The 239,542-nt window shown below is 40.4% G+C and overlaps 5 protein-coding genes, 1 non-coding gene and 1 pseudogene across 18 annotated transcripts; 4 read left to right on the top strand and 3 right to left on the bottom strand.

The window, feature by feature from the left end:
* Positions 1 to 4,383: 4,383 nt before the first annotated feature.
* XBP1 (X-box binding protein 1) lies at positions 4,384 to 9,571 on the top strand. The gene is given in 6 exon segments (XM_045791250.2): positions 4,384 to 4,664; positions 5,597 to 5,693; positions 6,534 to 6,668; positions 7,977 to 8,036; positions 8,039 to 8,122; positions 8,429 to 9,571. Coding segments are annotated over 6 exon segments (1,164 nt in total). The 5' UTR covers positions 4,384 to 4,431; the 3' UTR covers positions 8,984 to 9,571.
* A 2,920-nt stretch (positions 9,572 to 12,491) lies between these two features.
* Positions 12,492 to 25,200, bottom strand: CCDC117 (coiled-coil domain containing 117). 2 transcript variants are annotated; one of them, XM_045791248.2, is made up of 5 exons: positions 24,884 to 25,200; positions 24,165 to 24,218; positions 18,323 to 18,547; positions 17,734 to 17,871; positions 12,492 to 15,465 (listed from the first exon to the last, which is right to left on the bottom strand). In XM_045791248.2, the coding sequence occupies exons 1-5, from the start codon at positions 25,063 to 25,065 to the stop codon at positions 15,225 to 15,227; spliced, it is 840 nt and encodes a 279-aa protein (XP_045647204.2). In that variant the 5' UTR covers positions 25,066 to 25,200; the 3' UTR covers positions 12,492 to 15,224. The 2 variants fall into 2 exon arrangements, with proteins under 2 accessions (XP_045647204.2, XP_045647205.2); XM_045791249.2 differs by having other exon boundaries at positions 24,165 to 24,215.
* LOC123788264 (U6 spliceosomal RNA) lies at positions 20,777 to 20,882 on the bottom strand. The gene has a single exon (XR_006778464.1). It is a non-coding gene; the product is annotated as a U6 spliceosomal RNA (small nuclear RNA).
* A 2,486-nt stretch (positions 25,201 to 27,686) lies between the features above and the next one.
* Positions 27,687 to 65,748, bottom strand: HSCB (HscB mitochondrial iron-sulfur cluster cochaperone). 4 transcript variants are annotated; one of them, XM_087857192.1, is made up of 7 exons: positions 65,437 to 65,748; positions 64,058 to 64,154; positions 63,620 to 63,709; positions 62,843 to 62,987; positions 59,072 to 59,119; positions 56,389 to 56,463; positions 48,032 to 48,169 (listed from the first exon to the last, which is right to left on the bottom strand). In XM_087857192.1, exons 1-7 carry the CDS (start codon positions 65,670 to 65,672, stop codon positions 48,078 to 48,080), a joined length of 783 nt encoding a protein of 260 aa, XP_087713318.1. In that variant the 5' UTR covers positions 65,673 to 65,748; the 3' UTR covers positions 48,032 to 48,077. The 4 variants fall into 4 exon arrangements, with proteins under 4 accessions (XP_045647199.2, XP_087713318.1, XP_045647198.2 ...); XM_045791243.2 differs by lacking the exons at positions 48,032 to 48,169; positions 56,389 to 56,463 and adding an exon at positions 27,687 to 33,575 and having other exon boundaries at positions 65,437 to 65,745; XM_045791242.2 differs by lacking the exon at positions 56,389 to 56,463 and having other exon boundaries at positions 65,437 to 65,744.
* A 157-nt stretch (positions 65,749 to 65,905) lies between these two features.
* Positions 65,906 to 112,367, top strand: CHEK2 (checkpoint kinase 2). Of its 8 annotated transcripts, none has more exons than XM_045791237.2 (17): positions 65,906 to 65,991; positions 66,307 to 66,409; positions 67,673 to 67,722; positions 68,786 to 69,113; positions 86,045 to 86,169; positions 86,288 to 86,435; positions 89,201 to 89,291; positions 94,376 to 94,484; positions 96,593 to 96,646; positions 100,316 to 100,377; positions 101,943 to 102,075; positions 104,060 to 104,146; positions 104,907 to 105,070; positions 105,269 to 105,384; positions 106,649 to 106,734; positions 111,179 to 111,259; positions 112,080 to 112,367. In XM_045791237.2, the coding sequence occupies exons 4-17, from the start codon at positions 68,792 to 68,794 to the stop codon at positions 112,167 to 112,169; spliced, it is 1,668 nt and encodes a 555-aa protein (XP_045647193.1). In that variant the 5' UTR covers positions 65,906 to 65,991; positions 66,307 to 66,409; positions 67,673 to 67,722; positions 68,786 to 68,791; the 3' UTR covers positions 112,170 to 112,367. The 8 variants fall into 8 exon arrangements, with proteins under 8 accessions (XP_045647193.1, XP_045647192.1, XP_045647188.1 ...); XM_045791236.2 differs by having other exon boundaries at positions 67,673 to 67,751; XM_045791232.2 differs by having other exon boundaries at positions 66,307 to 66,413.
* Positions 112,368 to 116,365: 3,998 nt separating this feature from the next.
* Positions 116,366 to 233,689, top strand: LOC148107427 (tetratricopeptide repeat protein 28-like). 2 transcript variants are annotated; one of them, XM_087857190.1, is made up of 3 exons: positions 116,366 to 116,575; positions 152,813 to 153,091; positions 233,364 to 233,689. In XM_087857190.1, exons 1-3 carry the CDS (start codon positions 116,474 to 116,476, stop codon positions 233,373 to 233,375), a joined length of 393 nt encoding a protein of 130 aa, XP_087713316.1. In that variant the 5' UTR covers positions 116,366 to 116,473; the 3' UTR covers positions 233,376 to 233,689. The 2 variants fall into 2 exon arrangements, with proteins under 2 accessions (XP_087713316.1, XP_087713315.1); XM_087857189.1 differs by lacking the exon at positions 233,364 to 233,689 and adding an exon at positions 159,636 to 177,465.
* On the top strand, positions 124,812 to 127,089 carry LOC148107428 (small ribosomal subunit protein uS13 pseudogene; annotated as a pseudogene).
* Positions 233,690 to 239,542: the final 5,853 nt, after the last annotated feature.

The raw sequence follows: 239,542 nt of genomic DNA, 5'->3' as shown, positions 1-239,542 counted from the left end.
AGGCAGAGGGAGAGGGAGAAGCAGACTCCCCCTAAGCGGGAAGCCCAATGCAGGGCTGGATTCCAGGACCCCGAGATCATGACCTGAGCCGAAGGGAGACATTTAACAACTGAGCCACCCAGGCACCCCTACAAAATACTTATTATTAATAAGTACAATACTTAATAATTTCACAGTGGAGAAACTTAGCAGACACCATTTAAACCAATTGATAAAAGCTAATATCACTAGTTATGGGACAAACTGACATCATGTGCCTCCTGATATGATGCACTAGGAAGAACACAGCAACATGCATAAATCATGAGGTAACATCAGAAAACCCAAAGTGGGGGACATTCTACAACTGCGATTGACTTGTGCATTTCAAAAATGTCAAGGTCAGAAAAGACAAGAAGACCAAGAAACTATTCCCAATGAAAGGAGCTCTGATAACAATTAAAACTAGTACAAATTTTATAAAATTTTTCAAAACAATATACATTCCAAGTTTTGGTATATAATTGTTAAACAGAGAGAGTAAAGTGATTTTGGAAATGTATCTTTGGATTCATGTATCAATGGATTAATAGTACTTACTACGAGAATGGGACAGACAGGTTTTGGCATTAATTTTATTCCTTTTTTAATTTTGTCATTTCTAAAAAAGATATCAGTGCCCCAAAACAATGTTCACATAACTAAGTGGATGGGGAGGGAAAGCATTTTGTTATAATAATGTCCTTCAATTGCTTGTACATCTTTCAAGTTAGAAGCCAAGTCACACAGTGATCTATCATCAAAAATAATTCTATTGTGGGGCACCTGGGTGGTGCAGTCGTTAAGCGTCTGCCTTTGGCTCAGGGCATGATCCCGGCGTTACGGGATCGAGCCCCACATCAGGCTCCTCCTCTATGAGCCTGCTTCTTCCTCTCCCACTCCCCCTGCTTGTGTTCCCTCTCTCGCTGGCTGTCTCTGTCAAATAAATAAATAAAAATCTTAAAAAAAAATTCTATTGAACTCTCAGCTGATAATTCAATTGTGTCTTCCATCAGTTTTACTGAAAACAAAGAATTAGAACCAATTCAGTTGGAAAGGGATTGGATATTCGCTGATGAGGGTCACTTCCTTTCTCAATACCATCACTAATAGCTAGACTGGCCTATTTGTTTGCATGCCCAGAGATTTTTCTTTTCCTCTATCTTTTAAAAAAAAAGATTTTATTTTTAAGTAGTTTCTACACCCAACGTGAGGCTCAAACTCACAACCCTGAGATCAAGAGTCACATGCTCTTCTGACTGAGCCCGCCAGGTGCTCCTCCCCCCACCCCCACCATAGCGCACTTTTATTCCCTTCCTTCTCTTCACCTGCGCTGTCTCCCACACTGATATCGTATAGACCAGTGCTATCCAACAGAAACAGAATGCAAGCCACTTGTATGATTTCTTTTAAAGATTTTATTTATTTATTTGACAGAGACAGCCAGTGAGAGAGGGAACACAAGCCGGGGGAGTGGCAGAAGAAGAAGCAGGCTTCCAGCAGAGCTGGGAGCCCGATGTGGGGCTCGATCCCAGGACCCCGGGATCACGCCCTGAGCCGAAGGCAGACAAGCTTAACGACTGAGCCACCCAGACGCCCCCACTTGTATGATGTAAAGTTTTCTAGTAGCCAATTAAAAAAAACAGGCAAAACCAATTTCTAAAAAGCTGTTTAGTGGTGCCTAGGTGGCTCAGTCGGTTAAGCATCTGACTCTTGATCTCAGTTCAGGTCTTGATCTCTGGGTCATAGTTCAAGCCCCATGCTGGGCTCCATGCAGGGCATGGAACCTACTTAAAAATAAAATAAAACTTTAGGGCGCCTGTCGTTAAGCGTCTGCCTTTGGCTCAGGGCATGATCCTGGCGTTCCGGGATCGAGCCCCACATCAGGCTCCTCTGCTGGGAGCCTGCTTCTTCCTCTCCCACTCCCCCTGCTTGTGTTCTCTCTCGCTGGCTGTCTGTCTCTGTCAAAATAAATAAATAAAAATCTTTAAAAAATAAAATAAAATTTAAATAAAAAAAAAGTAGTTTAACTCAAAATAGCAAACGTACTATCACTTCAACATATAATCAATATAAAAAAGGATCAACAAGATATTTTACATTCCCTTGTTTTCATACGAAGTCTTCAAACCGAGTGTGTATTTCACGCTTGAAGCACATTCTAGTTCAGCCTAGCCACATTTCAGGTGCTCAATAGCCACATGTGGTTAGCAGCTACCACATTAGAGCAGGTTTTGAATTTTAGTTTCAGATTATATAACTGGGTTTTGTTTTGTTTTACATTGACATTTACTTTGATTTAATGACCTACGGCTTCTCATCACTGTTTCTTGCATTTCACAAAGTCTAAGAACTTTGTGTTTTATGTAACTCTTATCACAAGTGCCTAGTAAATGTTTTAAAATATTAATGGCACCTGATGCAAGAATTATCAGATTACTCTTAACAAAGAGGATATGAAACTGTTCAAAGGTTTGGAGTTGAGCGTTTGAGACTTCATGGATAGTAACCTGCATTAGATCAAATTACTGTTTTTGATCACGATTTTTAATGTTTATCAAAAAGATAAAAGCCATGAAAACAAAGCTGGGGGAGTCAATTTCAACATTCCATTTCTACCCCACTAACCAAGACCAAAACGCAATCCAACTACCTTTTCTCCTCCGCCCCAGCTCCTTGTGCCTTCTCCACATGCTTACTCACGTACCTGCTGCTGCACTAACGGGCCTCATGGCATTTTCTTTTTATGCCTACAGGATTTAAATTTTAGCTTCTCTAGGACTTCTTACAGAGCGCCAGACATTCTCTTGGTGTTCACAAATGGTAACTTAATAAAAGTTTGCGTGACAGTAATGTGACTTTTCTCAGAACCTCTTACAGCTTTCTATAAAGATGTAGGTCTCAACCAGAAGGCACTCCAAAGACTTCTTCCAAAGTTCTCAGAGGCCAGGAGTCTCCCATCCCGGGAGGCACATTAGGACCTGGAGAGCTCCAGGCTGATGAGACTTAGAAAGGAAGCAGTCTTCATGTCCTTTGGTGTCTCTGACCACCCCACCTCTTATCCAGTCCGCTGAAGCAGCGTGCGCTCAGGACGCCCTCAGTTTTCGATAGTCACTGGTTTAGCTCTGTCAGCTTGGAGGAAGAAAGTACCGGCGGCAGACTCATGGCCCAATTCTGGGAATAACAGAAATTGTGCCCCTTTAAAGGGCCTGTGTTTCAGGAGACGGAGTTGATTTAGTTCCCTCTTCCCATCCTGTTTCCTCCCCACCAAAATATAATTGAAGAGCAAATCTGACTTAATGACACTGAAAAATTACCTAGAACCATTCTGTCTTTTCACTTTTTGTCTATTTCCAACCACCAGATAGGAGTTGTACTAATCTTTGCGTCCCTGGAACCTAGTACAGTGCTAAGCCCAGAGGAAGCAGTAACTACTTGTTAAAGAAAGTATCACTTTGTAATTCTAGGGAATTTCACATTTTGTAATTTGCTTCAAAAAAAGTGAACAGGGCGGGGGGAGGGGGGTGGCGGGGCGAGGGCTCATCGGATTGCTCCATTCTGATATCCTTGGACCTAAATTGCTCCCTAGCTGCCAGGGCTGGAGCCTCGAACTTCCCCGCGTGCCAGGGGGCGGAGGGTGGACCCCGGGACCCTCGTTTTAACGTGAAATGAAAAAAGTATGCTCGTAGTGGACAATTTAGAAATGCAAATTAAAATTACATTACATGTGTTCCTACCACTCGGAGATCACAACACCTCGGTTTACGAAATCCTCACTAAGAGCCATGCCTAGTTTTTAAAACGCGCGATTTCACTTCGTAAAGACTCTTATTTCCCGGAATTTCTTTGCAAGCTTTTTTCTCATCCAAGGCCCGACTGGCGCTCTCGCGCTCGCGCTCTCTCTCTCTCTCTCTCTCTCTCTCTCTCTCGACTACCCGCTCCGCTCGAAGCCCGATGTGGCGCTCGAGATAAAATGTGGTCGGGCAGCGGTGACAACCATCTGTCAATCTCGGTATAAAGTCATCAGTCTGGAAATCTCTCCGTCTGGCATTAGACTCAGTCGTTCCGGGTGGAAAGGCGTCAGCCTAGAGGGTAAAATCCGTCCGAGGAGGAAACTCCGCCGGGCTCCGAACCCTTCCTGAGGAGCCGCGCAGTCCCCAGGCTCTCCAGGGTCCCCAACCCCGGATCCTGCCGGTCTCCCCTCACGGCCCCTCCTGCCCCGGCCCGCGGCCGCTACGCTGGACGCCCCGGCCCCACCCCCTCAGGGCCCGCCGGACCAATGGGCGCCGAGAGCCGCCACGCGTCACGCGGCACTGGCCAATCGCCGAGGGCCACGACCGTAGAAAGCCGGGGTGCGGCGGGGCCTGCCAGGTGGACGGCGGCGGCGCGCACTGGCTTAGACACACACGGGCCATGGTGGTGGTGGCACCCGCGCAGAGCCCGGCCGCCGGGGCCCCCAAAGTGCTGCTTCTGTCCGGCAAGGCCGCCGCCGCCGCCGCCACCGGAGCCCCGGCCGGCCGGGCTCTACCACTCATGGTGCCGGGCCAGCGAGGGGCCAGCCCGGAGGCGGCGAGCGGGGGGCCGCCCCAGGCGCGCAAGCGACAGCGCCTCACGCACCTGAGCCCCGAGGAGAAGGCGCTGCGGAGGTGGGCGAGGGTCGGGGCGCGGACCCTGAGGGCGACGGGCGAGGGGCTGGGACCCGGATCCGAAGCCGGGCGCTGACCGCCTGCCGCGCTCGGGCGCCCGCGGCCTGGCCGGTGGGGTGCCAGCGTGGCGCGGGGCGGGGCAGGAAGTCGGGAGTCCCGGGCTGCCCAGGCCTTTGTTATCCCCCCTTCTTTTCTGTCTCATTAGAGATGCGTAGAGCTGGGTGTTCGCGCACTTGGGTTCCAGGACCTCTTGTTAGGTGGCCACAAACCCGTCATTCAGCTTTTCTGCATTTGGGCAGTGGCATGGACTCGATTGACCTACTTTTTTGGAGGGGCACGGAGCCGAAATGACAGTTGTCGAAAGGGCTGTGAGCTCTGTGAGGCTCACTGGTCAAACTTAGTCCCCGCGCCCTTAAAAATGGTATCTATTCATGAGGTCGTTGGAAAGATTGAGTGAGAAATGCCGAGTAGCCAGTTCTCGGTAAATGTACTTTTGTGATCACAGTGCCTTTTGTGATTTAAGTGCCTCCTCGAGCAGACACCGGGCCCAGCCGCCCGAGACTGCCCAGGATGTCAGCCTTTATTGTCCTCTCCTTTATTTGAGTTATACGGGGGAGTAAAAGTGGGAGGAGGAAATCTCTTACGATGCAACATGAGTAGTATTTGTGTCCAGCGTCCTTGCTGTGGCCGGGATGCGACGGGGGTGTGGATGACGCAGTATGGGGGAGAATGAAGCAGTTCTTCAAGCCAGATCCACGAAAGGCTCTATTTTTTTGTTTTGTTTTGTTTTATTGAGGGGAGGAGCCTGGAGTGTATTTTACCTCAGTGTACCTGATATTGTAAATGAAAATGAAAGTACCAGCTGGCCAAGTTCTCAAAGATATACATAAGGTTTGAGATGACTTAGTGTGGTCTGTCCCTTTTGTTCTCAGGAAACTGAAAAACAGAGTAGCAGCCCAGACTGCCAGAGACCGAAAAAAAGCTCGAATGAGTGAGCTGGAACAGCAAGTGGTAGATTTGGAGGAAGAGGTAAAAATACTTAAGGTCAAACTCTTAGCTTTATTTCTTGTATATTCTTCCTTGGTGAATGTCCTGATGTTTGCTGCCCATGCCAAGTTGTTTCTGTCTCTTTAGAATACAATCGAACAGTTAATTAAAAATTAAACTAAAAAAAATTAAACGAATCTAAGTTAAGGTAAATAGGTAATTAAGTGATTAAGTGTTGAAACTTGATGAGAGCAGAAGTGGTTGACCCTCTGGCATTTGGTGCTAGATCTATCTCAGAGCTGGTGAATTACAACATTACAACGTTTATCAAGTTAGTACTAAGAAATTCGTAAAAGCAGATAGAAAACCGTTGCTTAAACCTGAGACCCTTCCTGGCTTGGCCAAAAGTCCACTAACGGTTCCCTTTCCCTTCTAGGGCCCACTTATTACCTAATCTTAAATTGTTGCCAGCTACACATCTTGAATACATAAGGATTCCATACACACACACACACTTTTTAAACATATTTTGATTTTATGGTCCATCATTACCCCTTCTGTTACAACCTGCTAATTCAAGATAGGAATTTTTTTTTTTTTTTTTTTTGCCATCATATCTAAATTAAAGCCACAAGTCACACTTTGCTGAGGTCTGTATTGGTAAGTTGGAAACATTGTTATTTGTGACCCCACGACATGGCACTTGTTTTTCATAACTATGACCTTTCCTTCGAATACCTACTGTGAACCAACCGTATAAGCAGAGTTTTCCAAAAGGACAAGGAGAAGGGAAGGAAAACAACCATAGTGAAACATCGTGAGGTGGATTCTTAAGTGAAAGAAGTGGATGTTTTAATAGCTTCTTCTTGAACTTACTTCCAGAACCAAAAACTTTTGCTAGAAAATCAGCTTTTACGAGAGAAAACTCATGGCCTTGTAATTGAGAACCAGGAGCTAAGACAGCGCTTGGGGATGGATGCCCTGGGTACTGAAGAGGAGGCGGAGACCCAGACCAAGGTAAGTCAGTTCATTTGTCTATGCCCCCTATGTGAGAATTGGTTCTAAGTGACATGACTCCTTAATGACACTGATTTTTCAACTGTGTAGTGAATAGTACTAAATCCTAATAATTAAAGTAAGTTACACAGCTAAGAGCAAGTACTAACAAATATCATAGCCAACAAGATGTACCATGTCAGTGTTAAAAAGAACCAGAAAAAGAGAGCCAGTCAAATCTAACTGAATGGTACTAAAACTGTAGTAGTTCTTTGATGAATATGAATGAGTAGGGAAAGGATTTACTGTGTTCGTGACACCCCTCTGACAGAAGGTGATTATGGGCTTTAATGCACAGACATGGCAAATTTATTGATAGCACTTAAGTGGTTGACAGTAGGGCAGTTCTACTCTGTGAAGGTAATGTTCAGAACAAACTTAAAAAATTACTGTCCAAAAAGACTTGGGGCCTACAATTCACTATGGAACTTTATTACTTAAGAAAACTATTATGGGGGCACTTGGGTGGCTCAGTCAATTAAGCGTCTTGTCTTTGGCTCAGGTCATGGTCTCAGGGTCCTGGGATGGAGCCCTGCATCAGGCTCCCTGTTCAGTGGGGAGTCTGCTTCTCCCTCTGCTGTTCCCCCTGCTTGTGTTCTCTCACTCTCTGTCAAATAAATAAATAAAATCTTTGAAAAAGGAAAGAAGAGGAAATTATTACGGAGGGGCGCCTACCTAGCTCGGTCGCTGGAGCATGAGACTCTCGATCTCAGGGTTGTGAGTTAGGCCCCACTTTGGGTGTAGAGATTACTTACAGTAAAATCTTATTTTTTTCTTTTTAAGATTTTACTAAAGAGAGAGCATGAGTGGGGGAAGGAGGGGCAGAGGGAGAGGGAGAAGCAGACTCCCCGCTGAGCAGGGAGCCCAATGTAGGGCTCGATCCCAGGACCAAGATCATGACCTGAGCTAAAGGCAGACACTTAACCGACTGAACCACCCAGGTGCCCCTAAAAGTAAAATCTTAAACAAAACAAAACATTATGAAGAATATCATTGAAGATATTATTTAAGAATATCAGTCCTTCCTGAATCTTTGCTTAGCGTAAAGATGTTTCATTGCTTAGAAAATGACAGAAGTTAGTCTTGCCTCTCTTTTCTCCTCTCTTCTTAAGAGGACTCAATAAAGTGGAAATAAGGGAAAGGAAAGATTTCAGCTCTAAAGAATAGTTTCCAGCTTTTTTGAAAGTTGAGAGTCACAGCTGCCTGGTGAGCATTTCCTTGAGGACTCTGCAGTTGGAGCTGTTTATTGACGTTGGTCTTTCTTCCCAGGGGAATGGAGCGAGGCCGGTGGCCGGGTCTGCTGAGTCCGCAGCACTCAGACTACGTGCACCTCTGCAGCAGGTGCAGGCCCAGTTGTCACCCCCCCAGAACCTCTCCCCATGGATTCTGACAGTGTTGACTCTTCAGACTCTGAGGTAGGTTTTTTGAATTTAGTAAAGAGCTGTATAACTAGTTAATTCCATCTGTTTGATGTCTGACATTCCCAATCAGAGGAGCGCAGAAGTTAGTTTTGGTTGGGTTACAGGTGAGCATCGACTGCCTTCCTATCTCCAGGTAATTTTAGGACATAGAGTGAGGTATATAGATAAATGGGTCTGTGGGTTTTGGAGGTCATCCTACCGTGATTAATTTACATTGTGGGCCCTAGGAGTAAAGTATTCCAGGAAAATTCTCAGTGCATTCTGATGGTTGGATTCCATTTAATTTTTTGCCTCTTGCAGTCTGATATCCTGTTGGGCATTCTGTTCAACTTGGATCCAGTCATGTTCTTCAGATGTCCTTCCCCAGAGTCTCCCAGCCTGGAGCAGCTCCCAGAAGTCCACCAAGAAGGACCCAATTCCTTACCGGCCTCCCCTTCTCCGTCACTGGGGACGTCATCAGCCAAGCTGGAAGCCATTAATGAACTGATTCGTTTTGACCACGTATATACCAAGCCTCTAGTCTTAGAGATACCCTCTGAGACAGAGAGCCAAGCTAATGTGGTAGTGAAAATTGAGGAAGCACCTTTCAGCCCCTCAGAGAAAGATCACCCTGAATTCACTGTCTCAGTGAAGGAAGAACTTGTAGATGACTTCATTCCAGAGCTGGGCACCTCAGATCTACTTGCATCCAGCCACTGCCTGAAGCCATCTTCCTGTCTACTGGATGCTTATAGTGACTGTGAATATGAGGGCTCCCCTTCTCCCTTCAGTGACATGTCCTCTCTGCTTGGTGTAGACCATTCTTGGGAGGACACTTTTGCCAATGAACTTTTTCCCCAGCTGATTAGTGTCTAAGGAATGATCCAGTGCTGTTACCCTTCTCCTTGACCATTATGCTGCCTGGAAGATAGCAGAGAAGCCTGTGCTTCATTTAAAAAAGCCAAAGTAGAGGGTGTACAGTCCTAGGGAATTCCTCTAAAGTATTTGTTCAAACAGTATAGGTCACCCCAATATTGTCTTTTGTCATCCAGCAGTCCAAGGTACTCAGATATATTACTATAATCCAGAATTACAGCTTTTGAGGTTGTACCCTTATCTTAAGGGCAGTAGTTTGCCCTAAAATTCTATGTAAGGGTCATTGGACAAGCGTCTTAGACATGGAATTTATGAGTGGCCCTTTAACATTTCTTTTCCCCCTTCTTGGCATCCCAGGCTTGCCTCCAATTTTAGGTCCTTTAGTTTGCTTCTGCAAGCAGAGAACACCTACCTGAGGGGGCTCCTTTCCCTCATGTACAGTTCAAGTAAAGATCAAGAATCTTTTGTAAAACTATGGAAATTTACTATGTAAATGCTTGATGGAATCTTTCCCTGCTAGTGTAACTTTTGGAAGGTGCTTTCTCCATTTATTTAAAACTACCTGTGCAATTAAAAAGTGCAATGCAGTGTCTTTGTTCTTTGGTAAGTCTGTTTTCTAGGTGTTTCACTGTTTGCCATGAGAGTGCTTTATCCAACTTCAGTGAGCATGCCACTTTTTAAAGGATTTTCCCCCTTAGTTACTGCCTGCTTCAGTTTCTGGCTGTTGTTAAGTGATACAATCTACTCTTTGAGCAGTTGTGTATTTCTGAGAGTTTCTTTAGCCTAATTGGCCAATATCACAGACTAGTAAGTGGCAGAGCTAGAACGCCTAACCATTATTTTGCTATACCATCTTATGTTAAGACAAGGACGTACCATTAAATATCAAGATTCTCTTGCCATTATTATAGGGATTAAGAACATTTTCTAGACTCAAAACTCCCTGGGTTTAACTCTGCCAACTGGTTAGTCAGGTAACCCTGGACATGTAATATCACTTCCTCACCTTTAAAGGGGGAGAATAGTCAACCTCTCTCTAAAGGTTGCTAGAGGATTCAGAGAGATGATGCATTATAAGCTCTTGGTAAATGTACACTTACCAGGCACCATCCCAAGCACTCAGAAGTTAGCTCTTCCCCTAATCCACTTTGGAGAGAGATTAATCTTACAGAATTATATATCCTCTAGAACTTGTTTCACAGAAGAGTGAACCTATTCAAGAAAAAATCTGACACATCAATATTATCCCAAAACTACAGAAATGATAACCTCATCATCCTCCATGTGCATTTTTTCCTTGGGACTCTTCTTACAAGATACTGGACTTCCCTCATTTATAGACATTGCACTTATACCAGGATCCTATGCCAGTATTAAGACGACCACCATAGAGGTCGGAGTGAATGAGTACAGACAAAAGGTAGGATTCAAAAAATCCCGAGTTGCAAGACAAAGCAGGCTGTACTTTCAGCCAAGTACAAGGGAGTATGTTTGGTATGACTGGAGGCATGTCCACAAGACAGCCTAAAATCCCTGGTCACTAAAGCCAGAGCTCAATCCTAGTTCTTGGCAATGCAAGTTTACTTAGGCTCAGGGTTTTTTTTTGTTTTTTTCTTAGTAATCTCTCCACCCAACGTGGGTCTCAAACTCACAACCTGAGATCAAGTCTCACGCTCTTCCAGCTCTTCCAACTGAGCCGGCCAGGTGCCCCTAGGCTGCTTCTAGATCGTAAATGTATAGACAGCCTCCAGCTGTCCCCATGATTAAAAATCTGATCACCTGATTTTCTATAACTGAAAACTGAAGTGCTGGGAATCTATTTAGGGATTGTCTAAGCAAATACAATTACAGAGGCATTTTAGCCACTCTCAACAGCAGAAGCATCTGGAGATTGAGGCTCAAGTAATTTACATTCAGTGACATCACATGAAAGAGGCAGCTGTACTAACAGGGATAACATAGGACGCATATAACCTGTGTCGGTCATTGGGGTTTTCATTTCCTGCACAGATGGGTGAAAATGACTAAACACTGCTCAGCCTTGAGAAAACACCTGGTATTTAAGGACATCTTATTGAAACAAACTGGTCAGAAATAAAAATCAAGATCTTTTCCTGGAAAACCAAAGCAAGAATTCTATTAAATGCAGAGGATTGTCCATAAGTGAAACATCAGGTGACAAATGTCTGCACACCATTTCCCTGGGCCTTGTAACACCAATCTGTGTGCTTCCTTGCTTTTCTACTAGGTATGCTACTGAGCAGACACAAAGTAAGGACAGCACTGTAGGCAAAAGGTAACACTGTCTACTCCAGGAGTACTTTATGGTATCAGTTAAATCCTAATATCCTAAGAATGAAATCTTTACCTCGTGACTTCTCAAATTAAAGGACAGGAAAACTGGCTTGTTTACCCACTCGTCAGTTGTTGAAAGACAACACCCTTGTCTTGCTGGAGCTGTAGTCTAAATGCATGCAATTCATCTCTAAAACGCCACTGACAATATTTAGACCAAATGGACATACACAAAACTGTATTTTCTCAAGGTAATGTTACACTGACTGAACCACACTTTGTTGTGGATTATATCTCAGTGAAATCTAAACAACATTCAAGGTATTCTATGAAAACACTGTAAAACCACTGGTCAAGCAGGAATAACACTGAAGCTGGTTAAGTTCGATTATAATACAAAATTGTCACTATCTACTTAGGCTTTAGTTTCCAAATCTGTAAAATACAGCTTTTAGCTGATTTCCAAATTTTGGTGAAAAACAATATCCTGAATTTTCTGTAACTGAAACCCAAACTTAACCCCGCCCACCCACAAATCAGGGACCCACATCATCAAGCCAAGGTTATAAATAGGCAGGCAATACTGCCACCCAGTGACCTGTCAACTCTTAAAGACCATATAACTGAACATTATGGATTTCCCTATTCCGTTTTTAAACGTCCTAATCCTGTTAAGAAAAAAAACTGAAGTTTACATACCATTTTCAACTCTATATTTAAACATTTTTGGAGACTGTCACTACTGTCACCTGAACATTGGCCATCGATGACCACTGCCAATCGATGCTGTTGGCTGACAGCGGGGAATTGGTAAGCAAGAGTGGTGAGCATTCTGTGGGTTCAGAACAGCAAACCGGTCTGCCTAGTTTGGCAACAGTGGATTCATTTACACAGCTTAACTTTAACCCAACATAATCATCTTCCCAAGATAAATTTAAGTCCCTCACTGATATGAATGCTTTAACATTTTTAATTTTTTTGAGAAAGAGGGAGGAGAGAGAGGGGCAGAGGGACAAGCAGACTCCCCGCTGAGCAGGGAACCTGATGTAGGGTTTGATCCCTGGACTCCCGGATCACGACCTGAGCCAAAGGCAGATGCTCAACCGACTGAGCCACCCAGGCGCCCACGAATGCTGCTTCAAACACAATTTACAGGGGAGCAGAGGTAGCCGATTTTGTTTACTTAGGTCAGGAATACAAATACCTCAAAAAGTCAAAACACTTAAGTTTTATTTTAAACAATAAAATACAGAAACACCAGATTCTCACCTTAAAGTAAAATTGACAGCATCTTCCAGAACTTTCCTAGTACTGCACCATTCTGGTCACTATTAATGAAAAACCAAGTTTCAAATCCAAAATAATTAACAAACCTGCTTATAATAAGCATTTTTCTCATGGTTCTAGCCCCTATCCTATTTTCCTAAATTTTACATTTGCACCTTTTCAAAATGAGTGGCAGGTTTTTTGTTTCTGCTTTTTTTATGACTGATTAATGTTTGTGAGAACTGGACTTTATATTAAAAAAAAAAAAACCCACACACACCCTACTCAAACTCAGAGAAAATATACATTTGTTCATTAAAGCTCACCTGCTTTAGATAATTTTTCTCTTCACACATTAGCATAGTAAGCCAATGTTTGATCCATGCTTCAAATGCTGTACAAAATGAAAAGACCTATTGATTCCCTAGGGAAACCTTAAGGCAAAAGCAAAAGCCTTACACTACAGAAGAAAAACAAAGCAGAGGCATGGAGACTGTGGAGACGGCTCAGATGAATAAGCACCACAAGGACGAAGAAAACTTTTGTACAAACATATGCAAAAGGATAAAGTTTAAAAAGGAGAATTAAACATCCGTTTTCCTGCAGAAATAGTTAATCGCGTCAGATAATCTGACTCCTGAAACAAGTTGTTTGGATTTTAATTAACACTCTTCGTTCTCTCCTATATTTTACCAGTGGTATCAGAGCCTGTTTTGGAGCTCTTCCTCCTTTTCATCATACAGACCTTTGATCAGAGGCCTGGCCCACAATTCCTACCGAAGACCATCTTAGTGTGTTTTGGGTCCTTCTTCGGAAAGTTGTCACCTCCCCTTCTGCCCTAACACTGGGACTAACTCCAAATTCTGGGCATTCACTTCATGTTTTTGAGTTATACCAGAACAAACTTTTTTAGCACGGCGATTTCTTTAAGGCTACAAACTTTTTAAGTTGGTCCCATTAAACAATGACCTAAAGGCAGGAGTTTTTCAAACGGCATGAATCAAACACTTGCACATTTCAACAGAATACAGTTTACATTCATCTCTAAATCTGAGATTAAGAAACTATTAGCTGGTTTCCAACTGGTTTTAATACTGGTTTGAAGTTCGAATAATTTTACTGTGTAGACATTAAATATTGTTTAAATATTAAACATTAAATCTTTTCCTGACTATCCAGACAGAAAGAGAAAGCAGGAACAACAGGCAGGGGAAGAAACAGTCCAATTAACAGACTTGTTACTTCTACGCCATCTGTAACAAGGGGAGGGATTTCAGCACGGGTTTCGAAAATGCCTGGGAGCTGGTTTCTAAAAAGTCACCTCTACTTGGCATGAGCCATTTTTTTTCTACACAAGGTATCTGATTCCTACAAAGGGGGAAGAAACGCAGAAAACAAAACAAAAAGAACTGGGGTGGTCTCCTGTTGTGTGATATAAGGGCCAGTATTACACTATTACACTCATTTAATAAGTTATAGTGGATATTCCGTAGCACTTTAGGAAGTGTTATTTTACTCGGCACTACTGAGTCCTTGCCACACAGAAGAGCCCTTCCTGAGAAATAAAAAAACTTCAATCCTGGTTATCCCCAAAGGGTACCTTGAGCCTGGTTTAGTTCCTTATGATGAAGATGTCCTGCTAACAGAAAGCTATTCTCTACCAACTCGGAGGTTTACTGCACAACAGCTGAAGCACCAGGCAAAGTGGCTAGTTCAGTAACTCTCAATGTCACTTACCCATATGTTTTCAGTTAATTATCGTCATTGTTTTCTACATTAACACTAAAAATACTCAACTTGCTAATATAGTTACAACCTTTTTAAAAGTACCTATCAATGCTGGGCTGCGCTGATACGGCAGTTCCCTGGGATGACCTTAAGGGAGGCTTCTCCCATAGCCAATTTGCACATGGGTTACCTCACCATCACTTTCTAACGATCGCTCAAAGTTAATTATGTTGTAAACATTCCTGAATAACTGGGCTTATAAAATATGCAAGGGAAACCAAGGAGTAATAGTAGCACAAGGCAAAAAAGCCTCGAAGGAAAAACCTTTTCCTTGTATTTTCATTGCATGTTCAGAGGCTAAGAAGTGAGCCACAATGCTACCAGCTACTTAATCACCGTAGCTACACAGAACTGACAATATACAAGTTTCAGAGCCTCTGTTAAATCTCTTAGCAATAGACTAAGCTACTGCTTTCCTCCCTCCTCTTCGCAATCGTGGAGAGTGACCACTGTAAAGGAGCTCCGATCCAGACGCAGCTGTGACTCGGCTGTCAGGGACACAGTAGGAGCATCCTTCTTTCTTAATGCATTGTTTCAAATTCAAGTGTCTGAATATTTGCCAACTATCTGAATGGTTTAGACAACGTGACAGATGACGTAAGTCACCCTTAAGACACAACAGCTTCTATACTTGCCTTTGCAGGCTGCAATTTCCATTCCCTTAATAAGCCCTGTGGAAAACTGTTTTCCCTTGAGACAAGCTTCCTTGGCAAAAAGTTGGATTCACAAAATGGCTACCAAAATGAGAGTCCCACCCCAAATCACAGGTGGAGATATTATTACACCCGTTTCATAAAACTTTCAAGTCCCTATACTATACAAATACAAGTAGGCTCACGACTAAATACATGAGCCTTCTAAAATTTGACAACTTTAGCATAGAAACTGGTTTCTAGAGTTCCATCTCTTCTTCTGTGCAAACAGCTGTCTCCAAACTATTGTAAACAGGCATCCCTGCTGCTTGCCGAGGTTCCAGGAACAGTTCAGTTCTCCCAGGGAAGGCAGTGCCAGCAGCTGCATGCTTAGTTTGGCTCTCTCCTGTGTAGTTCTTAGCATTAGATGACGGCTTTGGCTTATCAGAAAGGAGTTCAGGGAGAGGTTTCCAGAGCACAAGTTCCATGGAAGGACGGCTCCTAAGACATACAATACAGATTTTTATCAAAAGTTTTAGGATATGAAATAAAAGATACATGTTGAAAAGCTCACGTTTGCTACCAAATACCTAGAGTTAAGAACTGATGGCATCAAAATAGGAGATTTTTGATGATCTAAACAGATCTTTAGAAAGGCCACTCAAATACATACACAATTTTAGAGATTTATTTGGAGAGAGAGAATCTCAAGCAGACCCCGCTGAGCATGGAGCAGGCCACAGGGCTCGATCCCAGGACCCTGAGATCATGACCTAAGCTGAAATCAAGAATTGGATGCTTAATAGACTGAGCCACCCAGGTGCCCCTGTTCTGCACATATTTTTAGCCAAACCAACTAGCTGTACTGATGCCGTGATTAAAAGTAACATATGGGTGCCTGACTGGCTCAGTCAGTAGAGCATGAAACTCTTGATCTTGGGGTTGTAAGTTCGAGCCCCATGTTGGGTGTAGAGATTACTCAAGATCTTTAAAATAAAGGGGTGCCTGGGTGGCTCAGTAGTTAAGCGTCTGCCTTCGGCTCAGGTCATGATCCCAGGGTCCTGGGATCGAGCCCCACATCGGGCTCCCTGTTCAGCGGGAAGCCTGCTTCTCCCTCTCCCACTCCCCCTGCTTGTGTTCCCTCTCTCGCTGTATCTCTGTCAAATAAATAAAATCTTAAAAAAAAAAACTTTAAAATAAAAGCAATATAAACATCCAATGTAAAAAAAAAAAAAAGAGACTCTTGATTTAATTTTATAAATTCCTTAAATTGTGGTTAATGGCTTGTACTTAATCTTTATAAATGAAATACTGACCGAACAGCTACAAAGTAGAATGCTTTTTGCATTAAGTCCAAACGATTATGGCCCCAACGCCTGCCTGCCCCCTCAGTCCTCCTCCATCCAGTGATGGTTTGATAGTTTCTGGGACCCAAAGGCAAGTAAGACAAAATAAACCATGCTGAAGAGTACCGACAAACGCTAGCTTCTGGAAAATTACCAAGAGCAGAAAGCGCTACTTCTTAGGCTGTAGGACAACACGGCCCGCTTACTCCTGGCTAAACTATTTACCCACCCTCAGAGCTGGGGAGTTAATTATAAGCCCAAGCTAGGCGGCTAATGCAAAACTTCTGTGATCTACCATCAGCTGAATCCACTGTGGCCAAAGGCAGTAATTCTTCACCTACCTGGCATCACTGGGGCTGGTGTTCTCTGAAAATTTCTCAGATACCTGACACCTACCCTCACTGAGTATCAAATCTACCTACAGTCTTTTCCAGGCAACACCGAACTCGCACTTTATAACCTGACTACTATTTTACACGAGGATGATGACTGCTTCAGACCACGTAAGCTCAAGGACTGTTAGAGTTACAGCGCTATCATTAGTTCTTACGTTAATAGCCCCAGATAACTTCATTTTTTAGGCTCTAATGTTTGCTTTCTAGTTTCCTCTCTTGTCCTCACACTATACTGTCACTACTCACTACTATGAGTTTGTTCTCACTTGCTGTTCCTGTGTTTCTACTCTGATGATCTAGGAAACCAGACAACTGAGCTCATTAAACTACCGCTAACTTAAGAGCAAAATGGCTTAGAGCTAAAGCCCTGAAGGGCTATCCACTTTGAGATAAGAACAGGAGCTTTGGATTGTGGCCTTGTGGTAACTATTTTGACTACTAGGAGACTTCCTTTGGTTTGTTTTCTTAGTCTCAGCAGTGTTCCTGGATAACTGAGAGGCCGGTAAACAAGAGCTTTTGGAATGTGGTTCCTATATTCTAAGACAAGAATTTGGGAGAAGGGCTCTTTTGCCAATCCTCCCAACCCGAAGTATTAGACGATGGTGCCTTTCAGGACTTCAAAAGAATTGGGGGTTAAGAAGTTAAGGCAGCCACTCCTGCACACTCCGAACTTCCTGCACAGCATTTTGCTCAACCCCAGTGAACTAAGTAAAAGGTTTGTATCCAACCTAAACTAAACACAAAACCTACTGTGCTTTCATGTCACTGGTGATCAGGGGATGGAGAGATGACTAGCATAGGACAGGCTGTGTCTGGAGACACTGGCCTTCTCAGCCCGGTTAATCACCCAACTCTTGATTTCAACTCAGGTCATGATCTCAGGGTCCTCGGAAGGAGCCCCGAGTCAGGCTCTGGGCTCAGCACAGAGTCTGCTTGTCCATCTCCTTCTGCTCCTCCCCCCAACGCTGCTTCTAAAAAAAGAAATAATTTTAAAAATAAATAAATGGAAACCAGGAACCAACACTTACATGGACTCAATCATTTTCTTTGTAAAGACTTCATCAAATTCCCTCTTCAAACCTGTTTTCATGGTGTCAGAAAGAACAAGACTGGGGAGATGGTTAATATTTCTGTCAGCTTCCACTTCTTCATCTTCATCAATTATCCTAAATAAAGACAAAAGAAGGAGAGAAAGAAAAATCAGTCAAGCTATTATATACTCCAGTAATTGGACGAAATTTAAAAACAAAAGCAACAGGTGCTACAAGAAAAGATCAAGTAAAATATGAGGCTCTGAGTGAAGAAAGTACATGCAGAAGTGTTACTCAGCATTTCACTTAGAAGTTTTCCATCAGATGCAATCACATGTCAAGAATGTGCCCCTGAAAACTCCCATAAACCAAAAAATTTATGTTCACAGACAGTAGGTGAAAATATTTAGCACAGTTCTATGAGAAGAGTTTGACATTTAACGCATCAACTTCGAGTTCTCAGACTTTCCATAATCTGAGAAGCTGAAGATCACCATTATCACCAAATGATGAATTAGACCAGCTTAAGAGTAGAGACATCACATGGGGATCGCCAACAGGCCAACAACACACACTACCCGTTTACCTGTCCTCGATTTCTCGAAGCCTCCTTCGGGCAGCTTCACACTGCGGTTCTCCGGTTGTCTGGTCCATTTCTTCACAAATAACATCTAACATGCCGGGTGCAGAGAGGCCACTAGTGCACGGATTTACTCCTTGACTCTCTAGATCCTGACGTGCACAACGAATCCAGTCATTGGGACCAGCACAGAGCCCTGCTTCAGTTAGCCTTTTCTTTCTTACTGGACAGCTGAAAAAAAAAATGCAGTGAAAATTCAGAGTCATATAAATGAAATGTTTATCGTCCCTTTCTCTAACCAAACTTACGTAAAAAAAACCCCCAAAGAACCCCAACAAAAACCAAACCAAAACAAAAACCTCTGATTTTTTTTTTTTTTTAAAGATTTTATTATTTATGTGACAGAGAGACAGCCAGCGAGAGAGGGAACACAAGCAGGGGGAGTGGGAGAGGAAGAAGCAGGCTCCCAGCCGAGGAGCCCGATGTGGGACTCCATCCCGGCACGCCAGGATCACGCCCTGAGCCGAAGGCAGACGCCTTAACGACCGCGCTACCCAGGCGCCCCAAAACCTCTGATTTTTGACAGTGTGTGATTTTAAGATGGAAAATCATGCATTTTCTTTTTTCATTCTGACAGCTTCCTTGGAACGTTTTCTTCTACTGCTCTCTACCAAATTAGGCTGCACCTGCAAGACTGTGTTTTTTCAGAGTAGTGTTCACTGTGGGAACTTAAAGTCACTCCTATTTATTTGGCTCTGGACAGGTGAAGTGGGAAGTAAAGAAACCAAAACCACAAACAGCAATTCAGCACCAGCCGTATTTTGTCATAATTCTGCTTGCTCCATATGGGGGTGGTCGACAGGTACCCTATCTTCCCGTAGGGCAAAAGATAAACGCTTCCCCGGGTCTGTTCCAAGTACTACAGGTTGCAGAGGATACTGCTGATTTCTTGGTCCTCTCCGAAACGTCAGGAGACTGTCATCTGGCTCTGAGCCCCTTACTAATAATGGTGTATATTTTTCTCCCACCTTGTAACATAAAGCATTTTCACTTCCTAGAAAAATTTATATTACACAGAGCCCTCAGAATTCATCGATTTCTTTGTTTTGCAGATTTGGAAACTAAGACCTATAAAGCTGAAGGGCCCCCTCCTAAGTGTCACATAAGATAGAGCTGCATGTTGGGTACCAGAAGCCAGAGCTCCAAAGTCCGAGCTCCAGGCCATTTTCACTGAAACTTAGGGCCTCCCTGGGGAAGTTCAAATAGTCAAGCGCTTACCATGAACTAGTATTTGCATACACTGCAATGTGCCCAGTTTAACTGAAAACTGTCTGAAGAAGGTTAAACAGACAACCGGTCCTATTCTATTTAAGTACTTAGACCAGATGTACTTTATTACTTGGGCATCAGCAAGTGCAGCCTCAAAAACAGAACACAGCTCTGCAACTAAAAAAAAAAAGAAAAAGAAAAAGAAAAAGAAAATTCACGAATGGCTACCACAGCTTACGAGTCTCTAAACTGAAGGTCAAAGGAAGTAGTATGTATTTTACAAACAGATATTTCTATTCACATTAAGACTACAAAAATCAACATTAAAGTCTCTGGCAATATAAAATCTGACAAATAACGGTGGTCTCTTGAACCTAGACTTTTACTGGAATCAACAAATAATTTTTTTAAATGTTTAGTTTTTTGAGGTCTTTTTTTTTTTTTTTTTTAAAGATTTTATTTATTTATTTGACAGAGAGATAGAGACGGAGCACAAGTAGGCAGAGCCGCAGGCAGAGAGGGGGAGAGAGAACAGGCTACCCGCTGAGTAGGAATCCCGATGTGGGGCTCGATCCCAGGATGCTGAGATCATGACCTGCGCTGAAGGCAGCCGCTTACCGACTGAGCCACCCAGGCATCCCTTTTGAGGTCTTTCTTGAGTATAGTGGGTTATTTTTGTTGTTGTTTTTTAAAGATTTCATTTCTTTACTTGAGAGAGACAGAGAGAGAATGCACACAAAGGGAGAGGGAGAGGCAGACTCCCCACTGAGCAGGGAGCCTGATGCAGGACTTGATCCCAAGACCCTGGGATCATAATGTGAGCCGAAGAGAGATGCTTAACCAACTAAACCACCCAAGCACCCCCCCCCCCCTTTTTTTTTAAAGATTTTATTTGACAGAGAGAGAGAGAGAGAGAGAGAGAGAGCGCCAGTGAGAGAGGGAGCACAAGCAGGGGGAGTAGGAGAGGAAGAAGCAGGCTCCCAGTGGAGGAGCCTGATGTGGGGCTCGATCCCATAACGCCAGGATCACGCCCTGAGCCAAAGGCAAACACTTAACAACTGAGCCACCCAGGTGCCCCCAAGCACCCCTTTTTTGAGTATGGTTGACATGCAAAGTTACATTAGTTTCCAGTGTACAACATAGTGACTCTACAACACTGTATCTTATGCTATGCAACTGTAGCTACCATCTAAATATATGAAACCCCTCACAAATTTGCATATTGCCCTTGCACGGGCCCATGCTAATCTTCTCTGTACTGGTCCAATTTTAGTCTTTGTGCTGCCAGAGTAAGCACAAGAATATGTTTAGTTTATAATTGGTTTTAATTGGTAAGAAAATATTAAGAGGGGCGCCTGGGTGGCACAGCGGTTAGGCGTCTGCCTTCGGCTCAGGGCGTGATCCCGGCGTTATGGGATCGAGCCCCACATTGGGCTCCTCTGCTATGAGCCTGCTTCTTCCTCTCCCACTCCCCTGCTGTGTTCCCTCTCTTGCTGGCTGTCTCTATCTCTGTCGAATGAATAAATAAAATCTTAAAAAAAAATTATTAAGAATGTCTAGCTATACATGATATATTTCTGTAATATTTGGATAGCTTTATGGTGTGGTGTTTTGGAAAGCAGGAGAAAAACTATACACATAAAACCAACTAAGAAAAAGCAGAAAAAACCTAGAGGGGACAAGTAACTTCCTAGCACATCCAACAATTCAACTATGAAATGCAACTGAGTGTAAGAGCTGGTTCTGATCTCTGACCTCCAACATGACCTGGACTATATTATTTCATGCCTGTAACCGTTTTGCAAATAATTAGAGATCAACGATCATTAAGTTTCAAAGAAAATGTGATATAAAAGGCTTCAAAATATAGGTAAGAGCTATGGAAGTGGCAGGTGGGCAGCACACTTCTGGGCGTTAGATATTCAAATGTCAATTTCCTCATTCTCAGGGCCTCAATCTCTCCATCTGTAACTTAAAGACAGCTAACCATTTCTTTCTTTCTTTTTTTCTTTTTCCTTCCTTCCTTCAAGTAAGCTCTACATCCAATGTGGGGCTTGAATTCACAACCGCCCCCACCCCATAGCAAGGATCCCATGATCTACAGACAGAGCCTGCTAGGGTCCCCAAAGGTGGTTAAATTTTTAAGCCGACAGATTTTATGCTTTCAGACTTTTCACACTGGAACTCTTTATTCAATTATCTCTCTTTCGCTTTTTTTTGGGGGGGGGGATTTATTTATTTATTTTTGAAAGACAGCAAGCAAGCAGGGGGAGGGGCAGAGGGCGTGAAGCTGACTCCCCCCTGTATGTGGAGCCTGATGCTGAACTCGATCTCATGACCCTGAGATAAGGACCTGAGCCAGAACCAGGCATCCCTATTCAATTATCTCTTATAGTGTACTCCAGTAGACAAAGGCAGAGAGATCCTTGTGTATCTGCAGCAAGCCCAAGGCAATAAAAAATATAAATACTGTCTGGTCTGGTGTTTTGTTTGTTTTTAAAGATTTTATTTTATTTATTTGAGAGAGGGCAAGCAAGCGAGCACAAGCAGGAGGAGCGGAAGAGGGAGAAGCAGGCTCCCCGCTGAGCAGGGAGCCCAATGTGGGACTCGGTCCCAGGATCCTGGGATCATGACCTGAGTGGAAGGCAGATGCTTAACCAACTGAGCCACCCAGGCGCCCCAGGTCTGGTGGTTTTTAAACCAAGGCAACTTTCAAATCTGTTTAGCTTATGCATCAGCAAGGTTAGAAATCCAAAGTTTCTGCTTGCCAAAAAACAAACAAGCAAAACACATACAAAGTTAAAAGACAAATGACAAATTTGGGGAAACATAACACACATAATAAACTACTGATTTCTTTAGTACAGATTTCTTATAGATGAACATAAAAAAGATCAATAAGTCAAAAAATAAAAAATCAATAAGCCAATAGAAAATGTGCAGAAACAGGAACAAGTCACACAAACACAAATGGATTAAATGAAAATATGTTCAAATTAACCTTAATTTACAAAATATAAATTAAAATAGTGGTCTTAAAAAAACCCCAACAATGATCTAATTTTAACTATAAAATCCTGTGCTCATACAATTCAATGAATAATTAGAAAACAAACATCCATTAAAGTAACATTCAAGATGTCGACTGTTGTCAACACCCCCAAATGGTACTCTTATTTCCTCCTTCCTACAGGTAAACACTATGTTATGGTACTGTATATATTCTTAGGATGTTTCCTTTGCTCGTATTATGCCTGACACATATCCGTATTGACAGGTGTCATACATTCTTTTTCCCCCTTTTTCTCTGAACAGAACTCCACTGTATGAATTTGTAATTTATTTTATCCATTTTACTACTGAGGGACATACAGGTTGTTTCTAGTTTTGAGCTATTATGAACAAGGATGCTATGAACTTTCTCGTATGTGTCTGTTGCGAGCGTGTACACACGCTAGAGGGAACTGTTGGGTAACAGGGTATATATGTCTTTAACTTACTAGATAATGCCAAACTATTTCCCAAAGTGCTTGTACCGATTTACATTCTCATCCATAGTATTGCAGAGTTACTGGTGCTCCAGTACCTGGCGGTAAAGTAACATAACTTTGAGGTTTTACTAGGCACTTCCCTGAAGACTGACAAGGTCGAACGAACACCTTTCATTTGTGGGTCATTTGGACATCCTCTTTGAGGGATTCTTTCGTTCATTTTTCTGTTAGACTCCCTGTCTATGTGATTTTTAAATCTATGAGTGAAGTGAAAAAGTTTGAAAATACAGTTCCGGTGAGAAGATGGAGAAACAGGCATTTCTACTGTTAAAAGGAATATAAATTGGCAATAAGTATTTTTCAAAATTTAAAATGCATGCAATTCATTATCTAGGAATCCATTAACCTACTTGCAAATCTGTACAAGGAACTTTAAAAGAACAGGCATGGTAGATTTAATCTACAGTAAGAGCAAAAATTAGACATCTTAGACATCTATCAACAGGAGACTGGTTAATGATCTATACCCAGGCCTTACAGTAGTAATCCACTCAGTGTTGCAGAAGAAATTTGGTAGAACCCTATGTGCCCATACGCTACATAGGAGAGTAAACAAGTAAAAAAGCTACAGGAGGGTAAAATGAAAAAAATCAATGTGTTGCACAATGTGAAGAGTTACCTTCTTACAAATATAGAAAACCAGAGATATACACAGTTATAAAAAGAATTTTTAGATTGTCTTCCAAAGGAGAAATAGGAAACAGGTAATGGAGAAAAGGGGAGTATGTACTCTAAGACTTTACAATTGTATCCTCTTGCACACCTGAAATCCTTTTACATTGTGCATGTAATAATATTCACATGGATGAAAATCCACAGGTTACTAAGGATTACAGAGAGAAAAGTTTCCCTCTGACATGCCAGCTACCCAGTTACTTTCCCTAAAAGGCAACCCTGTTACCAGTTCCTTGTGCCTCCTTGCAGAGGTAACTTAATGTTTCACCTTTTCACTTAAAATTAGTAGTTGAGCATATAAAACAGGTTAAACTAAGTGACCATAAAGTGAATAAATGGCACCTGAAACTTACTCATCATCCTCCTCCTCTCGCTTGTGTTTCTTTTTACAGCGAACTGAAACACTGCTGAAACAAACAAAAATCAATTGAGAAATTCACTGAGCCTGTTTTCGGCATCCACGCATCCACTCTCCCTTTCCCCAAAAATCTCGCCCATCCCACGAGTACCAGCTGTCCCCTTCCTTGCCGCCTGGGATTGGATATACGGATCACAAGGTCGCTCAGGTTGGGTGGTCCCGACATAAACAGAAGTTGAAATCTCAACTTCTTACTTTGTCAAGGGAGTGGGAAATAAATTTGGGGGGGGGCGACGTAGGGAAAAACCTATCTGGGGCAGGCACTGTGCTAAGCACTTTACTTCCACGATCTCACCAGCAGGACCCATTTCTGTCCCACTTTGCGGATGAGAAACCGAGCGTCCGCGAGGCACTGAAAAGTTAGCACCGGCGGCCGCGCCGAGGGGACGGCCAGGCTCCGGTCGGCCCGGGTTCCAATCCCGCCCGATCTGGGCAAGCTCGGCAAAGTCTCCTCACTTCTCGGAGGCGCAGACCGGCCGAAGTCCGACCGGGACTCCGGGGCTGTGCGGCCCCGGGCGACTTACAGTTAACGTCTCCGGGATCAGTTTCTCGTCTGCTATCTGCGGGCTCAGAAGCCCCCCACGGAGGGTCGTGAGGAGGATTAACGAGCCCGAGCTGCGCGCCCGCCCGCCCCGCGCCCGCCGGGCTCCTCACCGTCCGCGCGCCGCGCTCCCGGCGGGGCTGCTCGGGGCGGCGCGGGGTCCCGGCCGTGGAGCCAGCTCGGCGCCGTCCGCTCCCGGCGGGAAGGCCCGGCCGGGGAAGGCCGGCGGCGGCTGCAGGAAGTCCGGGCCGCCGCTCAGGGGGAGACCACTGAAGGGCCGGCCGAGCGCGGCCATGGCCGGGGAAACGAGGAGGCTGCGCCCGCGGCCCCGGCCGCCCGCGTCCCCAGGCCCGGCAGCTGCGGCCACAGCGACTGCTGAGAGGCACCCGCCTCTGAGCCCGCTCTCGACCCCACGTCACGCCTTCTAGAACCCTCCACCCCGGGCCGCCCAGGGGCACGCCGGGATTTGTTGTGTGTGGAGAGCTGCTACCGCGAGGGATGCCGGGAGTTGCAGTCCGAGCGGACTACAACTAACATGGCTGCCTCGGTTTCGCGGGCTGGAGCTGGAGGATGGCTTTGGCGAGGTTTGAATGCAAAGTAAATTCCAATCCTCACACCTCTGTACCTCAGTTTTCTCAACAGTAAAACCTGATAATAATACCTATCTTCTTAGGGTTGATGGGAGAAGTAAATGAATTAAAACATGTGGATCCTGAGCTGCCTGGCTGGCTCGGTAGAGCTTGTGACTCTTGATCTGGGGGGCAGTTGAGGGGGGGATGAGTTCAAGCCCCACGTTGGGCATAGATCCTACTTTAGAAAACAAACAAAAACTAGATCTCTTAGAACAGTGCTTGGCACATAGCACATACTCATTAAACATCAGCCATTAGTTCTTTCCATGTTTTAATATAAATGAAGTTGGCGTGGCCTTAGAGGGAACGGCTTGGAGGCTCTGTAAAAACCTCAGAGTTCTGTGAGAGGTACTGGCAAGCCTTCCAGCCTGTTTAGCTCCAGAGACTGTCTTGCTAGAGGGACTAGCAGAGTTGGTGGAACCCAAATGATGTGAGAAACAGAGGCAAAAGAAAAAATTAAATTTCCTTGCTAATTACAGTCCAGTGACAAGTCCTTGAAACAGGAAGGGTGGGACGCCTGGGTGCCTCAGTCGGTTAAACATATGCATTCAGCTAGGGTCATGATCCCAGGGTCCTGAGACAGGCTTACATGGGGCTCCTTGCTCAGGGGGGAGCCTGCTTCTCCCTCTGCCTGCTGTTCCCCCTGCTGTGCTCTCTCTCTCTGACATAAAAAATAAATAAAATCTTAAAACAAAACAAAACAGGTAGAGTGACATTCCTCTAGGAACTCAGAGCTGCTTTAATGTTAATACTTTGCTAAGGGCAAAAGGCAATCTTAGCTTGACATTAGCCTGGCCTCCAGGATCCTGTTAGTCCACTTTAACACATAAAAATTCCTTTGGAAACTTCCTTTTATCTCTACCCCCCAAGATACATGTTAGCTATCATCCTCCAAGCATGAGGATCTCTGAGTAAGATTTTATTAGAGGGTGGTAAATGACATTTCCTAACAATAGCTTGCCCCGTCAAGGTCCTGGAAAACTTGCTTCCAAAATTCCTTAGAGACTTATGGATCCCTAACCCCCTCCCAACTTGAAAGTATATAATCAGCCACTCCTCATGACCGCAGTGCAGCTCTTTCTGCCCACGAGTCAGGTCCCCATGCTTTAATAAAACCACCTTTTAGAACCAAAGATGTCTGAAGAATTTTTTCTTGGCCTTTGGCTCCGAACCCCAATACTTTCCTACATCACCAACCACTGGTCGTACCATTTTTCCCATCCCAGAGAATGACACTATCATCCAGTCTGGGTGCTTATACCAAAGTCAGCGCCCTTCAGCCAAACCCACCAAGAACACACCTGTAATTGAACAAAGATTTACTGACTGCTTACACTGAGTTGGTGCCGCAGCAAAAGGTGTTAGAAAAAGCTTCTTATAGGACTTGGGATATCTTAGGTGATTTGGGGGAATGTTCAAGAAAAGCAGGGCTTTGTTTTGGAATTAATATTGTCAGGAAGCAGGGATCATTCTATGGGTAACTTAGTCAATCTTTTCTAGAAGGTAGGAAGAACGGAAGCTAAACCTGTAATTGGTAAGGAAGCAAAGTCCTTCATATTAGCCAGGGGGGTGTTTGGACAATTTTGTGGTTTGCACGATGTTCACATTTTTGTCTGTGTTCAAACATGATTATGAAGTAGTCTTGTTTTTATCTTGATCCTTCGAAGTCCCTGTCTCAGTCCTTGTTGGATGTTGATACTCTGTGAAAGTGTTTAACAAGAAGACACCAAAGCCTGTCTCATAGCTAGTAGCAGGCTAGCTGTCAGAAGATGATTTTCTCTTTCTAACCAAAAACCTAAGCATCATCATTGATGCCTCTTTTTTGTCCGCCCCCCCCCCCCACCCATACTTAACCAGTCAGCAAATCCTATGGGCTTTACTTGGGAAATACTTCCAGATTCTCTTTATCTTTCTCCCTATTTCATTGCCCTCGTTATGGTGTAAGAAAAAAATGAATGAACCTCTTTTGCCTAATGTAATGTAATGTAATGTAATGTAATGTAATGTAATGGATCAGATTTAGGTTTTCTTAGTGGCATTTACAATCCAGTTTTGCCTCCAGAGGGTAACACCCTACTTACTTCAACTGGGTATAAGAGATAGTCTCCTGGGTCATTTCTACAAATGACCACCTCATTCTTCCCCTGGAAAAAAAAAATCCTTCCAGATGACACATATAAATTTAAATAAATATTTATGAAAAGGGAGTGTCAGGGAGGAATAATTTTCCTCTGCTCTTCAAGTCCTCCTAGCTGGACTGAGAATCAAATTCACATGAGACAGATTAACAAGAGAAAATCAAATTTAATTTTCTGCATACAGGCAATCCACATAGACAAAAGAAATTCCAAACATAATCAGCAAGAGGTTTACATGAGCTAAGGAGAGGGGCAGGGGTCAAGAATACAAAAAGGAAGACCATTAGCAGGAAAGTGAGAGATGTTTTTGGAAAACAAAGGTTGCCTTATTATGAATGTTTCTTAAGTAAAAAGGAATCTCTGTTAATGGCTCTGTTCCTGGTAAAGCAGGCAGTTGAGGGGATGGACGGTAAAGAGCTTTTCTTGAATCTGCTGGGTTTTGTTTTTAACTCAAAATAACGTTCATGCAAAAGTGGCCTGTCTTGTGGCAGCCTGCCATTGGCCCTTACGGTTGTCATCCTTTACACCATTCTGAAACGCCTTTCGACCTAATGGTATTTCTTGAATGTCTATCCAAATTCATTCTTTAGTTCACAATCCTGTACTAGGTTGTATATCCCTTATCAGGCAATGTATTAGAATTATTTATTTATTAAAAGATCTTATTTTGGGGCGGGGGAAGAGCAAGCACGAACAGGGGGGAGGGGCAGATGGAGAGGGAGAAGCAGGCTCCCTACTGAGCAGGGTACCTGATGGGGCGCTCTATTCCAGGACCCTGGGATCAGGACCTGAGCCAAAGGCAGACACTTAACCAAGTCACCCAGGTGCCCTAGAATTAATGATCTATTAAGTACTGCCCATTTGCAGGTGCTCTTCACCCAAAGTAAGTGTTCCTCACAATAACGCCGTCAATTGGATGCTTTTCGTACCCGTTTTACACCTAAGAAAACTGAGGCAAGTTTTAGTCCCCGATTCCCTTATATAAGTGAAGGGATTCAATCCCAGGTCTGAGACCCTAGACCCTGTCCTAAACTGCTAGGCTTTGCTCCATCCTGTTGAATTTCCTGCCAGCAAGTGCTTTGGAGGAGTGGGGAAAGCCTCACTAGAGTGGGTCTGAGAGAGACCGACTCCTTTCGGCTTCTGACCTTGGAAGCAGAAGACTGAGGACTGTTGTGCATTGTCTCCTACAGAAACCTGAGAAGAGCAGGTACGGAATTTGATGGTAGCCACTGAGAGCATCTCCTCTTTTCAGTAACAGCCTAGACCTGACTCTAGGTGACTTCCAATTCACCTCTCAGACAATTGCTGGGTCAGACATACAAACTAATTTTTAAAGATTTTATTTATTTGACAGAGAGCACAAGTGGGGGGAACGACAAACAGAGGGAGAGGGAGAAGCAGGCTCCCCACTGCGCGCGCAGAGAGCCAGATGTGTCGCTCCATCCCAGGACCCTGGGATCGTGACCTGAGCTGAAGACAGACGCTTAACCGAGCCACCCAAGTGCCCCCAGACATACAGACCTTTAGACAACACTCTCCTGACTCTTTTCCTGGTGGCTAATCTTATCCGTTTAAAATAACAATAAACAACAATAATTTCTGGCTATAAAACTATCTAGTAGAAAATGATTGGATGGTGATATAAAAACACAGAAGCAAAAAAATAAAATAAAATAAAAGCCTTCCTACCATCCCACAGGAAGCTCCATTATATGAATATCCTTCTTAATGTAGTTCGGAATGTTGGTGAGGTTTGGAGCCAAGGGCCAAGAAAGAATGCTTGAGAGCGCTTCGGTACAAAAAAGGTGATCTTACTAAAGCACAAAAACGAGATGGGAAGTGAGAAAGAGCGACCGCAATGGGCTTGTGAGGAATGGCTGATTATATACACGGATGGGGGTGGGGGGTGGGGTGGTGGTGGTAAGGATTTAGGGAGGTGTCCAAAAGGACTTTCGTATGCTAAAGAAGACCCTTGGGATACTGAAGGCCTGGCTATTGTCAAGGTAGGGTTGTTTTTCTCTGGAGCAAAGCATTAACCTTAAGATAGTTGGGAGTTTCCAGGGAGAACATCACACAAATCCCACCCAGGAGGGGCAGGGGGATAGCTTCGAGGTGTCGGCTTATGCTTTGTTCTCAGATTGCCTTCTGCTCCCTCGTCACTTCTAGTCTTTTTTCTTATTTGTGTGGGCATGTGTGGGTGCACGCAAGCTGTCTTGTGCAATTATAGACCCCAACAGTTATTTCTCATTGCTCTTTCTTGAGGCATTAACGATTACAACATTCCAATTGCCAGTCCAGAAAAGCCCCGATAGCTCCTGAATGCCTAGAAGGCCATACCACATACATCCCCTTCTGTGCCCTTGGTGGTGGGCTGGACACCCCAAACCCCAGCCACGATCACTCCCTGTCTGCCTGAAGCTCTCCCTATAAAACTCTAGGTACCCATCTTGCAGGCGGAGAAGTCAGTTGTGAAGGCTGGAATTGGCCACCTCCCCCAAAATAAATTTCTCTCTCTGTTCCCAACCCTTGTCTTTGGAGCTTCACTTGCTGTGAGTTCATCCGAGTTTGTTTAGCAACAGTGTTGGCAAACCCAGCCAGGAGCTATGCTTTTGATTTGCCCAGCCCCCCTGGGGTTTCCCGGGATGGAGCAGTTGGCTGGGCAGCGCACCAAGGCCCACCTGTTCATTTTCTGAGTTAGGACATGACAGATCACTGGGGAACATGTGCGCACACAGATGTGTGCTAGTGTATAATGAGCGAGCAGAAGTCAACCTGAGGACAAAGCGCAGGTTAACAGCCTGTAACCCCTTCCACCTCCAGGTGGGCTCTGTGCGACCTTCCTCAGGCACTCCTGGCTGCCCTAAAGCTAAGGGAAAGGAAAAACAAATGGTTAACTTATAGGGGCACCTGGATGGCTCAGTCGTTAAGTGTCTGCCTTCGGCTCAGGTCAGGGTACCAGGGTCCTGGGTTCGAGCCCCGCATTAGGCTCCCTGCTTGGTGAGGAGCCTGCTTCTCCCTCTCCCACTCCCCCTGCTTGCGTTCTTTCTCTCACTGTCTCTCTCTCTGCCAAATAGATGAATAAAATCTTTAAAAAGAAAAATAAAGATTTTATTTTGGGGGGCTCCTGGGTGGCCCAGCTGGTTAAGCATCTGCCTTCTTCTCAGGTAATGGTCCCGGGGTCCTGGGAGCCCCATGTCAGGCTCCCTGCTCAGTGGGGAGTCTCTCTCTTCCTCTCCCTCTGCTCCTCCCCCTGCTCCGGCTTTCTCTTTCTTAAATAAATACATATATACATACATACATACAATCTTTTAAAAAATAATAAAGGTTTTATGGTTTTAGTAATCTCTCCACCCAACATGGGGCTTGAACTCACAACCCTGAGATCAAGAGCCAGCGGCTCCTCCAACTGAGCCAGCCAGGTGCCCCTGTTTTTGTTTTTTTCCTAAGATTTTTTTTTTTATTTTTAAGTAATCTCTCCACCCAGCGTGAGGTTTGAACTCACAACCCTGAGTTTAAGAGTTGTACACTTTACTGATGGAGCAGCCAAGTACCCGAGATAAGTGCTTTTGAAGTAAACATGTTCAATATGATGAGTGCAAAGGACTATTTGTGGTATTCCCCCTACCCCCACCCCGCACCGAATTCATATGTTGAAATCCTAATCCCTATTGTAATGGTATTAGAAGGTGGGGCCTCTGGGATAGGGATTAGGGTCTATGGGAGGGTGGAGCCGTCATGAATGGGATTAATGCCTTTATGAAAGACTCAAGACAACTGCCTTGCCCCTTACACCAAGTGAGGACCCTGCGAAAAGATGGCTATCTTTGAACTAGGAAATGGGTTTGTGAACACCAGTAATGGGAAATCATAAAAAATGGTGTTGGGAGGTTTGGGCAGGGAGAGCCCTCGTGCCCTACTATTCACAGTCAACTGTAGACCCAACAGGAAAAGAGGGACTTGGGGTGCACTTGGCACTTTTTATTTTGAAAGTTGTCACCAGACACAGAATCTCCTGGCACCTTAATCTCAGATTTCTCAGTCTCCAGAACCATGAGAAACAAGTTTTGGTTATTTATAAGTATTTGTTACATAAAGCCTGACCAGACTAAGACACAAGGTTAAAGAAGACAAAAGACCAAGAGAAACAATGAACACTAGCAGCAAGCGTTTAGTGAGCACTTACTGGATCAGACACTGTGCTAAGTGTGCTTTTCGTCAGCTTCACCACAACTCTGTACTATGGTGTCAATAGCACCACTTTGCAGAATAAGAGGCTAAGATTCAGAGAGGTGAGGAAAATGTCTCAAGGTCTCCCAGGTAGTACTGATGGCTTTAGATTTGGCTGATTCCAAAGCCGGGATCACAGTCACTGCTTTCCACAAGCAAATGGAAACATTCTTTGCAGCTGAGCACCCAACGGAGTGCATATTCGAGGGAAGATCCCTCTATTAGGGCTCTCCGGAAAAACAGAACCAGTAAGATATATACATAAGAGGAAATCTATTATGGGAACTGAGTCACACGGTTATGGAGGCTGAGAACTCCCAAACCACTTCTGTGGTGAGCGGGAGAACCCTGAAAGCTGGTGATGTAATTCAGCGGGGTCCGAAGGCTGTGAATTAGGGGGTTGATGGTCTAAGTCTCCGCTGAGTCTGAAAGCCTGAGAACCAGGCACACCTTTTTGTTCAAGGGCAGAAGAAGATGGATGTCACAGCTGGAGCAGAGAGAAAGCCAATTCACCCTTCCTCTGCCTTTTTGTTCACTTTGGGTCCTCCATGGATTGCTTGATGCCCACTCACTTTGGAGGGCCCTCTGCTTTACTCAGGTCACCTATTCAAATGCTAATCTCTCCTAGAAACACCTTCACAGACATATGCAGAAACAATGTTTTACCCGAGATTTGGGCATCATTTAGCCTAATCCGGTTGATACATAAAATTAACCAGCACCATCCCTAAGGAATTAATGCTCCTACTTAAAAATGGCGGTGCCCTCTCTTATCAAGGGTGGAGTAAAAACTGCACGTCAGATGTTGCCACTAACATCCCAACATGTGGCACCTTCTCAAAAGCAGCATTTGTTCATAAATGTTTATATCATATAAGTATCGGGATATTTCGGCGACAGGTATGAAAAAACTGTGCGTATGAAGATAATAAAGGGCTATAATAGGGGCGCCTGGGTGGCACAGCAGTTAAGCGTCTGCCTTCGGCTCAGGGCGTGATCCCGGCGTTGTGGGATCGAGCCCCACATCAGGCTCCTCCGCTATGAGCCTGCTTCTTCCTCTCCCACTCCCCCTGCTTGTGTTCCCTCTCTCGCTGGCTATCTCTATCTCTGTTGAATAAATAAATAAAATCTTTAAAAAAAAAATAAAGGGCTATAATATGTAAATAGGAAATATTGTGTTAGGTCATGGGAGTCTTTCACGATCATTTTAAAGCAAATCCCAGAATCATATTTTATCTGTGAATGTTTTAGTGTTTATCTCTAACAAATACTTAAAAAAACAACCTATACCATAATGCTATTATCACACCTAACAAAATTTAAAAGTTTTTAAAAGATTTTATTTATTTATTTGTCAGAGGGGGAGAAAGAGAGAGAGCACAAGCAGGGGGAGCAGCAAGCAGAGGGAGAAGCAGACTCCCCACTGAGCAGGGAGCCCGATGCGTGGCTCAATCCCAGGACCCTGGGATCATGACCTGAGCCGAAGGCAGATACTTAACCAACTAAGCTGCCCAGGTGTCCCCCAAATTAATAATTTTTTAAAATCACCTAATCAGTAATCACATTTTCCCAAGTGTCCCTAAATGTTTTTTTATAGTTGGTTTGATGGCATCATAATAATTCAATGGTGCATTAGGTTTTCTTGTCTCTTGAGTCTCCTTTAGTCTCGGTCCCCTGTCTGCTTTTTCTCTTGTTAATTTTTACTTGACTAACTGGTTCCTCTGGACATTGGCACGGTCACGGTGATCACAGAGAGTGGTGATGAGGCATCTACACGTGGCTTCTCAGGTCAACACCAACAAGGGATCCTACAGCAGAAGGCAAGGGACATGGGAGATACTACCTGTGTGATAAGCACAGTCCCAGTGTGTGGCAGCTTCCTCACATAAGCAAGTAGGACTTGGCCGAAAACTGGCGGTATCAGTATCACTATGACCCCGTAGGCTCCGTGATCTCTTGCTTGCTGGAATCTCCTAGCTAGTCTCCCTACTCAACTCTTGCTCCTCCAGCCTGTTAACTATGGTGTAGACAGAGATGTTTGTCCAACATGCCATCCTGTTGGGTTCCTCCCCTGCTTTAAGTCCTTCCATAACTCCCTATTACTCTTAGGTGGAGGTTTAGCCTCCTTACCAGACTCTAATTCCCTCGGGATCCCTCCCCTTCCTCCCTCCCTGCTTCATCTCTTCCAGCTCCCCACCTGATGTCTGCATCCAGCAGTTTGGATTTTCTTCTGTTTCCTATTGAATTTCTGTCAGCCTCTCTCACTCACCTCCAAATTCTTGTGTACATATGTCCTTCTCTCTGGTAACAATTGCCATCTTTTGCATCCAAACATATGTTTCTAGTATAGTAAATATTTGTGGTGCTTTTGGAGCCAGAAGAGGGGAGGTAATGACAAGTGCTCTTATGTCAAACTCTTGCAGTACCTTATGGAACGCATTCTGCCAAGAGTAGGCTTGAAGACATGAAATTAGGGATTTTCACACAGCTCTTCGGGGTTAATGTCAATGAGAACACCCACAAATTTCTTTGATTTCCTTGGTGCCCATGAGTGGGGCAGAAGAAATGGGCAATTGGCCCGAGCAGTGAAGCACCTCCCTTGTTTCCACATTGTCCTGAGGAACAGGGGAGGGGCTCCTGTACACATTCTTAGCTAGTCATTAAACTTAGTTTTCACAGTTCTCACATGTGTTTAAAAACAAACAGGGGTGCCTGGGTGGCTCAGTTGGTTAAGCATCTACCTTCAGCTTGGGTCATGACCCCAGGGTCCTGGAATCGAGCCCCGCATCAGGCTCCCTGCTCAGCAGGGAATCTGCTTCTCCCTCTCCCTCTGCCTGCTGCTCTGCCTACTTCTGCTCTCTCTCCCTTTGTCAAATAAATAAATAAATAAATCTTAAAAAAACAAAAAAACCCTTGGGTTTATTAATAAAGTTTTGCCCAGAGATGTTTTGCCTGCGTAACACTGTGATGTGGTCTACAATTTTCCTTATATTATTTCTGCATAGACAGTTTGAGAGAACGCGTGTGTTGGCATTGGTCCACCCCCGGGCGGTATGCTCCTCCCTAACCACAATACCCACTCCTGGGGTAGCAAGGAGATTTCATCAAAGGCAACTCCTTGGGGTGCCTGGCTGGCTCTGTGGGTAGACCATGTGATTTGTGATCTTGATCTCATGGTCATGAGTTCAAGCCCCATGTTGGGTGTTGAGCCTACTTAAAAAAAAAAAAAAAGGCAGCTCCTACAAGTACTTCAGCTATCTTTCACTCTTCTGAACCCTAGAGGTTTCTGCTCATTAACATAATTGACATTAGAATGAGCTTTTCAATGATGAGTCGTGTTTAAAATGTGTGGATTAGAAAATGTGTGGATTAAAAAAATAAATAAAATAAAATAAAATAAAATAAAATAAAATGTGTGGATTACCCAGAATTAGTTTAGAAGTGTCTTCATCCTGGCATTAATAAAGTATAAAAATCTAGTGAGCACTTCACCCTTCCATACTCAAGATAGCATCCTAGATTTTTTTTTTCCCTCAAAGATTTTATTTATTTATCTGACAGAGAGAGAGCAAGCACAAGTAGGGGGAGCAGCAGGCAGAGGGAGAGGGAGAAGGGCTCGATCCCAGGACCCCCGGATCATGGCCTGAGCAGAAGACAGATGCTTAATGATGGAGTCACCCAGGTGACCCAGCATCCCAGATTTGATTCTTAAAGGGTCCTGTGCCGCATAGTGGTGGGGAGGGTTCTTAGTTATATTCTGACACTGGAATACTTTTTTCTTTTGCCTCAGATGAAGCTTTTGTGCAAGGAGTTTTTAGAACAGCCAAGAGGAACAGATCAGGGCGTGGGTTGCACTTGCCATAAGTCATACGGCTGTTTCATGCCTGCTTGCTAAATGTCCTTACCAGAGGCAGAATTTTGTGTGAAACTTGCTTTCCTAAGAACCTAGTAGAACTAGAGGAAGAAAGAAGAAATCACTGGGGAAATTAGGAAATGCTTTGAGATGAATGAAAATGAAAATACAACAAACCAAAGCTTACGGGATTCAGCAAGAGCAATGCCTAGAGGGAAATTTATAGCTACACACAACTATTTTAGAAAAGAAGAAAAATCTCAAATCAATAGCTTACATTTCCACCTTATGCAATTAGAAAAAGAAGAGCAACCTAAATCCAAAGCAAGCAGAAGGAAGGAAATAACAAAGATTAGAGCAGAAATTAATGAAATAGTAGAAAAAAATAAAGAAAAATCGATGAAACCGAAAGTTGGTTCTATGAAGAGAGCAACACAATTGATAAACACTTAGACTGACAAAAAAATAAGAAGCAGACTCAAACTACTAAAATTAAGAATGAAAGAGGGGGCCTGGGTGGCTCAGGCAGTTGAGTATATGGCTCTTGATTTCAGCTCAGGTCTTGATCTCAGGGTTGTGAGTTCAAGCCCCATGTTGGGCTCAGTGCTGGGCATGAAGCCTACTTAAATGAAAAAGAAAAAAAAAAAAAAAGGAAAAGAGTGGTAATTACAAAGGAATACCATGAACAAACGTATGCCAACAAATTCGATAATTTAGATGAAATGGGTAAGTTCCCAGAAAGACACAAATTGACAAAGCTGATTTGAGAAGACATAGAAATTCTGAATAGACCTTTAATATGAGATTGAATTAATAATTAACAATCTTCCTACAGGGGTGCCTGGCTGGCTCAGTCTGTAGGGTACGCCACTCTTGATCTCAGGGTCGTGAGTTCAAGCCCCATGTTGGGTGTAGAGCTTGTTAAAAACGACAACAACAACAACAACAACAACAACAAAAGAAAGTTCCAGGAAATTGACTGTAAAACTATCATAACTAATAATTGAGTTCAGCAAGGTTATAGGACACATATTCAATATTTTAAGAATATTAAAATATTTAAGTTTAAAAATTAAAAAATCAGTTGTATTTCTGTACACTATCAATAAATAATCTGAAAATGAAATTAAGAAAATAATTCCACTGGGGTGCCTGGATGGCTCAGTCAGTTAAGTGTCAGACTCTTGATTTCAGCTCAGGTCATGCTCTCACGGTCCCAAGAGGGAGCCCCACAATCAGGCTCTGCCTCAGAGTCCAAGCCCAGTATGGAGGCTGCTTGAGATTCTCTCTCTCCCTCTGCCTCTGCCCCTCTCCCTGGCTTGTGCTCTTTCTCTCTCTCTCTCAAAATAAATAACTAAAATCTTAAAGAAAAGAGAGAGAGAATAATTCCATTTGTAAGAGCAATAGGGGCACCTGGGTGGCTCATTCTGTTGAGTGCCTGCCTTTGGCTCAAGTCTGGACGATCCCAGGGTCCTGGCATCAAGCCCGCGTTGGGTTCCCTGCTCAGCGATGAGCCTGCTTCTCCCTTTCCCTCTGCCCCTCCCCCGGCTTGTGCACGCTTTCTCTCTCAAATAAAAAAATAAAATCTTTAAAAAAGAAAAAGAAAAGAGCATCGAACAGAATAAGGGCCCCCTGACTGGCTCACTTGGTAGAGCATGCAACTCTTGATCTTGGGGCTGTGAGTTCAAGCCCCATGTTGGGTGTGGAGATTACTTAAAAACAAAATCTTTAAAAAAAAAATTAAAAAAAAAAAGAATAAAATACTTAGGAATAAATAATAAAATAAGCACATGACTTTTACACTGAAATTACAAAATCCTGTTGAAAGAAATTAAAGATGATCTAAATAAATAAAAAGCCTGTGTTCATGGGTCAGAAGATTTACACAGTTGTTTTTCTTTTTAAAAATTTTATTTTTTTATTTGAGAGTGAGAGAGAGCATGAGAGTGAAGTGAGGGGCAGAGGGAGAAGTAGACTCCCTGCTGAGTAGGGAGCCTGATGTGGGGCTTGATCCCACGACTCCAGGATCATGACCTGAGCCAAAGGCAGATGCTTAACCGACTGAGCCACCCAGGCGCCCCAACACTGTTGCTTAAATACTGAACACTCCCCACATTGATCTACAAACTCAATGCAATCCTTATGAAAATTCCAGTTGACTTCTTTTTGCATATGTTGACAAACTGATTGTAAAATTCATACAGAGATGCAAGTGTTGTATAATAATTTGGCCTTTGTTTCTGGTTCCTAGAGGGATAATCTATTTTATTTTTTAAAGATTTTATTTATTTATTTGAGAAAGAGAGAGAGAGAGCGCGTACAAGGTGGGGAGGGGCAGAGGGAGAGGGAGAAGCAGACTCCCTGCTGAGTGGGGATTCCCGATGCAGGGCTGGCTCCATCCCAGGACCGCGCAATCATGACCCAAGTCAAAATCAGAAGCTTAATGGACAGAGCCACCCAGGTGCCCCGGGAGGGATACTCTAAATCCTTGGAATCTCCTGAACAATAAGTGTGTCCTTGTTATTCCTGGGCATCTTTCGTCACTCCTGAGTTTATGTTAATGAATGAGATGACTCCAGATGGGGGCTGGTCACTAGAGAGACCAACTATGTGATTAGAAGATGGGGACTTGGAGCCAGCTCAGCGTCCAGCAATGGGAGGGAGGCTGAAGATGGAATTCAACTACATGGCCAATATTCAGTCAATGATATTTACATAATAAAACCCCAATAAAAACTCTGGACACCAAAGCTCAGTAGAGCTTCCTGGTTGGTGAACACACTGATGTGCCTGGGAGGGTGACATGCCCTGATTCCATGGGGAGAGGTCTCGGACGCTCTCTCTTCAGGACCTTGCCAGATCTTGCACTATGTGTCCCTTCATTTGTATCCTTCTTACAACTGTAGTCACAAATATAACTTTGTTTTGAGTTATATGAATCATTCTAGTGAATTGCTGATTCTAAGAGGGGTCATGGGAACCTCTTGAATTCATAGCCTGTCTGTCGTAAGTATGGATGGCCTGAGGACCCCCCCTTGAGGCTGACATCTGAAATAAGGGCAATCTTGTTGGAATTAAACCTGCACCTTTAAATCTACAAAGTCTCACACTAACTGTGGGTGATTAGTGTCAGAATTACGCTATAGTATTACACTGGTGTCAGAAAAGCAAGCAACCCAGAATAGCCACAGAGTCTTAAAAAAGAGGAATGAGGGGCACCTGGGTGCTCAGTTGGTTAAGTGTCTGACTCTTGACCTTGGCTCAGGTCCTGATCGCACTGTTGTGAGTTCAAGCCCCAGACTGGGCTCCATGACCAGCTTAACAAAAAAAGAAGAAGAAGAAGAAGAAGAAGAGGAGGAGGAGGAGGAGGAGGAGGAGGAGGAGGAGGAGGAGGAGGAGGAGGAGGAGGAGGAAGAATGAAGTTGATAGACTCAAACTTGCTGTGATGAGTTTCTGAGTTGCCACATAGGCATTTTACAGCATGATAATCCTGCTCATATCCAGAGTCTGGGCTTTTAAATAAGGATTCAAATTTAGGACTTTGCTTTTCCCAGGGCACCTTTTTAAAATAACCATGTAGAGTTAAGCCCATGAAAAGTCAGTGACCTCTACGTCACCCACCTTATAAGTAATAGATGCTTGCTACCCTGTTCTCTATCTCCTGCTCACTCATGGCCTGGGACAAAACCTGCCCTTCCTCCAGCTCATTGTGTTGGCCACCTCTTCCTACATCCCATCCCCTTCTCACCTGCCACCCCACTTCTGGGATCTGTAAGTAATAAATCCTGTGACTTTACTTCCTTTGTGTGTGTGTGTTGAAACTGTACCTTCAATCACAACAACCCTGTGGTTTTCACTTCCCCAAAGTGGGAGCTCAGATGTTGAGAAAGCTACCTGCTGATCCTCTGTGGTGGCTTGTGTCCCCTCATTCACCAGGTCACAATCTGCATATTCTTAATTCAATACGCTGGCTCCAGCTTCTCAACACACTTTCTGATTCCAAAACAGTGTCATACTGACGTGGGGATAGATGTATAGATCAATGGAATAGAATTAAGAATTCAGAAATATACCCTTACACTTATGATCAACTGATTCTCAACAAGGATGACTAAACAATTCAATGGGGGAAAGAACAGACTTTTCAATAATGATGTTGGAATAATTGGATAGCCACATGCAAAAGAATGAGGTTAGGTCCCTGCCTAACACCGTGTACAAAAATGAACTCAAAATGGATTATTGACATAAATGTAGGAGCTAAAAATATAAAACTCTTAGAAGAAATTGCAGGGGTAGGTATTTGTAAACTTGGGTTAGGTAACGGTTTCTTAGCTGCAACACCAAAAGCATGAGTAACAAAAGAGAAGACTGGTCAGTTGACCTCATCAACATTAAACACTTTTGTGGTTCAAAGGACATCATCAACAAGGTGAAAACATAACTCACAAAATAGGAGAAAATATTTGCAAATCATATATCCAAAAAGGGAATTGTATCACAATATGTGAAAAATTAACTCAATGGTAAAAAGACAACCCAGTTTTTAAAAGGGCAAAGGATGAGAACAGGCATTACTTCAGAAAGATTTGTAAATGGCTAGTAAATATGGGATTATATACTTAACATCATTAGTCAGAAATGCAAATCAAAACTACAGTGAGGGCGTTCCTGGGTGGCTCAGTAGATTAAGCACTGGACTCTTGATTTGGGCACAGGTCATTATCTCTGGGTTATGAGACTGGACTCTGCGCTGGGCATGGAGCCTGCTTAAGACCGTCTCCCTCCCTCTTCCTTTGTCCCTCCCCTTCTTGCCTGCTTGCACACTCTCTCTGCCCCCTCAAAAAAAAAAAAAAAAAAAAAAGCAAAACTACAGTGAGATAACACTTTGCCAACTACTAGAACAGCTAAAATTAAAAAGACAGTAGCAAGTGTTGACAAGGATATGGAGAAATTGGAAATTTTATACACTGTGGAAAGATTGTCAATGGTACAATCACTTTGGAAAATAGTTTGGCAGTTTATCAACAGATTAAACATATAATTACCATATGACCCAGCGATTCTACTCCTAGGCATAGATCCAAGAAAAATGAAAATATATGTCCAAGCAAAAATGTGTACATTGATTTATTTAAAGATTTTATTTTTAAGTAATCTCCATACCCAATGGGGGGCTCAAACCTACAATCTTGAGATCAAAAGTCACATGCTCTACTGACTGAGCCAGCCATGTGCACGTTTATGCTAAGGGAAAGAAGCAGGTACAAAAGACCACTTGTTGTATGGTTCTGTTTGTAAGAAAAATCCAGACTGGGCAAATCTACAGGTTAATATTTGCCTAGGGCAAGAGGTGGGGAGGAGAAGGGGAAGATAGAGAGTGATTCCTAATGGTACAAGATTCCTTTCTGAGATGACAAAAATGTCCTAAAATTAGATCCTGGTGACGGTTGCCTAGCTCTGTAAATAGGCTTAAAACCACTGAACCGTATACATTTTAGACAGGTGAACCCTGTGGTATATAAATTAAATCTCAATACAACTTTTAGAAAACAAATCTGGTGGCAAGGTTATGGTAGAGTAGCTAACTTTGACCTACCCAGTATTCTTGGTGGTTTCTGACGCCTACCAAAAGGAACCCAATAGCCATGCATGGGCAAGCTGGCGTAGGTCCATACCGCCTAGCCTGCTAGTGGTGTGCGCCATCCTTTTTTCTAACATATGCTGGGAGGGTCTAGTGGCGTGTGCCATTTTTTTTTTTCCCTAACATATGCTGGCAGGGTTGGGGGGGGGTTGGTAACTATTGTGAATAAGAGATATATAGGGGTTACAGTGAGCTTTCCTCTACTTCTCTGAGAATTTGAAACTAGGGAAGCCAGATGGAATATGAAATATCATAATGATGAAAGCACACACATATAAAACAGCAGAGAAAGAAATGATGGCAACTGAGCCAACGCTTGCAGTATAATTGGTAGTTAGAACCCATTTTTCTTTCTTTCTTTCTTTCTTTCTTTCTTTCTTTCTTTCTTTCTTTCTTTCTTTCTTTCTTTCTTTCTTTCTTTCTTTCTTTCTTTCTTTCTTTCTTTCTGAGATTTTATTTATTTATTTGACAGAGAGAGAGAGAGACAGCCAGCGAGAGAGGGAACACAAGCAGGAGGAGTGGGAGAGGAAGAAGCAGGCTCCCAGCAGAGGAGCCTGATGTGGGGGCTCGATCCCAGAACACCGGGATCACGACCTTAGCCGAAGGCAGACACTTAATGACTGAGCCACCCAGGTGACCCTCTTTCTTTTTTCTTATTGTGGTAAAATATGCATTACATGTGGCACCTGGCTGGCTCAGTCAGTAGAGCATGCAACTCTTGATCTCAAGGTTGTAAGTTTGAGCCCCACGTTGAGTACAGAGATTACTTAAAAATAAATATTAAAAAAAAATACACATTATGGGGCGCCTGGGTGGCACAGCGGTTAAGCGCCTGCCTTCGGCTCAGGGCGTGATCCCGGCATTGTGGGATCGAGCCCCACATCAGGCTCCTCCGCTATGAGCCTGTTTCTTCCTCTCCCACTCCCCCTGCTTGTGTTCCCTCTCTCGCTGGCTGTCTCTATCCTGTCGAATAAATAAATAAAATCTTAAAAAAAAAAAAAAGAAACCTTAATGCTCTTAAAAAAAAAATACACATTACACAGAAGGGTTGGTGCCTTTGAGTCTGGTCATAATCCCAGGGTCCTGGGATTGAGCCCTGCATCGGGCTCCCTGCTGGTGAGCCTTCTCCCTCTCCTCCCTGCGTGTGCTCGCTCTCTCTCTCTCTCTCTCTCTCTCTCGCAAATAAATAAATAAAATCTTTAAAAAAGAAAGAAAGAAGGAAAGGAAGAAGGAAGGAAGGAAGGACAGAGGGAGGGAGAGAGAAAGGAGGAAGGAAGGAAAGGAAGAAAGAAGGAAAGAAAAAAAGAAAGAAAAAAAAAAGAAAGAAAGGAAGGAAGAAAATCCATGTATAACTCCTGACTTTCCAAAAACTTAACTACTAATAGCCAACTGTTGACCAGAGGCCTTATAACAAACAGTTGATTGACACATATTTTGTATGCTCTATGTGTTATACACTGTATTCTTATGGTCAAGTAAGCTAGGGAGAAGAAAATGCTTTTTAGAAAATCATGAGGAAGAGAAAATACATTTATAGTACTGAACTGTATTGAAAATTATCTGTGCATGAATGGACCCACATAGCTGAAACCTGTGTTGTTCAAGGGTCAACTGCAGTGTTCCTCCTGACCTGGCTGCCTCTCTCTTAATCTCATCTCTGTCACCCTCCCGCTACTCCCCCTCCCCAACCCCAGTACAATACTATTCTTCTTTACTTGCACCCCGTGTCTCTTGCTTATCTACTTGAAAATGCCAAATGCCTTCAGGAAGCACCCATGATTCTGCCCCTAATCTCCGGTTGAGGCCAAGGGCCCATCCTCTCTGCTCCCATCTCCTTCTGTGCTTCTGTTAATCTTTGCTGAGTGCAGCGGCAGGCTCTGTGCTAAGTACTGCGTGTGCACTGCTTTATATGCTCTTCACTCCTGATGTCCCATTTGTATGTCATCATGGTTGACGGTGGTGCTATGGCCATCCATGTTTTACAGATAGGAAGACTGAAACTCAGACACTAAACTGCTCAAGGTCACACAGTGAGTAAGAGGGAACAGTAGATGGGAAACCCAGTTCTGTCTGATTGTAGGCAATCTGCAGTATCACAAATATAATTTGTAACCTGATTTCTTCTTTCCTTAGTCCACTGGGTGAGCGCTCATTTTTTTTTTTTTTTAACACTTTAGGGCTCTCACATCATCTCCTCTGCAAAGCCTATCCTGTTCCTCCCCTTCCCCCAGCTGAGTTAGGTGTTTCTTGCTTGGGGCTTCCATGGTCCTGGAAGCCCCAGGGAAATATCCTGTTAAAATCTCAATTCCAATCTCTCTCTTGAAAAAATCATGAGACTGTCAACACAGTCTCCGTGGCAACAATTACCAGAGTCTAGTAGTGTCTCCTCCCCAGCTTTGAGATGGGGCATCTACTCCATTTCCTTGAAGACCTCACCCCTCCCCAATACATCACCCCCACCACCATCATCCATGTATTTGTTTCCTGCCTGAAGCCCTTAACCCTTGGGACTCTGATGATATGTTTCTGACGATTCTTTTGCCTCTTGACAGCGACCCATGGAAACGAAAAAATGGTGTGTTGCATTTTTTCATCTGGCCCCCTCCAATATATTCAACATGTCACAAAAAGTGACAGAACCAAAGGAATTAGTAAAGCTTTACATCCAAGTCTGCTGCAAGCATGTGTCACCTGCTATTGAACACGCTAGGGGGCATGACCACTATCCTGACTCAGAGCAAAACAGCATCTTTCCCTTTGTCTGGTGGCAGCCACAGAGACAGGAACAAGCCTGTCAGCAGTGGAATTGCCTTCCTCTCTGGTTACAGATTATTTGTTATATAATTCCCTCTGCTATGATGGGAACTGCCCTTGGCTTCTGTGCAGGAAAAAGTTAACATAACATTCCTGAGATTGCATATCCTTAGAAAAGCCTGCTGAAAAAGTTGGCCCTTGGCTGGGAATTTGGATTTAGGGAGAGTTTACTTATTCCCAGAATTGATAAGACTGGCGCACAGTGCCTAAATTGTTTGTAGAAACAATGTAGTTTATGCTGAATACCTGTTTTCCTTCTGGGAGTCTGGAATTCTGGCACATGCTAGGCAGAGAGCTCATGTGACCAGTGCCTAAGAAAGTCTGGGTACTGAGTCTCTAATGAGCTTCCCTTACAGATGACATTGTTACACAGGTTGTCACAGCTCATTGCTGGGGGAATGCAGTGTACCCTGTGTGCCTCCCAGGGAGAGGACCTTGGGCCTAGTTGCCATTGGACTTCATCCCATGTGCCTTTTCCCTCTGTTGAGTTACCTTTGTGTCCTTTCATTGTAATACATCAGACCATGAGTAGGATGGGACACTAAGTCCTGTGAGATTTCCTAGAGAGTTATTGGATCTGGGGCGGGTCTTAGGGACACCTACACAGCTTCTCTCTGCTTGTCTGGATTCTACTCTCCCTCTTCCTTGAACCCTTACCTGGTTACTACACCTGGGAGCGATCCGTCCCTATGCCCAATGAAGCTGTATATGAAGGCCTTGGAAACAGGGACTTGGATCAAGTCCTGCCTCTGTTTGGCATGATGCATGCCCTGGTAAATGGCCCCTAGTTACAAATTGTTTAATCCTCAGGTGCCTGGGTGGCTCAGTCAGTTAAGTGTCTGCCTTCGGCTCAAGTCATGATCCTGGAGTCCTGGGATCGAGTCCCACATTGTGCTACTTGCTCAACGGGCAGTCTTCTTCTCCCTCTGCCCTTCAGCCCACGTGTGCTCTCTCTCTCTCAAATAAATAAAATCTTTTAAAAAATATTTAAAAAACCCCCAAAACAAATTGTTTAATCGTCTTGGCTGGTACTTAGTCTGGTCGGTTCAGCCTCCCTAAGAGCAAAAATAGGCTTAGGTAGACCTGAGTTTGAATCCTAACTCTTGACTCTTATCTTCTGGGAACTTATTTCTTCATCTGTAAAATGAGTTAAGTTCGGTTTAATTTGGTGGATTCATGCAAAGTACTACACATAGTAACTATGGAGCAAACAGGAACTTTTTTTTTCCCGATTTTTTTTTTTTTTTTAAGTAAACTCTACAAGCAATGTGGGGGGCAAACTCACAACCCTGACAGCAAGAGTCACAGTCTCTACAGACTAAGCCAGCCAGTCTCCCCAGCAAATGGGAACTTTTTTTTTTTTTAAAGATTTTATTTATTCAGAGAGAGACAGGCAGTGAGAGAGGGAACACAAGCAGGGGGAGTGGGAGAGGAAGAAGCAGGCTCCCAGCGGAGGAGCCCGATGTGGGGCTCAATCCCAGGACTCTGGGATCACACCCTGAGCCGAAGGCAGACGCTTAACAATTGCGCCACCCAGGCGCCCCAAATGGGAACTTTTTATTATTTTTCTGATTATTGGTATAAAATCCCTCTCCACAAATAGACAGGAAACTTCTAACTGTTCTGTGCATGACTTTGTTGTAAAGTAAAAATAATAAAACTAGTCATTATAATTTTAAAAATTACATTTGAGTGTGTACTATGTGCTCTGTGTTGGGCTAAGCAATTTGCTTAGAGAATTTATTTCATTTGATCCTTACAACAACCTTGTGAAATAGGTTCTATTACCATGTTAAAGTTGAGGAAATGAAGCTTAGCATAACTGTGGCCTCACGCAAGTAGGTGGCAGAGCTGGGATTCAAATCCAGGTGTATGACTCAGGTCAGGCCCCCATAATAAAGTACCATGGACTAGGAGACTTAACTATAGCAGTCAATTTTCCCACAGTCCGGAGGCTGGAAATCCAAGATCAAGGTGCCAGCGCAGTCAGTTTCTTTTCTTTTCGTTCGTTCTTTCTTTTTTTTTTAAGATTTTATTTTTTTGTCAGAGAAAGAGAGCACAGGCAGGGGCAATGGCAGGTAGGGGAGAAGCAGGCTCCCTGCTGAGCAAGGAGCCCAATGTGGGTCTCGATCCCAGGACCCTGAGATGACCTGAGCCGAAGGCAGACAGTTAACCGACTGAGCCACCCAGGGGCCCCAAATACCTTATTTGTTCTGATAAATTTTTTCTATATTGGGAACGATGTGGGGAGGGAGGTGAATGCTCAATTTGCTTTACTTGGTCAGAAACTTTAATTCAGGGGCGCCTGGCTGGCTCGTTCAGAGAAGCATGTGACTCTTGATCTTGGGGTCATGAGTTCCAGCCCCACATTGGGTGATTACTTAAATGAACTTAGAAAAAAAAAAAACAAAAAAAACCCAACCCAAAAAACTTAAATGAACTTAGAAAACAACAACAACAACAACAAAACCCAACCCAAAAAATAGTCCAAATAGGGCTGCTAACCTTCCAGATGTCTAGAAACCTACCTCCCCATAAGGCTTTGACAGGGAACACTTGCAAGGGTTCCTGGATTTAGAAGTCCCGCAAAACTTGGACTTTACCCTAATAGGGAAAGAATTTGGAAGAGTGAGGGAAAAAAAAAAAAGAAAAACAAAAGTAATTACACTGACTCAGAAATAAAGTCTTTTTTATTTATTCCCTAAACCAGAAGTAGTTAGCTGGGAGGCCCAGTGGCCTTTCCAGCTGATGGCAACAGGTAAGGGAAAAGTTTCTTTGAAGTTCCTCCAAAAATGTTTATCTGATTTCTTTTTGAGGTCAGATTGTTTTGGTCCCTGATCATTGTTCTGAAGAAGGAATGAAGATTGTCTGCAGAAGTATTGCAAACACTACTTTCATCTCCTACTTATTTGCAGAGGCACCCAATTTAATCATGACATTTGCTTGCACTGTAATTGTTCGCTTAAAGACTCCCTGTATGTTTTCAGACAAATAACTCATTCTCCTTGTAAAATGTAAGAGGGCTGGTGATTGGACTGATATTCCTAAATACAATTAAGCTAGACAGCTGCTGTGGTTAATTTGCCTTCAGAAATCCTAAAATGTTAACAAACTGAGTAGAACAGGATCAGGGTTCACAAGATATAAATTCTTAGACAAGGATGAGGGAGGATGAAAAGGGGCTGCAGTTTAAGCTCTAGGAGTTGAACCTTGGTTCAGAACTCTGATTTTTCAATTGTAAACAAGCAATGCTCTCCAAGAGTTGTTATTTCTTGGAATTTCTCTTTCTTTCTTTCTTTCTTTCTTTCTTTCTTTCTTTCTTTCTTTCTTTCTTTCTTCTTCCTGCGTGTCGGTTTTTTGGTTTGTTTTCTTTTTTTGTTTTTGGTAATCTCTACACCCATCATGGCCACACTGGACTAACTCTTGATAATATCATCTACATTTTGAAATGTAGGCTTAAGAGATCCTTAGGCAGCTTTGCATGGTTACTAAACTGAATGCCCTGAAGACTAGACTAACAAGGGCACTAGTGAAGGGCCCGCCATTAGAAAGAAGATACGGTTCTAGGGCAGAGGTTGGGAATCCCTGGGTCAAATCTAGCCCACTGCCTCTTTTGTAAACAAAATGTTACCATGACAGAGTTGAGCAGTTATAACAGAGGCAGGATGGACCACAAAGCCTAAAGCATTTACTGTCTGGCCCTTTGCAGTAAAAGTTTGCCAACCCGTTCTCCAGAGCCTCAAGTTGGCCCCATCCCCACTTCTTTTACTGGCCTAGTGGGGAGCACGCTGTATCAAGTATCACACAAAGAACTGACCACCCAAGCTCTGGCTACACTGGGTTTCCTCCCACATGATAAACTTCGCCATCCATTAATGCTTGAGCCACGGGTTTAACTAAGCTGGTAAAAGCAGTGAATGCATCTCTAGTCTCAATTAACTGAAGCCAGAAAAGAAATATGCAAGAACTTTATTTCAGAAACTTTTAAACTAGTAATCATTAGAGGGGAATCTTCTTTAACTTGATCTTTTCTTCTACATTTGAAAAGTATCTCATCTTTGTTAACATTTCCTTGGCTTTTTCCAAATCATCTGAAATAAACAGAGACGTTAAGGTGAGGCTTCATTTCAAGCAAGAATAAAACTAACTCTACTGACCAAGGTAGCCAGTCCGAATCACAGATAAAGTTTTAAAATGAAAACTGTGAGATCTGTATTTGCATCTGTCTGTATGTTTATGTATGTCTGCTAAGTATATATATTTTCTTGTCTCCCAATAGTATTACCAAATTAATTTACAAAATTCCTTAAAAGAGTTGTATTGTCTCTACGACCCAGCAATTTTATTACTGGGTGTTTACCCCAAAGATACAAATGTGGCAATCTGAATGGGCACCTGAACCCCAATGTTTATAGCAGCAATGTCCACTATAGCCAAACTATGGAAAGAACCCAGATGTCCATTGGCAGATGAATGGATAAGGAAGATGTGGTAAATATATACAATGGAATATTACTCAGCCGTAGAAAAGGAAATCTTGCCATTTGCAGCGATGTGGATGGAACTAGAGGGTATTATGCTAAGTGAAATAAGTCAATCAAAAAAAGATAATTATTAGATGATCTCTGGTGGAGATCCACTGATACGTGGAATTTAAGAAACAAGGCAGAGGATCATAGGGGAAGAGGGGAAAAAATGAAACAAGACGAAACCAGAGAGGGAGACAAACCATAAGAGACTCATAATCTTTTTTTTTTTTTTAAAGATTTTATTTTTTTATTTGACAGAGATAGACAGCCAGCGAGAGAGGGAACACAAGCAAGGGGAGTGGGAGAGGAAGAAGCAGGCTCCCAGCAGAGGAGCCTGATGTGGGGCTCGATCCCAGAACGCCGGGATCACGCCCTGAGCTGAAGGCAGACGCTTAACGACTGAGCCACCCAGGTGCCCCAAGAGACTCATCATCTTAAGAAACAAAGCCGAGGGTGGCTGGAGGGGAGGGGTTGGGGGGATAGGGTGACTGGGTGATGGACATTGGGGAGGATATATGTTGTAATGAGTGCTGGGTATATAAGACTGATGAATCACAGACCTGTACCCCTGAAACAAATAATACATTATATGTTAATTAATTGAATTTAAATAAAAAAAATTCGGGGCGCCTGGGTGGCTCAGTTAGTTAAGTGACTGCCTCCGGCTCAGGTCAGGATCCCAGAGTCCTGGGATTGAGCCTCACATCAGGCTACCTGCTCACTGGGGAGCCTGCTTCTCCCTCTCCTGTTCCCTCTCCTTGTGCTCTCTCTCTCTCTGTCAAATACATAAATAAAATCTTAAAAAAAAAGTTAAAAAAATAAAAATTAACAAAAAAAGGAGTTGTATCCTGTCTTAGAGAGAAATAAGTTCTTACATAAATTAAGTCTTCCTAAAACTTCCAGAAATATAGGAACCAGGGGCGCCTGGGTAGCACAGTCGTTAAGCGTCTGCCTTCGGCTCAGGGCGTGATCCCAGCGTTCGGGGATCGAGTCCCACATCAGGCTCCTCCGCTGGGAGCCTGCTTCTTCCTCTCCCACTCCCCTGCTGTGTTCCCTCTCTCGCTGGCTGTCTCTCTGTCACATAAATAAATAAAATCTTAAAAAAAAAAAAAGAAATATAGGAACCAACTCAAATATTTTTATTGTCACGTAACTTGTATAAATCTTTGGTAAGTAAGACTAGTTTGGTATTATTGGTTTAATAAAATAGGTATGTTTTCAGAGTTGTTAACATTAAATTATAATGCAAACATACATTGTAATTCTGCTTGGATTTACTAGTCAAATAACCGAATATTATATTTATTAGATGTTTAAAATTATAGAGATGGTAAATTTGATATTACTCAAATTAACTCATTCTGATAAACTTTATGTTTTTTTTTTTTTTTTTTTTTTAAGATTTTATTTATTTATTTGACAGAGATAGAGACAGCCAGTGAGAGAGGGAACACAAGCAGGGGGAGTGGGAGAGGAAGAAGCAGGCTCACAGCGGAGGAGCCCGATGTGGGGCTCGATCCCACAACGCCGGGATCACGCCCTGAGCCGAAGGCAGACGCTTAACCGCTGTGCCACCCAGGCGCCCCTGATAAACTTTATGTTTTAAAGATTTTATTAATTTACTTGAGAGAGAGAGATGAGAGCACAAGCAGGAGGAGCAGCAGAGGAAGAGGGAGAAGCCTCCTCCCCACTGAGCAGGGAGCCTGAAGTGGGGCTCGATCCCAGGACCCTGGGATCATGACCTGAGTCGAAGGCAGACACTTAACTGACTTAGCCACCCAGGTGCCCCTGATAAACTTTATTTATAATAATAATTACACTTCATAATATGCTGCCTAAAAATCATTTCCAAGATCTTTTTTTGGCAACTTGGAGCCTTAGAGTCTAGTAAGCTAAGTTAAATAATAGATATTACATAAATAAATAATTTCTAAATAAGATAAAGTGTTAAAACTTTCACCATTAAGCAAAAGTTTAAGTTTATATACTTTTGGCTATTTATTTTTATATGGCCCAGAGAGGCCAAGGATCTTGGGTCTCTCTTTTTTTTTTTTTTAAAGATTTTATTTAGTTATTCGACAGAGATAGAGACAGCCAGTGAGAGAGGGAACACAAGCAGGGGGAGTGGGAGAGGAAGAAGCAGGCTCCCAGTGGAAGAGCCTGATGTGGGGCTCGATCCCATAACGCCAGGATCACGCCCTGAGCCGAAGGCAGACGCTTAACGACTGTGCCACCCAGGCGCCCTGGATCTTGGGTCTCTTAATAAACATGTCCTTGCCACATTAAAAACAGTTATTTCAGGAAACATATACCTCTACAGCTTATGAGATGGTATATTCATAAAATTTGTTAATCTATTACAGAATACTGGAATATTATAGTTCTCAATTGTCTACTTCCTAGTTTTCTCTGTAAAATAAAGGTCAGTAATGTTTAAAATGTATAATCAATATGTAAAAAAATAAGACTACGAGTAACGAGATTGAAGGGAAACAACTTTGTATACAAAGAATGGAAGAAAAGTAGGACGTGTTTTTATATGAAAAGTATGTAAAGAATGAAGAGTATGTTTCCTTTAAGATAAAAAAAAAAAGTAATTTTGTCCTAAATGTAGAATGTGAAAGAGGGAAAGAATAAAACAAAACATGAATGGATATTGAGAGTTGTAAAAGGTTTGTGGAAAAGGAATTTTGTGTTGTGAGGTTAAAGCTGGCTAAGATTGGGGCGCCTGGGTGGCTCATTCCATTAAGCGTCTGCCTTCGGCTCAGGTCATGATTTCAGGGTCCTAGGATTGAGCCCCACATCGGGCTCCTTGCTCAGTTGGGAGCCTGTTTCTCCCTCTCCATCTGCCCCTCTGCCCTGCCTGTTTGTGCTCTCTCTGTCAAATAAATAAATAAAATCTTAAAAAAAAAAAAAAAGGGGGCACCTGGGTGGCTCAGCTGTTAAGCGTCTGCCTTTGGCTCGGGTAATGATCTCAGGGTCCTGGGACTGAGCCCCACATCGGGATCCCTGCTTGGTGGGAAGACTGCTTCTTCCTCTCACACTCCCCTTGCTTGTGTTCCCTCTCTCGCTGTCTCTCTCTGTCAAATAAATAAAATCTTGAAAAAAAAAAAAAAAGCTGGCTAAGAATAAGTGGATTTATAATTATATAGTTTTTTTTGTTTTTGTTTTTTTTTAATATTTAATTAATTAATTTATTTGACCAAGAAATAGAGGGTCAGAGACCACAAGCAGGGAGAAGCAGGCTCCCTGCTGAGCAGGGAGTCCAATGTGGGGCTCAATGTTAGGCTCCATCCCAGCACACTGGGATCATGACCTGAGCTGAAGGCAGGTGCTTAACTGACTGAGCGACCCAGGTGCACCTATGGTGTTTTTTTTTTTTTTTTATATGAACTTTATTTTTTAATTTTTTAAAAAGCTTTTATTATTATTATTTTTTTAAGTAATCTCTACAACCAACGTGTGGCTTGAACTCACAACCCTGTGATCAAGACTCGTACACTCCACTGACTGAGCCCAGTCAGGTGCCTCTTGAAATGAATTTTAATCTCAGTAGTGTAGTGACAAAACCAGAGTTTGGTTTTCTCTGTTAAAATGACAAAGTTTTGGGATGCCTGGGTGGCTCAGTTGGTTAAGCATCTGTGTTTGGCTCAGGTCATGATCCCAGAGTCCTGGGACTGAGTCCTGCATCAGGCTCCTTGTTCAGCAGGGAGTCTGCTTCTCCCTCTGCCTACCGCTCCCCCTGCTTGTGCTCTCTCTCTCTGACAAATAAATAAAATATTTTTTAAAAATGGCAAAGTTTTTTTGATTATTGGTCTGGTCTTAATAAAAGACTGTAAAAGATTTTTCTTTACCTTTTGAGTTACCTGCCTAGGTAACATATATTCTGTGTCTTATCAGAATAATTTTGTATGCTTCAAGTTGTCTTTATCACGTCCTTCATTACTTAAGAGAACAAAGTCTTCTCACTATTCAGGGATAAGGTTCTTTATTTTTTATGTTACCTCCTGCATTTGTCTTTGAAATTTTTTATCACCACATTGGTTAAATGGATAACTAAGTATTGTTTTACAACGACCTATGATCCTATTTAATTATATATTTAAAGCATTTGACATTTTGGACAACTTCCCAAAATCGAATTCTAAATAAAGTCTTCCTGACCTCAAACTAACTTTGAATTTTCTGAGAGGATCCCTGGAAACCCTCGAAGGGTTTGTTCTCTCACTTTCCAAAGAGAGATGTTAATCTAATTTGGTTTATTTGATTAAATTATATTGCATTGGAACCACGTCAAAGAAGAGATATCTAATCTTCTCTAGGTTACATTTGTATGAGCAGAATGTTATTATTTTAGAAATTCTATAAAGTTCCTAGAAATTTGCCAATGCCCTCACTATAATATATCCTGGTATAATGTTACTAGTCTAGTTATTATGTTAAAATGTTCTATGTCACAGAAACAACCAAATTTCCTTGTCAACTGAGTTATTTTTATAACAAACTCTCATCAGATCTTTAACTGTGGTCATTTTATGTCTTTCGCTATCCACAGATAGCTGTGGTTTTACTCTGATGCTTTCCTAAAAGCTCCTGCAACCAGCTATGTGCCAGAAGATATGTGTTTAACAAAAAGGGACGGTCTCAGAGTCTCATGAAGAAGGACTGTACCAGGCACAGGCTTCTGATGGCATTGCTTAAATAACCTTGAGATCAAAACAATAAACTAAGTTAGGATTTCCAAAACTAGAATGAAAAAGCCAATGGCTTCATGACATAACAATGTAAGTTTTACTTCTTTTGATTTTATTTATTCATTTGAGACAGAGAGATAAAGAGAGAGTGCATGAGCAGGGGAAGGGGCAGAAGGAGAGGGAGAACCAGACTCCCCGCTGAGCAGGGAGGCGGACTGGGGGGGGGGGTAAGGGGGGCTCGATCCCAGAACCTGGAGATCATGACTTGAGCTGAAGGCAGACACTTAACCATCTGAGCCACCCGGGTTCCCCACATTTTACTTAAAAAAAAAAAAAAAATTTTTTTTTTGTATTTATGTAAGTTTTTATTTAAATTCCAGTTAACGTACAGTGTAATATTAGTTTCAGGTATACAATTTAGTGATTCAACAATTCTATACAACACCCAGTGCTCATCACAACTGCACTCCTTAATCCCCATCACCTGTTTAACCCATCCCCCCACTCACCTCCCAGCTGGTAACCATCAAGTTTCTCTATTGTGAAGTCTATTTCTTGGTTTGCCTTTCTCTCTTTTTTTTTTTTTTTTTAAGATTTTATTTATTTATTCGACAGAGATAGAGACAGCCAGCGAGAGAGGGAACACAAGCAGGGGGAGTGGGAGAGGAAGAAGCAGGCTCATAGCGGAGGAGCCTGATGTGGGGCTCGATCCCAGAACGCCGGGATCACGCCCTGAGCCGAAGGCAGACGCCCAACCGCTGTGCCACCCAGGCGCCCCTCTCTTTTTCTCCCCCTATGACTGTTTGCTTTGTTTGTTTGTTTTTAAAGATTTATGTATTTATTTTAGAGAGAGACTGAGAGAGAGCACAAGTGGGAGGGGCAGAGAGAGAGAGAGAGAGAAAATTCCCACCAGACTCCACGCTGACTTCGGGGCTCTACCTCAGGACCCTGCTATCATGACCTGAGCTGAAACCAAGAATTGGAAGCTTAACCGACTGAGCCATTCAGGTACCCCCAATTTGTTTTGTTTCTTTTAAAGACCTTATTTTGAGAGGGAGAGAGAGAGAGAGACGGAGAGCATGAGCAGGGGGAAGGGCAGAGAGAGAGGGACAAGCAGACTCCGCGCTGAGCAGGGAGCTTGACTCTCGGGCCTCAATCCCAGGACCCTGAGATCATGACCTGAGCTGAAGGCAGACGCTTAACTGACTGAGCCACCCAGGCGCCCCATGTTTGTTTTGTTTCTTAAGCGCAAACTGGTGCAGCCACTCTGGAAAACATCTAGAGGTTCCTTAAAAAGTTAAAAATAGAACTACCTTACAATCCAGCAATTACACTACTAGGTATTTGCCCAAAGAATACAAAAAGGTACTAATTTGAAGGGATACACGCACCCCAATGTTTATAGCAGCATTATCAACATTAGCAAATTATGGAAACAGCCCAAGTGTCCATCCACTGATGAATGGATAGAGAAGATGTGGTATATATATGTAGATATACAATGGAATATTACTCAGCCATAAAAAAGAATGAAATCTTGCCATTTGCAATGATGTGGATGGAGCCAGAGAGTATAAAGCTAAGTGAAATAAGTCAGGCAGAGAAAGACAAATGCCATATGATTTCACTCATATATGGAATTTAAGAAATAAATTTTACTTTTGTAAACAAAATGAAAACATTTATCTTTTTTCCCTGCCCGATTCCTCAAAAAACTCTGAAACTATTATTGAGTAGTCTTATTTTCATGGCAATGTAACTATTTGCATAGGCTCAGCAAGAATCTGTCCTTTTTGTGATAGGACGTAATTTAAAACATTGGTTATATGACCATGGCTTTGACTGGAACGTCACATTTGAAAATGATGCACAAAATCAGACCAAACAGACAATTTTAAGGAAGTAAGGCTGACTTTATGGAGCCAAAGCTTACAAAGCCCTTTTGGAAAAAAATGGGTTGGCACCTGGCTTTAGGGTTCTTAGCCTTACAGGTGAATAAAGAAGGTCACTTCCCTGCAGGTCCAGGAAATTTAGGATGTTTTGGGGAACCTCAAGAAGAGAAGAATTCACCCAAATCTATAGGTAGTACAGGTGACATCCGATGGCAAATTCTTGGTTTGACTTCCTAACATTGAGAGACTTTTTTTTCTTTTTTAAGTGGGCTCCATGCCCAATGCAGGGCTTGAACTCACAACCCTGAGATCAAGACCTGAGCTGAAAGCAAGAGTGAGATGCTTAACGGACTGAGACACACAGTTGCCCTCATCGAGGGCCCTTTAAAGTCCAATCTGAGATTCCTTATAAAAACTTCCATAAAGAAAATTTCAAAAGGTCTGTATTGTTGATTACTATTCTCATTGCACTCATGTAAATAATTAGGCCAACTTTAATGCAACTAAAGTTATTTTGTAAACAAAACTATTCTTACCTTGATAACCTTTGATTAAAAAGGGGGTTGACCGTAGATAGAAATTTTATGACAGTGGAAAAGTATATCACACCCAGAATCTAGTCTTGAGGTTTTATTATCTTCCTGTAAATCAAACTGGATCCTGCCATCTTACACATTTTGTCAGCCCTTAGCAAATTCCTTTTTTTTCTTTTCTTTTTTCGTTTTTAGCCCTTAGCAAATTCTTTTTTTTTTTTTTTAAGATTTTTTATTTATTTATTCCACAGAGAGAGAGACAGCCAGTGAGAGAGGGAACACAAGCAGGGGGAGTGGGAGAGGAAGAAGCAAGCTCCCAGCAGAGAAGCCTGATGCGGGGCTCGATCCCAGGGCTCTGGAATCACACCTGAGCTGAAGGCAGACTCTGCTTAACGACTGAGCTACCCTGGAGCCCCAAGCCCTTAGAAAATTCTTAATTCTCCGAGTTTCCTTCAGTATCTGGTTACAACTCTCCAAAGCGCTGTTTCCCATTTTTCTCCTTCCCTCCTGACTTGGCATCACTGAGAACTAAAACCTAATCCTTTCTGGAACTTAGGTGGTCTTGTGGTCGCCCTTTCCTCTGGGATCTGAAACGCCCTGTAAGCTAAGGCCAGACAACTTGATATAAGCATCAAAGAACTCATCACACAACAGTGGGCAACCTTTGTGCCTGGACTTGCTGACACTTGGGCTACCCCAAAAGTCCACCAGAAGTCCTGTGTCTTCCATGCTCTGCTCTGGGAAATAGCCATGGCTGTGACATTGACGTCTATGGCATCACTACCAACATTCAAACTATAAAACAAGAAATCTATCAGATTGCCACAGCTGTCCTCACACCACCATGTAAAGATGCTTAAGAGTTCAGTGTCTTCTCATGTGACTGCCCGCCCTCTGGACTCAGAAATTGGGTTTATAGTCTGTTCCCACCATTAGCCTTTGTTTTCTTTTTGTTTCCATAGAGATGCTCCTCATTAAATGCCTGGTTGCTCACATCATCCAGCAACTATCCTCTTCTACCAAGTCTCAACAGATGGTTCAGCTAGTCCTTTATAAACAAAGGGTGATCAAATGAGAAATGGACTTACACTGTTCAGAGGAAAGAAGAATGTCTCTTCTTCCCGTCTCTTTCTTACTGTTCGCCAGAAGATAGGACCCCTGTCTCCCAGTACCAGAGGGAGGATAGAAGCCTAGCTTTAATAAGCCCAGTTAGAAAACCCAGATCAGTTTCACTTGGACCCACCTCCACTACCTTCCCTTTTTTGTAATTTTTCATTTCCCAGAATCTACTGAGACCTTGCTCATCCCCCTCCCTATTCCCTCATTCTCCCTTTTTAAAAAGCTTTTGTTTATTTATTTATTTGAGAGAGAGAGAGACCATGAGCAGGGGGGCGGATAGAGGGAGAGGGAGAAGCAGGCTCCTTGATGAGCAGGGAGCCCGATGTGTCGCTCGCTCACAGGACCCTGGGATCATGACCTGAGCTGAAAGCAGATGCTTAACCAACTGAGCCACCCAGGCATCCTTCATTCTCTCTTTAAACACCCAGTAATCTCTGTATAAATCGGGAGTTCAGTTCGTACCAGACTCTTCCCTATTGCAATAGTTATTACTGATTAAAATCTATCCCTACTACTTTAAGTAGTATCTGGCTTTACCGTTGACAGCGTACAAGCATCTCTTCGGGTCCCTGTTGTCAATTCTTCAGGCATAGTCTCAGAAGTGGAAATGCTAGATCTTATGGGGATCCTATTTTTAATTCCTTGAGGAAACGCCATAATGTTTTCCATAGTGGTTGCACTGTTTTACATCCCCACCAACAATACACAAGGGTTTCAACTTCTCCAGACCCTTGCCAATACTTATTATTTTCTGGGTTTTCTAATACCAGCCATGGTAATCTGTATGAGGTGGTACCTCGTGTGGTTTTGGTTTTTCATTTGCCTAATGATTAGTGATGTTGCACATCTTTCCATGTGCTTACTGACTATTCGTGTATCTTCTTTGCATGTTCTATTCCTTAAGCTGGGTGGTGGGGACAAGGCTGTTTCTTCTGTTTTTATTCCTTAAATTATACTTAAATATTATTTATTCTTCTTAAAATCTACAAAAAAAAAATCTACAAAAGTGCAGTAGGAGATGGGGGTGAGGCCTGGTGAAACACCTGAATAGCCAGTGGGTTGGATTTCAGGCAGACATATCAGGCTGTTAATCTGTATTTCCCTGACATCCTTTTAGAAACCCTCCCTCTGCCTGTGTCTCAGAATGGACTTCTACAGTCCTTGCAAACTGGACTGCACACTGTGTAAGCCTGTCCCCTCAGCACTAGCTGATCGGATATCTGGCTCAAGTTGGGCCAAACAAATCCCCCCCCCTTGGGAGTCTAGAGTTGGGTCTAGGGGACTTTAGTCGAATGGTCAAAGTCCTTGTTCTTAGAAGGTAATGGATCTAGGCGAACTAAGGAGTCAGCCAGGGAGAGAGTCAGCCAGCGGGGGAGCCCATTTTGGAGCACTGTACACTAATGAGGAAGTGGATGGAACTGGTTTATAGTGACGAGAAGAGGACGGAATGAAACTGCCATAGGCTTCAAGTCCAGGACCACAGTTTTGATTCCAGACTGCTTTCTGGTTCCCAGGCTTTGCCCCAGAAGAGCTCTTATCACACCGTATACTATGATCATCACAGGGACTTTCTCTGTGGATTCGGGGAGATAGTCCTAATTCCTAATAACAACTTCCTTTTTATCTGGGCTAACTTGAGTGGCCTTCTGCTTCCTGCAATCAAATGATCCTTCAGCCAAAGGGCCATTATTCCTTTACTTAAGGGTGGCACAAGTCTGGGATGGAGAGAAAGACTGTTCTTACTTCAAAATAGCTGGAAATAGACTGAACCTCTTCGAGTTGAAAGCCAGGAGCAATGGGGACCAGGGTGAACATCCCATTTTTTGAAATTTGGGCATAGCTCTGCCGTGGGCCTCTCCTTCTGGGCTTTGCAGAGGAAAGGGGTGTGCAGGCTTTGCCAAATTTTGACTGTGCAGCCTTGCCTCAGGATCCGCCTGTGTTGGCTTCAGCCTACATCCTGTAACTTAACTTCTACTTGCTAAAGGGGAACAGAAGCACTTTCATCTACTCTTTCATGGCATATCACTGGGTTTTGGCACACAGCTTATTCCTCCAGCAAGGCTGTGAATCCTTGAAGGGAGAAATGTCCACTTGCCTATATTTCATAGCTCCCCATGTACCTATCATAGGATGGGTATATAATAGCTACTTATTGAACTGATGGTTACACCTCAGTGCTTACAGTTTCTTCCCATATTCAAGAAAGTCAAGAAATGAGGAAAGTACCTTGTTCAAAAGCTCTGCTCACATTGTCAGTCAATTCGTTCTGTTTAGCTGAAAGAGAAAATCATAATTTTAATTTTTTTAAAGATTTTATTTATTTATTTGACAGAGAGAGAGACAGCCAGCGAGAGAGGGAACACAAGCAGGGGGAGTGGGAGAGGGAGAAGCAGGCTCCTAGCAGAGCAGGGAGCCTGATGCGGGGCTCGATCCCAGGACCCTGGGATCACGCCCTGAGCCGAAGGCAGACAAGCTTAACGACTGAGCCACCCAGGTGCCCCTAACTCTTCTATTTATATAGAGCAATGATGTGAATATAACACTTTGTAGATGCTTTCAACACAACGCAGTAGGGAGCTTAGATTCCAGGGTAAGGCCTCATAAGCCCTGGGTCCACATGTACCATGACAGCAGCTCCTGTGTTTTGTTTTAAGATTTATTTATTTATTTTTTAAAAAAGGCCCCCCCCTTTTTAAAAATATTTTATTTATTTATGTGACAGAGAGACAGCCAGCGAGAGAGAGAACACAAGCAGGGGGAGTGGGAGAGGAAGAAGCAGGTTCCCAGCGGAGGAGCCCGATGTGGGACTCGATCCCGGAACGCCAGGATCACGCCCTGAGCCGAAGGCAGCCGCCTAACGACTGCGCTACCCAGGCGCCCCTAAGATTTATTTTATTTGAGAGAGAGACAGAGAGGACGCAATGTATGCATGGGGGATGGGCAGAGGGAGAGAGAGAGAATCTCAAGCAGACTCTCCATTGAATGCAGAGCCCGACTTGAGGCTCAATCCCACCTGAGATCATGACCTGAGCTGAAACCAAGAACTGGACCCGTGACTGACTGAGCCACCCAGGCGCCCCGGCAGCTTCTGTTTAGTGCAGCTGACCCTACCCACATTATGATTTTCTACCTCTGAAAGGTTTGAGTGCCAATCACTAAGGCTTATAAAATGGCTATACAATCATTAAAAAAGATAAAAATAAAAATAGGACAAGGAAATGTTTTGATTGTCTCCACGAAGCAGTCTGAATTTTCCAGATTTCAGGTAGGAGAAAATTCGCGAACTGGGATTGCCTATGGGTAGGGCATTACAGTGTTTCCAACAACCACTTGCAAATTATACAGCCTTCCAGGAAAATGAACCATTTAGATCATATTGTACCATAAGAGAGAAGATGCCAGAGAAGGTAAAGGAGGGGCTACCTCATGTTTCTGCTGTGTCCTCATTAGGAAATGAAGAATTTTACTATGTGTGTTTTCCCGATATAAAAAGTATCAATCACTTATACGGCGCCTGCTTTCAAAGCACTTTCAAATTCATTATACCTCCATTGTAGGCAGTACAGGTATTGGGAGACGGCCCTAGTCATATGGCTGGTTGAGTGGAGGAGCTGGGAGCACACCCCAAGTCTCTAGACTCCTAGACAGTGGTGGGAAACTAGCAACGTGGTGTTGACAAAAGAACACTGGATTAGAAGTCTAGAGGCTCAGAAGTTCTGCCCAGATCTAACCAGCTCTATGCCTTTGAATATTTGCTGACTTTGGGCCTTAGCAAATGCCTGTAGGGGAGGAAACTTAGGAATTAATCTAAATGAAACCAGACATTCACTATAGGGCTAAAATAGCTCCCACCAGCGACTGAGCACCTGCTATGGGACAGGCACTGTGTTATGTGTTTTACGTGTTTAATTTGATTTAATTTAATCCTTGCAACAACCAGTACAATGTTAGCTCCATTTTACAGATGAGGAAACTGAGGCTCAGAGGGGTGAAGTCGCTTGCTCAAGGTCACATATAAAGTCAATGGCAGTGTTGACACTGCACCCAAGACCCCCTCACAGCAGAGCATCATGTTTCTCTGCCTTCCAAAGCTGTGCAGACAGGGCTTCTGATTGTAAGCCCTGAGGTCCTCTTCCAATACCACCCAGCCCTAAGGCTGTTGGTACATCCCTAGCTGATAGACATCCCCTCTGCCCACTGCCATTTTACTGATTTTAGCTTCTTTATTCATTATTTATTCATTCAATTAATATTTACTGAGCCCCTGTTATACACCATGTACTACTGCTTTGGCTGAGGACATGATGGGACCAAAAAGCAGACACAGTTTCTGCTTCTGCAGAACTTCCAGTCTAAGGAGGAAGAGAGGCTGACATTGGCCAAATAATCTCATGTAGAACAGTAAGGTTATTACTGTGATTAGTCCTACAAGGGAGAGGTACCCACTGTCAAAAGATACAGATAAAGAGGTTCTCTGAGGATTCTCTGAGGAAGTGATGACTGCCCCCAGCCCTGGAAGAGGAAGAGTTCACTAGAGGAAGGAGGAGAAGAGGGTTTTAAGTAAAAGAACAGCATATGCAAAGGCCCTAGCGTAGAGAGCTGATTAGTACAGATGAGGAAGTAGAAATGGCTAGAGTAGAGGGGCAAATGGGAGGAAGCAGACGTCAGATCATGCAGGGCCTTGTAAGCCCTTCTAAAGACTTTGCTCTTTAATCTGAGACCAGTGGGAAGCCACTTAAAAGTTTTAAAGCAAGACCAAGGGTAATATGATTAGATTTGGGTTTCGAAAGCTCTCATAAGTGACGCCGTAGGAATATATTCGATTGAAGGTAAAGCTAGACCAGTCTGGAGCTATTGCAGTTGTCCAGGTGAGAAAGAATGGCAGCTTGGAACAGGGTGCTGGCAGTGCAGACAGACAGATTTGGGACATATTTAGAAGGTCAGCATTTCGAGATTTGGTGATGACTGCCTATGGGGGAAAGGGAGGTTGGTAGGAACGCCTCCTCAGTGTTTTGGACTTGTACAACTGGATGGTGTCATTCACTTAGGGAACATCAGCAAAGGAATAGGTTGTTTTTTTTAGGAGGGAGGGGAGAAGCTCATGAATTCCATTTTGGATACTGAGTTGGAATATATAAACTCCATGAAGACACGGGCCATGTCTTTCTTGTTCACTGTGTCTTGCACAATGTTTGATACACAGTGAGCACGCCACAAACATTTGTATGCACATGCGTGCATACAAGTGGAGTGAGAACTTGGAACTTTTTTACATGACATGGTTAATTTTATGTGTTAACTTAGTTGGGCTATGGTGCCCAACTCTTAGGTCAGACGCTAGTCTAGATATTGCTGTGAAGGTATTTTGTAGATGTGATTGACATTTACAACCAGTTGACTCTAAGTAAAGATTAGTTTGGATAATGTGGGCATAGAAGCCCTGCTTGAGTTTCCAGCCTGCTGGTCTGTCTGGCATATTTTGGACTTGTTAGCCCTCACAATTCTGTGAGCCAATTCCTTAAACAGGTTTCTCTCTCTCTCTCTCTCCATATATACATGTATACTATTGGTTCTGTTTCTCTGGAGAACCCTGACTGATACAGTGTGAAATAAAGTGGAAAACAAAGCAATATGCGATCAGAAGTCAGTTTTTCAATCTTTCCTCTACAATGTGACCTTGGGCTTTTCCATGAACTTCTAAGGACCAATTATTCTTGTCAGAGACAATAATAACATCTAAATGTCATGGGTAGGAAGGAGGATTGCAATCTGCAAAATATTATTACATTCTTGGTTTAAGCTGCCTTCTGGAAAGTTAAGAGATGTTGCAAGTCTAACCTTCAGACAAAATTGGTTTCAGAATAACCAAGAAAAAAAAAATACTCCCTGGATCATTATGATGACCTGTATGTAGTCTTTATATTCATTTTTTCACCTAACCTTGGACATGTACTCATAACAGCAATAAAATGCATTCAGTGGTATTTTATCTTTTACCTCTGACAATAGATTCAATCTCTTTCATGGCAGCTTCGCTTTGAGCTTCTGCAAGTTTTTCATTGATTTCCATTATTTCCATGAGGAACTGCCTGTCCATTTCATAATCTGTCCCTTCGGGAATCTCTACTCCATGGAGCTTTAGCTATTGGGACATAAAGCAGAGAAAAGTAACGTTGGTTGAAGAGACTGTGCCCAGAGTCATAAATCCTACTCACAGAATAGAATAGAACAGAATACCATTCACAAAAAACCAAAAAATAAAAAAACAAACCACCAAACAAAAAACAAAAAATTGAACGGTCTTAATAGTGAAAGTATGAAGGTAAGGTACGGGAAAGTTGGACTGAGAAAGTAGTGCTGGGACAGGATTCTTCTCCCCTACCTGTAGCTGTGTGACCCTGGGGGCGTTGTTCCTCCACTTGGGAGACTGAACTACGTATTTGTAAAGGCTCTATTAAATCCTAAAATTCTAAGATGCTAAACTCTTCTCTCCCCCACCAAAAAAACCCCAAATTACTCTTCCCTAAATGCTATCACCATGCAATCCTTGAAATTTATAGAAAATGGTGAAAAAAAAAATGCAGTCAGGCAAGTAAGATTTACAAATACTCAGAGAAAACTATTCTCATGCAGTATCATTGCGACTAATTATCTTTGGGTCCCTAGACTAGCTCAGGTCTCAAGCACTCTTCTGCTGAATACAGGGGAGCAGCTGTCCCACAGCCCAACGGATATCATGTAGTCACGAATACAAGGGTTGGGAAATCACCTTACAAGGTATAGTCCCCTGCTCAGGGGAGCCAGAAGGGTCTTATAGGCATCATTCACCAGGGTTGAATGCTTCTCTGAGAAGTCCTTTTCAGTCTGTTAGTGGAGATGAAGATAATCTTATTACATCCAAATCAGCCACATTACATTCACAAACTGTTTCATAAAATACTCATGGGCAGACAACTAAGTAAGTCTCCCAAGTACAGCTGGTGTGGGATGAGCTGTCTTTATCTTCAACTAATGGGTTCTAATTCTTCTGGGAAGTCAGGTAAAAGCTGTGAGTGCAGGGAAGGTTCAGAGCCTGGCTAGCTGGGGTCAGGCTGCCCCAGGGTGGAGCTGATTGTTTAGCTCTGTCTCTGATAATCACCTTGCCACAAGGCCACTGCCACCCATCCCCTGTAAACTAGTGTTTTGTACGATTAGGGGTGGCCAACAGGCTACCTGAGACCTCTGGCTGAAGAAGTCAGGGTGGACAAGACGCTGTAGGTCCTGGTACCTGGTCTGGAGTTTTGCTGTGTCAACTCTGAAGGCACGGTTGCTGTAAGGAAATTGGGAGATAAAAATCATGCGCCAAATATTTATAGATTTGTATACTATGGGCCTGGTTCCTGTTCTCATGGGGGGAAATGCAATAAACATGTAGAGAAAGATTAACTTCAAAAAGTGCTGTGAAGGAAAAGAGAATAGGGTCAGAGAAAGTGGTACATGTGGTGGACAAAGAGATGACATTTGAGCTGAGACCTGAATGATGATGAAAAATAATCAAAGATCAGAGAAAAAAGTCACCAAGAGGCAGAGGGAACATGCAAAGGCCCTGAGGTGCGAACAAGTTTGGCATGCTTGCAGAACATAAAGAATAGTGTCACTGCAGCACATCCTAAGTGCGAAGTGAGTGGTAGGGGCTGATCCCAGAGTTAAGGGAAAGGACCATTCCTGAATCCCACCCTATCTTTCGAAAGTCCAGGTCCTTTCATCTTTGTCTCTCACTTTATTTTAACGCAGTTCCTTTCACTTTCCATTCCCGGAGCCTGCCCTGTCTTAACAGTGTAGCTCTGCCCCAATCTCATCACCTCTCCAAGCTCCTCGACTTTGGAGGAAAACAGAAAAACAGCCACTTCTCTGACTCTCTCCCTCCACTTCTCATTTCTCCCTAAGACTCAGCCTGCAATATTAAGTTTTCCGGTGCTTTTACACCCTATTTTGTTTTTCTTACTAGATTTGTTTTATTATAAAAGGATATAACTTAGGAACGACCACATGGAAAACATGCATGGGCGAAAGGGCCGAGGAGCTTCCAAGGCCTCTCCAGGCGCACTGCTCTCCTATCTCCACGTGTTCACAAACTGGAGGCTCCTTTACTTCCTTATTTTGGATAAAACCTCAGTACTCCTTTCTTAAAAGTCTCAACTCAACTTTAACCATTCTCATCCTATCTGTCAAGTCTTTCTGCAGCCCCTCCAGTACGCTTCTCTCAGGCCCCGCCCCTCAACTTCTCTCAGGTCCCACCCCTCAGGTATCCCTCCACTGAAACCACCATCCTTCAATTTCCCCTAAGTTCCTTCCCCGCCCCTCCAGTCCTCCCTCCCTTCTAGTCTCCGTTCCTCAGAGGCCCTATTCTCAGGCTCACCCCTCAATTTCCTCTCTCCCTGGCCTCAATCGCACCCTCCGTGCTCCCAGGCCCCACGCCTACTTGTCTACCGCTCCGCCCACCGATCTAACCGGTCCCGTCTTCTTCCCAAGCACTATCGGCCCAACCCCCTGCTCGCCAGCCCCTGACGTCTCTCTCGCCCCAGCGTGCCTCCCGAAACGGCCTCCCGTACCAGTCCATGAGGCTGAAGTAATCTCGAGTGGGGTCAGGTGGCTGCAGCGCGCGGCACTGTGGGCAGAAGAACCCGTCCCCCCGCATGGGGCCCCCTGGGCCGCCGCAGTTCCAACACTGGGGGGAACTGCTTCCCGCCACAGACGCAGCATTGCAGCTTAGTGGTCTCCTTCCGAGGACCCCTGCCGGCCACAGCCCCCACACCCGGAGCAAGGCGCCAGTTCTCCCGCCCCACATCTGGCTGCGGCCTATCTTGCCGCAGTCACCTGTGGGGGGCAACCCCGAAAGAGAGGCCGACTAGACTAGTGCTGCTGATTGGCTGGGGAGCTGACGGGGCGGGATCCTGGTTTCTGAGTGTCCCGCTCCTCATTTTAAACTACAACTCCCAGCAAGCATTGAGTCTACGTGTGGCGGGCCACATCCGCCGCTCTTCATTGGTCCGGGGGCGACGGAGGGGTGTTTTGATTGGCTGAGGGTGGAGTTCGTATGTGCTGGGTTAGCGCCACTCCGCTGGCTGCGGCTGCGCTGAGTGTTTGGCTCCAGGTGGGCTCACGCGGTGAGTCATAGTGGGGAACTTCTCTTGGGTGTTTGGGGGTTCGATTCCCACCCCCAGGGTCTTAGTGCGCGCTGAATCTCCCGAATTTTCACTTTATATGATTTTGGACCTCGATCGGGGGGGAGGAGAGGAATGCGTGGGCGACTGTCTTCCTTCGTAGATGAATTTCGAGGTGAAGTTCACTTCCCCTGTTACTTACAAGCTCAAACTGGCCCAGACGTGCAGGGTAAGAAAGGACACAGTTGTGTTCAAAATCAGAGGGAAGTTGGTTTGTAAAGAGTTATATAAATGTTAGTGATTATTACCATATTTTAGATTGAATTTCGAAAAAACCTGTTGAGAACCCAATCTTAGCAGTTGGGCGCTGCAGGAACTGGAGACACACTGACCTGTGTAGGAGGATGCCCTGCAAGTGTCCGTAAGTAAGTGTGTGGGATGGGGTGGCAAGGAGAGGGTAGGAGGGCACCAGTCCACCTTGGGACTCAGTTTCTCTATTTGAAAAAAAAGTTGTGTCTCATTTTTAAACCCTTTTCCGGCTGTCAGATTCTTTGGGACTGGAATTCTGTTCTAATTATCAAGCATTACTGAGGGAGGAACGTTCATGTATCATCTCAGTTAATGCTCATGATCTGTGTATTGAGTGAGGTGATCTGCCTGAAGGTCATACAAAGATTTCACTCAGCATCTGATTCCAGACTTGTTTGCCTCCATCCAATATTTCCATATACTTTCTACTTCTCATGGCTGAGGCTAATGTGGTTTCTGTCTACTGGACCCTTACCATAAGCAAGGATAGCAACCACTTCTTGACAGTCTTTAGTCAGTTCTTAGGGTGGAGAAGGCTTGCTCAAAAAGCTATAAGAGGTTGCAGCCTTGACTGAGGTAATAGTGTTAGAGCTGCAGGTCCTGGACTGGCAACTCAGCTCTGGCATCACCTCCTGGTGTAGTTTAAGAAAAAGTCATCAGGATCCTTGTATCTGGAAAGCTATATAAATGCAGTTAGTGTGAGTAAGGTTAATATGTTCTCCTGTAGGAAGAGCCTGAGTCTGGGTATCTGGAGAGAAGAGAGAACGCGCCTCCTTTTTATAAAAAATCATATTAGCAATTTAAAGTTAGGGATTGACAGTTACTTTGACTTTATTATAGTTTCTGTTGTCAAAGTTGAACTGTCCATCAAATTAACTCTAAAGTATGGGTGGGAACCTGTTATGGTCTCCTGTGACTCAATTGTTTCTGTAGGGTCCTGTTGGGCTGGAAGGCCATTTAGGAAGAAAGGTGAGCCCCTACAGTTACTCAGCATCACAAAGGGCTAGGTGGAGTTGTTTAGAGCAGTCTTCTTTGTGTTCTGCTTCTTTAATAGCCTGGCCCTTAGTTAGGAGTCAGGGAATCTAGAGTGAACAAACAGGATGTGGTCTTCACCGTCCTGGGGCTGCCTTGGGGGAGGAGGGGTATCTGTGACATTTTATGTAAATGGTCACCCCTGGCATGGTGCAGTGAATTAGCTTATAGTTTCTCTTTGCCCATCTTCTCCCGCAAGCCACATGACCCTTCCCCTCCTTTCTTGTTCCAAAACATGAAATTTAAGTGTAGTGTTGATTGTATTAATGAATACCTTGTAAGTTTCATTTCTAATTTTTATTTTTTTTATAAGATTTTATTTATTAATGTATTTGTTTGACAGAGAGAGAGAGCAAGCAGGGGGAGCAGCAGAGGGAGAGTGCTGAGCCGAAGGTAGACGCTTAACTGACCGAGCCACCCAGGTGCCCCTCATTTCTAATTTTTATTTTATTTAATTTATGTATCTATTTGACAGAGAGAAAGAGAGAGCACAAGCAGGGGGAGCAGCAGCCAGAGGGAGAGGGACAAGCAGACTCCCCACTGAACAGGGAGCCCGACATGGGGCTCAGTCCCAGGACCCCGGGATCATGACCCAAGCTGAAGGCAGGCGGTTAACCGACTGAGCCACCCAGGCGCCCCATATTTCTAATTTTTAAAAATTAGATGAATGTAAGCTGTTATGAGTCTTCCCTCCCACCCCCTAATTAGTCCATTTCTTTTAACTTATTTATAACCTTCAAATAATTTTTTCTTTCTTTTCCCTGTGGTTTGTGGCTGTCATACAAAAAACTTATCCAATAAAAGCGATATGATGAAGACCTCAGCCCAGAGGAACTATAGATCAATCTAAACTTAGAATTTTAACTTTTGCCAAACATGTTTACTCTGGATTTTTTTCCCCCCTGATGTAAATAAATATGCCCATCCTTTACTTTTTTATTTTTATTTTTTAAAAGAGAGAGAGAGATTGCCCTCATGCTGGGGGGGTGGGGAGGTGGGGGGGGGGAGTGAAGGGGCAGAGGGAGAGGGAGATAGAATCCCAAGCAGGCTCCACACCCAGCGCAGATCCTGGATCCACGGGGCTCATCTCATGATCCTGAGATTATGACCCCCGCCGAAATCAAGGGTCAGTTGCTTAACCGACTGAGCCACCCAGGCGCCCTCTGCCCATTCTTCACTTTTTTTTTTTTTTTAAAGATTTTTTATTTATTTATTCGACAGAGATAGAGACAGCCAGCGAGAGAGGGACACAAGCATGGGGAGTGGGAGAGGAAGAAGCAGGCTCATAGTGGAGGAGCCTGATGTGGGGCTCGATCCCATAACGCTGGGATCACGCCCTGAGCCGAAGGCAGACGCTTAACCGCTGTGCCACCCAGGCGCCCCCCCATTCTTCACTTTTGAACTTCAAGTCTTGTTTCTTGAAACTTCACCTTATTATTGGATACTTATTTTTGAGGTCGTGATGTCTCGAGAGACGGATGGGGAGTGTCAGCAGTCCCATGGCAGTAGCGCCTGTTCACAGCCCCAGGGCGGCTTCTCACAGTCTCAAGGCATCTCCTCCCAGACGCACGGCTCCTCATCACAATCTCAAGGAACGTCCAGCTCCACCAGCACAGCACCCACATCCAGCCAGTCCTCTCACTCCAGCTCGGGGACACTGAGCTCCTTGGACACAGTGTCCACTCAGGAACTCTGTTCTATTCCTGAGGACCAGGAACCCGAGGAGCCTGTCCCTGCCCCTTGGGCTCGATTATGGGCCCTTCAGGATGGGTTCCCCAATCTTGGTAAGACCCTTTGTTATATCACGTAAAATTATAATTGTTCACAAAAAATAGAGAAGGTTGTTAGAGCAGAAAGCTCAAGACACTTCTGGAATGTTTCCGGAGTTGGAAGGTGATGAAAGATGGAACCAAGGAAGAAGCAGTTTTGGGGAGTTTACTGACTCTTACCTGCTGTGGATCCCCCTTCATTTATTCTTTCAACAAATATTAATTGGGCATCTGTAATGTTCTGTCCATGGGAGCATCTGAAGAGAGCAAAAGACCCTTTCCCTAGAAAAATGCTGATTCATGCAAACTTGCAAACAGTTACGGGCTAATCACAGAAACTTCACCCCTTAACCCCTGTTGTGGCAGCTTCAGAACATCCATTTTACAGTTTCGGAATAGAGAAGGCTATTTGTTGACTGTTACTTATTATCTCAAAATAGCCAGCCTTGCAATTTAAATACTTTCATCCTCTGTGACACTTCCTGATTCTAGTAGTAAGGCTTGCTATAGGTATGTGTGAAATAGCATTTTGATAAAAAAATGAATGACTGATGTGTTATTTGTACCTTATCACTCATTCACTATTTCATGTCCAACTTTGAAGACCTGAAAATGAAACTGTAAGAAGTGGAGAAATAATATAGGGATGTTCAGAGGCATGACTTTAAATTCAGAAGCATTTGGAGCTATTTTTTACTCCTTGAAGCCATAGTTTTAAGATACGCTTAGTTAGGGCTTATATATGGTGAATGGCAAACAGAGATATGGTGAGAATGGGTGAAGTGGGCTGCATCACTTTGAAAGGTGAGATCACATACATGTGAAAATCCTGATAGGGTGAACAGCGTAAAGTGGGTGATGCTCAATGAATAGGATCTATTATTATTAGTTATTGATTCACGCCTGTTTTCTTCTAATTGTTTTATAGGTTTAGCCCTTACATTGATCCGTTTTGAGTTGCTTTTTGTATATGGTATGAGGTAGAGGTCCCAATTCATTCTTTTGCATGCAAATATGCCAGTTGTCTGAGCACTTTCTTGAAGAGACTATTCTTTTTTTTTTTTTTTTTGAATATTTTATTTATGTGTGAGAGAGAGAGAGAGAGAGCATGAGGGAGGAGGCAGAGGGAGAGGCAGAAGCAGATTCCCTGCTGAGAGGGAACCTGAGGCAGGGCTCAAACTCAGGAGCCCCAGGACCATGACCTTAGCCAAAGGCAACTGCTTAGCCGACTGAGCCACCCAGGTGCCCCTTGAAGAGACTGTTCGTTCTCTGTTGGATGGTCTTGGCACCCTTGTCAAAAATCATTTGACCATAAATGTGAGGGTTTATTTTTGAACTTTTCAGTTCCATTCTCTTGGTCTGTGTGTCTGTCTTTTTACGCAAGTACCACAACGTCTTGATTGTTGTAGCTTGTAGTGAGTTTTGAAATCCAGCGTATGAGTCCTGATTTGTTCTTCTTTTTAAAGATTGTTTTGACTGTTCTGGGTCCCTTACATTTCCATACAAATTTTAGGTCAAGCTTGTCACTTCCTGGAAAGAAGGCAACTTGGATTTTATTAGGGATTACATTGAATCTATCGATCAATTTGGGGAGTATTGACATCTTTTTTTTTTTTTTAAGATTTTATTTATTTTTTATTTTAGAGAGAGAGAGAATGGAGGGGAGGAGCAGAGGGAGAGGGACAAGCAGACTGTACACTGAGCATGGAGCCCGATGTGGGGCTCAATCCCATGATTCTGAGATCATGACCTGAGCTGAAACCAAGAGTGGGAGCCACCCAGGTGCCCTTGAGTATTGACATCTTAATAATACGAAGTCTTCCGATCCATGAACATGGGATGTCTTGCTATGTATTTAGGTATTCTTTAATTTCGTTCCGTGATGTTTTGTAATTTTCAGTATATAGGTCTTGCATTTTAAAAAGTGTATTCCTGGGGCACCTGGGTGGCACAGCGGTTAAGCGTCTGCCTTCGGCTCAGGGCGTGATCCTGGCGTTCCGGGATCGAGCCCCACATCAGGCTCCTCTGCTATGAGCCTGCTTCTTCCTCTCCCACTCCCCCTGCTTGTGTTCCTTCTCTCGCTGGCTGTCTCTATCTCTGTTGAATAAATAAATAAAATCTTTAAAAAAATAAAAACAAAATGTATTCCTGGGGTGCCTGGCTGGCTCTGTTGTTAGAGCATGTGACTCTTGATCTTGGGGTTGTGGGTTTGAGCCCCACATTGGATGTAGAGATTACTTAAAATCTTAAAATGTATTCCCAAGTATTCTTTAAATGTTTACTTACTATTTAAAGTTTTATTTATTTAAGTAATCTCTGTACCCCACATGGGGCTTGAACTCACGACCTGAAGGTCAAGAGTTGCACTCTGTTCTGACTGAGCCAGCCAGGTGCCCCTCATTTTTTAAAGTAAGCTCCGTGCCCTTTGTGGGGTTTGAACTCAAGACCCTGAGATCAAAAGTTGCATGCTGTATTGACTGAGCCAGCCAGGTGCCCCATGTCTGCTTATTTTTATTGTGGGAAAATCTATATAACAAAAACTTTTGCCACTGTAACCATTAAGTAAACCATTGAGTTTAGTGGCATTAACTACAAAAATGTTGTGCAACTATCACCATTATCTGTTTACAAAATTTTTCCTCTGGTAATTTGTCCTCTCCCTGCCCCACCCCCCGGCTTTGCTTATATATAATAGACATATAACATTGTATAAATTTGAGGTGTACAGTGTGTTAATTTGATAGTTACATATTGCAAAATGATAACTACCATAGTGTTAACTAACACTCTCATCACATCGCATAATTACTATTTCTTTGTGGTGAGAACATTTAAGGGGTGCCTGGGTGGCTCAGTTGGTTAAGTGTCTGCCTTCGGCTCAGGTCATGATCCCAGGGTCCTGGGATTGACCCCCACATTGGGCTCGTTGCTCAGTGGGGAGTCTTTCTCCCTCTCCTTCTGCCGGCCGCTCTCCCTGCTTGTGCTCTTTCTCTGGCAAATAAATAAAAATAAAATCTTTAAAAGAAAATATTTAAAAAATATTTAAGATCTATGCTCTTAGCAACTTTCAAGTATATGATATAGTATTACTAACTGTAAACACCACACGGTGTGTTAGATCACCAGAACTTACTATCTTGTACTTGGAAGTTTGTACCCTATAACGAACATCTCCTCATTTTCCCACTCTCAAGCCCCTGATAACCACCACGCTCTATATGAGTTTAGGTTTTTTATTATTTTATTATTTATTCATTTATTTTAAAAGATTTATTTATTTGCCAGAGAGAGAGAGTGAGAGCGAGAGCAAGAGAGAGAGACAGAGAGAGAACAAACACAAGCGGGGAGCAGCAGGCAGAGGGAGAAGCAGACTCCCTGCTAAGCAGGGAGCCTGATGCGGGACTCGGTCCCAGGACCCTGGGATCATGATAAGGCAGATGCTTAACTGACTGAGCCACCCAGGCATCCCAAATTTAGGTTTTTTTAGATTCCACATATAAGACATGTAAGTGATATTATACAGTATTTGTCTTTCTTTGGCCTATTTCACTTACAATGCCTTCAAGGTACATGTATGTTGTCACAAATGGCAAGATTTCATACCTTTTTATGGGTGAGTAATATTCCAGTGTGTGTGTGTGAGAGAGAGAGACAGAGAGAGAGAGAGAATATACATACATATATACACATAGCATATTTTCTTTGTCCATCCATTGTTGGACATTTAGGTTGTTTCTGTGTGTTGGCTATTGTAAACAGTTATGCAGTGAACATGGGGTATATTTATCTTTTCAAGTTAGTTTTGTTATCTTTGGATAAATACCCAGAAGTGGAATTGCTGGATCATATGGCAATTCTGTTTTTAATTTTTGGAGGAATCGCTGTTCTGCTTTCCATAATGGCTGCACCAATATATATTCCTGCCAGCCGTACACCAGGGTACCTTTTACTCCACTTCCTGGCCAGCACTTAGCAAATCTCTTGTTTGTTTTCTTTCTTCCTTTTTTTTTTTTTTAAGATTTATTTTTGTGAGAGAGAGACAGAGACAGAGAGAGAGAGTGCGAGCATGTGGGAGAGCACGAGTGGAGGGGAGGGGCAGAAGGAGAAGCAGACTCCCCACTGAGCAGGGAGCCCAATGTGGGGCTCAATTCCGGGACATGACCTGAACTGAAGGAAGACACTTAACTGACTAAGCCACCCAGGTGCCCCTCTCTTTCACTAATAGATGGTGTTTGACACAGTAATTTTAGACTTTAATTATGTCCGATTTCTCTATTTTTTCTTTTGTCACTTGTGTATTTATTTATTTATTTATTTATTTATTTATTTATTTAAAAAGGTTTTACTTATTAGAGAGAGAGCATGAGCAGGGGTAGAAGTAAAGGGAGAAGCAGACTCCCTGCTGAGCAGGGAGCCCGATCCCAGGACACTGGGATCATGACCTGAGCTGAAGGCAGACACTTAACCGACTGAGCCACCCAGGTGCCCTATTTGGATGTCTTCTTTGGAAAAATCTATTCATTAGACATGTCAAGAAATGCCTATTTCTTAGATTGTTTACATTTTGCTCTTGAGTTGTAAGAATTTTCATATATTTTGGGTATTAACCCCTTCTCAGGTACATGATTTGCAAATATTTTCTTCCAGTTCATAGGTCGCCTTCTCATTTTGTTGATGGTTTCTTTTGCTGCACAGAAGCTTTTTAGCGTGACATAATCCCACTTACTAATTTTTGCTTTTGTTGGTTGTGTGTGTGTGTGTGTGTGTGTGTTTTAGGTAAGCTCCACACCCAGTGTGGGGCTTGAACTCATGACCCTGAGATCAAGAGTCGGATGCTCTACTGACTGAACCAGCCAGGCATCCCTGCTGCTTTTACTTCTGGTGTCATATCCAAAACACTGTCACCAAGATCTGTGTCAAGGAGCTTTTCCCCTGGTGTTTTCTTCTAGGAGTTTTATAGTTTCAGTTCTTTTTAAGTCTTTAATCCATTTCAAGTTAATTTTTGTGAACAGTGTTAGATAGTCCAATTTCATTCTTCCACATATGATTGTACAGTTTTCCCAACACCATTTATTGAAGAAAGTCTTCCCCATTGAGTTCCTCTGGTAATTTCTAACCTACTTTCTATGTCTATGAATTTACCTACTCTAGATATTTTATATAAATGGAATTGTAATATTTGTGCTTTTTGTTTCTGGCTTCTTTGACTTAGCATAATACTTTATCTTATTTTATTTTTTAAAAGCTTTTATTTATTTATGGGATTGATTCCTTAATTTCTCTTTCTGCTGCTTCATTTTTGGTGTATAGAAATGTAACAGATTTCTGTACATTGATCTCGTATCTTGTGACTATTGAATTTATCAGTTTTGGTAGTTTTTTGGTGGAGTCTTTTTGGATTTTCTATAAATAGTATCATGTCACCTGGAAATAGTAAATATTTTACTTTCTTCTCTGCCAGTTTAGATTCCTTGTATTTCTTTTTTGTTTTCTGATTGCTGTGGCTAGGACTTCCAGTACTATGTTGACTAGAAGTGGTGAGAGTGAACATCCCTGTCTTGTTCCTGACCGTAGAGGAAAACCTCTCAGCTGTTGCCCATTTAGGATGATATGAACTGTGGGTTTTTCATATCTGGCCTTTATTACGTTGAGGTATGTTCCCTCTAAACGTGCTTTGTTGAGGGTTTTTATCATGAATGGTGTTGTACTTCGTCACATGCTTTTTCTGCATCTATTGAAATGATCATATGACTCTTATTTTCTTTTATTAATGTGATGTATCACGTTGCTTGATTTTCGAATATTGAGCCACCCTTGCATCCCAGGAATAAATTCCACTTGATTGTGGTGAGTGATTATTTCAATATATTGTTAGATTCAGTTTGCTGGTATTTTGTTGAGGATTTTTACATCTGTGTTTAGCAGGGGTATTGGCCTGTAGTTCTCTTTTTGTGCTGTTTTTGTCTAGTTTGGTATCGGGATAATGTTGGCCTCATAGAACGAATTTGGAGGTTTTCCTTCCTTTTCAATTTTTTGGAATAGTTTGCAAAGAATAGATATTAATCCTTCTTTGAATGTTTGGTAGAAGTTGCCTGTGAAGCCATCTCCTCTTGGACTTTAGTTTGTTGGGAGTTGTTGTTTTTTTTTTTTTTTAAGATTTTATTTATTTATTTGACAGAGAGAGACAGCCAGCAAGAGAGGGAACACAAGCAGGGGGAGTGGGAGAGGAAGAAGCAGGCTCCCAGGAGAGGAGCCTGACATGGGGCCCGATCCCGGGATTCCGGGATCACGCCCTGAGCCGAAGGCAGACGCTTAACGACTGTGCCACCTAGGCGCCCCCTCTGTTGGGAGTTTTTTGATTACTGATTCAGTTTCTCCGCTGGTTATTGGTCTGTTCAAGCTTTTTATTTCTTCTTGCTGCAGTTGTGGTAATTTATATGTTTTTGTGAATTTATCCATTTCTTCTCTGTTGTCCATTTTTGACATATAGTTTTTTATAGTATTCTCTTAAAATTGTTTGTATTTCCATGGTGTTTGTTATTTCTCTTCTCTCATTTATGATTTTATTTATTCGTGTCCTTTTTTATTTGTCCTTCTTTTTGCTAAGTCTGGCTAGAGGTTTACCAGTTTTCTTTTGTTTTTCTTTTCCTTTTTTTTAGAGAGGAACAGGGTGGGGAGGGGTAGGGGGAGAGAATCTTAAGCAGGCTCCACACCCAGTGTGGGACCGATGCAGGGCTTGATTGTACAACCCTGAGATCATCACCTGAGCCAAAATCAAGAGTCGGACGCTGAACCGAATGAGCTGCCCAAGCGCTGCATTTTATATTTAGTTTTTCAGAGAACCAGCTACTGGTTTCCTTGATCGTTCTGTTGTTTTTAGTTTTTATGTCATTTATTTCTGTTCTAATCTTTATTATTTCCTTCCTTCTTCTGGCTTTAGGCCTCATTTGTTTTTCTTTTTCTAGCTCCTTTTGGTGTAAGGTTATATTGTTTATTTGAGATTTTTCTTGGTAGGTCTGTATTGTTATATACTTCCCTCTTTTTATTGTTTTATGATTTTTTATGGTTGTTTTTGTAGTTCTTTTCTGTTCCATTTTCTCTTGCTCTCCTTGTGGTTTGCTTGCTGTCTTCAGAAATAAAATGGATTCTTATGTCCTTGTTATTTGGGTATCTGTTACTGGTTTGTGATTTGTGGTTACCCTTAGGTTTGTATATAACATCTTATTAATCTGGCAGTCTATGTAAAATTGATGGTTGCTTAAATTTGGTCCCATTCTTTTAGTCTTCTTCCCACCACATTTCAGGTATATGGTGTCATACCTTACATCCTTTTATTTTTTTGAATCCCTTGACTGATTTTTATAGATACATTTAATTTTACTGCTTTTGTGCTTCCTACTTTTCTTACTGCTCTTCCGTGGAAGTCTCTATGTTTATTTTTTTAAGGAACCACTAAACTGTTTTCCACAGCAGCTGCACCATTCAGTATTCCCATCAGCAATGTATGAAGGTTCCGGTCTCTCCACCACTTGTATGTGGAGTCATCCTGGTAGGTGTGAAATGATATCTCATTGTGGTTTTTAGTTGCATTTTCCTGATGGCTAATGATAATTGAGCACCTTTTTATGTGTTATTGGCCATTTTTGTATCTTCTTGGAAGAACTGTCTATATAGAGCCTTCGGTATTTTTTAATTGAATTGTCTTTTTATTACTGATTTGCGTTCTTTATATATTCTAGATATAAATCTCTTATCAGCTATATATTTTGCAAATATTATTTCCATTCCTTGAGTTCTTTTTCACTTTTTCTTTTTTTAAAGATTTTATTTATTTATTTGCGAGAGAGAGAGAGCCTGAGCACGAAGAGGGGTAGGGGTAGATGGAGGAGAAGAAACAGACTCCCTGCTGAGCAGGGAGCCTGACGCAGGGCTGGATCCCAGGACCCTGAGGTCATGACCTGAGCTGAAGGCAGACGCTTAGCTAACTGAGCCACCCAGGCGCCTTCTTTTTCACTTTCTTGATGATGTTGTTTGACACAGTAATTTTAAACTTTTAATTATGTCCAGTTTCTCTATTTTTTCTTTTGTCACTTGTATTTTTATTTATTTTAAAGAATTTATTTATTGAGTTGCGAGAGAGAGCATGAGCAGAGGGGGAGGAGTAGAGGGAGAAGGAGAAGGGGAAGCAGACTCCCTGCCGAGCAGGGAGCTGGACTCCGGGCTCGATCCCAGGGCCCTGGAATCATGACCTGAGCTGAAGGCAGATGCTTCACTGACTGAGCCACCCAGGCGCCCTTGTCTCTTGTGCTTTTAGTGTTATATATAAGAGAGCATTGTTTAACCCAAGATTGCAAAGCTTCATTACTGTTATTTTTTCTTGAGTTTTAAAGTTCTGGTTCCTACTGCTATTAGCTTTTGATTCTGTTTGAGTTGATTTTTGTATATGGCATGAGGTAAGGATTTTAACTCTATTGTTTTTGTTTTTGCTTTTTTTTGTTTTTAAAGGTTTTATTTATTTGAGAGACAGAGCATGAGTGGGGAGGAAGGGGCAGAGGGAGAGGGAGAAGCAGGCTCCCTACTGAGCAGGGAGCCTGATGCGGGGCTCAGTCCCAGGACCCTGGGATTATGACCTGAGCCAAAGGCAGACACCCAACTGATTGAGACACCTAGGTGCCCCTCAACTCTATTGTTTTGAATGTGGATATCTACTTGTCCTAGGGCCTTTTGTTGGAAAGGCTGTTCTTTGGGTTGCCTGGGAGGCTCAGTCGGTTAAGCGTCTGCCTTTGGCTCAGCTCATGATCCCAGGGTCCTGGGATTAAGTCCCTCCTCAGGCTCCCTGCTCATTGGGGAATCTGCTTTTGCTTCTCCCTCTGTCTGCCGCTTGCCCTGCTTGTGCTCTCTTTCTCTCTCCGATAAATACATACATACATACATACATACATACATACATAAATAAATAAAACTTTAAAAAAACCAAAAGATTGTTTTTTCCCCCCAGTGAATACTTTTGGCACCCTTTTTGAAAATGAGTTGACTGTAAATGTGATCTATTTTTGGTCTCTTCATTCTTCTCTATTCATCTATATGTCTGTCCTTATGCGAGTACCACACTGTCTTGATGGTAACTTTGGAGTAAGTTTTGAAATTGCAAAATGTAAGTCCTCTAACTTTGTAACTCATTTTCAAGATGATTTTGGCTATTCTGGGTCTTTGTATTTCCATAAGAATTTTAGTTAGAGTTTGTTAATTTCTGCAAAGAAGGCAGCTGGGATTTTGAGAGGGATTGTTAAATCAGCAGTTTGTGCATTTTGCCGTGTTTACACTAGTATTCCAATCTGTGAACATTTATATAGGTCTTTCAAATTCTTTTTTTTTTTTTTAAGATTTTATTTATTTATTTGACAGAGAGAGAGCATGAGCAGGGGGAGAGCGGGAGAGAGAGAGAAGCAGGCTGTGGAGAGAGAGAGAAGCCCCTGATGAGGGGCTCGATCCCAGAACCGTGGGATCATGACCTGAGCTGAAGGCAAACACTTAACCGACTGAGCCACTGAGGTGTCTCAAAATCTTTTAAATAAATTTCATTTTAGGATTGTTCATTGCTCATGTATGGAAGTACAAGTGTTTTTTGTATATTGATCTTGTATTCTGTAATGTTGCTGAACTTACTAGGTCTAGCAGTTTTTAGTGGGTTCCTTAGGATTTTCTGCATAAGATTATGTTATCTGTGCATAGAGATAGATTTGCTCCTTTCTTCCTTCCTTCCTTTCATTGCCCTGGTTTGAACCTCTAGTACAATGAATAAAAGTTGTAAGAGCAGGGGCGCCATGGTGGCACAGCGGTTAAGCATCTGCCTTCCGCTCAGGGCGTGATCCCGGCGTTATGGGATCGAGCCCCACATCAGGCTCCTCCACTATGAGCCTGCTTCTTCCTCTCCCACTCCCCCTGCTTGTGTTCCCTCTCTCGCTGGCTGTCTCTATCTCTGTCGAATAAATAAATAAAATCTTTAAGAAAAAAAAAAGTTGTAAGAGCAGGCATCCTTGTATTTCTGGTGTAAGGGGGAAGCTTTTACCTTATCATTAAGTGTGACGTTGGTTAGCCATGGGCGGTCCATAAATGCTCTTTCTCAGGATGAGGAAGTTCCCTCCTATTCCTAGTTTACTATCTGTTGTCATTGTTGTCTTCAATCATGAAAGCTGTTGGATTTGGCCAAAAGCGGTTTCTGTCTACTGAGATGGTCTTGTGGTTTTGTTCTGTATTCGGTTGTGATTGTGTGTTACATTATTTTTCAGATGCTAAACCAACCATGTTTTCCTAGGTTAATTCTCACCTGATCATGTTCAAGCTTTTTTACATGTTGCTGGATTCGGTTTGCTGTGGCGTGTTGGTCTACAGTTGTCTTGCGATGCCTTTGCTTTTGGTATCAGGTTATTTGTAGCCTCATAGAATGAGTTGAGAAGATTCCCTCCTCCTTTATTTCTTGGAAGAGTTTGAGAATAATTGATCTTAGTTCTTTAAATGTTTGGTAGAATTTAAAATCTTTCACTTGTAGGAAGTTTTTTGATTACTAGTGCAATCTCCTGGGTGTATTTGTGTTTTCTATTTATTGTGTCTGATTTGGTAGTTTCTAAAAGTTTGTCCATTTCATCTGTGTCATTTAATATTGTCTTACTGTTATTCACAGTATTTTTTTTTTTTTAAGATTTTCTTTAGTTATTTGAGAGAGAGTGAATGAGAGAGAGAGAGAGAGCATGAGTGGATGGGGAGCAGGAGGGGCAGAGGGAGAGGGAGAAGCACACTCCCCACTGAGCAAGGAGCCTGATGTGGGGGTAGATCCCAGGACCCCAAAATCATGACCTCAGCCAAAATCAAGAGTTGGAGGATTAACCAACTGAGCCACCCAGGTGCCCCCACAATATTCTTTTTAAAATCCTTTTTCTTTCCGTAAGGTTAGTAGTAATTGCTCCTCTTTGACACCCCCTTGGTCATTCCGTGCAACTTTTTATCAATTTGTTGATCTTTTCAAAGAACCAGCTGTCCAGGGTGCCTGGCTGGCTCAGTCAATAGAGCATGTGACTTTTTTTTTTTTTTTTTTTAAAGATTTTATTTATTTGACAGAGATAGAGACAGCCAGTGAGAGAGGGAACACAAGCAGGGGGAGTGGGAGAGGAAGAAGCAGGCTCATAGCAGAAGAGCCCGATGTGGGGCTCGATCCCAGATCGCCGGGATCACGCCCTGAGCCGAAGGCAGACGCTTAACCGCTGTGCCACCCAGGCGCCCCTTTTTTTTTTTTTTTTTTTTTGAGCGTGTGACTCTTGATCTTGGGCTTGTGAGATCAAGCTCCATGTTGGGTGTACAGATTACTTACAAACAAAGTCTTAAAAAAAAAAAATAGAACCAGCTTTTGGTTTGATTGATTTTCTTATCTTTCTGTTCTCTATTTCATTTGTTTCGGGTCTGATTTTTATTATTTTTTCCCCTCTGCTTGCTTTAGATTTTATGTGCTTCTCTTTTCCAGTGTCTGAAGGAAAGTTGGGTAATTCACCTAAAATTTTGTGACTTAGACATTTACAGCTATAAATTTCCCTAAGTAATGCTCCATCTGAATCCCGTAAGTTTTAGTATGTTGTTTTTTCATTTCATTCATTTCAAAGTATTCTCTAATTTTCCTTATCAGTTTTTTTCTTTGTCCTTTTGGTTTTTTAGGAGTGTGGTGTTTAATTTCCACTTACATGGAAATTTACTAAATTTGTTTTTGAATTCCTATCTTCATTACGTTGTTGTTGGAGAACATACTTTGTATGATTTGTGCCCTTTTGCATTCACATTCTTGCTCCTAGCTTATGTTCTGTCTTGGAGAGTAGGTTTTATATGCATTTAGAAGAATGTGTATTTTCTTTTTGTTGGGTGGAGCATTGGGACTGCTTTATTTAAATTTCAAAATAATCCTAGGAGAGAGTATTTTTATTCTTACCTCCATTTTGCAGAAGAGCAAATTAGGCTCTAAGCCTCAATTGATTGATTAACTTGTCTGCAGTCATAAAGCCCAGAGTTGGTAGAGGCAGGATTTGAGCCTACGACTTTGCAGACTTTAAACCTATGTTAACTTGCGATTGAGAATGAAGTGAGTGTGGGATTGGAAAGGTGATGAAATTAGTTAGCAAATGAAGGAGACTGTGGAGTCCAAGGGAGGTTTGTTCCTGTTTGAGAGGAGTGTGAGAGGAACTGGTGGAGAAAGAGGTTTAAAATGCTTGATTGGGGTGCCTGTGTGGCTCAGTTGGTTAAGCATCTGTCTTGGCTCAGGTCATGATCCCGGGGTCCTGGGATCAAGCCCCGTGTCAGGCTCCACCTTCAGCAGGAGTCTGTCTGCTTCTCTGTCTCCCTCTGCCCCTCCCCCTGACTCAAGCTCGCGCGCTCTCTCTCTCTCTCAAATAATTAAATAAAATCTTAAAAAAAATGCTTGAGTAGGAAGAAAATACGGGTGAGAGTTTAGGTTGGTGGCTGGAGCTGGGGAAGGGTGAGGGTTCTGTAGTTAGGAAGACAGGGGTTCAAGTCCTAGGTCTGTGCCTGTTTAGCTGTATCAGGCAAGTGATGCTACTCTCTGAGCCTCACCATCCTTATCTGTAAAATGGGGGGAAGTGTTAAAGCAGAGGTGAGGAGGGTAGGCTAAAGGTCAGGACTGAATGGGGATCAAAGGGAGAGTTGGGGTAACTTTTCCCAGATGGGTTTAATTTTTTTGTCTGTGATATAGAAGGAGGGAGGGTTTGAACCTCAAAGAGGTCTGGAATCCCTAGCAAAAGAAAATTACTTTCCTAAATTTTCACTTCACTTGCCACAACCAATGTGTCTGTTGCTCTCCTCACAACTCTTTCACCTGCATCTCTTTCTTCTCTGCTGGGAAGATGGACCCGTCCTTCCCTGGGTTCCTATCCCCCTAATTGCCTTACTGAGAACTTCTGGTTCCCTTGCCTCCTACCTTGCTCCCCTTGCCCTCCTCCACACATCTGCCTGGGGGCTCTTCTGATGAGCAAAGGTTCGAGCAGGCTCTTTCATGGGTAGCTGTTTCTTACACTGTCTCTCCACCATCCCTGGACAGTTAGTGTCCTGATGAACTCTCTGTGCCCTTCCTTTTCTCAGCTGCTGCAGAAGTTCCTGGTCTCTACTAGAAATACCATGGTTCATTAATTTCTTCCCCTGTTAGTAGATACTTACATTGTTTCCAGTTTTGCTCCTGCAGGCAAGACTCAGTGAACATACTTGTAGTTGTCTCCTTGGTCAATTGGCAGATGTCTCTCTGGGGAGAGTCTGATTTGAATTGCTGGGCCAGAGAGTAGGCATGGCTTTACTTTGTAATCATGTTGTATTTCTAAGTGTCTATATATTCTTCTCACTTTGTAAAAAAAAAATTTTTTTAGGTTTACTAATTTATTTTGTAGTGAGAGAATTTATTTTAGAGTGAGAGAGCATGAGTGAGAGGTACAGAGGGAGAGGGAGAGAATCTCAAGTAGACTTTGCATTGAGCGTGGAGCCTGACGCAGGGCTGGATCTCACAACCCAGAGATCAGGACCTGAGCAGAAACCAAGGGTCATTCGCTTAACCAACTGCACCAGCCAGGCGCCCCTCCCTTTATTTTTATTTTTATTTTATTTTTTCCTTTATTCTTTATAGTTATTGTGATTCACAACACATTGCTTGCAGCTGGCTTTTTATACTTAGCAATGTGTTTTAGGCATCTTTCTGTCAGAATGTAAAGAACCTAATTCCTTTTTATAGGTGTATGAGTTTTGTTTGTTTTAAGATTTACTTATTTGAGAATGAGAGAGAGCTTACACTCGTGCATGGGTGGGTAGGGGCAGAGGCAGAGGGAGAGGGAGAGAAGCAGGCTCCCTGCTGAGTAGGGAGCCCTACATGGGGCTCAATCCCACCACCCGGAGACCATTTCCTAAGCCAAAATCAAGAGTTGGACCCTTTACCAGCTTAGCCATCTAAGTGCCCCAATATATAAGGTTTTTCGAACTAGCCCCTTACTGATGGACATTTAAGATGTTTGTTAGTTTTTGCTCTAAGAATAATGCTGTAGTGAATAATCTTATTACCTTTGTTCTTATGTGCTTTCATAATATGCTTCTATGCATAGGATAAATTCCTAGAAGTGGAATTTCTGGGCCAATATGTATATCTATGTAATTTTAAAAAATTGAGGTGAAATGCACATAACGTAAAATTAGCCATTTGAAAGTGAACAGTTCGGTGGCTTCGGTACCTTGTTCTAGATACGAAACATTTCCACTACTCCAGAATAAAACCCTATACTCATTAAGCAGTTACTTCCCATTCCTCGCTCCTGCCCCTGGCAACCAGCAATCTGTATTTCAGTTCTATGGATTTAACTGTTCTGGATATTTCATGTAAATCGTTTTTTTATGTCTGGCTTCTTCTAATGTTTTCAAGGTTTATCCGTGTTGTGGTATGTATGAGTTGTAGCGTTTATTTATTTGTTTATTGGCTAAATAGTATTCCAGTATAGGGGTGCCTGGCTGGCTCAGTCAGTAGGGCATGCCACTCTTGATCTTATATCCGTTATGTGTTCCATTATATGTAACTGCCGCAATTTGCTTATCCATCCAGCAAGAGACATTTGGGTTGTTTCTTTCATTTGGTTATTGTGAATAATGCCAGTATGAACACTTGTGTACAAGGTTTTGTTAGGTACCTGTTTTCAGTTCTCTTTGGTGTATACGGAGGAGTGGAAGTGCTGAGTCGTAAGGCAGTTCTATGTTTAACTTTTTGAGTTAACACACTGTTTTCCATAGTAGCCGTACCATTTTACCTTCCCACCAGCAGTATATGAGGGTACTGATTTCCTTGCATCCTTGCCAACACTTAGTATTTTCCTTTTGTAAAAAATTATAGCCATCTTCATCAGTGTGAAGTGGTTGCACGTGTAATTTTTTTTTTTTTTTAAAGATTTTATTTGTTTATTCGACAGAGATAGAGACAGCCAGCGAGAGAGGGAACACAAGCAGGAGGAGTGGGAGAGGAAGAAGCAGGCTCATAGTGGAAGAGCCTGATGTGGGGCTCGATCCCATAACGCCGGGATCACGCCCTGAGCCGAAGGCAGGCGCTTAACCGCTGTGCCACCCAGGCGCCCCTGCACGTGTAATTTTGATACATCTTGCCAAATTATCTTTTGTAGACTCCAAATTATATTTGGTGTATAAATTATATTCTTACTGGCAGTTAATAAGTAAGAGTAAGTTTCTTCATACCTCTTTCCAACACAGTATTATAATATGTAACTCTTTGCTTTTTTTTTAGAGATTTATTTATCCATTTGAGAGAGAGCGAGCATGAGCAGGAGGGACAAAGAGAGAGGGAGAGAGAGTCTGAAGCAGATTCCACGCTGAGCATGGAAGCCTGACATGAGGCTCGATCTCACAATCTCCAGACCACGAGCTGAGCTGAAACCAAAAGTCAGAGGCCCAACCGACTGTGCCACCCAGGCACTCCCTCTTTGATTTTTGTTAATCTGATAGTTGAAACATGAAATCTTAATGTATTATTGGTTTTTTTAAAGATTTTATTTATTTGAGAGAGAGAAAGCGAGAGAGAGCGCAAGCAGAGGGCGGGGCAGAGGGAGAAGGAGAAGCAGGCTCCCCGCTGAGCAGGGAGCCTGACACGGGACTCAATTCCAGGACCCTGGGATCATGACCTGAGCTGAAGGCAAATGCTTAACCGACTGAGCCACCCAGGTGCCCCTGTATTATTGTTTTTTAAAGTTCCTTTCTTCTTCTTCTTTTTAATGTGTACATGTTCATGCATTCATTTCATTTTTTTTTTTTAAGATTTTATTTTTAGGTAATACCAACACCCAGTGTGGGGCTCGAACTCACAACCCTGAGATCAAGAGTTGCATGCTCTACCAACTGAGCCAGCTGGGCGCCTCTTCTTTTTAGAATTTCTTGTATTGAGTTACCTTGTCCATTTTTTCTTATGTTTGAGCTATTTGTATTTCCTTCTCTTGTAAATTGTCTCTTCGTATCCTTTACCCAGTTTTTACTGGTTTGTTTGTCTTTTTTTTTGATTTGTAGTAACTTGACACATATTACAGGAATTACTACTTTGTGATACGAGTTGTTAGTATTTTGCGTGGTCTGTCTTTCTATCAACATTTACTTGCCCACTATATTCATGTCCTAGGTGCTGAACTATATAACCCAGGAGACCCAAGGCTGGCCTCCTGGAGTTTGTTCTAACAGGGGAGTGCAGGGAGACAATATATAAATAATCAAGATAATTTCCAGTTATGGTCCATTCTTAGTGGGCAACAAAACAGGATGTCATTATGATAATGGATGATTAGGTAGGAGTCTGTTTATACGGAAAGCTGCGGGGAAGATGGTAAGCTGAGTCCAGACACAAAGACAAGATAGCTGGTCAAGTTGCTGGCAACAGAGAATGCAAAGGCCACCAGGGGGTTGAACCTGGCATATCTGGAGCAGTGGAAGGTGCCAGTGGGACTGGGAAGAGTGATCAAGGGGAGCAGCAGGTGATGCTGGGAGGGAAGCAGGGGCCAGGAGCATCTACCCTTCCGTGGGAAAGAGTAGCACATTTTATGCTAAGTACGACGGGAAGCCTCGAGAGGGTACTAGGTAGGAAGTTATTAGATTGTAAGTGTTTTTTCAAATCATTAATAATTGCTTGAGAACTTTTAATGACTGCTTATTATTTCAGTTATGTATAAACCACAATTTATTAAACTCGTTGACAAATTGTTTTTTTTTTTCTCCCCCCTCGTTTTTACTCCTGTAAAATTCGGATAAAGATAGCTGTAAGCTTGACTGCGTTCTTAAGTTATTTTCCTACAATTAGATTTTTATGAGCAATGTTTAAAGGTGTTTGATGCATGAAATTCCACAGCCCTCCGGTGTGTACTTTTGTGTTACAGAGTGTGTTAATGACAGCTACTGGTTTGGGAGAGATAGAAGCTGTGACTACTGCTTTGATGAGCCACTGCTGAAAAGGACAGATAAATACCGGACTTACAGCAAGAAGCACTTTCGGATTTTCAGAGTAGGTGACAAATATCAATATGTTTGGGAGAACCGGTAATGTCGTCACCACCCCGAGATATCTTAGCACTGTAACTCCCCACTGTTAAAACTTTGAAATAAAATGTTCTCTATTTTAGGAAATGGGTCCTAAAAACTCTTACATCGCATACATAGAAGATCACAGTGGGAATGGAACCTTTGTAAATAGAGAGCTGGTAGGGAAAGGAAGACGCCTTCCTTTGAATAACAATTCTGAAATTGCACTGTCAGTGTGGAGTAATAAAGGTAACATTACTATCTTCTGGTTACTGGATCTTTTCTTCCTCTCCTATAAAGGGAAAATGGACATTATGCCCTTGGCAGAGTATGGTTTGGATAAATAAAGTATTCAGGATTGGATAAAGGTCAGTATTCAGGATCCAGCGCAGCCCTAGGTGCATTTTTAAATGAACGAAACATTGCTATCAAGGTAGATTTTCTCAGGTTTGATTGGTTGGGTTAGTTTTGTGTAAGGCCTTTGCTGTCAGTGGAATGATACTGCTTAAGGCGGCTCTTCGTTCATTGACTGTTGCAGTTCATACCACATCAGTCGGGGTCGATGAGTTGTTTTAGGCCATGAATCCTTCTCCTTCCTTCTTCCTTCCTTTCTCATTCTTCCCTTTCATCCCTTGCATTCCTTAATTGCTGCCAGTATGAACTTCGTCGACCTGCCAGGCATTGGGGTTTTTCAGGCAGAATCTCAGTTTAAAGCTTCTACCTTAAATACCACGTGGTTATTCTCAAAGTGTTGGTGTTTACTGTCATCATGGGGCAACATTTTGTAAGCAGCCACTCCTAAAACTTCACTAATGCCACATCTAAGACGAACACATGTCTCAGCACAGAAAGAATAAAACAACCAATAGAGTTAAACGTAATCTCATGTGATTTTTAACCCTTGGACAAGAAGAAGACTCTCATTTCTTTGAAAAGAAAAAAAAAACCACACAGAACTTTATACGAAACTACGTGAGAGTTGAATGGCTGGGAAGGATGTATGTGTGGGGGGGTAACACCTTAAAAATACAGGTGCCCCCAGGTGCTGTCACATAGCTCCTGGTCTAGGAGTCCCAGGGATATAAAAAATCATGCGTAGGTGATTCTCATAGAGTCAGTCTTCAGACTGGGCATCCTAAAGCACATTTTATGATAGTTTTCCCTGTTTCTCTTTTGTTTTCTATCTGATAATTACAGTCAGGGCAGCTGCATGGGGTTTTGCTGTTTGAGACCCCCTGATGCAGGTGACAATCAGGTGCTGAGATTTGGTCTGTCTTACTTGACAAGCTGTGTGCCGCCTTTTCCTAGTTGGTCTCTCTGAGGCGCACCTTTTCTGCTTTGGAACAGGTGTCCTATGGGCTACATGTGGCCAGAATCGAACTAGATCAGGCTGTTACTCTGCAGATTGCATTTGGTTTATTGGCATTTTATTAGGCATTTGCTGTTTGTACTTGAACGTGAAAATCCAGATTGCTTTGAAGAGGTGGATTGCCCACACGGATCCGGTAATCCCATACCTGGAGCATTAGCCAGTGCTCAGTAGAGCCTGCCTTTTTCTAGATGTGCGGTATGTTGCCCATTCAAGTCCTCGCTGCTCCACCTTGTCTAACACTCACCCCAGCCTTCCCTGTGTACATCACCTTGGCTTCTGTGGGCAACTGAGTTTGCAGCTCTTGAAGCACACCTTGACTTCTGTGAGAAATAGGTCTCCAGCGTCCCTCAAATTCCCAGATTCTCAGATGCCACTGGAACCTCTTGGTTCATAAATACCCACAAGCATAGAGAAACAGTTGTATGTTTGCCAGTAGATTTCATTCACTACGCAGGTGTCTGTCTGATGAGGACCAGCCTGGGATGAAGTAGACTCAGGTGGCTCAGATTTGTGCCAGAATTGGAACTCTACGTTACTCCAGGGAGGTCGAAACCTGTTGCCTGAATACGAGAAACTCAGGGGTCTCAACAAATTTCACTCTTTTTTTTTTTTTTAAAGATTTTATTTATTTATTTGACAGAGATAGACAGCCAGCGAGAGAGGGAACACAAGCAGGGGGAGTGGGAGAGGAAGAAGCAGGCTCATAGCGGAGGAGCCTGATGTGGGGCTCGGTCCCAGAACGCCGGGATCATGCCCTGAACCAAAGGCAGACGCTTAACGACTGTGCCACCCAGGCGCCCCAACAAATTTCACTCTTTCAAGATGATATAGGCAGTTGTGAATTTACCATTGATTTTATAGAATTGAAATGTTGGTAATTGGTTGCAGCCTTGGCCCACAGGGATGGTTAAATTTTTAAGTGAGTGGGGTTATTTTTCTTTCTTTCTTTTTTTTTTTTTTGCATACAGCCCAAATAATGGAGAAATAAGGGGATTTGGGGGAAAATGCTATTTATTTAACTTCCCAAGTAGGTTCAAGATGGTTTGCACTATAAAATGCCAGACATGTAGAGGTATATAAATGGGAAAGAGAGGGTAACACTTATCTTCTAGTATTAGAAGTAGTATTTCTAGTATTAGAAATTAGACCTGTGGTCTAATTTTATTGGGATGTTTATTTACCTAGAACATTTTTTTCTAGGCTCAAACGAATTGCTTTTTGGTTCTGGGCATATGCTGATCTGCATAGGTATTTTTTTTTTTTTTTTCCTGCTCAGGCAGGGACTAATCTTGCATGGGTATTTTATATTAGTTGCAATTGATAAATAATTTTTGGGGCAAAGGAATAAGGCTAGCATGTATGTATGGATTTCCTGCACTATGGTGAGATGATGCTGTGTATTTCTATGAAAGAGTGGATTCGACTGTCATTTTCCATGGATTTCATAATACAGGAATGAAATATAATTTCATAATATTATGAAATTATTATTAGCCTGGCTAAATAATTCTGTTAGAGTTAGGTGTTAAATATAATTAAAAATAATTATCTTACATCACATGTGTTTATTAAGTTTTAGGACCATTTATCTTCTCCTTATTGAATGAATTAATGAGACTTATTTCTGTCCTTTCTCCCTTAGTTTTTGTATTTTTTGATCTGACTGTAGATGATCAGTCAGTTTATCCTAAGGAATTAAGAGACCAATACATCATGTCAAAAACTCTTGGAAGGTAAAATTTTCTTTTGTTATTATGGAAATTGCCATTCGTTTTTTTCTGAACATTTGTCATTGATTAGTTTCTTGTTCCTGGTTTTATAACATTCATTAACTTCATATTTGTAGGGAACTTGTTTGTCATCGGTGTGTTACTGATTTATTTGATAAATTAATTTTTAAAAAGTTCTGATACCATACAATTCATCCATATAACGTATATAATTTAATGATTTTTAATATATTCACAGAATTGTGAAACCTTTACCACAATCAATTTTAGAACATTTTTATTACCTTCCAAAAAAGTAACACTTACTGCATTTATGCCCTCTTCAGAATTTGTGACATCTTGGGAAGTGAAATGAAACTGAGCATTGAATCGGGGCAAAGTTCTTAAAACGTTTGGTTTCAGGACCCCTTACACTTTTCCTTCCTTCCTTCCTTCCTTCCTTCCTTCCTTCCTTCCTTCCTTCCTTCCTTCCTTCCCTTCTTGAAAGATTTTATTTATTTGAGAGAGAGAGAGCAAGAGAGCGAGAAAGAGCATGAGCTGGGGGAGGGGCAGAGGGAGTGGGAGAAGCAGACATCCCGCTGAGTGGGGAGCCCTGTGCAGGGCTCAGTTCCAGGACCCTGAGATCATGACCCCAGACACTTAATGACTGAGCCACCCAGGCAGTCCGGGACTCCTTACGCCCTTAAAAATTACTGAGGACACCACAGGGCTTTTGTTCACATGGCTTAAATCTATTGATATTAATTGTATTATAATCAGTTATAATACAGACATTAATAGTATTTATTAATGCATTAAAGAACTCACTTATGTTAAGATAAATAATGTTTTTGGTGAGCCTGGGTGACTCAGTTGGTTAAAGTGATTTCGGCCCAGGTCATGATCTCAGGGTCATGGGATTGAGCCCCCATGTCAGGCTCCCCACTCAGTGGGGTTGGGGTTCTTTCCCTCTCCCTCTGCCCTTCCCACTCACTCTCTCTCTCTCAAATAAATAAGAAAATCTTTAAAAAAAAGGTAAGTAATGTTTTTAGTGCACAATTATTCTTTAAATAAAGATCAATGAGAAGAGAGACATTGTTTCACGTTTTTGCAAATGTCTTTGATATCTGTTTTACTAGAAAATGACCAGATCCTGATACTTGCTACTTTGTTTGGTCTATTATATCACATGCCATACAGCCTCTGGAAAATTGTACGCTCATGAGAGAATGAGAATGAAAAGGGCAAATAATATCTTAGTATTATTTTGCACATAGTTTAGGCTTTATGGACACACCCTGAAAGCATCTTGGGGTCTCTTAGGGGTTGCCTAATCCTACTTTGAAAACCACTTCCTTAGGTTTTTAAGTTTTATTTATTTAAGTAATCCGTATACCCAATATGGGGCTGGAACTCATGACCCCAAAATAAGAGTCACGTGCCCTCCCACCTGAGCCAGCCAGGCACCCCGAGAACCACTTCCTTAAGGACACCTTTACCATATTGCATCATGGTCCTTCAGTCTCCCACCCCTCCTCCACCCGAGAGACCTTTCTTTTAACATTTTTGGAAACAGGAAAGTAGAAATTGGTAGAAGGAAATAATCACCTGTATTCCTGCCACATAGAATCAGACACGGTATACTTTTTATGATCATCTATGGGAGATATTTTAGTTGATGGATATTAAATTCAGTAACTCACTATGTTTTCATATTTGCATTGATGCTTGGAAATTTACAGCCAAATTTGTGCCCACCCTTAAGAAATATATGGGACTCTTATTTTTTCTAAGGGAAAATCCTCTAACTTTTAGCAGATGACAGAATCTTATATGAGTCAGGAAAGAAAAGAAATTTACTAACTCTTGTAACAGGGGCATGGCTGATTTCAGGTATGACTGGACCAGGTGGCCTTTAGGGCTTTATTTCACTCTTCGAGTTCTGATTATCTGTGTGGCTTTACCTGTGGCTGGATTTAGGGCTCCTACAGTGTTGCCAGGGCTCCGGCTCCCATCTATTGATTCAGCTACTATAGGTTGCCTTTAGATTTGCTTTCTCTGTGTGGCAGGAAAGATGGTTTCCAGGAGCCCCACATACATATTTTTTTTCCTTCTAGAAACCACCACACGTAGAACTTTTTCTTTCCCAACATCAGCATTTGATTCCAGGGAGAACCTTGACTGGCTCAATTTTGGTTACATGTCCACCCCACGGTACTATTAGAGATACTCCACTAGGGCTGCATCGATGCAGGGAAAATTTCTCAGACAAAAGGTGACTTAATTAGAAGGGCAATTGGAAAGTGTTTTGAGCACGTTTTAAAATATAATAGTTATACAGACCGTTATCTCACAGTATATACAAAAATTAACTCAAAGGAAAAAACTAGGGGCACCGGGGTGGCTCAGTTGGTGAAGCATCTGCCTTCGGCTCAGGTCATGATCCCGGGGTCCCAGGATCGAGACCCACGTCAGGCTCCCTGCTCAGCAGGGAGTCTGCTTCTCCCTCGGACCCTTCCCCTTCTCATTCTCTCTCTCTCACTCACTCACTCTCAAATAAATAAAATCTTAAAAAAACCCAAAACCTAAATGTAAGATAAAGCTATTAAACTGTAAGAAGGAAACAGGGATAACCCTTCATGACCTTGGATTTGGCGTTGGTTTCTTAAATATGGTACCAGAAGTATAAGCAACAAAAGGAAAAAAAAATGGATAAATTAGACTTGATCAAATTTAAAAACTTTAGTGCATCAAGATACTATCAAGGGAGTGAAACGCAACCCACAGAGAGAAAATACTTGCAAATGGTATATCTGATAAAAAAGATCTAGTATTCAGAATAAAGAACAACAAAAGAAAAACTATCCAATTTATAAATGGGCAAAGGATTTAAATAGCCTTCTTGAAAGAAGATGTACAAATGACCAGCAACCACACTGCTCATCATTAGTCATTAGGGAAATGCAAATGAAAACCACCATGAGATACTACTTTGCAGCCACTAGGATGGCCATAGTAAAGAAACGGAAGGTAACAAGTGTTTGTAAGGATGCAGAGAAATTGGAAACTCTATATACTACATGGGAACGTGAAATGATGTAGCCACTGTGGGAAATAGTTGATTGGTTTATCAAAGAGTTAAGCATAGAGGGGTGCCTGGGTGGCTCAGTCGTTAAGTGTCTGCTTTCAGCTCATGGCGTGGTCACAGGGTCCTGGGATCGAGCCCTGCATCGGGCTCCCTGCTCTGCGGGGAGCCTGCTTCTTCCTCTCTCCCACTCCCCCTGCTGTGTTCCCTCTCTCGCTGGCTGTCTCTCTCTCTGTCAAATAAATAAATAAAATCTTAAAAAAAAAAAAGCGTTAAGCATCGAATTACCTTATGACCCAGTGATTCCCCCTTGTAGGTATATAACCCCCTCCCAGTTGAAAACAGGTGTTCAAATAAAACTTATGCATGAATGTTCATTTCAGCTCTATTCACAATAGCCAAAAGGTGGAAACAATCCAAGTCTCCATCAACAAATGAATAAACAAACTGCGATATATCTGTACAATGGGATATTATTTATATATTTATTTTTTTTAGTATTTTTAAAAAGATTTTATTTGTCAGAGCACAAGCAGGGGGAAGTGGTGGACAGAGGGAGAAGCAGGCTCCCCACTGAGTAAGGGCTTGATGTGGGACTCAATCCCAGGACCCTGGGATCATGAACTGAGCCAAAGGCAGACGCTTAACCAACTGAGCCACCCAGCGCCCCACAGTGGAATATTATTTAGCTATAAAGAGAAATGAAATACTGATCCATACTACAGCATGGCTGAACCTTGAGAACATGCTAAGTGAAAGAAGCCAGACACAAGGGGCCACATGTTGTGTGATTTCATTGATAGGAGATATTCAGAAGAGGCAAATCCACTGAGACAGAGCAGATGAGTGGCTGCCAGGGGCTGGCTGCAGCATAGAATGGGGGTGGGGTTTGCATTTGGGCTGATAAAAAAGTTCTGCAACTGGACAGGGGTGATGGTTGCACGACACCGAGGATGTACGTAATGCCACTGAATTGTCCATTTTAAAATGGTTACAACGGTAAATTTTGTTACGTATCTATACAATATGCAATTATTAATTTTTTAGTTTTAAGGATTTTATTTATTTATTTAACGGAGAGAGGGAACACAAGCAGGGGGAGTGGGAGAGGAAGAAGCAGGCTCCCAGTGGAGGAGCCTGATGTGGGACTTGATCCCAGGACTCTGGGATCACGCCCTGAGCCAAAGGCAGACGGTTAACGACTGAGCCACCCAGGTGCCCCATACAATATGCAATTAAGAAAAAGTCTTGGCAAACCCATCGTCCCATTCCAAAGTCATAATAGTTACAGTCTACTTCGGGTGTGTAATGAGTGATTGATACTTGAGTAACCATTTCCTTCCCTTGACCCAAGCTTTGGAGAACAGAGCTCATCGGATTACCCGTATTTTAGGTGGTACCCTGGGTATTAGTCCTCCTCCCATTACAGTATCTCAATTAATTGCAAATCTTTAAGAGTTAGCTGCAAGCAGGTTAGTTGCCTAATACTTTTGTTTTTTTGGTATCGTGGTTTTTTTGGTCTTGTGATTTTATTTAGGGTGAAATTCATGGCATCACCTGCTGGTGTAGTTCGCTTGAATAAGAAAGACCATATCAATGAAAATAATTCATTTGTAGTTGCGATTTACTATAACTTTTGTCAGTCATTCATTTTTGTCTAGGACTTTGTTCTACTTGATGCTTCTCTGACTCTAGGATAAGTAATTTCTCTCTTTATTTGTTCTTAGCGTCTTTCTTGAGAATTTCACACTTTGGGGTGCCAGTAAGACTTAAGTCTGTATCTCTCAGCTCAAAAAGTGGAATTTGGAGCTGACTCAGTGCTGTTGGATGGTCCACATTCACTTATGCCCTTGACATTTTAACACTGGTGAGGTTTCACTGTGTTGTCTGCAAACAGGGACAATGGAAGAAGGGTTGTGTGTGGACGGTGTTTAACTTGTAATAGTTGAGGCCAGCACAGTAGTGATGGGTCTCATGGTTGAGAGCATTCTGATAATTGATCATTTTATGTTTCTCTCTGTAGCGGTGCCTGTGGTGAAGTGAAGCTAGCTTTTGAGAGGAAAACATGTAAGAAAGTAGCCATAAAAATCATCAGCAAAAGGAAGTTCACTATTGGCTCTGAGAGTGGGGCAGTAAGTACCTGTTTGTGGATGCTCAGCTGTTTTTAACACTTCTTAACGTTGCCACATAATTTGAGAGTGGTGATTTTCAGTGTCAGCAAGAATTCACTGTTCACATATGTGAATGTATATTAAACAACATTGAAAAATTTTGAGTATTGGGGCTCCTGGGTGGCTCAGTCAGTTAAGTGTCTGACTCTTGATTTCCACTCAGGTCATGGTCTCAGGGTCATGAGATCAAGCCCTGTGTTGGGTCTGCACTGCGCGTGGAGCCTGCTTAAGATTTTCTCTCTCCCTCTGCCCCTTCCCCCCTAATTTTTTTTTTTTTTGGAGTATATTCAACTAACCTAGAAATGTACTTATTAATAGCTTGGCTCCAAAAATATTTCATTGTATGTAATAATGTACTGTAAGTGTTTTCTCCCCCCCCCCCCAAGTTGTTACAAGTTTTTACAGTACATGGAAGGGAATTTGGGGGGAAAAAACCCCAGCCATATCCCCACCACTGTAACTCCACAGCTGTTTCCAGTTTTCTTTTTCCTTGTAGTCCTTGTCATACAAATTTGCATTTTTAGATGGTTGAAATCATGTTGTATATACAATTTTGTATTCTGCTTTCCACATAAGCATTAATGCATAAACTTTTCCCTAATAGATGCTTTGTGATGATTGAGCCTCTTTCGTGAACTTTATTGTAATTTATTCACCCATCGCTCTGTTTGATCATTTGGATAATTTCTGGTTCTTTGCCCTTTCCGATAACGAAACAGTGAATATCTTAGCATCTATAGATTTTTAAAAATCTTAATTAAATTATTTAATTGTATATGTAGGCATTCATTTTATCACATTTTCTCTAATACACATTTACTGCATTGGTGAAATGCTGAAATGTATTGGTCTTTCAACACATGACCCTACAAAGTAATGTAAAGTGAAGTCTCTATTCCTTTGTGGCCACTTGTTTCTGGCCATTATACTTTCACATTCCTTAAAAATGGATCCCTCACCCCCGACCCGCGCCAAGGACAATGCCATTCTCACATGGCAAGAGCAATTTCCTTTCTGTGTTCACTTTGTAGTAGCTGCTTTTCCCCCGTGATTCTGGATTTGTTTCCTGTTTTGAGGGGGAAGAAAATACCTACCGGATTGTTAATGACTTGGAGCAAAATTGTACTTCTTAATTTCATCTTTCAAATCAGATTGGACTCTTTAAGACCTCTCTATCATCAGAGTACGCCCTGACTTGGTAATGAGTTTAACAGCTTACAGGAAGAGGCAGGCTTTTAAAATTAAACATCTGGGTTTCTTAGCCGAAGTCCATTTTACATAAATATGTAATTCTATATCCTCTTCGCTTTGGAGGGTGTAGCCCGTGAGGCTGAGTAAGTTGATTCATCCTTTTGGAATTGCAGTGGAGAGCAGCTCCAGTCCTCTGGTGCTTCCTCTCGTTGGCATCTCGGTAAATATGTCAGCCTGCAGCAAATTGGAACCTGTGTCTGCTCCATTATTAGAAATTTGGCTTGACATTTTCCTTTCACAATTTAATTGAATACCTCTTTTCTGTGGTTTGTTTATGGTATCATTTTTATGAGTATAAACAATTCCTCAGCCAGAGAGACAGAGCTAACAACCAATATTACATTGTATGTTAACTAACTGAATTCCAATACAAACTTAAAGAAAAAGAGAGAGAGAGAGAGCTTACCAGGTAAGCGTGAGAACAGTGGAAGCACGCTTGTTTCTGGCTGGGAGAACTGGAGCAAATGGCTTCCTTTCTCTGAGCCTCCGTTACTCCATCTGTGAAATGGGGATAATTATGGAACCCAGTTCACTTTGGGATTATGAGACTTCTGTAAGAGGACTCTTTTAAATAAAGAGGTTGGCATAGGGGTGGTCATTTACTGAATGCTTATTGTTTGCCAAGCACTCTGCAGAGTGATTTTTAGGTGAGTGATTTAATTCTTTGACCTCTAAGCCTTGAGTTGTCTGTATGGGTAGGGCTGGGTGTGTGGAACTCAGGCAGGCAGCTTTTACTCAACTAAGTTGTATCTAAGTATTTTCTAAATATCGATTACTACTGTTATTAACAAACTTTAATGTCTTTTAATTTATCAAAGGATCCACCTCCCAATGTTGAAACAGAAATAGAAATTTTGAAAAAACTAGATCATGTAAGTATTGCTGTAAAGTATGACCCATACTTACATCCATTGCTCTCAAAATACGGGATGAATACAAACTATTTCAGTTTAATAAAGCTAGTATTAACATGGGTTCCTTAATTGTGTGTGTGTGTGCATGTGTGTGTGTGTGTGTGTGTGTGTGCACATACATGTGTGGGTACACATACATTGGTGTATGTGTTCAGGTGTAGTTTAGCTGGGAAGAGCTTTACCCTGAAATTTTGAGAGGACAATACTGTATAAAGATTTCATGATTTTTTTTTTTAAAGATTTTATTTATTTGTTTGACAGAGAGCACGAGCAGGGGGAAGGGCAGAGGGAGAGGGAGAAGCAGGCTTCCCGCTGAGCAAGGAGCCCGATGCAGGGCTTGATCCCAGGACTCTGGGATCATGACCTGAGCCGAAGGCAGCTGCTTAGCTGACTGAGCCACCCAGGCGCCCCAGATTTGGTAATAAATAACTGTGATATTTCCATTGAGTGAGTTTTTGACCAAAACACGTAAATTTCCTGAGTATTTAATCTTATAGGGATTTGATCAACTGATTATGTTTGGGAAGACAATGCTAATTTGGTAAATTTGGTTTAATTATACCTGAAGTTTCAGTACCTCTGAATACCTTTTGATGGTACTGATTTCCATTTATCTCAGTGAGTACAAATAGTTCCTGTCATTTGTGCAATGATGACCTTGTCTCACTGGAAAGTGAGTCTGTTCTTTAAGAAGTGAGAAGAGAAGTTAGAGTTGTGGGCTGATCCCATCTTCCTTTTTATTGTTTTTTCTGTTTCTTCATTATTTCATGAGCCCCCGTGAAGTCATGAGCTAAGTTGGCATTGGAATTGAAACTTGGAATTAGACCTCCAGTCTCTACAGCTAAGGATGATCTTACTCTGGCTCTTTTTTTCTTTTTTTCTTTTCTTTTTTTTTTTTTTTTGAGGGGGGTAGGGGCAGAGGGGAGAGGATAAGAGAGAATCTTAAGCAGGCTCCATGCCCAGCGAGGAGCCTGATGCTGGCATTTGATCCACAACCCTGAGATCATGACCTGAGCCAAAATCAAGAGTGGGGCACTTAACCAGCTGTGCTACCCAGACGCCTGGATCTAATTCTGGTTCTTAACCTCCAAGCAACCAAATGATTTATTCTGCCTTCTCTCACCTCCTCAAATCCCCAAACAATAAATAGGAATTAAGAACAGAGTCACCGCTGTCCACACAATAGTTCAACAGTTTCTTTTAGACCCCAGTGGGTGGGTCTGAACCCAGGAAAATCTGAGTAGCCAGCATCCTGGCTTGGTCTTCTTCTAATTCCCTTGCAACTTCCTCCTCTTCCCTGAAGTAGCCTTTTCCCCCCAAGGGATCTGGAATCTCTTGTTAAAGAGAGGAGCCCTCTAATTTTCTGGGGTGGTGTTGCTTCAAACATGGATGTGAGGTAAACACTTCAAATCCTCAGGGAATTTTTTCTGATGTCAGAAGGCCCCCAAACATAACATTTACACAAATCCACTGTCCACTGTAGTCGAGAGGAATTTAGAATCCTCAGAAAAGATCTCCTGAGGTAATTTCTTGGCAGTTTACAAGGGCATGTGGAAAGCTCTTGGAAATTAAATATGGGCTTATGAGTGCATTTCGGGGGTAATGAGTAGAGCCTGATAGCCCAGCAGAGCCTGGCATTTGGGATTGATCCAATCAGTCGTCAGACACTTACTGTGCCAGCCTGTCTCCTAAGGCCTGGGTGGTGGTGAGCACAGATGGATTTGGCTGTCCCTCCCCTCCTATGGCTTCAGCCCAGAGGGGAGACAGACCTGGGTTCCCAATCCCATCTCTCTTACCTCCTGGCTCTGAGAAGGTCATTTCACTTTTCAGAGCCTCTGTTTGCTCATCTGTGCAGTGGAGACAATAAGGATGCATACCTTACAGGTCAGTGTAGGAATTCGATGAGATGTGCTTGCCAAGCTTTCTGCGTGGAGAACATGCTTGGGGAATGACAGCAACCTGTCATTCCCTAAACTGTTCCCTGTATGATCTAAGTGGAGGGTTTGGGGTAGTAGCTTCTGGTTCACGAGAGACACCTTCAGCCGTGATGCTGTAGCCAATGAATGACCTTAGAGGAGGCAGCGCCTACAGGCTCTGACTGCTGGGCACCTTCTCATGCTCCATCAGCTCTCAGACCCATCCGTTCCCAGGTGGGCCCTGGCCCTGCCGGATGAAGCCAGGCAGAACCAAGAAGCTCTCATTTGTTCCTCTGACCTCCTGTTCCTTTTCCATGTGTGTCTTTTCTTCTGCTTCTCCTTTAATCACATGCACAGAGTCTAGAGAGTCAAATCTTGCTTAAAGGTTTACATACATTGTAACTCTGCAGCCCCCCAGTCCTCCCCCACAAACATTTTAGAACTCTTTGATCTGTTTTTTTAAACAGGTGTATCCATATTTCTGCATAATACGCATGAACTACTCTTGGTTTATCAATTTGAGATAGCCTGTTGCCTTGCTGTTACAGTGTATGAGCATTTTAGTTTTCCTTTCCTCTCTATTCCTCTTAATATAATACTACATTTCCAGTGTCTTCATGATTGTGACAATAACAAATGGTCAGGGAGAGCAAGTATATACTATGATCATAGGTAAGGAGTGGGGGAGATGGCTGTGTATGCCATAACCAAAATGGGGCTGGCAGGGGCATCTGGGTGGCCCCGTCGGTTAAGCGTCTACCTTTCAGCTCAGGTCATGATCCCAGGGTTCTGGAATTGAGCCCCACATTGGTCTCTTTGCTCTGCTGGGGACCTGTTTCTCCCTCTCCCTCTGCCCCTCCCCCTGCTTGTGCTCTCTCTCTCTCTCTCTCTCTCTCTGTTAAATAAATAAAAATCTTTAAAAACAAAACAAAACAAGATGGGGCTGGCAGAGTCTACCCTCAGTGGGTGGTGTTTCTCTTATTGCTGATGTTTGTATTAACCCGGTCATCGTATGAATGTCCCCTGTGTGCTGGCTGTTCTGCTGAATGTTGGTCCTAGAAAGATAAATAAGACTTGACTCGACCCGTGGAGTGCCTGATGGAAGGAGACCCGCGGTGGGTGTTGGTTTCCTTTTTCTGCCCTCCTGGAGCTCACAGCCTGGTGGGGAGACAGACATTGAAGATGCGGCGTGAGGCAGCACAGATGAGAACCAGTGCAGGGGATTGCGGATGCATTCCGAGGGTGACGTTTGAACTGGGGGCCTGGTGCTGGAGGCCAGGTGTGCCCAGAGGGCTGGATCACCAGGCAGGAGGGTGGCGAGCCAAGCGTGACATTGGGAAAGAACACAGGGACTCTAGGGCGGGAGGGGTGTTTTGTGGTCTGGAGAGGAGGATGCACGCTAGTGTTAGGCTCTTCAGGTCCCTTAGGTGTCCTTCAGTTCCTGTGCTCTGGGGCAGTGAGGAGGAATGCTGGGGAGAGACTGGCCTTCCTTCCGTGGTGCAGTCCTTGTGTGTGAAACATGAACCGCCCCTCGCCAGCTTGGTGGGATGGAGGGTTTCTTGCACGTTCTCACTAAGGAGCCAGCTCAGTGTTCTGCCTTTTCTGCAGTATGAACCTCAGTGTCTTGAGGCAAGGGACCAAATGCCCGAGTTCTGCTCCCGTGGTTTTCCTCTTGGGAGCTTCTCACGACTTTTCCTCTTTTCCCTCTTAGCCTTGTATCATCAAGATTAAAGACTTTTTTGATGCCGAAGATTATTACATAGTTTTGGAATTGTAAGTAATAAACTTTTCTATTTGTTTCTATTTAATTGCCTATAAACCACCGGAGAATCTAAGGCTGGCGTGCATTTTTCTCATCCGGGGGGCCCTCATCATATGTATGTGGTGGTGGGGCTCACAAAGTGTGCATGTGGGGTTTGTGTTGATTCTAAAATTCTCCAGTGTTTCCAAAGGCACGTGGCTTAGAGGTTCCAGGCCTTGGGTCTGAGGCCTGAGTTTGAATCCCACTCTGCAGGTGACTGCTGGTGAGTTTACTTGATGTCTCTGAGTCTTACTTTGCTAGTGTTGAGGGGGTCGTAATAATGACCCATGTGCAGAGTCATAAAGATTAAATACAATGAGGGGTGGACAGTGCCCAGCAGAGCCCCCTGTACACATAGGTGCGCAAACACAGGTGGATATTAATTACTCTGAAGCACCTGCCTGGGTGGATCTCTCTGCTTGGGATCGCGGTACTGAGTGCCGTGGTGACACCTGATTATCTTTTTGTTGCGGGTTTACTTGCTGGTTCATGTCCGTAATCACGAAGTCCTGCCTTCTGTGTGGGACCAAAACAATTTCCGGTCTCGTCCCTGGAAGAAGCCTGTCTTGCTGCTCATTCCTGTATACATATGCAGTGTTTCTGGGAGCGGCTGTTGTGACAGACCGGCGAGGCTTTGCTCCTGAGGGGCACACAGTGGTACGCAGGTTGACCACTTAAGATTTTATAGTAAACAGCCTCGATCATCGCACTAGGAAAGACTGGACGACTCTTGCTGTGTTTAAGGGAATATCTGTTGCTGTCGGACTGGACCTACTTAAAACAGTTCAGTAATAATACAGTAACAGCCACTGAGACTAACGAAGTCCTTGCTGTGAGCCAGTTCCTGCTCTAACCTCTCCACATGGATTGACTCCTTCGTAATGGTCATCCAGGTTACTTACAAGTTACTGATGGGTTACTGTGTTTAGCCCCACTTTACAGAAGACTAAAGTTCAGAGGGCTTGAATAACCCTGCCGAGCACCCACATTGTGCCGGCTGCCTTACCTATATTATCTCTTTTTACAACAGCCATCAAGGTGTGTGTGGGGGGGGATGATCCCTGTTTTTTAAGAGGCAGACACAAGCTCAGAGAGGTGACATAACTTGCCCAAAGTCCCACAGTGGGAAGTGAGGGAACAGGGGTTCAGACCCCAGTTGTCTGATTGCGGACTCCTGCTTGCTGCTATAGGCCAGCCACAGGATCCCCTGGGGTGTGTGGTAAAAACGCAAACTCGTGGGCTCCGCCTCCAGTCCACTGAGTCAGATTCTTAAAAGCTCCCAAGTGTGTCCGGTGCCCACTGCCTGCTGCTTCCAACTTTCCCTGTTCCTTCGTTTCCAGCGAGGACCTCTTCGCCGTGGAGAGGAGACTTACTACCTCACTGCTTTTACAAGTGGGAGTCCTCGGGAGTGGGTACAAAAAGGCAGCTCTTTGCTTGTCTGAAAGAGCGTGTGTGTGTGTGTGTGTGTGTGTGTGTGTGTGTGTGTGTGTGTGTGATTGTCTTCCATCGTCTTCCATCCAAGTGTGTCTCCCGCCAGGAACGAGCCGCCTGCTTTGCCCGTGTGTTTCAGGATGGAAGGAGGAGAGCTTTTCGACAGGGTGGTGGGGAATAAGCGCCTCAAAGAAGCTACGTGTAAACTCTATTTTTACCAGATGCTCCTGGCTGTACAGGTAAGAGAAGCCCTCGGTTCTTTTGACGCCCTCCTTGTAGCTGAATTACTCCCTAAGTTAGGCGGGAAGCAAGGGATGGTGCATAAAACCCGGAGGGCAGAGAGTCTGTCTGTGCTTGTGCTGTTCTGTTCTTGGCAAGAACATCCCACCCCTTTGACTCAGACCAGAGAGCTCTTGCCGGGAAGCTTAGTGACAGTAAGAAGGGGAGTTACAGAAATAAACACAGGGCCTCACGTGTCTTCTCTTTAACGTGGAGGTATATCTGGAGGGGCACTGAGCTCTGCTTGGGCCTGAACCTTTTAGAAACCCCCCTTACCTGCTGGGAGCTTGGGGGCGGGCAGGTGGGAGAGTAAGGCTGGCAAGGTGGGGTGGTTGTGACAGACGGTCGCTCCCCCAGCGCACAGTACCAGGCGGCCCCGTACGTGCAGCGTCCTGTGAAGGGCAGCGGCAGGTGGGCGGGCATGCACGCCGCCCTCCCTGTTCGGTGAAAACGTTGGGTGGAGGAGCAGCCTGTGGCACGCTGCCCACCTAGAGGAACGTCACCTTTTCAAACCAAACTTAGCTGCGGCGATTCCCCACCATGATTTCTTCCCCTGAAGGCCCACTCCACGCGGGAAACTGAGTGATTGGAAGCGGCTTTCCTGTTGAGGGAGATTCTCCTGGGGCTGGTTCACCTGGGTTTGCCCTCCGGGGGGGGCTTTGTTGGGTCTTTCTCCTGTTGACAGTGTTTTGGAGGGATTTTTGCTCCAGACCCAGAGGGGCATCCAGATAAATTGAAGTCCGCTTTCCCTAACCATAACTCTCTTAATGATTTATTCTCTCCCTTCTGTCACACCGAGAATATTAAGATGAATTGAGTGCAGGTCGGTGGATGTGGGAATTTTTTTCGTAAGGAATGACTTTGTGTATAGAAATGATGAGTCCAGAGACATCAACATTCTATTTCAGACATAGAGATTGTGAAGATGAACTCAGTCTTCGACTTGAGGAATATGCGAACTCTGGGTACTTAAACAGATAATTTACAGTTATGTACTTTATAGAGAGGCCCTTAAAAAATATTCTCAGGAAAAGAATAACCAAATACATTATTTTGATGGAACTTCTGTGGTTTACTTTAATAAGATCTCAAAATACTTTTATCACCCATTTACATTTTTAAAAAATTTTTTGAGAGAGAGAGAAAGGGAGAGAGAGAGCGTGAGCATGAATAGTTGGTGGGGGGGTGTCAGAGGGAGAAGCAGATTCTCCGCTGAACAAGGAACCCGATGCGGGACTCAATCCTGGGACCCTGGGATCATGACTTCAGCAGAAGACAGACACTTAACTGACTGAGCCACCCAGGCACCCACCCATTTACATTTTTACTATTGAAATTGACACTTCATATTTCTGGCAATGTGAAGGGATGTTTATTATTCTGAAGAGTGAAATAAATGGTCTACTGTCATAAGTGGCATTTTAATCTTTTTCTTTCAAGATTTTTTGTTAAGTAATCACACCAACGTGGGGCTTGCACTCACAACCCTGAGATCAAGAGTCGAATGCTTTACTGACTGAGCCAGTCAGGCACCCCTAAAGATTTTCTCGAAAACAAATTTGTGGGGCACCTGGGTGGCTCAGTTGGTTAAGCATCTGCCTTTGGCTCAGGTCATGATCCCGGGGTCCTGGGATTGAGCCTGGCATGGGGCTCCCTGCCCAGGAGGGAGTCTGCTCCCTCTCCCTTTTCCCCTCCCCCTGCTTGTGCTCTCTCTCACTCGCTCATTCTCTCTCGAATAAATAAAATCTTAGAAAGAAAACAACTTTGTAAACGTTAAGCCCATTACCCAGTAGTTTCTTATAATTTGGGGGAATGTGGTTGTGAGTAACCTGGCTTATGTTTCACCCAGCTGTAAGGGGTGTGTGTGTCTGTGTATGTGTCTGTCTGTCTTTACTCACCTACCTACTCCATAAATCCAAGGGTCATGCCTCCCTTTCTGTGTAGTACCTTCATGAAAATGGTATTATACATCGGGACTTAAAGCCAGAGAATGTTCTACTCTCATCTCAAAAAGAGGACTGTCTTATAAAGGTAAGAAATTTATGTTCTGTATGTGGCCACACCAGTAGATTTCTGTTCATAAACTTAAAAAATTCATCAAGTAAAAAGTGGGGGCATAAAAAGGTGGAGAATTTGACCTTTCCACTATTAGCAGTTATTTTAGCAATCAGGCAGTATTGCTCCGATCGAGATTCTAATGAGCATTTATTGAGCTCCACTATATACAAGCCACTTTTGTGCAGAGAGGAAGGACGGGGTCTAGATGGATGAGAGAATCTCATCCCCTGTCTTCCCCTGCTTTCTAAGGCAGTGTGCTTCCCAAGCCTGGCTTCACTATAAAATCTCCTATTGATTTAAAAAAAAAAAAATCGTGACACCCAGACTTCATCTCAGAGTTTGCTGAAGGTGGCACCCAGGATTAGTACTTTTCCCAAGCTCCTCAAGTATTCCAGTGTTGAGATTGGTTGAGAAACTAGGGTCTAAGAAAAACCATAGATAACTAATCAGGACCCTAGAGTCTGGGTTAGATAAGGGTTATAAACCTTTTGTAAGGTTACCACAGATAAGTTGGAGAAGAAACCTTGAGCTTCCTTGGCTTGGAAATTTTAATTTAAGCAAAATGAAATTTAACTTGCAGTGTTAAAGTTATAGATTGCAGATTAACGGCAGGCATGAACCATTTAGGATAGGAACTGATGTAGCCTGCATGCCTTTTAGGACTGGCAGACTATGTCAATCTTTTTATTTTATGGCACCATTAAAAGTGATTCCCTTTTGTCCTTGATTTTAGATTACTGATTTTGGGCAGTCTAAGATTTTGGGGGAGACCTCTCTTATGAGAACCTTATGTGGTACTCCCACCTACCTGGCTCCTGAGGTTCTTAATTCCTTTGGGACTGCTGGATATAACCGAGCTGTGGATTGCTGGAGTTTAGGAGTTATTCTTTTTATTTGGTAAGAAAAGTTTCTTTGCTTCAGAATCTGGTTGGAGATAATTAGGTGAAATCAGGAACGTGTCCAGGTAGAGAGCTTGTGTTTAAATTGGGTGACTTTTTTTGACCATTGATTTAAAGAAAAATCTAATCTGTATGTCTGAATGCCACTGAGAATATAATTTGATTTCTTTTCCTGTCTCTGTCTTCAAATATTCAGCCTTAGTGGGTATCCACCTTTCTCTGAGCATAAGACTCAGGTGTCTTTGAAGGATCAGATCACCAGTGGAAAATTCAATTTCATTCCTGAAGTCTGGACAGAGGTCTCAGAAAAGGGTATGGATATGGAAGGGTTAAGAATTTGTGGTTTGCTCAAATGTGTGTGTGCTGTGGTGGAAATTTCTTCTCCCATTCTGTTACGTTTCTTCTTTTCTGTTTTGCACCTTTTGAGGGGCAAAGGAAGTTAAGAACATAGGCTCTGGAACCAGGCTGACCGAGGCTCATATTTTGGGTCTGCTACCCCTAGCTCTGTGACCTTAGGCAAGTTACTTAACCTCTCTGAGTTACTGTTTCCTTTATATGTATACATATATATGGGGATACAGTAGACCCTTACCTTAAAGGGTTTTTGTGAAGGTTAAGTGTAACCTAAGCAAGTGCCTGGTACCTAGTAAGTGTCCAAAATAGTAAGTAACTTTTCAGTTACAAAGTCTCTTTTGAGTGAGCTAAAGTAATTTCTTTGTGTTTCAGAATAAAAAGTATAACTTTGGGGACGCCTGGGTGGCACAGCGGTTAAGCATCCGCCTTTGGCTCAGGGCGTGATCCCGGCATTCTGGGATCGAGCCCCACATCAGGCTCCTCCGCTATGAGCCTGCTTCTTCCTCTCCTACTCCCCCTGCTTGTGTTCCCTCTTTCGCTGGCTGTCTCTATCTCTGTCGAATAAATAAATAAAATCTTTAAAAGAAAAAAAAAAGATTCGCTCTCTCCCTCTTCTTAAAAAAAAAAAGTATAACTTTGTACTTCTCGACAGGTAAAGTAGAAAAGGAAAACTAAATGTCAGGTTACGTAACATAGACGATTCTGTTAAATCGTAGAATGTCGCAGGAATAATACTGTTGCAATATAAAAGCCAGTGTCCGCTTGTTGCTTGCTGTCAAGCTTTGTTTCTGCCAAGCCTGCAGTTCCAAGGAGCCTGTTGCTGGCCGAGACACTCTCACTGTCAGTCCAGGGGTCTCGGGAGACTGGCTGAGCACCCTGAGCATCTTAGAGAACTAGGTAGAAGTTCAGATTTAATTAGTTTGAACTTGAGTCCAGCAATGAGGGGGGAACAGGGAGCGTCGAAGAGGTGGTGATGTGTGAACAAGGAGAGGTGGGGGGCGTTGTGGTCCTTCCTGGTGTTCCTTGAGAGCTCTGAATACAGAGAGTGAGAAGGACTGGGGAGAGGGGGGGCCCTGCCCTCCACACCTGCTGACTTGCAATGACCTCAGCCCCTCTCCCTTTCTGGATGTTGGCCTATGATTCTGGTGTACTTTAATTTTGCTGATTTAATGTATCTACCCTTTCCACTATGATTTGATATTTGATTATCTTATTGCTTTAGCTCTGGACCTTGTCAAGAAGTTGTTGATAGTGGATCCAAAGGTGCGTTTTACGACAGAAGAAGCTTTAAGACACCCGTGGCTTCAGGTGGGTATTGGGACAGTGCCTCCTGGCATAAATTACAGGCAGCTCTCAGCTGTGCCTGAGGGGGATGGAGGAAGAAGTTGGAAACATGTTCGCTTTGTTCGAGACTGTTTAATGCACCTGCTTTAGAGTGAGCTTTAGGTGTGTTGGGTCTGTTTCTGTGTGTATATGGGTCATGAGTGCAGGTGTGTCTTTAGGGACAACTTTTTCAACCTGAGACTCCTGGGATGCCAGGACAGCTCACTCTGTGGCCTGTCCTAGTCCCACTTGGGTTCCCCGAGTCTGCAGTTCTGCTGGGGTACTTTGAGAGGTGGTTCTAGCTCGGAACCTGCACCCCCACCTGTGCCAGGCTCTTCCCTCAAACAGGTGGGATGGGCTGCATCCCAGTGCCTTCAGCCTTAAGTCAGGGGAACAGGGGAAGGAGGAGGAGGAGGGCAGCTTCTCTGGGGGAGAATCTGGCTATTAAGCCTAAGTGATTGGGCATACAGGGTCCCACTTATTCTTGGTGAGTAAACATGCCATTAGTGCAGACTGTCACCTACACCTTTCAAGTCTGTATTACCTATACAGGGGTTGTGGCTGTTGTTGGATTACACCCTGACCTCATTTTAGCTGCCAGACTTGGAAGTCCTTTGTGGTTTTGCTGGACTGATCTTTGGTTTTGAATTAGCTACAGCATGGGGCAGGTTTTCTGATGGATGTCAGGCCTTCTGTTAAGTGCAGTTCCACTCAGCACAACCATCCCCTTTTTGTTAATTTCCATGTGGTCGGCTTCCTGTGGGGATGGGGAACTTGACCAGCCAGCTTGAGCTAGAGGCTCAAGTACTCTGGGGGTTACTGGTCCAGAAACTCCTTTGGGCCATCTAGTCTCAGTACTGTGCTTCTGGGACCCTGGGAAGACTGCCCCTATTGTTTCTCTCTCCCAACCCTCCATACCTAACAGTTTTGCTCAGGTCAGCTCAGGTTGAGAACGACAAATCCCTAAAAGAAAAAAAAGAAGTAGATACATTTGTTTGGGCTATTGCCCTGGAAACAGCAGTCTCCCCCCAGAAGAAATCTGTCAGATGATTTAGCACTTAATAGACCACACAGATTTGAAACAGCAGGACCCTGGAGAAAAGGAATTTGGAAACAAGGGTGCCTTTGCATGTGGGGATTTAATTTTGATGAAAAAAGAAAAACATGCCTCTTGGCTCTTTTTATGTGCCCTAATAGGGAAACTCTTGGGGCCACATGTGGAGGTGGAGGAGCCGAGCTAGTCTTGGAGCTTGCCAGTTAGGCCAGGGAACAGGGTTTGTAGCTGCCTGCAATTTATGAACGTGCGTAACCCATTTTTCTTGTTCTGTTTGTCTCAAAAGAAAACCGTTACTAACAACTGAGGAAAAGGTGAAGTTCAGCCCTGCCACGGGGGTCTCACTGGAATACTCTTTGTCCACATTTTGTTTTTGCTGCAAAAGGTGGAACGAGCCCACAGTGAGGACAAGAATGCAGACGCTGCCCGTGTTAATCATCTACTAGTGATAGCTTAGGTTGTATTTTGGGAAATTGCAGTGTTTTTGAAGAAGCCAAATGGTTTTGTGGGTCTGGCTCTGGACTGAGTGTTTGGAATGTGAGTTCCAGTCTCTCTTGCTCTTAACAGAGCTCAGTTTGGGGAATACTCTTTATATCATCCTATGACACCCTGTAACATCCACTCTTTGGCCTCATACTCACTTTCCGAAATAGAGAACTCCTTCCTGCTTGCCTTTGGGGCATTTTACAATTAAAAATTTTTTTTTTTTTTAAGATTTCATTTATTTATTTGACAGACAGCGAGAAAGGGAACACAAGCAGGGGGAGTATGAGAGGGAGAAGCAGGCTTCCCGCCGAGCAGGGAGCCCGATGTGGGGCTAGGTCCCAGGACCCTGGGATCATGACCTGAGCCGAAGGCAGACGCTTAACGACTGAGCCACCCAGGGGCCCCTACAATTTAAATTTTTGAATGGATTGTAGACATCTCCAAGGAAGGTGTTTGCAGATACACATTGCTACCTGTGGTGTATAATGAGCTCCTTTTCCATATTGTTGCTAATTGATGACTTGTTTAGTTTTTTAATTTATTATTTTTTTTAAAGGAATTTACTTACTTGAGAGAGACAGCGAACATGCACAGTGGGGGGAGGAGCAGCTGATGAGGGACAAGCAGACTCCATGCTGAGCATGGAACCTGATGCGGGGCTCGATCTCACAACCCTGAGATCATGACCTGAGCCGAAATCATGGGTCACACGCTTTCCCTGATGACTTGTTTTAAATATAGGCCAAATAGGCTTGTGGGCGGTTCTGTCCGGCTGTATCGAAGAGCTGCCCTACGGCGTTGCTGTGTGCTTTCGTTTCTTTGTGTGTTCATTCTTTCAGAGGACAGTTAATGAGCTCATGTGTCAACACTTAGGTACTGGGGATGCAAAGAAGAGTAAGATTAAGTCCTTGCCTCGGGGAACTGACAGTCTGGGTGGGGGGCCAACCCCTACCGTAGTAACAACGGGGCAGTGGGATACACGCGGCAGTAGGGGTAGGTATAGAGTGTAGGGGGATCCGCAGAATGAGATAGGGTGGTGGTTCTTGGGCCTCAGGTACTCTCGGGTTCACACAATATGAAGAGCTTCTAAAGGCTGAGTGGCCTGGGGATGGCATGGGTTGTATTAGTTTGCTAGGGCTGCTAAAACAAGACCATAAAAGCCACGGGGTGGCTTGAACAACAGAAATTTATTTCCTCACAGTCCTGGAGGCTAGCTGTCCCGATTTCAAGGTGTTGGCACATTTGGTTTCTCCTGAGGCCTCTGTCCTTGCCTTGCAGATGGCTGCCTTCTCTCTGTCCCCACATGGTCTCTTCTCTGTGCTCACATGCCTGGTGTCTCTTTCTCAAGAGGACAGTCAGTCATAATTGGATTGGAACCCCACCCTAATAGCCTCATTTTAACTTATTTGCCTCGTTAAAGGCCCTGTCTCCACATAGCCCTGGGGGTTACTATTTCAACAGTTGAATTTAGGGAGGGGAGGTGGACACAGTTTAGTCACAGTGGGGGACCGCATTTTCATTGTTGATTGAGCCCCTCTGTATGGAGGCCCCTGTGCCTTTTACAGTGCCTAGCACCTAAGGCCACTCAGGAAGTGTGTGTTTGTTCTCTGAGCGAATGAGAAAGGTGGGTGAGGGGAATGGGCAGGAAGGCCTGGCGGGGGCATTCCCCTTGGAGGCTGTGAGCAGGAATAGGAGGAAAGGGGAGGGAATTTTGAGAGTGGCATGGTGTAGGAAGTGAGATCCTAAGGGAGATTGTGGAGAAGAATCCAGATGAACATGGTGCTCTCAGAATGGGCAGTGGGGTGCTGCACTGAGTGGCGCAGTAAACAATGGGATGGAAGCAGGTGGTCAACTTCTAGGTAAAGAACAGGTGAGTTAATCTTCGAGCACTGCAATTTATCTATTCGCATCAAACTGCTGAATGTTGGAGGCCTTCACTCCTGTGTCCTCTGCCCCCACCTAACATGGTGCTTTTGGCTTAGCAGGAGGAATGGGAGGGGATTGGGTAGGAAGGTACATGGGGCTTTGGAATTAGGCAGCTGTGGGTCTGTCTTGTGAGTGGCTGAGTGGGGCTTCCGGCTGGTCCCATCCTAGTCCTGGATATTTTACCTTTCTGAAGATGGGAGAGTTGCAACAGGTTACTTTTCAGGATTCCCAGATGCAAATCCTTGAACCCTGCAGAAGTAACATTCATGGAGATGGGAGTTACCCTCATAGACATCTGGGCAGGAGTTCTCTGTGTACACATGCACCCTCCCCTCCCCCTTCTCTCTCTGGCAGCACAAAACACCTGTAATGCTGTGTCTGTTCATCTGTCTTCCTTTCTCATTAGCTCTGGGATATCGTGGGCTTCAAGTCCTTCTGATGACTTGTGTAGTACTTGCTGGGAGAATTTTCTGGGGTGCTGGGTTGCTTTGTTAGGGTGGCCCCAGTAAATGGTCTTATTGTTGGCAGGGGGAGGGGGCACCTTCTGGAAAGATTTGGGGAGCTTTACGAAGTCTGCCCTCAGGGGACTGAGCCAGTCCCAGCCTCTGGCTTCCTGATTGCCCTTTCTCAGGATCTGGGATGCTTGTTCTGAAAGTCTTTTGAGTGCTAATGTCTGTGGTTCTCTCTGACCCACTGAGAGCCCTGAGACATGTGGGTTTGATTTAGCCAGTGTCAGCTGAGCATTGACTGCTGATTAGACTCCTCTGGGAAGGCAGAGGTGAGGAGTGTGTGGCCCATTACCTCCTGGAGCTTCAGCAATAGCATGCCTTTTGGTGGACAGACTGGGTGTCCTTACCCACTTTCCTCTTTCCAGGCGCAACCTAGCCCTGTCTTTTGAGGAGCTTTCTTTTCTTCAGACACAGTCCACTTAGGATTTTTTTTTTTTTTTTCATTTCTTCACAGGATGAAGACATGAAGAGAAAATTTCAGAATTTACTTTTTGAAGAAACAAAGTCAACGGCTCTACCCCAACTCCCAGCCCAGGTATTCCAGATGATGGTTGTTAAATGTAGGCTCAGTTTTAAAGCGCTCATGAGCAGGGGTGGTGAGCTTGAAAGGTCTCCTTAGTAGCAATTGCTTAATATTTTTTTGGGATAATGTAGTAGATACTTTGTTTCAGCTCAAATCTGCTTTAGCGCCCTTGGAAGATTTAATAAGGAAGAGTATGTTTAATGCATTAAAGAAGCAGAGCCAGGGATTGTCATTCAAGAGTCCTCCTGCAAGGCAAATTGGAAGACTCCATTAGAAGTTCAACTTTAAACTTGTTGGAAATTTAAAATCTGGGCGAGTGGTTGATGATTTATTGATTATAATTTTATTCCTCCAAGGCTCTTTGTTAGCATTAGTTAATACCTGTTCATTCCTATCCTGCCTTTTTTTGGTGAATAATACTCCCCTTTCCACTGTCCCCTCGAAATTTTATGAATGGGAAAACACAGACACAAGGGATGGTCTTCCCATAAAAAAAAAGCAAGATTTGGGGCTCCCAGCAAGAGGTAGTACAGTCCCTTTAAACTTGATAATTTAGGAGGAGGGGACAGAGAGGGGCGAGGGTGGTTATGCTGCTTACTTTCAGTATACATCAAGTGGTCGGAAGCCACAAGGGAGAGAAATGTCTGTTCACTAACATGTCTGAGTCTGGGCAGGCGTGGTGGGGATTCAGATGTCAAGGGGGATGGCTCCTAATTCTTGGTACTGGAAGTTTCACACGAAATGCTCCAAATCTACTGGAAGCATAGTGGGGCACTTTGATCATCTTAAAGCCAATGGTTTTCTTTGAACATTTCTCCCTGTTTACTTCCAGCCTTCCACGAGTCGAAAGCGGCGTCTTGAAGGGGAAGCAGAGGATGCTGACACCACAAAGCGCCTGGCTGTGTGTGCTGCTGTGTCGTGAATGCTGGTTGAACATGAAAGAAACCAGCTTTCTTGAACCTTGCTGCCATTTTCTTTAAATCATTTTTTTTTTTTTTGTAGTTTATTTTAATTATGGGGATGGTTACTTTCTCATGATCATCAATATACAATTCCAGACTTAGGGGAGCCTGGGCTTTGTGCTTTTGCTTGATGATGAGCTCTTCAGTTGCACACCTTTTTTGTGTATTTGCAGTTTTGTGCTTTTTGTCTGGCGCTCTGCGTTGGCTGGAACCAGGGTGGGTAGCCCTGGTGTCAGCCTGGGCAAGCTGCATACAGATTCGAAAGGCACTTTAGAAAGTTGCAGGGAAAGGGGCACAGCAAGGTTGGGGTGAAGTTTGGAGAGACTGGCTGGTCGCCAAAGTCTTCACGAGACGGGAGGTACCTTGGTATCGTATACCACGGGCCAGCTTTAAATTCTCATCCTCACCCACATAAACCATGGAACCAAACAAGTTGTCAAATTCGAAATTTTCCTGATTTTAGGATACATGGCACATTGCCTCTTTTATTTGTAACACCCAATAGAGTCCTATCACTAAGCACTTAAATACTTTTGCAGCAAATATTCACGATAAAAGGGTTAGAGAGGACTGTGCCTCTTGTCAGTTCAGGTCACTTCTTTTCTGTCAAAGGAGTTGTGGATGACTCTCACGTTTCAAAGCTGTTTGGGTTTTGGAAATGCAGATGAGGCATGCGAGCCTTCCATGGTGAGCCAACAACAACCAAGGAGGCGCTGTCTTTTAAAGCCCTTCCCTTGGCTGGTCTTGTCTAGTCCTCACAGTGATGCTATGGGATAAGTCCTTTGACTGCCCTATGTTGTAGGTGAGGAACCCAAGATGAAGGAGTAAGGTGACTTGTCCAGTGTCACCCAGCAGGTGGCAGAGGTGGGACCCAGCCCAGGTCTTTCTGACTCTAATATTCCTCATCTTTTCAGGCTTATATACAGTCAGACTCAGGAATGCTGACTCATACTGACAAAACTCACAAGAGACTGATATCTAAATCCTGAATGCCAGTGTGTTCAATTATTATGAGAGGGTTCAGCCCCATGATCTGTGTAAGTTGGGACACCTTGGTGGCAAGGAACAGAAGCTCATTCAGGTTACTTCATGATAAAGGGGATTTGTTTCAAGGTTATAGATGTTGGCCTGGGATCCATCAGGAGCCCAGGCAGTTGTAATGCTTGGTTCCTCTTGTCTTTCTGACCCACTGATTCTGCTTCTCTTCTATCTTTGGCTGGTTGACAGTAGGCCACATTGTAGCTCACTGGTTGTGCCATGAGTTGAATGCCTTGGTTCTGATGCCACTGATGAGCCAGCCAGGGCCTCGGGTACACAGCTGTTGCCGTGGGCAGTTGGGTGGTTGGCAATTTCCATTAGAAGGGGTGTGCAAGCATTCTGAGGCTTGGCTGGCCTGGTGTATGTGGGTGGGTGGGGCCTTGGGGGGCTAGATGGGGATTTAAGTGGTTTGCATATTTAAAAGAATGAGGTGGAGATTGCCAAGTTAGTTGGGTTTTTAGCGTATTTGAATATTTAATGTGAAGGCTGTGGTTTCTTAGGGCATTTTTCCCCTGTTGGGGCAGAGCCAGCCAGCCCTTCTCTGTTTCCAGAGCACTTTATATTTGCTCACTCTGATTATAGTGACCATAGTAGACAGAATAATGGCTCCTAAAGATGACCTCATCCTCATCCCCAGGATATGAATATGTTCCTTTACGTGGCAAAAGACACTCTGCAGATATGATTGAGTTAAGGATCCTGAGATGGGAAGATTATCCTCCTTTTCTGGGTGGGTCCCAGAATGTTTCTGGGATGGGTGTGTCATCACAATGTTTCTTTGAGAAGGACACACACAGGAGTCAGAGTTAGAAGAGAATGGAGAGAGCTGCTTTGAAGAGGGAGGAAGGGGCCACAAGCCAAAGGATACAGGTGGCCATGAGAAGCAGAAAAAGGGCAAGGAAATGGATTCTCCCCTCAGAGTCTCTCCTGAAGGGACCAGTCCTTTACACCTTGACTTTCACTAGTGGAAATGATTTCGTACTTCTGAACTACAAAACTATAAGAACAAATTTGTGTTGTTTTAAGGCACCCACTTTGTGGTAATTTGTTATAGAGGCCATAGGAAACTACTATACTCATCGGTAAAATGTCAGTTGCTTATTTGGGGCCACCCAGCATCCACTTCTTCCTGACCTCACTCCAGTTTTCTTTTGAGGCAATTTTTTCCCCTGAGGATTGAATGGGGGGAAGGTCATTTAAAGTGTCTGGCATGTGATAAGAGATCTGTCAATGTTGGCTTCCGTCATTAAAGGTGGGAGAACCACATAAGTAGCCAGAGGGAGCCATGGAAAATTCTTGAGCAGGGATGCAATATAATCTGTTCAGTTTCTGGGGGGGCGGGGGCACATACAAGATGGGCAGATAATTGAGAGGCCTTTGACATGACATTTGGGAAATGTCAGGACTGGGTGGATAGTGGGAGCTGAGGTGGAGGGGCATTTCCCAGTGCCTGAAGTAACTGCCACTCCCCTCTGCAGAACAGGCATGTTGTTCCATGTTAGACCTGCTGTATGCCTAGATAATGGTGCAGTGGACACCTTTTATTTGTGCCTGTCCTCATCTGATACCTCTTGTGATAACTGCATTGCTGTTTTTCTGGGGGAGGTATCCCTCCTCCCACTCTCCCTGACCCCATCTCCTTCCTACAGGGGCTCAGTATAGCCAGATTTGGCCAGTCTTGCTGTGATTGGCTCAAGTAGGGATTTAGGACCTAAATAAATTCAATGAAAGTCAACCCTGAGACTGGCTGGAATTATCGGCAAACAGCTCCTGTTTTCCTGGTCAGATACGAGCTAGGTGCTGCCTGAGAAAAAAGTCACCAAAGAGGGAAGCGGAGCTGAAAGAGATTCAAGATTTAGGTCATTGTTTGAGCACCTGGATCCAGCTATGCCTGAAGTGAGCTACTACCCCGAGACTTTTCAGTTTGTTTCCTTTTTATACTCCAGGTTGAATTATTATTGTCACTAGTATCTGGAAAAGGTCAAATTAATAAATTCAACCGGTTACAAACTCCAAGAGACCCTTGGAGATTTTTTTTTCCTAGTAGGGAAAAACATTTGCTGCTGTTGTTTTTCTGCCAACTTCAGGGTTTTCAGAGAGGTTGGGGCAGAGAATGGAAAGCGAAGATGTGGGAAGTAACAGTCCCTCCAGGCCCAAGGTTGAGTGAACCTCTCCCAGCTAATTATACCACAGAGTTTGGGAGCAGAGCCCCTTTCATTAAACTTTTAGGAGTCTTGGAAGGAAAGGGCCAGAATTGTACCAGTGAAGCCTGGAAAGCGTGGTGCTGCCAGGCGTGGGCAAGGAGGGAAATGCATCATCTGAAAGCTCGCTTCAACGCTGTGAGGTATTATTGCCACTCTCCCGTTTGCTGATTAGAAATCAAGTCTCTCTGCTTCAGTCAGGTGACCTGTTAAATATTTGTTTCCCAGTTTGCAAGAGGTGGAGGCCACAAAACTACCTAAGTCTTGTCACCTGATTACCACTCAGTAACTAATAGGAGCCGTGCTGATACTATCCGGATTGTTTCATTGAGTCCTACCAGCACGTCTTAGTTACCGGCCTTCCTGATTAAGGAGAAACAGGCCCCCAGAGACTTGACCTTAATCACGCGAAGGTTAGTAGAGATGTGGGACTCGAACTCAGGTTCTCCATTGAGTCCGTCTGTCCCAGGGACATGGGCATTTACTGTGCCACTTACTCTCGCGTATGTGCTTGCACACTTCCATGACGGGGATCTCATCACCTTACCGTTCTTCCCCCGGCATTTCTTGGGGGTAATTCCTTCCTGGCTCAGACCCTCGCCGCAAGGCAGGCGTGACCTGGGAAGCCTATGGAGCAGCGCGGCGAAGGTGCCCAGGGGCCTGCCCGGGGGTCGTCCGCAGTGCGGCAGGCGGCGGCGCCAAGTCCAGAACGTCTAGCGCTCCAGCCAGGCCGGACGGGTACGGAGGGGGTGGGCTCGACGCCGGGAACAGCGGCCGGCTCCGGAGGGCGCGAGGCGGGGCGCGCGGGGAAGGGGCGCGGCGAGTGCGCGCTTGCGCGGTTGGGGGGACCCGCGGAGGCGCGCGGGGAGCTGGTGCGGCGAGTGCGCGCGTGCGCGGTTGGGGGGGGTGGTGTGGGTTGCCGCGGCGGCGCGCGGTACGGCGGGAACATGGCGCGCGGGGCCGGCGCGCGCGCCTAGCTGGCGGGACCGTTAGCTCGAGGCGGACGCGGCCCGGGCCCCGCGGGGATGGAGCAGTCGCCGCCGCCGGCGCCCGAGCCAACACCGGGGCCGACCCCGGCACGGAGCCGTAGGCGGCGAGAGCCCGAGTCGCCGCCGGCGCCGGCGCCGGTGAGTGCGTGAGGGGCGCGGGCCGGGAGACTTTCTTTGTGAAACTCCGTCGGTGCGAGCCGGGCCGGGCCTCGGCGGCTGACGAGCGCCCGCGAGGCGGAACCCTCCCCACCTCCCGGGTTCGAGCCGTCCTGCCTCGCGCAGCTCGGTGGCGGGATTCTGCCTGCCGCCTGCCCCGCTCGGTTTCGGATAGAGTGTGTGTGTGCGCGCGCGGGGGGTGGGGGCGGTATACAGTCGGCGCCTAATGCGCTTCGCGTCTCCTCTTTTGCCTTCGCCTCCGCGGGGTGGCGGCTGCCCCCGCCCAGGGCCCACGGGAGAGGTAGATGGCAGACGCTTGGAGACAGGTGTCGGTGCTGCCCTGAGAGACTCAGGTGCAGACAGCCCCAGGTGGAATCCTAGGGAGTAAGCTTTCCGTCCCTGGAAGGAACCAAGTCTGTCGGTGGTTCAGTACAGAGTGATTTTGGAATGCTTGACATCAACCCCAGCTTCGTAGTGTCTTTGGGGTATCGGTCAGGGTGAAGGATACTGAGCAAAATGGACTTTGGAGGTGTGGCTCTCAGAGGATGAGATGGGATGGCGCTGAGGATTTCGCTCCCCCAACTATCCAGGCGTAGGAATAATCTGTAGCTTGATAAAAACACTGGCGTCACAACTCTTCATAGGGCCACAGGCTCGACTCAACTCCAAGGCAGAGGAGCAGATTTTGAATTTTTAACAAACTCTCAAGTTGTTAAGATCAGGCAGATTACACCCGCACTATTTTAGAGTAAGCTTCCGGCGATCAGGGACCTGTTCTGTTTATAGCTCACCATGGCATCCTGGTACCAGGCGCAGTGCTTGGCACATGGTAGATGGTCATTCAATATTTGTAAGAAGAATGAATAACTTAGAGAGTTTCCAAAATAGGAGCTCTTGAGACATTTTCAGGAGTTTTTGAGATTAATATCTCTGTCAGATTTACTGTAAAATGTGATTTTTCTCTGGTCCCAACTTCTGTGGCTGTTTATATTGCCATGTTTTCAGTATGTTCTAGGAAAAATCAGAGTATACATTGCTTAGTATAAACCATCAACTATGTATATCCTAGCTAGGTTAAAATTAATTCTAAAACAAAACCTGAATAAAAAATGCATGCTTCTTTCTCTTCATCATTTGGGAACACTAGGCTTATAGGATTTTGTTCCTTTGAAGCAGGCAAATATTTACATTTTATCAAAGCAAATCTGAATTACTGTTTATTCAGAAAAGTTGGCAGTTTGCTTAGACCTGGGTATTTGTAGTTTTTATGTAATATTTTGAAATTGAGATTTATGTTTAGTTCAGAATCAGTGCTAAAGTAGAATTGTTTGAAAGTTATTTGATATTTCAGGGGCTGCTTTTTCATTTTCTTTGAGTTTCAGTAGTTGATTTCATTTTTTTTTTGACTGGAAAAAATAAAAATATATAGAAAGACAAGACTAGAAGTTGAGATTGCATCTGAAGAAAAATAGAAAAATTAGATTCTTTATTCTGTGTGTCATTTTTGCAGTTTATGTGGATTTTTTAGAAATTCTTTTATTGAGATACAATTGACATATAACATTAGTTTCAGGTCTAGGACATAATGAGTTAATATTTGCATATATTGCCAAATGATCACAGTAATAAGTCTAGTTAACATCTGTTATCACACAGTTACAATTTCTTATGATGAAAACTTTTAAGATCTACTCTCTTAACGACTTTCAAATATAGAATTCAGTATTACTAACTATAGTCACCATGCAGTATATTACATCCCCATCACTGTCTTTAAGTGTCTTAAAAAGAAAACAAAACAAACCCAGCTTTGTTGAGGTATAATTCACCTACTGTAAAATCAGCTGTTGCAATGTACAATTTCATGGTTTATAGTGAATATTCACTATATGTCTAACATCACCATTATCTGCTTTTAGACATTTTCATCATATTTCAAAGAAATCCCATACACACTAGCATTCCTTGTTCACCTTTCTCCCAGCTCCTGCCGTAACCTACTTTCTGTCTCTACAAATTTCGCTATTCTGGACATTTCACATGTTGTAATCTTAGAATATGTAGTCTGGCTTCTTTCACTTAGCCCAGTGATTTTTAAGGTTCATCCGTGTTGTAGCATGTGTAAGTACTTCATTCTTTTTTATTACTGGGTAACATTCCATTGAATGGATATACTTCATTTTGATTATCTATTTTTAAAAAAAGATTTTATTTATTTATTTGAGAGAGAGAGATGGAGATGGGGTAGGAGCAGGGGGAGGGGCAGAGGTACAAGTAGACTCCCCCCCCCCCCCTCAGAGTGAGGAGTCTAACACAGGGCTTGACCCTATAATCCTGAGATCATGACCTGAGCTGCAGTCAGATGCTTAACCAACTGAGCCACCCAGGTGCCACTTGTTTATCTATTTATCCCTTGATAGACATGTAGGTTTTTTCCACTTTTTGGTTATTATGAGTAATGCTGCTTTGAACATTTATGTGTAAGTTTTAGTGTGGACATATGTTTTAATTTCTTTTGAGCATATCCTAATTGCTAGGTCATATGGTAGCTCTTTTTTAACATTTTGCGGAGCTCACAGACTATTCCTAAGGTTCTACATTGTTTTACATTCCCACCAGCAAAGTATGAGGATTCCAGTTTCTCTACATCTTGCCAATACTTGTTATTGTCTCTCTCTCTTTTTTTTTTTAACTTTAGCCATCCTAGTTGTAATAAAATGGTATCTCATTGCAATTTTGATTTACATTTCCCTGATGACTAATGATGTTGGGGGATATTTTTTGGTGCTTTTTGGCCATTTGTGTATCTTCTTTGGAGAAGTATCATTAAAATCCTTTGTCCATTTTTTGGGTCCATTTTTTAATTGGGCTATTTGTCTTATATTGAATTGTAGGAGTTAAATATTCTGGGTACTAAACCCTAGTCAGATAGATGATTTACAAATACTTTCTCCTGTTTTTTATGTTGTCTTTCACTTTTTTGATAATGTCCTTTGTTGCAAAAAAAAAAAAAAAGGTTTAGTTGTGATGAAGTCCAGTTTATCTGTTTTATCTTTTATTGTTCATGCTTTTGGTGTCATAGCTAAGAATCCATTGCGAAATCCAAGGTCATGAAGATTTACCCTATTCTTTCTTCTAAGAATTTTCTGTTTTTAGCCCTTATATTTAGGTTGTTGATCCATTTTGAGTTAATTTTTGTGTGTGGTGTAAGGTAGTGACCCAATTCATTCTTTTGCATGGAGTGATCCAGTTGTCCCAGCACTATATATTGAAAGAATTGTTTTTATCCCATTGAATGGGCTTTGCACCCTATTGAAACCCAGCTGACTATATGTTAGGGTTTATTTTTGGACTCTCAATTCTATTCTATTGTCTGTCCTTATGCCCGTACTACACTATTTGATTATAGTAGCTCTGTAATAGGTTTTGAAATTAAATGTATTTGTAACTTTGTTTTTTTTCAAGGCTGTTTTGGCTTTTCTCGGTCCCTTACATATGGATTTTAGGATCAGTTTTTAAATTTTTGCCAAAAATTAGCTGGGATTTTTATAGAGATTGTGTTTACTCTGTCCTTTCAATGGTGTTTTGTAGTTTTCGGGTCCAAGTCTTGAACTTCTTTTAAAAACCTATTCCTCAGTATTTTATTTTATGTGATGCTATTCTACATGGAAATGTTTTTAAAATTCCATATTGTTATTGTTTATCACTAGTTCATTGCTAGTCTGTAGAAGAAATATAGTTGAGTTTTGGGTAAATCTTTTAATCTCATTTAGTGGTAGTCTGTTCAAGTTTCTAGGTTTTGGCTCTTCTACTTACTAGTTGTATGAGTTTTGACAATTCTTAACTGTTGTACATCTCAGTGTTCTTGTATATATAATGGGACAGTAATACTCATCCCAAAGAATTGTTAAAGAAAATGTTGATAGATATTAAGAACAATGCCTTACATGTGGTGGGGATTTGATAATTTGTTGTTCATCTTCTTCTGCTAAATAACTCCATTTAAAAGCAGGCCAAAAAACAAAAAGCAAACAAAACGCCAAACCCAAACAAACAAAACCAAAAAAACCCCGCAAAAAAACAAACCCCAAAGCATAGACAAACCCACCCTCCCCCAAACCCAAAACCCACAAAGAAAAGCCACAAGCAAAAACCTCAAACCTCTTCCTGTCTCGTTACTTTTCTGTGATCTAAGACATCCCTATGAGTGATAGAGGCATAGTAAAAGACAAAGTCTCTCACACCACACAATTGTATTGTAAAAGCCTGCCAAATCTAGGCTACTATACAGATTTTTGACAATGCTTTTGTAAGTATTATTAAAAATAATAAATGTGTGGGGTGCCTGGATGGCTCAGTCAGTTAAACGTCTGACTCTTGAGTTTGGCTCAGGTCATGATCTCAGTGCCCTGGGTTGGAGCCCCATGTCAGGATCCACACTCTATGTGGAGTCTGCTGGAGATTCTCTCTCTCCCTCTGCTGCCCCCCGCAGTCTCTCTCTCTCTCTCAGATAAATACGTAAGTAAGTAAGTAAATAAATAAATATTAAAAAAATATAATAATAAAGGTGTAACTCAAAGCTCTTTGTTTTTATCCCATAGTTCTTATTAATGTGCTGTTCTTTTATTACCTATTTCTCCTAAAAGCAGAAGCAATATTTTTTCCATTGAATTTGCTGGTTACAATTCTTGCTTATTTTGAATGATTGCTATTTTTAAAAAACTCTGTTAGAGCCAAAGCCTGATGTTTAAACTTAATATTACTCTTATTGTGGTGTTTCTTCAGTAGCCAGAGTAGATTGCTGTTTTGTATGGGAAGAAACCAGAGACACAGTATAATCTAAATATGATACTTGGAACATAATGTATTCATTGAATGTGTATTCACTATGATCCAGAGAAAATAATTGTTTACCTTGTAAATATTATTTTGACAATAAAAACTTACCTCAAAACTCACAAATATAATTCAATTTGTAACCCACAAACCCACAGATTGATAACTCACAGATATGTCTGTAAGAACATTTTAAATCAAAATTGATCTTTGTTTAAAAAACTCCTTTTAGGGGCTCCTGGGTGGCTCAGTTGGTTAAGCCTCTGCCTTCGGCTCAGGTCATGATCCCGGGGTTCTGGAATCTAGCATCACATTGGGCTCCCTGTTCAGTGGGGAGCCTGTTTCTCCCTCTCCTCCCCTGTTCCTGCTCTCTAGCTCGCTCTCTATCTCAAATAAATAAAAAATCTTTAAAAAACACTTTTATTATTATGAAAACTGCACATACGTATTTTATAAAATTTTAAAAATACAAGACAAGCAAACCCTCCCCCCCAACAACCCCATAACATTACCAATATGGGGATGACTACATATCTTTCTGGAACTTCTGTGCATCTTTCTAACAATATTTACACACATATACACAAATGTATATAGTTATTTTAACTAAGGATAAAAATGGCTTTATTTAGGTATCATTTTCATACAATAAAATTTACCAATTTTATTTTATTTATTTATTTTTTAAAGATTTTATTTATTTATTCGACAGAGATAGAGACAGCCAGCGAGAGAGGGAACACAAGCAGGGGGAGTGGGAGAGGAAGAAGCAGGCTCATAGCGGAGGAGCCTGATGTGGGGCTCGATCCCATAACACCGGGATCACGCCCTGAGCCGAAGGCAGACGCTTAACCGCTGTGCCACCCAGGCGCCCCAAAATTTACCAATTTTAAATGTATATTTATGTGAGTTCTTTTTTCCCCTAAGAATCATTCTTCATTTCTAGTTCAAAACAATAACAATGAGAACAACATAGGAATTACACCTTGATTGAGGGACATTCGTGATCAAGTTACAAATAACTTGAGTTTGTGTATCTCAGATATGTTGAACTTCACACCACTGAGCCAAAGTCAGCAAGCCTTTTCGTTTTGCTGAGATCTAGTCATCAGAGGTTCAAGGCAATACAGAAATTGTGATTGCATGCATATATCAACATTTGTCCTTAGACCTCGCCCATACTTTTCTGTTATAGTTAGTTACGTGAGTTCTGACAAATATATACAGTTGTGAAGTCACCACCACAGTCAGTAGAAGTAATAGAAGGCTGTTCCTTGTTATTACTGAGTACTACTCCAATTTATGTGTCCTGGAATTTGTTATCTATTCTCCAGTTGATGGACATTAGGGTTGTTTCTGGTTTTTGGTGATTTTGAGTAGAGTTACTATGAACATTCACATATAAGTCTGTGTATTTTATGTATATATAAAGAGTAAGTATTTAAGAGTAGGATTGCTGGTTTGTATGGTAAACATATATAGATACTGGTTTGAAACCTCCTTTTTTTTACTCCCCCTTTCCATTTAAGTAGTTCCCTCTTATTAAATGATTAGGCAATATTCAATTATTATTTTCCCAATCTGTCCCAAAATATTCTTTTTCTTTTCCTTTTTTTAAAGATTTTTTCATTTATTTGAGAATGAGCACACGAGTAGTGGGGAGGGGGAGAGGGAAAGGGTGAAGCAGACTCCCCACTGAGTGGGGAGCCCGATTTGGGGCTTGATCCCAGAACCCTGAGATCTAGACCTGAGCTGAAGGCAGATGCTTAACCAACTGAGCCACCCAGACACCTCTGTCCCAAAATATTCTTTTTTTTTTTTCCCCAAAATATTCTTTAAAGCTGTATGTCTAATCCAGGATCAGTTCTTAATTAATGTCACGTAAGTCTCTTATAATCTTGCATGGTTCCCTTTTTCATGATACTGACTCACTGAAGAGCCCAAAACAGTTGTCCTGAAGAATGTCCTATCTTCTGGGTTTGTCTGGTGGCTTTCATGTGGTATCGTATTTATCTTGTTCCTCTGTTTCCTATAAACTAGGAGCTATATAAAAAGACTTCATGGATACGAGTTAAGTATTTTGACTAGATTATACATTGGTAATGTCTACCTAATACTGTAATATAAGACTTGTTTTAACCATTAGTATTTTCTTACGGTTGAGTTATGTTCTATGTACTATATTCTTACTAGTCCCTTTTACTAAAGATCAGAAGTAGTTTTGGGAGATTAACAAGGCAGTAACAGTAACTAGGGAATAGAACAGGAAAAGGGGGAGGGAAATAGGTGTGATAGTGTGGTTCTAATTGCCCTCATTGTGACCACTACCAAAAATCCCTTTTTTATCTTGTGGCTATATTATCTCTAAGAGAGGAGTTTTCAGTCTGAAGAACATTTATTATTTTAGTTAGGATTTTTTTTTTTTAATTAAGTAAGCTCTGTGCCCAGTGTGGGGCTTGAACTCACAGCCCTGAGATCAAGAGTCACATGGTCTATTGACTGAGCCAGCCAGGTGCCCCTGGCATGCATTATTTTAAACAATTAATAGTGTAGAGGTAACTTACAGCAATCGGAAATGTGATTTGTTGAGATTCTAGTTGACAAATAATTGATGATTAATGAAGATGTGGTACTATTTTGTGGATAAAGAACAGGATTGCTAAGAAATGGTAGGTGGTCTAAGTAACACAGCAAACCTGACTTTGTGTTGTAATTTTGCAAGAGTAAAAAATAGGTTAGCTGTGACTTTTAAGTAAGGGAAGGCGTATTATTGTATGTGGCTTCCCATTCCATGATTATACATTTGGCATTTCCATGCTATTATTGGCTAAGTTTGCCATAGTGGAAGTTCAAAAATCGCTGTGGTAATGTTTCAACTTACTGTAGACTTGGGTCAGCAATTGGTAGGAAAAATTTGTTATTAATATTCATTGTACTTGTAGAATTGCATAAAGAATATCACTTGGATGAAGATGAACATTACTAAGATTATCGTTCTCTAGTGTTAGTCATCATAAAAGGAAAAATCAAATTAACCTTGATATTATATTTTGCCAAATCATGCATATAGAAAGTCATTAGTGTTCATTTTTAGATGAGACACAAGAAAAAATAGTTTTTGAAAGATGAGGAGAGGAAGGTAATGATAGAATGGACTAAAAGAAAAGTATGCATTGGAAAGTAATTGGCCAAATAAGTAGAAAGTGGAAATGGGAGGAGAGAAGAAGGTAATGGTTAGATTTAAACGGCAAACATTCTAAAAAATGTTGTTGGGATCTCTGTGTAACTGGATCACTTTTCTTTCTTTTGTGATTGAACTCTTCAGCATCAAGTAAAGCTGGAACGGATTCAGTTCTTTGGGGTTGAAGGTTTTTTTTTTTTTTTTTTTTTTGGATTATATTGTTTTAGCAGTTGGACTGACCAGTTTAAGGAATGTAATTTTAAAGTAAGAGTAAGTCTAAATTTGATATCCCATGTTCATGGACCAGAAGACTTAACAGTATTAAGATGGCAATATTTCCCCAAGTAATGTACAGATAAGTGCATTCCCTATAAAAATCCCATCTGCCTTTCTTGCAGGAATCTATAAGCTGATCCTGAAATCCATGTGGAAGTGTAGGGTACCGAGAATAGCCAAGACAATCTTGAAAAAAAAGAACAAACTTAGAGGACTCACACTTCCCAATTTTTAAAATAATTAATAAATTAATAAATTAATTAATTTATTTTGAGAGAGAGTGCATATGTGTGTGAGCAGGGGAGGGGGGAAAGGGAGAGGAAGAGAGAGTCTTATGTAGACTCTATGCTGAGCGCAGAGCCCGATGTGTGGCTCGATTCTGTGACCCTGAGATCACGACCTGAGCTGAAACCAAGAGTTGGCTGCCCAACCAACTGTGCCACCGAGGCACCCACACTTCCCAGTTTTAAAATCTATAAAACTATAGTGCTCAAGTCAGTGGTACTGGCATAGGAATAACATAGATCAATGGAATTGAAAGTCCAGAAATAAACCCTCACATTTATGGTCAATTGATTCTCAACAATGGTGTGAAGACCACTCAGTGGGGGAGAGAATGGTCTTTTCAACAAATGGTGCTGGACAGCGAGATTTCCACCTGCAAAAGAATAGCAGTGAACTCAAAAAATATCAAAGACCCAAACAATAAGAGCAAGAACAATAAAACACTTTTTAGAAAACACGGGAGTAAATCTTTGTGCCTTTGGGTTAGGCAGTGATTTTTATTTTATTTATTTCTGTATTTAAAGATTGTATTTACTTGAGAGAGAGTGAGTAAGAGAGAGAGAGAAGAAACAGGGAGAGGGGCAGAAACAGACTCCCTGCTAAGCAGGGAGCCCAATGTGGGGCTTGATTCCAGGACCCTGAGATCATGACCTGAGCTGAAGGCATACACTTAACCAACTGAGCCACCCAGGCACCCCTATTTTATTTTTTTAAAGTAATTCCTATGCCCAAAATGGGGCTTGAACTCACGACCCAGAAATCAAGAGTTGCATGTTCTACCTAATGAGCCAGCCCGGTGCCCCGTAGGTAATGATTTCTTAAATATAATACCAAAAACAAGTAACAAAAGAAAAAGTAGATAAATTGGACTTAATTAAAATTAAACACTTTTGTGTGTCAAAGGACAGCAGCAAGAAAGTGAAAAGAGGTCTTCCACAGTAGCCCTGCATGCTGCCACTAGAATCACTGCCATGTCTTTAGTGATCCCTGAGAATTCCAGCTCATTTTGTGAATACTGAACACCAATATCGATGGGCAGTGGAAATTAGCCTTTGCCATCACTGCAATTAAGGGTATAGGGCAAAGGTGTGGTGTTGAAGAAAGCAGACATCGACCTCACCAAGGGGGCAGAAGAGCTCCCTGAGGATGAGGTGGAATGTGTGATCACCATTATACAGAATCCACACCAGTATAAGATCCCAGACTGGTTCTGGAACATAAAAAATGATGTGAAGGATAGAAGATACAGCTAGGTCCTGGCCAATGGTCTGGACAACAAACTTCATGAAGACTCAGGATGAAGAAGATTTGAGCCCACAGAGGGCTGTGTCACTTCTGGGGACTTTGTGTCCCAGGCCAGCAGACCAAGACCACAGGCCACTGTGGCTGCACTGTGGGTATGTCCAAGAAGAAATAAATCTGTAGTTCTTTTCTGTTAATAAATACTTTATACACTTATGGCTTCTTTGTTTAAAAAAAAAAGTGAAGAAATCCCACATAATGAAAGAAAATATTTGCAAATCATGATCTGATAATGGAGTTGTGTCAAGAATATATAAAGAACTCTTACAACTCGTGATAAGAAAATAACCTAATTTAAAAAAATGGACAAAGTATTTGAATAGACATTTCTCAAAGAATATGTACAAATGACCAATAAACACACGAAAAGGTATTAGTCATCAGGAAAATGCAAATCAAAATGACAATGAGATACCACTTCACACCTACTAGAATGGCTTAAAAGTAAAGAAGATAATAACAAGTGTTGGTGAAGATGTGGAGAAATTGGAGTCCTCATACAATGCTGGTGAGAATGTAAAATGGTACAGCCATTTAGGAAAACACTTTGACATTTCTTCAGAATGCTGAACACGGAGCTGCCATATGGCACAGTAATTCTACTCCATTCATTCATTCACTCATTCATTTATGATTTTATTTATTTAAGATTTTATTTATTTATTTGACAGAGAGAGACAGCTAGTGAGAGAGGGAACACAAGTAGGGGGAGTAAGAGAGGAAGAAGCAGGCTCCCAGCAGAGCAGGGAGCCTGATGCAGGGCTTGATCCCAGGACCCTGGGATCATGCCCTGAGCCGAAGGCAGATGCTTAACGAGTGAGCCACCTAGGCGCCCCTACTCCTACATTTATATCCAAGAGAAATGAAAGCACTTGTCCACACAAGAACTTGTACATGAATGTTCATGGCAGCATTATTCATAATAGCCCCAACATGGAAACAACCCGTAAGTGTATCAACTAACTGTTGAGTGGATAAACAAAATGTGGTGTATTCATATAGTAGAATAGTATTCAGCCATTCGAAAGGAAGAAGTATTAACACGTGATACAAGATGAACCTTGAAAGCATTTTGAGTGAAAGAAGCCAGTCACAAAAGATCACATATTGTATAATTACATTTGTGTGAAATATTCAGGATAGGCAAACCCATAGAGATAGTAAGTGGATTAGTATTGCCAGGGACTTGGAGAGGAGGAGTGGGGAATGACTGTTCATGGGTATGGGGCCTCTTTTGGGAGTGACGGAAATATTAGAATTGTGGTAATGGTTACAAAACTGTGAATAAATAAAAAACCACTGAGCTGCACACTTTGAAAGAATGAATTTTATTGTATGTGAACTATATCTCACTATAGGTATAAAAAAATCAAGTAGAAAATAAAAAGAGGGGCGCCTGGGTGGCACAGCGGTTAAGCGTCTGCCTTTGGCTCAGGGCGTGATCCCGGCGTTATGGGATTGAGCCCCACATCAGGCTCCTCTGCTATGAGCCTGCTTCTTCCTCTCCCACTCCCCCTGCTTGTGTTCCCTCTCTCGCTGGCTGTCTCTATCTCTGTTGAATAAATAAATAAAATCTTTAAAAAAAAATAAAAATAAAAAGAAAAGGAGCGTCTTGCTGGCTCAGTTGGTGGAACATGCAACTCTTGATCTTGGGGTTGTGAGTTCAGGCCCCACGTTGGGCGTGGAGCCTTCTTGAAAAAAAAAAAAAAGAAAAAATGTTTAATCTTTTAAAATGCCATTAAAGATATTTTCCTAAAAGAAAAAAAAGAGATATTCTTCTATAGTCTTTATATGCCCCTCTCCCATTTTTGTTTTCACTGATACATGGTAAAATGAGCAGGATTATACCTGTCATCTAAGATGATCCTGTCATCTGAAGCTGTCTTATGGAGTGAAGTAAATTCAAAAGTAACAGTTAAAACAGAGTGAGTGCATATGTATAATTTCAGGCATAGGGAAAAATAGATTGAATCTAATAATAAATCCATATATTCTCTCATTATTTTGATTTACATTATTAACACTTTGCAATAATTAGATATATTTTGAGAAATAGTTGAGATTTGTAGAATCTGTCTTTACATTATCTAAAATAAAATGTTCACTAAGCATTTATGTAGGGAACACCTGAAATTAAGAGGGATGAGAAAATTTCTGTGAATTAAATGTCACATAAACATGTTGGAATGTATGTCTGAACCTTCTTTGAAATAATCAGGCCTGTGACATTTTTAAGTGTAAGTGTAAGCATTTTTAATGCAAGCAGATTGACCCTCATGTGCTTATAAGATTACTGTGCCAAGTTGTAGAGCAGAGGAAACTCAACTCCATGAGACTTTCCCGGTGACCTGTCCTCTGAGACTAGAAGCTTAGTTTCCTGATACTTTGTTAGTGTAATTTGATATTGAGGAATATATATATATATATATATATATATATATATATATATATATATATATATATATATTTGATAAGGCTAAACACTTGGGTTGAGATAGTACCTTTAATTTTGGAGTTAACTAGTTACACATCTGGGTATGTCCTCTCAGGAATTTGCATGTTACTAAAGTGATTTTGAAATTCAGACACCTTTATTGGACATTTGGTCTTGTATGTAGCTTCTTATCGGTAGGAAAAGTGTATTACAGCAGATTGCACAATTTCCTGAGACAGTACTAAAAACACTGCCACAATTCCTTTTGTGTTCTGCATATAATGTTTTTGTATTGAGTGCTGTCTTGGATCCTTATGGTTTTAACTTATGTATTAACAGGATTTTTGAAAGTTGTTCTGTCAAAATAATGCTCTTGTTAAATTCAAGAGCTTCCTAATCTCCACAAAGATTTATGAAAACCATTTATAAAAATTGTTCAGGAAATTGACCATAAATTCCAGTTATATTTAAAAAAAATTTCTGGGGCGCCTGGGTGGCTCAGTCAGTTAAGTGTCTGCCTTTGGCTCTGGTCACAATCCCACATCCTGGGATCAAGTTTCTGCCTCAGGCTCCCTGCTCAGCAGGGAGTCTGCTTGGCCCCTTCCCCCTGCTCGTGCTTTCTCTCTCAAATAAATATAAAAAATTAAAAAAAAAATTTCCATTAGGCATATTTGGAAGAACCATGTAAATTGTAGAGCAGTTGTATAGAGGCAGTATTCCTTTCATAGTGGAGGGTCTATTGGTTTCAGATTATTATAGCTAATGTATTGTGCTTACTAGGTGTCAGACACTGTTCTAAGTCCTTTTTGTATATTACCTAATTTAGTCCTCATAACTACCTCATAAGGTAGGTACTGTTGTTATTCCCATTTTACACATGAGGAAACTGAGGTACAGTGAGGTTATTAAGTAACTTGCTCAAGATCACACAGCTAGGAAGTTGAGTTACCCTGGACTGTGAGTTAGCAGTCTTGCTCTGGAGTCTATGTTCTTAAACATTGTATGAGTTGGGTCTTTGATTTGAATGATCATTAAGCAAAGAGTGATCAGTTATAATTATCTTTTGCTACTGAATGTTAGATTTATTGCAAGACAGTAATAGAGGCAATTCTCTTGAGTATCTTGTTAAAACCTAGTTTTTACTGTGAGGTTTAAGGTTATGTTGGCACAGTATTCTGGAATTTAAGTCTCTATAATGACAGAACAAAGGGATGAGTATTTACTTTTATTCTTGAATTTTATTACCTAGTAACTTTTATCAGTCAAGTTAAAATTAACTACAATGTCAATGGTTTAATTTTGTAAGTATTTGAGGTTACAAAACTGTTATTAAACTAATAATGTGGTACCTGACATATATTACTTGAATGAAGCGTGGGAATTAAACCAGAGAATGAAGAAAAGTATTAAGTGAAATGAGGCTATATAAAAACAACGATTTTTAGAATAGTAGAGGAATGATTCTAATTTCGTATGTATCTCTGAAATAAAAAGAATTGTAAAATAAAATCACAGCTTGTTTTTTTTTTTTTTTTTTTGTTTTTTTATTAGGTTGTCTCCATTTATTGTTGGTAAGGAAAATCCTCATGAGTTACTATAGTGCCTACTTTCCCCAGAAGTGTGCTGAGGAAGGGGGCCCTAGAGCGCCCCAGAAATAGTTTATAGCAACAATGCTTTGACCAAGGGGTGCTGGACACATTCCTTGGGGAAAAGGCAATTGCCCCCCATTTCCTGGGGGAAAACACTCCCCTTCTCTCATGGCCATCTCAGTGGGGTGAGTGGCCATCAGTCCTTGGGGGGGGGGGGAATAAGTCGGGAGAGAACAGACAGTAGTTGAGCATGAGAAGACAGACTGGCAATGACCACATGCAGGAATGGGCCCAGGATCCCCCAGTCTTGAGGTGGTGCGGGAAAATCTAAATAAGGGGTCAGAGTATACAACGTGTTAAGCAACCAGGAGAAAATCACTGCTTATATCTTCCTTTTTTACTATTAAGGAGGAATCAGTCTTTATCGTGCAAATTAAAAGTTGTTAAATAGAGACAAAGCATATTAATACTGTAAATCATTTGTTGATTCAGAATTTTAGACTGAGGCTAGGTTTGTGAAACAAACATAATTTCCTGAAATAAGTTTTTTTGTTGTTAAAAAATAGATTCTAGAAATTCGTCATGAAGTATTCTGCATTTGAATTTCCTGTGAGGCTAAAATGTAGGTATTTACTTAATAAATATTAATTTTTGAGCTTATTATTCTTGAAATAGAGTTGAAATAATTGAATGTCTGGAGACATTTTATACTGCTATGTTTTAAGTCATGTCTATTTGTGAACTCAAAGCTACTTAGAGAAGACTTAAATAAAAAGACTTCTTTCTATCCTTTATGAGGTGGGTAAACAGGGTAGCAGGTATATAGACATAAGATTACTCTTCTAGAGTACATATTTATTTCTGGTTTTAGTTTGAAGAACTGGAATTAATTCATGTGTTACAAGTTAAAATTTTTTTCAAGTGTGCTTGTTTTCCTACCATTGTCACATCGTTTTGATTGATTTTACAGAGGGAGTTGTGAAGTTTATATTGATTTGGCTAAAATTTAAGAAGAATTTTTTTTTAATTTATTTATTAGCTTGAGTATGTGAGCAGGGGGAGGGACAGAAGGAGAAGAAGACGAGCAGACTCCCTGCTGAGTGAGGAGCCCAACGTAGGGCTCAGTTCCAGGACCTGGAGATCACTACCAGAGCTGAAATCAAGAGTCAGACACCCAACCAACTAAGCCACCCAGGCACCCCAAATTTTGTTTCTTGTGTAGTATTTTATTACTTTTTGTACTTTAGATGCAGCAGTATTTTAACATTGGCTTTTTGTAATCCTGAATCCTCAGTCATGACACTAAAAACACATATAATGTTTAACAGTACTGCAAGAAACTAAAAAATATTTTATTCAATCTACATTTATACAAAGTTTGTATGTAGGACATCTATTTAGTATTTTTTTTAAATTTTATTTATTTGAGAGAGAGAGAACACAAACAGGGGAAGGGACAGAGGGATAAGCAGACTCCTCACTCAGCGGGGAGCTTGGTGCGGGGCTCCATCCCAGCACCCCTGAGATCATGTCCTGAGCTGAAGTCAGACGGTTCCCTGACTGAGCCACCCAGGTGCCTGACACGTATTTAGTTTCAAAGATCCAGAACTCTTCATTTTATATTCTCACACCAGGACGTTTGTGAGCTTCAGTCTATAGAAATAATAATTTATACATATCTGCCATGAATTAATGTACTTCTGATTTCTGAATGTGACAGTAGTGAAGGTAGTAGTTTTATTTTGCAGTGTGTAGGATTATTTCATTGCTTAATTTTCTGCCTATTTTATCCTTCATTGCTTGGGGCGCCAGGAGTTTGTTGCCAGGTTGGATGTTCTTAGCGGAGAGTCTTGAGAAATACTCCCCATGTGAGAAAATGATATTCTATCTAGCTGCAAATCGAGGTGCGAACTTTAAAAAAGTATATAAGCAAGTTGTGTTCAAGCAGTGCTGCACTTCAAAGGCTACCTTAAGTTTAGAGAAAGTTGTGTATCATGGCATTGTAGCATATGTCGTAGTCCAAGGCATGGGATCTGTACCTCTTTGTCCCATCTATAAAGTGGGAATATTACCATTGCCTACTTTACAGGGCTCTTGTAAGGATTAAGTGAATTAATACATATATGCTATTTAAAATAGTTCCAGATATATAGTAAATGTTAAGTAAATGTTAGGTGTGGTTTTTGTTGTTATTACTATCGTTATTAGTAATTCCTCAGTGTAGCAGGAGTTCATTAAGTGTTGGATGCAGATTGATATTGATTTTTTAAAAAGATTCTATTTATTTATTTTGGAGAGAGCGAAGGTGAGAGAGATCACAGAGGGAGAGGGAGAAACAGACTCGCTGCTGAGCTGGGAGGCCGATGGGGGTTCCATCCCAGGACCCTGAGATCACGACCTGAGACGAAGGCAGATGCTTAACTGACTGAGCCCCCCAGGTGCCCCAGACTGATACTGATTTTGATCACCTGCACAAAGTTGTAGGTTATTTTAAACAGTTTATGTGACCTTAGAACAAAGTATTTTGCCAGTAATCTTTTAGCTCCAACTCTGTCTTGTTTATTCTGCTTTGTGATCCTGGGGGCTGGGACGCTGCAGGCTGTATTTCTGCACTGCCTGCTGCTGCTTTTGGCTGGCAGATTAGGGGCAGTAAAAGGCTGGAGGGGCAGGGAGGGACTTGCTCTTTCTTCTTTGCTTCCTGGGGCCTTCCTCTAGGCTGTTCCTGTGAGTACCACCCTAACAGCCCTTCTTCATCGTGGCAGCAGTAGTACCTTCCTGCGGTAGTTGCTGGATCCTGTTTGCAGTTTTTCTAACACTTGAGGACCGGTTTCATCAAGCTTTCTTCAGAGACCACTAATACCCGCCAGCTAATGCCCCTTCTTAGAGGTTCTAGGTCCCTGGATTCTCTCCTTGGAAGTCACAGACACCAGCACTAGCTGAGCAGTGCCTTCTCCTCAGAAGTCTGACTTTAAGTGCCCTGGACCCCTTCTAAGCCTTTGTTAGCCAAGCCCTGGGCGTGATAGGTGCTTTCAGCAGTTGCTATCCCTGTGATTCCTTAGGGTTCTCTTTTTTGCCCCTTCAGCCACTTACCTAGAAACTTCATACTCCTTAACAACTCTTACATTAAGTTCTGTCTGTCCAAGTAACAGGTATGATTCCTGTCTTCTGACTGATCCTGACTGATACAGATAGAGGTGATAAGGACTAGTAGCCAACATGGGTGTGCTTAGGAATTTGTCATTACTTTTTTTTTTTTTTTGAAGATTTTATTTATTTGAGAGAGGAGCATGAGTGGGGGCCGGGGGGTGAGGGACAGCAGAGGGAGAGGGAGAAGGAGACTCCCTGACAAGCAGGGAGCCCAACGATACTGGCCAGATCCCAGGACCCTGAGATGATGACCTGAGCCAAAGGCAGATGCTTAACCAACTGAGCCACCCAGGCGCCCCTACCTTTCTTTTTTTAAGGGTTATTCTAGTATGTCTTGATTTTCTTAAACCGTTTTATAAAGTATCCCATGATAATCTTATGGACATGAATTTTGTAGATTTAAAGATAATAAAGTTATTGAATTAGAGAATGTTAGAGGTGATAAAAACCTGCAGGAGGTCTGTACCGACACACAGGGCTCTATTTTTTAAATCTCGTCTCTTGCAATAATACTATTCTTGGATGAAGGCATGAGAGTTTCACAAATACGAGATGGGTAGATACCACACTGAAAAAATTAGGATTCAAAGAGGTAGTGATATACCAGTGATATAGCGATATACCAATAAGATGAAACCATGAAGGTATATATTCTGTGATCTTGAGCGCAGGGACCATGTCTTGTTTTCTTTTTTTACGTCCAGTCCTTAGCACAGAGTATGTGTTCAATAAGTGAGTATGTTGATAAATCAAGGCAAAATTAATTATAGTTAAGGTTTTCCATTTAGGTTCAAAAACATGAAAAAATCTTATTAAGCATTTATGGGAAGGAGCTTTGGGTTGTCTGTAAGTTCAACATGAACTATCTTTAATTGCTGAGAAGCTAATGAATGCAGTCTTAGTATTCATTAGGAAAATAGAGTTATAGTCTTAGAGCGCTACTGTTCTCCTCCATTCTGAGTTTGAGAATATCATCATTTCCCACTCCTCACCTAAAGATTTACTTGTCCACAGGGGTTGGTTGAAGCGACAAATTTGTAGTAGCTTATTTTCTTAAAGGTTTGGCCCGTGCTGTAGAAGCATACAGAAGGTGTGGGAGTTGTGTATAATATCTGAAGGCAGAACATTTAATATGTTTTAGGGCAGAAAACTCAGACCAAATGAAGGCTATCAGGAGGCAGATTTAGGCTAATGAAAGTGTAACCAAACCAATATGAGTTCGCTCGTTGGTGAGTCACAGAAATCACACCAGGTGAGTTGTCACGCAAAGAAAAAGTTTATTTGCAGCAAGTAAGGGGGTCATGGGAAATAGCTTCCAAAGCCATGACTCTGAGAATGAGAGAGAGAGAGGGAGAATGGGTACCTATTGTTTAGGATTAGGATGAACATTTAGATAGGGAAGCCTTGTCATCCTGTATAGAGACAGGAATAAGGTCACACATGTGCCATAAGTAAACGTGCCTGTACATACATCGTATGTTACATAAATGAGGCTTGTGTTCCTCCTTGGACAGGGATTTTAGTATTATGATGAAGTAAGAGTAATTGCCATTCACTCCAGGCAATTACTGGGCAGGTGAGTGTATAGTGGGGGTGCAGGGATGCAGGAGCCCATCTGGGCACAGGTGAATGTCAGCGGTTTAGCTCAACCAGTCTGGGGGTCTGGGCTGGTGGGAGGTCTTGTGAGGGCAGTTGCTGTTACCTGAGAGGTGGTTTTGGGTTTCGTTTGCCTGAGTTAGGAGGTAAGCCAAAAAGAAGAGCTTAAGGAAAAATGTCAGACAGAGATTAGTGAGTACAAGAAGGTGGGCAGTAAAGGTCAGGTCTTGGGGTCTAGTTGGTGACAAAAGAAAAAAACCTCTCTGGATAGCAAACAATAAGTTGTATTTTCTGATGAATGCTTGGAATGTGGGGTCTTCTGTGGTGTACCCCGAGGGCATATTTATACCCTAGGGATCGAATGGGCAAATGGTAAAGATGCAGTCGGTATTTTAGCAATTTTGAGATGCTTAACATGGTGTCTCATCTAATTGAAGGACCATCCTGTTGGCGGACAGCATTTTCTGAAGAAATATTTGTCTGTTTTAGTCCTGGAACAAACGATAATCTCCGTGTTTTGCGATTAAATCACAGCTAAGAAGATTTTGTTCTGAAAAATTTCTTTCTTTTTTTTTTTTTTTTTAAAGATTTTATTTGTTAATTTTACATAGAGAGACAGCCAGCGAGAGAGGGAACACAAGCAGGGGGAGTAGGAGAGGAAGAAGCAGGCTCCTAGTGGAGGAGCCTGATATGGGGCTCCATCCCAGAACGCTGGGATCACGCCCTGAGCCGAAGGCAGATGCTTAACGACTGAGCCACCCAGGCGCCCCTGTTCTGAAAAATTTCTAAGCAGACATCCACATAAACTATAGAACAAAATCTCAAAATTTTTCTATAAACTTTTAGTTCTGTGTAACATAAATTCCCTTTGAATTTTTCAGGTCAGGTTACTATGAAATATTCCTTTAAATAAATAAATAAACCTAGATTATTGAGGTTTTTTACATTTTGAAAGGTCTGGCAAAAACAATAGAGGAGTTGATATCAAGACATTTCTGTAAACAGATAGTAGACTTGATTAACCAGCATAGCCCTTTAGTCTCTGTAGCCTGGAAACTTCTGCCAGATCACTGCTTCCTACTGTTCTGTGGACTCCCGAGTGGAAGAGGACTTCAACTACCTCCATTTTTTTTTTTTTTTAAAGATTTTATTTATTTGGCAGAGAGAGAGAGCCCGTGAGAGAGGGAACACAGGCAGGGGGAGTGGGAGAGGAAAAAAGCAGCCTCCTAGCGGAGAAGCCTGATGTGGGGCTCGATCCCAGAACGCCGGGATCACGCCCTGAGCTGAAGGCAGACGCTTAACGACTGTGCTACCCAGGCGCCCCTCAACTACCTCCATTTTGACCTCAAACTTTCTAATTGATAAGTTCTTCTTTCCGGCTTATCTCTAACTCAGGAGAAAGACCCTGAGGGCAAAGCATCCCCCGAGGGGTATGGAAACTACCCCTCAAGCAATAAGGACAGCCCTGAGGCAGCAAGACCCTGCCTGACTGACTCCTTGCCAGTGATTGACTTGACCTTCACTGCCTCCCTGCACAGACCCACCAACCTTTGTCCCACGTTTTCCTTATATAAACCTGGAAGTATTTTTGGCACTTTAGAGACAGTCTTTGAGACACCAGTCCCCTGTCTTGCTGGTGTTGTCCTCACTGAAATAAATTCATTTCTTGTTTCACCACCGCTCGTCCCTGTGTCTTTGGATTTTGTCAGCCGCAAGTGGCCAAACCTGGTCTGTTGGGGATCCCTGGAGCCAGATGCTTCTGCACCCCTGCCCCCCCCCCCGCTACACAAGGGAGGCCCATGGTCCGATCCCATGTACGCCAAGAATTACCTGTAGATGAAGTAAAAAAATAACTTGTTCACGCATTCTTCTTTTTTCCCTCAAATTTGTGTAGATACTGTTAGATTAATAAAATATACATGTATTTAAAGGCAATACTGAATTCAGAGTAGCCTTTGTATTTTCTCAATTGTAATTTCTCAATTAGCTGTCCTAAAATGTACAATTAAGCAATCAAAAAGAGGTTTTGATGCTTAAAAGGAGTCCAGAGACTAGAAAGTATTGGCAGTGATTGATCTAGATCAGAGATGGGCAAACTTTTTCTATAAAGGGCCTGATAGTAAATATTTTAGGCTTTATGGGTAGTGCGTTCTTTGTTCTAACTATTAAATTTTGCCGTTGTAACACAGAAACAGCCTTAGACAGTGTTCAAATAAATGGGTGTGGCTGTGTTCCAATAATACTTTATTTCCAAAGACAGGCAGCTGAAGTTTGCTGAGTGCTGATCCAGATCGTGTCAAAGTGATTTCAAATTCTGAAAATTAACTTTAAAAAGATGGAGGTGAGAAGAGGGGTTACACCTTAACCAGAACACTAGTCAGGTTGATAAGAAGAACAAAGGCAAAAGAAATGTAGATAAAATTAAATTTCCTTAACAATTTGTGCCCCTTGACAAATACCTGAGACGGGTGGAGTATGACATTCCTCAAGGAATTCACAGCTGTTTTAATGTTAATGCTTTGCTGAAGGCAAAAAACAGCCCTAGTTCGAAGATAGGCAGACCTGCAGGATCCTTTAAGTCTTCAACGTATGAGCATCCCTTTAGAAACTTCCTTTATCTCTACCCAACCCCACTTTAAAGTATATAATTGGGGCACCTGGGTGGCGCAGTGGGTTGAGAGTCCAGCTCTTGATCTCAGCTCAGGTTTTGATCTCAGGGTTATGAGTTTGAGCTCTGTTGGGCTCTGCCCTGGGCATGGAGCCGGCCTAAAAAATATATAAATATAATTGCTCCTCACAATCACAGTGCAACTCTTTCTGCCCATTGGTCCTCTCTCCGTGCTTTTTTTTGTTTTTTTAAAGATTTTATGTATTTATTTGACAGAATAAGCAAGGGGGAGTGGCAGGCAGAGAAAGAGGGAGAAGCAGGCTCCCTGCTGAGCAAGGAGCCCTATGTGGGGCTCGATTCCAGGACTCTGGGATCATGACCTGAGCCAAAGGCAGATGCTTAACCGACTGAGCCACCCAGGTGCGCCCCCCCCCCCAATGCTTTAATAAAAAAACCTTTTTGCATTAAAACGTCTCAAGAATTCTTTCTTGGCCATTCACTCCTGGCCCATATCACATCAAGGTGATCAAGTACCTTTCTTGCCAACCATGACTCTTAAGATGCACACTTTGTAAGAGTACTGGTGACTGTGAGTTTAGAGTCCTATCCTTCTATACTTTGAGCTAGGTTTCATTCTCCTCTGATTGATGCTGAATACACGGACAATTATATTTTCATTAATTACGCATTCTAGGTTGTGGATTAAGTGTTTAGTTGTAGCACCCCTTCCTTTTGAATTATTTCATGGCAGGCTTCTTTTGATCATATTTATTTCTATAAAAGATAGTTCTTTTTCCTTGATTCTAGTGTACTTCACTTTGGGACTGTCTGGAAAAATTGTGAAAGACTTGGATGTGGAAAAACATTGGTGGGTGCCTTCAATGGAAAAGTAGGTTGTCTGGAATGTGGTGTATCCTTTTGGGTTATCTGATTCTGTGAACTTTACTCCTTTCATTGTCTTTGAAGTATTTTATAGTTCTGTTCACTGCTGGCAATCCAAATTATTCTTGTTCATAGATATGCAAATGATTATTTCCAGGTGGAGGGACAATTGATTTCACTTTCCTCCTCCCCTGAAAAGGCCAGTTTGTATCTATTTAGAAATTCATTTCAGCATTTCTGATTGCCAGTACACGTGGGATATTTTGAATTCTCCTCTGAATTGATTGTAATATTTTACTGGGTCCCTCATTAATTAATGAGTTAAGTAGTCTTTGATGTGTGTTCATTTCATATTTGTATGAGAGTCATGATTTTACCTTTACAAAAATGGATATTGTAATAGGAACAAGGTCATTTAGCGATTTTTATGCATTAGTTCACCTCTCACAAAATGCCTATCAAAAAAGGAAAGCATGAAAGTACCAGTAAGTTTGGAGATGAGTTATACCCTCAGGAATTTTTATTGTCATAATTGTTGAAAAATGCTCTTAAAATTTAATGGCATGACATAAATTGTTTATGCTTATGTGTTAAATGTTTAAGTTGCATGTATTTGTGTCTTGGTTGAATTTGAAATTTTAATAATTAATTTTGAACTGTGTATTTTGATTATCTGTTATGAGTAAACAAGCCATACTATTTTCCACATTAGTCTTAAAAGAAGGGAGTTGGTTGTTAACCTAATAAAATGGTATCGACTTATTTATTAATCTTAAGTGAATACAACAGTGCAGAAACACAAAGTTATGCATATCAGATTTATGTTTGTTACAATTCAACTGAGTAGGTGTGAAGATGTAATTGGCTTTACTTAATGATTCTTGAATGGAGCAGCATTCCACCTAGCAAGTAGAAAGGAGCTCTGGGGAGCTGTACAGACTGGAGGGCTTTTATAGGCAGAAGGGGGCAGAAAAAGGAAGTTTCTAACAAAGAGTGGATTGTTTCAGGCAAGGTTACCTGCCTTTGGGGGAAGAGTGGGGGCCTGTCATGCAAATTACCTCGCTAGTGCTGATCAGGTAATTCCAGATTGAGTTGTTAAAGGTTACATCCCTGAGAGAGGCTGAAACTACAGTTAGGTTAGATATTAATTCTTGGTTTGCTGTCATGGGGCAAGTGAGCTCCACTTTGGGCCTGTTCTTCCTTTTTTTAAACAATTCATCCCTTTTGATCAGACTCTCACATTAACTGAGAAACATAAAAGTTTAAATATTTTTAAATGTTATTTATTTATTTATTTTTTTACTTATTTATTTGAGAGAGAGTGAGGGTGAGAGAGTGCACCTGAGCAGGTAGGGGGAGCAGAGGAAGAAGCAGACTCCGCGCTGAGCGGGGAGCCTCATATGGGACTTGATCCCAGGACCTGGGGATCATGACCTAAGCTGAAGGCAGATGCTTAACCAACTGAGCCACCCAGGTGCCCCATGATAATAATTTAAAGCGTTAATGTCACTCCTGCCTATTGTTCTGAAGTTCTTGAAGTTTTTGATCCTTTGTGTGGTATTCATAGGTGATGACATTTTTTGCTTAACCACTGTGATATTCACAGGACACAGCTTCAGGTTCATATTTTTTAAAGTTGGTCATTCTCTTTGTTCCTTTACTGATATTCCAGTCTTAGGGAGATCAATTCCTTGGTGGTGAGTGTCAGCAAACATGCATTTAAAGACTGAGAGAATACAGCATGCTAGGGAGACTACGATGACTATGATAAGCAGTAAACTCCCAATGTCTGGAGTTTACTTCTAAGCTATGGTCCCTAAGACCCAAATCAATGAAAATCAGGTAAGTCAAAGAAAGACCCCATTGAAGGAGTCACCTTTTTTTTTTTTAATTTATTTATTAGAGAGAGAGAGACAGTCAGCGAGAGAGGGAACACAAGCAGGGGGAGTGGGAGAGGAAGAAGCAGGCTCCTAGCGGAGGAGCCTGATGTGGGGCTCGATCCCATAACACCGGGATCACTCCCTGAGCCGAAGGCAGATGCTTAACCGCTGTGCCACCCAGGCGCCCCAGGAGTCACCTTTTTTAAGCCAAATGGCTTGCTCAGTGATTTTATGTAACTGAGTTTCAACTTCCCCATGGGTGTTAATCCAGGTGCAATAGGTGGTGTTGGCTAGGGAAGTAGGGCCCTGCCAAAGGAAGCAAATCTTGAATCATGAACGCCTCCTGGTAATTCCCATTTGAATCTGTGGGTCAGTACTGGAAAGGTGACAGCCATGGAGGCCAGTAAAATTTTAAGGGACTATAGACCACACAGGCTTTTTTATTCTGGTTTTCCTTGCCTGTGTCCCTTTCTTTGTATAGAGTCTGGACACAAAGTTCCCCAAGTTTGGATTTTTTTGTTTTGTTTGTTGTGTGTTTTGTTTTGTTTTAGAGAGTGGGAGGGGCAGAGGGAGAGAGAGAATCCCAACCAGGCTCCACCACCCAGTGCAAAGCCTGACTCGAGGCTGGATTTCATGACTCTGAGATCATGACCTGAGCTGAAATCAAGAGTCGGATGCTTAGCCAACTGAACCACCCAGGCAACCCAAGTTTGGGGTTGTTAACCAGAGACAGGGAATCATACCGGGGGTGGGGGGGTCTCTAGCATCAGGGACTGATCAGAGTATTTTGTTTTTGTCTTTTTTTAAAGATTTTATTCATCTATCTGATAGAGCACAAGCAGGGGGAGCAGCAGAGAGAAAGGGAGAAGCAGGCTTTCTGCTGAGCAGGGAGCCTGACGTGGGGCTCAGTCCCAGGACCCTGGGACCATAACCTGCCCTGAAGGCAGATGCTTAGCCGACTGAACCACCTAGGCACCCCCAGATCAGAGTTTTTAATGAAAAATCCAGCATTTAAAATCCCTTAGCAATGGTCTGGTGGCATTATCTTTCCAGGCCAATGCTAGAGTAAAGGAAAGAAAAGAGAGAGGTTCATGTTCAAAGTATGAGGTTTTGGGGGCTCCTGGGTGGCTCAGTTCTTAAGTGTCTGCCTTTGGCTCAGGGCGTGATCCAGGGTCCTGGGATCAAGCCCCGCATCGGGCTCCCTGCTCTGCTGGGAGCCTATTTCTTCCTCCCACTCTCCCCTTGCTTGTGTTCCCTTTCTCACTGGCTGTCTCTCTCTCTGTCAAATAAATAAAATCTTAAAAAAATAAAGTATGAGGTTTTGATGTGGCATTTTGGGACCAGTTTACCTTGATGTCAGCTTCTGCTCTTTTTCATTAGTTTGATTTTGAGGTCTCCAGGTGGTATATAGGACCAGATAGATGTCAGGTGGAGACTTATTCACCTGTGAGATATATACCCAGGATTCAAGTCTCTGAGGTTTGGCTGCCAACTGGATACTGAGGAAGACCTCGTATAGTCCCTTCCAAGGATATTCATGAGGAGTCTTTGTTCTTAGGGAGTCTAAATTAGAAGGGTGGAAGAAAATTGGAAATGTTTGTTTGGAGAATTGTAGCCAGCTATTTGAGGAAACTAGAATTTAGGATCTAGTCCAGTTATAGGTATATAACGAAACCTCAAAGGCAGTTGACAGGATTAGAGGCTATTATAGCCAAAGGTACACAAACATAATTTTTCTCTCTGCAATTACCCCCATTTTTTTTTTTTTCACAGAAGATAATCACAGTAAAACTAATTTGCATCACACATGGCTTGATTATTTACATAAGTGGAGCAAGAAAAGTAATGGACCATATCCGCTCTTTTTAAGGCTGTTTTGCTGAAACTTTTTATCTCAGGTTGGACTCTTAAAAGCTTCTGAGGCCAGAAAGCCAAGCCAAGGACTCACCATCAGATTTTACCTGCAGTACTATTCAAGTCAAAGCCTTTGCAATATTTCCAATTGTGTCCTATTATATGGAGAACAGACTTTTATTGAACTTATGTAAAAAACTACATTGCTATGAAAAGAATACTCAAGAGTTTCTGAATTCTGGAGGGATCAGATAGGGAGAAAAAGTAAATCTTTTATCTTTGTTTACAGAGGTGTACTTTACCAAATTGTGAGTCATAGGTGGCTCAAGAGAAAAGATTAATTTAAATCTGGGAAAAAAAAACCCCAAACAACGTTTCAGACAAAAAGTCATAAAACATTATAATATTCCTCCTTCGTTAATTCAGTCCCATGTAGTTAATACTTGTTTTGCTTGAATCCAGTTCAGTTTTGTGATCTTAAAACTATCAGAAAGCTGTACTTGGGAAAGTCCTTTCCATGAATCTTCTTGAAGATGAAACACTTTTGCAGAAACTCTTTTGCAAAAACATCTGAGTAAAACAATTGCTCTGTAAATGATGAAGATTTAAAATGCCCATTGTTAAAGATCTGGTGCGAGTTCATTACAAGGGAATTGACAAGGAAAGTTGGTTATTTCTGTAACACACAACATTTAAAAATAACTGGAATTATGACTGATAACATTATTTACCAGATTTCTAAGAATTTCATACAATTTCTAACACACTTACAAGGTATATATATATATATATACAAATACAACATAAAGACAATGTAGGATTACTTCTTATTTGATAATGCTTCCTATGTAATTAACATCAAATAGCCCTAATTATTTTAACATTTCCCTTTTTAAAGATTTAATTAATTTATTTGAGAGAGAGAGAGAGGAAGGAGGAGTAGAGGGAGAGGGACAAGCAGACTCTGCACTGAGTGCAGAGCTCCATGAGGGGCCTCATCTCACCACCCTGAGATCATGACCTAAGCTTAAATCAAGCCTCTGACACTTAACTGACTGAGCCACCCATGCGCCTCTAACATTTCCTTTTTTAGAAGGAGAGAGAATAAATCTTTTGAGATGTTCCAGAGACCCTCTGAAAAATCCCAAAGTTAAAATGACTTCATTTAGGATTTGAATTGGAGACGTTTGTAAAAAATATCAAAGGTCCTAAAATACTTGGTCAAATAGGTCATTGTGAAACAACACCCAGTTATCCGTTTAACCATAGTGACAAGAAAGGTTTTGCAGGCAAGAAAAAATTTTTTTTGCAGGCAAATACAGAAGGTTACATCATTGTAAAAAAACTAACCAACCGAACACCAAGAAAACCTTGGCTCTTTTAATAGAGAAAATTCACCTTTCTTAAGTAATCAGACACCTGATAAAGTCAACAGAGGAAATTATTTTGCCAAAATGCAGAATCTTTGTTTTCTAGGAAGATTATGTTAAAGAAAAACCTTTCATACTCTCTTATCAAGAGTACCAGTAGTCCAAGAAAGCTTTGTCCTTTTAACAGAGAGAAAACCAAATTCTAATTTTGCAGCTACTTACTTTTGATATTAAAGCTCATTTGCTTAATGAAATTTATTCTAAGCTCAGCCAGTCATGACGATGCATAAAATTCTTTTCTAGAGATTCCATTTTGGGGGGCACCTGGGTGGCTCAGTAGTTAAGTGTCTACCTTTGTCTCGGGGTGTGATCCCAGGGCCCTGGGATCAAGCCCCGCATCAGGCTCCCTGCTCCCCTGGGAGCCTGCTTCTTCCTCTCCCACTCCCCCTGCTTGTGTTCCCTCTATTGCTGGCTGTCTCTCTCTCTGTCAAATAAATAAATAAAATATTAAAAAAAAAAAAAGATTCCATTTTGGGACACCTGGGTGGCTCAGTCAGTTAAGCATCTATCTGCCGTTGGATCGGGTCATGATCTCCGGGTCCTGGGATTGAGCCCTGTGTTGGGCTCCCTGCCTGATGGGGTGTCTACTTCCCCCTCTCTTCTCTCCCCTCCCCCCTACTCGTGGTCACTCACTTTCTCTCTGAAATAAATAAAATCTTAAAAAAAAAAAGATTCTTTTTCTCCAGAGCCTAATGACTTTAATGCATATGTTGAAATTTAAAATCCTGAAAAGCCCCAGATTTTTAATGAAAATAGAGAAGTAAGCAATTATGAACTGTCTCTTATATTAGCATTCTGTGGATTGGCAAACTTACAAATATTTTTTTATAATTTCTACAAATAGCATGCTTTCTCATGTGACTTTCTCAGTATGACATAAAACATGTTTACTAATAGATCTCCATTTATTATCCCCTGTATTTTGTGTTTTATATACACATATCTTAAACTTCACAAGTCATTGTAGTTATAATAATAATTATTATTCCTTTCTTACATTGCCATGTTTCTAAGATCACTTTCCTTCAATATTTCTTCTAGTGCCAGCCTGTTGTTAATGAATTCCTTCAGTTTTGGTTTGTTTGTACAAGTATTTATTTTACCTTTTTAAAAATTGAGATATAATTAACATACCATAAAATTCACCATTTAAAGTGTATAATTCAGTGTTTTTTTGGTATATTCACAACCAGCACCACTAATTCCAGAACATTTCCATCACCTTCAAATAAAGCCCCATACTCACTGCGTCACTCATTTTCCCCTACCTCTAACCCTATGGCAACCACTAATTTGCTTTCTATCTCAGTGGGTGTGGACATTTAATATAAATGAAATCATACAAGGTGTGGTCTTTTGTGTGTGGCTTCTTTCCCTTAACATCGTGTTTTAAAGATTCATCCATGTTCTTATGTATATCAGTATATTATTCCTTTTTCTTGTTCCATTTTATGGCTATGCCATGTTTTGTGTATTCATTAGTTGATGGCCATTTGGGTTGTTTCCACTTTATGGCTTTTATATATAATGCTACTATAAACATTTGTGGCAAGATGTTGTGTGGACACACATTTTCAGTTCCTCTGGGTAGATGCTTAGGAGTGGAATTGCTGGGTCATATGGTAACTCTATGTTTAACTTTTGAGGATGTGCCAAACCTGTTTGCCACAACAGCTTTACCATTTAAGATTCTACCAGCAATGTATGAGGGTTCCTGTTTCAACTTCATTTTTGAATAATATTTTCTCTGGGCGTAGAATTTTGGTTAGCTGCTATTTTATCTTCCATCAGTTTTGTTAAGCTTGAAGCTTTGAAGATAACGTGTCTTTTCTCCCTCCACTGTCTGTTTTAACATTTTCTCTTCATTTTTGGTTTTTAGGAGTTTGACTATGATGTATGTCAGTCTAGTTTTCTTTGTGATATTGTGGGGTTGGATGAAGTTTTAGTTTCAGTTTTAGTTTTTGATAAAGTTCTTAAAGCGGTTAGTTCAATATTCTATGAGTTGATGTCTTTCATCAGTTTTAGAAAATTCTTGGTCCTGAGGTATTTAAATACTGCTTCTACTTCCTTCTCTTTCTTCTGGGATTTCAATTATATGTGTGTTAGACTTCTTGGGCATGTTTCTTATTGTGTCTCTTATGCACCTACTTTCTCTTCCCAACCCTTTCTTTTTGGGTATATTTCATTTTGGGTATTTTCTATGGACTTTTCCTCCAGTTTATTAATCCTGCCATTTGTTATGTCACATCTTATAAACCCATCTACAAAGGTGTTAACTTAAGGTATTATATAGTTTAGTTTTGGAACGTACATTGAATTCTTTATTACATGGTCAATTTTCCAGTGAAATTTTGTCTTATCTATTTTGTTTTTATTTTTTATTTTTATTAAGATTTTATTTATTTATTTGAGAGAGCGAGAGCCTGAGCAGGGCGAGGGGCAGAGGGAGACAATCTCAAACAGATGCTGAGTGGAGCACAGAACCCAGTGTAGGGCTCGATCTCATGACCCAGAGATCACAACTTGAGCTGAAATCAAGAGTCAGATATTCAACTGACTGAGCCACCCAGGCACCCCATTATCTGTTTTGTTTTTAAAATACACAACTAATGTGTACCCTTTGCTTATCCATATGGGACCTTTGTGTAAATTCAAAAATGGTCCTATTCTTTAGGCATAAGAATAGCTTGGTGCGTGGAGAGCGACTGTAAAATTTAGAAAGTGGTAGCCCCGGGGTACATGGGTGGCTCAGTTGGTTACGTGTTTGCCTTCAGCTCAGGTCATGATCCCGGAGTCCAGGAGTCCTGGGATGGAGCCTCATGTCAGGCTCCCTACTCAGCAGGGAGTCTGCTTCTCCCTCTGCCCCTCACCCTGCTCGTGCTCTCTTGTTGTCTCTCTTAAAATAAAATAAAATAAAATAAAATAAAATAAAATAAAATAAAATAAAATAAAGTAAAGTAAAGTAAAGTAAAAGTAAAGTAAGATAAAATAAAATAAAATAAAATAAAATAAAATAAAATAAAATAAATATTTAGAACGTGGTAGGCCCCATTCTTCTAGGCTATGCAGCTCTAGGCCAGGATACAAAGGCTGGCTTTTTATTTCCCTTTTGTCTTCTCAGCCGGACACACTTAGAAAGTGAACAGATTCAGGGCACCTAGGTGGCTCAGTCGGTTAAGTGTCTGCCTTCAGCTCAGGTCACAATCCCAGGGTCCGGGGATCGAGTCCCACATCAGGCTCCTTGCTCAGTGGGAAGCCTTTTTCTCCCTCTGCCTGCCACTCTCCCTGCTAGCGCTCACTCTCTCTGACAAATAAATAAAATCTTTAAAAAAAACAGTGAACAGATTCTACAACTACTTATGTGTGCTCTGATATATAAAAGTAAGCTATGCTCTGTTTTCAGAATTTTTTTCATAGTTCGAAAAAAAATAGGGAATATATACATATAGTAAAGTATCAGATAGTACAAAATGGAAATGTTGGTTACTGTTCTACTCCTACCTCCCAGTCTTCAAGCAACTCTCTTTGAGTCAGTTATTCTACTGGTTTATAAGTTGTTTCTGGCATAATTAACCCATATATATTTAAGCATGTAAGTGTGTGTCCATGTATGCATTATTTCCTTCCCCCCTTTTTTATGGAAGATGACATATTCTATATCTTTTCTACAACTTGATTTTTTCTATCTTTTCACATCAGTACCTAAAATCTGCTTCATTCTTTTGGCTGAATTGATAGTATCAATTATATTGATCTATGAAAATGAATTTATCTGTTTTCCTGTCATCTGACATTTAGGTTATTTCTAACTTCATGCTAATACAAATGATGATGTATGTTATGAATATCTTGTATATGAGACTTTGTTTACATAGGTAAATGTATCTGAAGGATAATTTACCTGAAGTGGAAAAATTTCTAAAATTCAAAGTATATGTACCTTGTACATTTTTGTAGCTATTCCTTAGTTCTTCTATAAAAAAATATCAGTTTCTAGTTCCATCAACAATGTATGAATGTAACTTTTCCCTTATCCCCTTACTATGAAAGTGTACCGATAATTTTTTTCCATTAGTATGAGAGAAGAAAAATAGTATCTCGAGGTTTCTTTCAAAATAACTGAAGTCATAGGGCACCTGGCTGGCTCAGTTTGTAGATCTTGCAACTCTTGCTCTCAGAGTTGTGAGTTTAAGCCCTGTGTCGGGTACAGAGCTTACTTTAAAAGAAAAATAACTGAAGTCACACATTAAATAATGTGCTTAAAAGCCATATGGATGTCCTTTCTTATGATCTGTCTATGCATATCCTTTGTTCATTTACTTTGTCCATTGGATTGTTTTTTTCTTATTTGTACATTTTTATATTGTAAGTAAATTAGTCTTTTATTATGTGTTGCGGAGTTTTTTTTTTTTTTAAGATTTTATTTATTTATTTGACAGAGATAGAGACAGCCAGTGAGAGAGGGAACACAAGCAGGGGGAGTGGGAGAGGGAGAAGCAGGCTCCTAGCGGAGGAGCCTGATGTGGGGCTCGATCCCAGAACGCCGGGATCACACCCTGAGCCGAAGGCAGACGCTTAAGGACTGCGCCACCCAGGCGCCCAGCAAAGAGTTTTTTAAAACTGATTTGCCACTCATCTTTTTCCTTTTTTTAAATCTATTTTTTTCCGTGTAGATATTTAAAATTTTTATGTTGTCAAATTTATTTTTGTTATGTCTTTAGGTTTTGTGTTGTACTTATTAGAAAGGCCTTCCTCAGCTTATCTGATGAAAAATTCTTTTGTGTTTCATTTTAGTAATTTCATTATTTAATTTAAACAGTTAATTCTTTGATTCACCTATAATTTTTTGATGTCAAGGATGATAAGTATTTTCCTCTATCATTTGAATAATCAAAATTTATAACTAGTCTGGAACAATTATGGTTTGGTAATTGTATGTGGCTGAATATTTTGAGCCGATTTCATCTGTATGTTATTGTCACTACCATTTCAAGATGAGTTTGTCAGAGGTCAGAGAAAAATATCAACAATGTTAATATATGTTGACATCCATAAACTGTAAATAAGTGAAATATATGAGGAAAGAATGTCATAAGCAGTTTATTTAATTAAATAGTGATTCAAAATTTCATTTTATTTTAAAAAATTTCTGCAAGTAGTACTATTCACTCCAATTATTTCTGAATTTAATATCGCCAGTTATTCCAAGTACTATATATATATACACACACACATACATATATGAATATTTATATTGAATAAATATATTAAAATAAATATATTAATTCAATATATATATATGTATGTGTGTATATGTATATATATATGTATATATATACATATATACATATATATACATATATACATATATATATATAAAATCTGAAAAATACATGCAAGAGTCTTTTGTTTTCTCTGTCATGCCAGGTTTATCAGTAGAGAAGATAAAGAGGGACTAGGTAAATTATATTCCTTTTTTTAACTATACAAAATGCTATTTATTAGCCTCCTAAGGACCACATTGTAACTCACTTAGTATGAACAGGCATATTTTGACAAATTAGAAGCTTCTGGACACTTACTAGAGTGCCTTTTTCTTTTAAATTTGTGGACACTTGGTGGTGATGATGATGTTAGAATTCTCTAGTATTTATAATCTTTCTGCACTAGCACTTTTCCATGGTGTTTTGCTTTGCTCTTAGAGGCCTTATTTAATAGTTTACACCAGAGGTTCTTTTTTTTTTTTTAAGATTTTATTTGTTTATTTGAGAGAGAAAGAGAATGAACAGGGAAGAGGGAGAAGCAGACTCCCCACTGAGTAGGTAGCCTGACATTGGGCTCAATCCCAGGACCCTGGAATCACGACCTGAGCAAAGGGCAGATGCTTACCTGATTGAGCCACCCAGGCACCCCCCCCCATCTTTTTTTTTTTTTTTTTTTAAGTAAGCTCTGTGCCCAGCATGGGGCTTAAACTCATGACCCTGAGATCAAGAGTTGCATGCTCTACCTACTAAGCCAGCTAGGTGCCCTGGTTCATATCAGAGTTTTAAGCAGTTTCTTGTCTGTTAGGATACTCTACCAAAAACATCCTTTGCTCTCCTATGTATGGTTTCTCCTCTCTCAGATTCACAGTGTACAAAATAAAAGCTCTGAGAGGTCTTCCACTAAAGCAGAAGTTTCTTTTTAATTTTGTTTGTCCAAGTATCCTCAGGACCTGAGAGTCCTTAGGGGAACATATTTTGGGAAATGTTACTGTATATGGAGGTAATAGAACGCAGAACCTTTTATTTGTTTGTTTGTTTGTTTATTTATTTGAGAGAGCATGAGTGGCTAGGGGAAGGGGAGAGGGTGAGGGAGAACCAGACTCCCTGCTGAGCAGGGAGCCTGACTGGGGCTCTGTCCCAGGACCCTGAGATCGTGACCTGAGCTGAAGTCAAATGCTTAACCGACTGAGCCACCCAGGCGCCCCAGAACACTTTTCTTAATTTGATTCTTAACTACGTTGGCATTGAACCAAAATTATTACTCTGACAACTACGAAATGCTGTAATAGTAGGAACATGTCTTTTTCGCTTTTAGGCTACATTTGAACCTAACCGTTTTGCTTTTATAAAGGCTGTTATTTGTATTTTTATGTCATACCCTTGAGTTTTCAAATATAGGATTGGCTTCCATAACTATGGCTAGTACTGCCCTTATTTGGAGTCATGATGAGTATATTTTCCAAAATGAAATCAGTTTTATGCATTGTCAATATCTCATACATTGATTTGATGATGTAGATAAAATAATTAAAAATCAAGACTCTTTAGGAAAATCCTTGTTGTTTGCTAAATGTTACATTAGTTTATTCATTTTCAAGCCGTATGTTTCATGATCATAGTTTAAAACTACAACAACAAACTAACCAGAATACATTCTTAGTTAGCCACTTCTAGTATCAGGAAGTTGAGAGATGTAACTGGACACTGATATTTGAAATTTCTAGGATATTTTAATGTTGCAAACTGTCCTGGAAATCTAGGACATGATATCCCTGTAAACAGACAAAAGTAGTGGTTGCCTATGTAGGAGATGAGCGCTGCCTTTCTTCCTCCTTTTTGTGGAGTTGTCCTTTTCAATGCCAATATCTCTGTGAGGAGTCTGATATTTTTGTAAGTACTGATGTGTTACATGTCAGATATTTTGAATGGAGGGACTGGACTTAGTCTTAAAGAGACATAGGAAGCAAATTACACTTTTGCACTTTTTGTTTTAATTTTACTCAGGACAAGCCTGATTAGAATTGTGAACTGTCTGGATACTGCTGTCTAAAGTTTCTTCTCTTGGGACTCTGATGCAGCTCATGATTTTCCTGTTTTAAAAATGAGTAACATTTGACTCATTCAATCCCTTTGATTTTAAGGTCACTGTTATTAAGTCATAGAAAACGTAATGATTTGGAAAAAAATCAACATAAAAAGCAGGTCTTAAATTGCCAAGATGCAGTTTACAGCAGGTTTTTCTTTTTCTTTGATTTCCAAAAATTGGCGTTTGTCTTTGAAATTCCATGGTAATAGCCAGATTACCAAATTTGCCAGTCTAAAAAGATGCATTGGTACATTAAAATTGATTTTATTTTATTATATTATATTTTATTTTTTTAAGTAGGCTCCGCACCCAACGCAGAACCCAGCGCAGGGCTTTAACTCACCACCCTGAGATCAAGACCTGAGCTGAGATCAAGTGTCAGATGCTTAACTGACTGAGCCACCCAGGTGCTCCTAAAATTTATGTTTTAAAAGTTGTTTGTTTGTTTATTTATTTATTTATTTTTTCAATTTTAAATTTGGGCGCCTGGGTGGTTCATTCCGTTAAGCATCTGCCTTCAGCTCGGGTCATGATCCCAGAGTCCTGGGATCGAATTCCGCATTGGGTTCCCTGCTCAGAGGGAAGTCTGCTTCTTCCTCTCTCTCTACCTCTCCCCCCTGCTATTGCTCTCTCTCTCTCTCTAGCTCTCACACTCTCTCTCTCAAATAAATAAAATTTTTAATTAAAAAAATTTAAAACTTATGCTCATCACATAACATTTGGATAAGAGAAAATTTTAAGAAAATAAAAATAACCCATAATTTTATATTCAGAGATAACTTAATATTTTGATCTTGTTTCTTTTACTTTTTTTTTTTTAAGATTTTATTTATTTATTTGACAGAGACAGAGATAGCCAGCGAGAGAGGGAACGCAGCAGGGGGAGTGGGAGAGGAAGAAACAGGCTCCTAGCGGAGGAGCCTGATGTGGGGAACGCAGCAGGGGGAGTGGGAGAGGAAGAAACAGGCTCCTAGCGGAGGAGCCTGATGTGGGGCTCGATCCCAGAATGCCGGGATCACTCCCTGAGCCGAAGGCAGACGCTTAACCGCTGTGCCACCCAGGCGCCCCCTTGTTTCTTTCACTTTTTAAGTGCAGCCATCTTAATATGTTGAGATCGTATTTTATATTTGGCTTTTATTTGTATTCTTTCCCTTAATATAACTTTTTGTATGTATGTATGTATGTAATCTCTATACCCAACATGGGGGCTCAAACTCAGGACCCTGAGATCAAGAGTCTTATGCTCTACCAACTGAGCCAGCCAGGTGCCCTCCCTTAGTATTAACTATAAATTGCCAAGGAAAAGCCTGAGTTTTGTTTTGTATTCATTCACTCTCTCAATCAAAAAAATGTAAATATATATGTTTATAACCGTATGTATATATAAAAACATACACATGTGTATACATATGCATTCAAGGTACTATGTTGGCTCCTTCTTCGAAAGTTTATTGTCTTCAGGATACAAAAGTTTTCGGTGTAAAGCAGACCATGAAGAATGTCCCTATTCTCTTGAAGTTCAGAGAAGGAAACCCTCTGGATTATCTGACAAAGTTTCTTTGTTTGTAGATTCCTCTCTTTGGTGCTAAGACTATTGGTCGGAGAAGTCCTGATGGACCAGTGTTGAGCAAAGCTGAATTTGTTGAGAAGGTTCGTCAGAGTAACCAGGCCTGTCATGATGGAGATTTCCACACAGCTATTGTTCTGTACAATGAAGCCTTGGCTGTTGACCCTCAGAACTGCATCTTATACAGCAATAGATCTGCAGCCTATATGAAAATCCAGCAGTATGACAAGGCACTGGATGATGCAATCAAAGCTCGACTTCTCAATCCCAAATGGCCAAAGGTAGAAATTTCGTTTACTTTCACAGAATCTTTTGTGCTGATTTCTTATTTTAATGTAACATTTTATTGAATTTGCAGTTATTAATATTTTAATAGTCTGGAGGTCAGCAAAGTGTAGAATGGCCTCATTGAGCTGGTACACTAGTGAATGGCTTCCCTTTTTAATGCTTGGAAACTGTGCTGTCATGTTCAAGTTTAATTCTTTTCCTGTATGTTTGAAATTTGAGGGTTTTTTTCCCCACTAAGCTCCTTCATAGGATGCATTTTAGTCGCTTGTATGGGTTTTGACATCTTTTTGCACAGATGTTTCAGGTGGGAATGGTTCCTTTTTTTCAACTTAAAATAATTTTATTATTCCCTCTCAATGACTGCTTGTTTTCAGATGGTATTTAATCAGAGAAATTTTTTTTCTAATATATCATTTTAATATTCTGTGTTTCTGTCAGTAGTTTAAGGCTTGAATTATCTTTGTTTTGTACATAGTTTGTTTTCAGTGTGCCTATTCACTGTCTAATAGACACCCCCAGTCTATTTTAGAAAAGATTTCTTAAGATGTACTGAAATGTTTGAGGGTTTTTTTTTGTTTTTTTTTGTTTTTTTTACTGAATCATAAAAGCACTTGATCCCATTCTTGGCTTTTTGTTATGTTAACAAAAGATAATGGACATTTGCTAGAGATTTAAAAAAATATCCTTATTGTTTTATTAATGTCATAGTCATATTAATTTATACTTTAACTCTGGTGGGTACTTTTGGCCTCATTCAGTGGAATTTCCAGTGTTGCTTCTGCCTCATGAATTGTTTAGTATTTTATAATTCCCTAAAGGAGTTCTTTTGTAACTATAATTATTGTAGATTAAATAAAATCTGTTTTAAAAAATTGTTATATGACATCATTTGGGAGTTAGAATGCTGTTATCAAAGGACAGACCCAGGTTCAAATTCCTTCTCTTCTGTTAATGACAGTATGGCTTTTGGTAAATTTCTTAACCTCTCTAGGGTTAATATAAATGGGATAATAATACTAATATCTTGTAATGCTATTTAAGAGTCAGAGATAATTTGTTACTTGTACATAATATGTGTTTGGTAGATAATAGTTATTATTGTGACATTTTTATTAAAGGTACGAATTAGCAAGGCTTGGCACGTGTCTTCTCTTTTCTTTTCCTTTTTCTTTTAAAGCCTGTGTTGATGCAGTGACCCTGATAAATAGCTTAATTTTCAAATTAAGTATCTCCATTCCTTCCTTTTTTAGATCTACTTATTTTATGTTCTTATATTTGTGAACACTTAAAGAAAAGATTGATTTATTTCAGAGAGAGAGAGAGAGAACACTGGGGAGGGACAGAGGGAGAGGGATAGAAGTCTTAAGCAGACTCCTGATGTGGGGCTTGATCCCATGACTCTGAGATCATTACCTAAGCTGAAACCAAGAGTCGGACGCTTAACTATCTGCCACCCAGGCACCCCCTATTTGTGAACACTTTTAAGCTTTTATCTTTTTCCTTTTTCTATGTCATTCCACTTTCTTTTGTCAACCTCTTGTGATTTAACACAAAAAAATGGCTTTAAAAGGTGCACTTTTATAATTATAGATGAGAAATCAGCCTTTTAAGGTTAACGTCTATCAAGTGTTAGTCTCTGAATTTTTTCCTTTTATGATAAGTGAAGTTGTTCTATGTTTACAGTTGCATTAATATTTTAGCTCCATATTTGAGTTCAAGCAAACTTAACTTAGGGATATCTAGAATTATATAAAATATGAATTAGTTTTTATTATTGAGATTATGAATGGGTTTTCATATACAATGTGATTCATAGTAAAATTAATTTATAAAGAAATTTCCACTGCTGCATAAATTTTTTTTCATTTCAAAAAAAACTTGATTTGGGGTGCCTGGGTGGCACAGTGGTTAAGTGTCTGCCTCTGGCTCAGGGCGTGATCCCGGCGCTATGGGATCGAGCCCCACATCAGGCTCCTCTGCTGGGAGCCTGCTTCTCCCTCTTCCACTCCCCCTGCTTGTGTTCCCTCTCTCGCTGGCTGTCTCTATCTCTGTCGAATAAATAAAATCTTAAAAAAACAAACAAACAAACTTGATTTTATACTTATTTTTCTAGGAATATACTCACTGTGTAAAAGAAGGTTCACTTGTACTCTTTTGTACTCTTTTGTTATAAAGATATGTCTTGGAATTCTATCATTTCATTTTTCTTTTCATTTTGACTTTTCTAACTTTTTCAGTATAGTCCTTTTGCCTTTCAGAAATGTTTCTCTGAAATGTCAATAGTATCTAGTTTGATGAGGGAAAACATCAATTTGAACTTTTATCTCTTCCAAATTCTGTCTCTCTGGTAGTTTTTTAATGTAAACATCCAAGGGCTCCAGAGGTTGGATAGAGAGTCTTTTATTTATGTCTATTTTGTCTGAATGAAAAATGATTTTGGTTTGATATGGGCTGCAAAAGAGGTATGAACAAAGCACTGTGAAAGCCTCCCAAAAAGAATACGCCCAGTCTTACTACTAAATTATGATACTTATCCCTGTCTCTTAGCTGTTGTCTGTTTATGTTCATTCTTTTTGTCCTGTTTAAGAAATATTTATCTTTCTGAGGGTTAGAAAGTGTTTCTTAGGTTTTCTTCTAGAATTTTTATAGTTTTTTACCTTTAGGTCTATGATTCATTCAGGGTATGGTATGAGATAGAGGTCAAGATTTATTTTTTTCAGTATAGGTAACCATGTTCTAGCAACATTTGTTGAAAAGACTGTCCCTTCCCCAGTGAATTAGCTTTGGTACCTTTGCCACAAAGCATTTGATCATAAAAGTGTGGGGCTATTATTGGTCTCTATTTTGTTCCATTGACCTATCTATCTCTCCTATGCCTTAACCACACTGTCTTGATTACTGTAGCTTTATTGTATGTCTTGACATCAGGTATTTGTTTTTCTTTTTCTACGTTGTTTTTGTTATTCTCTGTGCATTTTGATGTAGGTTATGAAATCAGCTAATCAATTTCTTCAAAAAGCCGACTGGGAAATTAATGGGATTGCATTGAACTTTTAGAGCAATTTGGAGAGAATTGCCATTTTAACACTGTTCAGTCTTCTTATTCATGAACATGGTTTATCTCTCCATTTATTTAGTCTTCCTTTCATTTTCCTTTGCAACTTTTTGTAGTTTTCAGCGTTTGCTTCTTACACAATTTAAAAAAATTATTCCTAAGTATTTTGCTTTTTAAAAAAAGATTTTACGTATTTACGTATTTTAGAGAGAGAGAGAGCATGTGCTTGTGCACGAATGTGCATGGAGTGGAGGAAGTAGAGGAGGAGGGACGGGGGGAGGGAGAGGGACAAGTGGACTCTGAGGTGAGCATGGAGCCCGATGCAGGGCTTGATCTCGTATTACTGAGATCATGATACTGAGATCATGACCTGAGCTGAAACCAAGAGTTAGACGCGTAACCTGCTGAGCCACCCGGGTGCCCCATAAGTATTTTGCTTTCTAATGCTATTCTAAATTGATTTAAAATTTTTTATTTTCTATTTCTTCATCTGCAGAAATATGTATTTTTGTACTTTGTGTCATGTGACAGTGTTGAATTCACTTTTAAGTTCTAGTGGGGTTTTTCGCAGGTGCTTTAGGATTTTTTGTACATGATCATATAATCTAAGTAATGATAGTTCTACTTCTTTCTTTCTTTTGCATATACTTTTTGTTTCTTTCTTTTGCTCCATTATACTGGTTAGGATATCCAGTATAATTTTGAATAGAAATGGTAAGAGCAAACTTACTTTAGTCATTCCTGATCTTAGTGGGAAAGCATTGAGCTTTTTATTGTTGAGGATGATGCCCTTAAGCCAGGGGAGGACATTCCCTTCAATTTCTGTTATGACTGAGTGTTGAATTTTGTCAATTTTTTCCTTTCATTTATTGCAGTCATAATTTTTTCTCAGTCTTTTAGTATGGTAAATTAAATTGATTTTGTTTTTGGATGTTAAGCCAAACTTGTATTCACAGGACAAATACCATTTAGTTATTATGTCTTATCCTTTTTATATATTGTTGGATATGATTTGCTATAATTTTGTTAAGAGTTTTTTTAAAAATTAATTAATTAATTAATTGATTTGATAGAACGAGAGTGCACAAGCAGGGGGAGCAGCTGGCAGAGGGACAGGGAGAAACAGGCTCCCTGCTGAGCAGAGAGCCCCAGGTGGGGCTTGATCCCAGGACCCTGGGATCATGACACAAGGTGAAGGCAGACATTTAACTGACTGAGCCACTAGGCGCCCCATTGTTTAGAGTTTTTGCATCTATCTTTATGAAGTATATTGATCTGCGTTTTCATTTTTGATGATGTTTTTGTCTGGCTTTGGTATCAGAGTGTTACTGGCCCTATACATTGAGTTGTGAAGTGTTCTCTCTTCTTGTATTTTCTGAAAGAGTTTATGTTGGCGGGGGCACCTGGGTGGCTCAGTTGGTTAAGCTTCTGCCTTTGGCTCAGGTCATGATCCCGTGGTCCTGGGATGCCCCATGTTGGGCTCCCTGTTCAGCAGGGGAGTCTGTTTTTCCTCTTCCTTCTGCCCACCCCTTGCTGTGCTCTCTCTCTCTCTCTCATTCACTCTCTCTGTCTCAAATAAATAAATTTTTTTTTTTTAAAAAGAGTTTGTGTTGAATTGGTATTGTTTCTTCCCTAAGTATTTGGTAGAATTCACCAATCAAACCATCTTTACATGTATTTTTCTTTGTGAAAGGTTTTAATTATGAATTCAATTTCTTTGATTGATATAAGACCATCCAAATTTTCTAATTCTAATTAGATTAGCTTGGCATTTTTTTTTCTTTCAGTTAATTTTTATATTTAATTTGGGTTACAAGTTTATTGGTGTCAAGTTTTTAATAACATTCTCTTATTATCCTTTCAATTTTTGTGGGATCTTTAGTGATGTCCTTTCTTTCATTGCTGGTATTGTTAATTTGTGTCTTCTCTCTTTTGTCTCATTATTCTGCTTAGAGATTTATCAATTTTGTTCATCTTTCTAGACAATCAGCTATTAGTTTCATTGATTTTCAATATTATTTTACATTTTCTTTTTCATCAATTTCTATTCTTCATTATTTCCTTCCTTTTAATAATTTTACACTTAATTTGCTCTCTCTTTTTTCTTAAGATGGGAACTTAGGCCATTGATTTTATATATTTCTTCTTTTTTTAAACATAAGCACTTAAAGCTAAAATATTCTCTCCTAGCACTGCTTTTGCTGTATCCCACAAATTTTGACATTATATTGTCATTCTGTTCAGAAATATTAGAATATTTTAGAAATATTAGAAATATTAGAATATCTTCGTAGTTTCCTTGGGAGTACTTCTTTGATCCATGGGTTATTTAGAAGTGTATTGCTTAATTTCCTAATATTTCTTATTTGTAAGGTTATCTTAAGTTGTTGATATCTAACTTAAACCCATTGTAGTTGATGAACACAGTTGGTATGATACTAATTTTTAAAAATTTACTGAGGTTTGTTTTATATCCTGTTGTATGTTTTATCCTGGTGAACATGCCATGAGTGCTTGAAAAGAATATGTATTCTGCAATTGTTAGCTGTGCCTCTGTAGATATCATTTAACTCAAGGTGATTGACACTGTTGTTCATGTCTTCTGTATCTTTGTGTTTTTGACGCCTTTGGGTTGTTGTTGTTGTTGGTGGTGGTGTTGTTTTTGGTCTAATTATTCCATCAGTTATTGGAATAAAGAAGTTAAAATCCACAACTAAGATTTCGGAATTGGCTCTTTCTTTAATATTGTCAATTTTTGCTTCATGTTTTTTGAAGTTCTGTTATTAACATATACCCATTTACTATTATTTTGTCTTCTTGACGGATTGATATTTTTATCATTATGCAAGGTCCCTTTTTATCTGTGGAGGTAATTATTGTCCTAAAATCTATTTTGTTTGATACTAATATAGCCATTCCAACTTTCTTTTACTTACTCTTTGCATTATATATCTTCTTACACCCATATATTTTCAAGTTCCCTGGGACTTTACATTTAGTATTTATCTCTTGAATAATTTGTAATTGCTTCTTGCCTTTTAAATACATTTTGACAGTCTCTGCCTTTTAATTGGAATCATTGTCCATTACCATTTAATGTAATTATTGATGCTGTGGATTTTTTTCTGTACCATTTTCTTTCTTTGTTTTCTCTGTTTTTGTTCCTCTGTTACTCATTTGCTATTTTTTTTTTTTTTTTTTACTACTTTTTGAGTTGATTTGTTGTTTTCTCTTGAGAGTTTTTCATTGTTTTTGATTGTTGTTTGGCAGGTTATTATCTTGGTTAGAATAGTATTGCATACTTTGTTTCTTGAATTGCAGCTCTAGTTTCTATGCAGATATTTTGTCTTTTTTTTGAACTGCTTTAAATTTGTTCCATATATGTATAACTTGAGGGTTAGCTAAAGATGTGGATAGACAGAATTTGAGTATCCCTTTTCTGGTTCTTTTCCTTCTGGGATTGCTTTCCTCCTTGCCCACAGGCGATAGTTTCCTGTGCTCCGGTATCCTGATTTCCTCAGCCAGAAAGACAGTGTTCCTGTCACCCTGCTCACCACTTTGATTGGGAATTCACCTCGCACCTCTCTTCCTCCAGAATCTGTCTGCTTTCTCTTCACTCTCCAGTGCTTTCAGGTAGGTTGGTTTGTATTATACCTGGATTTTACAGTTGATTTCTGTGTGGGAGTGGGTTCACTAGGATCTTGCTTAGTAGTTAGTGGAAGCAGAAGTGATGTCTTTCCACTGACATAAGGTTACTCATGTTCAGTGGATCCCTAACAAAGTCGTCTTTCCCCCTTGACCAAGTGGCTTTCTTGATGTTTTGAGTTCTCTTTTTGGGGTCATTGTTCCCAGTTACTTGTCTCATGAATTATTTATCTCCATTTCCTTTTTCATTCTTTGATTGAATTGGTCAGTAACTCTTCTGCATTCTTTCTGGAATGTATTCCATATATATCTTATGCAGTTTATTTCCACAGCCAGTATTACAGTCTAGGTTATTATAGTTTTATTCTTATTTTGTTATAAAATTTTTTATTGTAATAATGTTCTCATGAAAAACTTTCTGTTGTTCCATGTTTCCAAGTGATCTGGTATTCTAGACTCTGCACAAGTGGTCTCATTTGCCCCTTTATTTTTTGCTACTGTGTTGATAAACCTACAGTTCTTCTTGATGCAGTCTTTTCTTCTTTCTTCTTCCTTTTTATGCCAAGCTCTGTGCCCGGAATTTTCTCCCTTGCTCTGACTATTATTTGGCTAAGTAGGTCTAGTTCAATTCTCACCTTCCCTGAAAGCTACATTGAGCTTCTGCAAATATAACATTCATTGCCTATTGCTAATTGCAATGAATTATTTATATTATTATATAGACATGTTACTTGAATTTTATCTGAGTCTTAAACTAGCTTGAAAATTCCTTGAAAGTTTGTCTTCTACTTATTTTATAGCCCAGACCGTGCTGGACACCTTAAATTTTTAAGCTTTTTTAATTTTTTAAAAACTTAGTGTCTAAATCAATGAGAAAATTAAGAGACATAGTTGTGCATTTCTTACTGAAGACTTCTAAGGATGCCGACATCACAGACCATAAACTTATCGCTTTAACAGTTTAGAAATTTTTGTTTGAAATTAGCCAAATTCCTCAATAGGTTTAGTCCACTTTTTTTTTTTTAATTTTATTTATTTTGAGAGAGAAACAGAGAGAGAGAGAGAGCACAAGCAGGGTGAGGGGCAGAGAGAGAAGCAGACTTCGCTGAGCAGGGAGACTGATGTGGGGCTCGATCCTAGGACTCCGGGATCATGACCTGGGCCAAAGGCAGATGCTTAACTGACTGAGCCACTGAGGCGCCCCATGTTTAGTCCACTTTTTAATCAGTTGTGGAAGGAATCTAACATTTCTTTCAAATCTCCTATATTAAAACCTTTAATGTGTTTAGTGAGATAGCACAGTGTAATGTGAATAGGACATACAGGCAGTCTTTGCTTTGCATGGTAACATAGTACCATAGAAATGACTTTACCAGCTGAAAAATCTTGCAGTGTGAACTTTGCAACAATTTTGACTATTCTGTGACCTTTAAAAGTTTTTGTCAAAACACTAAAACTCTCTTACTGTGGATTATAAGAGTATAAGGAATGGAAAAATTATTAAAACTAATATTTATTTACTACAGTATGATTTAAAATGTTAGAAATATTGAAAATTTGTTTTATTTTTCTGTACTAAACTTATCTGTAGGTATCTGAACAGTGCTCACTGCTTTCCTCTCATCATATAACTTACAATACAGAGTATCTTTTCTATGCCTTGGCAGATCGTCATACTACTTTCTAATTTGAATCAGCTTCTAAAATGTTAATCTTTATTGTGAAATACCTCCGAGCATTCCTATAGTTATAGTAATTTTGCCAGCATCACGTTCTCTGGAACATTTTCAGCCTTCTCGTCACAACTACTTTCCTCATTTATGGTGACAAATTCATCCTCACAAAGTTCTTCCGACTGGACCTCTTGAACAGTGGCTGTGTCAACATTCCCATGGTCAGCTCTTTCTTGTATAACTCCCTTTCCGTTTGATTTGAATTTTACCTCCAGCATTATCACTCTTTATTTCTTTGCTGCACTCATTTTTATTCCTCAATTTTTAAAAAAGATATTTATTTATTTATTTATTTATTTATTTATTTGAGAGAAAGAGAGAGAGAGCATAAGCAGGAGGGGCTGAGAGGGAGGGAGAGAGAGAATCTCAAGCAGACTCCACGCTGAGCTGGTTGCAGGGCTCAGTCCCAGGACCCTAAGATCATGACCTGAGCTGAAACCAAGAGTTGAACACTTCACTGACTGGGCCACCCAGGTGCCCCTTTATTCCTCAATTCTTTTTCAAAAACCCATTTTTATAAAATGACCACATAGGTTTCTGACTGGGAGATAAAGGGGCAATACAGCTACTTTTTTGCTGTGTCTGTGTGAGCTGAATAACAGATGTGCAGTGACCAGTCACCACAGACTTTGAAACAAGTGATGTGATTGATCAGTAATCAGGATGCATATTTCTTAATTACATAGCAATTGTAGACTGAAGAACCAGCAGCAGTATTTGTACTTTATGCATTTACAGTTAATATACCATGGTAATTGAAATTTAAATTGTGTTATTAGGGATTTGGAGTCATTTAACTGTGGTAACTGAAATTCATGTATATTGAAACAATCTACATGTGAAGCGAGAACTGCTGGATCTTTTGAGTTGGAGCTAGGGTTTTTCCTCCTTACATCTTGCTTTATCTCTATATGCCTCACTTTTCCTATTTGTAAATTTTTTTTTTTTTAAGATTTTATTTATTTATTTGACAGAGAGAGACAGGCAGCGAGAGAGGGAACACAAGCAGGGGGAGTGGGAGAGGAAGAAGCAGGCTCCCAGCGGAGGAGCCCGATGTGGGGCTGGATCCCAGAACGCCGGGATCACGCCCTGAGCCGAAGGCAGACGCTTAACGACTGCGCCACCCAGGTGCCCCTCACTTTTCCTATTTGTAAGCTGGGTTAACATCAGAAACCTTGAAGGGTTGTATTGAGGATTAAATAAAATAATGTTAGGTGCGTAGGACAGCATTTTTCACATATAGGTTATTAACATATTATGGTTTAAATGATGATTAGCATCATGATGATATTTGTATTTAGACACACATAACTTTTTTTTTTTTTTAAAGATTTTATTTATTTGACAGAGAGAGAGGCAGCGAGAGAGGGAACACAAGTAGGGGGAATGGGAGAGGGAGAAGCAGGCTTCCCGCTGAGCAAGGGGCCCGATGCGGGGCTCCATCCCAGAACGCTGGGATCATGACCCGAGCCAAAGGCAGATGCTTAACGACTGAGCCACCCAGGCACCCTATAGACACACATAACTTTTAGTCAAACTACCCAAATACCTTTCGAGTATTTTTCTTCTCTTTAGAATAATCTCAGTTTGGGCACCTGGGTGGCTCAGTCATTAAGCGTCTGCCTTCGGCTCAGGGTGTGATCCCAGGGTCCTAGGATCAAGCCCGGCATCGGGCTCCCTGCTCCGCTGGGAACCTGCTTCTTTCTCTCCCACTCCCCCTGCTTGTGTTCTCTCTCTCGCTGGCTGTCTCTCTCTCTGTCAAATGAATAAATAAAATCTTAAAAAAAAAAAAACAAACAGCCAACCATTTATTTAGCTCAAGATTCTGTGTGCCAGCTGAGTGGCTTTTCTGATGTGGACTGACTCAGCTGATTTCTGCGGGGCTTGCTCACGTGCTCAAGTTCAACCAGAGGTTTGCCTGATGGTTGGATCATCTAAGACAGTCTCACTCACAGTTCTGACACTTGGTATGCTGTTGGCTCGGAGAATCGCAGCAACTGGGCTGTGTCTCTCTTATCATCTTGCAGGTTTTCCTAGCTTCTTCCCACGGCAATTGTAGGATTCCTACAACTGCAGGAGAGTGGAAGCAGTGATGCATGAGCATATTTTGAGTCTGATTGTACCATATATGCTACTATCCCATTGGCCAGAATAAGTCACACGGCCAAGCCCAGAACCATCGTAGGAGGGGATTACCCAAGGGCATCTATAGAAAGGGAAGAATCTGTTGCCATCCTTATAATTTACCCCGGTATTCTATGTCAGATCATACACACAGTGTGGTACATAGTCATGTACCCTCCTTCCTAGAACATACCCCTTTTCAGTTGTATCTATTTTATTTTAACTTTTTACCCTTGATCTTTCTGGTTTGGAATTTTCTTGAATCACATCTGTTCAGACATGTTATTTGTGAAGTAGTTTATATAATTTTGGTGTGAATTATGCGTTACAAAATAGTTATAGTCTATAAGGATACCATGGGAAAAGAAACCCAAAGAAACAGTGGATTTTCATATGGTGTAACTATATTAAAACTATGTAAGGGAAAGTTCCACAGGGGGAGTTTCCCATTAATTGTAAAGCATACCATAAATATCTTTTTCTGCATGAATTTAAAGCTCTTCTCATATTCTCATTCACTGATTATACTTGATGACAGAATTCTGTTATCAAGTATAATACTTGATGAGAGAGCATTATACTTTATTTGTCAGGTATTATACCTGATGACGGAGTTATATGTAAGAAAAAAATGTTAAAAAATATCTTGGCTTTATGTTTCTTTTTGGTTTACCTATATTTTATTTTATTTCTTTGTTAGGGGGGCGGGAGAGAGAGAGCAAGAGCCCGAGCACAAGCAGGGGGTGCAGGAGGCAGAGGGAGGAGCAGTCAGAGGGAGAAACAGACTCCCTGCTGAGCAGGAAGCCCAATGTGGGACTTGATCCTAGGACCCTGGAATCATGACCTGAGCTGAAGGCAGATGCTTAACGGACTGAGCCACCCAGGCGCCCTTGTACTTATAATAATCTTATGTAGATATTATTATCCCAGCTTTACAAAAATGAATATTTATATTTAGTGAGGGATTAAATAACATCCAGGTAGTTGAAGAGTAGAAGAGTTGGACTTTAATCTAGTCTTGTCTGATTCTGAAGAATTTTTCCTTAATCAGTAAACTATACCGCTTCCCTAAATGAAGGAGTTTATCAATTAAGAAATCTTAAGAGTTCAGAATTCTCTTTCAAGTTTTAGCACTGATAAGTTCATATGATGTTGAGGAGACTATTCAATTTCAGTTTCCTGTAATATAAACCAGAGTCTGACATTGCAACTTATTTGCCTTTTACTGATGATTACAAGTAAAGAAAGTGTTTTAAATGCCTTGGGGCTTTAAAAAAAAATGAGTGCATTGGAGCTTAATAACAGAACTGCAGAAAATAATGTTTTTAAGCTAGATAATCTTAATAGTGTGCCTTCATTACACACTTTTGGGAGTATATAGATTTTTTTGTAATTTCAATTCATTTTTTTAGTAAGAAATAAATTTATTTGGGCACCTGGGTGGCTCAGTTGGTTAAGCATCTGCCTTTGGCTCAGGTCATGATCTCAGGGTCTTGGAATGGAGCCCCACATCAGGCTACCTGCTTGGCAGGGAGCCTGCTTATCCCCCTCCCACTGTTGCTCCCCCTGCTTGTGCTCTCTCTCTCTGTCAAAAAAATAAAATCTTTAAAAGAATAGAAAGTTTATTGAATGTTTCTGTGTGCTAAGCAGTGTTCTTTTTTTAAAGATTTATTTATTTTTGAGAGACAGAGAGAGAGAGTGTGTGTGCAAGGAGCAGGGAGGGGCAGAAGAAGAGGGAGTGTTGAGTGTGGAGTCTGACACAGGGCTTGATCTCACAACCCTGAGCTCATGACCTGAGTTGAAATCAAGAGTCAGTTGCCTAACTGACTGAGCCACCCAGGTGCCCCATAGGCAGTGTTTTAAACCTTAGTGATTTAGCCAAGAACAATGCAGAACAAAGTTACAACTAACATTCCAGTCGGGAGAAACAGAAAATAAAGTTTGAAAGTAATAAATGCTCTGAAGATAATTTCAAACAGAGTAAAAGGATGGGAGAATACTGAGAAAAAGGGGATGACAGAGTTATGGAAAAGAGTTTGTGGGAGGAGATGATTCAGATGAGACCTGAAAGAACCAGATGTGGGCAAAGTGCATTGTAGGCAGAATAAACAGCTAGTTTGAGTGTGGCCAATTGAAGAAAATAGCACAAAGGCCAGTGGAGCACAGTGAGTGAGTGAATGACTGAGTGACTGAAAAGGAGGTGGTAGGAGATAATTGTTGAGGTAGGCAGTGGGCAGGTCATGCTGGGCCTTTTAAGCCATTGTAAGTAAGTAATATTTTATTCAGATACTCACGGGATGTCATTAGAAGATTTTAACTAGACGGATGACGTACTTAATTTATGGTCAGTCTAGTTAAAGGTTATGCATATGTTTAATTTCCACATATTTGTGACTTTCCAGATTTCCTTCTGTTATTGATTCAAATTTCATTCCATTCTGATTTGAGAACATAACTTTGTATCATATCATAAATTTAAATTTATTTGGGCTTGTTTATGGCCTAACATATTATCTGTGCCCAAGAATATTTCATGTGCACTTGAGAAGAATGTGTTGCTGTTGTTGGGTAGGGTGTTCTATAGATGCCCATTAGGTCTAGTTAGTTTGGAGTGTTTGTTGTTCAAGTCTCCTGTTTCTTTGTTGATAGGATAGATGGTCTGAACTCATTATTGAAAGTAGGGTATCAAGTCTCCAGTTATTATGGTAAATTTTCTTTCTTTCTCTCTTTCCCTCCCTTCCTTCCTTCCTTCCTTCCTTCCTTCCTTCCTTCCTTCCTTCCTTTTTTTTTTTTAAGGCTTACTTAATTTTTTTTTAGTAATCTCTACACCCAGTGTGGAGCTTAAACTCATGACCCTGAGATCAAGGGCCACGTGCTCTTCTGACTGAGCCAGCCAGGCATTCATCCCAAAAGTTGAATTTTCTGTTTCTCCCTTCAGTTCTGTCAGTTTTTGCTTCATGTATTTTGGGGGCTTTGTTTTTATTTATTTATATTTTTATGGTTATTATATCCTCCTGGAAGACTGATCTTTTTATCATTATAGAATATCCTTCTTTGTTTTTAGTAACAATTTCGGTTCTAAAATCTATTTTGTCTGAAATTAATATAGCCACTCCATCTCTCTTTTGGTTACTGCTTACATGATACCTCTTTTTCCATACTTTGCTATTCAACCTGTTTATGTCTTTGAAACTAAAGTGATTGTCTTATAGACAGCATGCAGTTGTGTCATTTTTTTTTAAATCCATTTTTTCAATCTTTGTTCTATGATTGTAGTTTCCTAGTATAAGTCCATTTATATTTAATGTAACTGCTGATAAGGTATGATTTTTTTTTAAAGATTTTATTTATTTATTTGACAGAGAGCGAGAGAGCACAAGCAGGGGGAGTGGCAGAGGGAGAGGTAGAAGCAGGGAGCCTGACTTGGGGCTTGATCCTTGGACCTGGGACCATGACTTGAGCTGAAGACAGACACCCAACCAACTGAGCCACCCAGGCGCCCCTTGTTGCCTATTTTTTGTATGTCTTTTTTCTATATGTCTTTGTTATTTGATTTCCTTTTTTTTTTTTTAAAGATTTTATTTATTTATTCGACAGGATAGAGACAGCTAGTTAGAGAGGGAACACAAGCAGGGGGAGTGGGAGAGGAAGAAGCAGGCTCCTAGCGGAGGAGTCTGATGTGGGGCTCGATCCCATAACGCCGGGATCACGCCCTGAGCCGAAGGCAGACGCTTAACTGCTGTGCCACCCAGGCGCCCCTGTTATTTGATTTCTATATACCTTTTTCTGTTCTTTTATGTTAAATAAATATTTTCTAGTGTACTGTTTACATTTGCTTGTTTCCTTTACTATATATTTTTTAGTTATTTTCTTGGTGGTTGCCCTAGAGATCATAATTAGAATCTAAATATATATCATCTTAATTTTATTTTTTTAAAGTTTTTATTAAATGATCTCTACACCCTCTGTGTGGCTTGAACTCATGACTCCCAAGATCAAGAGTTGTATGCTCTTCTGACTGAGCCAGCCAGGAATCCTCAACTTAATAGTATACAAAAATTTTGCTCTGGTATAGCTCCATTCCCTTATCTCTTGTGTTATTAGTGTCATACAAATTACATCATTGTAAGCCCATCAGCATAGTCTTGTAATTACTGCTTTATGCCACTGTCTTTTAAATCATGCAAGCTCTATCTATTGATACTCTCTATTTGGTGAGACATTGTCCTTTAATTGTTGAGGCATGATTTTCTTTACTACTTTCAACATGTTTGTAATAGCTGATTTGAAGTCTTTGCCTAGTAAGTTCAATGTTAGGATTTCTTCAGGGACAGTTTCTATTGCCTGCTTTGTTCGCAGTGTGTGGGCCATACTTTCCTGTTTCTTTTTCCATGTCATCGTTTTTCTTTGAACACTGGACATTTTAAGTAATGTGATGTGGCAACTTTGAAAATCAGATTCTTCACCTCCCATCCCTCCACTGGGTTTACGGTTGCTTTTGTTGTTGTTGCCTTTTTTGAGTTAGGTACTTCCCTGAAGGGAACTAGTTTTTAAAAAGTCTGTCTTCTTTGTCATTTGGAGCCACGAAATCTGTGCTTGGATCGCTTAGTGGTCAACTATTAATGGGACAGAGGTTCCATAAATGCCTTGAACCAATAAGTTTCCTATCCTTTGTTGAAGAGTTCCCCCGTGTGTTGGGCGTGTCTTCAGTACTCTGGCCGATTACAACTCTGTCTTAGCTTTGCTTCCTGCTTGTGTAGAACCTCAAGTTCAGCCAGGGGTGAGAGATGAGGGCATGCCTGGGTCTTTCTTGGGCAGGTGGATAGCCCTGGTACATTCCTAGATTCCCAAGAATATTTGGAGTTTTTCAAAGCCCTCTATGAACCTCTAATTCTCCAGTTTTTTTTTTTTTTTTAACATTTTTCTTTAGCCTCTTGTTTACTCAACTTATATTGCTACATCAGGCAGCTATGATGTTAAGCAGTTGCCACTGGTTTTGTTTGACATATGCCCCTTGGAGAGAGCTGTTTGCACTGAGTTACCTCTGAGCCAGGTCAAAGAAAGTCCTGTGAATGGAGCTTTCTTAGGGAGCTGCCAGACAGGTTGAATAGTGGTAACTTTCTGGGGTTGGAATGTTTTAGGGATCCCTAAACCATTATGATCCTCCCATTGGCTCCTGACCTGCTTTTTGGAGATATTGTTATCTAAGTTACATCTAAAGTTATTTCAAAAGTTATATCAAAGTTATGAGTCAAATATGTACTAAATTTGCAATAAATATTTACAATAAAGTTGACTATTTTCCTTACATAATTCTTTTGTGTAATTTTATTCTTATTTTTAAGGAGGTGAGAATGTAGTTATTAAGAAGCTTTTTGTAGACAGTTGGAATGATAACCATGAAAGGGGATTTTTCATATTCAGGCATATGACACCTTAAATTTAAGTGAAACTCTATTATGCTATTGTAAGTAAAATCCATCTCATCCAGCTGTTACTTCTATTAATGTGTCAGATGTCATTACCAAAACAAATGTTATTACCAATTTATCTTTGGGACCAAATGGTTTCTTCTTCTTATTTTTTCTTTTTCTTTTTTCTTTCTTTTCTTTTCTTTTCTCTTTCTTTTCTTTTCTTTCTTTCTTTCTTTCTTTCTTTCTTTCTTTCTTTCTTTCTTTCTTATAGGCTATTATTTTGTATGTTTTAAATGATTTTATGACAGCCTTATTATTTGTATGCATTTGAAGTTATGTTTCAGATGTTTGGGGTTAATCTGTAAATTGTGCATGTACACACATTTAATTTTTAAATTACAAAGGTAACTCAAAATTACTTTTGCAAAAATATCAAATTGTAAGCCTGTGTTTCTCTTATCTGCTGCTCACTCCATTCTCCATCCCCCATCTCAGTCCTGGAGTTGACTGTTTTTATCCGAGTATTTTTTTTTTTTTTAAGATTTTATTTATTTGACAGAGAGAGATACAGCGAGTGAGGGAACACAAGCAGGCAGAGTGGGAGAGGGAGAAGCAATCCTCCGCTGAGCAGGGAGCCCAATGCAGGGCTTGATCCCAGGACCCTGGGATCATGACCTGAGCCAAAGGCAGACACTTAACGACTGAGCTGCCCAGGTGCCCCTATTGAGTATTTTTGAGACCCTTTGCAATGTATCTGTAGCTATGCACAAAAGTACACATATTCCTACTTTTATTTATTTATTTTTAAGTAGGCTTCATGTCCAACGTGGAGCCCAATTCAGGGCTTGAACACTTGACCCTGAGATCAAGACCTGAGCTGAGATTAAGAGTTGGAAGCTTAACCTACTGAGCTGCCTAAGTGCCCCTCCTACATACTTTTTAAATGTTAGATTTGCAGTGTTTGTTTTCCTGTTAATTTAAACACCTAATTATTTTTAATAGCCATGTACTTTTCCACAGTATAAATATGCCAGTTTAGTTTTTTTCGATTTTTTTTTTTTAATTTAAGAAGAAGATAATTATCCATAATAAGAGGTGATGTAAAAGTGATTTGGAAGCTTTTTTCCTTGGGTTCCTATGTGAAGATGCAAAGTAGTCTGTTTCTTTGTTATTCAAGAAAGATTGCAGACTACAGACAAAAGTACATTTTCTAGTTGCCACTGTTTGGTAGCTTTTTCTGTTTGGTGTTGAAGTGAATCTTTCTTAAGCTCACTGATCATTGTTTACTTATTTATGCATTTGGTTTTTATTTTATTGTTGATTGGAGATGAAAAATCAGTTTTTTACTGAGATGAATTTTTCTCATAAATGTCAGCCTGAGGTAATGCTGAGTCCACAGCCTCTCCTTGGGAACCAGGCTTTTGTGGGATAGAACCAACTGCTTTAAGATGTGTACTTTGTCCTTGGGAAATAATTCAGGAAGTCTGGCAAGAAGGGAAGTCTTGCTGTAAAGAATATTCAGGAAATAGGAGCTCAATTATTTAAATTCTCAGATTTGTTTATCGTAATTCGTTTCAAGAATGTTCTGATGACAAAGTTATAAACATATGATAAGTAGCAAGTTTCCTTCTAGCTCCCAGATGGTACATATTTATCACTAAGGAATGTGAATGCATTGTTTTAGGTGAAGTGAAAATTTTCTTGTCTTTTATACTTGACAGTTGATTAAACTGTAGATATACACTTTGTGGGTGCTATTATTTAAAATGTATTAGCACACCCAGACTTTAAAGGTTTCTATTTGTCTTGGTTTCTGTAATGGAAGTTTGGTAGCATTTTTTATGTTAATGAAGAGAGTAGACTATCCTAGGGGTTTTCATAGTCATTTCATAAAAGTATTTTTCAGTAGTCTCAAAAAAAATTTCAGATTAGAAGTTATGGAAGCAATTACAGAAACAATGGCAAAGAAATAGTTTTTCCAAAAAATATTTTTAAATGATTAGATTGGTAGATGACCAATATATATAAATCAATCTTTTTTTTGGACATGAGGTATTACTGCTACCAAAATTAGAGCATGCTTTTTATATTTGTGTTACTGTAGCAACACTGGAAGTCATTTAATAAAGCTAGTTATTGATTAAATTTAGTAATTTTTCTTACAAGAGATTGGATAATATTTCAGAAGTGTTGATTACATGGTTTCAGTTTTGAAGACGGCTATGAAAAGCATTATTTTTACATTTATATTTTAAAAGATACCTGTGGGTAACTTTCTAGAATATTTATCTTGTTGCCTTCATTTGCATTCTCTGGAAGGACTACCTTCTAACTTAATTTAAGGGAAATATTTTTTTTTGCTAAGTGAAGTCCAGTGAGGCTTTTAAGAACTGAAGTTATGGGTGCCTGGGTGGCTCAGTCAGTTAAGCATCTGCCTTTGGCTCAGGTCATGATCCCAGGGTCGTGGGATCTAGCACCGTGCGGGGCTCCCTGCTCAGCGGGGAGCCTGCTTCTCCCTCTCCTCCCCGCTTCTCTCTCTCTCTCAAATAAATAAATAAAATCTTAAAAAAACCCACCAAAATTGAAGTTATTATTAGGGCGCCTGGTTGGCTCAGTTGGTTAAGCATCAGACTCTTGATTTCAGCTCAGGTCATGATGTCAGGGTTGTGAGAGTGAACCCCTTCTTGGGCACCATGCTCAACAGGGAGTCTGCTTGAGATTCTCTTTCCCTCTGCCCCTCCCCCTTCCCTTGCTTGCTAGCTTCCTTAAATAAATAGATCTTAAAACAAGAACCGAAGTTATTGCTTTATGTGTTTATTTAGATAATTTTTGAGATGTACCATATTGTCATAACCTTTCATTTATCTTAATTTTTAAGTTTTAATTTTGAAATAATATGTGTTCATTAGTTTTGATATTTTTTCTTTTTTTAAAGATTTATTTATTTTAGAGAGAGAGAGAGCACACACGGGGTGGGGGGTAGGGGGAGAGGGCAGAGGGAGAAGGAGTCTTCAGCAGACTCCACGCTAAGTGCAGAGTCAGAGGTAGGGCTTGATCTCATGACTCTACATCATGACCTGAACCGAAACCAAGTCGCTTAACTGACTCCACCACCTAGGCGCTGCTAGATATTTCTTTTTAAATATGCTACACTCTACTGTCAGGGCAACTCTAAATTCTGTATACTTATATGTTTTAATATTTTTAATTTTGAAATAATGTGAAACATAAGTTGTGAGATTAGTTCAAAGTATTCCTGTATATCCTTCATCTGGACCCTCCAATTGTTAACATTTTACCATATTTGGCTTGTAATTGTCCCTTACCTATTATTATTGTTATTTTCTGAACCATTTGAGAGTAAGTTGTAGACATGATGTCCCATCATCCCTAAATTCTTAGGTATATATCGTGAACACTCTAATATTTAACCATAATAAAACCATTAAAATCAAGCTTCTATCCAATCCATAGACCCTAATCAAATTTCAGTAATCGCTTAGCAATATCCTTTATAGACACCCTTTCCTTTCTGGTCCTGGATCACATACCTGGTAAGAAATATATTAGTTTAGTTCAGATAGACCGTAGTATGTACCACCTGCTCACAATATAAGTCATTTATTTGACTGGGATTTTGACCACTTGTGGTTCCTGATTGTTATTTCCTTGATTTGTGCCCTGACCTTTGATCACTAAAATAACATATTCCCGATCCTTCATGGCAGACTGTCAGTCAGCCTTTGCTCATACTACCTAACCTGCAGCTCACTGCTACTAGACTGGACTTTTTGCCTATCTTGATCCTAGCAGCCAATTCATCTCTCCTTTTTTATATCCTTGGCATAATATATAAAGGATAAGTAATATTTTTGTGCCTGTGAATACCATGCCAGGCCCTTATGTTTGGTGCCTGTTCTTTGTAGGAGTTAGGCGCAATATAAAACTGTTGGCATTTTGAATAATTTCATTTGTCACAGCCAGCATTATGACTACATAAAGCTGAATAGAGCTGCATAGCTAGAACTCTGTGTGTGTGTGTGTGTGTGTGTGTGTGTGTGTGTGTATGAATTATGTTCTGCTGTGAATCTTGGGGCAGGATGTGCTCTGGGATTCTTTTGGATTATGCTCCTGTCTGTAACCTCCATAATCTTAGTTTGGTTGCCTCACATATGGAAACTCCTCAGGTAGTTGGTTATTTCCCAAGAAAGTGAACCGGTGAAATCATAGCCTGGCGTTTGGGATCGGTTAGCAACTCCTGGCATAGATATCATAGACAGAGTATTCACTGCTTGAGAATTAAATAGCTGTTATTAGTGTAATATAGACTTGCATCAATTCCTAAAAGTCAGAGGTATATTTCCTATAATAAGATTATTATGGTTGTAATCATTCAATGGATAAACTTTAATGATATTTGAAAATAGACATTTTATGAGTTGGTCAGCTTCTAAATGATAGGTTTTCTGAGGAGAATTAAGATTAAAACATGGCATAAACTTTTGACTGAAAGTCTTAATTTTTCTAAATGATAAAAATATTAAATTTGGGTTAAAGTCAACTTAGGGAATTCGTGTTATCAGAGAAACAGTGAATTGATTTCTGGACAAAATATTGAGAAAAGTAAATATTTTCAGTGTAATTGGCCCCTGGTGCGTGCATTAGGAATCTTATAAATTCATATGACCATGTATTAAAAGTTGTGAATTTTCAAGTAAAATGCAACTTGGCCTTGATTTTATGAATCTTCCAGACTTGTGCGCCCTCTTGTGTTTAACTTACAGTTAACACTTAATTCTACATTCTGTGGCTTTCAGTACTTTGATGGTTTGGGTTGATATATACGCATTTTTTGAAGAGATTAAAAATTTACAAGTATAATGATAAATATTCAATGCATATTACTCATTATTGTTATTATAAGAGGAAAGAATGTTAAGTGTTTCCCAGGTTCTGTTTCCTAAATTAACTTTAACATACTCAATATCAGGTTTTATTTAATTAATGCATTTATTGAAGTATATGTCCTTGAACATAAACTATTTTGAAAAAGGCTTAGGAGGTTTAATTACAGTATTATTTTGGGGGCACCTGTGTGGCTCAGTTGGTTAAGTGTCTGCCCTTGGCTTAGGACTTGATCTCGGAGTCCTGGGATCAAGCCCCACATCAGACTGTCTGCTTAGTGGGGAGTCTGCTTCTCCCTCTCTCCCTCCCCTCGGTGTTCTCTTGCTCTTGCTGTTTCTCAAATAAATAAAAAATATAAAAAATTTATACTGTTATTTTTACATGAAGGTTTTGTGACTGTTGTGGGCTATGTTGGGCGGTCAGTCTAGTAATAGTGTTTGGCACATTGGAGACCTTCAATAAATATTTGTTGAAAGGACGAATGGAAGTCTCATAACTGATGACTTGTATTTTCTTATTGACTGAGAGAATTGAGTTTAGTTGGGTAATTGCCAACTTGTTATATTCTGAAGGATAATTTGTTACTCTGGTTACAAAGACACCTGGAAAATAAGTGACTTTTGATCTTTGGGACCATATTTAATTGACGTGTAGGACCTTTACACCTATGGTACTTATAATCATGTTAAAATCTCAATCTGTAGCCTTCTTCTAGTTGACATGGAACTGGGGCTCCCTTTATCTTGAGCCTTTATGGACTGTATTACTTTGATTTTGTGGATCCCTCTAGAATCAGATCAACTTTGGGGTGGGTTTATGAGCCATTGTGTCAAGTGATAATAGAAGTTAGCAGATAGTGTCATAAACAAAGCATTCCTTTTAAATGGGGGAGGAATTAAAAAGGTGATTATAAAGAGTTTGTTACCGAAGGCTCAGAATTTAAGAATGCCTTGCCTGCCTACTAGATAATAATAAAACCCTCTTACATTTGATTTGTGTAGCCAATTAGAGGCTAAATTGGTACAATTTAGAGATGGAGATAAAGTACTTTGCATGGCTTTTTTGATTATATTCTTAAATTTAATACCACATCTTAAATTTTAAAGAGTGAGATGTGGGAATCTTCATGTAAATCCCACATAGTTCTGTAACCATACAGTGTCACAGAGAAGTAGATTTGTTCTTGATTTTAGTGTTAATTTGTCCTATACAGAATCTTGCCTTTGCTTGTGTCCTTGTAATTTTCTTTCGACAAGGAATTCACTGATAGTTCTGCAGTTTACCAGATCACTAATTGCAAAAGAAATTACTTTTGGAAAATTTACTTACATATAGTGTATGTTTCTAAAGATTTGCTGCTCTGTATCACAAATATCCACACCCATGATCCTGCCCCTTCTTGTTCTTATTATGTGTAGTATGTAGATTGGTATTTTGATCTTTTAACTTTCATCTCACCATTAGCAGACTTAAGAGAACTCATTTTCTATGCACCAAATAGAGGAAACTTTGCTTTTTCTTTCTATTCGGTCTAGTCTATAAATTATTTGACAAATATTTAGTAAATTGTAGTTGCATACATAGCACCGTGTCAACCATTCTTTGGTTATAAGCAATACATTGTTTTGGTTTATCTTTAGACAACTTACATATATATATATATGTAGAAGTGTTTACACTTTTCAGATTAAATTTACATTTATTATTTCAGCTTTTTCCTTGTTTCAACCCTATGAGGTCAGCATGGCAGGCATCTTAATTCCGTTTTTACAGAGATTGCGACTTGACTAAATGAGTTAGTGTATGTGGAAGTTCCTTGTAACATATAAAAGGCTTAAAGTAGAAGAGAATTTTATTATTATCTATTAGGCTATTCTCAAATTTTAGTCTTTTTAATCCAGTATTCATTCTCCCGATGTATATACTGTGTGATTTTCCATATGGATAGATCATATCATATTGACTATTTGCCCTACTACTAGTAGCCAGTAATTCTGCTTCTCAAGAATAATTTTGTCAGTAATCATGATGGATTGGAAATAGTGTAAGTGTGTATTACAATATAATTCTCAGTCACTTCTTTTGTGTTTCTTCCTACATAGTGGAGGCAATTCTTAGCCCTTCTATCCACATTTTGGTTTAGGAAACAAAATTGTGAAAATGATGAAATTGTGTTTAAACACAAACAAACTAAAATACCAACTCAAAAGTTTGTACACAGGCTGGCTCATTTCGTAGAGTACACAACTCTTGATCTCAGGGTCGTAAGTTCAAGCCCCATATTCGGTGTAGAGATTTCTTAAAATCTTAAAAGCAAAAAAAAGCTTGTACACATAGTTTCTTTTAGAGGGGCTTGGGTACAGTAATATTATCAGTTAAAAAACTGGGAGCAACATAGAAACACAAAATAGAATGGTAGTTGCACGTGGCTAGAAGGAGGGGGAAACAGAGTTATTCAGTGGTTATGGAATTTTAGTTTTGCAAGATGGAAAAAGTTCTGGAGGTTCATTGCACAACAATATGAAAATACCCAGCACTGCTGAACTATACACTTAAAAAAAGCTTAGATGGTATTTTATGTGATGTGATTGTTTTGACCACAATAAAAAAACACGTTAAAAAGAGTGAAAATACACGAAGTTTAATGTCTCACATGTTCAGGAACCTACTACCTAGAATGAGATAGTGATAATGTTTTCTCTGCATTGACTAGTTGTGAAGTTTAACTGGATCTTGGTGTTATAGCTCGGTATTAGCCTTGAGGCTTCTGCAGCACCTCCATCATTTCAGGTGAAATAGAAGTCCTTAATTCTTAAGGCTTTGCTGTATTTTGTTCAGTTAATATGGTGAGAAGTGTTCTTGTTTCTAAGCATATGTTACCTTTTTCATTCTGGTTTCTCTGGTAAGAGGAAGAGATTTATTATGTTTAATGAGACTTCCTACTTTCACTCAGGAACCTCCTCTCCAGATGTCTGTCTGGCACTCGTCATGAGCTGTTTAGAGATATCTTAGGCTTTGCAAAATTCATAAGTAATTAGCATAAGATCCTAGCATAGTCATCTATAATGCACAGTGGTTGATGCTGGAGCTTTTCGATTTCTTCCAATAATGACTGTCAAAATCTCATTATTCTAACTTCTATTAAAATATTAGTAGACACTGCTGTTTTATCCCTTAGTCTGAAGATTTAATTATAAAATAACTTTTCACTAAAAAGTAATTTATTAAAACAGAAAGGCTCCCTAACCAATAGCATAGTAGTTTTCCTTTCTCAGTGTTAATTTTCCTTTTAGTGGTACCTAATACTCAAGTGCAGCAATTCAAATGGGCAAGTACATGTTACGGAGCCTTCAATAACTTCTCATCTCACTTAGAGTAATATTCTTATTATGGCCCCAAATGCCCTCATTTAGCTCCTGCCCATCTCTCTGATTTCATCTTTTATCCCTCACTCACTGGCCTGCATTAATCACAGTCTTTTTTTTTTTTTTCCCTGTTCCTTGAATATTTGCATTTCTTGCCCTTTTTGGACCTTTTGCATTTGCTGCCTGAAATTGTCTTTTCCTCATATAATTATGGCTGGTTGTCTCTTACATTCAGATATCAGCTTGAATATTACTGCCTAATCTAATGTAACTACTTATCCATCTGTAGTCACATTGCCCTCTTTAATTTTCTCTGTGGCTGTTCTTAGTACCTGATAGTTTTGTTTTTTGTTTTTGTTTTGATCATCTGCCTTTGCCTCCAGAATATATGCTCCATGAGAGTAGGGAGCTTGGCTCTCTTTTCTACCACTGTATCCCCCATGTCCAGAATAGTATCTGACTTGTAGTTAATGCTTAATAGTTGGACCAATGGCTGAGTGATTCATTGTTGTGCCTTGCTATACTCTAGACACTGCAAAGTCCTGTGCAGGTACAGAGTTTAGTCACGGAGACTGGCAATTCAATAACTATGACATAAAAGTATTAAGCCTTATAATAGAGGGATCTATAAAATGCTGTGGGGCCTCTGATAAAAGAGTAACTAATTTCTCCGAGAGGTAGGTCATGGGGTATTAGAGATGAGTTAATGTATTAGTGCTTCATATTTCACATTAGATTATTCTGTGGCACTTTGCTGATTACTTACTGACTAGTTCTTGAATTTCTAACACTTCACTTAACCTTGCTATTTATTTTTCTGTAAAAAGATGGTGGTGATATTGACCTCAAGAATGTTGTAAAGATTAATCGTTTAATGTTGGCTAAGTGCTTTGAAAATGCAAAATGCTGTATAAGCCCTGATGTTCTCAATCATATTAACAACCACTTTCTATAATTAACTTTTATTATGTACTTTATTTCCAATTATTCAGATAGAAATACATATGATACTGTGTTTTAAAAAAAGAGATTATTTAGGAAAGGCCTACTTATTATTTGACATGGACTTTTTGCATTGTGTTTTTAGTAGAAAATAGTATCTGTATTTTCTATTTACACCAATGGTTTCTCAGAAGAGTACTAATGTACTGTAGCCCCCAGGAGGCAGTACTATACCAAGAAGATTTTGTGCTTAGGCAAGCCGAAGAGCAGTGTGAGCTGTTAGTGGTTAGTGACCTGATTTAACATGCAGAGACTCCCTTTCTTATTGATCAGATAGTGAAGGTTTCAACAGATATTTTAATGTCCCTTTTCCCATAGTATTGTGTTATCTTGTGTTTAAGAGTTTTTCCTTACCCAAAGAGGATCCTATCTATTTAAGTATTTGGGAGTGTAAAGATATCCAGGGACTATTTATACTTTGGGTACCTCACTTTATACTACATTATACTATCCTATGCTGTATAATTGAAACAGTTGTTGACACATGTTTTGTATGTTATATGTATTGTATAATGTATTTTTTAAAAGATTTATTTACTTATTTTAGAGAGAGAGAGAGTACAAGAGGGAGGGGCAGAGGGAGAGGGAGACAGAAACTCAGGCACTGAGCGCAGAGCCCGACATGGGGCTTGATCTCACTACCCCAAGATCATGACCTGAACTGAAAGCAAGAGTCGGTGCTCAACTGACTACGCCACCCAGGTGCCCTTTGTATACTGTATTCTTACAATAAAGGGAGCTAGAAAAAAGAAAATATTATTAAGAAAATCATTGGAAAGAGAAAATACATTTATTTATAGTACTATACTTCAAAAAAAAATGTACATAGAGGTGGACCCGCACAGTTCAAAATCATGTTTTTCAAGGTTCGACTATGTTATAGAATTTTTTCTAAAAGTTATGAATAGATTGGAATTTTAATAAATTGAATCTTACCTTAAATTTATTTTGGCATTGAGTTTCAACTTTTGTTTCTGCCCTAAAGTGCAGAAGGGGTAAGATGCACTTAAAACTCTTAGTTAACAGTGGCTTGCAGCTTGAGTGATTCTCAACCTACAGCACTTCCCCCCCCCCCCCCCAGATCTTAGAGGGCTTCATGTTTCATTATCTACTTAAAGAGTCCTGCTTCAGAGAGTTAGGGTTAGCCATCTTCCAAGAATTAGGGTAGCAGCCATCAAAAAGAATGTTATTCTTAGGGGCTCCTGGCCGTTTCAGTTGGTAGAGCATGTTACTCTTGATTTCAGGGCTGTAGGTTCGAGCCCCACAGTGGGTGTAGGCATTACTTGAAAGAATTTTATTCTTAATATTTTATCCCTGCATCCTACTTATCCTTACGGGTTTTTTTTTTTTTTAAAGATTTTATTTATTTATTTGACAGAGAGACAGGCAGCGAGAGAGGGAACACAGGCAGAGGGAGTGGGAGAGAAAGAAGCAGGCTCCCAGCAGAGGAGCCTGATGTGGGGCTCTATCTCAGAATGCCAGGATCACGCCCTGAGCTGAAGGCAGATGCTTAACAACTAAGCCACCCAGGTGCCCCAGGGTTTTTTTATATTAACATACCAATAACTGTGTTCCAAAGTGCAGAAATTTTAAGGATTTTTTTTAACAGTGAAGCAGTTGGGCATTTATAGGTTCTTCCTGGGGGCCCCTCTGTGTACTCTTGTGATAGCCTACCCTTCCCTGCCCTAAGTACTGACTTATCACTGTCAGTCTTATCTGTGTGCCTGGACTGTGAGAGCTTCTTGAGGGCTGGACATTTTCTTGTTCACTTATGTTCTTGAAGGACAGTTTCGTGCCTGACACAAGTCCTCAACAAATATTGTAAATGAATATTGAATTTGTTAGACTTGAGATATTTTAAATAAAGATAATGCAGAAACAGGAAGAGACCATGTACAAGGGTTTTCTGTTATAGGAGGTATTTAGGAGTTGTTTTACACAGTATAGTGTATCTAAAGTTTTAGGAAATTCTCACTGGAAATACTGGAATACTTCAGAGCTTCTGGAAAGTACCAATGGACACTTAAAACTGGTTTTATTCGTCTATGACAAAGGTATGGATGCTGACAGGTTAGATAATATTTGTAGGTTGCCACATTGTTTCATTAATTACTAATTTTTGGAAATTACATGTTGATGAGAGCAAGCATTTTAACTAATTTCAAAATAGGTGTTGAGGCTTGATTTTAATTATTTTGTACTAACCTTTTTTAAATTTTTTAATTTTTTGTTTATTTTTTAAGATTTTATTTATTCATTTGACAGGGAGACAGACAGCCAGCGAGAGAGGGAACCCAAGCAGGGGGAGTGGGAGAAGAAGCAGCAGGCTCCCAGCCAAGCAGGGAGCCCGATGTGGGGCTTGATCCCAGAACCCTGGGATCACGCCCCGAGCCGAAGACAAACGCTTAATGACTGAGCCACCCAGGCGCCCCTAACCTTTTTTTTTTTTTTAAAAAACACTTCTGTATAAAAGGCATTATATATTCTATGGAGATACGAAGGTATTAATCTCCTCATCTTCCTTGTGTTGTACTCTACCCTTATACCTACACGTGTATTTTCCTGATACTGATTTTAGAATCAGCACATGTGTAGTTTAGGTCATTCTGTCAACCCAGGTAGCTTAAACAGATTGGCAGCATAAGGTACTGTTCTTCTCTTGTTCAGTTCTAGAGATGCAGTCTTTGGCTGAAGCTTGATTGACTGCATTTTTACCTTTGTATACACCCTCATTACTAATATCTGTACTAAAAGCTGCCCAGCTTTATGTTACATAGGTTGTATTTTGTACTTTTTGTTTTCAGTCATCCAGAACATGAGGAAATGCTTTTAAAATATTTTAACTCTAACATTAGATTTCCCACTATAATTATTAGTTTAGTTGTTTGGGGCTCACTAACAGGTAGGTGCAAGGAATTTATTTTCCTCCATTGTAATTTTTAAGAATTGAGGGGCGCCTGGGTAGCGCAGTCTTTAAGCGTCTGCCTTCGGCTCAGGGCGTGATCCCGGCGTTTCGGGATCGAGTCCCACATCGGGCTTCTCCGCTGGGAGCCTGCTTCTTCCTCTCCCACTCCCCCTGCTTGTGTTCCCTCTCTTGCTGGCTGTCTCTCTGTCACATAAATAAATAAATAAATAAAATCTTAAAAAAAAAAAAAAGAATTGAGAAAAAATGTTAAAAAAATTATTGGGGCACCTGGGTGGCTTAGTCAGTTAAGCATTAGATTCTTGATTTCAGCTCAGGTCATGATCTCAGGGTCTTGAGATCGAGCCCCTCATTGGGCTCCAGGCTCAGCAGGGTGTCTGCTTGGGATTCTCTCTCCCTTACCCCCTGCCCCTCCCCGCACTTGTGTGCACATGCTTGCTCTCTCTCTCCTTCTCTCTCAAATAAATAATTGAATCTTAAAAAAAAAAACAAAAACCCAACTATTCAGTTTTAAAAGGTACCTAGAAACCCTGAATTCTTTGGGAGAGAGGTGTTACCAAGTGGTAATGGCTTTGGTAACAGAAGGTAGGGAAAATATTCTAATGCTTCATTTTCCTAGGTTCCTAGAATGTTTATTTGAGGTTAAAAGGTCCAGTAAACTGGTAATTTATATAATCCTCAATTTTACTTTTTAAAGATTTTGTTTTTAAGTAATCTCTGTACCCAGTGTGGGGCTTGAACTTACAACCGTGAGATCAGGAGTTGTATGCTGTACCTACTAAGGCAGCCAGGCACCCCTATGATCCTCAAGTTATTGTAATTCCCAGATTGTGCTTTTGACTAGTTCACACTTTCAGAGAATAAATGTTGGAATTATCGTTTTCACAGTAAGATAATAAAAAAAAGCTATAATTCTCTTTGGGGATAAGAACTAAGATTAGCTTATTAGCAATTAAAAAATAATGCTGGAAACTAAATGGTCTCTAAAATTCATTTTGTCTTTAAAGTTTTAGGCATAGCATCAGTGCCTCTCATCACGAATTCCAGCACTTTGTGCCTTAATTATAGCACTGTGGACTTTTTTATTTTTGTCTTTGTATCATTTAAGGGTAGCTGTTAAATATAACAGTAAATGAGGTAAGTTCTTCCAAATTTGAGAAGCCTTGACCAATAGCTCTTTTCCCTGTGAGTAAAAAACTTCATTCCTGAGAAGTCATTCTTTCCCTCCTATGCCACTTCTCCTTATAGCTTAGAGGTTTGAGCAGGGACCATAGATAGAAAAGACTTCTGGTTCTGTGGGGCTCATAGGGGCATAGAACAATAATTATGTGGGCATATAACTTTTAAATAATTACTTCATTTTTGAATAAGTGCATATGCTTATAGTATGAAATTCAAGAAGCTTCAAAAGGGCACATAGTAAAAGATAAGATTTCTTTCCATTCCTGTCCTCTAGTCATTCAGTTTTCCTCTCTAAAGGCAATTGCTATTACTAGCTTGTTTCTGTCCTTCCCAGGGTATTTGACAAATGGATAAATCTCTCAATGTACATAATAATCTTTATGTATCTATCTCTACATATGATTAGATGCATCTCTCTCTTTTTCTCTCTGTCTCTCTCTCCCTAATTTGTATCTGTGTTGTTGTTAACAGTTTGGGATTGGTAAAGAAAATGGAATATCTTAGGAATGTTTTAGGAGTTAGGGCTTACATGAAGCTTAGAAGAAACTGGAGGAGTGAATGTCAGGGGAGTCACCTTGGAAAGTCAGGGAAGCAGACACTGAAGACCTTCCGGGTCTCAAAAACTGACTGGGAAAGTGCCGCAATTATCAAGCGTCTTTGAGAATGCTTCTGTCATGTGTCTTGGGCCGCAGCGATGAAGTAAGTGATTCTCTAGCAAAAGCTGCTGTGCCCCAAAGCGGCTGTGAATCTGACATCTGCCTCCAGCCACCCCCAAAGAGTAATGGCTTTTCCTCTTTCCAGATCTCACATGAGTTCTTTTCACTGGCAAAATCTGACGCAGGTCTATAGAGGGAAGGAGTTTCTGGGAAATGTAGAGGTGTCTTAAAAGAGTAGATGGTTGTCTTAAGTAACCCAGTCAATGGCCAATAGATTTCAGCCTGGAAGAACTGCTGTGTTCCAAATGGGACTGTGATTCTTCTTACCTGTACTCTAAGAAAGGGCTCGGAGGTTTTTGATAAAAAGTAATAGGTTATACACAACAAAAAGACCACAAAAAAGGAGAATCAAGGGAGTGCAGTATCCTGAAAGCAAATGAAGGAAAAAATTTCCCTAAGAATCCAGCAGCTAATTGTGAACAGTACTGTCATGAGGATAAAAGGGAGGAGGAAAAAGAAATATACTGAGTTTAAAACTGAAGTTTAAAACTCTCTCATTAGTGAGATTCAAGAGTAGTTTTTGTGGATTATCCAGAGCAGAGATGTCTATATAACTGGTCAGTAGCGTCATCATAATCAGCCACATAAGTGAAGAAATGTTTATGGAATCAACTTTCCCCACTTTACCATCTTCTATAATCATATCTTCAGCTCCTTTTCTGCTATATTGTGTATATTATTAAATATAAATACCCAAGTGGAATGTAATATTCCTGTAATTGTCAGAGTAGAATAGTGTGTACGTAAAAATTACCTCTTAGCTCATTTATGTAAATTATCTTCATTGGAGTTAAGAAAAAAACTTTTTAAAAAAGATTTATTTATTTATTTGAAGGGTGAGCAGAGGGAGAGAGAGTCTTTTAAAAGTTTAAAAATTTTTTTATTTTTAACATTTTTAAAATTTAAATTCAATTAATTAGCGTATAATGTATTATTGGTTTCAGAGGTACAGGTCTGTGATTCATCAGTCTTATATAATACCCAGTGCTCCCTATATCACATGCCCTCCTTAATGTCTGTTACCCAGTTAGCCCATCCCTCTATCCTCCTCCCCTCCAGCAACCCTCAGTTTGTTTCCTATGATTAAGAATCTGTTATGGTTTGTCTCCCTCTCTGGTTTGTTCTTGTTTTATTTTTTCCTCTCTTCCCCTATGATCTTCTGTTTTGTTTCTTAAATTCCACATATCAGTGAGATCATCTGATAATTGTCTTTCTCTGATTGACTTACTTCACTTAGCATAATACCCTCTAGTTCCATCCACATCATTGCAAATGGCAAGATTTCTTTTTTTGATGGCTGCATAGTATTCTGTGGAGTGTGTGTGTGTGTGTGTGTGTGTGTGTGTGTGTGTGTGTGTATACGTGTGTGTATACCATATCTTCTTTATCCATTTATCTGTCAATGGACATCTGGGTTCTTTCCATAGTTTCACTATTGTGGACATTGCTGTTATAAACATTGGGGTGCAGGTGACCCTTTGGATCACTACCTTTGTATCTTTGGGGTAAATACCCAGTGGTGCAATTACTGGGTAATAGAGTAGCTCTATTTTCAACTTTTTGAGGAACCTCCATACTGTTTTCCAGAGTGTCTGCACTAGCTTGCATTCTTACCAACAGTGTAGAAGGGCTCCCCTTTCTCCGTATCTTTGCCAACATCTGTCGTTTCCTGACTCGTTAATTTTAGCCATTCTCACTGGTGTGAGGTGGTATCTCATTGTGGTTTTGATTTGTATTTCCCTGATGCCGACTATGTTGAGCATTTTTTCATGTGTCTGTTGGCCATTTGGATGTTTTCTTTGGAGAAATGTCTGTTCATGTCTTCTGCCCATTTCTTGACTGGAGTATTTATTCTTTGGGTGTTGAGTTTGATAAGTTCTTTATAGATTTTTTTTTTTTAAAGATTTTATTTATTTATTCGACAGAGATAGAGACAGCCAGCGAGAGAGGGAACACAAGCAGGGGGAGTGGGAGAGGAAGAAGCAGGCTCATAGCGGAAGAGCCTGATGTGGGGCTCGATCCCATAACTCCAGGATCACGCCCTGAGCCGAAGGCAGGCGCTTAACCGCTGTGCCACCCAGGCGCCCCATCTTTATAGATTTTGAGTACTAGTCCTTTATCTGATATGTCATTTGCAAATATCTTGGGAGAGAGAGAGTCTTAAGCAGGCTCTGCGCTGAGCGTGGAGCCCCATGTGGGCTTGATCTCATGTCCCTGAGATTATAACTTGAGCTGAAACCAAGAGCTGGACACTTAACTGACTCTGTCACCCAGGCGCCCCAAGAAAAGGAAGTGAGGAAGTTAAATGTGAAGGTATCTGGAGGAAGAGTAAGCAGAGGGAACAGCTAAAGCAAAAGCCCTTAGTCAGGAGGCTACTTGGCCTATCTGAAGGAAGAATTTCATATGGCTGGAGTGGAATGAACAGAAGGGAAATTAATAGGACATTAGGGGGACCAGATCATGTAGGTCATTATAAGCCATTGTAAGAATCTGGGCTTTTACTGGGGATATGTGGAGGCATTAGAGGGTTTTAAACAGAGAAGTGATAATCTAACTTACCTTTTAAGAGGATTACTCTGGCCACTGTGTTAAGAATGGGTTGTGGAGACTCAGAATCAGAGCACAGAGACCTGTTACGAAGCCACTGCAGTCCATGTGAGAGATGATGGTAGTAGTGTGGACATAGTAAGAAGTGGTCAGATTCTGTATTTATTTTGAAATAGTACCAACAGTATTTTTTGACAATTTGGAGGAAATCAAAGATGATTCCAAGGTGTTTTGCCTGAGCAACTGAAAGGATTCGATTTGCCATCACCTGACACAGAAAAGGTTGTGGTTGGAGTCGGATTGGGAAAAAGATCAGGAGTTCAGTTTTGGACATAATGAGTTTGAGATACCTAAAAGATAGCCAAGTGAAGTGTTGAGTAGGCATTTAAATATGCAGATCTGGAGTTAGAAGTGTGAACTGGTTTTGTATTGAAAACCATGATACTGGATGGAATTACTAAGGAGAGTTAGATGGAAAAGAGAGGGGTCCAAGGACTTAGTCTGGAGGTGCTCTTCCATTCAGAGGTCAAGGAGAAGACAGACAACGAGCAGAAGAGTGATGAGTGATGCAGATGAACAAAAAAGAGAAGGTGGCATTTTGGAAGCATCATTGGGGCAGTTGTCATTGAGCGTGAACACGATCCAGGTATATGAAAATGTGTGTGACATCAAAAGATGCTTTATGACTATCATTCCTTTTTTTTTTTAAAGATTTTATTTTATTTTATTCGACAGAGATAGAGACAGCCAGCGAGAGAGGGAACACAAGCAGCGGGAGTGGGAGAGGAAGAAGCAAGCTCATAGCGGAGGAGCCTGATATGGGGCTTGATCCCATAACGCCGGGATCACGCCCTGAGCTGAAGGCAGACGCTTAACCACTGTGCCACCCAGGCGCCCCTATGACTATCATTCCTGAACGTGGTAGTTTAGTTTAAGTGGGTGTGGAAATTGATGATAGCATATAGAAAACATTCTAGAAATGTTTTTTTTTTAATTACAATTTCTGTAATTATTTTGCAAAGGTTCATTGGTCCTATTAATTCATTGCATAAACGAATATTTTGCATCATTGCTGGAAATTTGGGGAGTTCTTGCAGATTTATTCTAAATTTTTCATGGAGAAGATTACTGAGGCTCCATATAAGATTTAGAAATTGGAAGATGCCCCTGAGATCAAATAGGAAGTTATAGGAATCTTTTCAAGTTCTTTGTTATTTTTATAATTCAACTAGAGACAATTACAGGAAGTTGCCAAAACCCCCATAGGCTCCATAAAACCAAACTTGCATATAACAGTTCCTTTAGGGATAGTGTCACGAAGACTGTACAAGACTTTTTAGATAAACTAGAGGTTGGAAGATAGGGGCTGGTAGTTTTATCTTTTAGGAGTTAGGTAAGGATTAGAAGGTCTCATTTCAGAATATCTCAGTGCTACTTAATTTTCCCCAAATGGTAAAAGAGAAATGAGAGCCGAGAAGGCTTGAGCATAGCATGTCCCTACGTTAAGGATGACGCTCAATGAAAGAGGCGTAGGTTTTTCTCTAGGATCTGAAAATGTGAGATCAATTTTATAAATCTACCTCATAAATTATTTTTACATAACAGTCATTTACTTACGGGTTCTAGTCTTCGGAACAGAATAATCAAAAGGCTGTTTCATAATATGAATGAACAGGTTTCCATGAACCCCAGGAGAAGTGTGCAGACCCTGGATTTAGGTATTCCCAGTCAATTTGTAAAGTTAGGAGTAAAGGTGCAAAAGTCCATCCAAAATTAATGCTCTTTCTGTGGTTCTGGGATTGAAGTTTGGCCTCGTACTATGTCTGCTAATGGGGGTTGAGGGTCTTCAAGTTCAAAAAAGTATTTGATTTTTTGTATTGTTGTACTAATGTCAGATCTGCTGGTTGTGCTAGATGCTAGGGAAGCAAAAAGAAATGAACTTGGATCCTGCCTTGAAGGAACTAAGAATCAAGTTGGGGAGCTAGACCTAAAGCTATGCCTTTTCCATTTCAACTGTTGTCATTTTTAAAAAGGCTTTCCTGACTATTCTACCATGTTAAACTCCATGATTTTAAATTCCCTATATGTTAGTTCCAATATCTGGACTGATTCTGTTGATTGCATTGTCTCTTGACAATGTGTTATCTTTTCTTCTTTGTGTGTCTCATGTTTTGGTTGAAAGCAGACCCCTTGTGTAGAACAGTAGACACTTTAGTCACTATTATTTATGCCTGGAAATGGTGATGCTGCTTCTTTTGCTTGGCCTTTGTTGTAGGAGTTGTGTTAGGTTAGCCAGAAGCTGAGCTGAGATTGGGTTTTGTTGTTGTTTTCCTTATCCTCAATCTACCCCGTGCTTCAAATTCATCTAGTGTTTACTTTGTGCTCAGGGCTAGGGTTTACCAGAGATTTTTTTCTCAAAGTCTGATCCACTCTCCGTTTCCCTTTGTAGCAGAGACGGCCTTTTTCCACATTCTTGCCTTTAGCCCAGCAGTGGATCTGCTATCATTGGTTACTCAGTGCCTCCTAACTTCAGTAGGGGCCAGGGGAAGGGGTGTTTTCTGTTGGCCTGGTTCATCCACAGCCTTAGGCAGTTGCTGGGTTGGGGCCCTACTGGTGTTCCTGACTCAAGTTCCTTCAGAGGTGAGAGATGGTCTGGAGCTAGAACACTTCCCTGTCTTCTTCCCCTGCCTCAGGTTTTTTTCTGATCCCCTCTCCCAGTCACTTTATGGCTTTCCTTCTGTAGGGTAGAAGGATTCGGATGGGGCTGCAGGCGTTCCCTGGAGCAGCTGCTGCTTCCCTCTCCTGGGTCTATGCCACCAGGGAGGCCTACTCTGGTTTCTCACATTACTCCCATACTTTGTCCCCAGCACCAGGTGAGGTCTCTAGAGAAGAATCTGTGAATGGGTGCAGATTCCTCTTGTTCTGTGACTCCCAGGGGTTCTCCACTCTCATGCTAGCCCACATTTGACTTTCAGCAATTTGTTCAAAAATTTAGCTGATTTTTTTCTACAGGTGTATAGCACCTGGTATGTACTCCAAGTAAGCAAGTGTTTGCCTCCTGTATCTCTTTGGAGGCATCTGTCTTTCCTTAGATTTCAGAGTAGTTGGTTGTCCTACAACCTTAACTCTCTAATGGTTTCTAAAAAAGTTCTATTTGTTTAGATTGTCTACTTTTTTCTTATTGTAAGAGTGGGAGCAACTCTGTTTCCAGCATTCTGCATCCTAAATGGAAGCCAGGAATTATTTATGATGTTTAAAAAATTTTTACTTTGTTTCTATCATAACCAAGCTTAAGTGATAATTTATTTTTTTAAAGATTTTATTTATTTGTCAGAGAGAGAGGACACAAGCAGGGGCAGCAGTAGGCAGAGGGAGAAGCAGGCTCCCTGCTGAGCCAGAGGCCCATGCGGGACTCGATCCTAGGACCCTGGGATCATGACCTGAGCAGAAGGCAGACGCTTAACCTACTGAACCACCCAGGTGTCCCTTAAATGATAATTTAAAGATGAATTAAGTTCTAGTTATTAATGACAGAAAGTATAGTGCTTCATTACTGAAATTTATAGCTTTATATATATTTTTAGTATGTTAGGCTCTTAGTAACATTATATTTTTATATGTACATTTTTTTTTCTACTTTAGGGAAAATCATTGATACTTTAGAAATTTGAAAAACAATTTAATGTTTGGGGCACCTAGGCGGCTCAGTCAGTTAAGCGTCTGCCTTCAGCTCAGGTTGTGATCCCAGAGTCCTGGGATCGAGCCCTGTGTTGGGCTCCCTGCTTGGTGGGGAGTCTGTTTCTCCCTCTGCCCCTTGCCCTTGCTTCTGCTCTCTCTCTCTCAAATAAATAAATAAATAAATAAATAAATAAATAAAATCTTTAAAAAAAATTTAATGTTTATTTAAATTAGGAAGACACTTCCAGTTCAGAATTCAAGATAATAGATTTGAAAGGTCTTTATAAAAAATTCAGATTATGGTACAAATGCATGGTTTTAGCATTATTAATTGTAAAATTATCAGTTAAACACATTTAGTTTCTTAGAGAGGAAGGAGAAAGAGAGTGAGCAGGGGGAGGGGCAAAGGGAGAGAGAGAATCCTAAGCAGGCTCCATGCCCAGCCCAGAGCCCAATTTTATAAGTGTATTAATCACAATAAAAAAGTTGGAAAAAGTATAGCTGAAAGTTATACAAGTATCAAAAGAGTTTTGATCTCACATAGGAAAACATTGTTTAAGCCCTTACTATATATGTTTTTAATGTGTCAGGCATTCAGCATTATTAGCTAAACAAGAACTGATGATAGCAAAGAAGTACCTGTTCTGGTCTCAGGCCCGTTCCTCCCTTTTTCTTCATCATGGCTAGCTCAGACCATCATCTTTAATCTTTCACTCTCATCTCACATGAGTTCTTGCCTGTTGCTTTACAGGGAAAATAGAGATTATCAGGTTTTATTTATTAATTTAATTTAATTTTTTAAAGATTTATTTACTTATTTTAGAGAGAGACAATCTCAAGCAGACTCCCCACTGAGTGTGGAGCCCAACTGAGGGCTCCATCCGCAGGGCTCTATCCCGGGACCCTGAGATCACGCCTGAGCCAGAACCAAGAGTCAGACACTTAATTGACTTCACCATGCAGGCACCCCGAGATCATCAGGTTTTAATTTCATCTATTTCCTGTCATCCCTAAACCCCTTGTACAATAAACATTGTATCTATGTATATACATTCACACTTACTGGATTTCTATCTTTCCATCTCAGAGGAAGTGATTTTCCTGTTCTCATCCAAGGTCAGTATCTCTTGTCTAGCTAGACTCTGTTTCTCCTTATCGTCTCCAGAGCCTTGCCCCATCAGTTATTCTATCACTCTTTTACATCTTTAATCTTCCCACAGATTCTTTACTGCTTCAGTCCTGCATTTCTCTCCTCATTTCTATGTTGACCTTTAAGAGAATGAATTTTGGCCTGAAAAAGACCCTAGTTTTATAATTTCAGCCTACCAAGTGTTCCTGGGCAAGTCAGCCCCTCTGAGGCTTAATTTCTTAATTTCTCTAAGATGAGGTTTATTACAAGTTTGTTTTGAGGATTAAGTAAAAGAGTAATCAGTGTGAAGCTCCTTCTTTGAAATTCTAGCACATGATAGATTTCTCCATGATGTTTGTTCCCTATTTCTTTCTTCCTTCCAAGCCAGACTTATTCTTTTTTTTTTTTTTTTTAAGATTTACTTATTTCTTTTAGAGAGAGCATGAGAACACGAGCAGGGGAAGGGAGAGAGGGAGAGAGAGAGAGAGAATTTCAAGCAGACTTCCCACTGAGTGCAGAGCCCAATGTGGGACTCTATCTCACGACCCTGAGATCATGACCTGAACCAAAATCAAGAGTTGGATGCTTAACCGACTGAGCCACCCAGGTGCCCCAGGAGCCAAACTTCTTGAAAGAGTAGTCTGAATTTGCAGTTTCTATTTCCAGTGAAGTTCATAACTCTACTGTTGTACTCTAACTTCTCATTCTGAGATTATCAGTGATCTCCTAATTGCCAAATCCAATGAGTACTTTTCAGACCATCAACATTTTCTTTCCCTTCTCAGCCTCCAAAATCATCCTCCCACAAAGCAGCCAGAAAACACTTTGGAAAATGTAAATCCAACCTTTTAGTAACTCTCCATCATCTATGAGATAAAATAAATCATTTCTGGCAGGAAAAGAAGCACTCTTGCTCTAGATTTGTGCTGTCTATGGTAGGTTACTAGTCAGATGTGGCTATTTAAATTTAAATTCATTTGCATCTGAGTAAAATATAAAAAGTCAGTTCCTCAGTCACAGTAGCCGCATTTCAAGTGTTCAATACATGTGACTAACCAAAGGCAGTTCAGCTATAGAATATTCTCATTAGCACATAAAGTTCTTCTGGACAGTGATGATCTAAATTCAAGATATTTTTTAAAAAAGGGAGACAGATTGGCATTGTACAAGACCTCACTGGGTTGAGCAAGAGGTGGTGATGCTCAAGAGCTCGCATGATTAACCTGCCGAGCCGAGGTTCTTGCGCAGAAGCGGGAGCTGCCTTGGAATGTGGAGTACTTTGAAAGATCAGCCCAGGGGGGGTATCCGGAGGGGAGGAGCTGTTCTGTCATGTTGAACTGTGGTTGAGGAATAAAAGGAATCTCACTGATTAAATGATACTTTTTTGAGCATTTATCACAGAAAGAAAAAAAAGTATTTTTTTTTATTATGAGAAAATAATAAATTGATTGAGAAACAGAGTTTCTTGCGATTTTAACCTTTTGGTAAATGTTACCTCAGACCTGGTATTAACCAGTCTGCTTTTTTGGCTTATAGGAAAATTTTGCAAGTATAAATACTTTTGCCAAGCTGAAAGAGATATTTTCCCCCTTATATTCTGTAAATAGTCATCACTAGTCTTTAGATTTATTTTCTGTTCAGCTTATAGTTAAGAATGCTGTGATTGTTTTACTCCCATCTGTGTAAGTTATTAGTGTCGTGATTTTTTTAAGCTCCTGGATATTAATGTTTTCAGTTCCCAAACTTCCACAAGACAGGGTCCATACTAAAGGAGGCAGCTGTAAAATGCAGATGCTGACAAGCAGAAAAACAAAGAGATTTTCACAAGGAATTGTGGGTATTTAATGTAACTCTTTAGTTCACAGTTCAATAAAACCGTGTTGTTTCCATAGTACTACATTCTGTATTAACCTTCCGCCGTTTTGCACAGCTAATTTTAAGGAAAAAAGATGTGTTTCATTCGTCATCTGCTTCCTGTCCTGCATTTTAACTTTCAGTCCTCAGAAGGCAGGAATTCTACTGTCCCAGCACAATTTAATCTACCTAAAGTAGTTTTCTCCACATTTGTATCTTTTATTTAATTATTGATGAGTAAACTTCAATTTGTATTTTTTCATGCTTGTGAAAGTGAAAACGAATCACCAATTATAAGTGAAACTGACTGTTTATTTACACTTGCTGTATTTTCTCATTAAGCCCTTTTAAAAAATGAGTTTGTAAAATGAGAATGCCGCAATGCTGTAGAGGAAGAAAGGGCAAGGAGGTGGTTGCATTGTGAGGGTGGATAAACGGGCAGGCGTAGAGATCACTAGGCAACAGGCTGTGAGAAATGTAGCATTTCTCATTTGTGTTGTCATGTAACTATGGAAGAACCACCATAGCGCCTAACCTGGTATTTCTTTTTAATCAAGTCCAGCTGTTGGTCATGTGACCATTCTCTTTCCTTTGGGTATTTAGGGTGTGTTTTCTCCTTTCTTATAGTATCTTACATGGCTGCTTACATATCACCTGGAATGTACTCATGTGCTCTAGGAGCCTCTGTTAAACTTTTCTTTACTTACACTGATTCTTTATGAATCAGAAGTAAAATGTTCACCCCAAGTTGCATATAAAAACTTCAGAACAAAGAATGTGACTTGACCACATAAGTATTCTTTTTTTTATTTTTTTATTTTTTATGAATAGAGCTCTTGTTTTTAATTTGATGAGCAGGGAACTTTCCAACTCTAACCCTCTCTTTACAATCTGTCTTTAATTTGTAAAAAAGATGCATTCCAATTTTTCAGACATAAAACTTTAATGGACTTTTTTGGATTCACTAGGTCTCTAGTCATGATGGGTTTCCTGAAATTCAACGTATACCATTTCATGGATTTCAATCTCCTTTTTTCATTTGCACATTTACTACTTTGATATTAAAAAATAATTAGATGTCATCTCACCTTAGTCCTCCTTAAATAATGCAAGTTGCAGCTGTTAGACTGTTTTTATAGAATGTTGTTACCAACCAGGTATTCCCTGAAAGAAATGTGAAACATTTTCAACATCTTGGATCATTTAGTTCATTTTGCCTGTCCTCTGTGAGACATAATCTGTGTGTATTTTTAAGGCTGCTTGGTGCTAAGTATGGAACTTTTTTTATTCTATATCTTCTTGGTGGCACTAAGAAACATTTTTTCCTTTGTTTTCTGGGATCTTCTTTTCCCCATCACTCCTTACTGTTACAGCAAGTATTTAAGACATTGTAATTCTAAGTCTTAACACTGGATGAGCTCAGTCAATTCATCATCCATTCTTGGCTGAGAAAAATGGGTAGTAATTAAAGGTATGAATATTTGCTTTATGGGCCACAAAATTATTACAATAATATTGCTTTGTTTAAAAAAAATAAACCACATATTATTTTGAGATAATAACATAGTGTTTGCTAAAACACTTTTCAAACTCTTTTCAAAAATTTACAAAGCCATTAACTATCTTTAGGCCTTATATCAGATACTTGAGATAGCATATACATCAGTGTGTTGTTTATGGTGTATGATCTATTAATATGATTATGCCAAGTAACAGATACATAGGAAAATACCCATGTGATGAAAGAAAGAAATATTTTTGCAGTAATATCTGTAGATAAAAATCACTGAATTCTCTTAGTGGTGTCTTCCTCCTACCTCTTGAAATTCCAGATTATATTTACGTGTTTGATGCTTACTCATGATTATTAGTTTCCTTAAATACTTTTAATAGTTATTTAGACCTTTCTCCACTAAATCACAACATATTATATATTTACTGTTTGGAATTTTCTGATATTACTTAATTTACTACCAAATTGCTATATTGTGACACGCTAGGGCATGTCAGTTATCTCAAGGGATGATATGAAACTGTTAAAATTAATTTAATTTTTTTAAGGATTGTATTTATTTGAGAGAGAGAGAGAGAAAGAGTGAGCACAAGTTGGGGGCAGAGGTAGAGCGAGAGGGAGAAGCAGACACCCTGCTAAGCAGAGAGCCTAATGTAGGGCTTGATCACAGAACTCTGAGATCATGACCCAAGCCAAAGGCAGATGCTTATTGGACTGAGCAATCCAGGGGCCCCTAGTTTATTTTATATAAATATATTTTTATTTTTTATTTTTATTTTTTTTTTAAAGATTTTATTTATTTATTCGACAGAGGTAGACAGCCAGCGAGAGAGGGAACACAAGCAAGGGGAGTGGGAGAGGAAGAAGCAGGCTCACAGCAGAGGAGCCTGATGTGGGGCTCGATCCCACAATGCCGGGATCATGCCCTGAGCCGAAGGCAGACGCTTAACCACTATGCCACCCAGGCGCCCCAATATAAATATATTTTTAAAAATTATTTTTGAGGAAGAAAGCTATTGCAAAATCTAACAATGATAGTATGAGAATATTTGGTTTAAACAAATGCTAATTTTCATTAGTCCTAGAAGATACATAGTTAACCCTGAATAACACAGAGGTTAGGTGCACTGACCCCTGCCCTATGCAGTTGAAAATCCCCATATAACTTTTCACTTCCCCAAAATGCAACTACTAATAGCCTACTGTTGACTAGAAGCCATACTGATAACATAAACAGTTGATTAACATATATTTTGTTTCCTATATGTATTAAATGCTGTATTCTTCTTTTTTTTCTTTTTGTAAAATGGTGCATCTGCTTTTTTTTTTTTAAGATTTTATTTATTTATTTGAGAGGGAGCGAGAGAGAGGAGAGCATGAGAGGGGGAAGGGTCAGAGGGAGAAACAGACTCCCTGCTGTGCAAGGAGCCTTATGCGGGACTCTATCCCAGCACCCTGAGATCATAGCCTGAGCCAAAGGCAGACGCTTAATGGACTGAGCCACCCAGGTGCCCCTATTATATACTATATTCTTACAAGAAAGTAAGCTATGGAAAAGAAAATGTTACTAAGAAAACATAAATATTTACAATACTGTACTGTATTTACTGGACAAAATCCACATATAAGTGGACCCATGTAGTTCAAACCCATGTTGTTAAGGAATCAACTGTAGTTTGAAACTGCTGGCAGTTTAGCTTCCTAAGACAGCCTTTGCAGTGTTTTTCAGATGAGATAGATAACTGAAACCTGAAGACCCAGTTGTTTTCTCCCAAAATGTCATATTTTATAAATTACTTTAGAAATTAATACCAGATTTGTCAAAGAAAAGCAGGTAAAAATAATTACAATTCTGTATTCAGTAGGAAGACTTTCATTCTAGATCTTATATAGTGTTTAGTATTACTGGTGTTTGGTAAAAATTTTTATATTTTCTCTAATAAATGCTTAATTAAACATAGCTATGTTTGAAATTTGTGTAAAAATGACATGAGTTCTGGGCGCCTGGGTGGCTCAGTTGGTTAAGTGTCTGACTCTTGGCTTAGGCTCAGGTCATGATCTCAGGGTTGTGGGATCGGCGGTGTCAGGCTCTGGGCTCACTGGGAAGTCTGCTTGAGATTCCCTCTGTGTCCCTCTGCCTCTCCCCTGGCTCGTGTTCTCTCTTCTCGCTCTCCCTCTCTAAAAATAAAATAAATCTTTTTTTTTTTTTTAAAGATTTTATTTATTTATTTGACAGAGATAGAGACAGCCAGCGAGAGAGGGAACACAAGCAGAGGGAGTGGGAGAGGAAGAAGCAGGCTCCCAGTGGAGGAGCCTGATGTGGGGCTCGATCCCAGAACGCTGGGATCATGCCCTGAGCCGAAGGCAGACGCTTAACGACTGCACCACCCAGAAGCTCCTAAAAATAAAATAAATCTTAAAAAAATGATATTAGTTCTAAGGATATAGGTAAGCTCATGGGACTTCTGGAAAAATCAATGTGGCATAAAGGCAATTTTTATAGAGAAATAAAGAGATACAGTAGTACCCCCTTATCCACGGGGGTTATGTTCCAAGACCCCAAGTGGATGTCTAAAACTGTGGATAGTAATGAACTCTATATATACTGTGTTTGTTCCTGTAAATACATAACTATGGTAAAATTTAGTTTGTAAAATTGGCACAGTAAGAGATTAACAATAACTAATAATAAAATAGAACAATTATAATGATACACTGCAATAAAAGTTATGTGAATGTGGTCTCTCTCTCAAAATATCTTACTGTATTCTTTTTGTGATGATATGAGATGATAAATGCTGATGTGATGAGGGGAGGTGAGGCGAATGATGTAGGCCTTGTGACTTATTGCTTGGCTACTATTGACCTTCTGATGACGGGTGGGAAAGAGCATCATTTGCTTCCCGGCTTGGTTGACTGTGGATAACTGAAATAGTGGAAAGTGAGGCAGCGGAAAAGGGGTGGACAACAGTAGTGCAAGGTGGCCTAGTACCTGAAACAGAGAACAGATTGGTGGTTATTAGGTGAGGGGTGGGAGGTGAAGAAATGAGTGAAGGTAGTCAAAAGGTACAAACTTCCATTTGTAAGATAACTAAGTTCTGGAAATTTAATGCACGGCATGGTGACTGTAGTTAACAATACTGTATGATATATTTGAAGATTGCTAAGAAAGTACATCTTCAAAGTTCTGTTCACAAGGAAAAAAGGAGACTGTGAAGTGATGGATATTAACTAAACTTACTGTGGTAATCATTTTGCTTATATATATATATATATATATATATATATACCAAATCATTATATACCTTAAACTTACACAAAGTTATATATCAGTTATGACACAATAAAACTAGGAAAAAAAGCGAAAACATTCACTGAAAACTAGGGGAAAAAGTGAAAAATGTTTTCCTCAGTGAAGATGGCATGGTACTTGAATAAGATTTGGAGAACAATCACGTTAAAAGGTACAGCACTGTAATGAGAGAATTAGGAGGCTGCACTTATTCTTCCAGCCTATGTGATTACCTATTATTTGGTAGAGAAGGCATAACAAGTAAAAAACTATCTGCAGTTTGGACAAAAAAAAAAAAAACTTTTCTGTATTTCCTTATTACCCTGTATGTATACTTATCACTGTCTTTGTCATGTAAACATATAAAATTATGTTTGCCTAGATATATATTTTAAAGGATTAAAATAAAATACAAAGGTATTTCAAAAAAAATAATGATAAACTGAAAGCAGCTTGAAAGCTTTAGTTGGGTAGATGGTCTTATAAATTTCAGTTTATCAATTTGAAGGAATATGGCCATGTTGGCCTGTCATCAGGCTGGTGGCAAGTTGGCCACAATAGTTCCAGATACAACAATCTCCAGAGGGTGAAAAGGAGCTCTCTCTTCCTGTCTCTCCTTTATGAGTGTGAAAATCTTTTCTGGAAGTTCCCAGTTGACTTCCCCTTATTTCTCATAGCCTAGAATTGGGTTTCATGCTCAGGCATTGGCAGAGGTGATAGGATTTATGGTGATGAGGATTCGATGACAATTAGTGCTACAAAATGTTAAAAGTAGTTTTATTTTTGTAGTGGGAATAATAGATGCATTTTACTACCTCCTTGGTACTTTTTAAGAGTTTATAAGGTTTAGGGGTGCCTGGGTGGCTCAGTTGGTTAAGTGGCTGCCTTTGGCTCAGGTCACGATCCCGGAGTCCCAGGATCGAGCCCTGCATCGGGCTCCCCACTTAACGGGGAGTCTGCTACTCCTTCTGACCCTCCCCTATTTTGTGCTCTCTCTCTCACTCTCTCTCTCTCAAATAAATAAATAAAATCTTAAAAAAAAAAAGAGTTTATAAGGTTTAAAGATTTATTTATTTTCTAGAGAGAGCGAGCACGTGCGAGAGGGGTGAGGGGCAGAGGGAGAGAGAGAGAGAGAGAATTCCAAGCAGACTCCCTGCTGAGTATGGAGCCCGACACAGGGCTTGATCCCAGGACCCTACGATCATGACCTTAGCCAAAATCAAGAATGGGATGCTTAACTGACTGAGCCACCTGGGTGCCCCGAGTTTATAAAGTTTACATACTGAAAAAATATTACTTTAATCATCAGGATAGAATAGATATTAATTAAAATATTTATCTGTTGGTGTATCTTTGTCCCTAAACCATTTAAGGGCAGGACAGTGCACTGTAACTTCTTTATTATGGTATCCCCAGTGCTTAATCCATGCCTGGTGCATAGTAAGTTCTCAGTAGCTGCTGAACTGAATCAAGTATTTAATTAAAGTTAAAAAGAAACAAGCAATAAAGTAAAATTTTATTACTTTTAGGTACAGTTCACGTTGTGAACCACACTGTATTTAAATGCTAATAAGTGAAATAATTAATGAAAAAGTTATTCACAATAGACTTTCATTAATTGTAATACATTTTTCTCATCTTAATTTTTAATGTTCCTCTTTTTTATAGGGTTAATTTCTCTTTACTTTTTGTGAAATATTAAATAAGTATGTGTAAAATGGGTATGTATACCTTTAGAGATTAGTTATAAAGCGAACAGTTCTATAACCACCTCCAAAAAGGAATAGGACATTACCAGTACCTTTCATAGGATCTGTAGACTCTTCCCTGAACATCTCACTCTCTCAACAAGATAAACACTTAGGGTTTTTATAATAAATCATTCTATTACTTTTCTTTATAGTTTTGCCATCTACTTATCCTTAAACAATATATTATCTAGTGTTTGTTTTTGAAATTTTTTATAAATGAAATGATCTTTTAAGTATTCTGTTATCTATTTCTTTAGGTCATTGCCATGTTTTAATATTCATCCATTTTGATGAATGTAACTGTAGCTTGTTCGTTTTACGCCTTTATTCAATTCCATTGGCATAAACATACTGTAACTTATTAGTGTATTTCACTATTTGTATTGTTTCCAAGTTTTAGCTATTATGAACAGTACTGCCATGAACATTCTGAATATTGCTATGAACAATTCTTTTTTTTTTTTTAAAGATTTTATTTATTTATTTGACAGAGATAGAGACAGCCAGCGAGAGAGGGAACACAAGAAGGGGAGTGGGAGAGGAAGAAGCAGGCTCCTAATGGAGGAGCCTGATGTGGGGCTTGATCCCAGAACGCTGGGATCACGCCCTGAGCCGAAGGCAGACGCTTAACACTGCGCCACCCAGGCGCCCCTATGAACAATTCTTTATGAGAGTTTCTCCTAGAGTTAAATTAGTGGGTTGCAGAGCATACACATTTTTACCTTTAATGCATAATGCAAAGTTGTTTTTCAAAGTTTTGTTCCAGTGTATTCTGCCACCAGCAGGATATATTTGAGAATTCTTTTTTTTTTTTTTAAAGAGTTTATTTATTTATTTGACAGAGATAGAGACAGCCAGCGAGAGAGGCAACACAAGCAGGAGGAGTGGGAGAGGAAGAAGCAGGCCCGTAGTGGAGGAGCCTGATGTGGGGCTCGATCCCAGAACACTGGGATCACGCCCTGAGCCGAAGGCAGACGCTTTAACCGCTGTGCCACCCAGGCGCCCCTATTTGAGAATTCTTATTGCTGCACATTCTTGCCAATACTTTGCTATCACAATTTAAATTTGCCAATTGGGTAAGTTGCAGTGCATTTCTAACTACTTAAATAACTAAAACTTATGGCCGATTCTTGATTTGAAAGCATAGTAAATTAATCTTTAATTTCAAAATATGATTTTTTAAAAAAGATTTTATTTATTTATATGAGAGAGAGAGCAAGCATGAGCAAAGGGAGAGGCAGAGGGAAAGGGAGAAGCAGACTCCCCGCTGAGTGTGGAGCCAGACATGGGGCCCGATCCCAGGACCCTGAGACCATGACCTGAGCCGAAGTCAGATGCTTAACCAACTGAGCCACCCAGGCGCCCCTCAAAACGTGATCTTAAAAAGGATGTCTGTTCTGAATTATTATAAATTCTGAATTTGTGGTATCTAAATTGCTAAGGGGTGTACTAGAGAATTTGCATAATTTCATGTTAAATTCATTTATCCAAAATGTTTCCATCAATTAGAATAGGTATCTAAGGCTCTAGGTATGATATAGAAATTTGAGTCAGGTAGAAGAGGTGGTGCCAAAGATAGTTTTATTTTGCTTAATTTGGCTAATGTCCAAAGTTGCATGCAGCCTAATATACTTTGAGCAATAGGCATAAACATATTTTTGTGAGCCTAGATCTATTCAGGATGTATGCTTTCCTCAACTATTCATGCACATCATCATTTTGTATGTTGTATTTTATTTTATTTTTTTGAAAAAACTTTTCCCTTTTTTTTTTTTGAGATCTTTTATTTATTCATTTGAGAGAGAGAGAACAAGCAGGGGGAGAGGCAGAGGGAGAGGGAGAGGGGGAAGCAGACTCCCCGCTGAGTAGGGAGCCTGATGTGGGGCTCGATCCCAGGACCCTGGGATCATGACCTGGGCTGAAGGCAGACGTTTAACCATCTGAGCCACCCAGTTGCCCCTTGTATGTTGTACTTTAAAGATCAAATTAAGAGTAGTCTAAATCTTATCTATACAGACAGAAAAAAAAATGCCAGCTTTAAAATTTCCTGAATAGTTTTTTAAGTTTAGTGTTCAGGTTTATCAAAGTTATATATATAATTCTTTCAAAGGCCCAAGGAGGGATGCCTGGGTGGTGCAGTCGGTTAAGCATGGGATTCTTGGTTGTAATCTCAGGCTTGTGAGATCAAGCCCCTTGTGGGGCTCCAGGTAGAGTCTGCTTGGATTCCCTCTGCGCCTGCCCCCCCGCCCTGCCCCACCACTCTCTCTCTCTCTCAAATAAATAAATAAATCTTCAGGAAAAAGAAAAAAAAAGGATCAAGGAACTCTTGCACTCCCCTGTAGTGCCCTGCCTCTGCCTACTGTCCCTCAACCATCTAGTTTCCTTGCTCTTTAGAGGTAACAAAGTTTAACTCATAGCATTTTATACTTTCGCTTTTACTTTCTCTTTTCTTTTTGGTTGTAGTAAATATATATAACATAAAATTTACTATCTTAACCATTTCTAAGTGTACAGTTCGGTGGCATACATTCACACTGTCACACAGCCATCACCACTTTTACTGCTACTTCTTAGTTTTATTATCTATTGTTCCACATGAAGGATGAGGATTTAACTCCTCTCCCCCTTTCTCGCACATATGCACACTTCCTGTACTCCCATCCTCCCAATATGATTGTATACAAAATTTGTGTAGAATGGAGTTGATTGTTTATATTGGTATTACTCTGAAAAGGTAATTCACAGCTGAATCATTTGGTATGCTGTGATAACCTTTCTTGTAAAACTTTGTTTTCTCTTAAATTAATCATAATTGTCCCCCAATTCTCCTATGTATTTATCATTAATCCATTTCCAAATTATCTCCTAATTCTCTAAATCTCCTGTCATTGCATTTCAAACACACTGAGTATTCTATCAGTTTCATCTTTTGAGGGTGTCTCCTCTGACTGGTTTCAGTTAGGAGTGGTTGCTCTTTCCCTAAAAGTTGTTATTTTCGGATCTCCCTTCCTCATCCATCTGAAAATTCCCTTTGCTTATAACTTGTGTTGGCTACTGGTTCTTGAGTCCATATCTTCTTCCTTTTTCATTCATTCCCTCCTTTTGGTAGTGTACTTTCTTCAGTAGCTTCCTGAGAATGAGTGGATGGGAGGTAAATTGGCTGAGACACTGCAGGTTTGAAGACTACCTTTTTTCTTGGCCTTCCACTCGATATTTTGCCTGCTTATAGAATACTGGGTTAGAAGTAATTTTCCCTCAAGTTTTACTTGTCTTCTGCGTAGGTTGTCATTCTACCAGGCTTTCTAAATCTGAAGATTTTCTCTATTCTTTTCTTTTCTTTTTTTTAAAAGATTTTATTTATTTATTCGACAGAGATAGAGACAGCCAGCGAGAGAGGGAACACAAGCAGCGGGAGTGGGAGAGGAAGAAGCAGGCTCATAGTGGAGGAGTCTGATGTGGGGCTTGATCCCATAATGCCGGGATCATGCCCTGAGCCAAAGGCAGATGCTTAACCGCTCTGCCACCCAGGCGCCCCTTCTCTATTCTTTTCTTTGCCTGAAACCTGTTTATTCTGTATGGAAGTTTTAAAGCATTTTCTTTTTTTTCATAGTATTATGAAATTTCTTGGTGTTATATTTTATTTTAAGAATAGTATATTGGGTCTGTATAATTTGATGATCTCTTTTAACCTGGAAACTCATGCCATCAATTCTGTTTTTCTTGTTGTTGATTTCTACCTTAAAATTTTTTTTTTATATTTCCTTCTTGCACTTCTCTTTATTATGGATACTGTACTTCCTAGACTCTCTAGTTTTATTTATTTTCTCTTTCTGTGATTTTTGTCTTTTTGTAGGATATTTTCCGTTTTATCTTCCAATTCTTTCATGAGTTTTTGTTTCTGTTATCTTCTAGTTTTTTATTTTTTTTTTATTTTTTTTTTTATTTTTTTTTTTTTATTTTTTTTTTTTAAAGATTTTATTTATTTATTTGACAGAGATAGAGACAGCCAGCGAGAGAGGGAACACAAGCAGGGGGAGTGGGAGAGGAAGAAGCAGGCTCATAGCAGAGGAGCCTGATGTGGGGCTCGATCCCGGAACGCCAGGATCACGCCCTGAGCCGAAGGCAGACGCTTAACCGCTGTGCCACCCAGGCGCCCCTATCTTCTAGTTTTTTAAAAAATGATTTATGTATTTGTTTTAGAGAGAGAAAGACAGAGAGAGCACAAAAATGGGAGGGGAGGGGCAGAGGGAGAGAATCTCAAGCAGACTCCCCACTGAGCGCGGAGCCCCACATAGGGCTCAGTCTTGCAATCCTGAGATCATGACTTGAGCCAAAACCAAGCGCAGGTTGCCCAACTGACTGAGCCACCCAGGTGCCTGCTTATTTCTAATTTCTAAGAACTTTTCCTTTCCTTTTTTTTAAACCACCCTGTCTTGTTTCATGGAGTAGTATCTTTACCTGAAGATATTTATGATAGTAATTTTGAATCTTGATTTGTTTTTGTGAAATGGAAACAGGAAATGAAAAAAGGAAAATGAAGTAAAAATTACTAAACATTGTTAGCAAGATTGAAAATTTTGCATCTTAAATCCTCAAAGAAAATAGAACTTCTTTATTTTTGGTAATGACTCTAATCTTTCTTATAAGCATCTTACCCAGTTGGGAAGTGTTAGGCAGGGAGAGGGACAGGGTATTACACAGCTTGAGCTTGCCAATTAAGCTTTCATTAGGTAATTCAGCTCCTCTTGGGTATATGCTCAGTCTTTCAGATACTCCCCCTGCCTCTTTCCCCTACTGTACTTCAAGATGCTGTTTAAGTGCTATGGGGGTGCTTTAGGTGATTTTGTGAAGATGGTAGAGTATCCTGGAATTCTGTACTGGTCATTGGTCTTCCCTAGTATCTGCTGTGGGTAGCTACTCTTGTCTTGGACTTATTTGACTGCTTAGATGGTTCTTCTATCCTTTGGGAGTGATATTTCAAGAGCTTATGGAACTTCTGGATCCTCTCTGTATATGTAAGTCATGGGAGCCAGGAGTATTGCCTCAAGCTCATTTACTTGCTTTCTTCCTCTGCTAAGGTTTTGTTGTTCCTCCTTCCAGACCATTTTGCCCCAGGATCGTACTGCGTGATGATGGTCTTCTCTCAATGTTTCATGTGGGGAAGTAGGTGAAAGCCTCCTGCCACTTTTGATTTTTCCCTTGTTTACATGCTAGGAGTGGAAGGGGTGGGCTTTCTCTTTGCTTCTAATGTTTGGAAGGTCCTTTATTTCATTGTTCTTTCTTTTCTGTAGTAGTATTTGTCCCACCCTCTTGATTGGAGCTACAATGGCAGATGGGGTATAGGGAGAGAAATTTGCCAATAAGGGAGAATTCAAAAATACTATCCCAATTATATTAATTAGTTGTTCCATTATGTAGCGGGAAAAATTTTATCATCTCCTTTTAAAATGATTTTAGCACTTCTGAATTTTTTCATCTGTAATAGTAAATATACTTTTATAACTCTGAATCAGTCATTCTCAGCCATGATTTGTGAGATGTATTCTCAAAACAGAATTTGAAATTAGTAAGCAGTTAGTAAGAGCTATTTTTATATTCTTATGGCATTTCCAGAAGTTGGCTGGGATGTGCAGATTCCATTTTAGCTGCTTTTCGTTTGGGAACTCTTGGATCAGATCCAGTTCTTTGAAAGATGGATTATGTGAATATATGTGTTTTAAGAGTATATCAAAATGTGTAATCAAGGAATCCCTTTTTAATAGTGTTGTAGCACTTTAGGACTAGACACTCCAAGAACTGCATATTATTTAATTTTACCAGTTATCATAAAATGTCCTCTTTGGTACATTTGGAGCAATTTAATTTTTTAGGGAAATTTGGTAAATTAAAATTGTTCTTAATTTTCTTTTTCTAGAGACAGAGCATAGGCATGTATTACCCAGGTATATTGTTTCTCTTGTCTTCCCAGCTGAAGTGAGTAATAGTTGTTCTCTGCTGTGGATTGTTAAATTGTCACCCAAGAGAACTGTACTATATATGGATGAGCCCCATTGAGTGTAGCAGAGATTTTCACCTTTGGTGGGAGTGGGTCATATTTCTCTTTGAGAGTCTAATGAAGGCTATTGATCACTTGCCTCCTGTACCTTCATCCCAAAATAGTACATAAACACATTTGTTTCTACTTTAGTTTTTTTGCATTGGAATAAATACAATTTTGTAGACCAGTTGAGTGGTTCTCAAGATTGATAGCAGAGGTGGGGCAAAGTGAAATGAGTTTGGGGAGAGAGGGATCAGAATGATTTGAAATATTTTGAAATTTTTATATATTCTCTTAGTTTCTTTGAAGTATTCTCATATTCCTTGAAGTATGACTAGCTGTTTGAGAATTCATTGCTAGAGTGAGCCATTTTCTTCATGCATTGTGTAGTATTGTTCAGATGTTTTGAGTGTTGGGGTGAAAAAATTATGGAAACACTGTCTCAGACAAAAAGTAAACAGTTGTCTGTAAGGCATTATGTTAATATCATTTTAATATAAAAACTAAAATCTTAGTGGTTACTTCCTTTAAAAATTGAAGTAAAACCGAATTTGGCAAATAAAATAAGTCTGAATAGACCATTAAATCTATTTTGTGGAATACTCTTTGAAGTGGCATCTTGTAAGTTCTTTGACATTAATTTGATTTCAACCTTAGAGTTTTAAAAAAAATTATTTCAGGGGCGCCTGGGTGGCTCAGCCATTAGGCGTCTGCCTTCTGCCCAGGTTATGGTCCCAGAGTCCTGGGATTGAGTCCTGCCTCAGGCTCCCTGCTCTGCCGTGAGCCTGCTTTTCCCTCTGCCTCCGGCCCTGCTTGTGCTCTCTCACTCTCGCTCTGCACTCTCTCTCTCTCTCAAATAAGTAAATAAAATCTTTAAAAATAAATAAATTCAAAAATTTACGTTAAAAAAGGTGAAATTGACATTAAATAAAAGTAACCATTTTATTTTATTTTATTTTATTTTATTTTATTTTATTTTATTTTATTTTTTTAAAGATTTTATTTATTTATTTGACAGAGAGACAGCCAGCCAGATAGGGAACACAAGCAGGGGGAGTGGGAGAGGAAGAAGCAGGCTCCCAGCGGAGGAGCCTGATGTGGGCCTGGATCCCATAAACACCGGGATCACGCCCTGAGCGAAGGCAGACGCTTAACGACTGCGCTACCCAGGCGCCCCAAAAAGTAACCTTTTTAAATTCAATAATTCTGTGGGATTTAGTACATTTGAAATATTGTGCTTCTACCACCTCTATTTAGTTTTTCCAAAACATTTTCATCACCCCAAAGGGAAACTCCATACCTATTAAGCAGTTGTTCTCCATTTTCCCCTCCCCCAGCTCCCGTCAACCACCAATCTGCCTTCTCACTATGGATTTACCTGTTAGGGAAATTTCATATAGATAGAATCATACAATACATGATCTTTTTTGTGTGGTTTCTTTCACTTAGCATAATGTTTTTGAAATTCATCAACTTTGTAGCATTTATAGTACCACATTCCTGTTTATTTCAGAATACTATTTCATTGTATGTATACATTATAACTTTTTTCTTTTTATGCTCTTTTTAAAAAAATATGTAAAATCAATTTAGTTAACATATAGCATATTATTAGTTTCAGGGGTAGAATTTAGTGATTCATCTGTTGCATATAACATCCAGTGCTCATTATTTCAAGTGCCCTCCTTAATGCCCATCACCCAATTACCCACTCCCCCTCTCCCTCCAGCAACCCTCTGTTAGTTTCCTATAGGGAAGAGTCTCTTACGGTTTGCCTCCCTCTGTTTTTATCTTATTTTATTTTTCCTTCCCTTCCTTTATGTTCATCTGTTTTGTTTCTTAAATTCTACATATGAATGAAATCATATGGTATTTGTCTTTCTCTGACTTATTTCACTTAGTGTAGTACCCTCTAGTTCCATCCACATCATTGCAAATGGCAAGAAGATTTCATTCTTTTTGATGGCTGAGTAATATTCCATTGTATATATACCACATCTTCTTTATCCATTCATCTGTTGATGGACATCTGGGCTCTTTCCATTTTTTGGCTGTTGTGGACATTGCTGCTATAAACATTGGGTTGTATGTGTCCCTTCAAATCACTATTTTTGTATCCTTTGGATAAATACCTAGTAGTGCAATTGCTGGGTCATAGGGTAGTTCTATTTTTAACTTTTTGAGGAACCTCCATACTGTTTTCCAGAATGGCTGCACCAACTTGCATTTCCACCAACACCGTAAGAAGGTTCCCCTTTCTCTGCATCCCCTCCAACATCTGTTGTTTCCTGAGTTGTTAATTTTAACTATTCTGACCAGTGTGAGGTGGTATGTCATTGTGGTTTTGATTTGTATTTCCCTCATGCCGAGTGATGTTGAGCATTTTTTCATATACATTATAATTTGTTTATTTGTTCATCCATTGACAGACATTTGGGCTAGTTACACCTTTTGGTTATTGTGAATAGTACTATGAACTTGTGTGTACATGCATTTGTTTGAGTACTGTTCTCACTTTTTTTTTTTTTAAAGTAATCTTTATGCCCAACATGGGGCTTGAATTTACAACCCTGAGATTAAGAGTCGCATGCTCTACTGACTGAGCCAGCCAGGTGCCCCTGTTTTCATTTTTTTTAAAGTATATATCTAGGTGTAGAATTGCTGGATAAAAGAAGAAAACTGTTGTTTCCTTTTACACTCACACTTTTATAACACCTCTGACACCAGATGCATGGGTTTTTCACAGCAAGCAATTCTCTCATTCTCTGTGGACACCAACTGGATGTCCTGCAGTATAATTCAGTTCTGACCTTAGCCACCTGGAGTTGACATAGGCTCCACAAGTTAAGGGATCAGTCCCATAAGACTGCTCCCTCACTTCAGATACTAATTGCAAATCCTAGATTGTCACCTGAACTTCTGACCAAATGGCTATAAATTGGGGATTCTCACAAACCCTTCTGTGGGTTTGGTAATTTGCTGGAACAGCTCACAGAACTCAGGGAAGCATTTTATTTATGATTACCCATTTATTATAAAGGATACAACTCAGGAACAGCCAAATGGAAGAAGTTGCATAGGGCAAAGTATATGGGAAGAGGCATAGAGCTTCCAGGGTCTCTCTGGGCATGCAACTCTTCCAGCACCTCAATGTGTTCACCAGCCCGGAAGCTCTCTGAACCCCGTCAGTTAAGGTTCTGTTATGGAGACTCCGTTATGTAGACATGATTGATTAAAACATTGGCTATTGATGATTGAACTCAATCTTCAGCCTTTCTCCTATCCCCAGAAGTAGGGGGTGGGGGTGAAGGTTCCAGGCTTCAAATTACATGGTTGGTTCCTTTGGCAAGCAATCCCCATCCTCCAGAGCCACCTGTTAGCATGAATAACAAAAGACCCTCCTCTCACCCCTCCCCCATCACTCAGGAAATTCCAAGAGTTCTAAGAGCTCTGTGCCAGCAACTGGGGATGAAGACCAAATATATTTCATATATATATATATAGTCACAGCATCACATGGGTCGTGTAGTAATTCTACGTTTAACTTTTTGAGAAACTGCCAAACCGTTTTCCACAGCATTTGTACTATTTTACATTCCTATCAGCAGTTTATGAGGGCTCCAGTTTCCCTGCAACCTCACCAGCACTTGTTATTTCTGTTTTTGTTGTTGGTTTTTAAATTATAGCCATCTTAGTGAATATGAATCAGCACCTCACTGTGGTTTTGATTAGCATTTCCCTAATGACTAATGGTGTTGAGCATCCTTCCCTCCCCACTCCCTGTGCAAAAAGGTGTTTTTGTTAAAGCATGGGATCAGGACCCTGGGGCAGAAAGTGTTGCCTGTTGAGCATCTTTTCATGTGCTTATTGGTAATTCGCGTATCTTATTTTCATCAGTCCTTGGTTTTGATGCTAAGAATTGTTAAACACCTGATTTACAAAGGTGTGTAGTAGTAGCAAAGCAAACACTCAACTCATATTTGCTTTGACAGAAATTACGTGCCTCATATCAAGGAATCCCAGAAATTTCTAAGACTTGATTTACATATATGTTATATTGTACGCTCTGCCCTTTAGTAGGGTCACAATATCATTGAATCTCTTCTTTAGTAAGAAATGGATAACAAGCATTTTCCATTTAAGGTCTTTGAGCAAAGTTCTTTAAAAATATTTCTATAAGGGCATCTGGGTGGCTCAGTTGGTTAAACGACTGCCTTTGGCTCAGGTCATGATCTTGGGGTCCTGGGATCAAGTCCTGAGTTGGGCTCCCTGCCCAGTGGGGAGTCTGCTTCTCCCTCCGCCCCTCCCCCATTCATGCTCTCTCTGTCTCTCTGCCTCTTTCTCTCTCAAGTAAATAAATAAAATCTTTAAAAATATTTCTATAGATTTCCATCAGTTTTTCTTTTTTTGTGATTGACAATTTTTTTGTTGATTTATAGGTATTCATTTTATTTTTATCACCAAAGTATAGTTGACATATAATGTTATATTAATTTCTTTTCTTTAAACACTTGAACAGCCTTCCTCTGATGAAGTGATTGACTTTAATGTCAGAAGACAAGACTTCTCTTGGGCTTTTGGCAATCTTTGACTCTAAGCTTTGTGTGCTGGTTGGTCAGCTATTGTTTCTCCAGCTTTAAACCTACCATTTTATACTCTGATCCTGGGGATTGGATTCCGCCAACTACTTTTTTTTTTTTTTTTGGCCAGCTGTTCCCTTCTTCCAGTGCAAAGTGCTAGGAGGAGACTAGAAGTCTGGAAGTAGGAGAATTTATATGCTCATTCTTGTTTCCTTGCTTTTTTCTTCCTTTTTTTTTTTTTTAAAGATTCTATTTATTTAATGGAGAGAAAGAGAGAGAGCAGGAGCAGGGGGAGGGGCCGAGGGAGAGGGAGAAGCAGACTCCCCTCTGAGCAGGGAGCCTGCCGTGGGGCTCGATTCCAGGACCCTGAATCATGACCTGAGCTGAAGGCAGATGCTCAACTGCCTGAGCCACCTGAGCGCCCTTTGCTTGCCTTTTTAAATGTCACTCTAGCAATGGTACTTTACCCTGGCAGTGGCAATTCATTTGAGTCTCTGGTTTTTACACTATCCTTGAAACCAACTTTATCTTGCCCTTTCAGAGATACCAGCACCATTAAGTCTTCATGAGGGTGTCTCTCAAACTCATCTTTACATGTCATAAATGTAAAATAACTTATTTTGCTCAAACACGTACAATGCATCTATAATGAAGAAGTTGAAAGCATCATAAACATAAATAGAAAGTAGTTGTTCCTATGAATGTCTTCTATGAAGCTGTTTTTAATTAGCTTGAATAAAGGTGGCTATATTTCTTATTCTCTTCTCCACATATTATATGAGGCAATTTTCCATTATAATTTTTTGCATCATTATTTATTTTTACTAAAAGTACTTAATTACTATGCTTATTCAGCAATTAAAAGGTGGTCTAAGTATCTAATTCACCCTTTTGTGTAAGTATACATTTTAATGATTGATTCTGGCATTTCATAAATATTTGAGTATCTCACATATGCCAGATATTGTGGTAGATATTAGAGATATAATGATATACAATTCAGACATGCTTTCAAGGAATACTTATTTTGACAGGGCATATAGCTATTGAGTAATTATAAAACTAATATTTCTTGATAGGGAAAAAACGGGATAGTATAAGAGCACACGGCAAAAGAACTAAGCATGGTTCATCTAGTTGGGTGATTCAGGGAAATTATCTCTCATGGGATATTTAAAATAAGACTTAAACAATGAGTATAAGTTAGCCGGATGTGAGACGTGGAGGATATGGAAGAGCATTCTAGGCTCAGCATTGCGAGAGTATGTAAACACAGTGGTTCCAGATGAGGCAGGAACCATATCACAGTGGGTTTTATAATTTATGTTAAATAGATTGGAATTTATCTAAAAGCCACGGGAAACCATTGAGGGGTTTTTAGCAGAGGAATGGCATTATATTCATTAATTACAAACAACATGTCAGATGGTATTCCAAGCCTGGGGATACAGAGGTAACATGGCAGAGTTCATGCCTCCTGGAATTTGCATTCTGATGCATGCAACAGATAGACGAATAAATATACAGTATCACTTCAGTATCATTTCTTGATAAATGCTGTGGAAGAAACAAAGTAAGGCAAGGAGATAGAAAATGAAGAAGAGGAAGTAATTTTAGGTAGGGTGATCAGGGAAGTTCACCCTGAGGAGGTCATCCAAGAAGGTCTCTCTGAGTAGATATATGAGCAGAAACCTGAATGAAGTAAGGAAGTGAGTCATATGAATATCTGGAGAAAGAGTCCCAGGAAGAGAATACAGATGATGAAAAGTACCTGAGTGGGAATGAGCTTCCTTGTTGGAGGAACTACGAGAAGTTTATGAGTGAGAAGACAGGTGTGGGATGATGTCAGAGAGATAGGTGTGGCCCAAGTCCTTGCTCACAGGACTTTGTGAGCCATAATAAGAAGTTGGGTTATATTTTAAATATGACTGAAAGCCACTGGAAAGTTTTGAGGGGAGCAATGTGATTTATGTTTTGAAAAGGTTACTCTGGCTGCTGGTAGAGTATAGAGTGTAAAGGGTGAGGCTAGAAGCAGGAAGGCCAATTAGGAGTCTGTTGTCACAGTCTAGGAGAAAAATAATGATGACTTCGACTAGGGTGGTAGCTGTTGATGTGGTGAGAATAGTTTGATTTAGGATATATTTGGCAGATAGTGTCAATAGGATTTGCTGAGGAGTTTGAATGTGGCTTGTAAGGGAAAGGGAGGATGACTGCTAAGTCCTTGGCCTCTGCAACTGGGTGAGTGCTGATGGCACTTCTGAGATGGGAGAGATTGGAGGAAAAGTTGATGGTTTATTGGAGGGGAGTATTACAAAATCGAGAGTTCTATTTTAATTGGTTTAATTCTTAAAAATTCTGTTTAAATTTGAGATTCCTCTTAGATATCCAAGTGGCAATGACAAGGAGATATTTTGGCCCATGGGAGAGGTCAGTGCTCAAGCTATAAGTTTGGTATTCATTAGCACATAGATGGTAATTAAAGTTGTGATAACACTTGACGGGATCCTTAGAGAATGTACATACAGAAAGAAGTTCTGAGGACTGAGCCCTGTGGCATTTCAACATTTAAGATTTGGGAAGAGATGGGCAGATCAGCAAAGAAGCCTGAGGAAGAGCAGCCAATGTATTAAAAGAAAAACCTGGAGAAAGGGGCGCCTTGGTGGCTTAGTCGATTAAGCGTCTGCCTTTGGCTCAGGTCATGATCCCAGGATCCTGGGATTGAGCCCCATGTCCAGCTCCCTGCTCAGTGGGGAGTCTGCTTCTCCCTCTCCCTCTGCCTGCCACTCCCCCTGCTTGTGCTCTCTCTCTGTCAAATAAATAAATAAAATCTTAAAAAAAATACACTGATATGTTCTGAAGAAAGACCACTTTGATATAGTATGGATGATGGACTAAAGAGAGGCAAGATTAGAATTGGAGAAATAGAATGTTGTTGCACCTTCCCAGAAGAGAAATGATGAATAGTGCCTTATTCTGGGGGAGTGGCAATTGGGATGGAGAGTTGTAGGGAAATTCAGGAGGCAGAGTAGACAGACTTGATAATTGGGTGTGGGGTGAGTGTTATGGGTCTTAGGCATAATATTTGAAAAGATTGAACTTTAAAAACTAAAGTAGTTAGGGTCACCTGGCTGGCTCAGTTGGTAGAGCATGGGACTTCTTGATCTCTTCGGTTGTGAGTTCAAACCCCATGTTGGGTGTAGACTTAAAAAAAGAAATCTTAAAGAAAAAAAAAACTAAAGCATTTGAGGAAGAAAACAACTGAAGTTACTTCAGCTGGAGTACTTTTTGGTACATTGGAAGCTGAGGTTTTAGTATTATTTGAACTGGTCATGATTACACGTTTGGCTAAGTCAAACTATAGTTGGCTCTTGAACAGCATGGGTGTTGGGGCACTGACCCCTCACTGTGTGGTTGAAAATGCATGTGTAATTTTTGACTCCCCCCACAACTTAACTACTAATAGTCTACTGTTGATTGGAAGTCTTAACTGATAACACAAACTGTTGATTAACACATATTTTATGTATTATATGTATTATATACTGTATCCTTACAATAAGGTAAGTTAGAGAAAATGTTATTAAGAAAATTGTAAGGTAGAGAAAATACATTTATAGTCCTGTACTCTATTTATAAAAAAAATTTGTGTATAAGTGGACACATGTAGTTCAAACATGTGTTGTTCAAGGGTCAACTGCATTTAATGACAGGTTTACCAATATTTTGGATTAGGGCATATCAATCTTTGCAGAAAAAGTATTTCTAAATATGTGGATAAGGTAAGATTGCTAGGGGCATGATCAACTCATGTAAACAGTTTTTTAAGTAGTCAATTTTCAGTAGGCCCTCTACATAGCAACTCTTTTTAGGTGCACCGTGGACTTGGAAATTGAAATTCTTCAGGAAATTTGTTATTCAGACTTTGCAGTATTTCTGACATGCTTTGTCCTCATCACATGCTAATGTCTACATTAATGACATCCACATTAATGAGGTGCTATATAATATAATTAAAATACTGCAGGGTTTTTGGGTTTTGGTGATACTCTCCATGTTACTATGCACATGAGCTCTAAATGATGAATTACTTATGATCAGCATTAAAATGAGTCTATGATAGGGGCTCCTGTGTGGCTCAGTGGGTTGAATGTCTGACTCTTGATTTTGACTCAGGTCATGATCTCAGGGTCATGAGATTGAGCCCCACATTGGGCTCCATGCTCAGTAGGGTGTCTGCTTGACATTCTCTCCCTCTTCCTCTTCTCCTTCCTGCTCATGTGCTCTCTCTCTCTAATAAATAAATCTTTAAAAAAATGAGTCCATGATAGTTTCTCTAGAGTTATTTTTCTGGTAGAAGGTGAGTGGGTAAGAAAAGTACTTGAGAACTTTCACTTCTGGAAGAATACTAGGCAGATTAGGTTAAAAGGACCTTTCACTGCAAACCATTGGATAATGTGTTTCTGGATTTACAGAAATTAAGGGAAATCTTACATCTTTCAATTGCAAAGCAAAATAAAACAAAACAACAAAAACAACACCACAACTAAAAACTGTGAACTGAAACAGGAACCATAAAAGATAAGCACACTTGAATGGTTACCCTGCAAGTAGATGCCCATATCAGCATAGCAGTTAAGAGTCCAAGCTTTGCTGATGACAAGGTAAGAAAGCTGAATATGAGATTCCAGCTTTAAGCCAAGGACCACAAAGGGAGCTAAAGTGAGATTGGTAGAGCCCCATGGTTCCTGGCAGAAGCAAATACAAATTCTCTGTGAAGGAAAATATTCTTGAGTTGACCCCTAGGATTTTCTCAGATTAAGATCAAGTAGATACGAAGGTCACAATCAATGATCACCAACCATACAAGGAAACAAGTTGTTGTTAAGGAGTTGGATGAAAATACAACAGATTTAGACCCCTGAGGATTTCAGATATTGGAAGGATCACATATGGAATATTAAATAACTATGCATAAAATATTTGAAGAAATAAGATATGGGTTCACAAAAATGGGCAAGCAACATGAGATTATCAAATATGACCAGGAAAAGAACCAATTAGAATATCTAGAAGTGAAAAATGGTGTTGGAATGAAAACATCAATGGCTTGGTTAAACAGCAAATTAGACCCAGCCAAAGAGAGAATTAATGAACTGGAAGATGGATTTGAAGATATCACAGAATGCAGCACAGAGGTGGAAAAATGGAATATATAATAGGTTAAGAGAAATGGAATAAGGAAGTCTAATATATATCTAATCAGAATTCCAGTAAGTGAGACTAAAAAATGCAGAAGAGACAATATTTGAAGAGTTAATGGCTGAGAATTTTCCAGAATTGTTGACTTTAATGTATAGATATAGGAAACATGATATATACAAAGCAGAATGAATAAAAATATCTAAAACAAAATTAACATTCATACCTTGAAAGACATTCAAGCAGCCCATGGAAAGGGTCAAATGGGGAAGAGTTGAGGCCTCCTTCCAACAACTAGCATCAATTTGTGAGGCATATAAGTGAGCTACCTTGGCAGGGGGTCCTCTGGCCCTGGTCAGGTCTTGAGATGATTGTTTTTTAACTGGAATTTTCCAAGATTATTGTATATTTTCTATCAGGTTTACATTGGTGAAAGGCAGGTTGTGAGATGCGAGTTAGAGTGTGAACAGCTCTGTCATTTCCTTCTATTTGGGTAGCATAAATGTCCAGATCTCCCCACTTTTCACCAGTGGCTCAAGTGGCCATAACATTCTCTATTAGCAGATTATGGTTCTAACTGGCCAATAAAAATGTAGAACATCTGACCTTTAAGTGCGTGATTACTGAATGCATCTAGGATTGTTCTTTGAAATAACTTAAAATAACTCCATTGGGATTGTTTTGCTAGTTTTTTGTGTTTATTTTTTAGTGCTGGGAGTGGTAGGAAGAATTCTGTCAAGACTCATCAAATGCTTTTCTGAAGTGCAAGTCCATTAAATCATTTCATTGATGTCATTATACAGTAAAATAGAACTTATGGAACATGAGTACTTTTTAATGTTTTCATTCTTCTCATTTTGTAATTTTTCACAGAGCAAAAAAATTTTAGAGACCATTTTTTATGTTAGCTTTGCCACTATACAAATGGGAAAGGTGTACTCCTGATAGAAACGGGGCATGGGAGCTTGACTAATCACTAGCAGTGTTGGTTACAGGGAAAACAGAGTGCAGTTACAGTTAATTCCTGAACACTAAGTTATTTGAATAGGCATGTAGAATTCTTGTGATTGAAGAAATGAACTAAAACAGTCTTATCTTTAAAGAATTGTAGCTTGAATAAAGAATAATGAAACCATACTAATGTAGATAAACCTTCCTGACATTTTATACTTTTGAGGGGAAATAAGGTCTTAAGCTGCTTTGGCTAAAATTTCAAAATGAATTGTAGTCATAATTCTGGCATTATGGCTCTTTGGCCCTGAGAAATTCTTTAAAAGAATTTACTGTCTATTTCTGTAAAATGTCAGTAATATCATTTACCTCTTTTTTTTTTTTTTTTTTTTTTAGGAATATAGTGAGGAGTCACTCTTTGGAAATGGAAAAATGTTATCTGTTAAATTGTTATATCTCATCACTAGAAAATATCTTTTTCACTGAACAACCATAGAGAAGATGATTGTCATTAATCTTAAGAATTTGTCACACACCTCAATGCACTAAAAGTTTTGGGAAATTAAACCACAGATCTTATTTGTGAGCAAAAGTAACTTTAAAACTTTGGCTAATGAAATATAGAAGTGTGGAGATTTGGTGTATGATGTAATTGTTTATAGTTGTGTTCTGTAGAACTAGTGAGGTCTGATCTTTAGATTGAGGAACAGGGTTAAAGGCCATGATTTCTGTATTTTTCTCTTCCTGTTAGCAGATCAAGCACATTTTTTGTTTTGCAAATGTGTCAACTGTAATAAGCATATAATACAGCCCTTCATTTGAAGAGGTATCTGAACTATAAAATACAGTTGTATATTTTAGATTTAATGATGTTCCTGTTCATTTATAATTGGCATATATTTGATTACTTATAAACATTCTAGGCACTGTGACGAAGGCAAAAGAATTAAGATACACTTGAAAACAAAAAGGGTAGACTCTAAATCCTTGGAGAATAAGACTGCTTGTTTTTATTTTTGTATTCCTGGTACCTAGCAGAGGGCCCAGCAACCGTAGACTTTAACCAAAAGTTAGTTGAATGAATAGATGAATGAGAAGGACTTGATGGTTTCCCTCAGGAAATTCAGAGCCCATTTAAATATAATAAGATGAATATACAGAAAGCAGACTGAACAATAGACAATAATAAGTGTGTGCCAAATAATTAGAATTTAGAGGCATTACAATTTAGAGGAAACACTAAAATAATTTTCAAACGTAGTATTTGGAGTGCTCTTATCAGAATTTATAGTTGGAAGGTCAGGCAGTCTTCTTGAAGGAAGTGGGACTTGAACTACCCTAAAGGATTGGTAGGATTTGGGTGTGAATATGGGTGACATCATAGGTGAGGAGAACATCATGGCTGATACGGAAATGAGAAAACATGATTATGGGCCGAAGAAAAAAATAACGTTATTGGAAAACATTAAACTATAGTAAGGTTGTATTTTGTATTGGTGAGTGGTATTTTGACAAGAGTTTAGGTTCCAAATGGCAGTTTTGCCATTCACTACCAAAACTGATCTGCTTCTAGCCATATCCATCTGCCAGCAGCCTGCCTGGCACACAGCCTCTCAGCTGTTTGCTCAGATGGTTTGACAGAGGCATAGGTGGTAAGAAATGGTCCTGTTAGTATCAGTAAAGCTGCCCAGCATGAACTCTAGCAAACCAGCGTGACTTCAAGCTTTATGACTAATACTGCACGGTGATCTTGAATAAAAAATAGAACTTTAAGTGGTGTGGGATAATCAGGATAGCTTGCCTGATTATTCAGAGGTTACCATTATGGAATGATATCGGACTGGAAGGTCTCTTTGCTCACCGCATACCCCACTTCCTCAACACCTTGAGATGCCAGAATCAAGTGATTATTTCTTTGCCCACCAATAAGACACATATCTTTAGAGAAGGGACCATGCTCAGCTTACAATGAATGCATTTCTCAGTCTTTCCCTAAGATCAGGATTTAATAGAATGGTGGGTAGAAAGAGTATAAGCTGATTGAATCTGGTGAAGTATGAAAAATAGTAAGGGAACACCACAGGATAAGGGGCAAAGTGCAGAAAAGCGGCTTTAAGAACCAATGACAAATTTTATCCACATTACAGTTTTGCTCAGACCTTCACCTGGAGATAATCACAAATTGGTATAATGTTATTATGGGTGTTCATAGTGCATCAGTCAGGATTGAACGTAGTTACCGGCTAGAACTGTAGATTATGGACTGGCAGTGAGAAAAATTGACTTCTCATTCTATCCTTGCTTGTTAATTAGCTATATGCCTTTTGAACAAAATTGTTGATTTTTCCTTATTGAGGAAACCAGATGATGAGAACCAAGTGAAGTAATCTTTGTGTTTTCTTTCAGTCCTAAAATTTATGAATCTCTGTGGGCAATAGAACAACATAGCTGGGAGTGAAATTCATAGATACATAAAATAGAACACCTAACAATTGCAATATGGGTAAAAATACTTAATTGGGGGATGTGTTTATGTTTCTAACAGAGTGAAGCTAACAATTGTTCACAAGATACATACTTTCTCTTTTATGAGCCAGAAGTATCTTTTTACTGTACTGCTCAATTCTTGGTTAGCTTTATTTATATTTATATATGTGTTATATATTTTAAAAATAATACAATTTATATGAGCTGTCCAAGTGTAAGCATTGTTGATTGATTTTAGCTTCTCAATTTTTATTGCTCTAGTAGAAGTAGAATTAGTCTGCAAATGCCTGAACATTAAGATACAGTAACAATTTAATACTAAATACACCTTCCAACAGGTGCCTACTTATAAGATCTGTCTAGTTTATTAGAGCCTCTAGAATGTTGTTCCGTGGTAGAAAAGGTCTGGGATGCCCAGTCTATCTTTAAATACCTCTGGTCAAATCTCTAGGAAGATATTTTGGTTGGGGACTGATAACTGAAGGCACAAAGCCAAGTTTATTAATTCTTTATATTGGAGTGAGCTCTGCCCTGCCCCAGAACAGAGTTCAGTCCCCAGACTTGCTTTGGGGTCTACCTTATCCTTCCAAGATGATTGGGGACTAGGTAGATCCCTTATGGTGACCACAAATTGTACTCCTCTCCATTGGTATAAGTCAGTGTCAAGGACATGGTTGCTGAGGTGGGGAAAGAAAATCAAGTATCACTTGATAGAGCTTTTGTCCTTTGTTAGACAATATTTAAATAATAATAAAAAACTGGCACATTAGAATTATGTGACATAAAATAATTTCAAAAGAGAGCAGCAGTGTTGGGTGATTAGAAAGAGATTAGAGACCTGTAATTTTCGTACATAGTATTCTTGATGGAGTGATTGTAGTGGTAAAAAAAAAAACCAAACAACTATAATTAAAGATGTCCCCACTTAAACATTGGCTAAAGATTAAATACTTTTTACTGTTCATTGTTAAAACATGTATTTTTAGAGAATGGTCCATGTTAAGCTATGAATGATTTTCTCAATCTTCCCCTAAGACCAGGATTTAATAGAGAGATGGGTAGAAAGAACATGAGCTCTGGTTTTGCACAATTTAAATTTTTTTTTTTTTGCTAGTGAGAATTAAGTGATACATATCTCTAGAATTATCTTATGATACTTTAAAAAATTAGTTAATTAGAGAGAGAGAGTGTGTGCACAAGTGGGGGGAGGGGCAGAGGGAGAGGGAGAAACAGACTCCCCACTGAGCAGGGAGCCCAGTGATGTCAGAGCTAGAGGCAGATGGTTAACTGACTGAGCCACCCAGGCACCTTGTATCTTAAGATACTTTTTTTTTTTTTTAAGGTAATTTCTGCACCTAACATGGGGCTCAAACTCATGACCCCAAGGTCAAGAGGCACATGCTCTAATGACTGAGTCAGCCACGTGCCCCTTATGCTACTTTTCTTTAACATGTCTCAGCATTAAAATGTCCTTAGGAATATTGCATTATATCATAAGATCTGACTGTGGAAGGAAAGCAACCATATTACAGTGAGTAAATTTTTCATGACTACAGCCCATTGATGTTAAATAAAAAATGATAGCTTCTTGGATTTGATTGCAGTGTAAAGTTGTGACTTAGAATTCTAGATTCATAGACTAGAGGTGGAAAAACAACAGACAGGACACTTAGTATGAGATGCAGAAATGTTTTGCATACTTTATAAGAAAGACGAGAATCTTGTAGTTTTGCAACACTTATTAATGGTAGAACCACTTAGTTGAAATGAATTAAGTGTAGAGGCTTTTACTATTTCACCTTCACTTACTCAGCTGGTGTATAGGAGGATGATGGTGATTAGATGAATCTTTGGCTGCATTTGTGCAGAGAAAAACTTACTTGGCAGTCCCAGTCACTGGAAGATTGTAGCATAACTGAAACACACACACACACACACACACGGAAAGAAAGAGAGGGAAAAGTGCCCCCCCGCAAAAGTGCCCATGTGTTTGTACTATTTTACACTTCTACCAGCAATGTAGAGTTCCAGTTGCTTGACATCCTAGTCAACACATGGTGTTCTCAGTCTTGTTAATTTTAGGTATTTGCAGTGTGTATCATGATATTTCATTGTGGTTTCATTTGTTGGGCATTTTTTCATGTGCTTACTGACTTTTTGTATATCTTTTATAAAGTGTCTCTTCAGTTTGTGTGTTTTTAATGGGTTGTTTATATTTTTACTATTGGTTAGTAGGAATTTTCAATATCTTCTGAAATCTTTTCTTAGATATATCTTGTGAATATTTATTCCTGGTCTGAAGCTTATTTTTTCATTTCTTTAATTGAGATATACATTACGTATTACATTAAATTAGTTTTAGGTGTACAACATAATGATTTGACATTTGCATTTATTGTGAAATGATTACCATAGTAAGTTTAGTTAACATCCATATCACATATGGCTACATACATTTTTCTTACTTTTTTTTTAAAGATTTTATTTATTTATTAGAGAGAGAGAGAGCACAAGTGGGGGAGCGGCAGGCAGAGGGAGAGGGAGAAGCAGGCTCCCCGCTGAGCAGGGAACCTGATGACGTCAGGACCCTGAGATCATGACCTGAGCTGAAGGCAGATGCTTAACTAACTGAGCCACTCAGGCGCCCCAGACTTTTTTTCTTGTGATAAGAACTTTTAAGATCTACTCTCTTTGTAACTTTAAAATATACAATGCAGTATTATTAACTATAGTCACCACACTGAGCATTATATCTCCATAACTTATTTATTTTATAACTGGATGTTTGTAGCTTTTGACCATCTTCACCCATTTTGCCCCTCCCCCACCCATTCTCTGGCTCTGGTAACCACCAGTCTGTTCTCTGTATCTATGAGTTCACTTTTTTACTTATTTATTTTTTAGATTCCACATATAAGTGAGATCATACAGTATTTGTCTTTCTTTGTCTGAATTATTTCACTTAGCATAATGCCCTCAAGGTCCTTCCATGTTGTTGCAAATGGTAAGATTTCCTTCTTTTTAATGGATGAATAGTATTCCATTGTATATATATTGTATATGTATACTGTATACAATAGTATTCCATTGTGTGTGTGTGTGTATATATACATATATATATTCCATTGTATATATATTCCATTGTGTATATATAGTATTCCATTGTATATATATATTCCATTGTATATATATATATACACACACAATATTCCATTATGTATATATTCCATTGTATATATATATATACTAATATATAGTATTCCATTGTATATATATTCCATTGTATATATATACATTTTCTTTATCCATTCATCCATTGATGGACACTTAGATTGTTTCCATGTCTTGGCTATTGTATAATCCTGCAGCAAACATGGGGGCACATATATCTTTAAGTGCTCTCATTTCCTTCATTGAGGACGGTTCATACTCTTTTCCATAGTGATTACACCAATTTACATTTTTATCATCTGTGCATAAGGGTTCTCTTTTTCCCACATCCTTGCCAAGCCCTAGTTTTCTTGTCTTTTTGATAATGGACACCATGATTTTGATTTGCATTCTCTGATGATTAGGGATGTTGAATACCTGTTCACGTACCTGTTGGTCATCTGTATGGAAAAATGCCTCTTCAGCTCCTCTGCCAATTTTTTAATCAGATTGTTTTTTTGTTGTTGGCTTGTAGGAGTTCTACATATTTTGGGTATCAGCCCCTTATAAAATACATGATTGGGAAATATTTTCTCCCATTTGGTGGGTTACCTTTTCATTTTGTTGATTATTTCCTTTGCTGTGCAGAAGCTTTTTAGTTTGATATAATCCCACGTGTTTATTTTTGCTTTTGTTGCCTTTGCTTTTGGTGTCAACTTCAAAAAATCCTCATCAAGACTGGTGTCAAGGAGCTTGCTATCTATGTTTTCTTTAACGAGTTTTATGGTTTCAGGTCTTATGTTTAAGCATTTATATACATTTTAAGTTGATTTTTATATATGTTTCATTCTTTTGCATGTGACTGTCCAGTTTTCCCAACATCATTTATTGAAGAAACTGTTCTTTACCCATTGTATATTCTTGGCTCCTTTGTTGTAAGTTATGTGTGGATGTTACCATGTATATGTAAGTTTATTTTTAGGCTCTTTATTCTGTTCCATTGACCTATGTGTCTGTTTTTATGCCCATACCATACTGTTTTGATTACTTTAGCTTTGTAGTATAATTTGAAATCAGGAAGTATGATGCCTCTAGCTTTGTTGTTCTATCTCAAGATTCCTTTGGCAATTTGAGGTCTTTTGTGGTTCATACAAATTTTAGGATTGTTTGTTCTATTTCTGTTTTTTTTTTTTTTTAAGATTTTATTTATTTATTTGACAGAGAGAGCCAATGAGAGGGGGAACACAAGCAAGGGAGCGTGAGAGGGAGAAGCAGGCTTCCCGCTGAGCAGGGAGCCTGATGCGGGGCTTGATCCCAGGACCCTGGGATCATGACCTGAGCCGAAGGCAGACGCTTAACGGCTGAGCCACCCAGGTGCCCTGTTTGTTCTATTTCTGTGAAAAATGCCATTGGAATTTTAAGAAAAGATTTATTTATCGTAGAGAAAGAGAGAGAGAGAGCGCGTGCACAGTGGGAGGGACAGAGAGAGAGGGAGAGAGAATCTTAAGCAGGCTCCTCATTGAGCACAGAGCCCCATGTGTGGCTTGATCCCAGGGCCCTGAGATCATGACCTGAGCTGAAACCAAGAGTCAGATGCTTAACTGACTGCATCACCCAGGTGCCCTTGCCATTGGAATTTTGATTGCATTGAATCTGTAGATTGCTTTGGAAAGTATGGGTATTTTAGCAGTGTTCTTCCAATCCATAAGTATGGAATATCTTTTCATTTATTTGTGTTATCTTCAGTTTTACTTTTTAATTTTCTTACGATCTATGGAAGATAAATCTTAACATTCTGATAAGATCTAATTTATTAATATTTTCTATTATGGAGTATGTTTTTTGTGTACTATCTAAAAAATCTTTGCCCACCCCTAAGATTTTCTCCTATGTTTTCTTTGGTAAGTGTCACAGTTTATACTTTTACATTTAAGTTTCTGTACTACCTCAGGTTAATTTTTGTGTGGGGTACGAGGTAATGTTGACATTCATTTTTCCCTATGGATCGTCTGGCACCTTTGTCAAAAATCAGTTGACTAAATACATAGTTTATTTCTGGGTTTTCTATTATGTTTTACTGATATATTTTATCTATCCTTATGCAAATACAACACTATTTTAATTACTGTAGATTTATAGTAAGTCTTGAAATCAGGTAGAGTAAGCCCTCCAACTTTTTTCACAATCAGTGTCCTAAATTTTAGATGAGATACTTGATGAGACTAAGCATTCAACTATTGTAATTCAGCAACCCAAATGATTAAGTTGCGTGTTTGATTTTTAGCAAGATCTGCGCTGTGTCTATAAGAAATAAAAGATTCTTTTAGGGCTGTCATAGAAGCTCAAACCATTTCTTCAGCTGAGAGTCAACAGACTTGAGTTTGTCATTTTTCTCTCTGTAAGCATTGAAGTGCATTTACAAAAATTCATCCTACATCACAGTCCTTATAGTTATCAGAATTGTGAAGTACACCAAGGCATTTGCTTCAGTTGTTACTTTCTTATAAACAACTACAGGTGATATTTTGATTAACTGTGATGTTACTGCATGCCATGGGTTGTTAGCATCCCCTTTCCCATTGGCAAGGAGCTCATACTTCCATTAAACCCAAGGACTCAGGGGCACCTGGGTGGCTCAGTCGGTTAAGCATCTGCTCTTGATTTCTGCTCAGGTCATGATCTCAGGGTGGTGAGATTGAGCCATGTGTCAGGCTCCGTGCTGGGTGTGTGGAGTCTGCTTAAGATTCTCTCCCTCTCTCGGGGTGCCTGGGTGGCACAGCGGTTAAACGTCTGCCTTCGGCTCAGGGCGTGATCCTGGCGTTATGGGATCGAGCCCCACATCAGACTCCTCCGCTGTGAGCCTGCTTCTTCCTCTCCCACTCCCCCTGCTTGTGTTCCCTCTCCCGCTGGCTGTCTCTATCTCTGTCGAATAAATAAATAAAATTAAAAAAAAAAAGAAGATTCTCTCCCTCTGCCTCTCTCCCTTTCCCACCACCCCACCTTTCCCGCACTTGTGTGTGCACGCTCTCTTTCTCTCTAAAAAATAGAGGAAAAAAACTGTAAACCCAAGGACCCAAACATAATCCCAGAATCCTGTATTTAGAATTCTTTTTCCTGGAACCTCAGCCAGTAATAATCCTGTATCAGTCTGGGTCCAGTCAGGAGACAGTGATTTAAACATGGGAAGTTTGGGGGCACCCGGGTGGCTCAGTCGTTAAGCGTCTGCCTTTGATTCAGGTTGTGATCTGGGATCGAGCCCCGCATCGGGCTCCCTGCTCAGTGGGAAGCCTGCTTCTCTCTCTCCCACTCCCCCTGCTTGTGTTCCCTCTCTTGCTGTGTCTCTGTCAAATAAATAAAATCTTAAAAAGAAAAAAAAAGAACATGGGAAGTTTAGTGTAAAGAATTATTAAGCTCTGAGAAAAAGGTTTAAGATTTAAGAGAACTCTCTAGAGTACCCTAATGTTTAGGGAGAGTATCCAAGAAAGGACAAACCTGGAAGGGTGACCCTTCCTCAGGACTGGGGACCTTGTTGGAGAAGGTGTAGTTGTAGCCTATTGGATGGTAGAGGTTTCTGGCTTGCCTGGGCCAGATCTGGTCTGCAGTGTATAAGCAAGCATGAAGCAACTCTTGGGTACCAGCAAGCCTTACCCTGGTCATCTCAGTCTGGTGACCAGTCACATGGCCATGCAGATGAATTGTGGCACCAGGCATGCAAGAGGCCTGGAGTATATGGTGTCCACGTTGGTAGGGATATGGCATTGGGTTGTAGGAACCTCTAGGGGAAGGAGCAAGCAGGAGTTGAAGCATTATTGTGGGCAGGAGGCCTAGAGTGTGCAGCATCTATGTTGAGAGGCCTATAGAAAGGTAATCACCAGACTGAGTCAGGAGCTATGAATTTGTTAGGGGACTGTATGTTCTTAGTTATTTATTTATTTAAAAGACTTATTTGTTTATTAGAGAGAGAGAGTGAGTGCAGCAGGGATGGGCAGAGGGAGAGGGAGAAAGTCTTAAGCAGGCTCTGCACTGAGCATGGAGCCCTATGTTCAACCTCATGACCCTGAGATCAGGTCTGAGCTGAAACCAAGAGTCCAATGCTTAACCAACTGCACCACCCAAGTGCCCCCAGGAACTGTATGTTCTTAACACGTGGGTGGGGCAGAGTGCCACTAGATGTCCTCATACCACTGATCCCCAGTGCAGCAGCCAGAAAAAGTCAGAAGAACTCCTGCTTCCTGCTCTGGTCCTCTAGTGCCCTCTATTAAGAAAGCTCAATATCAGGTTGGCTGTAAAGGAGACTTCCATCCATTACTGCAGAGCAGGTATTGAAGGGTGAATTGAATGTGAGGCTGAGAGACAATAAATTAATAACAGACAAATCCATCATCTAGTTCTTGAGGTCAGTAAGGTGCTTTCTTTTTGCGTCTTAGCTGCTCTGCACTGTGTGGACTGGGAGTGTTCTCAGACAAGTATCTATCTATCTATCTATCTATCTATCTATCTATCTATCTATCCATATATATATACATATATATATATTATTTATATATATAATATGTATTTATATTGTATATATATAATAGAAATACACACACAGACACACATACACACATAGAATTCTTGCCAGCTGCAGTTCTCTTCTTTCATGGGTTGACTCCTTTCCACCTTCTGCCTGATTTTGGTTGTTATTTTCCTTTAATAGTTATTTTTTATAGTTCATCATTTATAACATTTATTTTGGGAGGGCCTATATAAGTTACTCTGCCATTACTGGGGGTGGAACCTACATTTTTATTATGGAAAGAAAAATTTAAAGCTCTGAAAGATATTTGTTAGAATAATTATATCTAACATGTATTGAACATTCAACATGAATGAAATGAAATGTTATTTTATTTCAACCTCAATGCTAGGTAGTTATTATCTCTAGTAGTTTTTCAGATCAAGGATATTGAAGCTCAGAGAGGTCCTTATTTTATTAAGATCATATGATACAACTAGTATTTGAGTGCAAATGTGTCCTACTCCACAGTGCATGCCCCATACTTACAGATATATGAATAAGGACATATTTGCTCCTAGTGTTGCTATAACAAGTCAAAAAAATGTTCGATAGTGTTTTGGCTTGTCCATTAGAATTACAGTGTCTTAGGTGCAAAATGGTGTGCCATCTCTTTTTTGTGATGAACTCTTATGTTACAGGGAGCATAGTAGATTCTTAGGTGTTTGCTAAATTGGATTTATTTCAATCTAAAAAGCCATGGAGGGGCGCCTGGGTGGCACAGAGGTTAAGCGTCTGCCTTCGGCTCAGGGCGTGATCCCGGCGTTATGGGATCGAGCCCCACATCAGGCTCCTCCGCTATGAGCCTGCTTCTTCCTCTCCCACTCCCCCTGCTTGTGTTCCCTCTCTCGCTGGCTGTCTCTATCCTGTCGAATAAATAAATAAAATCTTAAAAAAAATAAAAAAAATAAAAAAAAAATAAAAAGCCATGGAAATATTTCTAAGTAGTATACTATGAAGTTATTAAGTAAAAAATACTTTTAGGTTTATAATAGGTCAGTTAATTCTTCTTAAATATGTATTTTGTTGGTTTCCAGATTTATTTTCATGTTCCTGTGAGTTTTAATTAATATTCAAGGTACAAGAATGAATTCTTTGTTATATTCATGATACCTGCACAGATTCCATTTGTAGTATTTATGTCCTCTTTGTTGAAAACCTCATGGAATATAGATAATCAGAGTATTTAAATAAAATTATTTATAAAGGAAGGTGTGCATTCTGTTGTGTAAGTTTGAAAATGTTTCCCTTTCCCCAGAGTGATCCTACTTTTAATCATCCATTTAAAAAAATATGTGAATGTGTTTCTCCCTGAAAGATTTGTGCTAGAGAGTAACTAATAAAAATAAAATTTTGAATGAAAAGATTTTTTTTAAAGACCAGAATATTTTGGTTGTTGACCATTTTAAAACATATTTTTTAAAAATTTTATTAATTTGAGAGAGAGAGAGAGCACGAGCAGGGGGAAGGAGTAGAGGGGGAGGGAGAAGCAGATTCCCTACTCAGCAGGGAGCCTGATGCAGGGCTCAATCCCAGGACCCTGGGATCATGACCCGAGCCAAAGGCAAAGGCTTAACCTACTGAGCCACCCAGGCACCCTAGTTGTTGATAATTTTAAAGATACATTAAGTAAAAAGAAAAATTACAAGTAATTTAAGCTCAAGTAAGTCCAATAAATGTTTTTTTCCATCTGATATGTCCTGAACACCTTTTCATGGCTATAGAAAGTTTTGAAAAATGTGACTTGGAATAATTAAATACTATTTTATTATATGCAGGCATTATAATTTTATTATGATTTATTTATTTCACTATTTTTCTATTTGTGGTCATGAAGATAGTTTCCAATTTTCAACATTAAAATAATAACAAGCCCATGATTATTCCTTAGTATAAATTCCCACAATTACAATTACAATTAAGGAGCGCTATGATTTTTGTGGCCAGTAAGATGTAATTCCAAATTGTCCTCCAAAAAGGTTTTATTAATTTATATTTTCATCAGAAGCATATGAGAGTGCTTATTTTCACCCTGCCTTTGCCAATGCTGGAAGTTATAATTAAAAAAAAAAAAAAGTTGTATTTTTGTGAGGTAAAAGAATGGTTTCTTTGTCAATTTGCATTTCTTTGATTATTGTGAGGGTAACATTTTGCATATATTTATTGACTACTATTAATTTTTTGAGGGTAAATTACTTATTCATGTTCATTCATCACCCCTCAAAAATGACTTTTTAAAATTTCAAACAGATTGAATTGAAAATAGTTTCTAATAAGGGTGAATTTTGATAAAACTGATTTATTCAGAATCTGCTTTTTCACACTATTGCTCTTCCAGGTTTTCCTACTCTAAGTACTATTTTGCCTTCACGTGGATAATAAGTTGGCAAAGGAAAAGTAGGGGAAGGGGAGAAAAAGGAGGGAACGTATGAGATAATCAATGTAAAACTCTTGGCATTTATTAACCACCTTAAAAAAATCCATAGTATTGCCACTGCTGTTACAGTTCTGTTACCATTAAAATATACTTGTTTTCTATTGGATTTATTTAGGTTCCTACTTTTTAAGATTTTAGCTAGTTGGGTTCTGGCAGATCTGCTTCAGTTCACTGCTTTACTACTTATAGATGTGACTCTGAACAAATTACCTAATCTGTCTGAGCCTCAGTTTCCACCTCTCCAAAATGGAAATAACATTTATGTCATAGGTTTCCTGTGAGGGTTACATGTGGAAATGAAGTAATGTTTAGCTCAGTGCCAGCACATGGTAAGTGATCAGTTAATACTCGTATTTGAAAAGATACTCTTGAGGGGCTCCTGAGTGGCTTAGTCGGTTAAGCTTCTGATTCTTGGTTTTGGCTCACATCATGATCTCAGGGTTGTGAGATTGAGCCCTGAGTGGGGCCCTGCGCTCAGTGCGGAGTCCGCTTGAGATTCTCTCCTCCTACCTTCACCCCTGCCCCTACTCGTGTGTGCTCTGTCTCTCTCTCTCAAATACATAAAAATCTTTTTTAAAAAAGAAAAGATATTCTTGATTTAACAGGTTAAATTTCACCAATTATATATTCTCTAATTGAAAGGATCTTTAGTGACGCCTGAGTGGTGCCTGGGTGGCTCAGTGGGTTAAGCACCTGACTCTTGGTTTCGGCTTTGGTCATGATCTCAGGGTCATGAGATTGAGCCCCGCTTGGGGCTGCTAGCTCAGCATGGAGGCTGCTGGAGATTCTCTCTCTCCCTCTGCCTCTTCCCCTCTGCCCCTCCACTTGCTTGCACTCTCTCTAAAATAAAAGTAAATAAATAAAAGGATCTTTCTGAAAATTATGCTTCCACAAAAGAAGTAACTTTAGTAGAGGGGATTTCAGACAGGGTGGTAGGTCGTGGGAGAAAGCTTTTTGAGTAAGAAGCGTCTTTTGGTGAAGAGAAGGAAGCCTGAGGGAAGTAATTGTATTTTTAAAGAGAAAGAAAAATTCACAAATGCAGAGAAAAATTTTGTGTGAAAAGTCAGCTGTTTTTAAGCTTGAAGCCCTCACCTGAATTGCTGCTGTGTTGTGATGCATTTTGAAGGTGCAAATATGTGCTCAACAATGACTGCATGGATTGATAGGAGAGGACAAAAAACTATTAAATAATGGCATCATTAGCTTTTTATTTTCCTAAAGCAGGTCCTTTAGGAAAGTGACTTACTAATGAAGCTAGAACGGCTGATTTATCTTAATCTAGGTTCTGATATAATAGGTTATGATTAGTCTCCATAGTTCCCTGCCACGTAGTATTGCAGGCTTAAAAGTTTTTATTGATAGTGGCTTCCAAAAGGGGTAGGGAGACTGCCATATAAATAATATTTGGCTGGTTAATTCCCCTTCTCCTGGGACTCAACAGACTTCAGGCTTTGGTAAATTATAAGGAATAGAAACATGAAAAATGGAGGGGCAAAATCATCATTATCTCAGTCCTTGTTAAATAATTATTAATATGGTCTTGTGAATAATTGGTGTTTTATGGGTTTCAGTTAAAGGCAACTTGTCCAATTCTTTGTGATTTTGTTTGGCTTAAAAACTTACACTCTTACCTTGTTCCTTAGATTTCCAATTTGCTTATAGTCATCAGCCAGCCTTTTTAATTCTCTACTTTTCTGATGAGAAAATTACAAAAAATGAAAAGTATTGTTCATTTCTCCTCACATTACCTAAGTTATTACTTAACCTAGCATAAATTGCTTCCATGCTTCTTAAATTTTTCTATCAAAGTATCTCTACAGATAGAGTTTATTACTGCTTCTTCTGAAGTTTGTCCAGAGCTGGCTGATGGGAGTGGGTGAACTCTTTTTTAAACTTAGTGATTCACATGAATTTTGTATTTTACTTCTTCCATAACTTTTTGTATTTATGTTAATAATAAAATGATTCAGGTTACCCTCCAGTGAGCAAAATTGATATTGCAGGAAGTTGCACCATGTTTTTCTGTGGTTTGGTTTTCTTCTCTATCACTACCTCTTTGCCAAGTGGTTTCCATATCAGTTTGGGAAGTACAGAGTGTTGTTTCTGTCTTTTGGATAAAACCTAAATTAGACGGAGGGACGACTGGAAGGTTATAGAGGATACTTTGCCAGGGCTTCATGTAGGACTTGCTTCAGATCATATTCAGGTTGGTTACCCTTTTCTTACCTCCTTTCGGTGTCTGAAAAGAATATGGTCATTTCAACAATAGGCTTGGCATTGAACCATGGCTGTACTATTTTCTTTGCTAGCTGTGTGACCATGAATAACTCACCTAATGTTTCTGAGGGTTTGTGCCCTTGTTTATAAAATGGGAGTAATGACGCAGCTGACTCATTGGGTTATTTCAAGGCTAGATGAGACAACACATGTAAAGTGCCAAGCACACCGAAGACTCTCAGATACTGACTTTTCCTCCTTGTCCCCAGCTTCCCTGAATTCCCTCTGAGAGCCTGAGAGAGCAGAACTAGAGCTCACTGAAGTGCCTGTGGGGTGGATCTCGGTGGCTGTCCAGGCTGAGTGTTGTTGATCTGTACGATCTGGAACAGTGACTTTAGGGATCAGACCAGCCCCATCCCGGTGGTGGTGGCAGTCATGGAGGTTGTGGAGTTTTTCTTTTTGAATGGGCTCACACCCTTTTTACTGAAAAATTTCTGTTAGTAATAGTAAACAGTCTGATAACCTGGCTTTCAATAGTATGGAGCCAATCAAAGGGTGGAAAAAAACACACCAAGATTCAGCTCTGAGGTCTCGTGGCAAACACAGCGGGAAGGCCTCAGGATTTTCGAGCTGCCAATCTCATTAAGGTTATAGTGAGAACAGATCTTTGTAAATCTGTCATGAGGTTAACAGAATTATTTATTTTAAAATTAATATCCTAAGTACCTGAGAACAGGGATCTTTGGGCTCCCTTTAGTGGCACTTACCAACTCCATATTGTACCTGCTTTGCTTTTGACATTTTTTTAGGCACTGGTGATACAGCAGTGAAAAAACAGACTTAGAATCTGTGATTACAGAATTCTCATATTTAGATGCTAGTTGAGAAGACTGACAATAAATAATATAAATTGTGATAAATGCTAAGAGATAAGTACATAGTATTAGGGAATAATAGGAGAGACCTGATTTAGATAGGGTAGTTAGGGAACCATTTCTGAGAAGATGACTTTTAATATGAGACCTGGAAGCTAAGAAGCATTTAGCTTTGTGAGGAGACTGAGCGTATTTTCTTTGAGGTAAGAGACATTCTTTGTGTTCTGTGTACTGACAGAGGGGCTCTAGGTTGTGTATAGTGCTTGAAGGGCAGAGTGGTAGGAGATGAAATTGGGCAGGTGGCCGGGGCCAGAACATGTGGAAGCTTTATTTTAAGAGCAGTAGGAAGCCATTTGATGGGTTTAATTAGAGGAGTGGCATGACCTGAATTGCATTTTTAAAAGATCACTCTAGAAGCTGGGAGGAGAAGGGATTATAAGGGGGCCAAAAGTGGAAATGGGGAGATATGAGGCTACTCTAGTATCTAAGTGAAATGTGGTGATATCTTGGACTTTGGTGGTAGCATTGAGATGGAAAGAGGTGGAGGTATGAGATACATTTTGGAGATAGCACTGATGGGACTTGCTAATGAAATGTGGTACAAGGAAAAGGTAGAGGCAAAGATGATACCTGTCAGAATGGCTAAAACCAGAAGCACAAGAAACAGCAAGTGTTGGCGAGGATGTGAAGAAAAAGGAACCCTTGTGCACTGTTGGTAAGAATGCAAACGGGTGTAGCCACTGTGGAAAACAATATGGAGGTTCCTCAAAAAATTAAAAATAGAACTATGCTAGGATCCAGCAATTACACTACTGGGTATTTACCCAAAGAATGAATTTAAAAACATTAATTCAAAGGGATATGTGCACCCCCATGTTTATAGCAGCAGTATTTACAATAGCCAAATTATGGAAGCTATCCAAGTGTCCATGGATAGATGAATGGATAAAGAAGATGTGGTATATATCTGTAATGGAATATTACTCAGCCATCAAAAGGAATGAAATCTTGCCATTTGCAACAACATGGATAGAGCTAGAGACAATAATGCTAAGTGAAATGAGCCAGTCAGAGAAAGACAAATACCATATGATTTCACTTATATGTGGAATTTAAGAAAGAAAACAATGAACAAAGGAAAAAAGATAAAACGAGAAACAGACACTTTTTTTTTTAAAGATTTTATTTATTGAGAGAGAGAGAGCGAGTGAGCATGAGCAGGGGTGAAAGGGGGCAGAGAGAGAAGCAGACTCCCCACTGAGCAGGGAGCCCAATATGGGGCTTGGTCCCAGGACCCTGGGATCATGAACTGAGCTAGAGGCAGCCACTTAACCTACTGAGTCACCCAAGTACTCCAAGAAACAGACTCTTAACCATAGAGAACAAATTGATGGTTGCTAGAGGGGAGGTGATGGGGGTTAAGGAGGGCAGTTATCATGATGAATGTTGAATAATGTATAGAATTGTAGAATCGCTATATTGTACACCTGAAACTAACACTATGTTAAGTATAAAATAAAAAATGTAATACTATATTAAAAATACACATATATGCTGAACGAAATTTACAGATCAAAGTGAAAGTGGTCAATAGCATGTGGCAATAATAAAACAAAAGGAAGGCAAAGTTGACTTTGAGGTTTCTGTGTTTTGTAACTGTGGGAGGGATAGACTAGTGCAGGAGACGAATGAAATCAAGAGTTCTGTTTAGGACATGTTAAATTTGAGACACCTTGGATGTACTCAAGGGGAGATATCAAATAGGCAGTTGGATATTTGAATCTGCTGCTCAGAGAAGAGGTCAGGGCTGGAGATAAAAATTAGGACTTATCAGCATGTAAATGGTATTTAAAACCTCGGGATAGTATGAGATCACTATGGATCATGTGTAGTTTAAATAAGAGAAGAGGGCTTGGTACTGAATCCTGTGAATCTCTTGCATTTAGAGATTGAGCTGAAGAGTCAGCAAAGGAGACAAGAGAGGAAGCTGCCTGTGCTGTAAGAAGCAGAAGTGGAGGCGTGCAGTATCATCGAAGCTGTGAAAGACTACTGTTTCAATAAAGGGTCTTGGTCAAATGTGCCAAAGCAAGTGAGAGGTTGAGTAAGATGATTTCAGAGAAGGGACCATTGCATTTGACAATATAAAGGTATCGTTGGCTTTGGTAGGTGGTTTCAGGGGAATAGTGCTGCCAGACACTGTATTCATATGAGAGGAAGAGTAAAGGGGGTTTTGAGAAAGTTGGGGTTAGCGAAGTTGGGACAGTATTTTGGGGGAGGCATAGCTGTGAAGGGAAGCAGAGAAATGGGGTGATATTTAGTATTTTACATGGCTAAATATTGTACCTGACTTCATCCCAAACCTGTGAAGGAGGCATGGAAGGGCGCGTTGTCTAAAGCTAAACGTCAAGCTTAGAGTCAGCTATACGTAGGACTTGAACTTCTGTTTTACCCTTGTTTGTCAGAACAGGACAAATAATACCTTCTGCTGCAATCCTTTCTGTTCAAATTATTCAGATTTTATTCTGACCCAAGGAGATATGATAATGATTTGTTATTTTAAACCCAACTGGATATTCAGTTCCTCTATGGTCTTGTAGATTTTCTGTCTGCTTTCTCTATCAGCCATTAAAAGAGGTATTTGAAGTTTTCTACAATAAATGTGGATCTGTCTGCTTTCGCCTTTTAGTTTAGTCAATTTTTACATTATATATTTTGATATGTTACTGGGTTGTATTAGTTAGTCGGCTTTTGTGGCATAAAAAAACGACCTTAGTAATCTCTGTGGCATAGAACTATAAACATTTATTTTTTGCTTGTGGGCCTGGGGTCACCTTGTAGTTCTGGTTCAGGCTGCAGGTTGAGTTTAGTTCTACTTCACGTGTCATTGTTTTGCAGCCCCTGCTGAGGGGGGTAAGGCTATATGGGACATTCTCTTCTTATGGTAGATTAGTATGCAGACACATTTAAGGCCTCTGCTCAGGTCATGCTGAGAATCCATTGGTTGATGCAAGTAACGTGGCCATGCCCAACATTTAAAAAAGTAGGGGAGACTACCTTTAATGAGATGCAGAAAGAAGTGTATGTTTGTTGAATAATAACTCAATTTATCATATGAAAGTATATCGATTTAGAATTATGATATTGTCTTGCTGGATTAATTTAAAATTATAGCTATGAAATGTCTCTATTTCTGGGAATGCCACTTTTGTTAGTCTGATACTCACATTGCTATGCCAGCCTTCATTTGATTTGTGTTATATCTTTTTCTATCCTCGTACTTTTGACCTTTCTGTATCTTTGTATTTAAAGTGTATCTCTTGGGGTGTCTGGGTGGCTCAGTTGGTGGGCGTCTGACTCTTGGTTTTGGCTCAGGTTATGCTCTTGGGGTCATGAGGTTGAGTCCTACATCGGGCTCTACACTCAGTGGGGAGTTTGCTTGGGATTCTCTCCTTCTTCTTCCTCTCCCCCTCCCCCATTCACACTCTCTTTCCTCTCTCTCAAATAAATCTTTAAAAAACAGTGTGTCTCTTATAGGTCACATGTTGGGTTTTGTTCCATTTTTTTCCTGATAACAGCTTTATTGAGATATAATTCACATACCATTGTATCCTTTGAAAGTATATAATTCAGTAGCTTTTAGCATCTTCACATAGTTATGCATGCATCCCTGTCTAATTCTAAGAACATTTTTATCATTGCAAAAAGAAAGTATAAATTCCCATTAGCAATCACTACACATTTTCCCTGTCCCCCTCAACCCCTCAGCCTCTGACAACTGTGAGTCTACTTTCTGTCTCTATGGATTTGCCTATTCTGGACATTTCATATAAATGGAATCATACAGGGGCACCTGGCTGGCTCAGTCAGTGGAGCCTGTGACTCTTGATTTTGGGATTATGAGTTCGAGCCCCACATTGGGTGTAGAGATTACTTGAAAATAAAATCTTAAAAAAATAGAATCTTACAATATCTGGTCTTTTGTGCATGGCTTCGTTCGATCATTTTTTAGGCTCATCTGTGTCATAGCATGTATTAGTACTTCATTCTTTTAAAAATGTTTTTCTGTTACTCCTCCTGAGTTCATTATTTTCCGTTGGCCTGCTTCTAGTTTATCAGTAATCTGCTGTTAAATTCATCTGTTGAATTCAAATTTCAGTAGTTTTTCTGTTTGATTACTTCTATTTTATATTTTTAGTATATTTTAATTTTCAGCTGTAATTCTTGATCTTTTTAAAATATTTTCTATTTGTTTCTCCATTTTCTTAAATCTATTAATCATGGTACTTTGAAAGTTTTTAATTGCTAAGTCTATTTTCTGAATCACCTTTGATTTTCTTGTTTGTTTTTTTCACTTGGTTGTCTGCCTTGTCCTTCCTGGCGTATCTGGTGAAGTTTGATAGAAAGGTGGACACGATGTATGGAGATGATGTTTTTCTTCTGGAGAGGGTCTGTTTCCTCTGCTAGGCACATGAGAGTGGTGCCGCTCCCTTCAATCCGATCAGATTGAGCTGAGGCTAGCCCTCTAGAACTTCCAAAGAGCTCTGGGTGTTTACCAGGGTTTCTTGCTCTGATGGGTTCTGAACTCTAATTCTTGTCTTTTTTCTGCTTTTTGAAAGCTTTCTGCTTAGCCTTTTGTCCTGCACTATTTGGCAAATGTTTTAAGGAGAAAGCTGTCTGCATGTCAGGTTTAGTTCTCTACCTCTCTCTTTTCTCTGGGATCTTAGCCCTTCGGGTTTCTAATTTTGTTTCACTAGCCCTAGGAGACAAGCAAAAGCTCTGCTTGTTTCTGTTTTCCAGAAGCAGGCTTCTGTCTGGAGGGAAGCCTGGATGGATTCTCACTCAGCCTCTTGACCTTTGCCCAGAGTTAGCAATGCCCCCAGGGGGAGAGGGGCAGCTGAATATTTGCTCACCTCTCTGTTCTTTTCTCCTTTCTGGAATCTTGGCTTCTCTAGCCTTAGTTGCTTTATCAGCTCTCTCTGATGTCTTTAAACAGTTTAAAAATATATATTATTTGGGGGTGGCTGGCTGGCTCAGTCAGAGGAGCATGTGACTCTTGATCTCGGGGTTTTGAGTTTGAGCCTCACATTGAATGTAGAGATTACTGAAATAAAGAAACTTAAAAAAATGTATTATTTGGATTTTGGGGAATATTTTCAATGAGAGGGTTAGTCTGTAGCAAACTACTCCATTATACCTGAAATCAGTGGTTTGACCTAACTGGATAATCTCACTGCTTTTGTTAATAAGTGTGTTGAGCAGTGTTGGTCAGAGAAACATACTAACTTTTATAGTTTATTCATATCTATGCTGTTGACTACCAGTTATTCACCGTGAGGAGGTGAAATTTTGATATGAATTACTTCAAACTTGGGAGTTAGAGATTTATAAGATGTGCCTATGAAACACTAGTTGGTGAAAAGCTTTTATACAATTATAAAACACTTTGAAAGATTTAAATTCATTTGGTCCTTTCAACTTTGTGAGGATAAATGTTATCTTCTTTAATTTTCCAGCTAAGAGTTGAGCTCGAAAAGAGTATGACTTGCCTTCTATCTTTCATTTGTTGCTTTTGAGTAGAATTAGGTCTCAAACCCAGATCATATGACCCCCAATCCAGTACTTTTTCCCCACACTCCCCCATTTGGAACTCTAGAAATGGGTTCTTGTGTAAATCAATTTGTCTTATTGCCTAATAAAGTATTATAACTATAAAGTAGTATATAACTTACAGATATACTCAAAGGATACACTTTTTCTCTTTATTTGTCCTAAGTAGAACATGGGTTTACAAATTATGTGTTTTGCTTCAACTGTTAACATTTGAAAGTGATACATTTTACTTCTGTCTTGTCTGTTTTTCTTCATCCTCTAGTTCAGTAAAATGACCAAAGCAAAATTGAAGTGCTAAAAGAGAAATAAGGTCTTGAATAATCTATAGATAAAAGAGTTGTTTTCTTCTATTATTGACAGACCCAGATTACTGTAAGGACCCCTGACTGTTAGAATATTTTGGTTAGCTTCCATTTATACTATTACCAACGGTTTACTTCCTGTTACACTTTCCTCTTCTCTCTCTAATTAGTATCTTTGATTTGCTATTGCTCAGGAGACCAGATAACCAAGGGTGTTCAAATTCTCCTAAAAAATAAGAATACTGTTTTAGGACATTAGAGGTTAGGTAGCTGGGGTGGCTTTTAAAAATTTTATGGATAATGAAATTGAGTTCCATAGAAATTAAGTGCTTTGACTAAAACATACAGCCAGTTAGTTAACAGGACAAGAAGAACTGAATCTTCTTGACTACAGCCTAGTCTTTAATTTTTCTACCATTTTTATGTTTTAGGCCCTGAGGCTAGCAGCCTCTAATGAGTAAATCGCATCTTTCCTGAATGTTAAAGACCTTTTTACCTCTTTTCTAATTGATAGATGAAGCCTGCCAGACATTTTACTTCAACATCAGTTTGGTTTGTTTGTGTGTATGTGTTTACACTTATTTGATCTTACATACTAATTATCAAAATCTTATGTCTGTCATCTGTGATCTTAGAATAGTTATCTGTTAATATAAACCAACCACCTAACATCTCAATTCACTGAAGTTTGTGCTGAAACGCTATAGCAGTCTTTATTTTCATGAATCTGGTTTCCAAGCTGAAGCCAGAAAAAGCCAATGGTAGGAATATTTGAAGATTTCTGCTAAAAATTGCTGAGCATAATATATCTACTATTTATTCTCAACCTCTTGACCTTTGCCCAGTAGTAGCAATGCCCCTAGGGAAAGAAAGGCAGCAGAATACCTGTTATGTTTAGTAGACGTATTATAGATGCATAATAAATGTTTAAAAAATCCTCTAAGAACTTCAGAAAAGAAAAATTGCTTAGTAGTTATTTTGAATGAGTTCATATTTAATATATTATGAAGTATTGAAGCAGCGTTGGGGAAGTAAAGAGTTGAAAGAATTTTCTTCCTAGTTTTAATTATAATAGCCAGATTGTTGCTTTAATAAGTATTTAACAAGTGTATTTAAGAAATTTTTTTTTAAAGTTATTATTTATTTGAGAGAGAGAGCGCGCTCGTGAGGCGCGCCTGAGCAGGGAGGAGGGGCAGAGGCAGAGGGAGAAGCCGACTCCCCGCTGAGCAGGGAGCCTGATGTGGGACTCCATCCCAGGACCCTGGGATCATGACCTGAGCTGAAGGCAGACTCTTAACTGACTGAGCCAGCCAGGCACCCTATATTTAAGAAATTTAAATGACTTTATGAATTTTGTTTTCAGTTAGGACGAATTGTGGAACTTTAGGCTAACCTGGCTATTGGAAAAGGAAAATCTTGAATTCTTAAAGTCTGATAGTTGAGACATTATGTAGCTTAGGGGTATACAAGAGTTTTCTTACCACAAAGATAGCCTTGCCATTGACTTGTATACTAGCTAGGATTCTGTCTTCTCTAGGCTCTGCCTAGAGTTCTCTGTCTATATTCCTTTTTTGGGGTAGAGGGGAGGTGAGAGGGTGGGTACTCGACTATCTTTGGTGGAAATTTTTCTTTTTATCTTTAGATTGGTAATTTTGTTGGGCATGCCATGTCTTCATTGAAGCTCTGCTTTGTCTATAGTTGGATAAAAGCTGATTGGAAGACATTGTTTAGCCACTTATTTACACTTGATTGTTTTAATATTTAGGATCTATTAATTTTTACCTTTGGGAGGGCAGTTTTATCTCTTGGTTTTAGGAGACTATTGCCCTCAAACACTGGACACCAAATAGAATGACAGAATTTTAGAAATGAACTGTATCTTGGGTGTTCAGTAAATACTGGAAGTTGGGGAGTAGCTTGAGTTACATATATTTTGACTGAACAGTTAGTATATATCTTTGATTGTAGTTAGTAGATTTATCTTTACTTGACTGTCAAAGAATGCTAGAAGAATTCTGCTTTTATTTTTTTACTCCCATATTATAGAAACTGTAGTTCGAGTCCCAATCTTTTCTAACTAGTCCTCAGAGTATTGGAGCTTTATATTTTATAGTCAGTCTCTTTCAATTTGGTTAGTTTGGTATAGAGGAAAGCTTAAGAGTCAGAAACCCTTGGTTTGAAAACCTAGCTCTCCCACTTAGTAACTGCAACAC

This window comes from Ursus americanus, chromosome 30 (assembly GCF_024610735.1).
Source record: "Ursus americanus isolate L20-20 chromosome 30, mUrsAme1.1.p, whole genome shotgun sequence".
NCBI classification, from domain to species: Eukaryota; Metazoa; Chordata; class Mammalia; order Carnivora; family Ursidae; genus Ursus; species Ursus americanus.
The sequence above is the reverse complement of the archived record's forward strand: the minus strand, read 5'-3'. Positions and strand labels throughout refer to the sequence as shown.

Bases quoted from the DNA above. Each gene is read 5' to 3' on its own strand.
- HSCB (XM_087857192.1), bottom strand. From the start codon at position 65,672: ATGTGGGGCGGGAGAACTGGCGCCTTGCTCCGGGTGTGGGGGCTGTGG. The intron at 64,155-65,436 runs GTACGGGAGGCC...ATTTCCTTACAG, and splicing joins TACTTCAGCCTCATGGACTG to CAACCGTGCCTTCAGAGTTG. The intron at 48,170-56,388 runs GTTGCCCACTGT...TGTTTATTTCAG, and splicing joins CAGCAAGTCCAGGCACAAAG to ATGATTTGGAAAAAGCCAAG.
- CHEK2 (XM_087857188.1), top strand. From the start codon at position 66,124: ATGCGTGGGCGACTGTCTTCCTTCGTAGATGAATTTCGAGGTGAAGTT. The intron at 86,170-86,287 runs GTAGGTGACAAA...TCTCTATTTTAG, and splicing joins AGCACTTTCGGATTTTCAGA to GAAATGGGTCCTAAAAACTC. The intron at 89,292-94,375 runs GTAAAATTTTCT...TTCTCTCTGTAG, and splicing joins ATGTCAAAAACTCTTGGAAG to CGGTGCCTGTGGTGAAGTGA.
- LOC148107427 (XM_087857189.1), top strand. From the start codon at position 116,474: ATGGAGCAGTCGCCGCCGCCGGCGCCCGAGCCAACACCGGGGCCGACC. The intron at 116,576-152,812 runs GTGAGTGCGTGA...CTTTGTTTGTAG, and splicing joins CGCCGCCGGCGCCGGCGCCG to ATTCCTCTCTTTGGTGCTAA. The intron at 153,092-159,635 runs GTAGAAATTTCG...CCTTGCCCACAG, and splicing joins TCAATCCCAAATGGCCAAAG to GCGATAGTTTCCTGTGCTCC.
- CCDC117 (XM_045791248.2), bottom strand. From the start codon at position 25,065: ATGGCCGCGCTCGGCCGGCCCTTCAGTGGTCTCCCCCTGAGCGGCGGC. The intron at 18,548-24,164 runs GTAAGTTTCAGG...TTTTTTTTTCAG, and splicing joins CGAGAGGAGGAGGATGATGA to CTGTCCAGTAAGAAAGAAAA. The intron at 15,466-17,733 runs GTAAGTGTTGGT...TGTATGTCTTAG, and splicing joins AAGAAAATGATTGAGTCCAT to GAGCCGTCCTTCCATGGAAC.